At 50.1% G+C, this 249,201-nt stretch overlaps 4 protein-coding genes and 1 long non-coding RNA gene across 13 annotated transcripts; 3 read left to right on the forward strand and 2 right to left on the reverse strand.

Annotated features, from left to right (window-relative positions):
- Positions 1 to 210: 210 nt before the first annotated feature.
- On the reverse strand, positions 211 to 139,100 carry AK8 (adenylate kinase 8). The gene is made up of 13 exons (XM_022578334.2): positions 138,425 to 139,100; positions 135,686 to 135,770; positions 129,070 to 129,119; positions 126,738 to 126,851; positions 117,064 to 117,132; positions 97,062 to 97,143; positions 96,481 to 96,552; positions 95,782 to 95,982; positions 92,215 to 92,346; positions 85,042 to 85,131; positions 63,946 to 64,087; positions 12,896 to 12,976; positions 211 to 11,753 (listed from the first exon to the last, which is right to left on the reverse strand). Exons 1-13 carry the CDS (start codon positions 138,563 to 138,565, stop codon positions 11,516 to 11,518), a joined length of 1,497 nt encoding a protein of 498 aa, XP_022434042.1. The 5' UTR covers positions 138,566 to 139,100; the 3' UTR covers positions 211 to 11,515.
- A 3,967-nt stretch (positions 139,101 to 143,067) lies between these two features.
- Positions 143,068 to 145,435, forward strand: SPACA9 (sperm acrosome associated 9). The gene is given in 3 exon segments (XM_089912658.1): positions 143,068 to 143,997; positions 144,474 to 144,555; positions 144,665 to 145,435. Coding segments are annotated over 3 exon segments (831 nt in total). The 5' UTR covers positions 143,068 to 143,823; the 3' UTR covers positions 145,240 to 145,435.
- A 1,560-nt stretch (positions 145,436 to 146,995) lies between these two features.
- On the reverse strand, positions 146,996 to 195,538 carry TSC1 (TSC complex subunit 1). 7 transcript variants are annotated; one of them, XM_022578330.2, is made up of 23 exons: positions 195,436 to 195,475; positions 186,211 to 186,273; positions 179,106 to 179,291; positions 177,551 to 177,654; positions 176,296 to 176,448; positions 174,214 to 174,358; positions 172,527 to 172,681; positions 172,065 to 172,138; positions 166,178 to 166,353; positions 165,408 to 165,523; positions 164,961 to 165,072; positions 164,528 to 164,646; positions 162,679 to 162,748; positions 162,163 to 162,267; positions 161,317 to 161,875; positions 160,198 to 160,241; positions 159,403 to 159,569; positions 158,422 to 158,604; positions 157,420 to 157,530; positions 156,180 to 156,302; positions 153,104 to 153,291; positions 152,861 to 153,022; positions 146,996 to 152,452 (listed from the first exon to the last, which is right to left on the reverse strand). In XM_022578330.2, exons 3-23 carry the CDS (start codon positions 179,209 to 179,211, stop codon positions 151,915 to 151,917), a joined length of 3,510 nt encoding a protein of 1,169 aa, XP_022434038.1. In that variant the 5' UTR covers positions 179,212 to 179,291; positions 186,211 to 186,273; positions 195,436 to 195,475; the 3' UTR covers positions 146,996 to 151,914. The 7 variants fall into 7 exon arrangements, with proteins under 7 accessions (XP_022434038.1, XP_022434039.1, XP_022434037.1 ...); XM_022578331.2 differs by lacking the exon at positions 195,436 to 195,475 and adding an exon at positions 195,411 to 195,429; XM_022578329.3 differs by lacking the exon at positions 195,436 to 195,475 and adding an exon at positions 195,407 to 195,425.
- An 85-nt stretch (positions 195,539 to 195,623) lies between these two features.
- LOC111177089 (uncharacterized) lies at positions 195,624 to 202,015 on the forward strand. The gene is made up of 2 exons (XR_016393675.1): positions 195,624 to 198,655; positions 199,650 to 202,015. It is a non-coding gene; the product is annotated as an uncharacterized LOC111177089 (long non-coding RNA).
- Positions 202,016 to 210,955: 8,940 nt separating this feature from the next.
- On the forward strand, positions 210,956 to 223,125 carry GFI1B (growth factor independent 1B transcriptional repressor). 3 transcript variants are annotated; one of them, XM_022578326.3, is made up of 7 exons: positions 210,956 to 211,073; positions 217,784 to 217,903; positions 218,590 to 218,730; positions 219,154 to 219,425; positions 220,015 to 220,152; positions 220,996 to 221,260; positions 222,296 to 223,125. In XM_022578326.3, the coding sequence occupies exons 2-7, from the start codon at positions 217,804 to 217,806 to the stop codon at positions 222,472 to 222,474; spliced, it is 1,095 nt and encodes a 364-aa protein (XP_022434034.1). In that variant the 5' UTR covers positions 210,956 to 211,073; positions 217,784 to 217,803; the 3' UTR covers positions 222,475 to 223,125. The 3 variants fall into 3 exon arrangements, with proteins under 3 accessions (XP_022434034.1, XP_022434036.1, XP_022434033.1); XM_022578328.3 differs by having other exon boundaries at positions 210,957 to 211,073; positions 221,095 to 221,260; positions 222,296 to 223,124; XM_022578325.3 differs by lacking the exon at positions 210,956 to 211,073 and adding an exon at positions 216,393 to 217,126.
- Positions 223,126 to 249,201: the final 26,076 nt, after the last annotated feature.

Below are 249,201 nucleotides of genomic sequence, written 5' to 3' on the forward strand. Positions count from 1 at the left end.
ATGGCAGCATCCTAACGACTTGGTAAACAAGAAGTGGCAGCTCTTGGTATGTGGGCATCTCTGTGCCTAGAGGGAGTTGAGCATCCTGCCTGCGGGTCCTGCCACATGAGGGAAGTTGTGCGCGTCCAGTGGGCTGGGGCGTGACGTTCCCTTCGAGGTAAAGAGGAAGTCGCTGCGCCTTCACCTCCTCCCACCGAGAGACAAAGGTGCCTGCTGGGCCTCCTAGGACTGGCAGACGGCTCTGGCTCATTTACTGAGAAATTCAGGAGGCTGCGGAGCGGGGTCCACGGCAGGTCCAGCCTGCGGTGCAAGCTGCCCTGTCACTTGGCCAGGTGACCTGGAAGAGCCAGTCAAACTAGACACACCTGTGTAGATTATGGAGCCACGTGGAGTTTCCAAAAAGCCCTGACGAGCTGCAGCACAGACGCCAGGGTCCTAGGCAGGGCCGTACCTCCACCACAGTCTGCGGGGCTCTGGGGAAGACTGAGTGCCTGACCTGTGGGACATCCAGTGACCACGTGACCAGAGCCATGCATCACACGTGGGGTACCATCAGATCCAGGATGAGACAGCCATTATCAACAACAGCCATCCTATGATACCATGTGCCCAAGAGCTAGAATTGATGAGTTGGGACCCCAAGCAGTGGCTGGATTTGTCCCCCCACCATCATTCCCTGTGATCCATTTGAAGAATTTCTGCTTCCCATCACCACAAGGTCAGGCTTGGTGGAATTAGAGGCTCTGCATCCCGAGGATGTGGAATGCTTCCACCAAGGGACACAGTAAGTGTCCCACTGAACTGAGACTGTAATCGCTGCCTGGTAATTTGGGGCCCCTCACACTGGTGGACCAGCAGGCAAAGGAGTAAATTATTATGCTAGTGGGGCTAAGTGACCCTGATCTCACAGGAAGCTGGGGTTTCTGACATAATGCATAGTACAAGTGGGCAATAATACATACCAGTTTTGGCCTTGTGGAAAGAACAGATACATATATATGTATAACTAAATCATTGTGCTGCACACCCGAAACTATCACAGTATCGTTAATCAGCTCTACTCCGATATAAAATAAGAAGTTTTTAAAAATTCAACAATAATGATTTTTTAAGATGACCGACTTTTAGCAATCTTGGAATAGGAGCAATTAACTTCCTAATTTTATAAAGTATATCTTAAAAAACCCTGATAACAAATCTTATACTTAATGGTAAAATATTGAAAACTTCTCTACTGAGATCAGGAATGATAAAAAGGCGACCTGCTATTAGCACTCTATTCAACATTGTGCTAAAGGTCTCAGACCCCTGCAACAGGGCAAGAGAGAGAAGGGTATAAAGACTGGAAAAAATAGAAATCATATTCTCAATCGACATGATTAGGTATGAAAAAAGTATAAAAGAATCCATTGATAACTTATCAGAGTTAAGTGAGATCAGCAAGGTTTCTGGAGTCAGAGTGAATCCTCAAAAAGAAACTATAGAAATATGTATGGCAGTTTTGTTGCCAGGAAACAACTCAAATGCCCATCAATAGGTAAATATATAAGCAAAATTTAGACCATCCACACAAAGGGATATTACTCAGCAATAAAAAGGAACAAATCAGTGGTACACATGTGCCACTTACTGAATTTTTAATGCTCAGCTCCAGACTCACCCTTTAGCGCCTGCTCTGCTATAATGGGCAGGACTCCTTCAGCACTTCTCCTTTGCACGGTGCTAAGCTTTGTCAATAGAGGGCACTGGAGGGACTCTGCAGAAGGAAAGGGCTTCCCGGACCTGGTGGCCTTCGTCCCTCCTTCCCTCCTTTCTTGCCCTACTTCTCCTCTTACTCTGCAGCTATGATCACAGCTGTAGAGGATGGGCCATTGGTGTTCTGCCCCAGGCTTTGCTAAGTGTCTCCAACCCTGAGGGCAGCTGGCCTGTGGGTCCCAGCTTTGATCAGCCTGATCGGGCAACCAACTCGTCCCAGTTTGCCCAAGACTGGCCTGGTTTTAAAACTGAAAGCCCCGCAGTTCCTTCAGTCCCATGGAAACTGGGACAGTGATTCACCCTATAAACCATGCTCCCCAGACATGATTAAATAGCTTTTGAAAGGAAGGGAGAAGCACAGAAGTCCTAGGTCCTCTCTCTGCAGTTAATGGGAAGGAGCCTGTCCTTGCCAGGACACCACCATGGCTAATGCCATACTTGGCTGTACTTCCATTTTCAGGTTCTTTCTCTCCCTTTCCCTACTTTCTCCTTAAAACAAGCAAAGGAAGATCACAGAAGCTTTGACAATGTCACGGGAACTGTCCTCCAGCTGACTGTTTGACAAGAGACCATACCATCTGCCACCCGGGGCCCCTGCTCAGGATTCTCACGGGGGACACGTACCAGTGTTGGAAGAGTGGGGTGATCTGTCAAGACAGGTGCCCCCAAGAGTCTCCCGGGACACCCAGGGGAGGCCAGGTGTCAGGGGTGACTCCATCCAGCCCCAGGTCTGAGTCCCCAATTCCCTGATTCTCTCAGCTCTGCCCTTCTTTGCATTTCAGCTTCATACTCAGGCTGGTAGCAGGATATGTGTGCCTGATGATGCGAAACTGTTCTCAGAGCGTGCCCACGCCTGGCCGCACCCAAGAAGGCAAGCATCTGTCGGGCAGCAGGAGGGAGGCTCTTAGAACCTCCAGGCTGCACGAGCTCCTCAGGTGATGCTAACGCACTTGTTAACTCACCTGCAGCCTCTCATTGCTGCCGGTCCACACGCACCACAGCTTTGCTCTACCAGGTGACCCTGATCTTTCCAAAGCCGGTAACCTGCCCACCCCCGCCGGCAGTCTGTATGAGCTTCCACTGCTTCACATTCTTTCAACATTAGGAGCTGCCAGTTAAATTACTGCCAGTCTGGGGGCATGTGGCACTATCCCAGTACGGTATGCATATCCCTGGTTACTAAAAAGTTCGGGCTTTTTTCATGTATGTAGTTGGCTATTCATGTTTCCTTCTGTAAAATGCCTGCTTCATAGTTTTCTCTTCAGTCACGTGTGTGTGCTACTTAAGCCTCTCTCAAATGCATTCAGCTTTTAAATGAACATATAACATACCCGATTAAGTGTATGGCTTAAGATTTGAGCGTAACTACTACCCAGACTGATAGAGAACGTTTACAGCCCCCCAAAGGTTCCTTGTGCCCCTCCTATGCAATGGTCTGCTCAGAGGTGACAATTATTTCTGATTTCTATTAACAGTGATTCGTTTCATCTGTTCTTGTACTTCATCTAAATCGAATCATACATAGAGTCTTCTGGGTCTGGCTGTGAGACTCACCCATATTGGGGTATTTGTCAGGAGTTTGTTTCATTGTCATGGAACATTTAATTATATGAATGTGCCACGATTGATGAACACGTTGTTTCCAGTTCAGGGCTAATACAAACACAACTGCTATTAACACGTTTGTCTACATATGCACGCATTTCTCTTGGCAATACTAGGAGAGGAATTGCCAGGTCGAGGGGCAGACACGTGTAGCATTAGTAGATGATTGCTTCACGGTTTTCCAAATGGTTAAAACCCAATGCTCCCTCCCACCAGCACTGCAGGAGAATTCCAGTTTCTCCAACTTCTCTCCAACACTTGGTGATGCCTTTGTCAAACGCTGGTGGTGGGTGTAGCAGGCAGCTATCGCCGTGACCCTAATCTTCATTTCTCTGATTACTAACGAGGTTAAGCATTTTCCATCTACTGTAGTTAACTGATAATTCATGTTTCCTTCTGTGAAATATCTGGTCATGTCTGTTTTCACTTTTCTAGTTGGTTGCTTGTATTTTGGTAATATTGAGGTGTTCTTTGCATATTCTGGACAGCAACCCTGTTTAATTAAACGTATTTCTTCCGCCGCTCTATTTCTACCTGTAGGGACTGCGTTTTTCCTCCAGTCTCCATGCAGAGACCATTTCAGCTGAAGCCCTGGGCCACTAGGGGTCAGCAGATACTTCCCGGGCTCCTCTGTTGGTCAGCTCTCCCCTGTCTATCTGGATTTGTACGTTCTTATCATTTTTGGTCTCTGTATATTTTTTATTTTTTCTTGCCAGCCCAGTTATAATTTTAGAGGTTTTTTTCATACTTCATTCAGAATCTGTAGGGGTTTGTTTTAAGAAGGGTCACCAGGATATCTAATCTGCCACGTTGCCAGGGATGGATGTCTCCAGTTACTTTTGAATTTCCATGTTCTGACCACAAGGATCCTCCACAAAAACCATGCAGTGATCCCCAGAGTTCAGGTCCACAGACACAGGTCAATAATAGGATGTTTGCTAGAAAAACAGCCCCCCAGGGCCCACCCTGAACTTGCTGAATCAGAATCTCCAGGGATGGAGCCCAGGATTTTCATTTTAGCAAGTGTTCCAGATGCTTTTCACATACTGAGAGAGTGCCTCTCCCAGAAGGCTGCTTGGATACAAAATTACATTCTTCAAAGTGGCTAAAATATCTACATGTAGAAGAATGAAGTTGGACCCCATCCTCACACCATACAGAAAAATGAACTCACAATGGACTATATACACTTAAATGTAAGAGCTAAAACTAAGAAACTCTTAGAGAAAATATAGGAGTAAATGTATGTACTTTGGATTAGGCAAAGTCTTCTTAGGTGTGACACCAAAACCACAAGTGACAAAAGAAAAAATAGATAAATTGGACTCCGTCAAAATTTAAAACTTTTGCACTACAAACAATACCATCAAGAGAGTGAAAAGACAACCCACAGAACGGGAGACAATATTTGCAAATCATATGCCTGATAAGGGACTTGCATCTAGGCTATATAAGAACTCATAGCTCAATAATAAAAAGATGAAAAACTCAATTTTCAAATGGGCAGAAGGCCTGAATAGACACTTCTCAAATGAAGACATACAAATGGCCAACAAGCTCATGAAAAGATGCTCAACTTCATCAGCAATCAGGGAAATGCAAATTAAAACCACCATGAGATACCACTTCACACACACCGGGATGGCTATAAAGACAGATAATAACAAGTGTTGGCAAGAACAGAGAGAAATTGGAGCCTTCAGACACTGCCGATGGAGATGTAAAAAGGTAAATCCAGAAAACAATCCAGCAGTTCTTCAAAAGGTTAAACACAGAGTTACCATAGGACCCAGCAATTCCACTCCTGGATATCCACCTAAAGAAATTAAAACATGTGTCCACACAAAAACTTGTTCACAGATGTTCATAGCCGTGTTTTCCATAACAGCTGAAGAGTGAAAACAGCTCACAAATGCCCGTCAGCTGATGAATGGATAAATAAAACATGGGACATCCCTACAATGGAATATTATATTCCTCGTTAAAAAGGAAAGAAGTACTGATATCCTACAACATGGATGGACCTGAAAATCTTATGCTAAGTGCAAGAAGACAGTCACAGAAGGCCACACATCGTAAGATTCCAATTATACGCAATGACCAGAGTAAGCAAACCCAGAGAGACAGACAGTAGATTACTGGTTGCTAACAGCTAGACGTCGGGGGGATGGGGAGTGATGGCTAATGGGTACGGGGGTTCTTTAGCGGGTAACAAAATGTTCTAAAATTAGTAAGAATGGTTGCACGACTGTGTGAATACACTAAAAACCAGTTAAGTTACATACTTTAAATGGATGAATTCTACAACATGGGAATTATATCTCAGTAAAGTTGATGTGGCTAGAAAGTTTATATTCATGCAGCTTCCTCCATCACACACGATGATCTCCAAGCTCTCGTGGTTTTGTAAAGAGCACAGAAAGTTATCATTGTGAATGACACCCTAATGCTGGCACATATGCATTTCAACCTCCCCATAAATCCCAGGCAGCAGGTTCGACGCACAGCACCTCATACCTGGGCCTGTGAGCAGGTCCCTGTTTGTCCTTCCTCTCCGCCTGGAGATCAGTGGAGGGCCGGCTGTTTCTGAGAGTAGCTCAGTTACATGTAAATTACATGCCAGTATTGTCATTCCAACCTCCACCAGGGATCAGGTGGAAAAGATTTGCAAAGGCAACAAGAGCTTAACAGGAAAAACTGGACTTCACCACATGGGTATCACTAAAAACCAGCCTACAGTTGACCAGAAGTGACGGCTGTGAGCAGAGCTCAGCCCTCTTGCCTTGGGGAAGGAATGACCAGATTGGTAGGTCAGTAGCTTATTTGATGGCCCTGGATTGCTGGTGAACAAAAAAAAATCAGGAAACTGTTTTGCTAAGGAAAGGTGCCTTATGTGACAACATGGATGTACTTCGAGGACATTATGCTCAGTGACATCAACCAGTTACAGAGGACAAATACTGCATGATCTCACTTATATGCAGGGTCTGAAATAGTCCAACTCGGGTGTTCCATGGTGGTCTGGTGGTTAGGATTCTGGGCCTTCATTGCCGTGGCCTGGGTTCAGTCCCTGGTCGGGGAACTGAGATCCTGCAAGATGCTCAGCGTGGCCAAAAAAAAAAAAAAAAAAAAAAGTGAGATAGTCAAAACTCATAGAAGCAGAGAGAAGCCTGGTGGTTGCCAGGGGCTGGTGGAGGTGGGGTGACTGCAGGGCTGCTCTTCCCTAGGTATAGAGCTTTAGTTATGTGACATGAATAAATCCCGGAGAGCTGCTTACAGCAATGAGCCTGCAGTTAACACTATACGGTCCACTGAAAAATGTAAGAGGGTAGACCTCGTGTTAGGTGTTCTTACCACAGTTCTTTACGAAAGTAGGTAACAGGGTAGTATATACAATACAGTCCCATTGCTGTGCTCACACCCACCTATCTATCCACCCGTCCGTTCATCCGTCTGTCCATGCATCCATCCATGCCTCCCTTCAAACTTTTAAATTTGGTCATCTCTAGTGAATGGCAAATAAGGGAGGGTTTTATCGTGGCGAGGATGGGAGTTTCACTTCCTAAGCGATGGGCTTCAGAGGTATTGAGTTTTTTATAAGTAACATTTTAATAATAAAAAATATTTATAGGGCTTCCCCGGTGGCGCAGCGGTTGAGAGTCCGCCTGCCGATGCAGGGGACAAGGGTTCGTGCCCCGGTCCGGGAGGATCCCACATGCCGCGGAGCGGCTGGGCCCGTGAGCCATGGCCGCTGAGCCTGCGCGTCCGGAGCCTGTGCTCCGCAACGGGAGAGGCCACAACAGTGAGAGGCCCGCGTACAGCAAAAAACTAAAAATAAAAAAATTATATTTCAATCTTTTAATGGAAGCATATTCCGTGATCAACTAATAGGTCACTTTTTCTCATGCCTCTGAACTCTCCTGTAGCTCAGAAGTCAGCCCCCAGGCCACCTTCACCTGCCCTAGGGGGTCTCCTGTGAGTCCTGGCCACATTTAAGTTCCCTGTCACCTGCTCCCCTGGCCCTGGGCACACCTCCAGATGAGTCCTAACCATGCCCCCGTGCCCAGGAACCTTGTCTGACCCTCTAGACAAAAAAGCGGAGCTGGCTGGGAGGGTGCAGGGCTGTTTCATGGGACCCAGGGTCAGAGATGGGTCTCAGGAACCATCAGAAATTAGGTGGCCTCTTTTTCTCTCTCGTTTCTGTCATCTTCTTTGTAAAATGTAAGCCTCGTAAGGGCAGAGATTTTGTCCTTTTTTCCTCTGTTACATCCCCAGTGCCCGGCACGGTAGACAGTCAGTAAATACCTGTTGGGTGAATGGGGCGGACACGTGTCTGCTTCTCTCTCGGTTCCTCCACGCAGACTTGCACTGCTCTGCTACGTACAGGCCAGACAGACCCCGACACCCGCTCCTTCCTCCAAGCCGCAAGAAGAGAGTGACCAGCTGCCCTCAGTCCTTTCCAAGTTCCTGGGAGAGAGGAGCTGATTGGCCAGCTCAGAGTACAGGTGTAACCCTCGTCTCAGCAGCAGCAGTCAGGTGCAGGTCCCACGGGAGAAACCCCTGTGGAGGCCGCAGGGTGGGGACAGGCAGACACCCCAAAGGAGCCTCTGTACCATCGGGATTTCCCACTGGTGGGGAGTAGGGAAGGGACGGGGCCGAACACACACAGACGTGAGCCAGGGTGTCGGGTGGGAAAAGAGTTTGTGGTGACAACATGATGAAAGAGGCTGGAAATGAACGAGGGAGCTGCTTTAATGATGACAGCATCAGCGATTGTTCTGCAAGTTACCTTAATCAGACCTCAGTGGTTAACTTCAAGCACAGCGGCTGATCTGGAAATTAACACATTTGCCCTCCAGCCACGGACTCCGCCTCTCCTGGGCCAGGAAGCCCCCAGCCAGTATCACTGCGGCTGGAACCGGATGCTAATACACTCCAGCCAGGCCTCCCAATTAGGCCGCGACCTGGAGCTGAGGGCTCTAATTAGAAGAGCCTAATTTGTCCCGGCAGCCTGCGACCCTGGAGCGGGGAAGCTTTGCTATGCAAAGCAGCGGGAGGGACTGTGCGTCGCGGGGGTGAGATGAATACTATTTGCTCGTCGTTTCCGGGGGAGCTATCTACACGAGCGGGAGCGTGTTGGGCCAACCCGGCGGCGCGGCAGGGCCACCGCACTCCCGGAGGGCGCGCCCGGAAACCGCGCGCCGGAGCACATCTCAATGAAGCCCCGTCCCCGCGTCCAGGGTGGCGCGGAGCCCAACCAAGGCCCCGCCGCGGGGCACCCAGGATGCCAGGGGCTTCGGGACGCCGGGACGCGGCGGGGACGAGCTCCCCCGGGGTAAAGGCAGGGCCCTTGGCAACCTCGACGGCGACGGAGGGAGAAGCAGGTGCCGCGCCGGTCATCACGTGGAGTTCTGGGACCAGCGAGTGACTCAGGTCCCGACCCCTGTTGCCACTTACCACGCACAGCCTTTCACAAGTTATTTGACTCCTCTGAGCCCCAGTTTCCTCATCTAGGGATTAAAGACAGCACTGACCTCAAGGGGAGCTGTGAGAATGTAATTGAGAAGGGCTGCATTTATTGAGCATGTACTACGTGCCCTATTTTCAGCCTTGGTGTATGTATTCATCACTTCATCCCACCATATAAGCTTAGTATTGCCTAGGAGGCAGTGACTACTTGTTCTCATTTTACAAGGATCCAGAGGGGTGAAGCAACTTGCCCAAGGTCACACAGCAGCATGGGGACCTACACTCTTGGCGGGGACATCACCTGCCTCACAGAGGGGGCGCAGAGCTGGCACAGCTGCTCTAACGGGGTGGGGCAGGTGGAGGGAGAGGCGGGGTAAGGGTGTGGGCAGTCCAGAGAGGAGGTCGTCCACAAAGTAAGCCTTGCTATGTGAACTAGTACATGAGCATTTGATGACGTCCTTGGCTAAAGATCTACATCCAAATGGCATTTCACTGAGTAAAGCGAGACCACATTCTCTGGTACCCGGAGTGACACGCAGAGGGGTAGGCAGGCCTGTGTTGGCCACCTCCCTGCTTTTGTCTCCTGCAGTCAGGGGGTGCCGGATACAAGTGGGCAGAGTTTCATCACAGCAACCTGGCCCTGTGGTCTGTACCCGGGACTTCTCCCGGGGCCTCCCAGGGCCTGAGGAGGCCTAATACGCAGGAGCCCGCTGTCAGGGGACTTTCAGGGTAGCTGCTGTTTTCCCTGTAGGGGTTGGGGGGAAGTGGGGCCTGGGCAGGGGAGGCCCTGATGGAGTTTCAGGCGGTGGCACCCGGTGCCCGCGCAGTGTGAGGGGAGAGAGAGTCGGGAGGCTGAGCCACGAGGCAGGGGGAGGTGCAGAGGCCAGGATGCTGCCTCTGGAGAGAGGGCCCAGCCCCGGGAGGTGCTAGGGCAGGCCCAGGGCTCAGTCTGAGGTGACGGGGCAGAGGCAGGAGGGCAGGCCCGGAGGCCTGGCTCCAAGGACCCCAGCTGCTGGCTGGCACGTCACTGGCTACTGTGGCCAGCGCCAGGGTCAGATCTTTGCTGGAGGGACTCTGGGCTGCTCCAGGCTGGAAGGGGCTTTAGCCATTAGGCGTAGAGTCCCCGAGCTGCCCAGAGCCCGGAGGCTGGAGTCCTGGGCCCCGGCTGGCCTGGCCTGCTGAGGCCCGCAGGCAGAGAGCACCAGAACACTGGGTTCAGGTGTGCCATGGATCCGGGTGACCTCGGGCAAGTCACTTACCCTCTGCGGCTTTAGTGTCCTCTGCTGTCGATGGAGGGAATCACCCAAGTATCTTTCTAATGAGGGAAAAAAAAAATAACTGGGTGGGGGGAGGGGGCTCATGAAAGAGGATCAAGAGCTCTGTCAGCCTAAGATGTCACTGTCCTGTCCCTCCAGGGGCTCCTCCTGGTCCTGTGGGCTCTGGGGGACCCAGAGGGGCTATTTTGGTGGGAGGTGAAGGCAGGCCTTCTGAGGGGCTCCAGCAGGTCTCAGGAAACAGCTAAGTGTGTCTAGAGCTGCCCTGACATGGCAACCACTCACCACATGTGGACATTTACATTTTTTTCTTTTATATAAACTTATTTATTTATTTATTTTTGGCTGTGTTGGGTCTTCGTTGCAGTGAGCGGGCTTCTCATTGCAGTGGCTTCTCTTGTTGCGGAGCACGGGCTCTAGGCGTGCGGGCTCAGTAGTTGTGGCTCGTGGGCTCTAGAGCACAGGCTCAGTAGTTGTGGCGCACGGGCTTAGTTGCTCCGCGGCATGTGGGATCTTCCCAGACAGGGTTCGAACCTGTGTCCCCTGCATTGGCAGGCGGATTCTTAACCACTGCGCCACCAGGGAAGTCCCTACATTTTTTTTTTTTAAGCAAATTTACTTTTCCCACAGATCAATTTCAATTACCAAGGAAATATTTAATTTAATTTTTTTTTTTTTTTTTGGCCGCACTGCTTGGCATGTGGAAACTTAGTTCCCCAGGTACGGCTCGAACCCAGGCCCCCTGCATCGGAAGCGCGGAGTCTTAACCACTGGACCACCAGGGAAGTCCCCATTTACATTTAAATTAGCGAACGTCAAGGACAATTTTTCTTTTTGGCAATTTTAAAAACATCTTCTCAGTTGCAGTGGCCATGTTCCCCGTGCTCAGCAGTCACCTGCAGCTCGTGCCGTGTTGGACGGTCAGAGAGCATGCCCCTCATTCCAGAGAGCTCTACTGGACAGGCTGCTCTAGAGACAGCGGCTTCGGTAAAACTGCATTTCCTGAGAGCACAGCCTGTGCCAGGCTCTGTGCTGAGCGCTTCACCAGCCTCATCCCGTTTAGTCCCAAAGCAACCCCGTGAGGCAGGGACTGTTATTACCCCGTCTTAGTTGTGAGAAACGAGGGGCTCCGAGGATCGGGTGACAATCCCAGGGTGCACAGCACATTGGTGCTGGAGCCACAGCGCATCCCAGGTCTGACCTGGTCCGCAGCGCTCTGCTTGACTGGTCTCCGGGACTTTGCCTGTCCTGTGCTCCCAGACCCCCAAACGAGGCAACCTTCTGGCCGCCTCACCTTCAGGACACACGAGACTGCACTCCGCACTCTTTATTGGCTTGGCTGAGTTTCCAGAAGGTCGGGGGAGAAGGATTAACTTTGTTCCCCTGGGGGATGCTCCTTTGCTCTTAAGCCATCAGGGAACTTTCTTGGGCAGGGGATTAATGATCCCACTCTCTATGTATTCAAAGACCGTGTACGGGTCCTGGTCCCCGTTGAGGGTGATGGCCTGCCCGTAGAACTCCTGCAGCTCAGCGGAATTCCTGTAGAACAGCTCCGTTCTGAGCCTGATCTGCTCTTCAGAATCCTTTGGGCTCTGCAGGAGACGGGCCTGGATTTCCATGGTCGGAGGTGGCTTGTACATGAGGTGGGACCTGCGAGAGGAGGGGAAGCAGGTGACCCCTGGTCCAGCTCAGAGGACAGGGCAGAAAGGGGCCCTCTGTCCTACTGCCGAGCAAGCTGGTCACCATCACCACCACCACCAAACATTTACTCTGCACCAGCTGTGTGCACACCCTCAGCTGGGTCCGGGAGCCGCAGAGAGACCCAAAGCCTAGGCCCTGCCCAGGAGGGAAACATGCAGGTCAGTAATAGGACAGAATATAGTAATATACCGAGGGCCGGATGCCTTTCTTCCTTTCATTCCCTTCCTTTCTCCTTTCTTCTCTTCCTCATTCCAAACGGTATTTATCAGCTACCATGGACGCCTGGTACACACTTGCTATTGACGACGCAGCGGCAGGCAAGGCAGTTGCCTCTGGCTTTATGGAGTTCACAGTCCAACGGGGGATGGGACATTATAACACCAAGTGTGAGCAGAGATGACGGGAAGTGCCACCGTCACTGCTGGAGAGACCCCAGGGGCATGGCAGCGTGAAGGTCATGGTACTTGACACAGGTCAGTGAAAAGATGTCCCCCGGCAGCAAGGCGACAGATCAGACCTATAGTTCAGGAAAATCCTGGTATTTCCTTCGAGCCCCTCCTCACTCCCTACTGAGAAACGTGGTCTGGTGACCAAGAAACAGGGCCTTGATTACTGGGAAGATGGAAGCTTCTACCTCTTTGCAATCGCAGAGACTATAAATTGGATTTCAACACCAACACAGTGATTGTACTCGGTCAGATGCAGAATAAAACTCAGGATTTACCCCCGTAGCTGTGGGAGGGCTCGAAGGTGAACTGGTTCCCGAGGGGACGCGTCTGAACAGCAACCACATCTGGGATGTACTGTGGTCACAGCAGAGGCCTGGAGCGCCATTTCACCCGCTGAGCCCAGGACAGAGCCGGCGAACATTTCAACAACTGCTGTAGAGCCCCGGACATTAATTTTCTTGCTGCTCTTCCAGGAATAGAGGGGCCGACAGGAAGCGCAGAGGAGCAATAGCTGGGGGAACCCCCTTTCTAGAGTCTTCTGTCAGTCGTCACTGGCGTCATCCCTGGAGCAGCCCCGCCCTGGCATCGGTCAGCTACATAGGGAGAGTGGGTCCCTGGTGGGGCGTGGAGCCTGGCACAAACCTTTCTCCTGTGACAGGGTCGGTTCTTCTCAGGGTCAGCCGCTCAATGATGGAATCGAATGGCACATTCAGGAAAAACACCCTACGAGGAAGAACAAGCACCATGGTCAGCTGGAGGGAACCGCAGGCTGGACGCGTCCGAGACCAGGGTGGGCATCAGCCCCCGAGAGTGGGTGGAGCCTCGGTGGCCATCACTCAGGGCTCGGAGTATCAGACTCTGGACGGTCACCTGGGAAAGATGCAGGCGCGGCCGCCCTGCCGTTGGAAGCTCTCCGCACCCTGATTCAGGGATGGTGCCCAGCGCCCATCTCTCCCGGGGGTAGGGGGGACTCTGTGGGGGGGGGGGCATCACTCAGGTGAGCTTTGGGGAGCAGATGCCCCATCCTTGTGGCAGGACAGCGTGTTCTCTGGAGTCACACAGACTTGGGTTAGAATCTCACCTCCACTGTGGACCTGCTGGGCGACCTTGGGCCACTAACACAACCTCTGTCAGACTCAGTTTCCTCACCAGCAAAATGGGTGCAGTGATAGTTGCTGGTGTTGAAGATGTAAGGAAAAGAAGCATGTGACAAGTTTAGTGCAGGGCTTCCTCACTTTGTCTTTCACAGAGGAGTCCTGGACCCAAGGAAGCAGGACCCTCAAAATCAATAGTCCCAGCAGAAAAGACACAGCTCTCACTTCTGATAACTCAGGACTCCGACTGGGCCTGCCTGAGAATCCATCTCCTGAACCCCTAGTTCAAATGGTTTAATTCCCTTCCTCTTTGGCGGTGGAAGTCTTTCTTTTACCTTTTCTAATTTTTTTTTTTTTTTTTTTTTTTTTTTTGCGGTACGCGGGCCTCTCACTGCTGTGGCCTCTCCCGTTGCGGAGCACAGGCTCCGGACGCGCAGGCTCAGCGGCCATGGCTCACGGGCCCAGCCGCTCCGCGGCATGTGGGATCCTCCCGGACTGGCGGACTCTCAACCACTGCGCCGCCAGGGAAGCCCTCCTTTTAAAATTTTTATTGGAGTATAGTTGATTTACAGTGTTGTGTTACTTTCTGCTGTGCAGCAAAGTCAATCAGTTATACATATATCAATTCTTTTTTAGATTCTTTTCCCATAGGTCATTACAGAGTATTGAGAAGAGTGCCCTGTGCTATGCAGTAGGTCCTTATTAATTATTTATTTTATATAGAGTAGCGTGTACATGTCAATCCCAATCTCCCAATTCATCCCACCTCTCCTTCCCCCCTTGGTAACAATAAGTTTGTTTCCTACATCTGTGACTCTATTTCTGTTTTGTAAATAAGTTCATTTGTACCATTTTTTTTAGATTCCACATACAAGAGATACAATACGATATCTGTCCTTGGGAAGCCTTTCTTTATATAAAACCTGAGGAGAGAGTTTCTCAATCAGGGCTGATTTTGCCCTGAGAAGCTATTTGGCAACATGTTTGTGGCTGTCACAACAGGGGGCGGGGGGAGTGCTACTGGCATCTAGTGGGTGGAGGCCAGGGGTACTGCTCAGCCTCTCACTCTGTGTAGGACAGGCCCTACCGCAAAGCATTACCGCCCCGTGTCAGTCGGGAGGCAAATGGAACTGGTGGGAGGTGCCACCGCTCTGACTGGGGTCCGGCTGGGGGGAGCGGGTCGGGGTGAAGGACCAAGTGTTCTAGCTCTTCCCCACAGATCTAATCCAGGGCCTGTCTTCTGGTATCAAACCATCTCCGTTTGTTTTTAAAAAAATAAGTTCTAGAATATTCTATGGCTCACTTACTGTTTATTCATTACTCTAATTAATTCATGCCTATGTTTATTGAGTGCCTGTTGTGTACCAGGCTCTGCAGTGAGGCCCTGTGTTCACCAGCCCATCGTATAGGGCTGAGACAGGACATTTAACAGAGTCGTCATCTCGGACATCAGCATCCCATGGCTGATGCAACTTCCACTGGGGACGACATCCGTGACAGCGGTAGCGGGGACAGCCTCACTGTGCACCCAACACCTTGTTCATGTCACTTCCGAGTAAGTAAATTCAGGCGAAAAGCACCTCTAAGTGTAAGAAAAACGTACTCAGCGATTTCCCCCCTTCACAGTTGGGTGGGGAGTATTTTTAGGGTGGATCCTCTGTCTCCTCCTAAGTTAGTGAACAAGAAGCCTTCACCGGCATCCCAGGAATTCACCAGATGTGTTGATCAGGCTGCCAAGAGGCCAAGCTTTAGTGGGTCCAGTGGCACATTGGTCCCCATGGGCCCTGGACCAGCCTCTTGGGCCCAGGTGCCACCCCTAGGGCCAGAGCAATGACCAGCCCCCAGCCAGTGTCCTGACACCCGGGAAGCACTCAGGAAAGGAAGGAATAAGTGAACAGGTGGTACCCCATTCTAGTGCTCTATTTATATACTCTCTCTGCCTCCTGACTGACTTTCCTCCATCCCAGCCAAAAAACTCAACCAACTGGTAGAGTTGAGAATGATGCTAAATTCCGGGGTTGGAAGGGATCGGCGTTTCCCTGATTCCCAGGGACCAGGTGCATCAGAATCCCCTTGGGAGACTGTGACTCTGCTGCATGCCAACACCCTGGCCCAGAAATGCTGATTCAGCAGACAATGGAGGGCGCCCAGTATTCCCCCCTCCCCACACCCGGTGCCTGGAATCCGCTGCCTTGGAGAACACCTGGGCCAGGCACTCTTGAAGGTCCTGTGACCCCTGGAAATTACACACAAACTATGGAGTACGTGTGATTTTTGGGAAGGGATAGATCCATGTTTCACAACAGATTCTCAAAAGGGTCCTGGTTCTTAAAAAGGGTTAGGAGTCACCGGTCTGAATTTCACAGGGCAATGAAGGATGTGGCCACAGCTGACGTGAGGAGGTGGCAGAGCTGGGCCGCCCCAGATGCCGCACTCTGTCTTCACACTGCTTCCTGGCGATTTTCCTGAGCCCCTCTGGGGAGCCACCCCGATGCCCACTTATCCCTATGACTTGTTTGGAGTTATCTCATCCCCGGGCTGTGGGGCTGGGCATGAGGGAGGCCCAGGTGTGGCCAATTTGAGTGCCAGCTCCTCCTGGCCACAGAAGTTGGGTCAGGGTGCAGCCTGATCGAAGCCAGGCCAATGAGAGGCTGCCCCAAGGCTTGCCAGAGAGAAAGGAGCTTCACTTTTTCTGGGGCTGCTAAACTGTTGGCACGGGAGCCTGGGGTTGCCTGGGGCCTGCACCCAGAGACAGCCTACCCGAGAATAAAGCCCACCCCGAGAGAGCAGAGAGATGGTGAGAGACACTGTTTGGTGCCCTGGATCAAGCTGTACCTGAAGCCAAACGCCCCTCAATGTTTCCCCGACATGAATACATAAATCTCTTTTGCATAAACCAGTTTGAGCTGGGCTTCCTGCAATTGTTATTCAAAGGCCATCTACTACATCTAGTCTCTCCACACCTGCTTCTGGAAAATGTGTAAATTAAAAAAAAAAAAAGAGTCAAACGTGAGCCAAATGCTCTCCTTCAAGACCAGCATCTCCCGGGCTCCCCTGGTGGCGCAGTGGTTAAGAATCCGCCTGCCAATGCAGGGGACATGGGTTCAAGCCCTGGGCCGGGAAGATCCCACATGCCGTGGAGCAACTAAGCCTGCGAGCCACAACTACTGAAGCCCGCGCGCCTACAGCCCGTGCTCCGCAACAAGAGAGGCCACTGCAATGAGAAGCCCCTGCTGGCCGCAACTAGAGAAAGCCGTTGCGCAGCAACGAAGACCCAACGCAGCCAAAAATTTTTAAAAAGACTAGCGTCTCCCACTGACTTTCTTCTCTTTTTGCCCACACCGTTTGCTGAGGTTCACTTCTGCCCAGTTGCCAAGAAGCCCCTCGCTGGTAGCTGATGAAAGCTGCAGCCTCCCCTCCACGAAGTGAGCACAGCCTGGGGTGTGGGCGGGAGCCATGAAAACCCACCTCTTCCCCCCGCACGCATTCTCGACAATGATCTCCATTCCCCACGTGCCTCAAAATAACAGCCTCCAAATAAAACATGCGAGATCAGGAGCGTCTGAACACGGGAGCACAGATGTTTCAATGTGCTTTCATCTCTTACACTCCAAACATGCCTGCCCCCCCCCGCACCCCCAGAACTTGAGAGGCCCACCAGCAACACCAAAACGTGGCTGTCACCGCAGCTGGCGGCTGACGGTGCCGCTCCGGATGCCGACGCCAGTAGAAAGGGAGCCAGTTTGGAAATCCGTGATAATGGATGCTGCTTCGTAAACAAAGGAGCCCCCATTGAAAGATTTTTAACCCAGCATATCAAGATCGCTTGTCGTCATTCAAGGGAATGGCTTGTGAAAGGCTGGCGAGATCAGAAGCGCAAAGGACACCAAATTGGTACTTGAAACACGTCGCTGGGAAAAGCCTCGCTGGGGAGGAGCTGCGCTTCCACGCTGGAAGCTGATTAGCCAGGCTCACGGCGACCTGGTGGCCACAGCCAGGTGGCGGGGAGAGCGGGGAGCCCACTCAGCTCTGCTGCCCTGTGCGTGCCCCACCTGCCGGTTTTGGGTATCATTTACAGTAACAGCTAGGAAAGACAGAATGTGAAAGCAAAGAATATTCAAAGCAGGGCGCACCGGGCAGAGACACCCCTGGCATATGTGCTTGGGTTCACCAGGGCAGGGAGCTACGCCTGCCTTGGGGTTTGCAGAATTTCAGGCTGGTGGCTGCCTCAGGAGGGAGGTGGAAGGTACCTCTAATCCCTCGCCCCTCAAAGTGGGGTCCCTGGACCAGCAGCAAAAGTACCAGCCCCACCACCCACCCACTGAATCAGAGTCTGCATTTTCACAAGACCTAGAGGGATGTGTGTGCACATCGAGGCTGGAGAAGTGCCGCTCTGATCCCGTGTCTCCCAGATCTGCCTGATGTCGGGGATCATCTGGAGGGCTTGTCTAAAACACAGATTCCGACCTGAAACTAACACAGTATTGTAAATCATCTATTCTTCAAAAAATAATTATTAAAAAACAAAACAAAACATTCCAGGCAGCCCTCCCAGGAGGAGTCCTCCACAGGAGGAGCTGTGAGACCTGTATTTGTAAGTCAGCAGCTCAGGTGATCCTCATACTCAGGCAGGTATGGGAAGCATGGCTGTTATCTCAGGTCTCACCTTGGCCAAACCTTGGAACTGGAAGGGGAGCTTTGAGAATACTGAGGCCTGGGCCCCACACCTAGGGATTCTGCTATAATTGGCCCAAGGGGAGGCCTGGGAGTGGAGATTTTTAAAAGCTCCCCAAGTGATTGTTGTATGCAGCCAACTTTGAGAACCACTGCTCTGATTCAATCGCTCAGTGTACAAGATGGGGAAACTGAGTCCCAGAGAGGCGAGGGCTCACACTCTGTCACCCAGGGCACTGATGACAGACAGTGAATGACAGTGGGGATCTCCTGACCCACCCCCATTATGACCCCTCTGATCATACTGCCTGGGGCTCTGTCTGGGGAGCAAAGGAAGCCTCTTCCTCAAAGGCCTTGAAGCTTACCCCCTGCTCCAGAGCTAAACTCACTGGGGACAGAGGGCTAGAATTTTCTCTGGACCCATGGATAGATTTGATAAATTGAGAGATATGACATATAATAACTGGCTTTAAATAAATATGATGTCCAGTTCTGTCCAGAGGCAGGGGTCTGCCCTTATTAGCCTCTTGATCTCAACCAGTAAGTCTCTACTCTGTGCAAAACTCCATACAAAGCACCATGATGTAACTACAATGAGATACCACTTCACACACATCAGGATGGTTATTATCAAAAAAACAGCAAAGGGACTTCCCCGGGTGGTCCAGTGGTTAAGATACCGTGCTCCCGAGGCAGGGGGCCTGGGTTCAATCCCTGGTCAGGGAACTAGATCCCGCACGCGCCAACGAAGTTCCCGCGTGCCGCAAACTAAGACCCGGCGCAGCCAAATAAATAAATATTTTAAAAAAACAGCAAATGACAAGTGTTGGCTGGTGAGATTGTGGAGAAAGTGGAACACTTGTGCATTGCTAGTGGGAATGTAAAATGGTGCAACAAGTGATCCAGCTATTCCACCTCTGATATATACCCAAAATAAGGGAAAGCAGAAATTGGAATAGATATTTGCACACCCAAGTTCACGGCAGCATTATTCACAACAGCCAAAAGGCAGAAATAACCCAAACGTCCATCAATGGACGACTGGATAAACAAAACGTGACATACACTCACAATGGAATATCATTCAGCCTTAGAAAGGAATGAAATCCTGACACCTGCTACAACATGGATGAACCTTGAAGACATTACACTAAGTGAAATAATCAGACACAAAAGGGTAAGTATTATATGATGGCACTTACATGAGGTATCTAGATTAGTCAAATTCATAAAGACAGAAAGCAGAATGGTGGGGGAATTTCCTGATGGTCCAGTGGTTAGGACTCAGCGCTTTCACTGCAGGGGACCCGGGTACGATTCCTGGTGAGGAAACTAAGATCCCTCAAAGCCAAGCAGCTCGGCCAAAAAAAAAAAAAAAGAATGGTGGGAGCCAGGGGCTGGGGGGAAGGGGAAATTTGGAGTTGTTGTTTAGTGGAGATGGAGTTTCAGTTTGGGAAGATGGAAAAGTGCTGGAGATGGATGGAGGTGATGGTTGCACAAGGAGAATGTACTTAGTACCACTGAACTGTACACTTAAAGATAGTTAAAATAGGGGACTCCCCTGATGGTTCAGTGGTTAAGACTCCAGGCTTCCACTGCAGGGGTGCATGGGTTCGATCCCTGGTCGGGGAACTAAGAGTTCACATGCTGTATGCATGGCCAAAAACAAAAGGTTAAAATATTAAATTTTATGTTATGCATATTTTACCACAAAAAAAAATGAGCACAACGGTGTGGTTAATAGACATTATGATGAAGGTAGGAGGAGGGGTGGATTTCTAGCCTTGAATAAGTTTACAATTTAATGAGGTTCTTAATATACATATGTATACAAATAAATGGATGGCCCAAAAAATATGAACCTATAATAGTACTAATTCTATACTAATTATAAGGCCAGTGCTATACATACTCAGAAAATAGAAAAGGAAAGAATAGAACTTAATTAATTAGGCTGCCTTCCCCTGATACCAAAAACCAGACAAAGACACTACAGGAAAACTATAGACCAATATCCCTCATGAATACAGATGCAAAAATACTCAATAACATATTAGCAAATTGAGCCCAGCAATACATAAAAAGAATAATACATTACAATAAATGAGGTTTAGCCTAGTAATGAAATCTGGTTCGATATTTGAAAATCAATCAATATAACCATATTATTAGACTAAAGAAGAAAACTATATAATCATCTCAATAGATGTAGGAAAGCATTTAACACAATTTATATCAATTCCTGATAAATATTATAAGCAAACTAGAAATAGAAGGTAACTTCCTCCTCAGTCTAATAAAAGGTATTTACCAAAACACTACAGCTAACATCAAGACTGAATGCTGGGCTTCCCTGGTGGCGCAGTGGTTGAGAATCCGCGGGTTCGACAGGGGCTCGAGCCCTGGTCTGGAAAGATCCCACATGCTGCGGAGCAACTAGGCCCATGAGCCACAACTACTGAGCCTGCGCGTCTGGAGCTCGTGCTCCGCAACAAGAGAGGCCGTGACAGCAAGAGGCCCGCGCACCACGATGAAGAGTGGCCCCCACTTGCTGCAACTAGAGAAAACCCACGCACAGAAACGAAGACCCAACACAGCCAAAATAAATAAATAAATAGAAAAATAATAAATAAATAAATAATTAAAAAAGAAAAAAGACTGAATGCTTCCCCCTTGAGATTGGGAACACAGCAAGGACGTCCATTTTCACAACTCCTATTCAACATCTTACTGGAAGTCCTGGATAGTGCAATATATCAAGAAAAGGAAATAGCAAGCATACAAATGGAAAGGGAAGAAATAAAATTGTGTTATTTGCAGATGACACGATCATCTAATTCAAAGCCCCAAAGAATCATCAAAAAGGTCACTATAGCTAATAAGTAGGTTTAGTGAATTCACAGACTACAAAATCAATAAACAAAATATAAACCAACTTTTCAAGACACTAGCAATAAACAACTGGAAACGGAAATTTTAAAGTACCATTTACTATAATATAAAAATGAAATACTTAGGTATAAAGCTAACAAAATATGTATAAGATCTGTCTGATGAAAATTACAAAACACTGGTGAAAGAAACCAAAGACTTAAATACATATGGGGAGCTATACCATGTTCATGGACTCAGAGACTCAATAGTGTTAAAATGTCAATCCTACTAGATCTGCAGATTCAATGCAATTCTAATCTAAATTACAAGAAGGTGTTCTGAAGATTCCACACAAGTTAATTCTCAAATTTACATGGAGCGTTTTCCTGGAAAAGAATTAGAATCACTAAAACACGTTGAAAAAGCAGAACAAATTGATTTTGAGGTTTACTACAAAGCCACAGCAGTCAAGACAGTATGAGTGTTAGTGAAAGGCTAGACACAATGGATTAAAGAGTCTGGAAGTTGACTCACACAAATATGACCAATCGCTTTTCAACAAAGGTACCAACACAATTCAATGGAGAAAGATGGTTTTTTCACCCAGTGTTGCTGGAATAATTAGATGTCCATATGCAAATAATGATAATAATAATAATAATCTTGACCCATACCTCACACCATACACAAAATTTAAATCAAACTGGATCACGAACCTAAATATAAACCTGAAACAATTAAACTTCTGGAAGAAAATCTCTGTGACTTTGGGTTAAAGAGTTCCTACATATGACACCAAAATCATGACACATAGATTTTTAAATTGATAAATTAGATTTCATTAGAAATCTAAAAATTGAAGACTTCTGCTCTTCAGAAGACCTTAAGAAAATGAAAGAGATGCCATAGACTGGGAGAAAATAACTATGAAATCTATGTCTGATAAAGGATTTGCAACCAGACTACGTACAAATGTGAATTACACGCACAATGACATAAAGGAGGACGCACAAATAGATCCCTTAGTACCTTGTGTTTCCAAATTTGATATTCAAATTGGGAAAGTCTGGTCCAGGAAAACAGTTTCCTGAAAAAGGCTCAAACGACTCCTCCTTCCCCAGTTCCTTCAAAGCCCGGAAGGAAGGCAGCGACATTATCCACGCTTTAAACCAAGACTCAGCCTCTGCCACGCGGAGCCCTTTTTCGGGGCTGGAGCGTAGGCAGCAGTGGCTCTCAAGCTTTGATATAATCAAGGGGTCGTCTCTCAAAGGGGAACTTTCAATGACTGCCACTGAAGCAAGGAAACGGAGAGAAAGGAGAGCCACCAAGAAAGAAGGCAAGGTGACACTGTACAGTGGAATGGTCTGCTCACCTTTAAAACGTGTGCCCCTGACACATCAGAGAGGTGAGGCAACATCAAAGCTATTGCAAAATAGTCCTCATATGACTGCAACAAGTGGGGCCATTGGATAGCACAAAGCAGGAGTAACCATTGTTATGGACGCGTCAGGACAAGGCCTCCGCCTAGTCCAAGGGCAGGGAGAGGCCGCATCGTGTCTAGAGGTGGCTGCATGTGGGGACGGCAGTGAGGGATGGGCAAGCTGTTAGAGGACTCTAATGGGAATGAAAGATGAATGGAGCTGAGGATGGTAGGACTTGGGAGAGAGTGGTTAGAGGAAACAAGTGAATTATGCACAGACCATCCAAAAAACAAAAAATAAGAACTGGGTCAGCTGCAGAAGGATCCACACCTCTGAGTACCCTGTGGGAGGAGCTGTCTGAGGACAGGGGCTGGGCTGCCTTGTCTGTGCTGCAACCTTCGTGCGGGGACGTGGGGAGGGCTGAATAAACGTGCAGCGAAGGAGTGGATTAGCACGTGAGGGAACCAGCTGTGATGCCGTGCAAGGCCCTACTCCATCTCACAGGGACGGCCCCGTCAGCTCTCTGGGATCGGCCCCCGGGTCCACTCAGCCACAGGTGCAGCCTGATTCCCGTCACAGAATGCGATGCTGGACAGGGTTTGGATGCAAGGCTTCCCTGGAGACCGGAAAAGTCCCCGGCCACAGTTTTAAATTTTTTACTATGTATCTTTTCTACTCTGACAAGAGTACAATTTGAAAACAAAAGGCCAAACGTCTCAACCTCATTTTAAACCCCTGCGCAGCATGCCTCCTGCCCTCAGGTAGCCGCTGCGGGGTCCCCTCCCCGCCGGTTCCCCACTCCTTCAGAAAACAAGGTTCCCACTGGCCATTTCTTGTTTAAAACTGTGCATAATTGATAGTGGCAAATCTACACGGCCCACCTCTAAAATCTCTCCAGGGGGCAGGAAGAACAGTCTCCACGACTGTCATTAACTGGGAAATTAACGAGCACGCCTGGCGGTTCAGCACGCGCTGTGCAAAGTGCCCCAGTCCGGTGTAAGGAGAGTGACCCCAGGTTCAAATTCCTGCATAATCCGTCTCCATCTGAGAGTCCTTGAAACATTTCTGCCTCCATCACCACTGGGAAGAAAGAGAATAATTCCTCTGCACACGGCCACCCAGACACTTCCTAGATGATCATGAAATGCACATCACTGGAAGTCAGAAAGTTCTGCAAACTTTTCCCAAAGAGAAAGGCAGATGAGCTTAAGGCAAAAAAAATGACAGTGGACAAGTGGAAAGCAAGCTAGAGCTACACTCCAGGACTAGCCGGTCTCTGCCAACTCGGGGCGCCAGCTATACCAGTGGCTCTCAGACTGGACACAGGAAGACTCTAAAAATTCTGGCTTTCCCCGGGTCCAGGCAGGCCCGGTGTCCAAACTCTGGCAACACTGCCCTCTCCCCGCATCTCTCGTGCCCACACAAGGTCAGCAAGTCAGCCACCACACCAGCACCTGGCTGCCTTGGGGTCCCTCCTGACAGCGGGAACACAGATCAACGCTGGTCAACCGTGAAGCATGCCGGTGTGGACACCAGTTCAGTCCCGAAAGGACGACTGGGCTGGTGAACATTCTGTCAGTGCCCCGTGGTCTGGCCGACACGTGGATGCTCTGTCGGATTCGCCGCTTCAAGAAAGAATTTGTGTCTCAGCTGTAAGGGGCAGGGTCAGCTGACAGCCTCTAGCTGTAAATATCCTCCAGGGACTTGAACCCTATGTTCTTTTTTTTTTGTTTTTTTAAACATAGCTACTGAGATATAATTCTCCCCCCTAAAAGTATACAATGCGGTTCTTTTTAGCGTATTTACAGCGTGTGCAACCGTCAACGCGATATAAGTTTGGGAGATTCTCATCACCCCCAAAGGAAACCCTGTACCCGTGAGAAGGCTGTCCCCACCCCCCAGCTCCCAGCCCCTGGCAACTGCTAGTCTGCTTTCTGTCTCTGTGGATTTGCCTCATCTGGACACTTCATACAAATGGAATCATACAATGCATGGCCCTTCAAGTATCCGCTTAGGAAAATTAAGGAAAAAAAAAAAAAAAAAGAGGACCTCACAAGGTCATTTTAAAAGTTAAACATAATAATGCATATAAAGTGCTTAATGCATAATAACAACATAGAATATCCATGTGGCCCTACGTGCCGGGCATCCTTCATTTAGCCTAATGTTTTGAAGGTTCATCCCCATTGTAGCATGTATCAGAACTTCATTCCCTTTTATGGCCAAATGGTGTCCCAGGGTATGGACAGACCAGATTTTGTTTATTCATGCACCGACTGATAGACCTTTTAACCCAAGCTTTTGAGCAAGGTCACATTCCTCTGGGGTGGCCCTTGGCCAGTGAATGAGCACGGATGGGTACCAGGGCCTGGCCACTTCTGCCCCACACAGCCCTCCCTCAGGAGGTCCCTGCTGGGCTGGTAGAGTCTGGGTCAGCCTGCCTCCTGATCCCATGGCTCCCCCTGCCCCATCCTGCTTCATCCCTTTTCCTGGCTCAGCTCTTACCTGCTCACAAAGCCTTTTCCACCCCATGACTGTCTCAGCCTCTGCTTCCAGGAGAACCCAACCTGTGACATGTGCCCTGAAAGGCACCAGGAGCCTTAAAGTATTCGGTCCCATTTATGTGAACACAACTTCCTGTTTGCATGCCCATCCTCCACCAGGCTATCAGCTGTGAGGCAGGGACCAGTGCATTCGTGTGGCAGTGGAGAAGAGGGGACTGGCTTGGACATGGGTTCTGAGGTCGGAAAGACCTGGGTTCAAATTCCAGCGCCACCTTCTGGCCCTCTGTGGGACCAGCCATTTTTACCCTCCAAGTCTCCATATGTGAGGATTAAAAAAAAAAAAAAGTACCTTTTGCAAAGTTATTTTAAGGATTAAATATGAAAATCCATACAAATTGCTTAGTGTGCGATGATAGGACAGAATATCTATGGGGCCTACATGGCAGGCAGTCTTCTAAGACTTGACCTACCTTAGGTCATAACTCCTCATTGTGACCTTACAAGGGGATTATTATTATGTCCATTATAGCATGTGAGAAAACTGAGGGACAGAGAGATTCAACCTGCCATAGTGCCCCGGCTAGAAAGTGGCCATGATGGTTAATTTTGTATGTCAACTTGAATAGGCCATAGGGTACCCAGATATTTGGACAAATATTATTCTGGGTGTATCTGTGAGAGTATTTTTGGATGAGATTAACATTTAAATTAGTGGAATGCAGAAGAAATTAATACAATATTTTAAATCAACTATACTTCAATAAAATAAATTAACAAAATTAATCAGTGGAATGAATGAAGCAGATTGCCCTCCCTAATGTGGGTGGGCCTCATCCAATCAGTTGAAGGTCTAAATAGAACAAAAAGGCTGACCCTCTCCCGAGTAAGAGAGAATTCCTCCTGTCTGCTTGCTTTTGAATTGGGACATTGGCTTTCTCCTACCTTCAGATCTAGTGGGGTGGAGGTGGGATCGACAAGCTCATGTACCCCATCCTCAAGGCTCACTGGACCCCACTTCAGCCTTCCTGCCTTTTGGCCCTTCCTGGGCCAAAGGGCCCTTCCTGGCCCTTCCTGCTTTCGGACCCACCCCACAGATCTTGCAGCTTGTCAGTCTCCATAACCACACGAGCCAATTCCTTACGATGAATCTTTCTCTCTATATAATACACATCCACTGGTTCTATTTCTCTGGAGAACTTTGCCTAACACAGTGGTGGAGCCAGGATGCAAACGCAGGCAGCCGGCTCCGGTGTCCGTGCAGCTGAGCACAGCACACCATCATGAATCTGCTGAAAGATGGAGGAAGGAAAGAGGGCGGGAGGGAAGCGGGGAGGGAAGAAGGAAGGGGAGAGGGAGGGAGGAAGGGGAGAGGGAGGGAGGAAGGGGAGAGGGAGGGAGGAAGGGGAGAGGGAGGGAGGTCTTGGCGTCCACTGCTCAGCGCAAACCCCAAACCTCAAATCCCAAATGTGTGGCTCAGCTTTAGCTCTCTGGGCTGAGCTGCAGAGTCAGCTGGAGTCAGAGCCACCTTCCTCTACTTTAAGCAGATCAGCTGGAAGGGCTGGGGGCAGGAGATGGGCAGATGCTCTGCCAAGGGGGCCTCGACCACGTGCTTTCCTCTCAGCCGCCCTGCTACCGGGCGCACATCCCAGGCACTGCTCCAGGAGCAGGAATTCGCTTCAGGGACCAGAGAGTAGGGTGAGCAAAACCTGGACCCTTGGACCGCCTGGGAAACAAGTGCACTCACCTCGTTGCCGTTCCCCGGAAAAGGGAAGCCAGGGAGGGGGAGGGGAATTAATTTCGAGGTTTCCTTTCCCAGAGCCAGTCTCCCTCAGTGACAAATGGCACATGAAGACCTGTCCTGGTGAAGAGTTACATAAGCATGTCCCGGCCACCATCTGAATCTCCACTCTTGACTTTTCCACTCTCTATTTTTTTTAATAAGGGGCTGCAGAGAAGCTTTTGCTTTAACCCTTTCCACAGCTGGAGATTTCCTCCATGAACCTCTCTAGCGAAAAGCATTTTACTTCTTGGCTTCAATTTTTAACCCTTTGCCGCTCATTAATCTCCTCCATCACCATCATCACCGTCATTGCAAACCTTTCTATACTTACTACGTGCCAGGCACCTGCACTAATAAGCATATTACACATGTCTGTTGTGCCATTTAATCCAAGTAAGGTCCTGTGATCCTGCCCATCTCAAGGGTGAAAAAACTCAGGCTCCCAAGAGGTTAAGTGGTGCCTCCAGGCTGGGCTCCAGGTCCAGCTGCCTTTAGGTCGCTCTTTCACTACCTTCCTACGTGTAAAATAACATCACTTGTTCCCTGCAGCTGTTGGAACATCCCTGAAGTCTCTGGTGAGAATCAGAAAGTGGGAAAGGGACCGACCCTGAAGCAATTTAGGAGGGGAGCAAGTGGGGTGAGGTCCACACTGTCCATGCACCCCAACCTCAAGGGTCACTGAACCCCACCTCAGACTCCTTCGGGCCAAAGTCACCACCTCATCTGTGTCCTCCATCACCTGACCAACGGCTCCCTAGCCGCTGGGACGCCGTGCACAGCTGCCTCTCAGGGTTAAAGATAAATAATGTGGATTCCAAAAGATCCTTCATCCCCAGTCGCAGCTGTCTTGCCTAAGGATTCCACCACTGTGTTTGTTAAACCCACACTTTAATTACTCCAAAATTATGTTAAAACCTTGCATAAATATTGCAGTGACATCTTCCAAAGAATTTCATTACAGCAAGTTGGGCTGCTGCCAGAGCTTCGGTTAAAAAGTAAGAGAAGAACAGACACATGCAGAAAAGATACTGTTTTCAAGATAAAAAGGCAGGGAGGTCATCCTTTGTCAGATCACCCAGGTGTCAAAGAGAAAAACAGACTCTCCCATTTCACAGACTGAAGGGGGAAAACGCCCTTCGGCCCTCCCACCTAATAGGTTTTACTTCTCGAAAAACCTAAATCTGATTAAATATTAGTAACCAGTGGTATTAATTAAGGGGGAAAAGTCCATCAAGAGAACCCCAATATGTTTACAGTGTCCCCAGGAAACTGGGGAAATTCACAATCAAGTGTGTAAATGTTCTAAAAAAGGGTCCTGAATATTTTATGAATATTTGTCATAAAACAGAAATAATAACCACTGTGCAGAGCTATTAGAATTAATATTTATGCTGCCCGCCATGAAATATTCATGGGGACAGAGAAAGGGGGGGGGCCGTAAGACAAGAATTAATTTACATTGGGCTCGGTTTACCCGCTGGCTTGATGTTTAAAGACGGTTGACAAGCCTCCGGATGAATCCGCCAGTCACTTCCCGAAGCAGCCAGTGGAGTGGAGGGGGTGGGGACGGGTCCGGGCTGCTGACAGCTCACAGATTGAGTTTCTGACAGCCCTTAAAAAACCTAAACGGCCCCCCACCTTTTTTTCCTTCTTCCATTGCCCAAGGCGCTCTGTTCTGCCACCGCGCATCCGAGCTCCCCTTCCATCTGCTGAAATTAACGAATTAATGAGCGCGACCCGCTTTACAGCGGGGCCCTATGAATGTTTACAGGCGATTAAATTATAATGCGGGGCGGCTGTATAATTCATGAACCAATTAAAGGAAGTGTTAGTTGATTTGATGGGATGAGGACGTACAAAATGCATTTAACTAATGGGGAGCCACGGGCTGCGAGGGCCGGCTCCCTCTCTCTCGGATTACGCGGCTAATTGCCGCGCTTTATGGGGCTGTCACTGATAGCCATGCATATTTCATCGTTCTCAAATACTTCAATTGTGTGCGTCCGTGTCGCGGCTGTAATATGGAGAAGCCCGGCCAAACTTGGCTGTAGTTACAGCGGCCGGGCTGCGGCCGAGGCTGGAAACCCGAGCTGGGGCATCGGGTGTCTCCTGCCATTAGGTGATTAAAAGGGCTCAGCGTAGGATCGCCTTTGGTTTTACTGACAATTCCGATGCTGGCTTCAGGACAGTGGCCACACCAGGGCCCTGACCCCCTTTTCTGTGGGGGAGGGGGGAGGGGAAGTCCACAGCCGCTGTATTGTTCCCAGCACGCCCACGTTTAGAGTTCAGGGGTCCCTTGGGTCACCCAGAGGGCCCAGTGTCCCCCAGGGCAGTTCACCAGGGACGCATCCTGAGCTAAGGGTTTCCTCCAGGCCCGACTTTGTCCGTCGGCACAAGGTAGCTGCTCAGGGTTTCATTATTCGCAGTTAGGGGCAAACTTGGACCCATCGAGAAGCTGTGCCATCAGCACACTGCCGTGTGCTTGGAAGGAAATCGCAGAGAAGAGGAAGCCTATTCTGATGCTCCGGAAGAGAGAACTCGAGTCCACGGTTCTGGGCCTGAAGGGCAGGGAGAACGCGGCCCAGCGGGTGCCTGGTCCTGAGAGACGCCACCTTCATGCCCACCATCCTGGTTCACTCTTCGAGGCCTGGGCGAGCGCCCCCCAATGCACCCCAGACCATCAGAGCTCTGCCTCAAGGGTCTGCTGCTCTCAGTAGCCTGGCCAACTGGCCGGCCTCTGAAATGGCTCCGCTCTCTCCCCTGGCTTCTAAGTCTGGATTTCACGGGCGCTAAACACACGTGCGCACATGACACACACACCCCTAAAATAAATGATTTAAAAACCCTGGGGTTCATATCTTCAATCCCCCGGTGGATGTCTGAGAAAGAATTTCTTTTGCTTCCACTTTTGGCACCCAGAGCTGGGAGGAGAGGCTGGCCAGCGGCCAGAGCTGCACTCTCAGATCAATGCTCACATGCTTTCTCCACATCCGCACTCGAGACCTTTGTGACCCTGGGCAAGCCTCAGGCTCTCTGGCTCCATGATGGGGATGGGGTTGAAGAGACTCGGCCACACGCTTAGGGTTGGGTCCGGCAAGTAATAACAGCCCACGTTATTTCAGCCAGTATTATTATCGTGTGAGATTAGAGATTCTAACTTGTGCAAGTAGGGAGGCCAATCTCACCACTTTTCTCCTCCGCAATGCACATCGTGGTCAGGGTCGGCCTCCACCCCCCAGTTGCTCATGAATGCTCTGCTGTCCAGTGAAGTGACTGCTGGTCTATCAGAAGGCCCAAGGAGTCAGCAGACCCTCCTCTTACAAGCACGGGGTGTCTCTTTGACTAGATCCAGGTGGAAAGGCTGCAGGAAGCGAGGGACCACAGGTAAGAAGAGCACCCAAACGGTTGCCACTTCAAGGATGGAGGAAGGGCCAATGGCAAGCTAACGGAAAGTAAGTTAACTCGGCCTAAATTATCTCCTTGCAACCTACACTTAAAGAGCAATGGGTAGTCCAGGTGGATTTAATGCATTCTGGTTTAAAAGAAAACCAAAGTATCATTCATCAAATGCTCACCATGGGCAACCAACTGCCCCACATATTTTACAAACATGACCTTATATCATCTTGCGAGGTAAACAGTAGTATTCTCAGTGCACAAACAGGGAAGCTGAGGCACAGGGCAACCGACCATCTTGGTTCAGGAATTTCTTCCAAGCAAATACTTGTGTTGACGTTGGTGAAGAGGCCAAGACACACTCTTAAATTTAAAACAAAAAGTTATATAATAACATATATTATATGAGCCTGTTTAACAAGAGAAGTAAATCTGGAAGGATGTACACCAAGCTAGCCATAATGTTTATTTTGGGGGGAGGGAGTGGGGCAAAAGGGGAATTTTTGCTTTATATATATCTGCTTTTTTTTTTTACAATGAGAATGTATTATTTCTACAATTAGGAAAAACGCTAATTATACAATAACAAAAAAAAGCTAATTTTTAAAAAGGGAAATTATCGATTTTAAGCTAAGGACCAGCATGATGGTGCGAACGCATATGAGTGGACCAGGTTTTCTTGTGTACACAATGTACAGAGTTATAGTTTAATGGGTCCAGGCACCAGCCTGACACCCCGACATCATCATGGAGTCAGCACTTCATTTCACAAGAGCGGGCAGACCGGAGACAGGACACCACAGATGGTGGTCACCGAGAGCCACAGTGAGATGAATCTGCATGTAGACCACACTGCTCACCTAATCTCCCACGTGCCCAGGTGTAAGAGGGGCCAGGTGAGAAAATAGCTCAGTGCAAACCAATGCCTCTGCTTTAGGAGAATCAACTTATGTTCATTCATTAAACAAATATTGACCCAGTCCCTCCTGTGTGCTAGTCACGCACTGTCCCAGGTACCACGGACCTAGCGGTGAACGAGCCAGACACGGTCCCGTCCTCACAGAGCTTCCAAGGTGTTCTCGTATACATACGAACAAAGATTTCCTGCTCTTGGCACTTGGGTTTGGTCCTGCTGTTAAAAGGCTAAAATACGTAGTATGAAAAGACAAGTTGGCAACCAACACAGAGATGAGATGCACAAGGTATTTGGCAAATATGGTTCAGGCAAGGTGGGCGAAGCACACCCTAATGTCTTAAGTGAATAATTTTCCAATGAAATGGCTGTTGTTAATCACCTAATATTGACAGTGTTTGTTACGGGCTAAGCATGCTACAGATCCAGCAAGTCCCCTACACATGAACGAGTTCCGTTCCGAGAGCGGGTTCGTTATGTCCAATTTGTTTGTAAGTCCAACAAAGTTAGCCTAGGCACCCAACTAACACAATCGGCTAGATAGTACTGTACTGTAATAGGTTTATAATACTGGTCACACAAATAATACATAAAAGGGAAACACAAAAAATAAAGACATTTTTAATCTTACAGTACGGTACCTTGAAAAGTACAGTACTACAGTACAACAGCTGGGATACAGGAGTGGCACCGAGTGAACGGGCAAAGAGGAGGGGGTCCCTACTGACCAGAGGGGGGAGAAGAGGTGGGAGATGGTAGAGCTGAAGGATCGTCAGCAAAAGGAGACGAAGGGCAAGCTGCACGCCTGACGTTTGCATCTTGGAAAGTTCGCAACTTGAAGGTTCATATGTAGGGGACTTACTGTATAATGTTATGTCATGGAATCTCTCCCTGTACCAGGGAGGTACAACTATTATGCCCCATTTGATGGGTGTGGGAACTGCGGCTCCAAGCAGTGAGTGAAACTCCCAAGGTCACATCCTCATTAACAGCAGGCTTTTCTTTTTAAATAAATTTATTTATTTTATTTATTTATATTTGGCTGTGTTGGGTCTTTGCTGCCACACGTGGGCTTTCTCTAGTTGCAGCGAGCAGGGGCTACTCTTCGTTGTCATGTGTGGGCTTCTCACTGCAGTGGCTTCTCTTGCTGCAGAGCACGGGCTCTAGGTGCACGGGCTCAGTAGTTGTGGCACGCGGGCTCAGTAGTTGTGGCTCACGGGCTCTAGAGCGCAGGCTCAGTAGTTGTGGCGCACGGGCCTAGTTGCTCCGCGGCATGTGGGATCTTCCTGGACCAGGGCTTGAACCCACATCCCCTGCGTTGGCAGGCAGATTCTTAACCACTGCGCCACCAGGGAAGTCCCAACAGCAGACTTTTTGAGTTCAGGTTAGTCGGACACCCCAGGCTGAGCTGTAACCATTGGGCCACAGTGCCCCTCCGGATGCTCTTGCGCAGAGCACCTCGTAAACAGCTCTGGCTCCTCAGATGTCCCGTGCCTGGCATCACGCTGAGGATGTGCGGACACCACCTCCCCATTTCACAGATGAGGCAACACACTCCATCACCCTCCAGAGCATTTTCACTACCTGTATTCAAAGGAGACCTGTATTCTGCTTTCTGTCTCTGTGGGTTTACCTGTTCTGGACATTTGGTATAAGTGATCTCACATAGGACGTGACCTTCTGTGACTGGCTCCTGTCACTCAGCATCGTGCTTTTGAGGTCGAAGTCGCTCTGAAACCAGCCCCATTTTACAGATGAGAAAATGGAGGCTCCACAGAAGGGAACTTGCCAAGGCCATGAAGCCAGTCAAGGGCAGAGCCAGGCTCTGACCAGGTCCATCTGATTCAAGAGCCCATAGCTGTACCAGCTCCGCGTCTAGGCTCTCAGTTTCCTTTAGATGATTTGTTTCAGGAGGAACCAACTGAATGTGTGCACGTGCTCAGCTCATCTCCTGGGTGTTGGCTGCTCACAGACCCCCAGCCCCTCCACTGCCCCGGCTCCTGACTCCCCGGCCAGACGGCCTCCTTGTTGCCAGGAGCACACCCTCCGCACAGGTGGCCCCTGGCCCTCGGACTCCCAGTGACCACGGGGCCACCCCTTTCATTGATCCAGAGCTCTGCTGAGACGTCTCCCCCCGGGCCCCAGTGGTGAGCAGGGTCCCGACCTCTCACGCCTCCTGCTTTGTTCCCCTTAAAGCCCCCCCTCCCTGGGAGACATCACAGATGCATCTGTTTGTGTTTACTCTCTGTAGACACAGATGTGTCTGGGTTGTTCTCTGCCCTACTGTCAGCTCCTAGAACTGTGCGCAGCACACAGTAGGTGCTCAATAAACGTTTGTTGACTCAACTATGTTGTCCTCAAGAATCTCGCCCTGGGACTTCCCTGGTGGCGCAGTGGTTAAGAATCCGCCTGCCAATGCAGGGGACACGGGTTCGAGCCCTGGTCCGGGAAGATCCCACATGCCGCTGAGCAACTAAGCCCGTGCGCCAAAACTACTGAGACTGCGAGCCACAACTACTGAAGCCCGTGAGCCTAGAGCCTGTGCTCTGCAATAAGAGAAGCCACCGTGATGAGAAGCCTTTGCACCGCAACGAAGAGTAGCCCCCGCTCGCCGCAACTAGAGAAAGTCCGTGCACAGCAACGAAGACCCAAGGCAGCCAAAAATAAATAAATAAATAAATAGATTAAAAAACAAAAATAGAATCTCGTCCTTTGAAGGGTGTTCAAAGGACTTCCCAGAATGTTCCAACTCTAGGAGATCCCCTCTGAGCTTCCATTCCAGGAAAGGTACTTTCTCTTTCTTCTCAAATGTCTAAAATATGATAGGAAGCTCATACTTGTGGGCTAGAAAGACATAGGCTCAGATTCTACAAAGCCAAATAGACTCCACCTGGAGAATGCCAGCACAACTCAGACCTTCCCCCGTGGGCAGCCTCCGAGAGGGGCTCCCTTGGGCCCCGCCCCCTCCTGAATCTGCACCCAACTTCAGGGTGCATCCAGAGACAGTGACTAATGGAAGTTGGGTAGAAGCTGAACCCTGAACTTCATTGATCAAAACCGGAGGAAACTTCGATTTGGGGGATGAAGGACGCCTGCCCTGGGAGGCCTCGCTCAAAGCACAGCCCCGAGGTTTGGCAGTGGCAGTGCCAGGAGAAGACGCCCCTGATCGCCTACTGAGGAGAAACCCAGGGTTAAACTGTTTATCTGGTTACACTCCTGGGTTAAACTTCTTAAGTGAACCTACCTATGAGGTGAAACCTGAGTCTCCAGTTAAAGCTTTTCCACATCCTTGGCTGCGGACACAGGTCTGCAACTTAAAACTTCTGGGTTTCGATAGCTGCCTAGGAATTATATCTATTATTCGAGCCCAGAAGCCTACGGGCTCTGGAGTAATCTACCCCAAGGGCATCTCCCTGCAATAATCCGGTGTCTGTGTTGGGGCACAGCCGCTCTCAAAGGAGAGCTGTGCGGCCACTAACACAGGGGCCGGGAGAGTGTTTGTGAACAGGGATTCACCACACATTAAGTGCAAGAAAAGGATGAGATACAATGTATGTAGTTAAAACCCTGTTTTTGTAGCATATCCCTGAAAATATCAGAATATGCATACTATATCAAAATGGTAACAATGATTGTCTCTGGGTATTGGAAATATTCTTACTTAGCTACATTTTCTAGCTGTTCTACAAACAAATGGATTCCCTGTGTAATAAAATGTTTGAAATATACAGACAATACCCCCAGGCGACCCATAGCTCCCAGGGGCCTCCCCTGGCCTTGCCCTGGCTTATGAAGGGCTGGGTCTCAGGCTCATCCTTAGGTTTTACAGCCTCCCCGCAACCCCCTATCCCCGCCCCGAGATGAGCTGCCCCGGAACCTGCCTGCATGGCTCTTCCTTCCCTCTCCCCACCGCTGGCTCCTTTTCATTCAAGTCTTGGCTTAAACAACCCCTTCTCAGAGGCGCCTTCCCCTTAGAACCTGCCACTTCGCCCTTCTCCGCCACACTCGGCAGTTCACCTCCCCCCGGGGCACTCTGTCCTGGCGCACACTTCCCCTTTGCTTGTTTGTGTGGTGTGTGTCTCTGCCCGTGGGAATGTTTTGTTCACTGCTGTAGCCCCAGGGTCTGGGACAGGGCCTGGCAAAGATCAGCCCATAATAAACACACATGGAGCGGACAGATGGACGCGTGAGTGCTTTCCTTATTAGTAGGAATGGCTGCTGCCCAACCGGGCTCTGAGTCGAGCGCTCTGCCCGGGGGATCACACGGCATTCCCGCGAGAGGGGAGCCAGTCTTACTCTTTGCCTCTTTCCGTGACGACGAGTCAAACGTTCAGAGAGGCAAGGTCACCACCAAAGTCACCCTTCAACGAGCGTTCACGTCCTGGGCCTCTTCATCTTGCCCCTCCATTGCCAAGACGCCCACGGGAGGGGGTAGGCCTGGCCCCAAGGGCGGGGCCCTGGAATATCTATCGGGGAAGGGCTTGGGGCAGTGGCCTGGTTAGAAGTGATGCATGGGACGCGTCTGCAGAGTCTCATGCTGCTTTGACGATGGGTGGGAGCTCATGGGGGGAGGGGGCTGAAGCCGTCCTGGACTCTCCCCCAGGTGAGAGTCCTTCCCTATCCTTGGTAGGGAAGGGCCCGCTGTAGCTCCAGGACATACTAGTTTGCTTGCGGAGGACTGGAGGTCATCCCCCTGAGGTGGCCCCCCCTCCCCCCGCCTGCGGGGATGGAACAGGCACCTTCACGTGGCGGGGCCCTGGCGACCACAGGAGATAAATGCTCTCACGGCCCATCCCTGCAGCCTCCTGGGGTGGCACTACGGTGACAGTGGGTCGGCAGGTGGCAAGCACAGAGATGTCCTGCCAGCTCTGAATTAAGAGCTACTATCACCTCCATTCTTCGATGCAGAAAAGGGGCCTGGAGGAGCAGTAACTGGCCTCAGTGCAGCTCAGAAGGGGCCGGCCCTTCGCTGTCACTCCACGGGGCCTCTCCCTCAAGGACCAGCTGCAGGCCAACCTTGAGAATCCACTCAGCGCAGCACAAACTCCGGGGAAGGAAGAGACGAGGATGCCGATGCCCAGAATCTCTGCGCAACGGCTCCCAGAAGACGGGGACGTGGGAGGTCAGGGGAGGGGAGACGCCGAGCAGATTGCTCTCTGATGTTTCTGAAGTGCCTCGGCCACAGGTACGCACACAGGTGCATCCTGGTTCAGGACAGAAATGGCTATTTGCGTTGCATTATCTTTGAGCAGGAGACAAACGGGGTGATGATGGAGCAAAGCAGCTTACTGTTGGGCGGGGGGAGCCCAAGGTGACCCCAGCCTGTAACACTGTCGCTGCGTCACCGATCACTCCGATAATTACGTTTTCCTAGAAGGTGGCTAAGCACGCAAGTGAGGCAACAGCCCCAAGCTCCCGGGCCTACCTGAGTGGACGTGGGGGGTGTCAGGAGCCCCTCCGCCTTTTAACAGCACGTCTCCATCCGGCCAGGTGGTGTTTGGGGCTCCCATCACTCCCGCCACCGCACTCTCTGTGGCTGCTGGCTCGTCCTGCGGCCGGCCGTTCCACGAAGGGACGCCTCAGCCAAAGGCAGCTGCCCTGACTCTTCCTGCCCAGCCGTGCCTGCCTCGCAAAGCCAGCTGACTTCTTCCCTTCTGATTCCACTTTTCCCCAACCACTTACAGAAGAAGGCCTTGCGGCCCAAACATGACCGCTGACCCGATTAGCCGTGCTTTGCTGATATCTTCATCAGCATCTCCCCTTCTTCCAGCTGACAGCAGGGAGCGCTCACTGTCGGGCTGGGATATTTGGATAACTTGCTCGTCTGAAATACTTAACAGGGTTTCGTATTTTCCGTGTGTCGGAGACCTGGAAGGTCACGCGTCCTTGGCACCGCCTCAATTGTTTTCCTGTTGAGGGCTGTCTTCCCAGGGTCGAGTGCCCTACCCTACACCCCAGGAAACAGCCCCGGGAGAGACTGCTATGGGTTGAGCACCCTCGAATCCCCTTCTGAAAGGCAGACTTCTGGGGGGAGGAGACCGCGTCTCACCCGTTTTGCATCCCCAGGGCCTGCACTGTGTGCACGCAACACTCACCATAGGGCTAATCCTAAGTTTGCAGAACGAATAAATGACCTTCCTACTCGCTGAGATCCATGCCCAGGAGCTCCAGAAGCGCAGCCCCAGTAGCGGTACAGTATAGCACCCCAGAATCAAAGAGAACCCCAGAAGCCCTCCAGTTCTGCAGGCAGAATTGCCTCGGACCAGTGACCATCGCTAATTCTCAAAGATTTCCAAGGGAAGAGATTTATCCCTCAGCCTGCTTTGCTTTTTTTCTCTTATCATCACCTTTACGGACACAACAGGAGTTCTTTTTGTCCAGACTCTTGTCCATTTCAATTCTGTTTCCCTTTGTTTTCCTCTCATAGGAAATCCCAAAGCAGCAGCTCACTCTTTATAGGTAGAGAGAATTACCCTCCCAAAAGGAGCCCCAGGTTCTACAGAGAAAAAGCTTCAGTTCAAACCCTCTTGCCTTCTGCAGCGTCCAGAGGAAGGACGACGCTCGCTCGGGCACAGGGATGCTGGGCGCGGAGGGGAAGCAGGGCGGGGCGTGGGGGGCGGGGCCTGAAACCTGTAAGAACATTAAGTAAATCATTGGCGTATTTTTATTATTATTATTATTTTTTTTTTTTTTTTGCGGTACGCGGGCCTCTCACTGTTGTGGCCTCTCCCGTTGCGGAGCACAGGCTCCGGACGCACAGGCTCAGCGGCCATGGCTCACGGGCCCAGCCGCTCCCCGGCATGTGGGATCTTCCCGGACCGGGGCACGAACCCGTGTCCTCTGCATCGGCAGGCGGACTCTCAACCACTGCGCCACCAGGGAAGCCCCATTCGCGTATTTTTAAACTTTCACTGTTCTTGGTAACAAATTCCTTCTGACCCACCTGCACACCAACCACAGACCCACGTCTCACCCCACAGGGCAAGGGTGCACTGGCAAGGGGAGGGCACCCCGGGGGCCACGCTCCAAAACACAAATCAAACTTGAACCACCCTCCCGCCAGAATCGCTGGCACCCCTGCTGGCATCTTTCCAGCCAAGTCCGAGTTCACTGTATTATCTCACTCTTTTTTTTCTGCCGCGCCTCACGGCTTGTGGGATCTTAGTTCCCCGACCAGGAATCAATCCATCCTGGGCCCTTGGCAGCGAGAGCTTGGAGCCCTAACCACTGGACCGCCAGGGAATTCCCAATTATCTCACTCTTTGGAGCTGAAAATGTGCTTTCCTATGCGATGGACATGCATCACCTAATTGATTTCTCACCAGCCCGGGGGGCAGGTGCCATTATATCACGCCCACTTTATAAAGGAGCGGAGTGACCTGCCAGAGGTCCATGGCCAGTAAATGGCAAAGCAGGATTTGAACCTGGGCAGTGAGGACGTGACTGCCACACGGCTGCTCTACCCAGCCTCAGGGACCACAGCAGGTCAGGGCTTCAAGGCAGGTCTTGCCCTGCACAGGTGCACACCTGGCTGACCTTCTGGCTAACGCAGCGCTGTGTACCGGCTGGTACCCCCAGCCAGCTGTACCTCTGCCCCTCGATTCAGGTAGCTGAAGGGCATACAGCTCGAGGCTTGGTGTGAGGCAGTGCCGCCCTCGAGGCTGTGCTCGTCAAATTAATGTCTGCACACCCATAAAACGGCGCACTCACGATCGTTACCAACCCTACGTATACAGCTCACCGGATTGGTATCTAGAGAGTTCTGCCGGCTGATTTTCTCTGTTCTTCTAAGTACTCCACAACTAAATGTTTCACAAAGCCATTTCCTCCCCAAATATTTATGTTCTCAAATGTTTATTAGCTTCTCTATCATGATAAAGATTTCATGAGCACTCTATACCGACTGTGAATTAAAGACATAATTTCGGATCCATCAAATTCCAGTTTGGCGCTACAGTTGTCTCTATTACGCTGCAGCGGTCGTCATGGGCACGCCCGGCAGATGACAGCTGAAGGCATCTGTCCAGGGGCAGCCAAAGTGACTGATGTTTCAATCCGGAAGCAGCTGGGGGACTTGGTGCCTACCATCAGCAGCGGCAGAGAAGCTTCCACGGCTCACTGACACGTGGAGGATTTGAGGGCAAAAGGCAAATCTCCGGAGGACACTCTCCCACCCTCGTTCCACCAACCAGGCCGCCCCCAACCCACTCATCTCTGGGACAGGAGGGCTGGCGTCTCACAGCAAATGAAAAAGACAGATGAGACAGAAAAAAAGGCTGTACCTTCCTCTGAAGAGCAGCACCCACCTGCCTGGGGGCCTGTTGGTTAATCCAATCCTCTTTTTTTTTTTTTTTTTGCGATACGAGGGCCTCTCACTGTTGTGGCCTCTCCCGTTGCGGAGCACAGGCTCCGGACGCGGAGGCTCAGCGGCCATGGCTCACGGGCCCAGCCGCTCCGCAGCATGTGGGATCTTCCCGGACCGGGGCACGAACCCGTGTCCCCTGCATCGGCAGGCGGACTCTCAACCACTGCGCCACCAGGGAAGCCCCCAATCCTCTTTCTGAAACATGGAAGGAACAACAGTTCACCAAGCTGGCACAGAAGTGCTAACCGCTACAGTTTATTATTCACATTTAGTAGAAGCCACCTCGTTGAACCTAACAGCGCCTTTACACCATACAGGCGATTAATTCCACTTTGAAAATTCCACTCCCACCTAGAGGGTAAGCTGGTCCGTCTGATCTGTTCACTGTCCCAGCACACAGCACGTGCTCACTACTTGTTTGTCCACTAACACCAATTCAAGCTCAAGTCTTTCAGCCTACGGAATGGGAGAAAATATTTGCAAACGATGAGACCAACAAGGGCTTAATTTCCAAAATGTACAAACAGCTCGTACAACTCAATGACAAGAAAACAAACAACCCAACTGAAAAATGGTCAGAGGACCTAAATACACATTTCTCCAAAGAAGACATACAGATTGCCAAGAGGCACATGAAAAGATGCTAAGCGTCACTAATCATTACACCGGTCAGAACGGCCATCATTAAAAAGTCTACAAATAAGAAATGCTGGAGAGGGTGTGGAGAAAAGGGAACCCGCCTACACTGTTGGTGGGAATGTAAATTGGTGCAGCCACTATGGGAAACAGTACGGAGGTTCCTCAGAAAACTAAAAATAGAATTACCATATGATCCAGCAATCCCACTCCTGGGCATATATCCGGACAAAACTCTAATTTGAAAAGATACCTGCAACCCAATGTTTATAGCAGCACTATTCACAATAGCCAAGACATGAAAATAGTCTAAATGTCCATCAACAGATGAATGGATAAAGAAGATGTGGTACGTATATACAATGGAATACTACTCAGCCATAAAAAGAATGAAATCGTGCCATTTGCAGCAACATGGACGGACCTAGAGATTATCATACTGAGTGAAGTAAGTCATAAAGAGAAAGACAAATGCCATATGATATAACATACGTGGAATCTAAAATATGGCCCAAATGAACCTATTTACGAAACAGACTCACAGACATAGAGAACAGACTTGTGGCTGCCAAGGACGGGGGCACAGGGGAGGGATGGACTGAGAGTTTGGGGTTAATAGATGCAAACTAGTACATGTAGAATGGATAAACAACAAGGTCGTACTGTATAACACAGGGAACTATATTCAATATCCTGGGATAAACCATAATGGAAAGGAATATGAAAAAGAATATATACATGTATATGTATAACTGAGTCACTGTGCTGTACAGAAGAAATTAACACAACTTTGTAAATCAACTACACTTCAACTAAAAAAAAAACAGGGCTTCCCTGGTGGCGCAGTGGTTGAGAATCTGCCTGCCAATGCAGGGGACACGGGTTCGAGCCCTGGTCCGGGAAGATCCCACATGCCGCGGAGCAACTAGGCCCGTGAGCCACAACTACTGAGCCTGCGCGTCTGGAGCTTGTGCTCCACAACAAGAGAGGCCGTGACAGTGAGAGGCCCGCGCACCGCGATGAAGAGTGGCCCCCGCTCGCCACAACTAGAGAAAGCCCTCGCACAGAAACGAAGACCCAACACAGCCATAAGTAAATAAATAAATAAATAAAATTAAAAAACCAAAAACAAGCAAAAAAAACCCTCGGGTCTTTGAGTCCAAAGCTCATGTCTTTAACACTAAACCTACGGCTTCTAGAAGATGTCATGGCAACGCCAGCCAGAGGTCCGCCCCCAGGGGAGCTGAGCGCGCCTGCTTCCAGGTGGAGCTCTACATCCACGCTCTTCCGAGGTGCACAGCTGTTCTCACAAAGGACGGACGAGCCTGGTGGCATGTTTCTGCCACCGGCACCAAGACAGGCAGCCTGAACGAAGAGCAGAGTTTCCAGGGCCTTGTCTTCCTGAAGGCTGGATGCCTGGGTCCCACGCCAATGGCGAGTCGGCACCCACGCTCTGCATCTGGCAGAGGCACTGAGGTTTCTTGGAGAGGCAGCACGGCTCTCACGAGAACCGCTTTCTTTCACGATTGGCCTTTACGTTCATAAGCCTGTCATGTTTTAGCTGTGGCTAGAGGCTCAAAGCATTAAAAATTGGAATAATTGTCATTACTTAAATACTCTAAGTAAATCAAAGAGGAACTGCCGTGGGCAATACAACCATTCTTGAAAGAAAACATTCAGGCATCTTTAAAATCCATCGTCGAGCCTAAGAAAAAAATATTCTCCCTAAAACTTAAGTTTCCTGCGGTCAAACATTTCCATGGCTTGAGCATTTGCGTGGTGATTCAGCCGAACTATGTCACAAACCTGGGTGGTTCCAGGGACCCACTTTGCTGCCTAGATGTCCTCTGGAGTCCTGCAGCGTGGTATCCCCAAACCTACATGAAGCCTTTGTTCCTTGGATGGTCTAGCGGTTTCCACACACACACACCTCCTTTGGTCACACAGTGCTTTATCTCCACCAGTAGAGTCAGGAGCTCTCGGGCACTTCGGTAGCACCCACTGAAAATAAAAATTACAATCCAGCAACTCCACTTCTTAGGATTTTAATCTGTAGAGATAGCCCCATGAATATGCAGAACCATACTACAGGACATCAACTGTAGCAGTGTTTGCAAAATGAAAGAAGGAACACAGTCTAAATGCTCTTCAGTAGGGACGTGGTCAAATTGCTTACTGCCTAGTCTAAGGCTGGAACACTATGTGGCTATTAGAAAGGATGAGGCAGAGCTAATGTGCTACATGGAAATATGTCCAGATATGCTGCCAAGAGAAAAGAGAAAGTAAGCAGTGTGTGCAGTATGTCTCCATCTATATAAAATAAATGCATATATTTATAATCTCCTTATTGATGCAGAGAAATTTTCTGGAAGAATACCCTAGAAACTACGAAGAGTTGTTGCTTATGGGGAAGGATGAGAAGAAAATATTTTCCCCATTTCTTATTATGACATATTTTGATACATAAAAATAAGTTATGTAGCATATAATCATTCAGGCCACAGCTCTACTTTTTTTTTTTTTTTTGAGGTACGCGGGCCTCTCACTGCTGTGGCCTCTCCCATTGCGGAGCACAGGCTCCGGACGTGCAGGCTCAGCGGCCATGGCTCACGGGCCCAGCCGGTCCGCGGCACGTGGGATCTTCCCGGACCGGGGCACGAACCCGTGTCCCCTGCATCGGCAGGCGGACTCTCAACCACTGCGCCACCAGGGAAGCCCCAGGCCACAACTCTTTATGGAGCACCTACTATGTGCCAGGTATCATTATTTTAGGAGCTTGAGATAAATTGGTGAATAAGACAAAGAATCCTTTACTAGAATAATTTCTATTCTGCTGGATACGGTCACTTAAGAAATGCATCCCTCCAATATTGACACACTCTGGATGCTCCTAACCAATCCCATCCCTCTGTCTGCACACACCCCCCAGGAGAACCACCATCATGAATTTTGAAAAATGTGTATGAACACTTAAACAACACATTACTTATATATAGTATCATGTCATTTGCATATAATGACAATTTTATCTCTTTCCTTCCAATTTGGATACGTTTTTATTTCTTTTTCTTGTCAGATTGCTATGGCTAAGACTTCCAATACTCTGTTGAACAGAAGTGGTGAGAGTGGGCATCCTTGTCTTGTTCCAGATTTTAGCAGGAAGGCTTTCATGTTGAGTATTATATTAGTGGCGGGTTTGTCATAAATAGCTTTTACCCACTTTGGTAAGAGTTTTTATCATGATTGAATTTTATCAAATGCTTTTTCTGCATCAGTTGAGATGATCATGCGGTTTTTGTCTTTTCTTTTGTTGAGGTGGCGTATCACGTTGATTGATTTGCGTATGTTGAACCATCCTTGTGACCCCGGGATGAATCCAACTTGCTTGTGGTGTATCCCATTGCTCAGTTTTGCTTGTTTCTGGTCTCATGCTGTATATGCTCTTTTACAACTTGTCTTTCCACTGACCATAACAAATGCATAAATATGTGTGTGCGTATACACCATTGTTGCTGCATTGTTTGTAATAGAAAAAAGAAAACAACTGTAAATAACTTAGATGCCTGCCAACAGAGGGCATTTAAAGACATTATAATACATCTGGACCATGTAATTCTGTTCATAAACTGTTACTATGTCATAGTTTGCAGTGTAGTACTATGCGAGCAGTTACTGAGTTATAACTTTATGGAAGGATAGAGAAAGATGTCCAAAGTATTTTATTAAGTACAAAAGCAAGTTACAAAAGGACATACACATGATTTGATTTGATTTGATTTTTAAACAAATTCATTGGAAAGCAATTTGGGTTTTAGTCCCAGCCACGCCACTTGAACAGTTCCCTACTTGGTTCAATCATCTATTTATCAAAGGTGAGCATGATACAGTCTCTGCCCTCATCGAGGAAAAGCAGACAAGGCTGTGAGTGGAGAGGGAGGGGCTTCAGCAAGTTTCCCAGGAGACAACACTAGATACTCAAAACACAGTGCAGAGGGGTTGACGGAGGTGCTGAAAAGGCAGGACAGTCCTGTGGGCAGGGGGTGCAGGGCAGAGCCAGGAGCACCAGACCCCATCCCACTGCCACCACTCCCTGACAAGTGACCTTGAGCTCCAGCCTCCCTGAGCCCCCAGTTTTAGGGGGTAAGAGATTTGAACTGACGACCCCTAAGGATTCTTCAAAGTCTGAAATTCTCTGCTGACATTCGTCAAATGCAAGGTTGACTCAGGGCGGAATCCCAAACCTCTGGGGGAAGCTGCGGGTCTTTAGCCCAAGGGAACCCTCTACGGGGACACTCCCAAGGGCAGGGACTCCAGCCTCGCAGGCCAGAGGCACTCAGTAAATGTGAGTGGAATGAACGAATGACGGAATGAGTGAAGTCAGCGTGCAAGGAAGTGCATAACAGAAGGGTTCGAGCACGATTTTAAAGGGAAAATTTTCTAAAATGGTTCTTCAAGGTGATGGTGAGCTCGTCCCTAACACAGCCAAGTGCTGGGAAGAAAAATCAGCAGACAGGGCTCCCATCTCTCATTTCTCACAAAGCCGAGGCCTTCTGCCCACTGCCACTTGCCACTCCTGCTAGGTAATCAGACCGTCGTTAATTAATAAAGCTGTCAGGTGAATCACCCTCTCTGGTCATTAGTGTCCTTCCAGAAAGAGGATCCTGCTATCGCTACCCCATCCACCCCTCGGCTTGCAGCTCAATTAACTTAATGCTATGCAAATGAGAGGCTCTTCTCATCATTAGCTTATAGCCCTCGAATGTTAATCGCGTAATTGGGCCTTCAACAGGGTAATTAGACACGATTTCGTCCATTAGTCTTACAAGGCTAATTATTGTTGAGAGGAGAACGGGGGATGCTCCCAGAGCTCCACACGAAGAGGGGCCTCTGGTTAAAGCAAACACAAGGTGGAAGCTCTTGCGGAACCTCCACCAGGTACAAGAGCGGCCACATTCTAGGCCGTCCCAACCCCGCATCCTAATCCACCAGGGGTCAGGCGAGGGAAGGGGGACACGGGGAAGGACAGCAGGTGTGCGGGTGGAGAAGAAGAATACGCACGGCACTTAAAAGCAAAACAAGAGAGCGCGGGCTTCCCTGGTGGCGCAGTGGTTAAGAATCCGCCTGCCAATGCAGGGGACATGGGTTCCAGCCCTGGTCCGGGAAGATGCCACATGCCGCGGAGCAACTAAGCCCGTGCGCCACAACTACTGAGCCTGCGCTCTAGAGCCCGCGAGCCACAACTACTGAAGCCCACGTGCCACAACTACTGAAGCCCGCGTGCCTAGAGCCCGTGCTCCGCAACTAGAGAAGACACCGCAGCGAGAAGCCCGCGCGCCGCAACGAAGAGTAGCCCCCGCTCGCCGCAACTAGAGAAAGCCCGCACGCAGCAGCGAAGACCCAAGGCAGCCAAAAATAAATATAAATAAATAAATAAAAATAAAGAGGTGATTAAGTTAAATGAAGTTGTCAGGGTGGGCCCTAACCCAATCTGAATGGTGTCCTGGAAGAGGGGGAAATCTGGACACACAAAGAGACACTTGTACACAGAGAAGAGAACACATGAAGAGGCAGGAAGAGGGTGGCTGTCTGAAAGCCAGGGAGAGACGCCTCAGAAGAAACCAGTCTTGCCAGCATCTTGATCTTGGACTTCCAGCCTCCAGAACTGGGAGGAAATGAATTTCCATGTTTTAAGCCACAAAGTCTGCAGTATAGCAGCCCTGGGAAACCTGTTCAGACTTCCTAATAGGTATCTCACTCTTCCCATGTCCAAAATGGAACTGGTGGTCCCTTCCTCCAAACCTGCTCCTTCCACATCCCTGGTCAGTAGATGGCCAGCCCATTCTTCCCGTTTGCTCCAGCAAAAACTGGAGTTGTCCATATCGACCGTGTCTGTTCTGCCTTCAAAATGTAGTCAGAGCCCAAGTACATCTTGCCACTTGCATGGCTACTACCCTGGGCCAGGCCACCAGGATCTCTCACCTGGGTGATGCCAACTGCCCCCTTCCTGGCCTCCTTGCTTCTGCCCTTGTCCTCATGCCTACAGTCCATTCTCCACCCAGGGCTCCGAGTAATCCTTTTAAAACGTAAGTATCACCACTCAACTGCTCATCACTCCCTACCCCCAGTGGCTCCCACCGGACTCAGAGGAAAAGCCCAAGTCCTCCAGGAGGCCTGTCTACCTGTGACTCACCACCTCCCCCCGCCCCCCGTCGCCGCTCCATTGACAACAGCCTCCATGATGCCCCGTGAACTTGCCAAGCACATTCTCACCCCAGGGCCTTTGCACTTGCTGTTCCCCTGGCCCGAACTGCTCTACCACAGATCATCCCAGGATTTGTTTAAACCTCTGCTCAAATGTGCTCTTAACAGAAAGGCCATCCCTGACCACCTTCCAAGAAATGTGCTACCCCACCCATCCCTCTCCACCTTCCTGCCCACCTTCCCTTCTCCCCTTTACTCTGTTTTACTGCTCTCCATGGGACCCAACATAGTATGCATCTGTTGGTTGTATATAGCCTTTCTCACGCCAGAAGGAGCGTAAGCCATGTGACAGCAAGTATTTTCGGTTTTGTTTCCTTTTGTTTTCCCAGAAGTCGAGCAGTACCTGCATGTAACAGATGCTCTGTAAATATTTGGTGCTTATCTGAACAAAATCATCCCTGTCTTGCACAGGAGGAGACTGAAGTTCAGAGATGATAAAAAGAAAACCCTGCCCAGCCTCACACAGCCTATATGAGGCAAAGCCACGTTTCTGGGGCCTCTTGCTTAACCATTGTCCTGTTAAGCTGCTTCCCATCCGCAGGACAACGTGTAAAGTGCCGTGAAGGTGCAGAGCAAGGAGAAGCATCAGGGAAGGCTTCCTGGAGGTGGTGGAGTTTGAGCTAAGCCTTGTAGGAAAGATAAGATTTGGACAAAAACCCAAGGTGCTCTGAAGGAAGACACATTAGGAGCAAACACTCGGTGTTTAGCAAGCAGGAAGTAGGCAGGTGTGCTCAGGTGCGGGGGCAGGAAGGGGAGGGATGGGTGGGAAAGAGGGAAGCCCTCCTCTCCTGATGCCCACCCCACTTCCTACTCTGAGAGTGGGAGTTCCAGGCCGGGTGGGTTTCTTCCCAATGCATGGAGTCCTTTCCTAGGATCTAGAACCTACGCTTCATGAGACAGAGGCCCAGAGAGAAAGGAAGGGCCCCAAGAACCACATGGGAGTTCCGACCCACTTGCCCCTGGGGGTGGGGGCGGGTGTTGGGTGGGGCCTGGAATCTGCAGATACCTCAAAGCCAACAAGGAGGCAAGGCCCAGGGTTCTATAGTCTCAGAAGAAGTAAGGCTGAACTTCAATTTGTGGGAGACCTTCTTAAAAGTTTTTTTTTATTATTATTAAATAATTTCTGTGATATTTAGGGAGGAGAGCTTCAAGCTTTTAGACATCTGCCACATGAATCTGGCAGAGGCCCAAGCTTTTAAAGCATGAGCGGGGTTCAACAGTTCAGCACTTTATTTATGCCTCCAAGGAAGATGGAAAATTGAAGTACACTCTGATACCTCCCAAAGTCTCCTATGGGTAAAGGAAACAAATATGATTCCTCCAGGTCATCTCGGCCTCCGTCCTCTTGTCTTTCTCTGGGAAATGAATTTAAGTCAACGGTCTAGAGTTGCGCCTGCCAAAAATGGGGGCATCTTCATCAGAGCTGGACTCAAATGCCAACTACCCGGGGTTCCATTCTGCGAAAGGTCACCTGTCACTCTCCACCGAGGCCTGGAGATTGCTTTAGATGTCTGATAGCAGGGAAGGTGTGTTTATCTCCCCTGATGTCTCAGTCACCACCGACTTAGGCCCAACTGTTACTGGTTGGATAAAACCCGTTGCACCCCTAATAAGAGCTTAGAATCCACAGGGGGAACAGAAATTGAGATGTGCTTTGTCAATGAAGAGTAGTCAACCTTGATGGGGGGAAAAGGGAGAGCTGGGCAGGAGAGAAATTTTCTGACTGTGAAGGTAATCAGACACTAAACTAGGAAACTGAGAAAAGTTGTCACTTCCTCCCCAAATGACACATTTACACGGTGTCATTTGGGGAGAAAGTGTGCTCAAGTAGAGTGTGGCAAACTCACTCTGGACCCCTTCCTAGACCTCTTAGAGACAGCAGGAGAGCCGGCCAGGCAGAACTGGGCTCTCAGAAAGTTCTTAGGAAAAAAAAAAAATTTAATGGTTAATAAATACACTGAGTTAGGGGCTCCCTTGGTGGCGCAGTGGTTAAGAATCCGCCTGCCAATGCAGGGGACACGGGTTCGAGCCCTGGTCCGGGAAGATCCCACATGCCGCAAAGCAACTAAGCCCGTGCGCCGCAACTACTGAAGCTCACACACCTAGAGCCTGTGCTCCGCAGCAGGAGAGGCCACTGCAGAGGCCTGTGCACCACAGCGAGGGGCGGCCCCTGCGCACAGCAACGAAGACCCAACACAACCAAAATAAATAAATAAACAAATACACTGAGTTTCAATATACTACAGCAAGACGGTTAGTGTCAGTCTTTAACTAACAAAGTTACTAACCAAGAAAATACCACGCAAATCCCTTGTTACACGTGTGCCCTGTTTCTTCCTAAAGACTAAACTCCCAGGCCCTCCATCACCCAGCACAGGCTGCCTCTTACGCCCCCGGACTGCCAGCTGCCCTGAAGTTTCCTGCCACCAGCACACCACGCACACTGCCTGCTGGGGACGGCAGAGCTAAGCCTGTGGGCGTCTGCGCTCGCTCTCTTTCTGAGAATTCACTGTACTTTTATATTTTATACTCTGCAAGATCCTGGAGGCTGCAGGCAAAGAGTTCAAAGGTAATGTACATTTTTGATGTCCCTGCTTCAAAAGTAATTGCTCTTATGCTCTTCCAGACAGACGACAAACCTTAGTAACAGACTGTCATAAACTAAGTTTTAACCCTCGAAAAAAAGCGGTGCCGACCTTCCACATTTGCTCAGAATCATCCTCACCAGACTTTTTCTTACACAAACATTGGAAATAAAGTGGTAAAATGTCAACAGTCCCTAGGCGGGAAAACTTCCCATTTTCTACTTCAGTCCTTATTTACCGAAGGATTAAAATGCTCCAGCCCCAGGGGCCCCGACTCCACCACTGGCCACAGTCTTGAGCTGGAGGCCCAGGGTGCACCTCCTTTCCTAACTCCAGGCCCGGTGACCCAGCAACCAGCTCTGAGAACCACCGCCTGCATCCCCTCCGACCTCCCGGCTGGCTGCCAAATTCCCATCACCAGCTAGTATTTATTTTTGCTACAAGGAAGCGCAACACGCACCCTCAGAGCCGGGACAGCTGCTGCGCGCTGTCGCAATGTGCTAAGTGGCTGTGTAACGAGTGTAGTGGAAACTGAGCTGGTGGCCTGGGAAGATGGCCTACGTCTTGGGGGGAGTGGAGATGCGAAAGCGAGGCCAAGGCAGTTTACCCGAACGGGACGCCGGAGCAGGTGATGGCAGAGATTTCAGAGACGCTGGAGAGATGCAAGTGTTGCCGGGATGGAAGACCCTTGGGCTGAGTTTTAATCTCTTCAAGGCTGTCTCCGAAAGTATGTCTCGACCGTGGAAAGGTGAAGCATACAGAATGAGGACAGGTGGGCAAAGTCCATCCCAAGAAGGACAGGTGTGATACGGCATTTCACAAGTGCTGTATCGACCCAGTTTTCAAGTCACGGCTCGCAACCCTCAAGTTCCCTTCTTGGGCAGTTTGCCAAGCCCCACTCCAAGCACTCCCCTTCCGGGACTCCTACACTCCAGCCGGGAACAACCCCCAGGCCCCGGAGCCCCTGAAATTATTTAAATTAGCCAATCCAGCAAAAGCCTGCAAAACCTAGCTAACTGCCCTCCTGCCGGACAGAAGATGCCTTCCACGGCTCAGCTGCAGTCACCCTGTCCCCAGGGTGAAGCCCCCTCACGGCCGCCACACGATCTGCGAGACTGTTCTGGCATTCAGATTTCCCTGTTTGTCTGGCCCCTTGGCTTCTGTGACAAAAGTTCAGTTTTGTCTTCGTGTATCTGCAGGATCATCTTCTGCCCCACCAGTCGCAGGTGAACAAGGAAGTACCTTCCTCCACCCAGAGGGGAGCAGCGTGCTCCCAGCAGCCGAGAGGCCAGCCCGGGCCACAGTTCCTTGGTGAGGAACTGATCTGACCTTGCTTTGCAGAAGCTCTGGTCTCCACGCACAGGCCCAGAGCTCCCAATGTTTTAGGAATAAATGCGGCTCCCACACCCGGAGGCCCTCGTCCATACGCCAGGCTCTGTGCAGAGTGCTTCCGCATCACCGCCTCCTACCCCCGACCTGACGTCCCCAGTGCCACGGTCCCTGGTCCTCAGTTGAGGAAACTGGAGCACAGAGAGGATAATAACTGGCTGCAGGAAATGCAGGTTTCGATATTTATCTGTTGACATCATCATCTTGGCTGTACGGAGCATTTTTTAATTCCTAGTCCCACCCATATGCATTTTCCCAGCAAATACGTACATGAATCCAGCAAAGGTGAGGTAGGAAGGGCTGAGTTATCACCCCATTTGACGGATAAGGAAACCGAGGCTTAGAAAGGTTACGCAGAGCCCCCGGACCGCTTACCAGCGAGCCGCAAAGCAAGATTGTCAGAAACGCGTGTCTAACTATCAAGAAGGGGAAAGACGGATGAAAAAGAGATAGCTGCTGAATGATGAAAGAAAGAAAGAACCAGAAGAGACAAGGCCTGGAGCTGCCCCCACTCCCACCTCCATCACATGCACACTTTCTTTTTTACCCTTGACCCCATTTTGTTGAGACAATGGCTACTTCCTCCAAAGCCCTCGAACCCAAGTGGACATCTGCCTAGAGGGGCCAATGGACACCATCGCTTGTGTGACAGAATCCGAGTGGTTGGGGACCCTGCTGTGGATAGGTGCACAGCGACTCTGCCGTTAGGAGGGGCCTTCCGGCTCACCGATGTTTAGGAAAGATCTTTCTTCCAAAAACAAAAGGCGCCGTGGAGCACACAGTCCATGATATGTATTCCAGCCCATGTCTGGTAAACTCTCGGATGGTGGCAGCAAGGCAGGGTCAGCCGGGTTCTATTAGCTCAATTAATGAGGAGTAAGATGAGGCTAACATCCCACTCGTTGGGCGGCTCGGCACAGGGCTGGAGTAATGGAGTTATTAACCTCAGGCAGCCACTGAATTTTGCTGCTGATTCCGGCTCCATTTCCTAGTTCAGGCCTCCATTAATGGGCTGTTTATTATCCCTAATCCACATAAGGATCAGCTGCAGAAATATGAGAGCTTCCTGGAAGGACCAAGTGATAATAAAAAAGAGAGAGCGAGAAAGAGAGAGAGGAGAGGCGAGAAACCCTCTCGTTGCGCATTTTAATTTTTCTTTGGTCCAACTGCTGCTCTCTTAAGAGATTATAACATCCTTTTCACTTTGGCACACATCAGAAATGGTGAAGCCATTCTCTGAGGGTTTCGCTGTGTTGTCCTCCAGAACACAGTGTCATGTGCAACTAAAAAATAATAAGCTTTTAAATTAAATTAGAGAGCTCTGGCATATTAACTATATACCAGTTCAGTTTTTACTTTCATAACATACCATGATTCTCCATTGTTTACATTCAACATAGCTGAACCCAAGAAATCAAACCAGCATTCAGCAGAATAATTTATCAACAATGTGAAACGCTCTGATCACAATTTTCCAGTTTGCCTGGAACCACGGGGCCCTTCCAGACAAAAGGGTGATTTTTGTCTTTGTCTATTTCAGGGCCACCCTCTCATCCCACATGCCGCCTGGTGAATGAGGAGCTACCTTCCCCAATTCCAACCAACGGGAGTCTTTAAAATGTCTTCTGTAGGTAAGAAAAGCAAGCCGATTGTGACTAGAGGGAAAATATTTTGAGTAGAAATGAGTTATTTGTACCAGCCCACAGTGAGTAGATATAGCAATCACTCTCTCATGGTCGTCCTTCAGAGTGTAACAGTATTTGCCATTTTAGCCTCTTTTTTTTTTTTTTTGCGATACGTGGGCCTCTCACTGCTGTGGCCCCTCCCGCTGCGGAGCACAGGCTCCAGACGCACAGGCTCAGCGGCCATGGCTCACGGGCCCAGCCGCTCCGCGGCACGTGGGATCTTCCCGGACCGCGGCACGAACCCGCGTCCCCTGCATCGGCAGGCGGACTCTCAACCACTGTGCCACCAGGGAAGCCCCATTTTAGCCCCTTTTTGTGTAATAGGAATTGAAAAGCACATGGGTGACGATCATAATAAATGTTTCCATGCCTCTTAAAGTGTAGGCAAATCAGTAGCTCACCTATTTAGGGCATGGAGTGTGTAATTTATTTTGTGAGAACAGGAGAGAAAACTATATCCTACACTTTGAATGAGAGTCTGTCCTCCCAGAAAGAGCTGTGGGAGGGATACTCGGAGCCAGCTCATAGAGCCCCCTGCATCCACGGCACTTGCCAATTATAAATCACACGCACACATATTCCACTCACTCTCCAGAGCACTGGTGCTGTCAGGTTAAAAGGGTAGAGGTTATTGCTCCATTTGACAGACAGGAAAACTGAGGCCAACTGTAGTTTTTTTCAAGCCAGCAAGCCAGGGGGCAGGGATAGACGCTCATCGCATTGCAGAAAGGGCACGATGGAGCCGTTCAGAGCAAAGAGCTGGGGTCCCGGTTGGTCTCCTCCACGTGGCCTGGGGCAAGGGACACGGCTCCTCTGAGCCCACATGCCTTTTACCGAACCAACCTACTTTATGGGGCTACTGAATGGATTAAAGGAGATGCACAGCAGGCACACAATTGGCACTCAGTAGACACCAGATATCACTGTCACCATTCTGGTTGTCAGGGTGATGATGAGGGTCCGAGATGAGGGGGCAGGACCGGGAAGGGGAGAAGTGTCCTCAGGGATGAACAAGGCAGGACCCCTGCAGAGCAGAGTCAGAAACTGGATGCGAAGATGCGGAGGGGAGAGGAGGAGAGCAAGGGACCCAGCAGCAGCCGCCTGGTCTGAACATTCTGGGCCACCTCCGACCACTAAGCGGAGGCTTGTTTCGAGGGTCTGGCCCAGGAGATATGAAAGCTTTCGGACCCACGTGTCTGAGGGGCCAGGCTTGCACCGGGCAGGCTCCGCTTGGGTGTGGGAGTCCCAGCTCCTCCAGGCTGGAAGTTCACATCAGCCAGCCTGGGTCCCTTCGGCAGCTCTGCTCTCCGGTTCCCTGGGGGAAAGGGCTATGCTTTTAGCAAGAGCCAACAAGACACCCAGCACCAACTGGGATCCTAGTGCAATGAGAGGAGACCTGTCACTGCTTTCCCAGGGACAACCGAACCCCTCTGGGCTCCCACAGTTATGTGGGACACACAACTGTCTAGTTTAAGAAATAACAATAAACAGGGGCTTCCCTGGTGGCGCAGTGGTTGAGAGTCCGCCTGCCGATGCAGGGGACACGGGTTCGTGCCCCGGTCCAGGAAGATCCCACATGCCGCGGAGCGGCTGGGCCCGTGAGCCATGGCCGCCGAGCCTGCGCGTCCGGAGCCTGTGCTCCGCAACGGGAGAGGCCACAACAGTGACAGGCCCACGTACCGCAAAAAAAAAAAAAAAAAAAAAGGAATAATAAAAAATTAAAACCCACCACACTCGAAAAGGAACCTATACAGCAGTTGCCAGTTTGCACAAAACAACCTGGGACACAACAAGCTAATCGAAAATACCTTCCTTGGGCGATTTCTTCATAGCCCCAAATTTAGTCCAATGGAGAAGAGAAAGAGAGAAATACTAAAGAAAACAGCAATAATAAAATCTCTGCTACCATTCTGCTGAATTCTATTGCCACTGACTCAGCGAGGGTCCCCTCTTTTACCCTCTTTCCAGGGATTTCTGAGAGACGCAGCAGCAGCTCTGACCTGGGACCTTGCAGTTGGACGTGACCCGGACCTTGCCCGCTGGGCCTGCAGCGGTACAGCCCGGGGGCCGGGGGAAGAGGTTCAAGGCATGGCCCGCCCCGCCCCCTCCTCACAGCATCAAGGTGAGGCAGGATGCAAAGGAAAAAAAAAAAACAAACAGAAAACCACCAGTCTGTCTGATACACTGCAAACTTCCCGACATCAATCAGAATCCTATACTCCCTCTCCATAGTAAACATTAATTTTAAAAGGAAATACCGTGCTACAAACTTGCAGCATGAAATGAATTATTTTATAGCCAGGCAGAGGGCAGGTTTCTGGATGGAGCCTTGGACACTTCTTTCTTTGTTTCTTTCTTCTTCTTCTTCTATTTTTTTTTTTTACTATTATTATTACATTTTAACAAACTTTATAGCCCATTTTATTTGTTCTCAAATAACTTTTTCTCCTTCTTTGTGACACATCAATTACTTGGTTTGTTTCCCTCACTGTGGGATGTTGGAACCAGGAGTTGGATACTGCTCAGCGGAACATAATTTAGTATTATGTGCCATGGGTTTATGAGGCAGAAGTGAAACAAAACGTGGCATTTGAACACTATCCATTTATTAGCTCTAAGAAGAGACTCGTATTTGACAAGGAGACAAAAACTTTGTTCCCTGATAAGCCAGAGGGGTCTCTTTCTGTGTCCAATACAGAGTAGCTTACCCTTCCCCAATAACTCTATTTACTAGTATGAATATATTTTAATAGTAAAATTGATAGATATGTAAATTTATTTTAATCTAATTTCATTGAATCCTCCTAAAAACAAAAAGAGCCTTTGTAGACTGTTTTCATATCTGAATTATAGATTTCTGTATCGTATTCCCAGATTGATTTCTAGGCTATAATTCTGTCAAGATTTCCTCCTGGTGTCAAAAACTGCAGCACCGCAGCTAGAGTGCTTTATAATTGGCATCACAACCGAACCAGAATTACAGCCCTGATACTCATCCCAGTGCTAGGTGGGTTCATTTTAGAATGTTTCTCTCTTCCTTAGCCTATATCTGGACTTGAAGGTTCATGGCTAAAATTACTTTCTGAATTAACCATAAAAAAATGCTTAATGGCAAGCTAAGGTGGAGGAAATGGATTGGTCAGAGATGACAAAGAGGAGGAGAAAATACACCCTCAGTGACGGGAGAGAGATACAGAAGGATGACTGAACAGTTTACGTTGTAAACAAATATCTTTTTTATTTCTCTGCTTGTCCTCTGCCTTAGGGTCAAATAAATTAAATTGGCATTATTTACTAAGTCTTTAGAAACTGCTTTTTACTTCGTGGTGAACGGGGAAGTATTTCCTTGCAAGCCTGCCCTAAATCAAAGAGGTTCTTGAATAATCTTCCCTGCGATGCTTTTAATAAACACCGTGTCCTCCCCTTGTTGGTCGTGCAGTCCTGGCATGGTGCACAGGGTTGGTAAATAAAACGGGCGTTCTTCCCCTCGGGGTTCAGAAAAATGAGCACTAGGTTCCCTCCCTATGTCTTGCCAATGACCCGCCCCCAGTCTTCTTTTAAGTGACTGTTTTTGCATTTTCCCTGATGCCTTTCATCTTCAGGTAGATGAGTTTACTCAGAAGCTAATTATTGACACCAAAGTCTGTTCCATCCCCAGCAAACGGAGGGTGGAAACTTCGCCTCATAGCACTGTGGTCCCCTGGAAATTCCCGGTCAACACAGATGGAAAGACAGGATGCTCAGGCTGCCTGCTGCCCTAGAACTAAACAGACCTTTCAGTCTTCTAGGAGGAAGCTCTCCAGACCCAACTCCAAGGATATAATTAAGACAGAATTGAGGAGAATCCAACCGTGAGGGACAGAATAATGCCCCCCACCAAGAGGTCCACCTCCTAACCCCCAGAATCTGTGAATATGTTACTTCACATGGAAAAGGGGATCTGCACATGAGATTACATTAAGGACGTTGATAGGTAAGATTATCTGGGTGGACCCAATCCAATCACACGAGTCCTTAAGACCTGAGAACTGTTCCCAGCTCTGGTCAGAGGGAGATGTGGCCACAGAAGAAGACCAAGTGTTGCAACACTGCTGTCTTTGAACACAGAGGAAGGGGGCAGTGATCCAAGGACTGGGGGCAATCTCTAGAAGCTGAAAAGGTGAGGAAATGTACTCTTCCTAGAGCCTCCAGAAAGGAACGCAGCCTGTCTGACGTATTGATGTTAGCCTTACAGAATTGTAAGACAATAAATGTGTACTGTTTAAGCCACTGAGTTTGTGGTAATTTGTTACAACAGTCAGAGGAAACGAATTTTCTGTCTATTTTCTAAAACCAACTCATGCTATTCTTAGACAAACCACAGAGCTATTCAAAGACACGTGATTTGCAAAATATACCCACCTTGGGACTCAGGTATAGACATTGCTAAATAAGGGTCCTAAAAGTTAAAAGAGAGAGAGAGAGAGAGGGAGAGAGAGAGACATAGACAATGAATACCCTTTGGAAGAAGAAGTACTCTAGGAAACAGCAGAACATTTTAGATAAAACCTTATCAATGTGCTCAAAATAATTTAGAGAGAACAGACTCTGTAATACAAGAAATCAAAGAAAAGAGGATGAGATAAAATTTAAAAGGAGATGAAAGAAAACTGACAACGTTAAGGGAAAAAACTAAGGGAAACGTAAAAGCATTATAGAAATGAAAAATAAATTAGAAGCAACAAGAAATAAATATGATAAAAAATAAAGTTATCATGAAGGACAGATGTGAAAAATAATACAGAAGAGGGCTTCCCTGGTGGCGCAGTGGTTGAGAGTCCGCCTGCTGATGCAGGGGACACGGGTTCGTGCCCCAGCCCGGGAAGATCCCACATGCCGCGGAGCGGCTGGGCCCGTGAGCCATGTCCGCTGAGCCTGTGCTCCGCAACGGGAGAGGCCACAACAGTGAGAGGCCCGTGTAGTGCAAAAAAAAAAAAAAAAAAACAGAAAAGAAAAGGAAAAGATAAAAGCTGCTAGAAAGAAATTGTAATTATGGAAACAGATAATAAATATGCAGCATGGACGTAATTGGTCTTCCTGAATAAGAACAAGTGAACGAACCAGAAAAATATTAATATATGTACTGGAAGAAAATTCTCCTGAAATAATGGAAATGGAAAGGATTCATAATATTCCAGAGAAAAGTAATAAAGAGAACCAAGACTGAGGCATGGCCTAGTGAATGTAAATGAACTGAGAGACAGAGCATCCAGACATAAGAAGTACATTACCTATAATGGAAAAAAATCTCACTGGCCTCAGACATTACTGCAAGCCCACAGGTGTCAGAGCACAGTATAGAAACGGTACAGGATGCTCAGGGGTAAGAAATGTGATGGGAGAATTTTTTACCTTGCTAGATGCTGTTTACAGATGAAGCTAACAGAAGGACATTCTCACATGTGCAAGAATTTAGGAAGTTTAGCATGTCTGTACCCTTGCTGAAAATGACTCAAAGACATAATCCATTCAAATGAACAATGAGTCAAAACTGATAAGTGGAGAGGTTGAATCATGTAAACAGCTGGCGTTGAAATCTGAATCCAGTTGAAGAGAGAATGAAAACTTCACAAGTACAGTAATACAGCTAAAAACAGAATGTAATTGTTATATTTCTAGAAAGAAAAGCTTAGCTATCTTAAAAATAATAATCTGTGTATAACAGACTGAGGCCAAAAAATTTCAGAATGTGTCTGTCCCTCCCCACCCCCAGCCCCAGCCTGCCAGAAATGGAGAGTTGATGGGGGAGGGGAATGAGGAGGTGGTACATATGGGAGCATTTTTTCTTTCATCTTTCACTGACAGAGTCAAAATATTCTGTTTCATTTCAGAACTGACAAATTGAGAAATACAAGTTTAATCAAACCATCTTGACAAGAGTAGTAGAACTAGAAACAGCTTATCTTCGAAACCAACTTGGGGGGAGAGGAGAGAAGCCAACAATAGCAATAATAAAACAAAAAGAAAGGGCTTCCCTGGTGGCGCAGTGGTTAAGAATCCACCTGCCAACGCAGGGGACATGGGTTCGAGCCCTGGTCCGGGAAGATCCCACATGCCGCGGAGTGACTAAGCCCATGCGCCACAACTACTGAGCCCACGAGCCACAACTACTGAAGCCCGCGCGCCTGGAGCCCGTGCTCTGCAGCAAGAGAAGCCACCACAATGAGAAATGCACGCACCACAATGAAGAGTAGCCCCCGCTTGCCACAACTAGAGAAAGCCTGCGCTCAGCAACGAAGACCCAACGCAGCCAAAAACAAAAATAAATAAATAAATTTATAAAATAAAAAGGAAAACACAGACCATTAAAAAAAGATGGGAAACAAAGGAAACCACGATGAAGCATAAAATAAAGTGATGAAAGTAAAAAATAAGTGGGATAAGTTCAACTGTTCAAAGGAAAAGACAAGCAGGTTGAATAAAAAATGTTAAACCCAATTTCATCCTGCCTTACGTGACAACTCAAAATAAAGGAAGCAAAGTAACTGAAGGTAAGAGACACGCAAATGCAACAAAGCAATCAAGGGTTGAGTTCCGGGTAGAAATGGCGCGTTGAAACACGCATCACATTCTGTTTCCTCCCCAAACCCAACAGAAGATTGACGGGAAAGGGATTCTGAAAACCTACAGCAACGACAGGGAGAACAGCGGAAGGGAAGGCAACTAAACAAGCGTTTTTGAGGCTGGAAGGCAGCTGGACCTGTGACAACAAGCAACAGAGACGTCAGCAAGCCAAATCCCGAGTCAGCAGCAGGAAAAGCTGAGAACAAACCCAGAGTCCTCACCGGCAAATCCTCAAAAGACTCAGGCAGAGGTACTGAAACGGAGCAGGGCCCTGTGGTCCTTCCCTCCCATGTCCTCCACCTGCCTTTTGTCTGTGGAAAAACTTTAGCCAACGAGTACGTTTAATCAGAGAAAACGCAGAGGCAAAGAAAACAGTCAAACAAATAATCATAGTTTAGTCATTATGCAGAGTTAAGGACCTTTAGTTCCTCCTCAGGGACTATGGATAATATTCTGAGCCGTATCCTGTGAACTGTCTCCTAGATACTGAAACCCCACCAGGTGGAAGAAGTTACCTACGTGATGACCAGGCTGTAGCCATGACATAAGCTGCCGCAATTCTGAGAACTGGCCTCAAGGAAATGGGAACAAACCGACCCTGGAACTGAAGGCTGACTGTACCTAAAGCAGTCAAGATGACGCTGGTCGGAGCATCGCAGGACCAGTTTCAAGGTGAGTGTCAGAGCTGACTGTGCTGTTGCTGCATGTAGCGCCCTCCCTCCGTCTACAAAAGCTCTTGGCCCCTGACTGTCAGTAGGGGGGAGTCAGCCTTTGGACAGGAGTCCCCCCCCCTCCCCCCTTGGGTTGCCAGCATTGGAAAGAAAGCAAACTTTCCTTTCCACCGAACTTGCCTCTTTATTGGCTTTTGAGCAGCAAGCAGCACCCGTAACAGTCCACTCGGAAACTGGATGGCTAAAATAAGGACGATTGGTTAAACTTGCTTAAGGAGAGACTAAGCCCCAGATGCCCTCCTCACTCCACCCAGCTGGGTGAATCAATCCTCCTCCACTCGGGCAGAAACGGGAGGTTTATCCTCTCGAGAGGATATGATACAGGCTCCTTGGACTTGAAGAATGCTGAGCACAATTCACAGTCCGAGTCTGTACCAGAATTAGGGGGACTGGGTTAAAAAAAAATATAGGCACACGGCGTGCAGCGTGTGAGACCTCTGCCCACCTTCTCCCGGTCTCCACTGTCCCGCTTCTCCCTCGGACCCCAGACCTTTACCCTCCAGCAGGAGATTGGGTGAGTCCTCTCTGAGGAATCTGACATTTCCAGAGGAGAAGACTTAAAGATGTTGAGTTGGTGGGAGGATTCTGCACAAAAGGCCCCAATAGTTCATCTTACACTGAAGTCAAATTCTATGAGCTCCATCTATGCCCTCAGAGCTCCCAAATAGTTTTTTACTTTCCCGTTCTTACATGTGAGCAAACAACCAAGGGTAACGCAACATCTTTCTACTGAGAAACAATGAGACCAAGACAAACAAAAACTCAGTAGGAACAGACTATGCAGGAGGGGAAAAAAACCTCTCCTCATTACCCTCCTGCAAAAACAAGCTTGCCATTAACATCTTCAAGAGATTAAAAAAAAAATCCATGAAATAAGATCAAGAAGCTATAAAAGTAATATTCAGATGACAAAAAAAGACCTCTTGAATGTTATAAAAGTAAAAACTGCAGCAGAAGTTAGAAATTCAGTAAAAGGGTTGAAAGAGAAAGTTGAGGAAACCTCCTAGAAAGTAGAGCAAAACAAAACAAAGGCAAACCACACACATATACAAACACAAAACCAACAAAAGATATAGGATAAAGAGAGAAAAGTGTTTTTTTTTTTTTTAATTTACAAGGCCAGTCCAGGAGATCTAACACCCAAATAGCGGGTTCCAGGGAAAACAGAAAAAAAATAGAGAAAAATCAACAAAATAATTCAAGAGAATTTCCCAGAACTGAAGGACATGGGTTTTCACATTAATTTTTGGCCCGATGGAGTAAATGAGACCCAGACAAAAGAAATAAATGAAATTTCAGTGTGAACTTCTTCAGTCTGGAGCACACGTGATGAGGGTGTAACAGCCTACTGTTGTCAAACCATCTTTTTAACTTGAGAAGCAACTGGAAGGTATGCTACACTAAAACAAGAGAGCATGTGAGAAAGAGGAAGATGTGTGATTCAGGAAACAGGGACTCCAACTCAGAAGACAGGCCAAGGGAAGCCCTCTAATCACAGCGCAGAAAAGTCCTGGAACAGCCCTGCAGTAAGCCTAGAGAAAAAGCAGTCCAAACAAGAAAGGAACGGGAGTAAATAAGAAAAACCTGGAACTCAGAGTTCACGTAATATGATGGACTTTGTGGACTATTGTTCTGAGGGGCTATTATAAGCTGTAGGAATAAGTAGCAAATAGATACAAAGAAAACTAGGCAAGTGAAGAAACAAGGTGATTATTAACATAAGGAAAAACAAAACGAGAAGAGAAAGGCAAAACAGACAAAAAGGACATAAAAGACCTCCTTCCAGCTGAGTCAGCTCTCCGAGAGCAGGTTTTCTGGAAATTACGCTCACAACTTTGTGCTTATATCTGAGTGGCCAGAACTTAGTCCTGTGGTTCTGCAGAGCTGTAAAGGAGGCTGGGAAATGGGGTCTTTCATCTCAGCCGCCAACGCGCTCTACTGAAAACTGATGTTTCGTTACTGAGGAGGAAAGGGAAAATTCATGTTGGAGGAGACAAGTAACGGTCCTGTCACAGACAGTTGCTTTCCTCAAGATGGCACTGCACAATGAACACACAGCTGACAAAAACCTTTATGAACTACATAACATGGCACCGAAACATATAAAGCAAAAACTACAGGAAACACAAAATCAAATCATTAATAAGCTACCTCTCCCCCAAAGGGCCAGCTCCAAGGAACAGTTAGTGTTTTAAAAACTATTCCAGATACGGAGGAAGAATGAAAACCTATGAAATGATCACATCCTTGATACTATAAGCCTGACAAAGGACAAAAAAAAAAAAAAGGAAAAATTCAGACCCATATTATATATGCATATTAATGCAAAAAATCTAAATAAAAATGTAACCAATACCATCCAACGGTATATTAGTTTCCCATTGCTACTATAACAAATTACCACAAATTTAGTTGATTTAAAAAGTTCAAACTTATTATACTACTGTTCTGTAGGTCAGAAGTCTGGTACAGGCCTAACTGCACTAAAGATCCAGGTCACCCAGGATGACCTCCCTACTTTAAAGCCAACTGATCAGTTACCTTAATTACACCTGCAAAGTTCCTTTTGCCATGTAATATAACATTCACTGGCATGACATGGCAGGGAGGGGGACTGCTCAGTTTTGATGGGGAATCAAAACTGTACCTGCCACAAGCAATATATTGAAAGAATAACACACCAAGACCAAGTGACAGTCATTCTAGGAATGAAAGGCTGACTTATTATTAGAAAACCTGCTAACATAATTCATTATATTCATACCTCAAAAAGGGGGGAAAAAAACCACATCTGTCTTAGAAGATGCTAAAAAGGCCTTTGAATAATATTCAGCATCAACTCCAGATATTTTAAATTCTAAGAGCTATACTTCTTTAACTTGATAAAAACTGTATATACCTCAAATGACAGTAGTGCCTTAGTGGTAGAATGCAGGACAGTCCTTCAGGTCAGGGAAAAAAAAAACAACACCTGTCCATCATGCCTCAGTTCCGGAAGTACTGCCCAATGTAATTAGACCAAAGAGTAAAATGATAAACATAAATATTGGAAAGGAAGAGGCAAAAGGATAAATATTTGTAGATGTGACATGATCACCACCCTGAAAAGCCCAAGGGAATCAACTGAAAAACTATCAGAAGCAGTAAGAAAGTTCTAGTAAGGAAGCTGGAGTATAAAGCAAATAAGAAAAATCAATATCTTTCTTCTACTCCTGAGAAATCCAGTTAGAAAATACAATGGGTGAAAATACCCTCTTATCACGACACCACCAAGAAGAACAACAGGTAATATAATACCTAGAAATGCACTTAAGATGAAAAGCATGGGCCCCGTAAAGTGTCGGTCGTTTCACGAAGGGCCAAAGAGAGGACAGGGCCATAGACTGCAACAGACCAGGTGATAAACCTAATGCAATTCTAGTTAAAATGTCAATGGCAGGGACTTCCCTGGTGGTCCAGTGGGTAAGACTTCTCGCTCCCCATGCAGGGGGCCCGGGTTCGATCCCTGCTCGGGGAGCTAGATCCCGCGTGCATGCCGCAACTACGAGTTTACATGCTGAAACGAAGATCCCACGTGCCGCAACTAAGACCCGGCGCAGCTAAAATAAATAAATAAATAAATAAAATATTTTTAAAAAGTCAATGGCGGTTCAGGATCAAATTATCATAGTACTCATTTGGAATAACAAACGGATAAAATAGACAATAAAGAAGAGTAATGAAAGGGCTTTGTCCTGCACTGACTTGAAATACATGATAAAACTAAAGTAGTTAAACAGTGTGGTACGACTGCAGAAATAGACTTGTGGGAAACAAAAGAAAGTTTAGAAGTACAACCGAGCGTACTGAGAGACTGTATTTACGAGCAGACGGTGTTCAGACCATATATAAATACCTATCCCCTGCAGCCACCAGCCCAGGACCCAGTCACCATCTCTGCAGCAATCAGCCCCCAACAGCCAGGACTTGATCAGTAACTAACAGTTTCCCTAATTTTGCCACCATTTCCAATTTAGAACCAAATGAGAGAAAGCTGAATATGTTCCCCTAACCAAGCACATAGGACACCCTGCTTCCAGCTGGCCGCCCCCAGCTTCCCCAGGCCCACAGCCTCGCTCAGGGAAGCCCTGAAGCCTCACCTTTCCCAGTAGAAGGCTCTCCCTCCCCTCTGCCTGCCTTTGAGATCCGGCCAACTCCCTTTGCTATATACAGCAAGCTGTGGCTAAACAGCCTTTGCTTTTTTCATTTAGGAGGTCTTTGTTTATTTCCACAATATCTACTGTGGCCGGGTGCCCTCAAGTTCAAGTGAGTGGGAGAAGGACAGAGTATTCAACAATATTCAACATTTGAGGGGGAAAAAAGAGAGATCTGTACTGCATACCCACATCAAAATAAGTATCAGACACATCAAAGAACCAAATGTAAAAAGGAAGTCGTGAAAACAGTAGAAGGAAACATGGATTGCTCGGCACCACCATCCCATGAGGAAGGCCAGACTGGTTGATGCGTGTTATATCATTCACAGGTGAGACGCTCAGGTCCAGCAAGGCGAGCGGCAGAGCCAGGATCTGAACCCAAGCGTGACTCCCAGCTCCCAGCGTAAAAGGGACGAGTGGGTGGGAATGGGAATGACTAAGAGACACTCCCCTTCCAGGACGTGGTAAGGCTCCGGCAAGCTGCCAGCAGTCAGCCGGATCTGGGCAGACAGTGCCTGGTGGTGGGGACCTTCCTGGGAGGCGGCGTGGCCAGGGCCGAGGCCCCGCCGGAAGCGGACTGCTCACCTGTTGGGCTTGTAGCCCATGCTATCCATCAAGCACGCCTGGTCCCTGTCTCGCGGGAAGCCGTGCAGCACCCACCCTCTCTCAACGCAGTCCTGCTGGTCCAGGCGCTGCCTCAGCACCTTCATGATGATGTAGCTGGGGACTGCAGAGAAAGGAAGACAGCTGGTCACTCTGCCGCCCTGGCCACCTCTCCTGACCCAACAGGAAGGTGAGGGAGCCTCCGCAGCCATGGCCCACGGCCTTCCTAACTTTATTTGACCCTGATTTGAACAGGTGAAGAGGCCGTTTTAGGTGGACAGGGCTGTGGGTGCCCGTTTCCCAGGACCCTCCGAGGTCCTAGCAATGGGAGGAACATGGCCACCCAAGAAGGGAAAAAAGCACTGGGTGACCTTGAGCTTGAGCTTGAGTTTTCCCTGACTTTGACAGGATATATGCCCATCGGCCGCCAGGGTAGCTCCCAGCCCTCCAGTGATATGTGGGCATCCCTCCCCGATCCCCCTGCAACCGCAGGGATCCAGTTTTTGCAGCAAAAAGACTTTTCACAGAAGCATACCAATCCCCAGTGGAAGGTCTGGTTTTCCTCCAGTGGGATGGCAATGGTGCCCCCGAGGCTCTCTGCTAATTCGGGATACACAAGCAACCCCCTTCTTTTCCCCTTGCCCCAGTTCTCACCTCCTTGATGTTCAGAATCAAATCTCTCTCAAGAATCACAGCTTTAGTTATAACCAGAGACTGAAATCAAGTCTCAAGGAGATTTTGAGAAGCCTCTTGTTTACATTACTGCAATTGACATTTTCCTGAAATTTATACCTCTCTTCTCAGATTCATTAAAAGGCCTATGTTGCTAATGTACTGCGTTCTAGCAATTTGCACTGCATTTCCTGCACTTTGCATTCATTTTCCCAGAGATACTTGGTAAATATTACCATTGTTTGCTATGAATGTGGGCCCCCCCCACAACGAGCTGGTTTCCTGGAGCTGCAGTGACAGGGCGGCTCAGCAGCCTTTCTGGAGATACCCCGTTCCCTCCGTGAGTCAGCCAAGTGGCCCTAACGCACATGCCAAAGGCCCCCGGCTGACAGCCAGGTGAACGTGGCGGTGAGAGATTCAGAAAAATTACTGCTTTCCTCCACGGCTGTGACATGCCTGGTTACTGCCCTGCGGCCAAAGAACTATAAACCTCATCTAAGTCATTTGCATTTCCCTGATTTTGTTCTTTCTTACATCTTTCAGCCTTTCTTCCCCAGTCCCTAGGAAAGAGCAGGAAAGGGATTTTGCTCTAATGAGAAGATTTGGCTGAGACAGATCAGTGAGAAGTTGATACAGCTAATCCCATCCCTTCCCTGCTTAAACCTGCCATGGCTCCCCAATGCTCTGGGGATAAGAGCAGTACCCTTCCCCGTGGTCAACAGGACCCTGCAGGACCCAAGTCCTGCCTCCCCTCGCTGTGAACCTCCCCCAGCTCTTCGCCTCCCCTTGAATGTGCCGGTCCCTCCATCCAGAGCATCCTTCCCTCATGCCTTGCCCGGGGCCAGGCCCCAGAGGAAAGTCCGCTCCCTGGACGGCCCGTCGCTGGGTTAGCACCTGTGCTTCTTCACCTTCACTTGCCACCCCTGTTATTAACTCTCTGGCTAATTCTTTGTGTAACGCTGCCTCTCACGAGGACAAAGGACCATGCCCACCTCGCTCTTCCATGATTAACACAGTGCCTGTCAGATAGGAGGCATGGAGTAAATAGACAGGAGCCCTCCCTTTTCAAAGCTGCACTGCAACTAAACAAAGATGTTAAAACCAACTCGACCAGGCTTTGGGGAGCTCAGAAGAAGAGAGGAAGGGAAGGAGCTGGGCTGGAGGCACACACGAATGCGGGGGCTGGTCTCAGCCCTGCCCTTAGGTGCCAACCGACCTCCCCTCGGTCAGGCAGGCTCTCCCAGTCTGTTTCCTCAACCACCAAAGAGGATGCCGGGACCTCTCACCACAGGATCAACACGACGCACAGCTCCAGGCATGTGGGAGATGGCACTCAGAAATGGGGGCTGGTACTTTCCAGTTTGGGAGATGTATGTCAGGAAACAATGTTTCATGAATATGCTCATGTTTTCCCCAAGGTCAAGGTCACGGTGTGCTGAGTTGGCGCCTGGGATAAAGGATGGTTGACTTCAAACAAGCCTGGGCAGTTAAAGATGGAGAGACTTAGGGCTTCCCTGGTGGCGCAGTGGTTGAGAGTCCGCCTGCCGATGCAGGGGACACGGGTTCGTGCCCTGGTCCGGGAAGATCCCACATGCCGCGGAGCGGCTGGGCCCGTTAGCCATGGCTGCTGAGCCTGCGCGTCCGGAGCCTGTGCTCCGCAACGGGAGAGGCCACAACAGTGAGAGCCCTGCGTACCGCAAAAAAAAAAAAAAAAAAAAAAAAGATGGAGAGACTTAGGGACCTCTGTCCTGAATCCTCTGTTCGTATTCCGGGGGTAGTAAACCTACTGATCCCCCTGCCTCCACTCCCCAGGGGCTGTTTACATTCAGGGCAGCGGCGGGGAGGACAGAGGGGCAGCTGTCACAGCTTCGGCTCGTCCACCCTGTGCCCCCCTCCCCGCGCACGCAGGGCCCACCGGCTCCCACCGGCGGCCCCTGTGAGGAGTCAGGGTGCGGGGAGCCAGCACTAAGGCTACTGTGTGAATAAATAATGGGTCTTTTCTCTGATCCAGAAACCTCATGTTTTCTGTCAAGAGAAATACAGATTAAAGACAATGTGTGTTAAGAATCTGCCATAGAGCTCTCCAATCCAGGTCTACCCCTAAATATGTACAGATATTCTCAGTGAAATAGTAACTAACACAAAAGCAAGCCTATCCCAGGGATCCGTCCAATGGAGCGTTATGGAGCATCTGTGCTGTGTCCAGGGACAAGGGCTTGACGCTGCCACACACACAGCAAACAAGAAGCCAAGGGCCCTGCCCTCCTGAGTTTGACGTTCTAGCCAGCGAGACAGACAATACATAGATAAATACCCATTTCAGAGAGTCATAAATACTATGAAGAAAGCAAACCAAATGATGGGATGCTGCTGGTTTGACTGGGTCCAGGATGGTCTCTGAGGTCACAACCGGCCGAGATCTGGACGGTGAGTCCAGCCTCGTGAGATCTGGGGAGGATGTTCGGGGTGGCACTGGCAAAGGCCCTGAGGCTGGAATGACCTCGGCGCGTGGAGGGCATGGAGAAAGGGCCAGTGTGGCTGGAGCAGAGTGATCTCTGGGGAGTGGGGGTGGGGAGGCCCTGCCAGGTCTTCAGGAAGGAAGGGGATCTGGCCACCCCCGGGGCCATCTTGAGAATGACCATGCGCTGGCCCTTGGTGCATATTTATTGAATGAACACATGGGGGTTGATCTCAGGATCCTGAGCCAGTATGTCCTGGAACGTGCGCTTTGCCACGTTTGCACAAGGACTGCTTATTTTGTGGGATCAGCCAGTGGAGTCTCCAGCTGGGGTCCCCAGGTCCCATGGATGTGGCTAGTGAAGAACACTTTACCTCCTATAAAGTCTGCAAAGAGCTTGGGCTGAGGACCCCTGAGAGCAAACCAGCTGTGAACAGCTCCAGCTTTCTAAATTTCTAAAAGGAAACCAAAAAAATATTAAAAAAAAAAGTAATTCCCTGGTGGTCCAGTGGTTAGGACATGGTGCTTTCACTGTGGTGGCCCAGGTTCAATCCCTGGTTGGGGAACTAAGAGCTTGCAACCTGTGTGGCGCAGCCAAAAATAAAAATAATAATAATAAGTAAAAGGAAAGAAACCATCTTTTGCTGACCCCACAAGCACAGTGCCCTCAAGTCCTTGGGCACCCTGAGCAGCTGAGGGGCGCCACAAGCCTCCAGCGACACCCCGTTAGAGAGAGGCCGGCTGTGGCAGAAAGAGCTCTCTGCACCCCTCTCCCAGTCCCAGTCTCTGCGTCAGCAGACGGGGAAGGTGGGTGGCCTGAGCTCTAAGTTGGGGGCTGCAGGAAGATTTGCAAATACTGCTGCTTCTATGGGAGTTCCTTAGAATAAAACCCAGAAAACTGAGCTCTTAGCTCCCCTGGGTTCCCTTCTTCGAGCAAGTGTGAGCGGAGAGCCCAGTGGTCCGGCCGTGGGACCTCCCTGACCCTCAGAGTCCTCCTCTGGGACACCTGCCTCGCTGGCTGTTATGGGGCCTGGAGACAACTTGTGGGAGCTGCCAGATCAGAGCTCTTCTTAAGGGGTGGGTCCTCGCTGCGCGCGGGCTTTCTCTAGTTGCGGCGAGCGGGGGCTACTCTTCGTTGCGGTACGCGGGCTTCTCATTGCGGTGGCGTCTCTTGTTGCCGAGCACGGGCTCTAGGCGCGTGGGCTTCAGTAGTTGTGGCACGCAGGCTCAGTAGCTGTGGTGCACCGGCTTAGGTGCTCTGCAGCACGTGGGATCTTCCCTGACGAGGGCTCGAACCCGTGTCCCCCGCATTAGCAGGCGGATTCTTAACCACTGCACCACCAGGGAAGTCCCTGTGTGCGTATAGTTTTAATTCCTCCTAAAAGTTTACCCAGATTCCCATCAGATGGCTACAATGAAGCCACTGGCAAGAAAATGGGACCTTTAAATTACAAACATGAAGTCCAACATCTGAGCTTGAATCTGGCTTTAGGAGAAACGGGCTTGCCCTTGGGAGAGGAGGTCATTGGGTAATTAGTTTGCTGACAGTGATACCCCAGGCCCATTAAGGCCTCAGTTGTTTGGTGGTGAGAATGGCATTGGGCCAATAATTTGTTTTCTTCAATAGTCAGGGCTTCCCTGGTGGCACAGTGGTTGAGAGTCCGCCTGCCGATGCAGGGGACACGGGTTCGTGCCCCGGTCCGGGAAGATCCCACATGCCGCAGAGCGGCCGGGCCCGTGAGCCATGGCCGCTGAGCCTGCGCGTCCGGAGCCTGTGCTCCGCAACGGGAGAGGCCACAAGAGTGAGAGGCCCGCGTACCGCAAAAAAAAAAAAAAAAAAAAAAGTCAGTGCTGTTTGGAAACCAAGCTGCACTCCAGGAGGGATGTCTGAGCCACTGAGCTTCTAGGGGCAACAGTGGGCTGCTCGTGCAGCTCGGAGCCTTGGCGATTCAGAGGGGGAAAGACCTGATAGTTCATCCCTTTGACCACCCCCCTCATTTCAAAGTTGAGAAACCAAGTCCCAAAAAGATTGTGCCTCAAGTGACCCACCCAAGCCAGTTTCTCAGCCTGGAAGAAATCTGACTTAAGGTCAAGAAATCTGACCAGATAGAAACACAAAGAGACTTTTTGGTTTGGGGTGGTTTTTTTTTTCCCCTATTAAGTTGGCAAAGATTTCTAGAGGGAACGTCCCAACTGGCATCAAAAGTTAAAATATACATGCCTTTTAGCTCAGCAACCACGTTCCTAAGAATTTACACCTAAGATACAACAGCACATGCGACCAAAGATGTGCACATAAAGATGTCCATTTCAGTGCTGTTTATAATAGTGACAATCGGAAACGATTTTAAATGTCCGTCAGTAGAGGACAGCTTAAATAAAGGATGCACATCTATGCAATGTGATATTAGGTAAGCTTTAAAAACTCATTTATATTTATGTTGACTCAGAAAGAGGCCTAGAACAGAATATCAAATGGGAAAAAAGCAAGTAAACGGTTTGTATAATACGGTCTAATTTAAATGTATATTGACATACATATACACACATGCACATATCTACACACGCACGGGGGAGAGAGGAGGGCCCCACTGATGCCCCACGAGTGACAGACGGTCCTTTGGGGGCTCAGGGTCCTGGAGTTGAAAGAGACAATAACACAAGTCAACACATCCTGGCTGGAAAGGCCTAAGGACGTGGGAGGCGTGGCAGTGCTGAGCGCTTTGGAGGAGGGCAAGGTCACATTTCCGGAGGACCGGGGAAGAAGATGGATGCTCACACGGACTCCAGCTTCGAGCCAAAACCAAAACAAGCCCCTCTCTTCAGGCTCTCAAATTAGCCCTTCTCCTCAGAGGGCCGTACCACAATTGTGAATCAATCATTACTGGTGCAGTATTTGTTTAATGCCTACATTCCCACCCTCACCCCCCTCTGGAGAAAGCAGGGACCCCTGTCAAGGTGGCTCGTTGCTACACCCGCGCATTCGGCATTGCGTCCCGCACATGGCGTAATAAACACACTTAGAATGAATGAATGAATGAATGCATAGTACCAATTCCCCCAAACCTGGACAGTTCTCCCGAGCTCTGAGTCAAGTCCTGTGGCAATGGGAAACAGCCCTTCCCCCAGGGTTCCCTTCATCCACGCCACAGCCCACCCATGAATTAAATATGCAGTCAACAGATGACGTGTTGACGTCTGGGATTTGTTTCAAAATACTCCTGATGGAGAGGGGGGATCTTCCTGGCGGATTCCACATGCACCGGGGGTGACCATGAGCTCACATGGGCTCCTCATACTGGTTATGGGTCCCTTCATGTTCCTTATTCTATTCTCTCTGCTTTTTGCATACATTTAAAGGCCTCCATTAACAAAGTGGGTTTTTTGTTTAAAGGAAACAATTGAAAGGCCTAAAGGAGGTTGAAATGACCACTGTGAGAGACCACTGCAAAACGACAAAGGATGAAATCTCCCTGGAGGTCTGTCCTTGCACCCCAGAAGCGGCTCCACTGTGGGGGGACCTGAGGGCTGGACGGAGCCCTAGCCCTTCTGTCACTCCGCTCTGGGCCCTGGAAGCACTGCCCAGGAGCCTGGCATCTGCCTTCCTGGGCAATCCTGGGGAAGCTGCTCAGACCCGCACACCAGGCCGTTACCCTCTCTGTGTCTCAATCAAGGTTGAACGTTGGTAACTGGGGCTCCTGGGGCCTGGGAGACAGAGGCTGCGAGGCCACAGAGGTTCGCTGGTCCCCTCCCCCTCCAGCACGGACAGCTCTGGGCAACACCAGGGGTCCCCTCGCAGGGACGGGCTGTGCTACCCCATTGGAGGCTGGGAGACACTGCTGACGGCGAAAACAAACGACAGACCCCTCTGGATACCGCCTCGGGGGCCCTCCCGGACACAGACATGGCATGCGGGCCCAGGGGTGAAGGGTAAGGCGGGAAGACCCTGCCTTAAGTGCATTTCCCGGCCAAACCCCTGTAACTCCTGTATCAGGTTTTCCACTCTGTGCCTTCATTTGGCTGCCGCCTTTTTTCCCCCTGTAGGCCATCCGCTCACTTTTCCAACCCCACATGGTCTGACCAGCCGGTTCAGCAAAAATGCAGCCTTTTCAGAGCAGATCTCGCCGCCCTGTTCTGCTGGAAGTTGAAAGTCCCCTTGATAACGCTGTCCATCGCCCTTCATCCCCCTCTCGGAGAGAGAGATTTTCAGTGTAGTCTCAAGTCTTTCTCCACTGAGTCAGGTGCCTCAGGCTTGATTTCTGGGCTTGACAGTTAACATCTTACCCTGCGTATAAGCTACTGCCAAGGGCTACCTCTCCGGAATGTCCTGTCAACCCTAAATTTAGCAAAGTGCAAGATATGAATATCCCATTATTTCATAAAGGCCACATCACATGGTTTCGGGTTTTTTTTTTTTTTTTTTTTTTCTGAAAATCTTCCATAAAAGATGGCAGTCCTCACATTGACCTCGAGGTTATTAAAATCTCAATCCACGTATTCCCTGCCGGCCAGCTGTGCTCGAGGGGTGGACGGGGAGCCTCGGTCACAGGCGAGAGGTTCCCAGGTCCCCCACCAACCCCACCCAGGACACCTGGCCCACCCTTGGTCTTGAAGGGGAGGCGTTTCTGTTCAAAGGCCTGGGCCCCAGGTCAAAGCCCCCGCCTGCATATCAATCCTACGGCTCAGACGGAAGAAAGTACTCCCCTGAGTCAGGCTACCATGAGGTGACTGGACAGGACTCTTCTTCCCAGGCTGCAGGCGTAACATCCTCGGTCAAGTCCAGCTCAGAAGGCCAGCGGCACTGGTTAGCGAGGGCCCCGAGAGGACAGCTAAGCCAGCTCATGATCTGTCCAGTGGAAACCAGAGCCGAGGGCAGAAGGGACTCTCTCGGAGCCCTTCCCCCGACCCCTTCCTGCCGCCTGTGGTCCAAGCCTCTGCATCCCTGACCGGGGCTCGGCTGCTGGGGGAGGGGCCCGAGGGGCACCGAGGTTGCTGGCGCTGGCCCTGAACGGCTAGGACGGAAAGTGGAGAAAAGGAAAGAGCGCCCTCAGCCGGTGCTTCAAGGTAAAAAGACCCAAGGTTGACTGACACACCCAGAACAAGCCATTTAACCCTCCCACCACCCCCGGGCAGGTCAGAAAACGCTGAGGACCTCACCACACACCCTACACACTCCCGACACACACACTCAGAAACCCACCGACACACTACACACACCCAGGCACTCACCTATAATACCCCTACACACCCCTACAGGACACGCACGTTACACACCTGCTACACGCGTACCTGCACCCTACACACGCTATCCTCCCTTGCGCAACACACACGCTCCACACCCCACACCCTTCTACACACAATACGCGCTTACCCCCTCCCCTACACACACACACACACACACACATACACACACACACGCAGCCTGTAACTGCCCCTGCAACGTCTTTCCCTCTTCAAGGCCCCATTTGAAACCAAGTAAAGGGGACACTTGGCATCTGTCGGGGGTTGTGGGATACTCAGCATTTTCCCCTCCCCCCCCTTCCCAACATCCCGGCGCAGCCCCGGACCCCGCCCCCTCCTGATCAGGCCCAGTGGGAGAGTCTTGGAAAGGAACCCAGCTGCGGAGGAGAAAGAGGGGTTGCTTTCGTTTCTGTTTTTCATTTCCATCTCATGCATACTGATGCTCCAAAGAAATGGGGCTCCCATTCCCCCCACACATCTGTCTCTTCCCCACATTGCTGGGGGCTTGACCCAGGATCTGGGTTGGGCTCTTCCGGGCCCCGACTTACTATCACTGTAATTCAGTGAAAGCTAAACTCCACCATTTCTGGGAGACCGTTAGCCTTCGGATGACACTGATTCCTGGCAGCTGAGGCCTGCAAGCCCTCCTTTCTGCTGTAACCAGGAATCAGGAGTGTCTTAGAAGGACCTGCAGCGCCACAGTGCCAGGACCTCGGGCCAGGCTTTCCATTAGCGACGCTCTTTGTTTATTATTTACTGCCACCTGCTGGTCAACCATGGATCCTGCGCCCCAAGTGAGCACTTAAAATGATAAGCAGCAACATTTCTAAAACCCGTACAGCAGATGACAAGGAGAAACCAGCTTGTTCGAATTGGTTGTACTCCACAATTCTTTGGGGGGAGCAAGCCCCTGGGAGAGCTTGCCTCCTTCGAAAACTCAAGTCACTTCCCCCGGCCAAGTGCCTGCCTTGACCAGCCAGTGTTTCCCAGGCACAAGATGGAACGGATGTCTTTTAAGACTTCTTTAGGTTCCAAAAGTCTGTATCCTAATATCTCTATTACTTAACAACAACATTTAAATCTGCTTGGCAGACAATGGTGCCAGGAAATAACGATTTTTTAAAAATAATTTAAAAGTTTTTGGGACTTCCCTGGTGGTCCAGTGGTTAAGACTCCACACTCCCAATGCAGGGGGCCTAGGTTTGATCCCTGGTCGGGGAACTAGATCCCAAATGCTGCAACTAAGGCTCGGTGCGGCCAAATAAATAAATAAACAGATTTTTTTTTTTTTTCTTTTGGCGGTACGCGGGCCTCTCACTGTTGTGGCCTCTCCCGTTGTGGAGCACAGGCTCCGGACGCGCAGGCTCAGCGGCCATGGCTCACGGGCCCAGCCGCTCCGTGGCATGTGGGATCTTCCCGGACCGGGGCACAAACCCGTGTCCCCTGCATCGGCAGGTGGACTCCCAACCACTGCGCCACCAGGGAAGCCCAACAGATTTTTTTTAAATAAATAAATAAAATAAAAGTTTTATTTCCCGCCACAATTAGCAAATGGGTTTCAACAGGAAGTTTTCTTCTTAGAGTTGCCGACAATTTTTTAGTATTGGCTTTTTTTCCAAGTCCAGAACAGTACATTAGGCCTGGGACTCTGACCAACCAGGAGGCTGGTCTGTGCTCCTCATCCCTCGGTGAGCGGCTGCCCGCTTTCTATCACTCCCCTCTCTGCCACGTCTACCGGGGCCAAAAGCAAAGTTAAGATTGAGGTGCCAACACTGCTGACCCATTCACAGCTGAGAGGCGGCTCTCCAGCAGTGGGCCCTTGGGCTTCTCTTGCTAATGAGGTTTTAGATGAGAAAAAAAAAGACCATTTAAAAACATTCTTCTGGGGTGGGGTGGCGGTGGTGGGATGAACTGGGAGATTGGAATTGACATATATACACTCATATGTATAAAACAGAGAACTAATAAGAACCTGCCGTATAAAAGATAAAATAAAATTCAAAAACAAAACCATTCTTCTGTAAATAAATGGGCTTCACTTAGCAAATTAATAAGACTTTTAATAAAAATGCTCACTTAGACACACTGTGTATAACGATTTGGTAATTAGTCAATCTTAAAACGCAGCTTTACATCTTTCAGTGGAAAGTGAGAAGAGGCCAGCAGTCCGGATGCGGACCAGACTGCTGTAAAGTGCAGAGCATCAACATTAACGGTACACTGCGGATCAAGGGGTTTAAGGGGCACGGCTTTCCTTCCATTTTAATGAAGTCGGGGCTCAGAACCAGTTACTTCCGCCCACATCTCAAGGGCAGCGAGAATGCCGTTGCCCACATGACTCGTGAGGGGAAAATCAGCGACTACTGGGAAACCAGGAAACAACCATAAGCCCCGTATTCTGGGGTCAAAAAGACGCGATGGCATATTTACTTAACAAGCATGTGTGCCATAGTGCTTACTATTAGCTCAGCTCTGTTCGGAGCATGTATTTTCTCTGATACAAGTATTGATTCATGTAATCTTCATAACAACCCCATTTTACGGATTAGGAAACTGAGGCACAGAGAGAGGAAGTAACTTGCCCAAGGCCACACACTAATAGGTCGTGGAGCCCAGAATTAAACCCAGGCCATCAGGCTCTGAGGCCACCTGCTCCACCTCTGCCCTCTGCCTGCCTTTCAGGGGAAGAAACGGCATGAATTCTGCCCTCCATTCTGCATTTCGTTTGCAGCGTGCCCTTGGGTGAGTGACTTTACCTCCCAGCTGGGGTTTCTTCCTCTTTAAAAGAGAACTGGACTCTCAGTTCTCTGAGCTCCCTGAAAGCCCCTACGTGGCACGTCTGAAGTCAGGCCACCCCCAGCTCTGAGGACCCATGAGGCCATCTGGGTTCAGCCTCACCGAGTCATGGGATGCAGCCAATCCTGAGCCAAACCAGAACGTTCAATGCAAGCTTTCCCTTAGGGTGGCAGATTAGAGGTGGCCACTCCTACTACTGAGAGGGGACTCTAGCCACCCCCACCCCCGCCTTGAATCTGGGCTAGTCTTATTGACTAGCCTGATGGAAGTTCATTCTGGAACTTCTGAGGCTGGCTCAGCAGAAGACATAGCTTACCCCATCCACCACCCCATCCACCACTGCCGCCCTGGGCCTCCTTGGGATGCTTGTTCTGGGGGAAGCTAGGACCACATAAGGGGGGCTGATCAACCCAAGGCTGCCATGCTGGGAGGAAGCCCAAGCTAGCCGTGTGGAGAGGCTGTACAGAGAGAGGTCTGACCAGCGCCATATGGTCCAAGCATCTCACTCCAGGCCCCAGCAGATGCAATAGGGAGATGGGGATGAAGGATCCTGCCCCAGCAGATGCAATAGGGTGAAGAACCAAGGAACCAGGTTGACACCAGAACCGAGAACAACATGTAGGGCCCCAGAGGAGCCAGCCCAGTTGTCTCTAGCTGTTCAAGCCATGCCAAGTAAGGCCCAAGGCAGTGCGGGGTGGAGCCGTCCCTGCCACACCCTGCCTGAAATCCTAGTGCACGAAATGAGGAGCATAATGAAACAGATGTCCTTTTATGCTGTCACATTGCAGGGTGGCTGCAACAGATAACTGAGCCCCAGACGTGGAGCAGACTGGGCTTCTGCCAGTTCCTGGTGACCATATAGGGACCAGGCACCCAGAGCTGACATTAGTCACAGGAAGAGAATACGATACCCAGAAAATCCACATTTGAAACATCCGTCTACCGAACAATCTTGCTGCTACTACCGTGAGTTCTCCTACAATCACGACAATGAAAATACTGTAACTATTAATAAGAATACTAGTAAGTACCCAGTAAGTGGCCTATCGTGTGCCATGCACAGTGCTAAACATTTTACAGACACATTTTCATTTAGATGCCTAACAAGCCTTGACTTTGATACTGTGAAAAGCTCACCCTTGGATGAGGAAACCGTAGTTGTGAGCGGTCGGGTGACTTGCCCAAGGTCACGCAGCTGGGCAGTGGCAGAAACTGGGCTGGAATCAAGTGGTGATTGCACAGCCCAAACCTGCAGCCGCTCCCCTGACTGCCGAGGAGTGAGCGTCGCTGGCCACCTGTCTAGAAACCCGTCAGGCTGCCTGCTGCCTTCTATCGCCTGTTCTCCGTTTGTTCCTTTGAGACAAACGGGGTCTCACCTACACAGAAATGCAGGCAGCAGAGGGGAGCTTCTGGGCCCCCAACGCCACAGGGCGTGCCTGCCTGCTCTTGCCGCCCCACACTGCCCCAGGGCACGTGCTGGGCGCTCAGCTGTGAAATCGTTCGTTCACCCACGAACAGTAGCTGAGCTCCTGGTATGAGCCACGCTGGCCATGGGGACTTGGGGGCAGACAGAGCAGAGCAGAAGCAGAAGCATGCAGTGGGAGGTGCTGGGAGGGGTCCCAGATGAGGTCTTTCTTACCTCCCGGTAACCTAACCGTGACCCAGTGGAGAGAGGGTGGTGAGATCAGAGTTCTAGCAGCCAAGGTCACAGCTCCGGTAAATGGAGGTCTGAGGTGAGAGGTGACCGAAGAGGGGGGTGTCTCTCCCCGCCCCCTCCCCTGGGTCCCAGAGCAGGCCCCAGGGAGGAGGGGTGGGAGGGAAGGGCACAGGCACTTCCCTATACGCTCTGTACTCTCCCTCACCTCTCGCTTCCTGCGTCTCTCTGCCCCAACCCCCCCTCCCTTCGTTCTACCCCGAGCCCACTTCTCGCTCAGGGCAAAGCTGGAGGGCAGGGGCCCCGCACTCCCCTCCCCGGCCGATCACAGCTGTGCCGCGTTCCCCATGGGGAAGCTGCAGCGCTGCCTTCTAGCTGACAAACCCCGGCAGGTCTCCAGGGACGTGGCGACCATCCGACGTGTAGGGGCCGCAGAAGGTCACCGAGGGCAGCCTCCCCTCCACGCCTCAGGCCTCACTCACAGCCCGAGGAGAAAGCCGGTGTCAGCTCCCCCTCCGGGGCATTCTGAGAGGGGAAGGGGCTTCGAGCTGCACCTGCCTGGAGGGGGTCGTGAGGGGCTGGCCAGACGGTTGCGCAGGGAGACCTCCTAGCTGGAGGAGAAGGCTGGGCCTTGGGGCCTGGCCTGTCGAAGACGATTTCACAGCTGAGTGGCTTGGAAACCACCAGGGCTGCCCGTGGAGGGGAAATGCTTCCAGAAGCTTTGGTCGGAGTGAGAAGGACACCCTGCACCTCTGGGCTCCCCTTCTGTCTTGTGATCTGCACGCCTGACACACAGCAAGCCCCCGATGAACATTCAGCCCAACAAAAACAGCTGAGGTGCCCCTCTTTGGTGACACGGCAACAGTAGACAGGCCCCACTCTTGGGGGGAGAGAGACGTTTCATTGACCAGATGCACGAGTGAACCGAGAGCCCCTCGCTGCCTCAGTTTCCCCGCTGCTCTGGCCACTGAACAAACAGCTTTGCAACCTTTTGGCCACAGACTTTGGGCTGATGCCCCAGCAAAGCATCATTTTAATAATGATGCTTTTGCAAATCAAAGTCTAGTTTTTACAGACTAAGAGCTGGTCCCCCTAGGGGCGCAAACCTGTTGATAAAGCTTTCTACGGCTGTCCTCATTACAGGCCTCTGGCCCTCACAACGCACCCCGACTTTGAGACCCACTGCTTCTGCTGGGCCGTCTCAGCAGGAAGACTCCTACCTAGTTTCCAGAAGGAAACCTTTGTAGTAGTCCCAGCGGAAAAGTCAAAAGTTTGACTGGAAAAAAGGAGCTACTTCAAAAGCATTGTCAGACCGCGAGGTGAGGGTGCCTTCAAAATGCATGAATTACAGGGGTGTCCATTCATCAACCGATAGGCAGCCCGACAGTGGGGCTCTGGATGGGGGCACCAAGGGGACGTGTGGGGACACATCCGCAGGAGGTGCAGTGCGTAAAATACACGCTGGATAAAAGAGTAAATTAATGTGTTTATTACTCACTGCTTGGAGTGTGTGCGTGTGCGCGCGCGTGTGTGCGGAAAAATGAAAGAAAAATGTAGAGTTTTTTCAATAATAAAAAGGGAGTTGCACTGCGGGGCCCCTAAAGCTTGTGAAAAATTAAACTCGATGGATTCAAACTGTCCTATTTCCACTTCAAAAGAGAAGAGGCACTGAGCTCTTCCCAAGTTATCTTCAAACGCCCAGCACCCTAGAAAGTTTCTTTAAAAAAATAAAGGCTCCTGTTCCCCCAAGCACTGTACCGGTTACTGTACCCACTGTCTCTCCCTCTTCTAATTATACCCCTGTGAGTCTATTAATCAACTGGTAAATTATTTAGAGAGTCATGCGCTGTCTTCAGCTGGTACAAACACACCACATGCAAAGACTTGCTGGAAACGGGCTGAGGTCCCTCGGGGTCTCCCCTCTGCAGTAAGACAGCTTGCAGCTCACCAAGGCCGCACTGTCAAAAAACAAGAAATAGCGTTCCGCTTACCTCCTCGGATGGGAAGATTTACTTTGTCTTTCAACTCAGCAACTCTTTGCAAGGTTTAAACAAAGGAGAAAAGCTGACGTATTGTCGAATCTTTGGTGTGCATTTAGTGACGAGAATATTAATTCCCCCTAAAAGAAAAAAAAGGCAGCACTTCGGCTGAGCTCTGATCCATGCCTCCTGGGATGTGGACTCGTGGAAGGCTCTCGAAAACGCTCATAATCATGCCAATTTGGGGCTGGTTTGGCTTGTCTGTGCTCCGATGGCTGCGTTGGCTGTGGTGAGGTCTCATTACCAGAAAGGGTGCAAATTAGAGTCTGGAATCTCCCTCAAATCTCCCACCTCTTCTCAGGTTCTATTAGGCCATGAGGGACCTTCTCCAGATAGAAATATTTCAGAGACACGGGGTATACGGGAGGGGGCACAGGTAACACTTGGTAATGATCTGTCTTCCGCGTTACCTTTTCTACACACCAGGACTTGCGCTTTCAGGGGAAAGTTATTACGCCAATTAAATAGCTGTTTTCTCAGCTGAAAGTCAGTATACGTGTGGCATGTGCACCAAGGAGTTTGGGCCTTTTTTAATTGAATCACTCTAGCTGTTGGAGTGCTGGCAGGGGCTGGTTACAGAGATAAAGTGACTTAGGAGCTCCCTGTAACTTGGCCAGTGAGCCTGGTTGGCAGGTGCTGGGGTGCACAGTTCTCCCTTCCGCTCCTGGAGAGACAGGAGATGGGAAAAGCTAGGGTCTAACCTGAAAACCCCACCCCGGGGACACGCCCTCACCGGCGGTCCCCCAACCTGACAATCCCAGCACATTCGGAGCGCAGTGGGGATGGATCTAGACAAGCGTCTCACACACTTAGAGCAAAGACTTAAACCAACGAGGACAAAATATGCCTTTGGCTGTTTTAATATCTCCCCTGGGTCACCGGGCTCCAGAGAAGGCACAAGCAATGATCGAGAATGAAAACAATGCCCAGAGCCCGGGTAGAAGGCAGCCCTGCTGAACCAAAGAGACGGTGGTGCACCACTAATTAGACCCAGCAATCTGGAATGAGGTTACACCTACTGCCAACAGCCACGGGACCGTAAGTTATGGCCGAAATTCCCAGGAGAAGGACTAAAAATAAAGCAACGCAGACTTCTTTCTGATGGGGTGAGTTAAGGCCCATGAGAAGGGTTGGTTTTTGTACTAAGTGAAACTTGGGAAATGAGAAATTCCGATGGGCAGAGACAGGGGGCCGCCTTCCTCGGGAAGCTCCGCATGCTGAGGGTTAAGGAATGTCACCTTCCAGAAGGCCCTTTGGTAGGAATGAAGCCCAGAGAAGGCTCAGGGCACATCATTCGGAGGTGGTGGCCACTGTGACTCACCGGTGATTGAAGCACAGAACTGAGCTCTAGCTGCTCCTTTGCCCGATTTGGGGGAGAAAACAAGAACAACTGCACGCGTGGCCCTAGTGCGCACTGGCCATAGCGCTCACCAGCACCGACCGTGGGACTTTAAATGGCATACAAGCAGCTGAGAAGTTATTTTTCCAAAGGCCCAGAAGAGTTTTTACGTGTTCTGCACCCACATAAAAGCGACAGGAGCTCCCGGGCCGTCAAGCCTGCATGACGTGCGGCCTGGCCCTGCGGGTCGTGGGCGGGCCCCGCTCCGTGGCTGCCGGGGAGGTGGCCACGCTGGGAGCGCCGCACAGAGCGCGGCTCAAGTCGGAACGAGTTTAGGAGGTCAGACCTATGTATCTCAAACTCCGGAGCTCGGAATAAGCATCTCCCCACAGCATCCAAAGAGGCCGCCAAAAGCCCAGGATCAAGAGACTTAGGACGAGCTAAGCCGGGGCCCTGGAGTCCTTTGCCCAGTACATGTGGAAAGATGGGAAAGCAACAGTTATTAATTTTGCTGATTTGAAAGGAGGAGGTGTTGGCAGCACCTGTGAGGACAAAAAAGAACGTAACGGAGCCTGCAGAGGTCACAGCTGGGACATCACATCATGAGGCCCCGCAGGGGGGAAATAAGAGGAAGTGGCTCCCTGGGGGAAAGATGGCATCTGGATCTCTTCTCTGAGCTGCTGGTGGCGGCAGGGACCTTGAGGGTGGCCGGGATGCACTGTGATAACCATGCTGCCCGTCGCTGGGGCTTGCAGCTCCGAGGCACGTGGAGAGAGAGGGCAGGGATCCCGGAGAGAGATGGGCAGCGGGTGAGGCCGAGTCAGCCAGCGGCCAGGAGCTCGGGGCAGAGTCCCCCGTGGAGGAGGTCCAGCCCCTGGAAAGGCACTGCCTGCCTTCAGCCGGGGCGGTGGGGGGGGGGAGGAGGGGGGCGGTTTCTACACTAGGTTGGCTGCAGGGCAGGATGTTCCGGCAGTGACATCCGCCAGCTCCGAGGTGCTGGGGCTCTGCCCACGGGGGATGAGGCCGCTATGTCCTTATAAGAATCTCTGCCCCTTTAGATGAGCTCCCTGAACCTTGTAGGATTTCTGGAAACTTCTGGATTTCACGTGCAAACCACTGGCAGGGGCTTCCCAGGAATGCTGCTGACACCCAGCAGAGATGTCCGACACACGCCCAGGGTTCTGAGAAGGGAAATCTGCGTTGCCTCGATGGTCCCACAAGGCGGAGAGGCAGCCGTGTCTCCTCCTCCCAGAAAATTCTGTCAACGGGCTGAAAGCGTTCGGGGCCATGCCTCGCTGATCATGAGGATTCGGGAGGAACCTTCTGATCCAGGGCAGTGCTGGGAGGATGTGCTGCCTCCACCCCGCCTCACTCTTGCCTGGAAAGGAGAACCACTCATCCGATGGGCCTTGTCCCTCCAGCTGGCGGGCCCTTGCCCCTGGTGTAGAGGGATTCCCTTCCCACTTAAGCCCCTACTTGGGGCTCTTCCTGGGGAGCCTGGGCTGTTCTCCCCATCCTCACTGTCGGGGTGTGGCCGTTTATTGTAAGGTGTCACCCTTGCATCCCAACTGGCTTGTCCCCAGGCCTGGACTTGGGGGGCGGGGGTCATGTTAGGAAGCCCAGCTGTGCCCTCAGATCCCGGCCACGTTCTCCATCCGATGCTCCCAGCAGACCCTGGGTCTGTCTCCTACTGGCCTCAGAACTCAGGTGTGATGTGGTTGATTCCCACCCCCAGATCTGCACCTGCACCTGAGACCCCAATGCCAGATGCCAGCGATGCTGGCTTCCAGAAGCTGTCAGCCGCTGTCATGAGAGGTGGCCACGCAGAGCTTCCGGGTTCAGTCTGACCTCGTTTTCAGACCCGACTTCAGTGGAGAATCATTTAAATTTTGGTCCTGTTTCCGCTGGTGGTGATGCGGGCGGCCAGACCCGGGTGGTTCCCGAGCTCGTCCTACCAGCCGAGCACTTTGGTTCCCCCGGCAGCGTTTCCACAGCCCACTAATGAGCCCCTGTCAGTGGTGATGAATGTAAATGCATTCTTTGTTATCCCTGTGAGATCAGGATTAGTGAAATGACAGAATTTATTGCTTCTGTTAGGAAGATATGATATTGGTGGTTGTTGTGTCTTTCATTCTGTAGGAAGTGCAAAAGTATAGAGCTACATTGTCTAAGTAAAGAGAAGGTCGCAGAGGGAAAAATTTAGCACAAAGCGCTGAAGATCGAAGCTACCAGGGTCTCGCTCACTTTATAGGAAATTGGGAACTTTGCACCGTCTCCTAGGTATACACCAAAAAAAAGAGAAAAAAACAAAACAAGACCCCTAAACAACTGTGCCTCTTGCCCACCAGTGAAAAGGCTCCTTGGGTTTATTTTCAGGGGTCAGAGAGAGAGAGAGATTGGAAGATGCTGTACTACTGACTTTGAAGACGGAGAAAGGGGCCTCTAGATGCTGGAAAAAGCAAAGGAAACAGATTCTCCCCAAGGGATTCCTCAGGAAGGAGTGCAGTCCTGCCAACACGTGATTTTAGGACTCCTGACCTCCAGGACTGTAAGATAATAGATCTGTGTTGTTTTAAACCACTAAGTTTGTTTCAGCCACGACAGAAAACAAATAGCTTGGCAATACCCAGAGATGGCAAAGCCGTGGAGGGCTCGAGCGTTCCGTGCACGGCTGGGAGGGGGATACCTTACTTCAGTGCCACGAGTCACACCCGCTCACGGGTCCCAGGCGTCAACTCATCCTGAGATGATTAGGGGCGTCTGCAAACCTGTGCTGGTACAAGAGGACGCATCATAGCACTGTTGAAGGAGCGCAAATTTGGAAACCACCTGAATATTCACTTTCCGTAACTTTTTATGTTGAAAAAAAATTCAAAAGTACGGGAAAGTTGCAAGAAGAGTCAAGGAATTTCTGCATCCCCTTGTCAGAGATTTACCCACTGTCAACAGTGCCTCATCTGCTTGGTCATCGTCTCTCTCTCTGAACCACAAAATGCTTTCTCGTGGAGAATTAAACAGATTACCCTCCAGTCTGTGCAATGGAATATGACGCATCAACGTTTGCAATGACATAAGTCTATTAACTTGTTATCCTATTCACTCATTTATGCAACAGATGTTCTTTGGGGTGTTCATCACCTCCCCACCCCCCTGCCCCAGTAAAGGGGAAGCTGGCCTCGCTGGAGGGCAAGTGTGCTTGAGGGGGTGCCAGGCCCCCGTCCCTGCTTGCTGCTCCCACCCCTGGGCGCACACACCCCAGCCTGTCCTCACGGCAACCCTGCAACCCGGGGTTTCTGTCTCCATCTCGCCACTGGGAGGCCTGGGCTACGTGGCCGGGGTGGAGGGCAGCGGGGTCTGAAGCGGACAGGGAAGCACCAAAGCTGGCACTGGCTTTCACTGGCGCCCAGGGCTCCTGTTCACACATCATCCTATTCACCACCCCGGTGACTCAGGAATGAGCAGACTCGCCTGCCGAGATCATCGTGTCTCACCACGCAGATCACTGTGCCTGAGGGATCCCATGCTGCCTCGCCTGAACTTCACCCTGGAGACGAGAACGCCTCAAGGAGGGCCTTGGGAGGGCCAGGGCGGGACATCCTTCCTGGGGGGCTCTTTGGGCTGAGGTCAGGAGCAAGCGGCCTGCCCCACGCCTCCTAGTCACAGCTTACTCCATCCGGAAAACGGTAGGAGAAGGGGAGGGCACCCTCACAACCCACGCGCTGCCCATCACAACGGCCCCTCCTCTCCGGGTCGGTTTTCTTCACAGCAAGTACCTGTCCACATCAGACTCGACAACGAGCCTGTACTGATTGCACAGAGGAGCTACAGCCCTTTACATAAGAGTGGAAGAGGTGGGTGTGGGAAACGCACTGCCCGGGGACGAGCCCAGACGTGAACCGGCTCTGAGGTCCTCAGTACCTCGGTCCCTTCTCTGTGGCTCCTTTGTGGACTCAGGAGACTGGAGAGAGTGGTCTCAGTGGTGCCCTTCCTGGGGGTCAGATCTGGGGGATGCTTTCAGAGCATAGGTCACAGAGGGGTCTGGAAAGATGATCTGGTCCAGCCTCCCCTGAGGACCAATGGCTGGTCAGTCCTCCCTATCTGCAAAGCTCTCTGAACCTTCTAGCTTCTGACTACTGATTAAACTGGAATCTTGCCCGATGGTATTTTTCTGTACACCAATTAATGAGGTGGGCGGCACTATGGCCTCTCCCGGCTCCCAGGTTTTTGTTTTGTTTTGTTTTATCAATTTATTTTATTTATTTATTTTTGGCTGCATTAGGTCTTCGTTGCTGCATGCGGACTTTCTCTAGTGGCGGCAGCTGGGGGCTACTCTTCGTTGTGGAGCACGGGCTCTAGGCACGCGGGCTCCGTAGTTGTGGCTCACGGGCTCTAGAGCGCAGGCTCAGTAGTTGTGGCACGCAGGCTCAGTAGTTGTGGCATGCGGGCTCTAGAGCGCAGGCTCAGTAGTTGTGGCACACAGGCTTAGTCGCTCCGTGGTATGTGGGATCTTCCCGGACCAGGGCTCGAACCCGTGTCCCCTTAGTTGGCAGGTGGATTCTTAACCACTGCGCCACCAGGGAAGTCCCCCCTGCTCCCAGTTTTAAGCGTTATCAGTTATGGAAAGCAAGCATTCTTGAGAAACAGGAACATTCCACACCACCAGTGAAATGCATCATGTCCACAGACCCCTCCCCCTCACTTGGAAGCCAAGGGGACCAACCAGGGAACAAAACCAGAGCCTTTGCCTGCCGGAAAGCCCAATTTCCATTCCCCGGTTCTTTTCCCCAGTTTGGGCCCCCGCGTGCCCAGCAAGCCTCACACAGAGGAATCTCTCTTCAGAGCCTAGAAGGTCGTGGCAGTCACGGCAAGTGTGGCCTACCTGCGGTCTCCTTTTCGAAAAAGGGCCGGATCATCTCGCCGTACTTGGACTTGTCTGCCATGGCCTCTTTGAGCAGTTGCCCACAGCAGACTAGAGGAGAGAGGAACAGAAAGACGCCCGTTAAATTTTAAATAGAAGGAAGAATGAGAAAAAAAAGAACCCCCCCCCCAGTGCTGCCTGCTGCGGGGGGAGAAAAAAAGGTCACTGAAAAAAAATATAAAAGGGTTTTTCTGAGTGTGGGTGTGTGTCCAAGTGAAAGTAAGTATCAAAAAGGAATAAAAAAGAAGCCAAGGAGGAAGATGCGGAATGAAAAAGAATGCATTTGGCAAAGAACATATTAAAAATGGACGGTGTGGAGAAGACGTAACAAGGGATGTCACCACCAGAGAAGGCCCCGCAGGGCCTCGGCGACACCCAGGATTGCTGGCCCCAGCCCCGGAGGGCGTTGAGAGCGAACGTTCTGGCGGAGAACCGCGTGGACCTGCGTGACATCCACGTTCACGCTGTTGTCACGCAGGGGAGGGCGGGGACGCGTCGTGTTTCCATAGCCCCCTGGGGTGACGGCTCCACAGACATCAGTTTCTATCACAAAGGGACACACAGGTGCCCTCCTGTCACAGGCGCCACTGTGTCTCTAGACCCCAGCCGGGGCCAACACACAGGGCGTGCCAGTTAACTAGTGTGGAAGGAATTAACACAGCTGCCCTCTCCTTGGCTATGAAAACCGTAACAGCCAAAGCCAGAAGGGTCCGGCCATGTTTTCATGAGTTGGTAATTGCACAGTCTTACTTTTCTTAACTTTAAAGCTAAGGACTTTACTTCCTGCCTTAAAGAAACCAAAACCAATCCTAAAATTAACTGCATAAAGTGAATGTTTAAGACAATGACCACCACCAAAGACGTATTCTTCCGTACTGACATGGTAATTCACTGTGTGATGGCAGTGATCGTATCCAGAGTGGCGGGCAGCTTCGCTCACTAAGGGAAATGTAAGGACTAATACAGGCTGTCAGCTACTGAGACCTCTAGCTACGCCAAGCACTATGCTGGGCTTGCTTTGTATTGTCCAGTCCTCACAACAAACTGTTGCTTTGTAGATAAGGAAACTGAGAACTGAAGACGCTGTACGTACTGTTCTAGGTCACGGAGCCAGTAAGTGGCGGAGCTGGGATTCACACCCAGGTGCGTGTGACATCAAACCTAGGCTTAGCTTCCAGTTCAGGACAGGAGGGATTCACCTTCTGTCATAAAAAGCCATAAAACTTAACAAAATATAAGAGGCAACTCTTTTCAGGCACTGGACAAGACAGGCATGGGCTGTGATCCTTGAGAGACGGGATACACACAAAGTGAGACCCTCACTCGCCCTGGATTTCGACCTATGGGCACTTTCCAAACCATGGCTTGGGAGGAGTGGAACCCAAACACAGCAGCAGGAAACAAGGATTGGAGTTTGGGGCCCTGAGGCAGCTGGACCACGTGGGACAGAATAATGGAGGGGGGAATGGGGCAGGAGGGGTTCCGGAATCTGCATGAGGGTTTACTTGAGTCACTAGTCAATGCAAAACTGCACGTGTGCAGGGGAGACTCCACAGGGCCTGGGAGACAAAAGCTATGGGGAAGCTGGGAACTGAGTGGCATCTGCCAGTCAGAGTGAGAGATCTCGCTCAACACCCCAGACATGCAGCTGAGACTCCAGGAAGGCCACGCTTCAGGTGTAGGGATACACGAGCCCTAGGGGAATCCCACCCTAATCCCATAGTAACAAAGACTAAAAATAAGCCTCAGTGGGGTCAGGTTGGTCCTCCAGTTATTTAACCGCCTGTTAGAACTCAATTCTTTTTCATGCGATATTCTCAAAGCAGGATCACACAATCCAGACTCTCAGGAATGTGAGAACCATAATGTCCAGCTTATAATAAAAAACTACTGGAGAGGCAAACAAACAAAAATACCACCAGGAAAGTGTGACCTCCTACAAGGAGAGAAAACAGCCCATAGAATCAGATCCAGAGATCACACAGATATCAGAATCTGCACATAAGAACTATAAAATGTCTATTATGAAAACGTTTAAACTTTAAAAGATAATTAAAAAGAATGAAAAGATGGAGAATCTCAGCAGAGAAATGGAAACTATAAAAAAGAACCAGATGGAATTTCCAGAACTGGAAAATACAATACCTTAAATGGAAAACATCACTGGATGGGCTGCCATCAGTGAATCTGAAGACATGAAAACAGGCACCAGAAAGCATTCAAACTGAAGCAAAGAGAAGGTGGGGAGGGGACCGGAAATAAAGAAAAGGAATAAAACCTCAGGGAGTTGGAGGATAATAGCAAACAGTTTGACATACATGTACCTGGAGTTCCAGAAAGGGGGTGGGGGAGGGAGGGGGAGAGAGAGAGAGAGAGAGAGAGAATATCTGAGAAAATAATGGGAGGAGAATTTCAAAATTTGATAAAAATATCAACCCACAGATCCAAGATTCTGATGCCCAAGCAAAATAAACACAAAGTAAATCACACTTTGGTACATCATCGTTAAATTTCTGAAAACTAAACAGAAAATATTAGAAGCAGCTATGGGTGGGAGTAAGATGCTTTATATATAGGAGGAAAAAAATAAAAATAATCTCTGAGTTCTCATCAGAAGCCATGCAACGGAATGCATCAATGCAACAACGAAATGACATCTTGAAAGTGTTAAGGTGGGGGGGGACCACCTTAACATAGATTTCTCTAAGCAGCAAAAACATCCTTCAATAATGAAGGTGAAATAAAGACATTTGCAGACAGATGAAAGCTGAATTTCACCAGCAGACTTGCACTACAAGAAATGTTAAAGGAAGTTCTTTAGGTTGAAAGAAAATGATATCAGATGGATCTTAGATCTAAACAAAGGAGTGAAAAGTGTTGATACTGAGTATATATAAAAGCTCTTTCCCCCCATATGTTCACTTAAAAAAATGACTGTTTAAAGCAAAAATAATTACAATGTACTGTAGGGTTCATAACATATGTAGAAGTGAAATGTATCACTACAATTACACAAAGAACTAGAGCAAGGTGAAGGGAAGTACACTGCTGTCAGGTTCTTGTGTTATACATGAAGAGGTATAATATTAATTCAAGATAGACTGTGATAAGTAATGGATAACAGTTAACCCTTAGAGCAACCACAAAGAAAATAAAGCAAAGAGATATAGCCAAAAAAGGCAACAGAGGAAATAAAATGGATTACTGAAAAAATACTTGATCAATCCAAAAGTTGGCAGGAAAGGAGGAACAAAGAACAGATAACACAAGTAGAAGACAAAAAACCCAGAATGGTAGACTTGAAACCAACCATATAAAAAATTACTTTAAATGGAAATGGACTAAACAATTAAAAGGCAGAAAATGTCAGGCTGAATTTTTTTTTAAAGCAATTATATGTTGTATTCAAGACACATATTTAGAATATAAGACACATAGTTAAAAAAAAAAGAATAGAGTATATACTTATCAGACAAAGTAGACTTTGAGAATTTACTGGAGAGGTAGAGGAGCATTTCCTAATGATAAAAGGATGATTTCATCAGGAAGAGATAACGATCCTTAGTGTATACCCACTTAACATAGCTTCAAATTACACGAAGCAAAGACTGGCAGAGAAATAGAGAAATCCACACTTAAAGAGTTGGAGATTTTAACGCACCTCTCAGTTACTGAAATAACAAGTAGAGAGAAATCATTAAGGACGCAGAAGAAGTGAACAACACCATCAAACATCTTATCCTCATTGACATTCTTAGAGCATAATATTCAACAAAAGCAGGATACATATTCTTTTCAAGTGCACATGGAATTCACCAATAGAGAGCATATGCTGGTCCATAAAAAGTATCAATACATTTCAAAGGATTGAAATCATATAGGGTATGTTCTTTGACCAAAATAGAATTAAAGAAACAAAGAAAAAAAAATCTGGAAAATTCCCAAATATTTGGGAAGTAAGCAATACACTTCTAAATAATACATGGGTCAAAAAAGAAACCACAAAGGAGATTAGAAAATATTTTGAACTGAATGATAAAACACAACACATTAAAATTTTGGGAGATGCAGCTAAAGAAGTGTTTGGAGAAAAGTGTGTAACAGTAATGTTTATATTAGGAAAGAATGGTTTAAAACTCCTGTCTATAGCCACCTCATTCTGCAAGATCCTATGAAGACAGTACTGTTAACAGTCTGCTCTTCCTAGAGGTTCCAAGTACTAAGGCTTTAGACACACATGACCTGGGACAGTGTTGGGAGGAGCCCCGCCCCACCTCATTCCTTCCCCCAGCAGGGCCCACCTCCATCCTGAAGGGCCTCTCTTCTTCTTTCTACATGTTCCCTATCTGTGTACCAAATAACATGCACTGCATATAGCAAGCACTCAGTGAGTAAAATTAATAGTATTTTAATAAAATGCTCCATGGTTGTTCCTTGTCAGAAAATTCATGCTCGGTGCAGGGAAAAAAAAAAAGTCAGAACTGTGTAATATGTGATTCTACAGAGATAACCAGTTTGGTCCTTCAGCTGTTTTCTTGAACACGGATTAACACATTTTTTTGAACAAAAATGAGATCATTCGGGCTTCCCTGGTGGCACAGTGGATTAGAATCTGCCTGCCAATGCAGGGGACACGGGTTCGATCCCTGGTCTGGGAAGATCCCACGGGCCGTGCAGCAACTAAACCCGTGCGCCACAACCACTGAGCCTGCGCTCTAGAGCCCGCGAGCCACAGCTTCTGAGCCTGCGAGCCACAACTACTGAAGCCCGCGCACCTAGAGCCCGTGCTCCGCAGCAAGAGAAGCCACCGCAATGAGAAGCCCGCTCACTGCAACAAAGAGCAGCCCCCGCTTGCCGCAACTAGAGAAAGCCCGTGTGCAGCAACGAAGACCCAACACAGCCAAAAATAAATTACAAAAAAAAAAAGAGACCATTCCCTGAACACTGTTGAGTGACTTGCTTTCCACCCCGCCCGGACATAACAATACCTCACGGACATCGAGTCACTTTACAGGTTTCTTTTTAATAGCCGCCCAGAGCTTACTTTAACTAATCCCCTCGCGAACAGAGTTTGGGGTTACCTTTATTTTTCATTATGCATCCTTCACATCTCTTGTTGAATACTGTGGGGAGTGTTTCAGCAGAATAAAGCCCTGGGCGTGAAATCACTGGACCAACGGATTTGCGCAGTTAGCCTGGTAATCAGTAGTGGCCTTTATCTTTCAAAAGGTTGTGCCTGTTTATATACTCTCCAATTATAGATAGGAGCCTTTCAATAAACCTTGTTGGAGTGAATGCTGGTTATTTGTTTGGAGATGTATTCCCACGACCGAGAGGTTCATAAATGTGGAGATAAGACCCAAGGCAGGGGATGGCCAGGGGGGCCGGGCTGTAGGGGGGCTGGGCGGGCAGCTCCTGGAGCTTTGGGTGCAGACAGGCCTCTGCAGAGAGACCCCAAAGGACAGCTCAGTGCTTGCCTCTGCAGACCACAGGTCCCCTAAACAGGTTTACGGAAATCTCATGATGTCTTGTATTTCTCAAGAACACCTTTGAGAAATGTCAACTTTCTGAGCCAGTCTCCAAATGCTCAGTTATTGAAAAGAGGCCCAAAATGGCTCTTCTGCTACAAAAGCAAAAACGATGGTGAGCTTTTTCTATTTTCATTTTTGGAAAAATCTAGGCAGGTAATTTCATTTCTTTATGATCGGTGTGCTGAAAACAATTTAAATTTAAAAATACTTTTCTTGAATGGGAGTGTCTGCATAAACGAACTTCGGCACAGTGACAATTATTTAAATTAAGCTGTGCACTATATTAAGGTATCGCTGTTGTGTTTTTCAGACCCTCCCTCTGCCATTAAGGCTCTTCTCACTGTAACTCTTCATATGTCTTCACATAACAATAAGTGCAGGCACTTAAATAAATGTGGGTGTGGCCACAAGTAGACTGTGGCTCATTCTTTACAAAGTCATCCCTAACCACAGCTGGAATTTTATTCTTATAATACTCCTAAGAGGAAAACTCGGAAGGAGAAGGAATTATTTGAATAAGTCCATTAAAAAAAAAACTGTTGATACAAGCAAAGCATTTTTTATCATAAAGTATCCAGGTGAGTTTTCCATACTAATTAAATCAGAATACTACCATTTAGCATTTTCACTAAAATACTAATACAACTATTAGTGGGTTTTTCCATACTAGTCAGAGTAATTGCTCAGTTCTCCACCTTCAATCTATGGGTATGATATTTGTCATTGATTCCTGGCTGGGAATCTCAGTGGCTTTGGAATTTTAAGCTGGACGAGACCTAATTGAAAAGCACTTTTATTCAAAACTTGATCTTTCTGGGGTGGTATGTATATATTTGTGCATGTCAGTATACATGTATATCTGTATGGTGTATATGTATCATTTGCGGGCATATACATGCATATTTCTATATTTGGGGGTGCAGGTCTCATGTCTCCTGCTTAAATAAAGTAGAGGTTTTTGAGGCTTCTGGAGCACCGAAGTGGGAGGGGGTCAGTGCCTTTAACTCCCTCCAGTGCTGTGTGTCTGCTACAGCCTCCCTTCCAGCCCTTTATCCTCCTGAAACCACGCTGGCATCCAAGACCATCTGGGACCACCCCAGGAAAGACCTGGAGGACTACTTTCAATATTTTCTCTCTTCCTGGTAAAATATTTATTGAAACTGTGCTGAGCTAGAAGTCTTCCTCCGGTTCAGAAACTGTTTGCCTGTAAACACACTGACCTGGGTTTGGGGAACCAAACAAGACCGGAGAAAATAAATAAACAGCAGGTCCACATTATGCAAGAACTCCGGCTTCTGGGGAGACTGCAGGGGCAGAGCACAGAAAAACCACTGCGCCAAAGGACGTAAAAAATGATGACCAGAAAACGTTCCAGCTCTTTGGGCTGCGGGCGTGTTTTTATTGGTTAATGTTTTTATGGCCATATTCTTTGGGAGGCAAAAACCTTATCCCTGCAAAGATGGATTAAATGAAAATTGTTCGCAGCAGAGAGCAAGAAAGAGAAGTGATGCCGATCTCCTCGCTGCTCCCGTAACACGGGGAGGTCTGGGAGGGCAGGAAGCAGGGGAGGCTCTAGAAGCTGGGTGGCCGCCGGGGCACTCACCATTGACGAGGCCGTATTTCTCGGCCAGGAGGGCGGCCTGCAGACTTTTCCCGCTGCCCACGGGCCCGCAAAGCAGCACCCTCGGGGTGAACGGGGCGTTAGATCGATGGATGGTTTGGACATAGGTCAGAGCTGGAACGAGAGGATGTGAGGATAATAAACCAGGGTCCTAAAGAAAGGGAACCAGCTTACGACACCTCTGCCTGGGCTCTTTTAACGGCAGTAATTATTTCTCTCTTTTACAGCTCCGTGGAAACCCTCTGTGAATCTGCCGGGTAACCACAGGGTGAAGCTGCGGGGAAGGAATTACCCTTCAGGCCTGGGCACCGAGGCGGGAGGGGACAAGGAGAGGCACAGAAGCCACCCTCCGAGCAGAGCACTGCCCTGGATCCCTCTGACACAGCACAGGGGCCGTGCTGCCCTCCTGGTCAAAGGACGGCTGGCCGTGTGGTTGGGGGCTGGTCCCAGGACACAGAACACACACTGAATACTGGGTTAGGGTGTTTCCAAATTGAATCCGGGCTGAGCCTCACCCTGAAGCCCCGGGACCAGGCCGACCTCCTAGATTCGGACACGGGCTTTGATAAACACGACAGGCCACGCGGGGGCCTCGTACTCGGGGACTTCTAAAGGCCTTCGGAATTGGTGGAGAATAATTTGCAGCCGCGCTCCAGTGACACCAACTTTATTGCAAGTCTCCAAAGAGGCAGTGATCAAATGGGTCCCGGGAGTGGGCAGATGTAGCCCTGGCCCAGGGTGCCCCTGGCATCTGAGGAACAAAGAAGTAGGGAGACAGGGCTGAGGCGCATGCACCGTGGGGGGCACTGGATGCCCAAAGCTACTGAACATCAAACCAGGTCACCTCCCTTGAGAGTGGAGGGCAGAGGAGGGGGCACGAGTGGGCTGAGGAGGCTGTTTAAGGGCAGCCACTCGGCACCTGGGTGAGGGGAGCGGCCCGCCCGCTGAGGTAGAGGGCGGGGGTACCTCCTCCTCAGTCCCCCTTGCATCCAAAGGGGGTCTCCCTCCCCGGCCCCGCCTCCTGCCCGGGTCCCCGGACCATCCTGCGCAGGTGCCGGGCTGCCTGAAGTCAGCATGTTGGCCCCTTGCCCAGGATGGAATCCATCCGAAGACAGGAAGGTGTCCCCAGGCACCACCTTGAAATCCGTGACAGGTGTACAGGGTCTTCCAACCTTGTGCTTGACGTCGGGGCACCTCCCCGGCCTTTGCCCACCAGCTGCTGTCACACTCCCTAGCTGTGACAGCCACAAATGTCTCCAGACATTGCCACGTGTCCCGCTGTGGCGAGAGGGCAAAATTGAGAACCAATGACATATATTCACTGGGCAAATTTTGAACTCTCAAATCTTTGTAGGATTTTTTGATTGGAAGGGTCATTAGAGATGCTACGATTCCCCTCTGTTTTAGAACTAAAGGTGCAGGTAAGTTACCTGTCTTCAAGGTCAAGATGATAACCAGCATCTTCACGGCAGGGATGCACTTGCTGCTAAGCTAAACTCTACCAGCCTTACCTTATCTGATCCGTGCACGGTCCCACGAGGGATGTGCTTTCCTTGTCCCGATTTTACAGACAGTTGGCAGGGCTGGGGCAACTCTCCCAAGCCCACTGCCACGGGTAACACTTTCCATCAGCGAGACGAACCCGGAGGAAGAGATAAAGATAAAGACAGCGAGGCTGTCTTTATCCTCAGACCTTCCAGGATCCAGCCCGTCTGAAGAGCACAAATACTACAGGCAAAGCAGCCTGCTTACAAATGATGCTTAATTTACAGTAAATAACCAAGTTAATTAGAAGTAATGATCCCCCAGACGGTCTCAACAGCTAATTATTCTTTTTAAAAATATGTGGTTGCTGGATGCACAGCAGAGATATTAAAAAAAAACAACACAGAGAATTTTGCATTCCAATTTTCAATTTCTCTCTCTGCATTATTAATTAATAATAATTAATATTCAGACACTCACATTTTTATTTACCATTTCAGGCATGAATTCTTTATGAACGATCGTATGAACTTTTAAATTTAATTAAGTAGTTTGGAAGTAATTAATGTGTAAATTCAGAATCATGGCATAAGATAAATGTTGTGGTTGTTTATCTTCGGAGCGCAGTGTTTGCTACTAAAGACTCTTCCGAGATGCGAAATCACTGGAAATTTATAAGGCATCCATAAGCCTGGCATCTTTCGAAGTAGCATCACTCTCCAGACATGCCCCCTCGTACACCGACCCCCTTCGGAGAGCGAGGCTGTGCCGGCTCCGGCTCTCGCTCTCGGTAAAGCAAAGCCGCTCAGACAACAAGGCCACCAGCAGGTGGGGGCCGGTGGGAGGGCCGCTCCGGGGAGCTCAGAACAACCTCCCCACCAAAAGTAAACTTCTCTTGAAGAGATTTGAGACAATATACCAAAAAAGGGCATCGTAAACCATCAAGTGTCTTAAAGTCCCTGCGGAGGTATTTTCATTGTGTCAGGCACCAGCATCGCACAGAAGGGGATAACCGCGTGTGGAGACAACTGAAGCTCGGCAAGACTTTTAAAAAATGAGGGAATTCCCTGGCGGTCCAGTGGTTAGGACTCCGCGCTTTCACTGCCAAGGGCCCGGGTTTGATCCCTGGTGGGGGAACTAAGACCCCCAGAAGCCACACAGCGTGGCCAAAAATAAAAATAAAATGAAATAAATAAAAGAATAAATTTTAAAAAAATAAAAATGATAAATGCAGCTGCTTTGGGGGAGAACTCTTCTAACTTTCCTTGTCTTTCGGGACCGGATGTTGAATCCTGATGATAGCAACGTCCGATGTTTACTGAGCCGTTCTCTGCACCAGCTACTGGGCTCAGGGCTGCAGATACCTGCGTTGCAGGATCTCCTGCAGCCCTCACCTAAGTCCGTGAGGAAGGAAGGATTTTTGTTCCCATTTTGGGGATGACGAAACTGAGGCTCAGAGGGGTTAAGAGAGTTGCCGCAGACTGCAGAGCTGACGTGTGGTGGGGCTGAGGTCACCTGGCTCCAAAGTCTCGGGACTCAATGGTCACACCCCTGGCCCCCAAACAGGCCTCTTTCAGCCCATTTCTGAACATCTGTTACTGTTCCCAACGGCAGGGCCGTGCCCGGCATGCAACTGCCTATCCCTGCCCTCAGTGGGCTCAGGACACCTGAGTTGTGTTGTGGTTTTTGGGGGTTTGTGGCGCTGGTGGGTTTGGTTTGTACGTTTGTTTGTTTGAATATTTATAAATTTTCTCTTCCTCTTCCTTCATCCTCAGGGCAAGACTTCTTGCTGCATGTCCCTCCCACCCCGGCCCTCACCTCTCCTCGCCCCCGCCCCCCCCCGTCACTGTCAAGTCCGCTGACCATGCGGGCTATAGAATATTAGCCCAGGGTCTCAGAGGACGACGCTCCCAGGGACCCCAGACTCGTTTCTGGGCAGGGACCTTGGGCCTTCCGTGACTTGACTCCCGGGCGCACAGGCACACCCTGGACACTGGACACTGGCATCACTGCCAGAGGAAGTGACACCAGGATGAGAGGGGCCGAGGGTCCACCTGGATTTACCCTGGTAGAAGACGTCCACGCACGGCTGGTCGGCAGTGATGACTTTCACGATTTTGGGGTACGAGGGGAGGATCCTGACGATGTTCCTGTGATACTCCAGCAGCCTCCGCGCCGTCTCCCCTTCCGAGATGCCTGCTGGCGCTATCAGTCGGTTCTGGATTTCGGACTCGGGGGGCCAGTCGAAGATGGTGTGATAAATCTCTACCGGAGAGAGGGGCACGTTTAGAGTTGCCCGCCCGACCTGGGGGCGGAGCCTGCGGGTCCCAGCGGTGCTCGTCCGCGCACCCCGGCAGCACCGCGCTCGGCTTTGGCTCCGGGCCCGCCCCGCCCCCCGTCGCTATTAACGACAACAAAGTGGCGATGATGTTCAGCGCGAGGGGAAGGGTGGCCGTGACTTTCGGAGCGCTTCTTCTGTGCCAGGCTCCCACCCCCAGGCTCTCATGTCATCCTCACAGTGAGCAGATCACAAGGCAGGGCTCGGCGTTTTCATCCTCAAGTCCAGGTGAGAAAACTGAGCCTCAGAGACACTGGGCGACTTGTCCCATGTCACACAGCTAGAAAGGGGCAGGGACCACAAACCCGGGCCTTTCTGCTGCCCAAGCCTGAGAGTAAGTGCTCAGTGAGGGGTGGGCAGGGCTCTTACTAGGATTCCCTGTGAGACCCCACGGGGTGGTTGTGGGAAGGTGGAGACAGCCGTACCTCCTGTCTGAGGGTCGATTCTCTTCCCCAAATTTCTCTCAATCAGGACCGCGTCTGGAGCGCTCAGCACGACTGGGTAGAGAAGGAAAGAAGCAAAACCAGGCGTGGTGGGCAGCCGACCTGCTGCTGTATAAAGACATTAGAGCAACCACCATCTCCCATCCCCAGCAATGCCTTAAAAGAGAGGTCAGAACACAAACACGCAATCTCAGGACAGAGGAAGCCCACGCCTGAACACTTCGCCCGAGGACAGGCTTCAGTGACATATTTGTGCAGGACGCTTTTGCCACATTTGGGGATTATTTCCTAAAGAGAGTTTCTCAGATGTGAGATTCCTGAAACAAGGAATCACCAGGGTCAGAGCAAAACCTCACGTTTCTCAGAACAAGCCCCGAATGCATTTAGCTCCGTGGAAAATTCGACCGGGCTGTCCTCCTTTTTCCCGTTGGGCCACAGGCCCATCAAACCCCCTTCGTGGATGGTGCCTGGGCACCGGGGAGCCGCTGACAGAGTGGAGCGCTCACTCGCGGGGGCTGCAGGTCTGGGGGGAGGGCTCTCCAGGCGCGGGTGGGGCTACTCACTGACATGTCTGGGGGAGACCCCGAGGGTCTGGATCAACAGGGCCTGCTCCCGAGTTTCAGGGATGCCATCCAGAATCCAGCCCTAGGCAGAGAATGTGAAAAGGTGCTCACCTATGTTTACTTTTCCAGATTTTTTTGGAACTACTATAAAAGGAACATCATACCTTTATAGAAAGACTGGAACTTTTAAGGTCAGAGAAAATAAACGTTCCTGACAGCCGCCTCACCTCACTTAACAACTCCTCTCATAATATCACATCCCCTTCTGAATCTTACGTTTAAAATGATAGTCACACCATACGTATTTTCTGTCCTGACTTTTTCCATCCCGCGTTATAACCACCACCGTATTTTTCCTGTCGGCCCACCTCCTCGCTGGCCATATAACATTCCACCGAGTGAGTTGCCTCACGCGCTGAGCCGCGCCCCACGACCAAACGCCTCACCTGCCGCGCGTTCGCACCGTTACCAATAACACCGTGAGAACATCTCTGTGCTACAGCTCTTTCCACATTTCGGATTATTTCCTAAAGGGAGTTTCTCAGATGTGAGAGAAAAGGAACCACCAAGGGCAAAACAAAAACCCACTTTTCTTAAGAACAAGTCCCGAACAGAGCATTAAGAGGCCCGAGTTCAAGTTTCTGTTCCCAAGTGAACTCGTTATAGGGCTGAAATCCCTCAGGCATCTTCTTGGCTCAGCTGGGGAGCTGGTTTAGAAGATTTATTTTCATTAACCCTTTAAGTCCAATTGTGGGAGTCATATATGATTGTTGTACACTCTGTGGGAACACTAAAGAGCTGAAATAATAATGCTAGTCACTGGTAACACCACCGACCCAAACTAGCCACCGTTAACACTTAGGTGTATCTCCTTCCAGGCTTCACATAGAGATTATCTATTCTCCTGGCTGGCGGGGGGGGGGGGGGCGGGAGAAAAGTCACACTGCACATACTATTTTGCAGTCTGTTCTTTTCACATAGTGAGGACGTTTCATGCATATTTCCCATGTCACAGAATGCTCCTCTCCTGGGAGTTTTCATAGCTGCCAGGCGTTGCATGAATTGACCTGCCAAGTGCTAATGAATCACATACTGCTGCTCATTTAGTTTCATTCCATTATAAAAAAAACACAAAAACTATTATTTAGGGACTTCCCTGGTGGTCCAGGGGTTAAGACTCCGTGCTTCCACTGCAGGGGGTGCGGGATCGATCCCTGGTGGGAGAACTAAGATCCTACATGCTGCGCAGCCTGCGGCCGAAAAACAAACAAACAAAAACTATCGTTTAAGAAGTGCTATATGTACATCTTGAGGTACACAGAATATCCTGATGAAGTTCTAAAAGTTGATACCTTCTTTTATAACTTTCGACACATTTTGCCACATCAGTTTCAAAATTGCCCACCGGTTTCTGAATCCAATGGCAGATCACCTGCTTCCCTGCATCTTTGTCAATGTCAGGCTTTATCCTGGGGGAAAATCTGTCCAGCAAACTAGAGTACACGGTAGCTGCTTTAATTTACATCTCTCTGATCACTAAGGAGGTTCAGTATTTTTTCCATATGTGTATTGGCTATTTGAATTTTTTTCTTTTCCAAAATGTCCATTCATGCCGTCCATTCACTCTGCCCTTGGGGTTTGGTCCTCATTTGTTTACAAGAGCTCTTTACATATTAAGAATCTTAACGCGTTTTGGCAACTGCTACCACAGACTCTGAGAAAAATGATGTTGCCAACATTTTCCACAGTTTGTGTTTTGTGTATGGTGTTGTTTCTGACACACAAGTTTTTGGCCAAATCAATCAGCGCTTTCCTCTTTGGATTCTGGTGTTGTGTGGATGTATAAAAAGGCCCTTGCCACTGCAAAAGCTGATACGTGTTCACTTGCATTTAAGCTGAGTTCTCTTAACGGTTTACTCTTTACACTGAAATATTTAAAAGAGCCACATTTTATTTTGAAAATGATGTGAGCCTTGATCTCATCTGTTTCTTTGTGGATCTCCAACTGTCCCACGGTCATCTATGAAATAGCCTGTCCTCTCCCCTCTGAATGTCACCTTTTTTTTAGTCACAGCTACATGCTGATATGATGTTGGCTCTGACATCTTTCTGCCCGTAGACTCTTGCGCCATCCTCACACCATCTGAATTCTCGCTGTTTTGTAGTTTATTGTTCTGTCTAATAGGAGATGCTCCTCCTTCTTTTTATTTTTTTCAAAACTTTGTTCCTCCAAGTAGGCAGAAAACTATTTTGTCAAGTTCCAAAATATAAATTCTACAAGGTTGGGAATGACATTAAATGTATAGAGTAATTTGCGGAGGATGGACATTTTTACAATATCAAGTCAACATTATTACCTTCCTGGGAATCTCCTGGCTGTCCAGTGGTTAGGACTTGGCGCTCTCCCTGCCGGGGACCCGGGTTTGACCCCTGGTCTCGGAACTAAGATCCCACAAGCTGTGCGGCCAAAGAAGACCACAAAAAAAACCCAAAAACCATGATCTTCCCATTTGCTTACGCTGTTTTCTTTTTAATGTACCTCAGCAATATTCACATTCAACAATTTCTAAAGTCCTTTCAAATCCTATGAGCCTAGAGTTATACACATACACACTAACGCCTTCAACCTGATGGTCAGATAAAGTAGATAAAGTGAGCTTTGGAAGAGTGAAATAAAGCTGCAAATTGTCTCAGGTCTCCATTCTTTTTTTTTTTTTTTTTTGGCTGCAGTAGAAAAGGATAGCTTTATTACTTTGCCAGGCAAAGGGGGACACAGCGGGCTCCTGCCTCGGAAAACTACGTGTCCCCCTCAGGTCTCCATTCTGCGGTGAGGCGGGGTCAGACAGCCCCAAGTAGAAGCCCAGGTTTCTGATGCGGGCTCCCAGAAGGGGCCCCCTGCTCTCAGTCATTGTAAGAACTTGTCTGCCGTAAGGTCAGAGGATGGACTGATAGGGTGAGCTGAGACCCAAGGTCACCCATAACTCCTAATACCTGATGTACAGAACACCGTGTGGTTGAGGGCAAGGAATGTCTTTCTTTTTAAAAAAAAAAAAAACGGGGGGAGCACATTTCTTCAATATTAAAATATTTAGGTTCCAACAGCCTCAACTGACAGTTAAAAAAAAAAAAGCTCAACAAATTTACAGAGTAAAGGGTATTGGAAAAATCAGGCACGCTTTCATTAATTCCTTAAATTATGCAGGAGAACGCGCAGCCACGGAGCCCCTGGATTCTAGAACTAATGAAGCAAAACTGCAAAAAAAATTTTTTAACAGCCTTTTGCTCCCTCAAGTCCTTGTTATAGGCAGCCAAGCGCTGGCTGCAGCTCTTACAAAGAGCAGACACCTACAGATGTGCGCACCCCTCCAGGAATCAGGAAGCACAGGGTCTGAGAGCTCCCCCACTTACAGTTCTGGAAGCCGAACCCAAATGTTCTGAACTTTGGCTACATTCAGACCCCTTTATTTTTTCCTTATTTGGAGGGGAGGGAGTCGGAGCCCCCTGACTGCTTCTTCTAGGACAAGGGCTGGTAATTCTGTTTCGAATCCCTTTTTGAAGCTGAAAGAAGGTTGGAACCCCGCCTTCACTCAGCACTGAGAAAGGCCTCCGCTTTTAATATTGCATTACTGAGCAATCATTATAATCTTGCCCATAAATTTGCAGCTGGTATCAGTATGTGGTCCAAAGCTTTTAGAAGTATTCAGGGGAACAGCTCTCACCGACTGGAGAAAGCGGGCCTTCCAATTACACAGGAAAAGTGCAGCAAAATGAGGAACATCTCCCTAATTAACTGGCCTCATTGGTGCATCATTCTGGTTTGGATGTGAAATTTAAGGAAAGAGAAGAGAAGGTGCGTGGGGGGCGCTCGAAGCGAATCCCAGGCCACCTGCTCTCTGGGTTACTCTTTCAGACTCAGGGAGACGGTGCCATCACCCAGGTGCAAAGAAACGAGGGCCCTGGAGGACCTCTTAGGGCAGCAACCCCACCCCACTGGTGCAGCTGTGGAGACCCTTCATCCCCACATCAGTCCGCTTGGGAAGGAAGGGCACAGTGACCACGGCCTCTGCGTCACGGAGTGTGGGTCCTGGAGCATCCTCAAGATGGGAGCCCCAGGCTTAGCGCCTGCCAAAGATCTTCCTTCCCAGAGCTCTTGACTTTATATAGAGGTTATACGCAACTGCCCAGTGGCAAAATGGACCACACTTTCAAGGGGAAACAGCACTTCTGGTTGAGAGCAAGCTAATGGCTGCAAATTCTGGCAAAGCAAGGAGTCACCGATCAGTCAGTAGCGTCCCATGCCGGGATGGGACGCTGGTGAGGTGCATCGCGAGGGTCGCGGTTCTGACTTCCAGGAACGGCTGGATGCGGAGAGAGCAGTCAGTCCCTAATTAGAATACATCATCCATCTTCCTGACACTTCAGTGAAATGTCTGTTCCACTCTGGAGCTGCAGCTTTGTTCAGAGCAGGTTAATTGATATTCTGATGCCTTCGCTCGCCGTACCCCTGTGGCTCGGTTCTGTTTTATCACACATCAAAAAGGCCGTATGCTCAGGGCACTCCCTGCACCGGCACAGAGCTGGAGGTCTGCACAGCTGCGAGGGGTACGGTATCACAGGAGGGACAAGCACCGAGCAGATGTCACAGATGAAAAAACGGGGAAGAAAAGCAGCCAGCGAGCCTAGGGAACGTGGCGAGGCCCGGCAGAGCGCTGCCGGATGCCGAGTGGGCGGCCCGCTCTGTGTGAACACTGGCCTCTTCTGCCCTTCTGACTGTTATTAAAGCGCAGTTAGCAACTTCACGCTGCAGGACTCTTGCCGTCTGGGCCCCCTGCCTGTTTGATGCGGTGCCCCTTGTCTCCTCCCCTCTCCTCAAAGACCAGAGCGGGGTGCTCCCCTGGGTTCTTCCTAGGACGCCCTGATCCAGCTCCCGGCTCCAACCGCAGCCTCTGGAGCCTCCATCCCAGGCGCTCCCCGGAGCCGAATGCTGATTCCTCACCGTCCCAAGGAGGTAGACTGAGGCTGAAGGTTTGGATTCGATCAGACCCACTCAGCTCAGAGCGTGAACCAGGAGACACATCGCAAGATGCATCATGGGCCGCCACCTCCCTCGCTTTTCTCTGATGAAACGTTATACGGTTTCCCAACATATAAAAGAGGAAAAACCGGGAGATTTTTATCAGCCAGAAAAGAAATGCATATTAAAAGATCAAGTTTGGGAAACTGATGTGTTTCAGGACAATCGGTGAGAACAATTTTGATGAATACAAAAAAATGTTGACATCAAATTGCCCCAGTACTGGTTCCTTTGGTTTATACAGAAACATGACAGTCTTAGCCTGCCATGGCATCTTCGAGCGCCTTCCACATGCAACTCATCTGAAAGGTGACTAGCGGGAAGTTTTACTTTGAAGTTTCATCTCAAACAATAGGCAACAGCTGCTGGCATTCCTGACCTCGTTCAAGCCCGCGCTGCAGCAGGACGAGATTCTCCTGTAACTCGTCAGCACACTGGCTCTGCCGCCCCACCGAGGCTTGGCCTGGCCGTTTCCTGTGCGCAGCCCCAAGACGCACGTGCCCAGACAGGCTGAGACGGGCAGGAGAGATGTTTCTGAACAACCGACAGTGCCAAGTTCCACCCTTGCTAGCAAATCGGTGGACACAGGCCCGACGTTTTTCTATCCAAAGTGAATGTGGGAAAATCCGTACTCCTAGGTCTGCAGGTTAGAAGCCACTGATCTCCAGGGTGTTAAAATTTGGTAAAGCACGAATGTGAATGTCTAAGAGGCTTTTTATTCGTTCCAAATAGCTAAGAAAGTGTTTTAAAGTCAAATTCCTATAAAATGTCTGTGGGGCCACTCTGCAAAGGAAGATACAGTCAGAAAAACATACTGTTCCGTGCCCAGCAGACCAGTCCCACCCCAGCTCCGAGGCTGGGCGATGCCGAGATGACCCACCGCAGAGATAACGCGCTTCACGGCATCACGTCTAGTTCCCAGGTTCAGACACAGTGGCCTCTGGCTGAAAGCACAAGAAGTGGATAATCCAACAACGTCCAGTTAATGGGTCCATTCCTTTCAAACACTTTAGAGCATGTCTGTGGTGTGGACCCATCTCTTCAGAAAGACGATTAGTCTGTTAAGGTGTCAGTTTATCATATGCTGGTGAAGAGCAGGGGCTTGGGAACCAGCCTGTGCCACTGCCAGCCGTGGGACTTTCAACCAGGGACTCAGTCCCTTGGGGCCTCGTTCTCCTTCTCTGCAAAACGGGGACACTAACAGCAATCTACCCCGCAGCTGCTGGGACGATTAAATGAGGACCGTAAACAAACAAACACATAAACAACAACAAAACAAGCACAGTGCCTGGCGATGGGGAAATGGCCCAGTCCATGTTAACTGGTTTTATCATTATTATACTTTTGAGCAAGGTGAACTCTGTCCTTTTCCTCTACCTCCTGTCAGGAAGGAACCCCACTTAAGACTGTAGAACTTAAGGGACTTCCCTGGCGGTCCAGTGGTTAAGACTTCACCTTCCAATGCAGGGGGTGCAGGTTCAGTCCCTGGTCAGGGAGCTAAGATCCCACACGCCTCAGGGCCAGAAAACCAAAACATAAAGCAGAAGCAATATTGCAACAAATTCAATAAAGACTTTAAAAATGGTCCACATCCAAAAAATCTTTAAAAAAAAAAGACTGTAGAATTTAATATAAAGAATTCATTTCAAAAGGCAATCTCAGGACTTCCCTGGTGGTCCAGTGGTTAAGACTCTGCACTGCCGACGCGGGGGGCACGGGTTCGATCCCTGGACGGGGAACTAAGATCCAACATGCTGCGCGGTACGGCCAAAAGATTAAAAAAAAAAAAAAAAAAAGGCAATCTCTTGGAAAGAGCAGTAACTGGCATCCCAGATATGAACTGAAGAAACCTTTCTAATCAACGAGGACTTGGGAAAAACACATTTCGGTAAAAGTGAGGGAGTCTAGCGAGTCGTGGGCTAGCGCACACCCACTCCAGCGTGCTCATCCGTTTTCCAGTGCCTGCCCAGGAGCCACCTGGGACGCCAGCCTGGGTCCAGCAGATGGGAAACAACAACCATGCTTTTACAGTGGGGTGGGCATTTCCACAGGAAGACCTGGGGTGCATTCATTCATTCATTCACCCATCCATTCATCAACTCATTGCCATATTTATCCACCACTGTGTGTGGTACACTGTTCTTTCATATTGAAAAGTTCAGAAGCCCTGGGTCTGGGGGCTTGTCCAATAGATAGCACCTGGGGGTGATCAGTCACTGGTTCATGTAACTAACTACCCCCTCCCCAAGCCTGGCTGACCCGACTCTGTTACTTAGGACTCTTTCCTAGTTGGCCATTTGATTTGTGCAAGGCACTGAACTTCATCTGTAAAACGAGAGGATTGGACCAGGCAACCTCTAGCAAAGACGTTTATGGTCTAACAAAGACATTTTAAGAGTGAACAGCTACTCATAATTATGCAGGGAAAATAGGCATCAACCAGGACGAGGGACTGCCCTGCCTCTAAGGGTCTTTGCACATTAAAACATGATAATTTACTTGCAATCATGCAGCCTGATTCTCCTGTGAAATTCTGCCAGCTCTCGAAATCATGAAAAGAAGGGGGAAAACCCCGTAGGCAGTGGGGGCAGACCTTGGGGGCCGCTGACAAGTTACCTGGGTCTGATCAACACCTGTAATGACTCTTCTCCCAGGGAATTCTGAAGTACACACTGAAGGTCAAGTGCTGGGTCTGAGCTGGGTGCACACGTCAGCCCAGAGCTCCTGGCCTCATTCTCAGAGGTTGCAGTGGCCCGAGTTCACTGACCCGATGGTTTCTCAGGCCTCGTTCCTCTCTCTCCATTCCAAATCCACTGATCCCGGCAGGGCTCGCAGCCAAGCAGCCAGCCTGTAGATTCACGCCTCCTCCTCAAGCTGGTGCCCTCTCCCCCTTTATCCTGGGACCGCCACACCTGTCCATCCGGGCCCTGGTGCAGGGAAAGCACTGGCCATGGGCAGAGTTGTGGCTGGGTCCACAACTGGGCTCCAACCCTGGAGCCTTGTGACCATCAATTACCTAAGCCTTGAGTCTTAGCCTGTAAGATGGGGGCAGTCAGACCCACCTAAGGGAAAATCCCTGCAATGATTGCACAAGATTATTGATGACACGTGTGATGACAAAGCTCCTGACGCAAAGCAGGCGCCTCACAGACACGGGTGCCTTTCTCCCTCCTAAGAACCGTCTGCGGTGCAAGGGCATTTGCATTTCCGCAGGACTGAAAGAGGCTGAATCTCCAAGTGGCTGACTTTACAAGGCTGCCGTTTCAGGCCCCAAAAGGTGGGCAGTAGTCTGGGGGACGCTCTGGGCCTCACCTTCACCAGGAACAGCTGTCCCTCCATCCCCTCCGTCGGTGGGTGCTGGTCACCACTGGTCACTTTCCCTCTGTCCGGCTGCCCCTGGCGTGTCTGGGTCATTTCCTTCAGAAACACATCCCATTTTCATTCCCTCTCTCCCAGTCAAAACAGCCTTCCCCTGCGGGCTCAGTTCCTTGGGGACATTCACTCTCAACCCACCCGGAGGCCTGGACCACTTTCCACATCTTCCTGAGCTCATCTCAGCTCAGGCCTGTGTTCTCCTGCTGCCAGAGACCAGACACCACAGTGCTGCTCCAGGAAAACCCGACATGACCAGCTGTGGAAAGCGCAACGTGAGAGGATCGATGACGTGTTCAGAGAATGAGAACTCATCAGTCTAAAGACTAGTGAATTCCACACAGTCTCAACAAATAAAAGGTACGCCAAAATATACATATATGCGTGCTCTGGTATTCTAACCAATACTCTCGTTTATAATTGATATTATAGGTAGTACGTTTATAATTAAAATTGGGGGTACTTAATATGTTACAGATTATAGCTAAAAATCATCCACTTTAGTTTCCACAGTTCTTCCAAATCCCACTGACTGACGGTATTAAGCTACAAGCGGATCCCCAGACCCCCACATACCAACTGTTTAACAATCTCCTTATCTGCAAAGTAGGGATAATGCTGACGGGCCCACACTTCCTGGTGGTCAAGGTTAGGTGCAGTAATGAGCGTACAGGGCCAGCTCAAGGTCTGGCCAATTGCAGGTGCTGGAGAACGGCAGCTGCAACCGTCTCCGGTCTCTGGCACACGCCATGTTTTCACAGTTGACAGCTAGCTGCAAAACTAAGCCACACCAAGAGCCTGGGAATGGGCGATTGAGGGTGCCCCTCTGTTCCGTCCTCCTGGTGGGCGTTTCCAGCTCTCGGGAGGCAGGTCTCTGATCCGGCCCCTGGATCCGACCTCAACCTGCCAAGGGTGACGTGGTCGGTGGTTCTGAGTCCAATGCGGTCTCCAACATCACCGGGCCTCTCCAACGCTCTCTGCTGCTCCGAAGCCCACTTACAGTGGCTCGAACATCGGGCTCTGTCCTGCATTCCAGCCGTCTCTTTTCCCTCCCCGACGGCAGTTAGAAGGATCCTAAGGGCATCCCAGGCATCAGCTGCCCGCAGAGCACCCGGGGTGCCTGCTGCTTAGCCAGCAGATAGGTGGGCCACACACGCCATGAACAAGCCCAAGACCACACCGCAGGGTCCAGAAACACCCACAAATGAGGGACCCACAAGGGGGTACTCACGGCGTCCAGCCCGGCCCGCAGAGCCCTGCCTCGCTGTGACGCATGCCGTTCAGTTTTCCGAGTGGAGTTCAGACCTCCCCTCCAGATGCCCAGCCATCCTGACTGCATTTGTGTTAGAGGAACACACAGCCCCGGGCCTCAGCAGAGCTGTTGATCAATAAACCCGCACTCCTCAGAGGACGCGAGTGACATCTACAAACCCGCGAGTGTCAGAACAACGGCAAGAAAATCCCGCGTTCCCACCGTCAGAGGATGAGAGCTGGGTAATTCAGTGACGCCGCCAGGAGAAGTAAAACAAACAGCGGGGGGTTCTGTAGACCAGAATCGGGCTTCTGCGTTCCGTTAGCGTTTCCACTATAAAACACTCACTCCCGTTACGGGCAGGGACGCGTCAATCTGTGACCAGACAGGAAAAAGTAAACAAGAGTCTAGAAATCTGCCAAGTAAATGTTAGACTCTCGGTTTTACAGTCGAAGTGTGCTCCAGCAACATCTCCTTTATCATAAAGTAACGGAGCATCTCCACGATATGAAATGAGATCAAAAAGAAGTTAACCTGTGAATGCAAAGTCTCACTTTGCATTTTCTGTAAAGGAAACACATGCACTGATCACGGGGGGGGGGGGGAAGCGACCCCCTTCCAGGGTGCCTCGGAGACCTTCTTCTCCCTGACTTAGCAAGCTGGGGGTGTGGTCAAAGTTTTGCCTTTGGCGATGTCCTTCTGCAGCTCAAGGAGGGAGATGACGTGGTGCCAGACACCGGAACTTGCTGGATTTCTGGAAGAGCAGTTCTTTTTTCAGGCAACACATGTATCCTTCCTTTGGGTCAGCAGCGGGGATCCGGCACTGCAGCCTCCTTTTCTGTAAAGTGGGAGAATCACAGTGCTAAACGCCTACCTGCACCACTAGCCACGGGCCCGTGAAAGCGGGCACTCTGTTTCCTTTGTTCTGTTTTGTCCCTCACACAACCTAGAATGGTCCCTGTCACACAGTAGGTGCCTGTAAGTCTTGGTTGTTGAAAACCTCACAGGACAGCTGTGCGGATCTCACCAGAAAGTGCCTCCGAGCGTGGCAGTCACTTGCACCACGTGCTAGTCAAGGCTGGTTAACGACTATTGGTACCTTTACCTCAATGGACCTGCATTGCTGCCTAGCACCTGTGCTGGGCTTAGTGTTGGCCTCTTCGGTGTTTTGTTTTTTAAATTTTTATTGGAGTAGAGTTGACTTACAATGTTGTGTTAGTTTCAGGTGTAAGCAAGGTGAATCAGTTATACATATACATATACCCATTCTTCTTCCGATTCTTTTCCCATATAGGTTATTACAGAACACTGAGTGGAGTTCCCTGTGCTGTACACTAGATCCTTATTAGTTATGTATTTTATATATAGTAGTGTGTATATGTTAATCCCAATCTCCTAACTTATCTCTCCCCCACCCCACGTTTCCCCTGCGGTAGCCATAAGTTTGATTTCAAAGTCTGTGAGTCGGGTTCTGTTTTGTAAATAAGTTCCTCTGTATCACTTTTTATTAGATTCCACATGTAAACGATATCATACGATTTTTATTCTTCTGATCTTCACCACAGTCTCAGGCCTGACGAGTCATGGGGTGGGTTGATATTTTCTGAGCTCGCTGAAGGAGGGGCCTGCTTGCATCCCATTTAAGTAACCACAGGTCCCCGGGGAAATGTTCCGTTGTTCACGCCTCTGCTTTTTGTGGAGGCGTTGGGAAGACTTCCTGACCAGCGGCTGGGGATGAGGGGGTGGTTAGAGCTCAGCACCCTGAGCGCCCGCGGGGCAGCGTCCCTCCGCAGGCCTCTGCCGGGCCGCCCCCAGGGGACACGGACGCAGCAGGTGAACCTGTGTTATCAGGGTGTGTTATCCGCTCGGGTGGGTGGGACTCCAAGCACCCTGGTTTGGGAAACAGAAAGGAGAGGTGCTGCAACACAGAGCGCGACCGAGGGGGGTGCCGACTACCACGTGAGCGCCGAGCATGCCGATCCCTGCCCAGGTCACACTAAAGGTCGCTGCCGACGGCCCCGCTCAGCCTGCAGGGGCTTCTTGCCTTACACCTGGCGAGAACCAGCCCTAACCTCTGGAGGAGTGAACTCCAGCCCAAGTGGACGCTCACAGAAGGAAAGAAAAGCCAAGGCCAATGGACAGAAGCCAGGGCCGGGGAGGCTCCAGGTAGTTTTGAAATTTCATTGTTTTTCCCTCCAGGCGCTACAATTAAAAGACTGCTGGGACTTCCCTGGTGGCGCAGTGGTTAAGACTCCACGCTCCCAATGCAGAGGGCCTGGGTGCGATCCCTGATCAGTGAACTAAGATCCCACATGCCGCAACTAAGAGCCCACATGCTTCAACTAAAGATCCCACACGCTGCAACTAAGACCGGCACAGCCAAACAGATAAATTAAAAAAAAAAAAAAAAAAAAAAGACTGCCAACTCTCATGCATGCAGGTACGGGATGTTCCAGAGCTCACTGGAGCAATGATTCCAGAAGCATGTTGTGGGCTCGCTGGCGGGTCAGGAGCCAACCCCGGAGGGTGACCCCTGCCTAACACACAGGGAGGCCCATGGGGGCAGCAGGCTTCCCCCACCCGTTAGTGATCTTGGTTTGCTCTCACTCGGCTCACTTCGCATGGGAAAGCGGGGTAACCCTGCCCAGTGGGCCTCAGGGCCAGGCACGGTGCTTGTATGACGCGCTGCGCACCCCAGAGCCCTCGAGGCCTGCCTGCAATCCCTGGGCGCCCACACGGAGCCGCACCGAGGCCCGCCCAGCTCCCCCACCAGGTCCTGCTGCCGCCCACCAGCCCAGATGTGCGAGAGATGGCACAGGCCAGCAGAGGCAGACATGAGCCATCTGTGGAGGCCTCTGACTTTTCACGGGTGATGAAACTCCCAGCGCCTGACAAGCCATCATCGTTGGGCACAGCTGCTTCCTCCCCACAGCTGGGCGAGGTGGCTGGCCATACACGGAAACATCTCTTCTGTCTCTCTTAGCCTGATGGTCCCTGCCTGTGATGGTCCCATTCCAATCGGCCTGGTCCTGGTGATGCAGAAATGCCTTTGTCAAAGGGATGGCACAGGGTCCCGGGGTCCCAGGCTGAAGCCGGGCCTGGCAGCCAGGTGTGGTGGCAGGTCCACACCTGTCCTGGCCCGCTGGTCCCCTGACCTAGGCTAAGTCCCTTCCTCCATTCGGACCTCAGTTTCCCCTTTCATAAAAGGTTTCAGGTAGGAATAGTTCTCAAGACAATGTTTTAAAAAAAAGTTGATGAGGGCTTCCCTGGTGGCGCAGTGGTTGAGAGTCCGCCTGCCGATGCAGGGGACACGGGTTCGTGCCCCGGTCCGGGAAGATCCCACATGCCGCGGAGCGGCTGGGCCCGTGAGCCATGGCCGCCGAGCCTGCGCGTCCGGAGCCTGTGCTCCGCAATGGGAGGGGCCACAACAGTGAGAGGCCCACGTACCGCAAAAAAAAAAAAAAGACAGATGCTTCTCTGTGTAACAAATGCTCTTCAGAAGGATGTTCTTTCAAGGGAGTGTTAACAGCAGCTGACTCCAGGTCAGCTTGGTTCCGGGGAAGGGAACCAAGTGGCTGGGGGACAAGAGTTTGAGGGGGACCTGCGTACCTTTTGAATTTTGAACCATATGAATGTTCTGCAGTCAAGAAATAAATTTGTTCATTTTTTAAAGCAATCTCTCTGGCAGCGATATGAAGGCAGGATTAGGAAGAAAGAGGCCACGGTAGCTGCAGGGGGATGGATTAGGTGTCAAAGAAGGGAAAGGGATTCTTGGTAATCCAAAAAAAACGGAGAGCAAACGGTGACTATGGTGAAGGTGAGATTTAGATTCTCTTTGGTACTGAGCCTTTCCCCTCACATTTCCTGAACTCCCTGCCTTACTTCTTAGCTTCCCTTTGCCCTACAGATGTGGTCTCAAGAACTGGGCACTCCCAGACTCCAAGAACTCGGCTGCCCCTAAAGAAAAGCCAATTGGTCCCTGAACGTAGTGCCCACCTGCTTTCGATAATTCCAATACAAAGTGCTAATTTCTCTTTCTCTAATGTATTTGATGGTCACTTCAAAGACATTCTTCAAAGAGATTGCATGAGACCAAAAAAAAAAAAAAAGAAAGGAAAAAAGGCAACATTAACTACAGAATCCTGATGGGTTATGATTGCATTCTTTTTCCCTGAACACTATTCCCTGCCTCCTTTTTGTGCTCTAAATTACCAATTCTAGTCCCTGCGAAGTTAAATAATAATTATTACCATATAAATGAATATGCATATGTGTCATTTTTCTCCCTAAAAGCAAGAAAGCCTGTTTATTTTGGATGAGGGTTTGTTTTGTTTCTGAACAACCAGAGCACATAATTAGGAGCCTCATCTCTTACTCTTGAAATCCTGTCTCCACCGGGAAGAGATGAAAAAGGTACTGGATGTCCCTGGAAGCTCAGAGAAATTTTAAAACAAATGAAAGAAGGTATTTCTTTACTCTGCAGGTAACAATGGCTTGGACACGATCAGAATCAGAATGTCAGGCCAGAAGGAGCTCCAGTGCTCGAGCCCGAGTCCAGTGTTTTACAGATAGAGAAACAGAGGCCCCGGGGAGTGAAGTACTCGCTGTAGACACACAGCGTGTGATGGTCAGACAAGTACAGAGTGGCCCAAAGCATGACTCCACGTTTGTATCCTGCTTCTGGGACTGACTGTGGGGCTTTGTGCAAGACTCTGCGAGTCTTAAGATGCTACATCCCTAAAACAGGGGTGATGGCAGCCGCGAGGCTCCACTGCGCTGTCGTACAAATGAAGTGAGATCACTGATGCGGCACTCAGCCCGAAACCGCCCATCAGTGGTCACCATCAACAGTATAATAATTACGGCCTCTCGGCGTGGTGTACTCTCAGTGTGGTGTAGGGGACGAAGCGCCAGACCGGGGCTCCCAAGCCTCTGTTTGGAGTCCAGACAACATCTACCACCATCGTCAGAAGAGGAATGACAATGACAATGAATATGACAAATATTAATACAAAGCGTATTGATTCCACCAACAGCGTTAAGTGCAATGCACAGTACAGCATAGAGTACGATATAACTAACCGTAATATCACTTATAATTAATGAATAATGCTCATAAACGTTATGACCATTTTGAGGATGGCGGTAGCTGTCGGCAAGGACTTGGGATGCCTGGGCTCACGCTGTGTCCGTGCTGCAGGTGAGCTGTGCAGCCTGGGCTTTCAGAGAAGCTCAAGAAAGCCTTGTGGAAGTTAAATGTGTGTTTGAGAGACTATTCTAGATTACTGAGGGCAAATCTGGGATGTCCAGTTGAAATCACAGAGAAAGTCATCCTATTTTCCCCAGAAACCACGACTCAGTGACTTACAGAGGTTAAAAAAAATTTTAAATAATCAGGGCTTCCCTGGTGGCGCAGTGGTTGAGAGTCCGCCTGCCAATGCAGGGGACGCGGGTTCGTGTCCCAGTCCGGGAAGATCCCACATGCCACGGAGCAACTAAGCCTGTGCGCCACAACGACTGAGCCCGTGCTCTAGAGCCCGCAAGCCACAACTACTGAGCCCGCATGCCACAACTACTGAAACCCACACGCCTAGAGCCCGTGCTCCACACAAGAGAAGCCACCGCAATGAGAAGCCCGCGCACCGCAACAAAGAGTAGCCCCCGCTCAACCCAACTAAAGAAGGCCTGAGTGCAGCAACGAAGACCCAGTGCAGCCAAAAATTAATTAATTAATTAATTAAAAAAAAATACAGCCCCCATCCCGCTGAGGGGTTCCGGTCTGGGTGACTTGGGTGCACTCATACCAAAGGAGTGACACCCACCATGTGACAAGCAGTGCTGGTGAAGAGGAGAAACAGCTCAGCTCTGAAGAGCAAAGAGACGAAAGGCAGACCCAAACGCTTCCTGCCTGGGGATCCGCAAGGCCAGAGTTGAATTAGACTCGGCAAGTCATAACCAATTACGGATTAAGGCAAAGAGTGTTTTGTACGAGAAAGTCCCGTCCCGTTTCCAGTCACTTAGGGTGCTCTGCCCTCCCCTTCACTCCTGACAAACGATTCTTTCACCATTTCCCAGATAAGAGGGTGACCGATGGGTGGGTCAGTTTTAGGAAGAGTTGGTCTGAGGTTGGTTGAACTAAGGCAGCGGTAGGGGTCGGGGGAGCTATATTCCCAGTCCTGCCTTGTCTGCCTGCCGGCCCCTCTGCCCGAGACAGCCTCTCCGCAGACTGCCCCGCCCCCATCTCGAGAGGCTTCGGTGACAACTCGACTCCCCTGGGCCTGGTTTCCCTTCACACTGTGTTTGTGGCCCCATCACAAGCCTTCCCAGTCGGCTTTGTTTTGGGCACGTGAGGCTCTGTCTCCAACTGCATGTGGTGAGCCTGGGGCCCAGGGTACCACCCTGCTCATGGGGAATTGAGAAGGGTGAGTGGGGGCAGGGGGCAGGGTCCCAGCAGGATGGACAATGCCGTGCCTACAGAGGGCACTTGACTGGAGTAGGTGGAATCGAGCCGGGGGGCTTGGGAGCCGGGTCACTAGGAGGGAACTTGGTTACAACCAAAGTCTGTGGTTAAGTGGCCTTTCTCCTAACATTGCTGGAAGGTGGAGGTCTGTTTTTTATTTAGAACTGAAGAGAAAGGGTAGAATTGTTTTTATCATCGTGTGAAAGTATCATTTAGGACAAGGGTTAGCAAACTACAGCCTGCTGCCAGTTTTTATAAATAAAGTTTTACTGGAACAAACCATGCCCTTTCATTTATCTATCATGTATGGCTGCTTTCACATTACATCAGAATCGAGAAATTGCAACAAAGACTGTACGGTCTGCAAAGCCTAAAATATTTACTATCTAGCCTGGACAGAAAAGAATGTGTCTACCCCCGATGTAGACTGGCCTCTGAGCTCTGGGCGCTTGCCTAGGCCTGGGCAGTAAGAGACAATCAGCTCGCTGGGAACAATTTGAAGTCAGAGGAAAACAGGCTGTTCAGACCAGGCTTTGAAACTCAGACTGCAGCTTACTTGAGGCTCTCTCGTGATTTAGACCCACGCGGCTGAGGACCATGCAGAGCAAGCCTGTGAGAACTGCTCCTCCTTCACCAGTGCCCTGGGAAGGTGCCCAGGCATCTTTCCAGATGTGGGCCTCTCAATCAATTTTTGAGCAAGAGAGTGTATGTATGTGTCTGTGTGTGTGCGCCCACGAGTTCCGGTTCTGGGCAAGACAGAGTACGCCCGCTGTAACCTGTCAGCCCCACTGAAAGCAGCTACGATGCACGGACAGAACGCAAAGGGCGGGCATCTGAGGACTCAGGGAGTATCAATACAGTAGTAGGTGAACTGGGGAAGAAGATCAAAGTTCAAGATCCCTGCAAGCCGGCGTCCCCGAGCTGGTCTCTCCAGGCAGCCTGAGACCTGAGATGGGCAATAGGGAGGGACAGAGACGGGGCCAGGAGCCCCTATTTCTGGCTCTAGAAGTAAGAAAGGGGACTCCCGGGCTTCCCTGGTGGCGCAGTGGTTGAGAATCCGCCTGCCGATGCAGGGGACACGGGTTCGAGCCCTGGTCTGGGAGGATCCCACATGCCGTGGAGCAACTGGGCCCGTGAGCCACAACTACTGAGCCCGCACGTCTGGAGCCTGTGCTCCCAACAAGAGAGGCCGCAACAGCGAGAGGCCCGCGCACTGCGATGAAGAGTGGCCCCCACTCGCCACAACTAGAGAAAGCCCTCGCACAGAAACGAAGACCCAACACAGCCAAAAATAAATAAATAAATAAAATTTAAAAAGAAATGGAACTCCCAACACAGAGAGAGCAGGGGAAATCTCCCTGTGTTTTCTTTTCTTTTCTGTTTTTCTGCACTCCCGCCTTGAGGCCATCCTGCCTGACAAAGGGGGCCTGCGGGGGCCTGAAACTCTTACAGCGCAGGGGACCCTTCCTCCCCAGTCCCTAGAAAATGCAGCAAAGTCCCGTGAATTTTTCCTCTCACTGTCCTCCCGCCACTTGGCCCTGGTCACAAGCATTGTCACAGGAAGCCTGTGACAGAGCCAGGTAGATAAAGGCCCAGCTTTCTGGCCAAAAGATCAAATAGGGGGACACCAGGAAACTGGAGGTCACCAAGAAGACAGCAAAGAGGGGAGCGCAGGAAAGCAACCAAATGACATCGTTTATGGACTCCCGCCTCACCCCCGAGGTGTGCACGCATGGGGCTGACCCCGAACAGCCTTCCAGCCTTCCTGAGAAATGACCTACAGCACAACCACTGCCCAGGCCCCCCTGAGTGGCACCCACACAGCACAGAGCTGTAGAGAACCACACAGCACTGCAAGGGCTTGCGAACAGAACTGAGGTGGAAACCACAGCCCAGAGAAGGCGGTTAGAACTTGCGACCCGAGCCCAACTGAATCAATTGTCTGCTAAGACGAAAATATCAACATTCGTCATAGGATTCAAGCAAGACCCAGAGTCTCAGGGCAACATTTTGCATGTTCAGGGTACAAAATTACTTAGCACAGGGAGAACCAGGAAACTTCAGCTCACATGGGATGGGACATTAGACACCACTACCAACGTGACTCAAGGGCTGGAATTGTCAGACAAGACAGTGAAGCAGCTATTACTGAAACAACGACAACGACAAAGCTCCCTGTGAACAAAGGCACACATAGAAATCCTCGGCAAAGAAACAGAAGACAGAAAGAAGAACCAAATGGAATGTGTAGAACTGAAAAATACAATAATCAAAATTAAAAGCTCACTGGGCGGGCTCAAGAGTAGCCTGGAGATGAGAGAGAAAAGATTTAATGAGCCTGAAGCTAGTTCAATACAAATTATCAATCTTATCAACAGAGAGAAAAAAAGATAGAACAAAACAAAACAGAACAAAACAATAGAGCTTCAGCGACCCATGAGAGAACACCGAATGGCCTGACCTTCATGCCAGTGGAGCCTCGGAGGGGAGAAGAAAGAGAATGGTGTGGGAATTTAGTTGAAGAAACAACGGCTGAAAGCTTCCCAAGTTTGGAGAAAAACATAAACGTTTAAATTCAAGGAGCCCCACAAAGAATAAATCCCAAAAAATTCATGCCCAGACATATCATAAACTTCTGAAAATTACAAACAAAGAAAACAATCTTGAAAGGGGCAAGAAAGAAAGGACACATTATTTATGAGTTTGAATGACTATGGATTTTCACCAGAAACCACAGTGTTAAAAGTGAAACATTTTGCAAAGTGCTGAAAGAAAAAACTGTCGGTCTAGAATTCTGAATCCCGAAGAAACTATCCTTCAGGAATGAAGGCAAAATAAAGACATTCTCAGAGGAAGGAAAAGCAAGAGAATTAATTGCCGGCATACCTACCCTAGAAGAATTGCTAAAAAGTTTTTCAGACGAAAGGGGACACTTGGAACATCGGGAATGAAGGGGGAACAAGAGCAATAGTAAATACCTGAATAAATATAACAAACTATTCTCCTCTCGAGTTTTTAAAATACGTTTGATGATTGAGACCGAAAATTATAACTTTTGCCCGATGAGATTTTTGATGCATATAGATGAAAACATAAGACAACTACAACATAAAGAGAAGACAGGAAAGAGACCAATATTGCCCATTCTGCCGGAAATGGTAAAATATCAACTCTAAGTAGACTGTGGAAATCTAAGTTTTTATATTGTAATTGTTAGGTCATCCACTAAAAAACAGAAAAACAAAAACACCTACAAAGAGATAACAGTAAAACACACAAGCGAAAAATTAACATGGAATACTAAAAAATTCCCAAACAACTGATAAATTGGACGAAGACCAAATACACATTTCTTCTTATAAATCACAATATCACAACCCCCGTCCACGCCCCAGGAGGCTGACCTCCACGGACGGCCTCACCTGGACCCCTGCCCTCTGGCTTCACGGGGTCTGGCGGAAGAGAGCGCTGGCGAGAGGTCCGAGGATGGAAGGAGAGTTCGGGGGCCCCCCAATCCTCCCTCTGCCCCTCCAGGTCCGGGGCGCCTCCCTCCCCACTTCTGCAGCTGTCCTTCCATTAAAGCCTCTCCTGTGACCCCGTGGGGTGGGCCAGCTCTTTCCTACAGTAACCCCGATGGGCTCCCCAGATGCCACCTTGTTATTTTTCCTCCATCCAAGGTGAAATCCACGTGTACAGCCTGACCTTCACCGAGTTTAGGTTCTTACCCTTTGCTGCAGGTCATCTCTGCTCTGGGACATAAACACACGGCCCTCAGTCTCCTTCATCTGGTAAAGGAGGCCCCCTCTCCCCGGAGCCCCCGCTGGCTCCACGCAGGGCTTCTCACCCGCCTGACGCAGTCCTCTTCCCTCAGGCGTTCCTGAACCAGTCTGACGAGCAGCATGTCGGGCAACGTCTACAGGAAAGATGACACAGGATGAGACTCTGACCTTCCGTGTGGGGCTCAAAGGGACACAAACTGGCAGGCCAGCGGGCTCGCTAAGAACCAAGGACCCGGCCCTGTGGACGCGAAGCTTCTCCAGGTCCCGGACCGGGGCCCTGGGGCCTCTATGAAGCCCAGGCCCAGCCTGCGGCCCTGCCCTCGTCCAGCCTGGGCTCCTCTTTGATGACCCCCAACATGCATGCGCGCCCACCTCCATGCTCTGGCTTCTCCTGAGCCCCCGCCCCAATGCTCTGCCCCACCGCCACCTGGGTGACTCCAGGTTCCCGCTGAGCCTCAGCCCCAAGTGCCACTGCCTCCAGGCAGCCCTCCCTGACCCTTCCCGGGCTGGGTTGGCGGCTGCCATAATCCTCGATGGCAAACTCTGTTACTGCACTAACCAGACACCCTTCCAGGGGCCTGCTCACATGTCTGTCTCCCCCAAAAGTTTCACAGTTCCTGGAGGAAAAGGACTGAGTCTTACTTGCTTTGTCCCCCAGACAACGGTGTACGAGAGGGAGCCGGTGGTGCACATCTCTTCCCAAACCCACGTTCCGTGACCTCACGGTGGTAGCCTGAAGCAGGCCCCGGTATTCTGTGGCATTTGTACCACGGAAATGGGCAAATGCTACAAAGGAGGGCTTTTTCCCTCAGAGAGCTGGTTGTGAAACATTGACCAGCACACCTCTGCCCCTGTACCAAAACAGCGTCGGGGATGGAGGAAGCCCCTGCTGACTGATGACTTAACGCAATTTCATGTTCCCTAATTCGCTCAGTAAGTACTGAAAACGCTGGTGGTTTCTGCTGGGCGTGCGCTGGGCGCCAGGCTACAGCAGTCAATGTTTACAGCTCTGTGCAGTCTGTACTATTTTCATCCCCTTTATACGGATGGGGAAGCTGGGCGCCAGAGAGGTTAGGTCACCTCCCTGGGCTACACAGCCAGGGAGGAGCAGAGGCAGGACCTGAACCCGGGCAGGCCAGGCTTGGGAAGGACAAACAAGCAGCGGTCGCGGGGGACGCGGAGTGGCACCTAGAGTGGCCTTCCTTCTGCTTCCTCTCTTCTCAGCTGTCTCTCTCGGACCAGAAGTGACATCCCATTTTTCACAACCAGGTCTGCTCTTTCTAACAAAACCTCAAACGCCCCAGAGCCCATGCCCCTGGAAAACCCGCTCCCAGGTGTCCCCTTGACCTCTGGTCACTAAAAGCAGGTGCTTCTCCCCAAACCCCCCAACACTCGGCCAAGGGAGACTCCTGGGCCAGCCCCGGGCCACACATCCCAAGCTATGTCCGGGCTGAGCAGCCTCCAGGAGGGGGCAGGGCCTCTGCCACGTGCGGGTGAGGGCCCTCAGGGCCACGGCCCAGCAGGGGAGCCCAGAGGCACCCAGCTGTGCAGTGAGGGGCAGGGGAAATCTACCTTACACTCCTTTTGCCAAGCTGGGGACCCTGAAGGGGGAACACGTAGGCCCGGGGGAACGAGCACTTTCCCCTAATTTCCCGAAGTATCCTTAGGGCAAGCGGTGGGCCTGGCAACATGTCAGTGATGCTGGAGAAAAGTCTGGACCTCTCATTTTAGAGCCAGCGTCCAGAGTGACCAGATCCTGCCTCGGGAATGCCGCCGTGTCTGCCTGGAGTGATGAAGGAGCACCTAAAGGGACAGAGAGCTGGGACATCATGGAGCCTCTGGGACAGGCTGTGGGAACGCTCGGGGCTGCTGACTTAGAAATGGCGTTTTAATAAGCGTCCATGCACGTGGCAGAACCCGTCCCCACCTCACTCTCGTTACGTCCTGGGAGAGAGTCAGGGGAATAGACAGCACTCGGCCCCCTCCGTGTTTACCTGCGCGCAGTGAAGCGGCTTCGGTCAGTTCGCACACAGAGCAATTCCGAGAGAGGGAGTGGGGAACCAGATGTGCAGAGAAGGGCTGGGAGGTAGGGGCCAGTCCCCACGGGGGCTCGAGTTCTCCTTGATTATACAGGCAGCACCCTGACCTGTCTTCTCTTTGAGTCGTTTGAATGGGTTCCCCAACAAAAGCACGCTGGGCCTGGGCATGTGGGGGTGGCAGTGAAGGGTGTCCCGGGAACCGGCTCACAGGGGAGGGCCAGGGGCTAGAGGGGGAGGAGGTGGAAGGCCTGTGAGCTGTGATCCAGAAGGTTCTCTCCGGCTTCAGGAGAAGGATGGCCCGAGTGGGGAAAGAATGTTCCCAGGGAGCACCTTGGGGGACCACTGGATTGGCCGGGGACTCAGACACTCATGATTTGGACCTTGGTCACCTGCTGAGTGACCCTGGACAGTGCCTTCGGTGCTCTGAGCCTCACTTTCCGCGTCTGTAAATGAGACGAGGACCAAGCGCTTCAAAGAGTTGCCACGAGGATTAAATGAGGTAATACACGTGACGCCTGGGACGTGCGTGGCCCCCAGCAAGGGCTTGGTGCTATGGCAGTTGTTACCCTCAGGCCCCCTTAATAAGCCCTGCACCTCCTTCCTCAGCAAGGATCTGGATGAGGAAGCAGCTCTGCCCAGCGGGCCACTGATGCCTGGGCCCACGCCTCTCCCAACTCCCATTCACACCTCTGATAAAAGATGTGGGAAAAGTCAACACAGATTCCAAATGCCAAGGCCCGTTGCTGGGGGGGGATTCCTGGAACAGACGTTTGTATGTAGAGCAGAGACTCACCCTCAGCATTAGGGCTCATCCCCCCAACCCCTGCCCAAGGCTGCCTCCATTCATGGTTCAAACTCCCACCTCTTGCCTACATAATGGCTGCTGCAGCTCCAGCCAGCTGGGTGACCTTGGGACTTGCCCTCTTCAGGCCTCACACACTACACCAGTAGAAATGAGTAACAATACTTCAGTGTTTGCTTTTATTTTCTGCCCAGCATCCATACACTCCACCTCCAGTAATATACAGTCCCCCAAAGTTCCTTTGAGGCCACACTGTCTTGTCCTTCAGCCTTTACAGTTTCTGTGGGGTCAAGCCCACCATCGGATCCAGAGGAGGGCCCTGATGGGTCCAAGCTGATCAGCATATCCCACTCCTGGCCACTGTGATTGTTTCAGAGGCTGCCCAAGGCCCAGTCCCAGCACGTGAGAGTCAGGCCCAGGACATGAGTGCAATCATCAGGGGCAGGAACCTTGCTTTCCACTGGATCTGGAGCTGAGAGGATGTAACAGCTGGAGCTGCAGCAGCCACTTTGCAGGCACAGGGGGGAGTATAAGGGAATAAAACCAGTACAAAAGGAGAGAGAGAAACCAGGTCTCTCAGCCCCAGAATGGCTTTTCCAGGATGTGGAATTGGCAGAGGAAGAGCAGACAGCAAGAGGATAAGGGAGGGGGCGCCTCTGATGGGAACTTGTAATGTCTCCCCTTGAAAGTTATGGGGCCACTATGGCTTCTAGAAGTGGACAGCAAAAGTCAAGAACAAGAGTGAGCGGGGGAGAGAGGATGAATGAATGAGTAGGCCAGAGACAAGAGGGAGGCTAGCCGGCATCTGGTCCCTGGTTTCAGTATCTCCTAAGACGCCTCTGTGTCCTTACATCTGCCCTCTGCCAATTTCCTGCTTAAGCCAGTAGTTCTCAACTTGAGCGTGCATCCCGGAAGAGCTTTTGACTCCAGGGTGTCTGACTCGGCAGGTCCGGGTTAGGCTGGGAATCTGCATTTCGAATAGGTTTTCGGGTGATGCCGAGGATGCTGGTCGGGGGACCACACCTGGAGCATCACCGACTTAAGCAAATTCCAGCACCCAAGACCCTACCCCACGTGGAAGAAGTTGCCGGAGAGGGAGAGTGTCCTGCTGGTGCCCATATGCCCCAACGATCCCAGGAACCGCCCCACCCCCGCGGCTGCCGAGGGGAACAGGGAGCAGCCCTGCCCCTCCCCTCCACATGTGTTCTATCCTTTCCTGTCCCCTGGTGTCCCCCGCCGACCCCAGGCGCAGCTGGTTTCCATCCTGAGATTCCTCTCCCTTCCCTGCCATCACCCATTCGGGAAGCAGCATTCAAACAGGTTCTGGGACGCGGGAGACGAAGGGGGTGCAAGCTAATCAAAGAACACGGGTTGAGGGCTTCCCTGGTGGCGCAGTGGTTGAGAGTCCGCCTGCCGATGCAGGGGACACGGGTTCGTGCCCCGGTCCGGGAAGATCCCACATGCCGCGGAGCGGCTGGGCCCGTGAGCCACGGCCACTGAGCCTGCGCGTCCGGAGCCTGTGCTCCGCAACGGGAGGGGCCCCAGCAGTGAGAGGCCCACGTACCGCAAAAAAAAAAAAAAAAAAAAAAAAGAACACGGGTTGAAAGCGACGGGTCCGGGTGGAGCGCGGCGCCCCCCACGGCGGGGGACAGGCCGGCGACTTTGAGCTCGGCCCCTCGCGAGTGCTCTCCCCGCCACTCACTGCCTCTGTGCTGTCTAGGTGCCAGCTTTGATGTGTCACGTCAGCAGCGGGGGCTTCCCAGGGTCCGCTGCTCGGAGTCCTGCCAAACTGTCTTTGCAAGAATCAGGCTCCCTTCCTTCCCGAGCTCTGCTGTGCTCTCCCACCCCAGCCCCCAGAGCCTGGCTTTTGGGGGAGAATCAGGGACAAACGGATGGAGCCCAGTGCAGCCCCTGCTGGTCACATAGAAGGCCCAGTCCAGGTGCAGGCCCCTGCCCCCCCGGCATCCCACTCGGTGGCAACGCGACCGCCAGCCTGCCTCCTTGCCGTAAAGGGCAGAATCAGCTGCGTTGGCCCCGGTTTGGACCTTTCTTCTCCTCCCAGCTCCCAGTGCCCAAGCCCGGGGCAGAACTGCTGGCCTGCGAACCTCGGAGGTGCCGCCCCTGCCCCGAAGACGCAGCCCCTGGAGGCTCAAGCCCTGGCTCTGGCCCCTGGGGCACCTCACTGAGCTTCTCCAGCCTGGGCTTCCTCCACAGGATGGCAGCAGCCCACAGGGTCCCATCACCAGGCCCCAGCCTCAGGGCCCCTGACGTCACTGTGTCACCTTCGGGTAACACTTGCTCAGGAGTTGTGGGCATGCTGTTGATCAACCGTTATGAACTTCCATCTGGAGCAAAGCAGAAAGGGGAGGAGTTGAGACTCCTGGTCTGCCAGGAGGGGAGAGGCCTCCCTAGAGGGGCTGCTGGTGGGGGAGGGAAGGCCCGTACTTGGACTTGCGCTCACTTAAGAACTGATCCGAGAATCCTTTAAAGACAACTCTCCTTTCAAAGTTTCTGCTGCTACTCGGGGCTGTCAGAGCAGGCTTACATGGCACGGACTCTCCTGGTTCTGAGAGGCAGGGCCCAGGCAGAGTCTGGAACGGGGACAGGAGGTGAGAGGAGGGAGAGGACAGGAGATGAGGCTTTGAAGGGAGAGCAGAGACCCCCACCACGGGGCACCGACAGGCCCGCAGAGGGAGGTGGCCGGGGAGGGAAACCCGGTAGTGGGAAAGGCCAGTGAACTTTAAAGGAGCTACAGAGACTGGTCTTTGGGTTTCTCTGTCTCCATCCTGGGCTGTCCCCATCCTCCCCCCGCCCCAAACCTTCCAAAAAGGACCATTCCGCACCACTGGAAGGACAGAGTGTGCGGGCTCCTGCTGGCTCTGTCTGAACACAGCCTCCAAGACAGAGAGCAGCCAGGTGGGAGATGGAATGGCCGGAAGGGAAGGAGACAACCCAGAGGACTTGGAAGCCAGGACTGCGGGGCAATCCCGGAAATCCTCAGAAATACTTGCAGGGGGCTACACCTCTCTGTGTAGACAGGGGCAGGATAAGGGCACAAGCGCTATTATTTGGACGTTAAAGAATGGTGACTGACAACTGGGCGCTTGGGTACATCATGTTACACCAGGTTCTTAATTTTTAAATGGGACTGAAGTTGGGAATTAAACGGGACTGAAGTTGGGAAGAACCCAGCTTTGGCTCCTTCTGGTCTGAGCAGCCTTTAGAGTGTGGCTCATTTATTCACTCAACAAACACAGGCAGTTCTGCTCTAACGCCAACAAAGAAACCTTGATTTAGCAATAACTGTGCTGTAAAAGTAAAAACTGCCATGAGAAAAGGGGAATGGTGTCTGGGCTGGGCTCCCAGATGACCAGACGAGAACTCCCTAGGGAGCGTGTTTAAATCCAGATGCCTGGTCCCCCACTTCCAGGGATTCAGACTAAAAGAGTCTGGTGGGGCCCAGGTGAGTCTAATGTGCTGCTCAGGTTGAGCACCTCTGGACTATGCAGTTTTAAATTTGCAAATACATATGCTTCCTGCAGGGATTTCAATAATAAAGCTTTCCTTTTCTTTCTTTTTCTTTTTTTCAGTAAAAATCTAATACACTCTAGAGCAATCAGCTCCATCCAACTCCTGCTGCAAAGAAATGTCCTTTCCCCATGGAACCTGTACGCTCTTCCCCGCCCAGAGCCACGTCTAGGGCTTAGCAGGTGCTCAGAGGACACTCAGTAAATGAATTAGTCAAGCGAGCCACCGACTGACTGCATGAGGGCTTTCTGGCCCTGCATCCTCGGTTGGGGACCCTCGGTCTCCCCCACTGGCTAGAAGTTCCCAGGGGCGAGGAGAAGGAACTCATCTCTGGGTTTCCCACGGCACGGCACGCAGGACGGTGCTTGGCATACAGGAGGTGACGAGGAAGTGTTTCAGAAACCATTTGGAAATTCCGAAGATGGAAGCGTCTTGGTTAACACCCGCTACATAAGAGAATTCTGTATGGGAGGGCAGAGCCAAGATTAGCAGGAGAAAATTATGTATTTGAAGGTATTATTGCTGCTTGCAGAAAGAGCTATGAAGGCTCCAGATCAGCACATGCTTTAAAGACAACACTTAATGAGTGGCCTCGCTGGGCGGGCTGCGTCTGCGGCAAGGCCACGCACCCGCCCCCACTCCTCAGAGCACTTCCCTCCTTGATCAGTCCTGACGCCTCGGCCTTTCATCTTCCCTCCACCCGGCTTCCGAACCAAAGAGCCCCAACAAGACACCCTTGAAAGCACTTCGATGTGGTCTGAAATATGCTGATAATCAGAGTAATGAAACCCAGGAGGAATTTCCTTAAACGCCCTACTCGCCGTTGAATTTTCTAACCCTAATAAAAGCATCTTTATCCTAGAAATGAGCCTGCCTCTCCCACCCTGAAAAGCTTATCTTCGGCAGGAAATGAGAGACCCACTTTCTTTCTAAAACTGTATTTACCCCAAAAGCTGGTATCCCCCAAACTCTGACCACACACTCTGACTCCTGCAAGACGGCAGGGCAGTGCAGGGGCGTCACTTGCTTGCCCTCAGAGTCCCGGCCAGGCGATGTGGGTCCGGAAGTGCTCTGGGTCAAGCGGTGTTCGAACCGGTTCACCATTTGGGTAGCGGGGCGGGGGGTGGGCGCTGACCTTGCTGAAGGAGGTTCTCCTTCACTTCCCTCAAACTGTTACTATAGGCAAACTTGAGGTTGGGAGTTTGCCTAAGTGACACCCTCGTCTCCAGGAGCTGCCCGCACCCTGCCGGGCCCTCCTGGCCGTGGCCGTGCTCCATGGCCTTGATGCACCTGCTGTGCACACCCCTCACCAGAGCTGGCCCGGCCCTGGGGCCACCTGACCAGCTAGCCCACACAAATCCCTTTTCTGGAAATTTGGCCTTGGAGCTGCCTCTGTGGGTGGTGTGAACCGAAGACACGGGAACCTCGACGAGGGTGGTGGTCATGAGTGGCCGTGGAAGGCAGAAGACGAAAGGAAAGGAGAACCACAGGGAGAATGGAGACAGAGACAAGCAGCTGCACGGGGCAGAGGAGGCCAGGGTGCTGCCCAGTTCCCGGCCACAGAGCCAGGGAGGTGGGTGCTTCCTCCACCCGGGGCCCAGGAGTCACTGCATCCCCCTTCCGATCCCCTTTTCTGCCCTGGGCAGCCCGGGCGATCTCTGCTACTTGTCCCACCAGCCATCATTCATGCGCAGCCCACGAGGTCAGGAAGCTTCCTTCCGAGTTCTTGGAGGAACTGAGCACACGGCCACATGGTCAAGACCCGGCCTGATGAATGAAGATGAACACAAGAGGGGCGGCGACCAGCTCTCGGCTGCGGCCTCTGCAGAGACGGGCAGGAGAGCCAGGGTTCTCACCCCGACTGGCAGCCCGAGCCCTGGGCAGCCCCGGGTGGGGCCTGAATCCTGCCCTGGCCCTGGGCACTTACTCAACCTCACCAGGTACCAGCACACCTTGCAGGAAAATCGTGAGGCGAGGAGGGGAGGCCTGCGCATGCTTAGCGCTCAGCAGACACCAGGATCCCTACTCTTCTCAGCCGTCTCCCCCCACAAACAAGAGAAAGCCTGCGCGTCAGCAAAGGACACCCGAAGCAGCAGCCCCGCTGCTCTGGGCTGAACGCCTGTGCCCCCGCCAGTTCATGTGCTGAAATCCTCAAGGTGACGGTATTGGGAGGTGGGGCCTTTGGGTGCCCGAAAGAAGAGGCTCCAGAGAGCTCCGTGCCCTCTTGCCACGTGAGGCTACCGTGAGAAGACGGCTGTCAGCCAACGCTGAGTCTGTGGGCGCCATGACCTTGGACTTCCCAGCCTCTAGAATTGTGAGTTACATTCTGTTTCCAAGCCACCCAGTCTCTGTGACAGCAGCCTGAACGGACTGGAGCATCTGCTTATGCTCCAAAGGGGACTTTGAAAAGATACTTGGAAATTTCTATTTGCATTTAAGAGAACCAACATGATCGAGCCCTATATTTCCCTTTTAAAAATGTCTTTCGGGCTTCCCTGGTGGCGCAGTGGTTAAGAATCCGCCTGCCAATGCAGGGGACACGGGTTCGAGCCCTGGTCTGGGAAGATCCCACATGCTGCAGAGCAACTAAGCCTGTGAGCCACAACTACTGAGCCTGCACTCTTGAGCCCACGAGCCACAACTACTGAGCCCGCATGCTGCGACTACTGAAGCCCGCGCACGTAGAGCCCGTGCTCCGCAACAAGAGAAGCCACCGCAATGAGAAGCCCACGCACCACAACAAAGAGTAGCCCCTCCCTGCTTGCCGCAACTAGAGAAAGCCCGCGTGCAGCAACAAAGACCCAACGCGGCCAAAAATAAATTTAAAAAAAAAGTCTTTCAAATATAGTGTTGGTGGGATTTTAGAAACAGACCCCTGATCCTCCTGGGATGCCACAGGGTGCCCACCCTGAGGGGCGGAAAGAAGTGCCCCTGAGCTGCAGCACTCAGCATCTTTCCCCTCTGGGGAGAGCTGGACCACTGCCCTTTAAACTCCCCGCCAGCTCAGGCCTGCAGGTCCTGGTGCAGGCCAGCAGGCGCATCACCTGTGGAATGGAGACCCCTGCCCTGCCCCCACCCACTTGATCGGGCTGACCCTAAGAAGAGCAGGGCTGGGCCACTCCATCGGTACACAACAGCATCCTCACGGCTACTGATCCTTTCCCACCACAAACCCCTCACCTCCGTGCCCACCGGGACCTGTGTGCCCTACTGAAGAATTCTCTCCTTCCTGCTGTCACATCCTGCCTATATTTCATTTTACCCCAGTATTTTCTCTCACTTAATCCACCAGGGAATGGAAAGGGTGGGGTAGGTGATGGGGGAGCCTTGGCAGCTCTCACCCCGTCCTGTTCCCCAGGACCCATCCTACCTGGAACTTCTGATAATGTGTCCTGGCATCTGCTGCCAGAGAGGAATATTCTTTTGCCATCAAGCTCTCCACGCTGAGGAGATTGCTATTCAGATGTTTGCGGAGCCACATTGCCTGAAGAAAGGAAAGAGGAAAAGAAAATTTTTGTGAAAGGAATAAATAAGAGGACACCATTACAATGCCTGGGTCCTTCCATATGCTACTAGAAAAGTCTGTCACAGGGAAGCATAATTATTTCTGGCTGGAAGGAGGCCACCAAGGGAGACAAACCCATAAAATCCCTCCCAGCTGTGGAATTCTGCTTGCCTGCCATTTCTTCTTCAACCAGCCATTGACTCTAAATGGACCTGGGAAACCTATGCTTTACTGCCCTGGGCCTGCCTCTTCAAGATCTGTGGACCATGAGTTCTTAACTCAAGAAAGGTTTGGAACAGGAAACACAGGGACAGGCCCTAATAGGGGTCACGACCCATACTCAATGTTCATTTTTTCTTAAAGAATGGGGAATGGCATATTCTCGCCAAGTGAATGTTTAGTTCATCAATGGCCACTATATATACTCTACCAGGGGAGAACACATTTGAAGGTATAATCGTGCAACAAAATGTTCTTAACACCAAGATTATACTGATGACCATTTCAGCAGCGGGATGATTCAAAAGGCCCCGGAGGGGGAATTCCCTGGTGGTCCAGTGGTTACGACTCGGCGCTTTCACTGCCGGGGCCGGGGTTCAATCCCTTGTCGGGGGACTAAGCTCCCGCAAGCCACACGGCATGGCCAAAAAGAAAAAGAAGGCCCTAGAGGTCCCCCAGGGCAGGTATGAACCCTCATCTTTCTGTTCCTCGTGCTGGGAAATGTCAGCGACAAGATCAGGAAAGAGCCCGTTAGGCTTTGACTATGTATCATCTTATTGTAAAATGAGATTTGTGTGTCCCTACACAGCAGACAGGGGTGGGAACAGTGAATTTGCCCAAAGGCTTGTAGCTGAAACACCAGTTAGCGCCAGTGACTGCCAGGTCCCCACGTCCAGGAGCCCCTGGTTTCTAACAGTGAAATGGTGATCGGGAGGGTGGACTGTGGACAGGAGTGAAAGCTGACAGCCTGACCCTGAGGAACGAGGCAGAAAAACTACAGAGAGATAGACGGATGGATGGATGAACGGATGGACAGACAGATAGGTGACAGACAAACAGAAGAGCTGGCTATCCTAACTCCAAAAGCAGGGCAGATGCACGTGGTTTTATGTAAGGACCAGACATCTTAATTCCTTTTCAGAATAAAGCCAGGCGCCAGCTAGTTGGGGGAAACCACCTGCCGCATCTCCTGGGCCCAGGAGGAGAGCTGACAGCGATGATACAGTGATCAAGGAAGAGTTCGCTAATGTTTATTTTTTTAAGTACGGTATATAGTTGATTTACAATGTTGTGTTAGGTTCTGGTGTATAGCAGAGTGACTCAGGTATATATATATATACTTTTTCAGATTCTTTTCCATTATAGGTTGTTACAGGATATCGAATATAGTTCCCTGTGCTCTACAGTAGGACCTTCTTGTTTATCATTAACTTATGTTACCTGATGCTCACTAACCAGGCTTTTGCAAACACAGAGTTCCATCTCGGATGATTATAACTGAAGACGCTTTGGTACTTAAAAAAGGAGCCGAAAGATTAAAACCATACATGGAATGAAGCTTCAGCTTCACGACAGGGGTTGCCTCTAAGGAGGGAGAGACAAAACGGAGTGAGGGAAGTGGGGTGAGGTATTTGCCGTATCTTTAAAGTTCTACTATCTTTGAAATGGAGAGAAAGTCGTCAAAGCAAATATGACAAAATGATAAGTACCTGTAAAATCCAGGAGTGGGACACATGAGTATCTCTGGTGTAGTTTCTCTGCTTTTCTGACTGGTTAAAACATTTCATAATTAAAATTTTACGAGTGAATCTGAAGATTCCACACCAAAAGTCTTTGCAATGTGTGTGCCATTTGACCCAGCGCTTCCCCTTCTAGAAATGTATCCTAAGGATGGAACCAAGGGTTTGCCAGGATGGTGGCCATGTAGCCATGAGAAAACCCTGGAAGGAATATCCCACACATTCAAAGAATGCTTATCTCTGGATGGTTGGGGAACTCTACGTTTGTTTTCTGTATTTTCTAGGTTTTCTACTACAAACACATACTGCCTCTTGTCATGAGAAGATAAGAGGTAGGAGAGAGAAAAGATGAAGAAAAGCTCAGTTATGTTGAAAATTTGCAGAGGTGGAGTCTCATTCCGTCTCTGCAGGACAAATGAGATACTCCCGTATTACCACACTTAATATGATACACTTACTATAGTTGTTTTCCCCGAGGCGGGTGGACCTAGTATTACAATCTTCGGCACTGTGGAATAAAGAGATTTGAGTGTCACCATTCAATATGACAAAGCAACCTCCCACGTCTGCAGAGCTCTGGGTGTATGTATTTCTTTCTTCCCCAGATTTCATTTTCTGGGAGTGACGCGGTCATTTGTAACCCAGTGGCTCCGAGATGCTCCCACCACAGAACATACTCTCTGTGTTTAGAGAGGTAAGTGATCACTGAGATGGTTTATTTTTCTGTCTCCAAGGGGATGTGGACAGGGTAACTTGTTTGCCAAACTAATAAATATCAAGAACAATTGGGATTTCAAACACCATAAAGCATTTTAAACAGGGACTTTGTCTCAGGGACATGCTCTCAAATAAAGCTGTATTTTATGTAAATCGACCTTCAAAGGCGGGTTTGGTTTTTTTTTTTTAATATCTATGCCTTTTTATTTAGCAAATTGTATTCCCCATCATTTTACAGAGGGAAATAATGGGGAAAAGCCTGGAGTGTATGGGCCAGATTTATAAAAACCCCAGATAGAAAAGGCTTTGTTTTCAAATACGGGCATTTCTATGAGGATGGAAACCACTGGCTTCGGTGTGATACTCCTGGGTCTGGAAGGCTCCCGACCCTGCAGAATTCCCGAAGACACTACCAGACTAGCGAGTAGGTACTGGCCGTTGGAAAAGAAAAAAACAAAAAAACCAGCATCTTAAGAAAAGTGCTGGAAGGCGTGTGCTTGGGTCAAAACAAAGGAAGCGTAATGTGGTGTCTGGACAGGTGAACCCACGCTGGTTCCTCCCTGAGTGCCACCTTGATGATGTCATCCCTCCCCCAGCTGTGGGAAGCGAGGGGTGCAGCACCCAGGTTGGGGAACCAGGCCTCTGCCTCTGCCTGTCAGCCTGGCCCCAGCCCACGGAGAAGGATGAACAGGTGTGCACAGCAACTCACGGGGCCCGTTCCTATCAGGCCTCCGAGAGGGAGCCTCATCCAGGTGGGGGACCTCCTAGTTTGGGAGTGGACACAGAGAAGGAACTAGCGGGTCTGGCCCCCGAGTTGATGATCACCAGCAGACCCACACCTGGCCAGGCTGCTTGGGTTTAAACAGACTTGTGCCCCAATTCACAGCACCTTCTCATTTTCAGGGGAAACGCAGAGGGCAAGTCCAGGATAATTCACTGATTCACTCCACAAATACTCATCGAGAGCCTCATCCAAGCTCGCGCTGGGCTGAATGCTGCCGAGAAAAGCAAGGTGGCCTGAGGCCCGCACCGGGTCCGCGAGGTGATCGCGTTAGACCAGACCTGAGAGGGAGGGCCGGCCTCTGCCCCGTCTCCGCGAGGGAACTGCCTCTCCTCAAGCCCACGGAGAATGTCAGACACACGTCACAGCTTCCTGCTGCTGCCTGATGTCTGTGTGCCTCCAGCTGGCGGCCTCAGAGCAAACACTGTCGCTGGCCGTGTTTCTAAATCTGGTCCACTGGCCCCACTGTTGTGAAATGTAAGCAACTTGCTTCTCGGAAGCCCAAAGCCTTTCCTGGGGCTGGTGATGTGAATCAGGGATGTGGGACAGGAAGGCCCTGGTCGGGGCAGCACCTGGCCTGCTGCCAGGAGGCGTGGCCAGGCTCCAGCTCAGCAAACCCCTGCACATACCCTTTCTCTCCGGGTCACGCTTGGCAAGGGAGCCTCCGGGCCTCCTCAGCAGGGCGGACTCAGCGGCCAGTGTCCTTCTGGCCAAGGGGCTCTGTGTCCCTTTAAGTCCCCTTGGACCCTTGTTGAGGGGCCTGACCCTCACCAGGAGGCTGGGATGTGTCCTGGCATCCTAACAGCCTCGCCTAGCTGGGGACCCTGAAGGTCGCCCAGGAGCCCCGAGCAATCCTCTCCCTTGACCTTGGACTTCCTCCCTCTTCTGATGATGTTCTTCCCATGTCCCTACCTTGTCACCCGTCACCTCCCCATCAGGAATGTCCTCCTCACCCTAACCCCCCCAGCCCCACTGGCTTCCTCTTCTGAGATTCTCACCCCACTCCTGATTAAGGGGCTGCTGCAGCCTTGGTGAGTTCTGTCGCCCTGCTGAGCAGCTGAGCGGGTCCCCAGGGGGCAGCAACCAAGTCTCATCCTCCTTTCCTGCAGCCGGCATTGCGAGGAGCCACACACGCAGCAGGACCTTTGGTGGCCTCCTCCTCGGCTGCCGCCCTCTCTGTGGCCACTGAGTGTTTGGTTACCTTTGTCTCCACCATCACTACCTCCTCACAAAGGCATCTTCTGCCAACTGGCATTCTTGGTTGCAAGCTGCAGGAACCAGATGAGGCTGAGTCGGGTAGAGAGGGGTTTATTCAAAGGCCAGCATGGCTCAGAGAATCCTGCCCAGGCGGGAGGCAGGCCCGGGGCCGCCCACCAGGAACAATGCCCCACGTGAGGCCACCAAGGGGTGTGGGCGGGGCAGCGCACACCGCTGCACACACTGGGCCCCTGACACTGCAGCCTGCGTCCAGAACGCTGCTCACGCACGGCCACCGGGAGCCGGGCTCTGCAGGGCCGCCAGGGACAGCACCTCCCAGACCGTGTCCACAGTCGGGGCTCCACTGAGTGGAGCAGCTCAGGGCACAGGCCCAGGGCAGGCAAGGCACTTTCGGCTGTGGGGGTGGGAACCAGGGCGGGGCTTCACAGCCCATTCTCTGCTCTGGCCTTGTAACCTGGGGCAAGGCCTGCCGGGGCCCTGCAACCTGAGGGGAGAAGCCACAGCAAGTGGAAAACACTGCTTATGGGATGAGCCTGGAAACCAGGTGGCTTGGGGAACACTTGGTCAGGGGAGATCGGAGCTGGGATGCCACGGAAGGCTGGCGGGGAGGGGCAGGATCAGGGCAGCAGGGAGGGAGGTCGAGGGCGGGGGGGACTGGTGCGCTGACGCAAAGAGCTCACTCGGACCGCGGGGAGAACGCCTGCTTGCTGAAGCCAGAAGAAGACAGGGTGGTGGGGCGGCGGGGGGAGGATGGGGGTCTGGCTCAGGTGCCCGACGCCCTGCTGCCTCTGCAGGGCTCTAACCCCAGGCCTCCGCTGAAGCTCCCTAGAACTTGGGCCAGACTCAACAAGGCCCAGGGCCTGAGGGACCGGGCAGAAGGGGCTGGCTGCACCTTGACAAGAGCATTTTGGGAACGAGCTGACTCCCAGGTTGCACGTTCATTTTGACAAAAGTTATGAGGCTCCATGGCTGCTGGGGAAGCCCTCCCCTTCCTCGCTCCGTAAGTGGCACCCAAATTGTACACATCTATGAAAATACTTTAAAAGGGGAACATCCACGGCCTTTCTCCGCACCTAATTTCTTGCACACATTTATGTGATTAATTTCAGTTTCTTAAAATCTAACACCTTGAAACTCCAGGCCTGCTCATGAGTAATTATTTATAAACAGTGTCATAAAAGGCTGCTTGACTGCCAAGAGTAATCAACTTCTTCAACCCACTTCAAAGGAAATCAAAAACCCTTTCCATCCACAGAGCCTTTTGAGGTTTAACTAGGAGCATGATTTAAAATTCACAAGAAAACCCTTAGGTATTGGAGCTCTAATACACAGCTTTCTTGGACAAACGTTTGATAAAAAACGAAACATACCATTATACACACCATCGCCTTCTTTCATATTGCCCAGGGCTACTGTAAATGCTCACTTTGTACTAAATCTGGTTTTCTTGCAGCGAAGGGGCTGCCAGCCCCTGTGCCGGCGGCTCCCCTCATTCCCTCACATGCACGCTAACCGCCAAGAGTCCAGAGTCTTCTGTCCCTCTACACTAGCCATTGACCATGCCACCGTGCGTGGCCATCCAGGAGGCAGAGGGTTGAGTGCCCGGTTGCAGTTAACACGGGCCACTGCATGGTCGGGAGAAGGCAGGACCGACCGACCCACTAGCCCGGGGCTGCAGAAGTGCTCACTGGACATCAGGGGACCTCTCCAGGCCTCCTGTGGTCTTCTAGAACCACAAGGGTTGGGTGAAACTCTTTTCACCTTCGCCCTCTCATAGAGAAATTCCAGAAGCATGGTCTTCTCCCCTCCTCCTCCAGCCCCCCTCTTTCTCCCACATTTTTCTTCACTTGCAGGTGGAGGCCTGGGCACGGGAGGGGAACTCAGAGATGCCCCTCTCTTCATTTAAGTGGTTGAGCCAAGAGGCAAAGATGTGCCAGCGACCCTCAGAGCTGCCAGCCCAAGGCCTGGGAGTGGGGATGGAGGGCTCTGGGAACAAATCAACCCCTCAAAACAGTGGTTACTGGGATCCAGTGACTCGACTCCCTGAGAGAGCACCTGGACCAAAAGCCTGGACTCCAGCCATGGGGGAGGACAGCCAGGAGGCCGGCCCCTAGCTCCAGCTGAACGGGGAGGGTCTGAACTCTCCACCCCTACTGGAGAGCAACAGAGCAGGTGTGACGTGGAGAAAGGAGGCAGGGCTCCGTGGAGGGCAGCCTTGGAAAGGAGGCCCCAGCACGAATGGAAAGGGGTGCTGAGGAGGGTGGAGGGAGGTGGGAAAGGGCAGAGGAGCAGGTTCTTACAGGTGGCTGTAAGGCCAGCGCCCGAGAGGACGGTCCCGCCGATGCCGACTGCACTGCATTAGATGACATTTGAACTTAAAAATTCTGGTCAAGTGGATAGTTTGACACTGAAAATCATTTCTGCATACAGAGGAGCAAGATTAAAGCATAAAGATGGACTGTGCCTCAAATTTCAGGCTCTTGAATTTCTAGCAGGGAGACTAACGAAGACTTCAGGTCTGTGGTAGAACACACAGCGTGGCACACACACCCCTAAACAGAATTTTTCAAACCATAAGTAGCAAGGGCCACCACAACCCAACTTAGGGTTCAAATGGTTGTATTATTATCAAGTATGGTTTTCATTTAGAAAATCCTCATTAAGCTTTTCACAAGTGGACACTTGCATGGCACCACCTGAAGCCCGGCGGGAGCATCAGGGCCTTGTCATCCCTTCCCACGGTGTCACTGACCAGTCGCCATGGATGAGGCCGGAGCTTTGCCGCCTCCATCTCTGTTACCAGACGTGCCCATTTTACAGAGGAGGAAACTGAGGCCGAGAGAGAGCAATGATCTCTCGCCATTTCGTCGCACTTAACTAGAAGATGTGAGCACAGATGTGCTGGAGGCTCCCTGGTGGGGGGGATGGCGGGAAGGGACACCTCCCTGAACTGCGCTTCCCTGCACTTCCCTGCTTTTGCTTCGCTCTTCACTTTGAGTTTACTTCACTGTTACTTTACCTTTATCTGGCCTTCAACTTTTACTTCTTTTGACTTTGCTTTGCTGTATTGATTGGGCGGGGGCAGTACAAGAGGGGAACACAGGCAGAAGTGCTCCCAGCAGCCCTCAAGTAACAGAACTTAGCAACACCGGGCCCCGCGAACAGCCGGGGGGCAGGGGGCTGCAGAAACGTCTTCCTCTGGCCAACGAAGGCCACTTGGTGAGGCCAGGGCAGCAAGCTGGGGTCCAGAGCAGGGACCACCAGGAAGCAAGGGGGCTTCTCACCCCACAGAGCAGGTGAGCCTCCCTCCCGCCCCGACCAGAGCACCAGGGAACGGAGGCCCCTTAGAAGACTCTCCGCGGGGCAGACTGCATCCCCCACCTCCGTCACATCCCCCCCCCCCCCCGGCTCGGTCTCCGCCTGGGGCACACGCGCTCACACTCAGAGTCCGTTCTCGAATATGCCTCCCTGGAGGCTCAGAAAATGGCACTCCTGGGGCTCTCTGCACCACACTGAACCACGCTGCTTAGGCCTCTGAAACGGCCCCTCACTCCGATGCCCTGACCCTGCCCAGGCCACGCGGAAGAGGCCAGGTGTCCCTGGCAACCTGCAGGCTTGGAGTCTCCTCTCTCCCCATTTCTTTTTTAAACTACTTAGCATCCCCTCTCATCTTAGGCCTCTGAACCCCACCACGGGGCACCTCAGGCCTCCATCCCTCTCGACTGCACCAAGCCCTCACTTCACTGGTGCGCTGGTAGCTCCTTCAAAGCGGCTAATGCTCCAGTGAAAGAAACATCACAGCTCCGAGACACTGGCCTCCCTGACAGCTCACACAGGACGGCAACAAGCCTCCACGTGGGCCGAAGCGCCTCCTCTCCCACCTCCCTGTCAGGGGCTCCGGCCTTGGGTCTGGTCGGCCTGCGCTCGCTTGGGCCAGGTTTAGGGAGCTCTGGAACTCATTAACGGGCGCCGACAACAAGACCATCAGGAAAACCCGAGTGTTGCCTGTCTGGGTAGACCAGAAACCACATTTACACCTGACAAGTGGAGTGATCACAGAGCTTAAACCCAACAGGCGACATCAGCTGGGGCGTGCCAAGGCATTAATAATTAATTCCGCGGGCCATTCTGAGGTTTTCATTTTAATCACTTGGCAGGAGAATTTGTATGAGTTGTGCTCCAAAAGAAATTAAGGCATTTTTCAATTAACCACCTCCCCAAGTTGGCAAAACCTTTCCCCACCCTGTTCTGACCTCCCTTTAGACACGGGGAGGACAGAGTGGTTCCCAGAGGTTCCCAGGAGGGGGAGGGGAGGGAGACAGCGGGGGAGGGGGGAGGAGGCCCACTCCAGTGCTCACCGTAATCATTGTCTCGTTGCAAATGCTCAATCATGAATGGGATGGGGTCCTCGGGCTGCTGGATCAGGAGCTGCTCCAGCATGTTCTGTGGGCACAGGGCAGACACCCAGGTGGTTAGCACCTGCATGAGCACCCAAGGCCCCAGGCTCAGGTGGCCCAGCACCCTGGTATCGCAGTGGATACCAGTTACGGGGCCTGATCTCCCCCCTGCCCCCCACCCTAGCTGGCATCTGTTTGGGTCCCTGTGAGCAGAGGCGTGAGGGAGGGGCCGCGTGGGCTTTGCTGGGGAGGCACCCTGACGGAGGCGGAGCTGGAGGGATGGAGCCCCTGACTCAGAGCAGGCAGTCTCGGGGCCCTCGCCCCTCACTTCCTTGGTGACTCCCAGACCAGCCTTCTCTCGGTTTCTCTCCCGCGCTGCACCCGTTCACCCCTCAGAGCCCTAGCAAATGCTGTTCCTTCAGCTTGGAACACTTTTCCTCAGGCCTCAATGGAAACATACCTTCCCGATGATACTCACTAGGTCAATCCTGTCATATGTTTCTGCAGCCCCCGTGCATCCCCTTTATCGCCTCCCCCTTGTCCCAGTGCCCGGCACAATCCCAGTAGGTGCCCCACGCGGACGTCTGCTGGGGGACGTGGCCATCGCTGCTACCTGTGTCCCTCCAGAGTGGAACAGATATCTAAAAGAGTCCTGGGATTGTCTGGTTATTTAACTCTAAGGGAAAGCAGCTTGCACGGTTCCAGAACAAAAGGCTCAGAAATTAACCAGGTGGCTGACAGCAGCCGGGCTGGTGCACTAGGGAGCAGCCTTATGCCCTAGGGACAAGCAGGGAGGGGCTGTAGCCCTTTGGGGGCAGAGGGAGAGCAGGGCAGTAAAAAACAGCATGAACCATGAGAAGTCCTAGCCCCACTCCGCTTCTCACCATCAACACCCTTCCCTTCTCTGGGCCTCAGGTTCCCTGCCCATTAAAAGGCACAGTTGGACGAGATCCCTAGTCCTGTATCACTGGTGAGATGGTGTGAGATGATTTTAGGTGGTTCTCAGATGAATATTTTAAATTTCACTCGTACACAGCTGCACATCTAACGTGTATTAGAAAAATCAGTATGTGAAACCTATGATTTCAAGGATATTGCTTAGGATGAGGTGAAATAAGTTAATAGTTTTAAAGTGGGTTGATTTAAAGAAATGATTAAGTTAAAATGGAAATCTGGTTTTGGTTATATGAATCTATACCTGTGATAATATTTCATAGACTCATACCCTTAAATGAGTGCTGGTAAAAATGGATGAAATCCAAATAAGGTCTGTAGTCTAGTTAATAGTATTGTACAAATGTCAATTTCCTGATTTTGACAATGTAGGACAGCTACCTCAGATGTTACTACTAGGGGAAGCTGGATCAAGGGTACACCAGAACTCTGTACTATTTTTGTAACTTCCTGTGGGTCTAAAATTATTTTAAAATAAAAACATTGGGAATTCCCTGGCAGTCCGGTGGTTAGGACTCAGTGCTTTCACTGCTGTTGCCCAGGTTCAATCCCTGGTGAGGGAACTAAGATCCCACAGCGTCGCTGCACAGCAAAAAAAAAAAAAAAAAAGCCAGAAAATGGAAATGGTAAAAACCATGGAGGGAGCACACAAATGACTAAGGACTGGAACTACTGGACCAAAAGCTTCCTCAGGCTGCTCCTTCCAACAACTGCTATGAGATACACCAGATTCTCTAGAGCGCAGCACAGTGCTCCCAGGAGTTGCCCCATCCTGCCCACCACCCGGTGACTTAGGACCCAGCTAGCCATCTTCTTTACTTAGGTTGGCCACTCAGTTTTAGAAATCTCTCGTGTGCCCTCTATCAGTTAACACTTTCCCAAGGAAGCCTGTGTTTGCTGGAGAGATGGAGACTCAGGTTTCTTAGTCTGAGTTCTCTCAGAGCTGTCAGAGGTTCAAATGGCCACTGGCATCGCTAAGGAGGTGCCTCCGGGGATGGGGTATACCCGGAGGAGCAGACAAATGCTCCAGCTTCCCTTTGGCCCTCAGAACCTCGGAGTGGCTGACAGTTCCTCCAGTCCGGCTCCTGAAAGCCTTTACTTCCACAAGACGCAGAAGGGAAACCTGGAGCACATGCAGGGGCACGGCTTTGCCTAAGGTCACACAGGGAGTAGGTAGGTCAGGTCAGGAACTCAGGATGAGGGCTTGGGAGGTGCCCTGAACTCTTGGCCCTGAGGAGGAAGGGCCAGGTAGGAAATGCTGCTGTCCAAACCACAGGGCTGCTGTCCCAGGAGGTGGCCCTCTCAGAGGACGGAGAGGGCCACCTTCAACGCAGACACTCCTCAGCTCAGAAACCAACAACTGCAGACGGCCTGGGAATTGTCAGCACCAGATGAGCCCCTTGGAAACCACCTCTTGCAACCTGGCGTCTCACAGATGGGGGAACTGAGAAAAGGAAGGGACCTCTTCCAGATCATGGACTTGACTGGGGCGGGGCCAGGACCAAATCATGGCCAGCATGGCCTGCCCCCTTTCCTCCCTCCAGGGAGGGTCAGGGAGCATCTTTTGGTCGAGCGGTCCCTTGGGATACGATGGCACAGGAGTCGAACAACCCAATTTGGGCGTCCTCTTGGGTAACAAACGTGACCCCCTCCCTGATGCGCTGTCGCCGGCGCGCAGCCGGACCGCAGCAAGAGGTTCCCCGGCCACCGCCTGGTGTCGCGACAGGGCAGGGCTGCCCGGGTCACCTGCATCAACTCGAAGACGTGGTTCGCCTCCCCATACTGGGGCATTTCCGGGGGTATGCGGTGCGGGGCGGTGGTCGCGTCCATATCGCCGTACAACGCGTCCGCTCCCTGGTGACCGCTGTCGCTAGGGCCTCGCGTCATCAGCGCGCGCCGCTCCCTGGTGACCGCCGTCGCCAGGGGTGCCGCGCCGTTGCGTCATCAGCACGCGTCGCGCCCGCCCACCGGCGAGGCTGGAGCCTGGCCCGGGCACCCGCTCCCCCTCCGGCGCGCTCAGCCGCCTGGGGCAAGGGCTTCCCTGCCCTGGCCTCGTCCGCGCCCCTCTGCGCGCCCCCAGCGGGGCACCTCAAGTCTCCTCCAGCTGTGGCTTTCTGGGGTCAGAGGTGTCCCCTGATAGGGCCCCCCTGTGCTGAGAGACCCCAGTTAGGAGCTCCTTGAGCCACCCCGGCTCTGCTCTCAGGGCCTCAGTTTCCCCATCTTTAAAATGAAGAAGCTGAGTAGATGTGGGGCAGGGTGCTTGAAAAAGGAGGGGCGGGAGGGTCGAGGGTCCCGTCGGAAACCCTCAGACCAGCTTGCACCTTCTGAGCCCCCGAGACCCCGCCACTTGCTCCCGGGGAGGGGCGGGGCTGCCCCGTGACGATTGCTATGGCACCGGCGGTAACAATCTGGCCCACGGCCCCGCCCCTTCTCACCTCAGATCTCCCCACCCCACCCACCCCTTCTCCCAAGCCCTGGGAAGGGCCTCCCCGCCCCTCCGGGGCCCCAGACAGACACGGAGACACTCCAGCTTCAGGGCGCTCTGTGAGTGAAGGCCGCTCTAGGACAAGCAAGGTTAAAGCAGGCCCGGGGAGGGCCCATCCAAGCCCTGGATTTGGAAACTGGAGGGTGAGGGGGGTGGAGAATGGAGGGGGCCGCCGCTGCTGCCGCTGCCCTGAGAGAGAGAGTTGGGGTGGGACGCGGAGGGGGGAAGGAGGTCTGCAAATCGTGTTAATCCCCGGTGGGCAGCCTGGTATCTGACGCGGCACTGAATTGGGAGCTCTAGCTCTTGTCCGTTGCTATTCTTAGGAGGAGCTACCGTGATGTGAGCATTATGGAGCGGGAGTATGGCATAGTCAATACAGATTGCCCCGGAGTTCAAATCCTGGCTCCGCCCTTACTAGCTGTGCCAGCCTGCTCTGTGCCTCACTTTCCTCCCCTATTAAGTGGGGATTATGGAAGGTTTCCATGAACTAATATGTCAGAATTATTAGACGGTAACTGGTGTGTAGTAAGTGCACAATGCATAGGGGCTACTATTAGTAATATGTCTCATTTAATCTTTGCGCCAACCCTGAGAAATAGGTACCTTCATTCCCATTTTACGGGTGAGAAATTGGAGGCTCAGAACGGTAAAAATTTGTTAGCTGAGCCATTTCCTTTTTCTGGACCTCTTTCCTCATCAGCTGTTGATTATGGAGCGTTAGAATCAGAAGAGCCCTTGAAAAGCCTCTAATCCAAACTCCCTCATTTTACAGATGGATAAACTGAGGCCTGGAAAGGGGGAAATTCTAGGCCAAGGTCACTTGTTAAAGGTAGAGCCAGGCTGGAACTACGCGTCCTGACTCCTAGCCAAAGCCTTTTCCAGCAGCTACCAGCCTGGAGACATGCCCTCCAAGGGGAAGAGGCTCGCTCCCCCTCAGAACTGCCTTCTCAGAACACATACACACTTTGGTAGGCTTGTCAAATTCAACTGCAAAGACAGCTGGGGAAGAAAAGGAAGCTGCCTCACCCTGAACAAAGAACACAACCACCAAGCCTGCCATTTGCACTGGAGAGGTTCAGTTTGCTTCCTGGACATTTCTGAAATGACTTGCCTTCCTCCTCATTTATTTTAAGCCCTAGGCGCTTTTCATACCACGATTTAATCGTCTTTAGCAGCCTGAAAAAATACAAATCTATTAAAGCCTAAAACCTATCGGATAATCAGTTTTTTTCCTTCCTCCTCCCCCAGATCAAGAAGTGCCTGCACCCTGCGCCTTTCATCCAGACTAATCTGGCTGCAGTGACGCTTGTTCAAGGGGCGATCACTTTGGATAGCTTATTACATACAGCTCCTCTCACAATACTCCTGGTGCGCATGTCACAAGTCGATAGGATCAAGAACCAAGTCGGTTTTGCTCTCAGGGGCTCTTGGGGCCACCAGTCAAGGTAGGGCTGCTGTATCCCTAGAGAACTTGGCAGTTCCAGGAGGGTGGCAGGGAGCTGGGCACACAGGGCAGCCCCCTGAACGCTAGTCCTCGTTGCCCTGCGACGGGGAACAGGGAACAGTCTCACTTGAGCGGAAGCGAGGCCCAAGGGTCCAGGTAGTGCAGGCCCTTGGTATCCACTCCCCACCCCCAGCCACAGTCAATCTGGTATCTGGCGTGTTTCTCTCAATGGGCCATCACTGGGGGCTGGGGGGCGGAGGAAGGAAGGGAGGTATCCAAGATCCCAGGCTAAATAAAGTCGGGCAGAGCTGAGTGGGGAAGCTGGTTTGCTCCCGTCCTAGCTGCCTGACCTCGGCTCTGTCATCCGTCGTCTGTCATGTGGGGGTGATCATGGTACCCCGCTGAAAGGGCTGTAGCAAGGATCTGAGGTGATGCCTGTCCAGGGTTTACCTAGAGCCTCATCGAACCAGCTGTTATTAGGAGGATTGCGCCGAGCCATCTGGGATCTCAGCTCCAGTTCACCCTGCCCTGCACCCACCCACCTCCTGCAAATGCCCCTCTTGCAGACTGTGTAGCCCTTCTGGCCATTCCCATCTGGCTTCCCTGCTTGCTTTTCTCCTTCTCTAAACTACCGTTCACTTCACTTATCCTCATTGTCTGCCTCCCGTTCTTAAAGTCCCTCCAGGGTAGGGAGTCTTGTCTATTTTGTTCAATGCTGTGTATCCAGCCCAGCACCCTGCAGGTGTCTGGCACCTGGTAGGCACTGCGGCATAAATGAATGAACGAATGAATGAACGCCTGGAGTGCTCTGCACTTCCTTGGCTAGAAGCTTCTGTGTTCACTCTCACAGCTCTGCCCGTCAGTGGGCCCTCAGCCTCGCCCTGCCCACCGCCCCCGCACCCGCTCACGACATTCCCTCTTCCCACCCTCTGCCCAGGGTCCCACCCCTCCGTCCACCTGCCCTCGTCCTCTCCAAAGCCGGCCTTCTTTTCTTTTCTATAAATTTATGTATTTATTTATTTTTGGCTGCGTTGGGTCTTCGTTGCTGCACATGGGCTTTCTCTAGTTGCGGCGAGCGGGGGCTACTGTTCGTTGGGGTGCGTGGACTTCTCATCGCAGTGGCTTCTCTTGTTGCAGAGCACGGGCTCTAGGCACGCAGGCTCAGTAGTCGTGGCGCGTGGGCTCAGTCGTTGTGGTTCGCGGGCTCTAGAGCGTAGGCTCAGTAGTCGTGGCGCACTGGCTCAGTCGTTGTGGCTCGCGGGCTCTAGAGCGTAGGCTCAGTAGTTGTGGCGCACGGGCTCAGTTGCTCCGCAGCATATGGGATCTTCTGGGACCAGGGCTCGAACCCGCGTCCCCTGCGTTCTTAACCACTGCGCCACCAGGGAAGCCCCCGGCCTTCTTTTCAAACCTCCCCTCCCCCAGGAGGTCGAGCCCTCAGCAGCCTTGGCTTCTTTCAGGGTGCACATCACGCCTGCTTTTACCTGTCTTGATTGCTGTGTTTCTGGCACCCGCTTACCTTTTGCAGCAAGGTGTGGGCCTCGCTCTCCTTGCCCTAGGCCAGGTCCTGGTAAGCCTGCCTCCATGCGAGGTAACAGAAAACCGCTGCACCCCAGGTCGACTCATTTCTGCCTCCAGGATGGGGTTGGGGGGCCTTGGCTGGCTGTGGCACGTGTTCAACAAACAGCGGGTCCCACAGTGTCCCCACCGCCCGGCTCCCCTGTCAGCTTGTGCTGAATGGGGCGGAGGTTGAGTAGAAGTAGGCCACTGCCCTGCGTGGCCCTGGACCAGGCCTGTCCCCAGTGGAGCTGCGCTGCTCTGTTGGCAAACACAGGCTACGGCTCCCAGGGGTGGCCTCAGGACGCTGCCGCTAAAGCTGCTCCATTCAGTTTGCAGTAGACCCACCTGGGCTGGTGGGGCACGATTGTCAGGCCCCCTCCTGGCATGGTTCCTTTATTTTTTTTCGGCCGTGCCTCACAGCTTGCGGGACCTTAGCTCCCCGACCAGGGATTGAACCCGCGCCCTCAGTGGTGAAAGCTCAGACCGCCAGGGAATTCCCTGGCGCAGCTCCTTTATGGCAGCGGGGCTGCGTTTAGCTCCCAGCCCAGGACTGCGGCTCCCAGCTCCAGCTCCCCAGCCCTCCCTCCTGTCTTGTCGTGGAGGCCACCTGGTGGTCTGTTTGCCTTTCATCTCCCTGATGCCGTCTCCTCTTGCCACAGAGACTCCCTCATTCCGGTCCTGCTGTGTGAGGACGCTGAGGGAGACCCATTAGAAACAAGCCTCCTCTCCAGCTGGGAGCTGGCAGGAAGCCTGGCTGTGTTCTCCGCACCCCCCACCCCAGTGTTCCGGCCCCTTCCACTTGCAGCATCCCACTGGGGCCCCACCTCAGCGCAGCCTCCTCTGACTGACGCGAGGCACGTCCAAGCCTGGGCTCCATGTGTGCCAGGGCCTCGTGGTGCAGGGACAGCCGGCTGTGGCACCTTCAAGGATGCTGGTTAGACATCAGGAAACCCAGGACCTAGTGCGTCTCTGGCACAAGCTTGCTGTGACCCCCTGGGCCTCAGTTTCCCCCGGAAGTTAAGGGGAGTTGATCTACTGAGCTTCCTTCCAGCCTAAACATTCCATAAATCCGTGACCTGGAGCATTTTGCACGTGCTCAGCAAAACTGTGATGTCATGGAGGGCAGAACCCACTGCCTTTCTCTGCTCAGAGGAGATTCTGGACACGTCGTGGACCCCCTGGATGACACTGGGACAGTTTGTGAGGCACCAAAAGACAGTACTCCCCGCAGCGTCAATGTTTCCAACCAGGGTTATCCCTGCAAACTCCACAGGAGGCAGGGAGGGGGCACCAGAGGCCAGCTGAGGCCCGGAGAAACTCACGTCTACAGCTGAGGGAAGGAAGTCTTGTTTCACGGCAAAGAATGTGGCCCTGGAGGGTAAAAGGGCTTTGGGTTGGGCTTGGCTCCGTCGCGGACAGCCTGCCGGGTTCTTGAGCAAGTGCACAGCCTCCTAGGGCCTTGTTTCCTTCTCTGCAAAATGGGGATGAAAACAGTCCCTGCTCCCCAGCGTTGTGGGGACCTGCTGAGCCCTGTGCGCCGCTGAGAGGGGCCGTGGGCATCTCACACCCCCCCGAGCTGGATCCGCGGGTCTGGCCCTGGGAGCTCGACTCTCCTCTTCCTTACACAGACTCCTCCTCGCCTATGAATGAGCAGACAGGATGATGAATGAGGTGAAGGAATCCCTTCGAAGTGTGGAGCAGAAGTACCAGCTCTTCCAGCAGCAGCAGTTCACCTTCATTGCTGCCCTGGAGCACTGCAGGGAGAATGCCAGCGACAAGATCCGGCCCATCTCCAGCATCGGGCAGGTGGAGGCTCGCGGGCTCACGGGCGGGGCCGGGCCTCATCCCCTCACTTGAACGCTGAAAAAAAACCCAAGGCCCAGAGAGGGCCAGTGCATGTGTGCCAGAATCGGGCTCAGATCCTAACTGGTGGAATGAGCCGTTCACTCATTCCCTCACCAAATATGTGAGTGAATGGCAGAGCGGTTGAAAAGTGTGGGCTCAAGACTCAGCCGGCCAGGGTTTAGGTCCCGGCTCTACCACACGCCACCTCTGTGACTTCGGGCCAGTGACTCATCTCTCTATACATTTCGTCTGGGAAACGTATAAAGAGCAGCACACACCTCCTGGGGCTCTTATGCAGATTTAATGAGATCGTCAGCAGAGCCCACTCTGTCGGCACCTGGTGCTGTCGGCCTGGGCTCAGGACAGGGATGTGTGGGGAACAGATGCACACGGTCCCAGCCACTGGGTTCCACTGCGGTTTAGAAACTGTGACCTGCCACGCACATTGCTAGTCACATTTGCAGACGTTGCAGACAGGCCAGGAGAAGGGGATCACAGACCAGTTGTTCCCAGAAGCCCAGGAAGAAGTGGGATGTCTGGAACCCGGTGCCATGGGCGTCAGCACCACCAGCGTGGCTCCCTAATTCTGAGCCCCGGGGAATCCGCAGCGCAGAGTGCCAAATTCTGGAGGAAGCTGTTTAGATACTAGGGTAAGAAGAGTCAGAGGGGCTAAACGGTGTACTTGGGAGTGATCAGAGCAGGCTTCCACAGCTCGTGACCCACGCCTTTCACATCAGGATCTCCTGGGGGCTCCTGGGCCCTAAACCCGCTCAACCACCATGTCTGGCACCGAGAGCCTGGCCTGGTGGGCGCACAGCTCTAAAACCTCCCAGGGGGGTTCTGCAGCGGGGGGCAGCTTTAGAAACCCCTGCCCGAGGTCTGGGCCGCGGCACGGGAGTCCCTGGGGCAGGGCTCAGCCGGCCCCTCTTGCCGCCCTGCAGGTGCCCTCCCGACATGGCGAACTACCTCAGCTGCCACGAGGCCAGGAACCACTGTGGAGGCGTGGTCAGCCTCATCCCCATCGTCCTAGACATGATGAAAGAATGGGTCGCCCACTCGGAGAAGCTGCCCCGCAAAGCGCTGCAGCACGTGAGTGAGCCCCAGGCCACAGGCACCCAGCCTCGGCTAAGAAAAGACAAGTGTGGGTAACCGACACAAGACAGACTCAAACCTATAGGGGCAAAACAGTGTTCAAAACCGCCCTGGAGACCAGCTGGTGGGAAACTGTAACTCAGCTGGTGACCTGCTTGATCCCAATCCCATCCTGTCCCATCCCGTCCCGTGGGGTACTTTGCTACTAAGCTTGGTTTCCACTAGTTGATCCATTTTCACTGGTGCCCACAGTCTTTGCCACTTATTAACCCCCAAGGGGACCGCCCCACGTATGACTGAGAACCTCTTTTCCTCTCGTGCTGTAACTTCTAACTTTTCCTCGCCTCTGAGCGTCAGGCTCCGTACTGATGAAGAGGACCCTCACTTAGTGTTGCCTGTAGAGGGTGTCCCGGGGAGGCCGGGAAAGGGCTAGGGCACTGACTGTCCCTCCCAGGCCCAGCTTTCCCAGCTGAGCCGTGCAGCTGGAGGAGGCCACTCAGCTCCCTTCCCGCCGCAGCGGCAGCCATAGGCGAGACGCCACTCTCTGCAAGACAGGGCTGCTCCCGCCTCCCGGGATGCTGAGGGCAGCATGTTGAACTGCTCAGTGTGATCAGGTCTCTGGACCAAAGCCCAAAGGGGAACGAACCCACCTTGCCTCTCCTTTACTTGGGAGAGACTGAGAGAAGCCGGAAGAATTGATTTTGTGGTTCCCGTCCGAGGACAGTTACCTGGTTTTCACAACATAATTGAGGCCCAGACATTGTAAAATGCGTCACTGGCTTCCGAGCTTGCCAGAAGTACTGTCTGACTGTTGGTTTTTGCCTCTTCACAGGGGGCGACTTAGCTTCTGTATTCTTGCTTCCTAGGGGGCGACAGTCAAGAATAAAAAGCGTTCTGCCACCTCTTTGCCTGGCCTGGTTTCCTGGGACTTATCCCTTAAAGAAAACGACATTCACCCTAAGACCCCAGAAGATGCTGGGCAGTAGCCTCACAAGCAAAACCACTAGCAAAGCGCTACCACTGTGGAGGGGAACACACCCCGCTCCAAACAGGGTCTGCTGTGAAGAGGTTTCTGCCAAAGGCCCACAGAAGGCCAGCCCAGTAACTCCTTGTATAGTTAGAGACCTACTCAGACAAGAACATCTGAATTTTCCAGACAAAACTTACAACTGCCACCTCGATGTCCTGTCCCGAAGGAGCTGATCCCGCTGTTAAATGGGCAGAGCTGACCAATTTCCAGGGCAGCTGGGCAGAAGCGAGCAGTGGAAAACCACACTGCAGACGTAGCTCCTCACTACTGGTCCTTTCCCAGTAAGGCCAGGGTGGGTCTTGCAGTCGTTTAAAGGTAGTTTCCCTCCTTCCTCCAAACACCTGATGGCGTAGGGAAGGTGGTGGATGCGAGCTGCACTCCCTCCTCAGCACACTCGTAAGACACAATCGGCAAGGCTCAGGGTCTGTAAGCGTTTGACAACGTTTGGAGGTGCCACCTGCGCTCCTCCAAAAGGGCTGTATTAAACCCAATGTGCCGGCCAACCCCTAGGAAGGCAAGCACACACCAAAAGCAAGGCTGGATGGCTGTGCAGACCCGGCCCGCCACCTGGTTTTGAGAGCTTTCTGGTGGAGACGGCTCCAGTCACCTCCCCCCACACCACCATGACACTTTGTGGGAAGAGCGTGAATTTGAGGCAGATACAGGTAGGATTTGTGGCTCTTTGCCCGAACAAAAGGATCTTACAGGGACCAAAGCCAGATTCCACTTGTCAGCACCCCCTCCAGCCACCCAAGGTCACCAACCAATCCAGACCCTGAGGCTTTCCATCTTTGGACAAGTTCCTACTTTGCCTATAAGCCCCTCAGAGGCCAACATGAGTCACTTCATGTCAATACAGCAAAGTAGTGCAAAACAATAATTTTTTATTTGTTCACAGTTAAACACAAGCAACTGCCTTGACATTTTAGAACATTCTAAGAAGGACAGCAAACCCTTTTGATTCCAGCTCCCATTCACTAAGGTTGTACCATTTCCTCTTGCAGTTCGCATTTATGGCATCTGATGTGGATTGTCTGACATGCTTTTAAGATCAAGACGGGAAGGTGTAAACCTTTTGACAAGAGATGACTTCCTTAAATTTAGCTAAAAGCAGTCAGCCAAAAAAAAATCTGTTTTTCAGTGATGGGACCCCTTTAAACTGCAAGTCAGCCACATATGGTTGATCCATGATTGAGTTACAAAACTAGATTATGTCTTAGCAAAATCTGTTCCTCCATAATATATTTATGGTCCATAGGCGTCCTCTGAAAAGTGATCACTGATTCTTCCTAGTGCAAAATGCCTGGCTGCCTCTTCAATAAGCCAAAGTGTCTGCTGCCAAGGGCAGCGCCGTACCCTCCTGTCCAAACACTGTATCAAGGTGGGGAAAGGGAGGAGGGGTTGGCCTGGGGGGGAAGGGTCTCCTCTAAAAGGTCTACTCCAACGGTTCAACTAGTCTACTTATCCCCGAGGATGGACAATTTTGTGGCACCGGGACGGGAAGGGGGAGAGAAAGCTCCTCTGCCTTCGTTAACTCGTTTCAAGGCCAGAAGCCGTCGTGGGCCCAGGTGCTCGACTATCGCAGGCAGGTTCCCCTTGTAGCTACAGCCATCCTCTCTCAGGGCGGCACATACAGACTGCAGGACGGAGTGGAGAAGACAGAAACACCGCTCCCCCGGGCACATCAGAGTCACGGACGGGGAAATGAGCCACGTGGGGACAAGGGTCACAGCAGCAGCCCGGGGGCCAGGCCCCAACCTCCATGTGTTCTTTCATCTATAAAGAAAAGCTTAATCAAGTGCAATCAATTCCTCTGTTGTGGTCTGGGGGAGGGCAAGGGCACATGTCAGAGAACTCTGGATGTAAACAGATACGCAATCATCTTCGCGTACTCGTGGCTGGTCAATTTTAACGCACGTACCTCGAACAGTGAAAATGCCTAGAGTGAGACGTGCCGATTTGGGTCATTCCACGAAAGACAGCTTTCTTCCCCACGCGAGACACACACTTCTGGGTGGGCTCGGGCTGCTCCCGGAGCCACTCTGAGGAGACGGCGGCCTCTCAGAGCATCCGCACAAGGTGGGTGGCACTCCACCTCGAAAGCAGCTCTGGACTGAGTCTTCACTCTGCCCAAACCCTCCTTAGACCTGTCCACACTTTCTAACACCTCTTACTGCTTTTGGTTAGAAAAACCGCATCTCCACATAGTACTGTCTTTCACTTGTTCTTCAGTTATTTCTTTCTGGCTTCAAGTGGTATGTTCTAGTATTTGGTGAAAATTCACATTGACTGGTCATAGCACTTTTGTTATATTCTCTACACAGAAACACCCAATTTTTTACTCTTAACCGTGAGTCTGAACATCCGTGGTCTCCACGGACCCTCTCTCATCATCATGATCATCTTATTTATCCTCTTTACAAAACTACTAGAGTTTTATCTTTCTCAACAGAAACACTGGAAACTACATGTGCTGTTGCAAATGGGGACGGCCCAGGTCTGGAGTTTTGTTTCCCACTGTCCTGGTTTTGCCCAGTGGGAAGCCGGCCTCTGTGGCCATGGTGGTACGGTGGGCTAATCTTTCCAACTGTCAGTGGCTTCCAGGACACTTCCCTGGATTGTAACAGTTTACCTTTTAAGAAGAGTTTGGACTATTTCCACCTAAACACATTACATATATTCTGGCTCACAAAGCAGCTTATCTATCACTTCTCTCTCCACTCACAGAGCCTAATAGGAACCTTCAGCAGCTTATTCCCAAAGGTTGGGCAGTTTTCCCTCCTGAAAAACCCTGCTGACAAACCTAGGGAGGTCACATCTACCCATCCACCTTATATGGTTGGTCCCAGCACTCATCTCCAAGGAAACCTCTGACCCAAGAAATGGTCTTCATCCCCTACCTTTGGATTTCAGTTAGTTTTCTTATTCATGACCAGGTATTTCTTCCAATTCCACAGTGACAAATTTCATAGACTTGTGACAGAACCTTGTCAAAAGCTTTTAAAATCCGTGAAAGCTCTGTCTGATAGAGATTCATGTACTTACCTACCTGTAGTAGACTCAGGAGCCCATTCTCTCTATGGAGACCATGCTATCATCTCCCCTCCCGCCCTCCGCAACGATGCTGCAGTGCTCCCTTTTAAAACAAGGGTTCACGCTCCCAAGACTCCCAAGAAGCAGACTCCAATCTTCTCTCAGGGTCTACGCTGACCCTGGCTAGTGTCAGGTGCTGAGCGGAACAGGTTGTGGACACTTTTGGCCAAACAGCTCTGAAGCAGAGAGGCAAGCCTGCTCCAAGCGACTCCAGTGGAGGTTAACCCTAACGTCTGTGAATACAGGCTCTGCCTTGAATGTGACGGTTCTACTGCCTTTGCCCTGCCTGTTCCCAGGCCTGAATTCTCTCTCGGGAGTTCCTCTACCACTATCACCTTCCCATCCTTAAAAATACTCACTGCAGCATAATCGAGTGACCCGCTGACTCTTGGCAAGTCTACCATTTTCAAAACCAAACCAAACTTTACTATCGACTCAAGTCCTCTGCAATATAAAAGCCTAAATTTTCAGGCTGGGTAACTTCAGCATGACTCCAGGCCTCCATCCCCCAGCCTTGGCTGAATAAAATCCATGGCCTCCTAGAGCCCAAAGGAAGCTGAGTGCAGCTGCTGGGGTCAGCCATGGTTATAAAGCTGAGCAAACGGATGCCCCGGCTGGAGGAGTATGCCAAGGGCCTCTAGCCCGGGGCCCCAGTCCACTTTACCACGCTGCCTCCTTCTTCCCTGTATTTTTACAACCTGTCCATTAAAAAATATTTTTCCTTTCTTTACATTGGCCTCCTTGCTTTTGCAGTTAGGGTAAAGGCTTTGATTTAAGTGCCTGGTATCTTTGTTCTGTGGCACAGATCTCCTGGGCTTGGGGAGGGGATAAGCGTTTAGAAACAGTTTTAATAGTTACCTTGTAACTTTTCTTTTCCTGGATTTGTTCACGTTTTCCTTTTCTAAATAAAACTTAATAGGAAACCAGAACGTACTGGATTTTAAGCTTTCCTTTGGAAAAAGCTGAATTAAACATCCATGGTGTCATTAATACTCCACATCAGGCGTCCAGGGGCAATTGCTGGCCCCGTGCTGGGCTGGAGCAGTCGGGCACACACCCTTCCTCAAGCTGGGATCCATCAGTCACACCCAGAAATCCTGTCCCAAGGAGGTGGTCTGCCAGTACAGCCATGGTGACATGGAGTCTCATTCTCTAGCTCCCTTTGGTTATTTAGGAGGCTAGAATATTTATTGCCACACTTTGAAAAACAGACTTTAACCCTCATGTGCTGGAAGCTTCCATACGCACTAAAGTTTCGTACCATTTCAGTTTGCCGTTTCCCTCTTCATGGATGAACCCTTCTACACTTTTAACTGAAAGATGAGAAAGAAAAAAGCCAAGTTCACTGGCTCTTTCCTACCAGTCTCCCCCTGCCTCAGCCTCGGCTGGATCACCAGGCAACAATTCTTAGGCTTCTAGCATTCATTTCAGGAGCACCTGCTGAGTTCAGATTCTCTGCCACGACCCATGTTCTGACTTGCGTCACCTCTCCCGAGCATGTGCAGGCAGCCCACTGGGTCCAGGCAGTCAGCTCTGTCAACCCTCTCCAGGACTCTGCTTTAATGCTCTGCCATGACCAACATGTGCAAGGGGAGCAGCATCAAGCCCCCTGCAGGGTCGGCCCCTGAAGGTCAGCATTGGGGTGAAAAAGCTGTTACCTTTTTGGTGGCCTAGAATCTACTATAGCGAGGCAACTCTCACAGCCTGAGACACGATGGTCGTAAAACTTTGAAGAAACTCTTTGGACCTTCAGAGCCTTTCTGCTGCAGCATCCCAGGGAAGCTGACGTAAACAGGAGGCACACGGGACAGGGAAGAGAGGCAAACAGCTAGCACCGCCCCGCCTGCAGGGGCAGGTCCTCATCCCCAGCACTTTCCTTTTCAGGGAGCTGCTCCAGCCACCATCCTCCCTCCTGCAGAGAGCACGCCTGACCACCCACACCCCAGCCTGTAATCAGAGCAGTACCAGCTTTCAAGCAAACGCCACACAGGCAAGAGGTAGTGGGGCAGGGGGACAGAGCGTTCCCGAAGGGGAGCATGGTCTCCACAGTGCCAGCTCCAGACTTTTCCAACAACAGACCCTTGTTCACATGGAACTTTCTAGGAACCGAGGAAATAAACCATCGTTCTTCTGGATCTGTGGCTTTAGATGATGGATGCTAGAACCAAAAGCAGTGACAACACCTCACGTAAGAGCTCTCACGGGAAGATGATCAACTTTGCATGTCACATCCTCCTGGAAAGGGACAAAACCAGACTTACCTGTGATGCCAACAATGACCTGGGCTCACGGAGAGCCTGCCCAGCTAACTGAGCTTCAGGAAAGGAGCGGGTGGTGTGTTAGACTCCAGGATTAAATTTGGCCTCATATTGCACAGGTTCAAAGGACACAACGATTTGGGGGGAAAAGGAAGAAAATAAAGCTAGTGAGGAACGCACCCTGGCCCTCGGGTTAGTACACGCTGCCAGGTAAATGAAAGAGAGGGTGGCCGAAGGGAAACCGAAGAGGCATTTCAATGCCAGATGCAAAAACCGTTCTGCATTCAGTCAACCGTCAAAGGACCCCCATCCCATTTCCTCTGCGGGAGCTATAGCCCCTCAACGCCTGGAAACAGGAAAGCTCTGAAACGGGCACTCGCGCCTCCCGTTCCAGGCCGGCGACACACAAGTTAACACTGATTGACACCGTCCCTAGCTGTGCTCGCGCTGTGCTTCATTGTAGTCCATGATACGCAGCTGTCCCACGCTGTCTGGCTTTGGGGGAGGTGGCTGCGGGCCGTCTAGGTTCAGGGGTGGCTTGGCTTCCACACCCGAGTCTTTGCCCAGCTCTGTCTTTAGGGTCTCAGAAAGGCTACTGCTGGTCAGGCTGTCCTCATCGCACTGGCTCTCACTCTTATTACGAAATAGCTCTCGAGCCTTCATGCCCAGGAAGCTTTTTGAACTAGGAAGTGAGCCGACAGTCATAGGGATGCCCGTAGTGGGCTCTCCCACGGCAGTCTCCCACCGACTGCTGCATGGGCCCACCCTCGGGTTTGGGGGTTTCTCTGGGGTAGAAAGCTCACTGCCGCCACTGCTGCTGCTGCTGCTGCCGCCTCCGCCTCCTCTACTTCCGCTACCGCCCCGGGCGCCGCCGGGCCTGGGGGGCTTGGTCTCCCCGTTAGGGCCAGATGCCTCTTCATTGTTGTGCCCTGTCACAGAATCCGAGCAGCCGTCACGACAACAGTCGAGCCTGTAAGAAATCCGAGGACGAGAAAGGGAGCCGGTGGTTGCAGTGCCCGTGTTTGGGAAGCATGGAATTACCCGGACGCGCACTCGCACCGACACTGAACTCTGCCGGCCCGCTCTATGTTCTAGAAGAGAGGACTCCCGTGTTGAGAGCTCATGAAGAGAAACCTAAGCCACAACCAGGGATATCAGATGGCGATCTTAAATAGGAACGCTTCCCAGGACCATTATCAAGTGCCTCGGGCCCCAGGACAAGGAACTCAGAAGGATGGCTGGGTGCTCTGAGGGATGCAGCTGAGAGCTGCAGGCTCGCCTGTCAGGCTGGGACCGCTGCTAACACCACGCGATGCCTCCCTGCTCTGTCAGCGGCAGCCTCACGATGAGGCCATGGCTGCCGACTCTTTGCTCCTACCTTTCTTCCGCTGCTTCGGCTGCTTCTGTTTTTTCTTCTTCAAGTTTTTTCAGGAGGCCATCCTTCTCCAACCTGCCGTATAAATCTAAGATCTCCAATTCAAACACTTGGGTGATCCTCTTCTGAGCTTCATACCTGCTCTCTGCGGCCTGCAGCTGTCCTCTGAAAGATACAGACCACCCCAGAATGTGGGAAGTTCTACTTAAATACATCACAGCAAAAACCTTTCCCCCTGAAAGTTACCTTGCCTGGAGTTTGACATCCTCTAAATATTTTTTCTGTTCCAAAAGAAGGTGGTCTTTCTTGGCTAGATGAGATTCCAGTTCCAAAATCCGTTTTTGAGCAGTATCCAGCCTCTGATTCTGCTGGAGAACATGGCTTCTGTTTTTTTCTAGTTCTTTCCGATATGCAGTTTTCATCATTTCTACTTCCTGAAAACAAAACAAAACAAACAAAAAAGGAATTGGAGTTAGTACTTTTAAAAAATGAACATGCCATATCCACTTTGAAAAATCAATGTAACAAACACTGAGAAGGTACTTTATTAGTATATTGCTAGTGGAAATAGAAACTAGTACAACTTTCTGGAAAGTAGGCTGGCAGTAAGTACCTACTAATCCTTCCCTGAAATCTATCCCTTAGGAAATCATTTGAAACATGAATAGACATTTGGGCACAAAAATAATCAGCACAGCATATTCAGAAGAGCAAAAAAACTAGAAACTATGAAGTCTAGCGTCAAGAAAGTAAGTAAATTAAAGTACATCTTCTATTTAATAAGATTTTAAAAATTATGTGTATCAGTAAAAGATAAAAAATCAGATTATAAAGCCACGTGAATAGTGTGATCAACTATGTTAACACACACATTCTGAAAACACGCCAATATTCAGTTATGATTTCAACACGGTGGAGGCGTGGGCCGGCACAGTGGAGGTGCAGTTCAGAGTGGTGGCGGTGTAGGCCGGCGCAGTGGCAGTATGGGTCGTTTGTTTTCTTTTCTACTCTTCTCCCTCCCCTAATACCAACTAAGAAAAAGCTAGAGACGCAACAGGAATGAACATCTGCAGACCAGGTACCCTGACAAGGTTTGTCAATCACGCCAGGAAGACAACCTGCCTGCTGACCGATGGAAACAGCAAGTGTGCGCTATGCTCAGAAGAGAGGTGGAAAGGATGCTTTTCTAACAAGTATATGCTACGTTTGTGTTGTGTGGCTTTTTTATTGTGGTAAAATATGCATAAACTTAAAATTACCATACATTTGTCTTTTTAAAAAAGATAATAAACCATACGGAGCAAGGAGATGAGCTTCCCTGAAGGCACCCCACCTCGAAGATGACCAGCAAGCCCAACGCTTCCTCGGTCAGAACGGGATCGAGTTAAGCTCAGGACTGGGACCAGATAATGCGGCCGCTCCAGCTATGCCTGAGGGCTCCAGGCTTCGGCATAGGTTAGGTAAACAAACTGAACTCTTGTCGGAAACAACAGTAAGTACTTATGGAGAATCAAACAAAGCACTGAACTAGGAACATCTATGCACTATCACTAACTCTCACAGCCATGTAAGAGGGGCTACACCCAGTACCTACCAGCCATTCCCCACCTGACGCTCAGATACCCATTTCTCGTCCCCTACTTGACTGAACAAGAGGAAGCCCAGCTCCAGGTCCAAACACAGGTTCAAAGCCATGGCTAGCTAGGGATGGACACATGACATGATCGTGGCCAATAACAAGGGTGGGAGGTCTGGTGGAGAGTTCCTGGGAAAGGTTTCCTTAATGAGAGAGACCTGCAGGAGGCGATGCTCTCCTCCTCCAGGGGACATCATGACATCTACCTGTGACAGTGTTAACTGTGGCACACATTTTGCAACCAGGAGCACAGACTGCCCAAAGACAAGGTTGAGAGGATAGGTCGAGTGGTGCAGAAGAGGGGAAAGAACGAGGCTCCTTGCTGCTGGTCCCTCAGCTGCTGACTTGACCAACCTGGAACTCACCTGCCTCAGGACTTCTTGTCAAGGGATATAATGAAACTCTTTATGGCTAAGCCGGTGAAGTCTTTTTCTGTTGCTGCTTACAGCTGAAGGTTGCAAGTCAGTATCACCATGCTCATTTTATGAACTGTGAAGCCAGGCCCAAAGAGGTCAGGTGGCTTGCTTGAGGTCCCAAGGGGGTAAGTGTTCTCACCAAAAGACAGCACCGTGGCACCCATCCACATTTCTCTCGGGAGAGTTAGGAGTGTGTTTAAGTAAGCTTTTTCAGAGGTTCTCTAGTCCCTCAGGTCTCTTTTCCCTTCTTTCTTTTTCTGAGGCCATTATACTTCCAAAATTAATGAGAGCTGGTTTCTAGAGAAAGTTCCACATTTAACATCCTTCTAAAGGGAGTCTGAATCTGAGAGTTGAGAGAAGCTGAGAAATAAGAATAACTATTATGAAAATTCCATCTCTCTGATTCTAAGACTACTCCCTACATTTGGCCAAGAGAAAAGAAAACAAAGCTTTACAAAGCAAAAGCCCAAGAAATCCTAAAAAGAAAGCCTGTGTTTGATGAAGAAGTTAGTGACAGGAAGCATCTAAGCATTTATTCTTAAAATTCCATTCCCAACTCATTCACCAACATTATCCGAGGCTATTTATAAAGTGACATAAAACTTCTGCCTCGACACCACTGGTAAGGCACTAATTAATGTAAGATCATCCCGACACTGGCCTTGTTGCCAGGACTGAACCACCATCTGCTGAAATCAAATTCAACATTACGAAGAAAAAAAAAGTTTCTAGCAATATAAACCCACAGCCCAGAGAGTTATATGCTGAACAGAATTGGCTCCCCATCCTTTTTCTTTATCTGTTAGCCTGTCTCTGTCTCTTTAAAGACGGGGGCATGGGTAAGAGAAGGAAAACACTTTTGGGACTTCCCTGGTGGTCCAGTGGTTAAGACTCCACGCTTCCACTGCAGGGGGCACAGGTCTGATTCCTGGACAGGGAACTAAGATCCCGCATGGCACACAGTGTGGACAAAAAAAAAAAAAAAAAAAGAAGAAAAATACTTTTATCACCTAGTCTGTACCAATTATCATTATGTGCTTTCACATATAACTGATTTAGTTTCAAAGCAACCCAACTAAGGGAAACAAGTTTGTGTGACAGCTGAAAAGTGCCTGTGTTGCCAGACCAGGGAGAAGTGGAAATGACACTAGGTCTGCCACGCCATCTTTCGGGAAACAATTCATAAGCCATTCTCTGTGCTGTGCCATAGACATATTTCCTGGGTCCTAACAGCGTCCCAGGTAGGGTCTGGCTCCTCAAGCCCACATACCTTTGTGGTGTCTGAATGCTTGTTCTGCAGTTGTTCCAAATACAGCTCGTTGACTTCCCCGAGAACCAACAGCTGCCTGTTCAAGAACTCCATCTGCTGTTGGACCGACTCACTATTTGAGAGCTAACAAAAACACAGAAACAAGCAAAGTGAAAGATCTGACGACACAAAGCTAGCAAATGGACATTAAACAGGGAACCAGCTAGGAGCACACTATTTCAGGGCTGAGTCAGTGTAAACAACCCCCATGGTTTCAAAGGCCACACCAAAACGGCTGGTGGGGAGGAAGGGATACAAGGGCAACAAAAATGGACAGAAACGTACTTCAAAATTGTCCCTATGCAAAGGGGAAGAGGCGCAAATGCTCCACATCAAAACTGGCCACCCACAGGGCACCTCGAGGAGATGGGTATGTACACAACCACCACAGCAGGGACGTTAGGTCCAGTGGGGTAAAGCCCTGGGGTAAACCCACAGGTTCTTGAGTAAGTGATTTACATATGAGTGCAATGACTTCCAAAGAGGGAAAGATCATAGCTCAAAAGCCTGAACGAACTCTTCACATTTATGTAAATGAAGTGTTAAGAACAAGTTCCCAGGATACACATAGACCAGGGCTCAGGCTAGGTAGTTCCCTGCTGCAGGGCCGTCCATGCACTGTCTGATGTTTAGGAGTACCTCAGCCCCTCCCACTCAATGTCAGTAGCATCAAAAACGTCAACCAGTGGTGGTGCAGTGGTTAAGAATCCGCTGGCCAATGAAGGGGACATGGGTTTGAGCCCTGGTCCAGGAAGATCCCACATGCCGCAGAGCAACTAAGCCCATGCGCCACAACTACTGAGCCTGCGCTCTAGGGCCTGTGAGCCACAACTACTGAGTCCGCGTGCCACAACTACTGAAGCCCGCATGCCTAGAGCCCATGCTCTGCCACAAGAGAAGCCACCGCAATGAGAAGCCCGCGCACCACAGTGAAGAGTAGCCCCAGCTCACTGCAGCTAAAGGGGGCCCACGCACAGCAATGAAGACCTAATGCAGCCAAAAATAAATTAAAAACAAAACAAAACAAAAAACGTCAGCCAAAAATGTCTCCAGATATTGCCCAATGTCCCCTGGGGGGAAGGGAGCAGAATCACTCCCTGTTGGGAAGCCCTGACACAGACACACGAGTAATACACGTGTCCTGTCTGGAGGAAGGACATCAGCAGTGGTGTGAGCATGGCCCAGCTTGCCCGCCTCTTACCTTCTGAGACACCTGGCTGAGCAGCAGCTCGGTGTGGCACACCTTGCTGTTGGCCTTCTTCAGTTCTATGCGCAGCTCCGCGATCATGTTCCTGCAGTCCTCCAGCTTCGTCTGCCCAAGGAGACGTGCCAGGAAGTTACAGGGTGCCAGCAGGCCAGGCCACGGGTGCACCTGGCCATCGGCCCACAGAGAACCGGGAAAGCCTCGTGCCTCTGTTGCTCTACTATTCTTGGGCCATCAGGCTTAAAACTAACTTCTTAGCTTTAAAAAGTAAGTTATAGTTAATTTCTGAGTTTCTGACTGATTATCAAAAGGGAAAACAAAAAAGCGCTTAAATCTGCAGTTCCCAAACTGTGCACCAAAGAGCCCTAGGGCTACACAGCAGGCTCACAGAGGCGCTGTGGGGCTAGTTTTAAATTTCGAGGGAAACACAGCGACATCTACTGGTCATGATGTGAACTACTAGCTAGAGGGAGCTCAGCGTTTCAGTTATCAGGTGCTCTACGTGCCTGTGGAACACGTATTATCTTTGCAAAGCTGGGCTTGTAGGTGGTTGCTGTGATAAACATCACCATGAGAAAACCAATGTGAAACAGGAATTGAGGGCGTCAGTGTCTCATCTGATTCCAAGGTCTGAGACTCAGCACTGCCCAACAGGTACACGTACCCATTTGTAAGTGACCATGGTCACTCAAAAATGAGATTGAAAATTGAAAAAAAAGTATGTGTATTATTTTCTAACAGCTACTAAGTCGTTAGGACCTAAATCCTAAGTTGTCTGGATCTACTTACTAGGCAGAACTGTTAGATGTTTCTTTTGGCTGTGGAGTACCAGGAAAAAATTAATGAAATGCCGACAGAACCGTGAACCCAGAAAGCTGGGGACCCTCTGCCCTAAATAAAATGTACCTGACGTGAAATCTACGTGCCACGATTTCAGAGATGAATCAGGTGCCTTCCCGCCCTTTCCTGGCGGCCTCTGCCGGGCGCCGCAGCGCGTACCTGTAACTCCTGGCTCTGGTTGTAGAACTCCTCCCGGTCATGCTGAAGCTGTCTGATCTGGCTGTGGAGCTGGGTGACCACCGTGTCTCGCTGCTCCTGAAGCTGACTGTATCTGGCTTGTTCTTTCTGCAGACTAACCTTCCATATCTGGATGTCTTTCTCTTGTAACTTCAACTGGTCTTTCTAGCAGAGACCAAAGAGGCCATCATTTTAGCTGCCTTCCAGCATGGGCAGTGACCCTCAAGTTCAATGCATGCTGCAGACACTTCATCTGAACAGGCACGAGCTAACCACAGGCCCAGAATCTGACACCCCACTGCTGTCTAACTTGGCTTTTGGGCAAGGGTTTCCAAATTCCACGTTAGCAAATGGATCAAAAGTTGCTTAAAGGACTTTTCTCAGCGATCAACTTGCTCCTGATACTTTCAAAAGTCCTAAGCACCAGCAATGAAGTAAGTGCTGGTACTGGCCAAGGTCGCTAAAGTGAGGAACACTGACTGAAAGCTTACCTTGCACCAGCAATGCGCAAATGCTTACTGACACGGTTTTTTTAACCACCACAGTTAGAAAGTAGATGCTGCTATTATTATTCTCATTTTACAGAATGGGTAACAGAGGCCTCCAGAGGCTAAATGACTTTCCTAAGGTAATGAGTGTTAGAGCCAAGGTCACTCTCCAGGTCTGACTGGCTTAACTGCCCTCCAAGTTTCTGCCATAAAACTGCTTCACGAGAGCTGGTTTTACATTTGGAGAAACAAAATCACCTTTTGCCTCTGTTATCATCATAGCCAATTACAGACCAACAGACACAAAAAAAATCACTTGTCCCCATGGGTTAGAAGAGCTGCAAGGGAATTCAGGGATGTGGCCGTTCACGTATTAACCTCAGAGACGAAGTGACCTGCCCCAAGCCGCACCAGCGGGCAGAGCCAGGATGGAGAGCTCTGGCCTCGACCCCCGCCCGGGCCCCGAGGTGCTCACCATGGCAGCGTTGTGCTCCTCCAGAGCGGCTGCCCTGGTCACCTTGCGCAGGAGCCGCCTGTTCCGAAGCGCGTGCTGCTGCCTCTTAAAACGCTCATAGAGTAACTGGTTGTGCAGTAAAAGCAACTGGTTACGGAGGGAGCGGGTCTCATCTGAGGGAGCGGAGCCTGATTGTAAAGCAGAGGGAGGGTGGCAGAGATGCCTTTTACATAGCGTTCAGTCAAGCCCCAGCCAGTGGTTTGTTAGCTTAAGAAACACGATTCTTGAAGGAACAAAGTCACTCACTTTGCAAATGACCACCTGGTTTCCAGCCACAGTCACTCAATGGGGGGGGAGGGGCAGTACCTACTACCCATCTTCCTTTTAAAGGAACGCACAGGGGTACAATGTAGGATGGCTCTTTGAGAGCTCCAAGTGTTTTCCCCCACAAATCTGCTATCTATATATCTATCTATCTATATCTATCTATCTATGACTCCATTTCTTGCTTCTTGGTAGGTTATCGCTCAAGAACTGTCCCAGCACCACTCACTTCACTTGGATCTTTTCTAGGGAAGGCTGGCATGAGGCCTGCCTCTTTGCACTTCTGTTCTCAAGCACGTGGTACTTGCCACTTTTCAAAAATAGGAAATGCTGACTTTGCAACACGTGAGAGACTCTGTACCCAAGCAGATAACCCAGCTGGAGCAGTAGAGAGGGGGAGATGTTTCCTATAGGGCACCTCCTTCAAGGACAGAAAAGGCAACAAAGCAGGATCTCTATGGGCTGGATTTGGAGCTAAAGTAACGACTTTACCTCCGAAGTGGGTCCAGTCGACAGACTTGCTGGGTAAAGACAACCTAGGAAAAACAAGTTTTTGAGTGACAAAGTTACAGATCTTACCTAGAAAAATTTAACTGGACTTTTAATTGCAGCAACATTAAGTCACTTCGTTGTGGTCACAAGTGCACAGGCATGAGAAAGTTTCAAACACAAAGCCCACCTGGGGTAAGAGGAGGGGCCTTATAGCTGATGGAAGGGGCCCCCATTAAGCACCACCAAGTTTCCAGAGTGGAAAGGCCCTAACTCAGAGCTCATACTGTAGCCTCTGAATTTTGGTCAGCTCTCCAAGGCAACTGAGTGATCAAACACACTGAGAGCTGTTTTCAACCCTCTCTGTTGAGAAGCTACTGTCACCCAAGGTTAAGAAAAAAGCAGGTAATTTACCTGAGTCTATTACACTAAACTTCATTCAAAAAGGGATCATAAACATTACAGTTATCTGTCAAATTCCACCTTAGGTTATTCTACAGAAGAAAAATTAAAACTAGCATTCCCTAAGAGCCTGTTTAGAAATGGCATCACTGTGGACTAGTGATTCCCTTATTCTTTCTCTAGATCACCTTTAAAAGTGTAATAAAGAAGGGATGAAAACAGTGCTCCCTGGCAGGTTCTTAACCCATGTGAGCAGGGGCAGGCCGCCATGAACTTGCATTGAAATGCTGACGGTTTTTATCTTCCAATGGACTATGTTACCAAAACAAAACAACAAATCTGCAGCTGGAGAAGGAGACTTGGTGACCACTATTTCTATATTATTTGAACATCATAACCTCATCCTCAAATTTTCAGAGAGCAAAGATGAAAGCGTTGAGCTTCTTCACAGCACAGTGGCACAGAACAGCCCAAATATAAAAGACTCACTTTTAAATGGCCTGTAACCTAAGGAATTGCCTGAGTTTAACGCGCCTGTGTGGAGGATACACACATTCATGTACATCAAAGGCAACAGGCTAGAAGGACGCCTGACAAAACAGCGAACCAACTGCCTCTGGTGAGCACAAGAATAATTCCTGTTTCCAACCACCAGCTTCTTGTAGTTTATAATCAAACGGAACGTTTAAAGGAAAAGAGAACAGCGCTGCCGCGCCTCACCTGTTGAGCTCCTTGCTGTGCGCTTCTGCCCCTTGCTGTATCAGTCTGTCCAGCACTTCCATGGGGGAGGCAGAGGGCATGAAGTCCTCCTCCGTGTTCCCTTTTGCTTTCTTTAGCAGTCCCTCCGTCTTCTTGCTGACAAAATGACGGGCAGCCTTTGGCAGTGCCACCTCAAAAAGGTGATCGTATGGGGGAGGCTGCCCACCACCAGACCCCACTCCCCTCTGAGGTGGGATTTTAAAAGGCCTGGGAGTGAGGGTGCTGCTCTCCAGAGAGGCCTGGCGCTCTCTGCCCCCGGCAGGGCTCTCCTCGGCGCCTCCGCAGGGCAGGTCTATGGGGGTAAAGGCTTGCTTTGGGGTGTCAGGCCCCAGCCTGTCCAGGGCAGAGTTCAGAGGCTCAGGGTTCGCACCGGTGCCCTGGGCACTGGAGACGGCTGAGTGGGTCTTCCGCGGGCAGCCCGGGAGACTGTCCCGGTAGAAGGGAGAGTCAAAGCCTCCGCGAGGAGCTAGGGGCTCGGCGTCGGCTGTTGTGATCTCGGAGAGTTCTTTAGATATTGCCGCTGCGAGCAGGGAGGGAGAGAAGAGACAGCACAGTCAACAGGCCAACCTGGGTAAGGTCAGGCAGTGTGGGGTTGCACGCTGCCCTGGGCCCCCCAGAGGGACAGATAAACAGTGGCCTCCCTTCACTGGGCACAGGACTCAGAATACAACTCCCATCTCCTCCCCCAAGAGAAGAAAAACCAAGCAAGCCTGTGTGTGTTGACGCTAAATCCTGGTACTAGGGCAGAACGAGGGCTTCACCAACTCGCAGCAATCCCACACGAGCCCAGAATCCCGCAGGTGTTACCTTCTTCTTTATCCTTTTCAATGCTATCTTCTTCAGAAGCCAGGCCACCTAGAAACCCTGGCAGGTCACTGAGAGCGACAGACCCTTTGCTCCCAGGCAGCTCTTCTGAAGAGAAACAAAGACAACGAAACACACTGGCCACCCCCGTCACTGTGAAAACTGCTTCCACTGTAACAGAATAGGCCTACTATGGTTCCTTCTGCTGAAGACAGAAAGCTACCACAGAAAGCCAAAATATTACAATAATCTAACTAAAGGTACCAAAAAATAATCCCACAGAAAATATAACTCTCCGTTCTTAACATCTCAGAGAACAGATAAAGCCACAGTTCGACCAGCTCAAAACACAGGTACTTAAAAGCTTTGGGGGCTGTTGTTATGAGGCTGGCTTTTCGAATTAATTATATGTTTCATTATCTCTGGGCTTCAGTGATTTGTGGTGTTCCAGAATTTCCCTGTTTCCACATATAACCCATCAAGAATCAAGCAAGGTCTACTGTTACCCAGAGATTTTACCTAATCCTCTGTCATTCGGAAGATGGTGTTGTCTATGTAGACAGGGCCTTGCAGAATCTGTTCTCTCTTCCTGAAAAGACAGGTACCATTTATATCACAAGGCAGAAAATTGTGTACATGTTCTCTAATATTAGAGAAATATCCTAAACACCTACAATTTTAGCATATTGTAGAGGAGTTTAAAGTTTAGCCCCATGGTTCTCAAACTGTTTGGTCTCAGGATGCCTTCCTATTCTTAATAATTATTGAGAATCTCAAGGACTTTGTTTATGTGGTTATACCTATTGATAGTTATCATGTTACAAACTAAAACAGAATTTTAAAATTATTAATTCACTTAAAAATAACAAACCCAGGAATTCCCTGGAGGTCCAGTGGTTAGGACTCTGGCTTTCACTGCTGAGGGCGCGGGTTCAATCCCTGGTCAGGGAACTAAGATCCCGCAAGATGTGCGGCGCGGCCGAAAAAAAAACGACCCAATACATGTAAACATAAATAACATTTTTATGATAAATAAAAATAAGTTTAGTGAGAAGCGTCAAGCTGTTTCACATTTTTGCAATCCCTTTCATATCTGGCTTAGGGGAAGAAAGCTGGGTTCTTATGTCTGCCTCTGCTCTGCTGCTAGGCTATTCTGGCTCAAGTGTATGAAGAAAACTCTAGGGCCCACAGATAAGTAGTTATAAAAAGTAAACAGACTGTTTAGATAACTGTGGATAGCCATCTTTGATACTACACTAAAACTTGACAAGGGGTGTTTCTTCAAGGTTACAGTGCAGAATCTGAAACCATGGCAATTCACTCTTCACACTGTGTCAAGATCCACTGGTCTGCCTTGTCCCCCAAATGCGTCTTTTACCTACGTGTGATTCTATAACATATACACTGGGCATGTAGAATACTGGGTCACCAAGTTATGCAGATCTTCTAAGCGTGGCAACATTTCATTATACAATATCAAAAACTCAAATTATTAACCAAGCTTCCCAAGACTTTTCAATCTCATCATAAAAGACTTGGGGAAACTATTAAGCTCTTGGTGCCAGATATCAGTTTTTTAATATTCTAGTTTCACCTTTTTATCACTGGCAACAAATACCATCAGTTGTTTATCTTGAAGTGACAGACCCAGTTTGTCATCTAAGAAGCTAACTGCCTGCCAGACACTCAGGTATGAGTAACCATAGTTTGTCACCAGTTGTTCTTTCAAACAAAACTGCTGCTCCATGAAAAAAAAGCAACTAGTTCAGCTCTTAACTCAAATAACGGCACAAGTGCTTGTGGTGGCCACCACACACCGGTACGCACTCAGGTGCTTGATGTCCATTTCCTACTTCATCACAAACAATATTAAACATAGGCGTTCTTTCTATGGAATACTCAAGGTTTGTTTTGTTGTTGTTTCTTTTCTTCTGTTAAACTGAAAGAACACATCGAGGAAGAAGAATGCAATGCTTACCAGGAGAGTATGATTTATACTAAGGGGCCAGCCCTTTTACCCACCATTGTTTCTGTGCCATGAGTATAAGTGCCAATGTGGTAAAAAGGGCGAATAACCACTTAGTATTACTAAGAAAGTAGTTCTGACCTGGCAGATGCCCTTAAAGCGTTTTGAGACCCCTGCAGTGAGCAGATCACACTCTGAGAGCTGCTGGTTAGTCTATTTTTTCTACCTCAACATAATAAAGGCCATATAGGGTTAGTCTATTCTGAACTGATCTGATTCAAACCCATTACATTTTAGGTCAAACTTCTATCTGGCATAACAGGCTTCACAAAGTGAGGCTGGAAGCACGTCACCGTGCTTGGGTGGGGGGGTGGGGAGGGCAGCAGAGGAGCCCAGGCAAACCTTCTTGGGGGCTGTGGCCATGGCCTGCGGGAGTGAAATGTGCACGTAGTCGTCCGAATGGCAGGGTGGGGCTGGAGGAGGAGAGGTTGCAGGGGTTCCCAGAGGAGTTCCTTTTCTACCTGCTCAGAGACAAGAGCAGAATATACACACTTTGAGGAAGTAAAACAATTAGGAAAACTGCCAAATTTTTTTCCCCATAACTATTACTGCAAAGAAAGCTGCTAGAGTTAACTTTCTGGGGATCTAGATCAGTCTTTTTTTTTTTTTTTAGGTTCACTTTATGTGTTCTGAAAGCTCCAGGGGTTTGTATTGTCAAAAATAGGTTTACTATTACAAATGGCTCTCAAACTCACTATTAGATCTAAGAGATAGTTCCTTATCATAAAAGGCCGGCCCCAACCAACCAGTCAAATCTAACCTAAGACATACATACCCGCTGTACCAAAGACTTTACTGTAAGGGTGTGACAAATCAGGTGGGACATTTCCAGGAGAAGTTGGAGGAGTGGTCATCCCACAAACCACAGATGGGCTCCAAAGAGTAGCCTAGAAGTTAATAAGGCAGGTCAGCGATGAGGAACGAATAGCTATGCCTCCCGAGGTTTAAGTCCATGATCAATGATCTTAAACTTAGCCTTTCAACTGGAAAAAGGCATCTTATTAAAGCCTTATCAAGAGACACATTGCATTTTGTAAGTCTAGACTCCAAGAGAAACCCGAGTGGCAACAGTAACTTTTCTTGCAAATGTCATGCATCCTTAAAAACTAACTCCAGAAATGAGCAGTGAGAGATTTTCCCAACCATAGGCTAAATCCTGACCCAAATGGTCAGCTTCGCCAGCAAGCAGAGAAGAAAGCAGGCACACTATTTGACACCATACTTGTGGCGGCTCAGTTAACAGCCGTGTCGACAGGGAACTCAGAGTCTGAGGTAGCTGCCCTGGCGTGTTTAACAACATCAGCCGAGAAGTGGAGTGAGGGGTAGAAGTAGCACTGCCTACAATGGAAGGGAAAGAACACAGGGGGTCAGTGTGTGGCTTCAGATTATTCTGATAAAGAATTACAGTCCTCGAGACCATTTGATCATTTAAAAGCCTCTTTAAATACCCTTTGGAAATAAAGTTTAGTAAGGTTTGATGTCTAGTTAAGCTTTAGGATAACTTGAAAAAGCACAACCCGTATGACAACTCCGCTGGGTGCTACCTATAGATAAGCCTAGACTTTTACATGAATCCAGTTCTGAATTGTCCAGGTTCATTCAAAACTGTGTCAATGTGACAGCCCAGAGGGCCTCACTCAAAGTGTCTGAAAAAATCTAGCCCAGAGGGCCTCACTAAAAGTGTCTGAAAAAATCTAAGATTCCTTTATGAGCTGGAGCCTAGAAGCCAAATCCTTTAATCCATTTTCTTTGTTAAGTGTTGACACATCCCAAGTCTGTTGACATACTATCAAGAAGGAGATCAAGGACATGGGACTGTAAATTAAACTTAGGGGAAAATGGAGGCAAATTCAAATTTTAAATATTTGGGAAACAGTTCCTAGGAGCTGACCTAAGTCTTATTCTAGGAAAGGGAAAAAAGCTCAACAAAAATAAACAATGCTTTCTAGAGACAGAGCTGTAAAGCAGATAAGTAGCAAAGTCACTTTTTACCATAGCTATTCTGTGTGTCAACATAAGAGCTGGCGGTGACATCGGCTGAACGATGAGGAAAACGGGCTGAGATTTGGTGAGACACAGAATAGCCATCTTCATATGAGGCTTCTGTAGGGTCCAGAGAGATTTTGGCACATTCTATGACAACATCATGTGTTTCTAGTCTCTTCCACCTGTGAAAGGCAACGAAAGTCAAGAAGTGCATGTTATAATCCATTTATTCAAACCATCAAACACTGAAGGGTGCTAACTCAGTGCCAGCCACTGAACTATGGCTAGCAAAGAACAGGCAGAACCGCGCCAGCCCAAGTAGTAATCAGCACTATGATATACAGAACTCGCCATTCATTTTACAAACCTATACCCTCCCTATTTAAAATGGTTATATCAAGTTATCAGAAACTAGTCCGAAACAAAAATTCCATCAACAAAAGACCAGGCACAGCCTCAGAAGAGAATACAAACTATGCAGAGCAGCCACCAGGGGAAACTCCTTTGGCACAAAGGTAATCAAACAAGAGGGAGACCTGGAAACTGCCAGGTAGCTGAGGCTGACTTAAGGTCTCCTATCAAAGCCTCAGGATTCTAATCCATCCCTAGACCAGAAATACAATGCAGCAAATCTCAAACTGAGAGAAAGCCCACGAGGATATCTGAAGAATTGTCTGAAGAGTCCTGTTATGTGATCCAGAGTTCCACTTCTAAGAATTTAGCCTATGGAAATAGACACACATCAAGATGGACAACACTCAGCGTAGCTTGTAATAGAAAGAAGAAAGGTCCAGCCAAAGAGGAAGATTCTACAGAAGAAAAATTATTACACCACCGTGAAAAAGCATGCTTTCAGCAGATCAATGGTTGCCAGGAGTGAGAGAGGAGACTGAACACCTCTCAAAGGGCATGAAGGAACTTTCTGGGCAGCTTCCAATTTTAGCTGCTTCCAGCTGAATTGTTACCCTGCCTCCATATTTCTATGCTTCAAATTTCCTGATGTCTGAATTTTTAGACATCAACTATTTTTTAAAATTAATTAATTAATTAATTTTTTTGGCTGTGTTGGGTCTTCCTTGCTGCACGCAGGCTTTCTCTAGTTGCGGCGAGCTGGGGTTACTCTTCGTTGCGGTGCAAGGGCTGCTCGTTGCGGTGGCTTCTCGTTGCGGAGTACGGGCTCTAGGCGTGCAGGCTTCAGTAGTTGTGGCACGCGGGCTCAGCAGCTGTGGCTCACGGGCTCTAGAGCGCAGGCTCAGTAGTTGTGGCACACGGGCTTAGCTGCTCCGCAGCATGTGGGATCTTTCCGGACCAGGGCTCGAACCCGTGTCCCCTGTGTTGGGAGGTGGATTCTTAACCACTGCACCATTAGGGATGTCCCAAGACATCAACTATTAAGGGTCCTTATGGTAGGAGAGGATTTAGGTCACTTCCGTATATCCTTTTCCCTTCTCCCCAGTGCTCTCAAAACAGTGTATCATTGTTTTGTTGTTTCAAAATTGATTTTGAACAATTCATTTTAATGACTAGATAAGCACCACTCATGGCTGAGCCAAAGAATATACTACAGTATTTCCTTTGCTGCTCAATCTAGTTTCTCCTGGAGTTTGAATGTTGTTGCTCCTTTTCCTCAGTCTTCTAATGTGTCTATTACTAATCCTTCCTAATGTGGCTCTAGCAGTTCTGAAATAATGCCTAATATAATTTGTTCATAATGAAATGCAAATAGTCTACCAGGATTATTCACCCTCTCCTAAAGAGCTCCCTGCTGGAGCCCTCCCTCTCCCACTGGTTGTTCTCAGCATTGCTGTGTTATACCAAGACTTCCCTTGACCAAGACCCTAAGTCAGGTCCCCCATTTCATGAACTCTGTGTCTTCCTCGATTTTACTCTCGTTTTGGTGGAAGACATGCTCCAGTGGTTCACTGAGGAAGGGTACATGTGAGGTAAATTTGAGTCCTTGCATGTCTAAAAATGTCTCATACTTGATAGGCAGTTTGGTTGGGTATAGAATTCTAAGCTGATAACCTTTTTTCTCTCAATTTTGAAGGTGTTTCAGAAGCTAACCTCATTCTGATTTTCTGATCTTTATAGTTTTGGTTTTTTCTCTCTGAAAGATTTATCCCTGGTGTACTGAAATTTCACAATATTGAGGCTTAGTAGCATTCTTTTTCATTGACTGTGCTGGAAACTAGATACGCACCTTCAATCTGGAAACTCACGTCCTTCAATTCTTGTATTTTCTTGTATCATCTGTACTTGTATTGGAAATTTTCTTCTGTTATTTCTTTCACAATTTCTTCCCCCACCAAAGTTTTCTCCTTCTCTTTAAAGACTTCTTTACTAGACTTCCTGGACTGATTATTTTAAATTCCTTCTTTCATTTTACTCATCTCTAGCCTTTGATTCTGCTTTCTAAGATATTCTCAACTGTACCTTTCAATTCTTTTACTGCAATGTTTATTTTGGCTATCATTTTTCATTTTCAACAGTGCTTTCTTTAGTCTCTGACTGTGCCCTTCTGTGGCATCCTGACCTTTATCTATGCACAAATGCTTCCTCTCTGTAGCTACTGTAGATGTTTTCTTCTGCTCTCTGTATTATCATTGTTTCTAGCTCCTTTTTCTTCTCTTTACATTGGTCTCTTATTTTTGGTGTTAGAACTTCCTTCAAAGGCCAGACGACCCATCTATCCAAGGTGAAGGAGGCTCTGTAGGTTGATCCAGGAGGCTTCCGAGTTAACACAGATTGGACATACACATCCAATTGTAGACTCTCCCCAAACCCCACCAAGCCTAGAGTAAAGATTCCTTTATTTGTTTCCTTTTAAATATAAACCCACAAGAAAGAGAAGAATGAGAAAACAGAGAACAGCACCACATGTTTTTGAAACTAGAAAGCACATAGGCAAGTGGTGACTGACTCAGTGAATCCAGGAAAGCAGAATCCTGAGCTGCCAATGTTTCAAAGCTAAAAGTCAACCTGATTCATACTGAGGAACCCTTAAAAAGCTAAAGAATTTGTATACGGCGAGTACTTCTGTATACCTGTACTTCTGGAGATGAGTGACAGGTAGGTGAGGGCAGCTAAAATCAGTAAGACAGGGTAAAATCTACCGAGGAGCAGTTAGAGCCCTGACACTCTGACTCTACACTCCCACTTTTCTCACCAGAAATCCAGATTATTCTCTGAGGAGGTTAAACAGAGAGTATCGGGACTGAGGTACTCCAGAAATGGTTGAGGGCACGAGTACTATTCAAACAAGAGGATTAAGTGAGCATGTACATTCTGAATGCCAAGACCACTAACCTCTCCCCACCAAGCAGCCTCTTCCCTCTAGGAGTAGCCAAATCCTGGCCAGATTAGACATCAGAAGACCCTTTCCTGAAAAAGTCCGACCAGCTCAAATGGAAACCAATACTGACATCAGCATCTCCAACAGATGCTCAGATCGACCTACAAGTGAACAAGCCCCATCCCTGTGAGCAAAGCTTTTTAGTCTCCTCACCCAGATATAAACCAATCTCTGCAGAAAGCCTCAAATTTTTAAAAAGAATAACAAAAGAGCAGTTTAAAGGAAACAGATTATGTAGGGAAAAGAAAACCTTAAAAAAACACCTATCAATCTTATCAAAGACATGAGAGACTGCGTCCATGAAATAAAAACAGGCTACTATAAAAAAGGAGCATTCAGAGAACTAAAAAGAGCTCTTAGGTACTGAAAACGTGGCAGAAATGGAACTATAATAGAAAGATTAAGAGCTAAAGACAAGGAAATCTTTAGGAATATTTCCTAAAGAGAAGAGGAGAGCAAAGAAAAGCAGAGAACTGCTCCAGGAAGTCCCAAGCAGAATACTAAGAGTTCCAGAAAGAAAGACAGAGACAGTCAAGGAAAAGAAATCAGGCACAAATAATTAAAGAAAATTTCCTAGAATTTAAAGATAGGAGCTTCCAGATTGGACAACGAGAACACATTCATATCAAGGGACATCACTAGGAAATTTCAGAATATTACAAGAACAACCAGAAGACAGTAAACACAGATGATCAGAAATCAAAATGTCTTTTGATTTCAATAGCAGCATTGGAGGCAAGGCAGCAATGGAATAATGCCTTCAAATTGCTAAATGAGAATGACTCCCAATCTAGAAATCTATACCCACATAGAAAATGACATCCTTTCTCTAAAAGCTACTAGAAGATATATTCCATGAATGTAAGAGTGACCCAGAAAAGAAGGCATGAGATACAGGAAATGGGAGAACCTGCACAGGAGAGAGGCACAGAGAAGCCCCAGGAGAACAAGATGATAGCTGTGTACGAGGCACAGAAGACAACCTGGTCAGATCAGAACAGACATGCCAAGAGACAAGCGTGTTGCAGGCCATCTCTAAGGTTTCTGCTGCCACCATACCCTCTTTGTAACTGAGGGACAGAGTGTCTAGGTGACAATAACTTGTTGGTACTGAGCTTGTCTTGTTATGCACTAATGAAGTTCCTACTCTCCCTTCTCTGCCAGGATCAGCTGAGGACATTCATTTCATCCCACAGAATGATTCTGCTCTGACCTATTCCTGGAAGCAGCCACAGTGAGTTCAGGAGCACAAACAGAGCAGTCCCCTCCCTCTGCCATATTTCGGCAGCACATCCAGCCCCTGGCCCTCACTATCTGGCCTCGCCAGATGCCCTGACTAGGGGAAGCCTTATGTTTCCCAGGACTTGTTCATGACTTTGCCCACCGACTTCCCTGGAAGGGACTCCTGTAAACTCTCAAGGAAGGGGACACCCAACCAAGACTCAGACACTCAGTTCCTCCTCTCGCCTCCTGGGAACCTTCACCTCATGATGACAAGACGGCCTTTTCCAAGGCCAGACTTTGCTTCCTAATTAGCTTTTCAAAATGAAACAATACATGTGGTCAAACTATAAAGAAAAGAAAGAGAATGATTAAAATAAAAGCAAGAATAGTAGGTGCCTCTGAGGTGAGACATGGAACAGGGAGAAAGATGGCTGCAATTGCGGAGGTTAATGTCCCATTTTTTTCAGCCAAGTGGTAGCTACACAAGTATCCATGTGTTATTACTAAACTTTTCTTACACATTTGCTATGTTTCTCTACATATATCTCACAGCAAGTTGCTTTAACCTGAGGTTCGTGTGGCAGAAGGAGGGCTCGTAGAGAAGTGAAATTTGCTGAAGGGGGATCATGCAGTCAGCCACCTTTCCCAGTGGGAGATCCTCCAATGTCAATACCCGTGGACCCCTTGTACCCCAGAAGGCTTCAATCCCCAGCCTGGGGAGCATGAGGCTGGCAGCCAGCCAGAGAGAAGCGGCGGGCAGGGGCTGAGCCTCTCACAGCTCAGTGTGTAGGATTTCACCCTGGTCCCCCCTTTCCAGTCATGACTCAGCTCCACCCTCCATCATGCTTGGCGTCCTCAAATCAGGAGCCTTGCAGGCTCCACTTCCCCAGAGAAGGAACCTGGGCACTTCTGCCAAGCCCCGTGGAGGATGGCAGTCGCTTGGCTAAGCAGGACAGAGAAAGGGACCCGGGGAGCCCGGCCACTCGACGTCCAGACTCTCCACAGTGCACTTGGTTCCAACCACACACCTCAGCGCCCGCCTTGCACAATCACACTGGGCTGCGAGCCTTTCTGGGCTTCTGCGGCGTGGGTACCTGCACTGCAACCTCCTCCATCCTGTCTGTGGGGAATACGCTTTAGACTCACGCATACAAAGTTATTTTACTGTAAAAGTCCATATGGACTTTTATGGAATGATTCCATAAACAGAAGAACATGCTTCCCCAACAACACCTCAGAAGGGACATCTCCAGGGTCACATTTTCAATTTCTTAAGTGAGCCTATAAAATTCTGTGTCACTAGTTCAGTTTCTATACCTTCGAGGGTCCAGTTCATGGTCCTTGGATCCAGTCACTAATTCTGGGTGAATTCGCACATGCTCCATCATTGGCTAGAAGAGTTTGGGTTGACAAGTTATAAAAGGCTTAACTTTCTATGGTATTTCTACACAATGAAATATTATTTGACAATAAAAAGGAATGAAGTACTGATACATGCCACAACATGGATGAATCCCGAAACATTATGTTAAGTGAAAGAAGCCATTAACAAAAGACCACATATTATATCATTCCATATAAATGAAATGTTCAGGACAGGCAAGTCCTATAAAGGCAAAAAACAGATCAGTGGTTACCAGGGCTGGGGGCAGTGGGCAGCACAGGGAGAAGGCTGAATTTCTTTTCAAATTTCCCTGTCTATCATTTAATACAAAAGTTATAAATGCAGCCTACCTACACAGTTGCTATGTAGCAAATAAATGAGTTTTTGCTACTTACCTTGACCACCTCCTCAAAAGTCTCCAGGTTCTCCTTCATACTGTAGTGAGAACGTAGGAAGGAGACAAAGTTGCAAGGGTACATCCCATACAGGCGATGGAAGAGAGCGTAAACACTGGCGTGGAGGTGGACGAGATAGATTTCCGTTACGTGGCCTGAAAAAGAAAACATTGAAAGGAGTCACCGAGCTGAACACAAGACTGATGTGTGTGAAACAGACACGAGCACAGGGCTGCCAGCGTGACTCTGCGTACGTGTGTTCCTACCCTGCTCCAAAGACAGTTAAGTAAGTAAGAGCGGTTTTCTAAAATCCAAATCTGAACACACCGGACACCCCTGTTTGAAACCCATCAGTGGCTCCCCATGGCCTCTGGATAAACTCCCATCTACTTAGAGTGACCCATAAAGGCTCACACTGATCTAATCTCTGCGCTCCTCTCCAGTCACCCCTAAAATAGGACCCCAGACATTCTCATAATACTGAACTGCCTTTACAACGGTACTCCCTGAAATCTGTAATCATACTTCTCCACGGCCCTACTCAGTACACGTCTCTTGAGAACAGCACTGACTCACTCACCTCTGTACCCTTAGTGCCTCGCACTGGGCTTGATGCGTGAGAGGCGTTCGTATATTTGTGGAACGAATGTGTGAGAATGTTCTAAAATCAGTTTGTAGTCTTAGCTACGCAGATTTGTAACTATAGAGTGAAAAACTACCACCCAGAAATTAGCTTAAAGAGCTAAGAGTGGGAGAATTAGAAAATTTAATTCATCTAGCGTTACCTAGACCCTATGGAAAACCCCAAGTCCACAGTATACATAAAGCTCCTCTAAATTAATGGACATCCCCAGGAAAAGCCTATGAGACAAGCCGGCATCATATGCGCCTCAGGCTTGTCACTTAATCCTGCACAGGAAGCCAGAGTATTCCATTTCCCAGGGCTGACACATTTCATTCTTTCAACACGAATACCTCATGCTGGGATGACCAAAGGATTCCAAATTTTGCGTGTTTATATAGCTTCTGAATCATTTTGATAGAGCTGTACTACCTGTCGATATGGAAACAAAACCCCACCGTATTGGAAACTAGAACACTAATTAGGACGTGCTGCATTCTCTCTGCTCCTTCCACATTTACGATGGACAAGTTCTCTGAACCTGAAGCTTGTGTTCTGTCACTATAGACCAGCAGAGGAAGACAAAGATGTACCACAAGCTTAGTCCTATACTGCTATGACACAGATTGAAGTTATTTTTCAGTTTACTGAAAATCAGGAAGTTGTACCTACCACTCAGTTTCTCTGACAACTAATCCTTCTAAGCCAACAATATAAGGAAGGTATCTCAACAGTCGTGCTGCTTCTTTTTTTTTTTTTTTTAATTTGTTGGCTGTGCCACACGGCATGTGGGATCTTTGTTCCCTGACCAGGGATCGCACCTGCACCCCTTGCACTGGAAGCATGGAGTCTTAACCACTGGACCACCAGTGAAGTCCCAACAGTCATGCTTCTTATTTGTGCCTCTGGTGGACGTACCTGAGGTATTTCCTCATCTGGCTGGTGACAACCAGCCATTTCAGCTTTAGAATGCTACAAGTCCTTCCCTTCCAGCACATGACCTGTTAATCAATCATGAAAGCACTCACTTGGTGGGGCATGACAGGTATAGAAAGAGATCTTTACCTGGTTTCTTCAGGCACCATGACGAAAGACGGCCAAAAATATCAAAGAAATCACGAAGGTGCTGCTTCCCCGACTGTGGAATCATCGGTAGCACGGTTACCAACACTAAGGCCCCTGTTGTGAGGACAATGGCGTCGGTGTCCACCTGCAGGAGGGACGGTCAAGAAAGAGGAAACACCTGTCAGGTGCAGCATTAGAATCCGCACGCTTGGAGGTTCTAACACCAAGGGGTCACAGGTTAGACGCCCAGCACAGACTCATCCTCCTACCCCTAAGGGTGGGGGCACAACACTGAAACAGACGCCACCAAAAGCCACTGGGGACCAGCCCGGCCATGCTAAGTCTGCAGGGACCACGCTGACGCACCAAACTCATCTGGGGTAGGGGCCTGAGCGGGGCGTGGGGACACCCAAACCCAGAGACTTAGGATGTGCTATTTATAGCCCTTGGAGGGAAGCACAAGAAGCTGCTTTTTAACAGAACAAAAGAACGCTGCTATTCTTGTTCATTCAACCAAATCATAAAATACTTACTTTTTAAAGTCAATTAAAAAGAACCTTATACATTGACAAGTCATTCACTATTTTCAAAGGATTACAACAGAAGTATAATTTAATAAGAAATTAGTATAGCACTAACAAGTCTACTTAATGGCTCACCTTCACAGCAATATTTAGAGACCAGCAAATAAAAGAAGATATGGTGACCTCTGACCATGTCTACAGTTTAAATATCAAGTCATATAAATTTAGACTAATTGAAGACACTTAATAACCAATGAATAATGAATCAACTCAGACTAGCTACAGCAGCTCACATGATCCATAATTAAATTATGAATGTTTGCCAAGTAGCTGGAATTCAGATTGAAGAAACAAGATATTAATCAAAAGGCTGCCATGCAGGCTAAGACATTCATTATTCCTACTAAAAAAGGAATCTATGAGTCTGGAAATAAAGTTTTAAATATATTTAGCTTTTACAGCAAGCACCAAGCCATTTGTTGTGGCGGATATCTAGTAGGAAGAACATACAATACTGGTAGGAGAATCAAGAATCTATAATGAGTTTGGGTAAAAAGGACTAGCCCTAATTTTGGTTAACAAAACATTCTTACTGAAGGTTTGAATAACAGTCCGTAAGTAATTTTCAAGGCCTATCTTTTTGGAAAAGATAAGTATTTTGCAATCTGAACTAAACAGTGTGCCTCAAAATAGGATTATATTCTCGTCGATCCATTCACTTAAAAAAATTGTTAAAATTGTTCCTGCTTTTCCTTAACATTAAATGCACATTTTTATGATACCCTACCAATATGACTCCTTGAGATCCACCTCTAGGGAGATTAAAACAGTTACCCTTGTTGGCAGAGACAAAAATCAATTTGCATGGTGCTGTGTCAGATGACTCCAAAGGCACTGCCATTCTGGCACAAACACTACTGGATATTTTCATGTCATATCTCTGTGAGGTACAGGTAGTTCATATTAACCACATTTCCTTATTTTATAGATAGGAAACAAGTCCAGGAACTAAAACAGACTAAGCAAATAACGCTGAGTATTTCAGCAAACCACGGTCAAAACTAAAAGCACAAAGTTCTACTTAGGTTTTGACTCCCTCTGTAGAAAAACACACTACGGTTAGTGCAAAAACGTAGAATGCAACTCAGCTGCAACCAGAACATGCTCCTAAATAGCTGAAAGAGCCTTTCAGTCATTTTTCTATTAGCCAAAAGAGAACTTAGAAATGGGGGTTCCCCCAAGACAAACCAGTATGTTTTCAACGGAGGAAAGGCTAGACAACGATGAAATCAAAAAGGGCTGGAACAGCATAATGTCAACCAGTCTGACCGAAATGTTACCACATTTGCTTGGACCAAACATATTGCAATAGTCACAGTGATGCACTGAGAGCTTACTAAGTACCAATTTTGGACTACGTTACATTCGAGAAAAACCAAATGTCCAGAAGTTTTCAAACTCTCAAAGTTAAAATCTAGCTTGCTTGCTTTAAGGTACTCAGAATTTCAGAAATTATATTCACAAAGCTATTTCATTCAAATCCTTACAAACACTGTACCTTGAGACATTTTAGTAAAGAAGGCAAAAGAGGTGCTTGAGAGAGCTTATGCTTCCAAGATGGCTGCAGCCTCACAACGTGGCCCAGTAACGAGAGGGTGGATAACCGAGAGGCGGCTTTGCCCACGTATTCATTCATTTTGTCCAAGAGGTGCTGAAAATGCACAAGAACAAGAGAAATATATCTCAATAAAGCTGGGAAAAATCAAGGGAACCAAGGGAAACGCACATATGAATGTATGAAGTTCACACAAGGAGAGGCAGCAGTGATACAGCCCAGTCTCTCAAGTCTTCCCTTTGATGTAAAGAAAGGCTCATGCAGGCAGAGATCAAATTCAAGATTTTTTAAAACCATGCTAGCAAACAACACACTGTTGCATTTGGCCTGAGAGAGGGAAGCCAGTTTGCAACTTCTGAAAGAGGATCCCACAATACAGGTCTATAAGCCGGGGGGAGACTCCTTCATAGGCCCTCTTTCTGTAATACATATAGGCCACTTCTTATAATAACCAATGTTATAATAAGCCTGTGGTAGGTTGTTGAAGCTTCACGGAATCCTGCTGGAAGCAGTTACTTATTGCTCCCATAGCCCAGCCTACATGGATTTGGCCCCAGATATAAATCAGGTAGTAGTAGAAGTTAAAATTCAGCCCAGAGTTAAAAAAAAAAAAACAAAACCCAAGATGTACTGTAAAAGGCAGACAATGGCAAGGCCTTCAAATCCCAGCAAAGTAAATCACTAACACATACAAACTCAAGACGTACCAAAATCTGTAATTGCAATGCTTTGTTAGCTATTTACCATCAACAAAAATAAAAACAAAACATGAAGGAGTCTTCCAAGTGCCTGGTGCTGTGAAACAGCACTAGTCAATTAGCCCCATTAGTTGCCCACACTTACAGATTCTGCCATATTGATTAAAAGTCTGAAAATCCTACTCAGAGCATGGGTTTAAAGATGGGTACCTTATGGATCAAACTGTCACTATACAATTATAGTTTAGGATTACAGGATTTCTTTAAGCAGAAAGAGCCTTAAAAGCCTCCTGAATATGTTGTATTTTGAAAACTTTTCAGGAAACATAGGTCCTGACAATTGTTTTTATATGTAGTTATAATCTGGGAGCAGTATCATCAATGGTACGCATAAGTTGAAGAAGTGAGCTCTGGACAGACTGTGCACTGGGGCCGCACAGACACTGTCACACCACTCATAGAAAATGTATCAAATCTCTACCATTAGTTCCAGCAGTTACCTTATCATGTGGCTCTTGCAAGGTAGTCAGGATGTGCAATACAGGCTGAGAATTGGTTTCCAGGTAATAATCCACCAAGGTGTTCACAAGCATCGGACCACGGTCTAAAGAAAGAAAAGGGCAGTTTATAATAATTTCCTTTAACATTCTAGACTTACCTCAAATAGTTGCCTGTCACAAAATCCAGAAAACGTTTCTTTGTATGCTACCCAAAGTTATATGAAGTGTTGTATTTCTGCTTCCTTAAATGAATTTAGGTTTAACAATAGGATAATACCAAGTTTATTTGCCTAAATAGCCGTAAGAGCACATGAAATACTATCTTCTTTTTTTTTTATATTAATTTATTTATGTATTTGTCTGCATCGGGTCTTAGTTGAGGCATGTGGGACCTTTCACTGTGGCGCACGGGCTCTCTAGTTGTGGCGCGCAGGGTCAGTAGTTGCGGAGCACAGGCTTAGTTGCCCCGAGGCATGTGGGATCTTAGTTCCCCAACCAGGGATCGAACCCGCGTCCCCTGCACTGGAAGGTGGATCCTTAACCACTGGACCACCAGGGAAGTCCCCTATCTTCTTTTTTTCTTGCTTTTTTAATTACGAAAATAATTCATGTCTATTGTTAACAATTCAAGTTATAAGAAAGTACATAACATGCAAGTGAACATCTTCCTCACCACCTGCCTCCCAACCCACTCTCCAGAGACAAACACCCTTGGGTTTGGTTCATGTCCTTTCAAAACTTTTCACACTTGTACAATCACACACACCTAGGCCCCATGTCCATATACCCATGGTCTGTGTATGTGTGTTTTTTCCACTCAGCAAGGTGTTGTAGACACCTTTCCATGACAGCATCTATGACCTACTTCATTCTCTTTACTGAGCTCCTTGTTCTCCACTGCATGGCTCTACGTAATTAATTTAACCATTCACCTGCTGAAGGATACTTAGGTTTTCCCAAGTTTCCACTACATTTCATTCAAGGCTATAATGAAATACAGATTCTTGTAAGTCTGTAAGCCAAATGGCACGTGCTTTTAAGTTGATGACAGATACTCCAAAAGGGCAGAGCACCCATGTATTCGCCTGCTAACAGTGCCCATTTCTATGACCAATATTTGATTCCTGCCAACCCGGTAAGGAGGAAAGGGTACTGTTTAAATTTATATTTCTCTGATAAAAAGAGAGGTTAAGCATGTTTCATATTAAAAATTACATGTGATTTACAGATGAAATGATATACCTGGGATTTGCTTTAAAATACCTGGGTGGGGGGAAGTCAGGGAGGTAAGATGAAACAGGAAAGGCTGGGTATATGGAGTTCATTATGTGACTCTTACTTCTAAGTTTGTGTGTATATTTGAGTATTTCCATAACTAAAAGCTTGAAACACATGTAGAATGTAGAATGAATCCACCGATGTATGCTTTTCCTTGGTGGTTTTAAAGACTCTCTTTAGAAGATGAAAACCAAAATTTATCAGTAGGATTCTAGTCACCTCTAGGTCAATCTCGTCTGATTAGCAGATGAGCTAACCAGGGTACGATTCTGCTTACCAGAATTGAGGTTCTCTTTAAAGACAGCTGTTACATCATCACGCACACTCAGCATGGGGGAATCCAACATGGAGAGGAGCTCCCCAATATTTGCTTGTTGGGCCATTATCTTACACGAATGCGCTGTGCTGGGTCCAGGATGTGTGTTAAAGACTTTGAAGGCTCTTCATTGGTGCCACTACCAGACTGAAAAGAAGAAGAGGAATGGTGTAACAAAATGGCCCCATTTTTCCCCACAAAAAACTACCTGCCAGACAAACTGAGCATATATTCGAAGCAGTGAAAAGTTTGTCCAGAACTTTGCTGATAAAAGAAGCTAGGGCGTGTAAATAATTCTGTCCTTGACAAATTTATGAAGAGGAGTTCTAGGGAATGCAACAGAGAGAAACCTAAAAAAAAAACCAATACCAGTTGGAATCATCACAGCAACTTAATAATGGGACTAAATCTAAGTTTTATTCCTACTCTAAGTCTACCTTGGGTTTTGGCTAAGACTATGTTTATGTTTCAAATCAGTGATCTAAAGAGTAGATGAACTATTTTCAGAAAAAGAACTGAAAGCATGCTATCTTCTTCTTGACAACCCCATCAGAGTCTAGAAGTTAGTATGGCCAGTTAGGTCACCAGTGCATAAATCTCATTTGAACCGGGGATGGTTCCTCTATTTTTAGTGTACGCGCCTCACCCCAGACATCTACCACACACTCGAATGCTGCTAGTTACAGGGAAGTAGGCATGAACGGGGGAAGCCTGCACCTTCAAAAACTCAGTCCTTTATGGCAGTGGAGCAGTCACCTTATCTTTATAGAGAAAAAGCAGCTCATTCTCCAGTGTCACTATACACATTTACAATTATTCATTTCTCCCCACTATGGTCCCTAAAGCTATATTTTCAAAACCAAGTAAAGACAGCTACCATTTATTAGACAGGCACTGCACACCTTTCACAAACATCATCAAATACACTCCCTAGGTAACTACAGTATGACTGGCTCTTTTGTCCCCATTTTACAGGGAGAGGAACAAAGATCAACCCCATTTGCTTACGGTCAAAAAGCTAGCAGGAGGCAAAGCCAGGGAGAACTGAAATTTGAGCCGAAATCTGCTTCACTCTAAGCACGGAGCCCATAAATGTGACATTAAAGTAACTTGTGATTTTGATCCTCACAGCAACTGTGAGGTAAGCAGATATCATCCTTATTTTACAAAGGAGAATACGGATACTCAAAAAGGATAAATAATTTTGCCAAGGTCACATAGTAAAGCAGAACTTAGATGCCTCAGCTCCCAGGCCAACAATTGTATACATCACTTGCAGTCACATCAAAATATATTCTTATTTTCTATTTGCTTGTCTTTGGGTAAGCTAAAGTAGCAGTTCTCAGGCTTCAGTGTGTATCAAAACCACCTCGGATCTAACTTCCTGGGCCCATTCCAGAACCGAATTGTGGGCTTAGGAATATGCATTTTAATAAGCACCCCAGAATAATTCTTATATGGGTGATAAATCAGCCGGATTTGAGAAACACCACGCTAAGGAAAAACTCCGCTAAAGAGTTAAGCTCCTACAAGGATGCCAAATTTAAAGGAGCAATGACCCCTGAAACTGGTGAGTATTAACTTACTATCATCTATGCTCTGGTTTAATTACAACCTGGTGATAGTCACTGATTTGGCTCTTGGTGAATCAGAAATTCATTAGCCAGAAAAATCAATTAAAATGTATAAATGTATTTTTGATAGAAAATCCTGATGTAGAAAGCATGATGTAGGAATATAATACAAATTTATATTTACATAAATATAAATCTTACAGGTAAATCATAAAGGAAGTCAATTTCAAAGGACTCAGAAATGTGAGACCATAACTGGTAAGATTTTATTGTAAAAGTTCAAAGCTGAAAACAATAAAACTTCACCTTATTGTGAGATGGATTAAATTAAATTTACAAGTGAAGATAATACCAACCTGTCAGGGTTTATTGTTCACCAAGAGGATTAAATGACATAACGTGTATCACACAGTTAGCACAGCACCCGACACAGACAGACACTCACTGAGCAGTACTCACATATTATCAGAAAGAATACTGGTAAAAATCTTTGGGCCACCACTTTCAAGATGACTGGAATAGCACATTTATCTAGCTAGCCTCCACATTCATTTTTACTTCAGGTAAATCACAAATGATTCTCAGGCTTACAAGTAATTTGTCCCTAAGTTTCGTTTTGTTCCAATAAAACTGCTACTTACCCAGCCTCAGGCTAGTGAGACTCCGCGTTTGTCTTTTGTATATTCAGAAGACAGTAATGTCAGAGCTGTTCCTCCAAATGCAGGCAGCCCAGAGCAGAGTGCCATGAGCTCAAATCTAAACAAAGATGGCGCCCATCCAGTCACCTTGGCGATACTCAGGGCTGACCGTCATGGGTCACCTAGCTTGTTTTTCAGATTGTAAATGTAATTTAGGTATAAAAGTCTGATTTATGGAGCCTACTCTTTCCAAATGCTTTATAGAAAGCAAAAATAAGGTTTTATTCTAACATACATTAGTATCTATTTTTGGCAACAAGCTTTTATTGCTCTTCTCTCCAGTTCTAAAATTCTACCTTTTAACCGTATTTTTTAAACCTCAGAAAAAATATAAATCATGGGCTTTGTGTGGGATTCTTCACTTAAGTGCCTCAAGTTCAAGGATTTTTGACATTCTAAAAAGCCCTCACGGGAGTTCAATCATAAGCTTTTGGAATTAGCTCCATGACTGGAACATCTCCCCTTTTAAACTTATTCAAATATTTCTTGAGGGACTGAGTGCAGGATGCTAAGTAGGGAAGACAGACTTAGCAAGTGCAGTGAAGAGCTATATGTACACGAGCAGGAAATGGACATGATTTAGTGAGTACACAAAGGAGGGGAGGGACCAGCCTCACCTGGATGGGGTGGGAATGGGTGAGTTGCACACATGTTAAACACACTTTACAGCCTAGAGAAGATAAGGGGAAGGTCCCTGAGAGGGTAGCACTACAGGCACATGAAGCATCCACTTCAGCCATGAAAGTCTCTCTTCCATCTTGGAGGTAACCAAGTATAGAAAATAGACAGGAGAAGCCAAAAGTCAATATTTAGTTAATACATTTCTGTACCCTACATGCCAAAGCAACATTCCATTTAGTTTAATATTATCTTTGGGGCTTCCCTGGTGGCGCAGTGGTTGGGAGTCCGCCTGCCGATGCAGGGGACACGGGTTCGTGCCCCGGTCCGGGAAGATCCCACGTGCCGCGGAGCGGCTGGGCCCGTGAGCCATGGTCGCTGAGCCCGTGCGTCTGGAGCCTGTGCTCCGCAACGGGAGAGGCCACAACAGTGAGAGGCCCGCGTACCGCAAAAAAAAAAAAAAAAAAAAAATTATCTTTGGCGCCCACAAGCCACAGTACCGCGCTATCGATGATGCTATTTACATTAGGGAGCCATGACTTCCAACGCCCGCCCCGCCCCCACCCCAAGACCTGTCACTCTGATAGTCTCCTGGACCTCAGTAAAAGGCATGGTCGTCAGTCTCTAGCAAATGTCTAGGTGACATCCGTGCTCTTCCACCACTCGTACCCTCACATCTAATCCGCTGGCAAACCCACTGACTTATCCCTTTTGTTGTCACCCCAGCCCAAGCCCCCATCATCCCCTCTTGGAGACAAGGGAGCAGCAGGCTCCCTCACTACCCTCGCCCTACAACTTATCTGCCACCAAACAACCACAAAAGACTCTGAAATAGGGAAATCAGAATCTTTCACTCCCCTGTTTAAAATCATCCAGTGGCTTCCCACGGAGCTAATAAGCGCCAGCTCCCAAGGGGCCTGCAAGGCTCCACCAGACTGGGCCAGTTGTGAAGTCCCCACTCCCTCTGCCTCCGTTTCACAGCTCTCCACCCCCTCGTCTCTCTGCTCTAGTCTCAGGCTCCTGAAACTCAGGAAAACAGCTTCTTGCTCAGGCCTCTGCACTTGCTGTTGCTCTTCTCCCAGATCCTTGTGTGGCTGTTTCAAGTCTCTGCTCAAAATGTCACACCATCTCTGAGAGGCCTCCCCGACCAGCCAATCTAAAGCAACAGTGGGGTTCTTAGTCACCACCTTTGAATAAACCAAACTGAAACTCTACACTGGTAACCAGATTTGAGATTTATGGTTGGAAAATAGAGATTTACCAAAGTTCGATTTTAGTCTCTATACTTGGCCAAAATCTGGCTGTGGCCTTGGTCTTTAGGACTGAAAGCTGAACAATCGCCCACTTCTGCAGCATTTCTGGCATCTCTGACTGTGTATGTGTGACCAACAACTATATGTTAATGTTACCATCATACCTAATCCACATGATGTCAGTAATGCGGACAAGGCATGCGTACAGAAGTACTATTAATATCTGAATAAAGGTAAAAACATTCTAGATGTAACATCTAAGTTTTGTGTTTTATTAAGTTGAAATTCTGTCAATACAATACTTATTTATACATTTATTATTACAAAAATAAAAGCTTCAGTTAACGATGTGATTTTTATGTTCAAAAACAATTAAGAACTTTCAAACAGTTAAATACATTAACTAATATTATGAGTATTAAGAAGGTAGATTCGCTAGATAGCTTTACAAATAACAGTAATTATTCTTTGAGCCAAATGTTTATAAAAATTTTAGTAACACATGGCTAAATAACAGAAATTAAACTATATTTTAATTCTAACTTTTATAGAATTGTTTTATAACATTTATTACAAACAGAATAATCTTTAAGAACTTCACCTAATTTGTAGTCCTGATTTGTAGTCTTTCAAGAAAAAGTCATATTTGGGAATACCTCACATCTTGTGAGGGGGAATTAAAAATAAAATGCCAACCTGTCACCTCAATTTTATGACATGAAAAAAACCCAAAATCACAGTCAACAATATCCATGATAAATCACCTTCAAGCCAAACATAAAGAATATATAGAGGGGCTTCCCAGGTGGCGCAGTGGTTGAGAGTCTGCCTGCCGATGCAGGGGACACAGGTTCGTGCCCCGGTCCGGAAAGATCCCACATGCCGCGGAGCGGCTGGGCCCGTGAGCCATGGCCGCTGAGCCTGCGCGTCCGGAGCCTGTGCTCCGCAACAGGAGAGGCCACAACAGTGAGAGGCCCGCGCACCGCAAAAAAAAAAAAAAAAAAAAAGATTGGTATAGATTGTCAACAATTTTTAGTAGCTGAAGATGAAGGATCCTTGAGGCTTGCCCAAGCTATGAATCCCAGGTACAGGTTTCTTCCAGAAAACAATTTACCAGAAACTCTCCCCAATTACATTCTGCTTTGTCTAAAAAGGTTAGTGATGGGACTAAACATGGCAGCTGAAGACAAATGTCCTTCCGGTATCAAACACGTGTTAACCCAGGAGCAATCTAGCGGCTGACACAGCTGACCAATTTGCTAAAATTTCAAATTTTAACAATCTGACTACTAAAACGGAATACAAATGCAATACTGAAAAATGTTTAATAAAATCTGAGATTTGTGGGACTTCCCTGGTGGTGCAGTGGTTAAGAATCCGCCTGCCAATGCAGGGGACACGGGTTCAATCCCTGGTCCAGGACGATACCACATGCCGTGGAGCAACTAAGCCCGTGCGCCACAACTACTGAAGCCCGTGCGCCTAGAGCCCATGCTCCGCAACAAGAGAGGCCACCGCAGTGAGAAGCCTGCACGCCGCAATGAAGAAGCCTCCGCTTGCTGCAACTAGAGAGAGCCTGTGCGCAGCAACGAAGACCTAATGCAGCCAAAAAATAAATAAATGAATGAATAAAAATTAAAAAAAAAAATCTGAGATTTGTGCTGTGTGATGTTCAGCTTGGGTCTCAATGATTTGATCATGACCATCTGACATTGGGTTCAAATTCATATGCAGTGGATTTCCGACAAAGGACAGGGTGAATGAAGTACACATAAAATATTTTAAAGTAAAAAGTTAAACTTAGAAAGCTTCCCCTACTCGTGAGGGAACAATACTTCCACCTTCTTGTTAGACAGTCTACAACCTGTATTAAGTCCCTGTTTGTGAACAGACACCAATCTTTAAGGCAAAAATCTCCACCTTATTTCACAATTCCTAGGAGGTAAGGTGAGGAAGACAGTGACAGAACACAGCAAATAGCAACCAGTGAGGCATTAAATGAATCCCATTAGCCATCTGTGTATAAAGACAGCAGACCAAACACTTCCCTATCTCCCCTACACCCTTCCTGCAGACACGGAAAGCTGTTGCACTGCACACTCCTGCCAGTAAACTCAAAATTAGAGCTCAGGGATCAGTCAGGTCACTCAGACTACACTAGCATCCACAGAAATGCCAAAGCCTCAATATTTAGGAAGGATATATTCCAGGGCTCTGAGAATCCTCCAATTCCCAGAAACCACGATAGCATGCAACTCATCCCCCAAAAACTAATTAAGACAATTAATAAATAAAGCCACGTTACAATGTAAATGCTAATTCCTTAGCTCAGGGGTCCTCAGCCCAGGACGTACATTAGAATCACCTGGAGAGTCCACACGATCCTGAGCAGGTTAAGGGGTGGGGTCCAGACAGGACGTCTGGCTTGTTTTATAGGCCTGTGTGGATTGCTAAGGCACAGCCAGGGTTGAGAACCTCTGTGCTAGTTAAATGACTTGCTCAGACACACAGGCTTCAATTTTATCTAGGCGTTAGAACCAAATTCTGCTGCTAGATTGAACTGATTTGAGTCGCAGGTACACCAGGTACTAACTATACAACCTTAGGAAAATTACGTAACATTTCAGAGCCCAACTCCTCATCTGTAAAACGGAGATACACCAAAAGTGTGGCTGTGAAGAACAAAATAAATAACCAAAGAATGCACTTAACACCATGCCTGGCACTGAATAAGCAGTTAAAAAATTACCGGTAATCTGACTAATTACTTCACGACACAGAAGGTCTAGTTCCTGGCAAGTAGCTAAAACCATCAAAGTTAATCCTGAATGCAAAGAAATATCTTTGCCCCAGTACAACCACAGACAGGATAAATGATTCTCTTCCACCTTCCCCCAACCACTGGATTGAGTTTGCCCCTTACCTGCTCTGGGGACAATTGGTACTTCAGTTTCCAGTGCTGTCAACCTGGTGTCTTTCATGGTCACTGAAGAGAAGAAACACGCATCTGTCAATATCAATCTCACAATGAAGTGAGATCTCAGAAGCAATCAGAGGCAAGTTCAGGATTCACTGGCTTCCCCCTCTTTCCTACTGCACATCCCTGACAGGTGGCCATCTGGTTTCCGCTGGAATGAACACTTATAATCACTGGGTGCACATGCCTCTCCCCGTCTACATTTCTGAACAGTTGGTTGCTGGAAAATTCTTTATATTGTGCTGAACTTGTAAACTCTGCCTTTTGTTAACTGTCTTTATTAGAGCTATAAACGAATGGGCAGGAAATGCATGGGCAGGATGGGCTCCAGAATTAGAGCTCCGAGTTGAAATCCAAGCTCTGCCACTGAGTAGCTGTGTAACTTTGGGTGATTTATCTTATGTCTCTAATGTCCAACCTTAAATTACGTCACTGTACAGTGAGAAGAACGGTGGCGTCTACCTCCTAAGGCTGCCTCACTAATCCAGGAGAGGAACACCCATAGCCCTCGGCACAGTACGTGGCACAGAGAAACCACCCGGGGAGCCCGAGAGGAAGAGCAGCGCCAGGCATGAAGCGCTTGGTGGGTCCGCATCACTTCAAACCCACCACGCCCCCTCCCTCCCCACGGCCCTGCCCCACTAGCCGCACAGTCTCTCAGCCAAGCCACACATGTCCCCACTTCAGGACCAGGTACATGTTGTCCCTGTGCCCGAGAGACTCTACCTCTGCCCCCTCCCAAGCTCAGTTTTCACCCTGAAAAACCTCAGCTTAAACATGCGCTTCATCAGAGAAGCTTTCACTTCCCTCCACTCAGGACCAGACCAGGTCAGGCCCCATCACATACTCTCAGCAGCCTGTATTTCTTGGGGTCACGGACCACAACCGACTAAGCAAGTGTAATTAGTCACTGAATATGTCCCCCTCACCAGAACAGCAGTTCCAGCCAGGGAGAGACAGGGGCCTCTCCAGTACTGTGCCCCTTGCAGCTGCCACAGTGCCTGGGACTTGTTCACTGAATGATTAGGAGTTAAAATATTTCTTAAATAAATGTACAAAGTTGAATTCTGCCTTTGAAACCACACAACCTTAATCTAATCCTTCTACATGACAAGCATAAAACATTTGAGAACAGCTATCATTTCTCCCTATTTTCTTTCCCTTTTTGCCCTGCTTTCTACCTAAATTACCTCATATTAAATATCCTTGTTAAATGTGAGTATATGTAAATACATTCCAGTTTGCTTTTAAAATGTGGGCCCTTCAAACTACGTTTAGGTACAGCCTGATCACTAGATTGTGAGCTCCATGGGGACAGGGACCCAGGGCCTATTGCAGCATCTGGCACACAAGGGGCAAATATACCCTGTTCAAGTCAACAAAGATTTCATCAGCTTCTTTGGTAGCCATTCCAGGGTTGAGTACAGATATGAAAAGCTGAACCTCATACACTATATATGCCTAATTACACTGAACACGGAAGAGCTGGGAAACGAGATGTTCCACACACAGTCCTGGTCAAAGTTGAACTAGTGTGTTGAGCAGCTCTCTAACAATTAAAATCTCTTGCTCCAGATGACACGGTAATTATACTTCCCTGTAGAACACATTCTAGGCACTAACGCCGTTAACTGCGGTCCTCAGTGGCATACTGCAAGTGTGTGTGCAGAGCTGGAAGGCGGGCTGGCTTTCCAAAAAGGCCAACGAAACCATTCACACAGCGGGTGCTTGCCCAGCCACAGTCACTCAACCAAAAGAGCTAGAATTAAAACACTGGAGCCTCTAGTCTTTAGAATCTTAACTTCAGCTGTTACTCCACTGAGTCATGTAGACTTCCTCTTGCAATTAATCCCAGTTGGATCTTTTACCTGAAAAGGAATATCTAAGGCAAGGGTAAAATTAGGATGTATACAAGATGAGATCTTATAGCCTGCCTAGCCAGGATCACTGTCCTATATAAAGGAACTGGCATAGGAAATCAGAATGTTTTTTGTCCAATGCTCGACATTAAGACTTCTTACCTTCTTTATTGCTATGCTAAAAAATGGTTATGGTGACAAATGTTGGCCAGTCAGGGCTACCTGGCATTATTTATATTTTTAAGTGTTTACTTATTCATTTATATTTAAATCCTGCCCTATGGAGGTACTACTAGGTAAAATCATGCGACCTGTGAACTTCCTGATCAGAAGTGAGGAGCGGAGAAGACCCTCTTCAAAAATGTGTACCCTTGAGGGGTATGGATGGAAACACCTGTCAGAGCATAACAGGGCCAATCCATGCTATCTTCGAAAGCCAAATTAAAAAAGAAACATGCCCTCAGATCTAGACTCTTCCTCTTGGACCCAAAAGTTGTATTCTCATCAGAAAGCAACACTGTAATTGCACTTCTACAAGTCTTTTTGAATAGAAATAAAGGGTAGGTTTGGGGAAGATGACAGCTCTGTGCTTTAGTGTTTTGAGATTAAGCAGAAGGAATATAGGTCAACTTGTTTTCACATTTCACCTTCATTTCATTCTGTAGGTGTTTACAGAGCGATGGTGTGTATATGTGGGGTACACACGAACTCCAGCTCAACAGCCATGTAGAGATGTCATTAGCAGGACTTGTACACATTTTTTCACACATCTCTGCCCTAGGCAAGATGCATTACGAGGCATGAGAGACCTGAGAGCTGTAATATACCTTTATGAAATACTATTGGCAGGTACCTAAATGCCTTCACGAAGTATTTTATCTGAAAATATCAGCTGAATATTCAGACTTTTGGAAAATCAGTGTTGTGTGTGGCCTTCTATCCCCTAGGACTCCTCAGAACCCCAAATCACATAAAATATGTAACTGCATATCACATCGCCTAGATAATTTTGTGCAACTTTTCTATGATGTAAAAACACAACTACAGGTATAAACGAAAGCAGATGTCTCTTCACTGTAACTTGTTTTCTGTACTGAGGTTTTTATCTAAAAAAGTTCAAAGACAATTCAGATACAGGTTCAGGCATAGATAGACTATTTCATTATCAAGTACAGTATAAGTAGAACAGAAACATTACACAGATAATACAGATAATAATAATATGTCAATAACACACTACTGGGCTTCCCAGGTGGCACAGTGGTTAAGAATCCGCCTTCCAACGCAGGGGACATGGGTCCGAGTCCTGGTCTGGGAAGATCCCACATGCCGTGGAGCAACTAAGCCCGTGTGCCACAACTGCTGAGCCGACGTGCCACAACTACTGAAGCCTACACGCCTAGAGCCCGTGCTCTGCAACAAGAGAAGCCACCACAATGAGAAGCCCATGCACCACAACGAAGAGTAGCCCCCGCTCACAGCAACTAGAGAAAGCCCACGCACAGCAACGAAGACCCAACACAGCCAAAAATAAATAAATAAATAAATTTATTAAAATTAATAATACACTACTACACAATTATGTTTGGCTCAGCAACGCTCAGGTGATTTCTTAGAGTAATATTCTATCAAGTGAATAAAGTTGCCTTCAGCACAAATGCATCCAAAAAAGGTAAGATACAAGCTCCAATTCACTCTTCCTACCAATGCACAGAAGGAAAGGAAGGGGTAGGAAATACCACTCAGTGTGTGAAAGTAAAACAGCTGGTAGCAAAACCTGCCAAAATGTGTAGTCACGTGTGATTTACATGGTCTCAGCAGTTGTGGTCTCTCCCAAGGTTGTATAAACAGGGGCAGGGGAGCTCCAGATTCTCCACTCAGAACTTTTGCCATGAGGGACCTGGAAGGACAATTCGCTGAAGCGTATACCTACCCTATTTCAGAGGTAAATCCTCTAGTAACTTGCCTGCAGGGACAGAGCTTGATTTTGGTAAGGTGTAGCTCTTCTATAAATAATGTTTCTTATGTTTTAACTTTCTATTAGCATGAACAAAATTACTTACCAAGAAAATAAACCAAATATCATGTATGTTTCAAAAACAGAGCTTCCCTTAAAAGAAATCTGAGAGGGGCTTCCCTGGTGGCGCAGTGGTTGAGAGTCCGCCTGCCGATGCAGGGGGCGCGGGTTTGTGCCCCGGTCTGGGAAGATCCCACGTGCTGCGGAGCGGCTGGGCCCGTGAGCCATGGCCGCTGAGCCTGCACGTCCAGAGCCTGTGCTCCGCAATGGGAGAGGCCACAACAGTGAGAGGCCCACGTACCGAAAAAAACAAAAAAAACAAAAAAAAGAAATCTGAGGAAAACTGTTAAGATTTCTTTAGGTTTCAAGTTCACAAGACTAAAACAGAAATATCCTAGGGAATAAAGGCACAGGGTTTGATAGTCTAGGACTAACACATGTGGTTCTCAAATGTGGTCCTCACACCAGCAACATCAGCATCACCTGGGGATTTGCTAGAAATGCAAATTCTTGGGCCTTGAGCCTTGGTGGTCAGACACCTCTGAATCTGGGAGTGGGGTCTTCCTGGCGATTCTGATGCCCACAAGAGGTTGAGAACCACTAGTCTAGGAAGAAGGATGAAGGCAAGAAATATTAAAAATATATATTTTATATACACTTTTGAGGTTCTAAAGGAAAAAAACAGTGCATAAACCCTGGGGAAAAAAGCCCAATGGAATTCTGCCAGGTGCTAAAGGTACACACAGACCAAATGCCAAGCTTGACAAGCATTTAGCAAGTTACACACCTGAGTTCTCCACTTAGAATTTTTTTTTTTAATGTGGCACCTAAGGTTGATCTCCCAGTGAAGTGTAAAGAACCTTTCAATATAAACGTTTAAGAAAATGATTTATAATACAAACAGTACATAGTCCATCTTTAAAAGACGTAGGCCTTTCCTATCTACTGTTTTGTTTGTTGTTTGTTTCTTTTTTAAAGCCCAAGTCCATTTTTAAGAGCAGTAGTCTATCTAGAATGATCAGCTGGGCTTCAGGCTGGGTCTGTAAAGTTCCTGAAGCCATATCCAGAATTTCATATCTGTATGAATTTTGTTCTTGGTGCTGATGGGACAGAAAACGATATTTGGTCCACAGCTTCCCACAAATCCTCAGAGGGTAACGGAGGCCCCCTCAAAACTTAAGAACCATTGACCTTTGAGTTAGTTTATGAGATCAGCAGTTCAGACAATTTATCACAGTGCAAGATTAAATGTGTGTGTTCTGGAGTCAACCAACAGGGCTCAAATCCCAGCTCAGCCACCGAATAAGTGACCTTAAGCCTCAGCATGCTCATCTCTCTCTCCCGCCCCTTAAGGCTGTGGGAAGAGCTAACAGGATCACGCGTGTAAAAAACATAGCACATTGTTTGGCACTGTGCCAATAAATATAAACTTTATTATAACAATATTACTACTAAACAAAATGGGTACATAAGCCTTAGAAGTCTACATTTAATAACTTATACTTGAAACATTGATACAGTCATTCTGGAGCTTAAAATGGATACACTTCATGTTTGTTGCTGTACTCGTGTGCTCTGTGGAACTACTCAGAGCAGCACAGGTCTTAACAACTGCAGACATTACGGTCACCACATCTGTTTTTTCTTACCACGGCCCATTGTGTCCTCTATCACCGACCAAAGGGTAAAGTTGTCCCTTGTTACTCAAACACTTCTTGGCTTCTATTGCCATTATCTTTACTTTAGAAAGTGACCTGTGAATTCTAGGCCAGTAACTACCATGTCTTGCTCTGTATCAAAGCTAGGTTTTTAGGGCACTTTACTCATTAGATGACAATCTGAATCCATTCAACCTTAAAACGTGTTCTATAACCTTTTGCTACTTCCCTGTATAGAACAAAAGTTAGTACTGCACAAGAGAATGGACAAGAAGAAATTAGCAAGGTCCTGGGATTACATATGTTTTATATACACATATTTTTTAAAATTCTCCCCCTCCCAAAAATAGACACTAGACATTAAATTACTAATGTCTAGGAACCACACGCTTAAAAAGTAAATCAGAAAAAGAATAATCTAAAATTGCTGATGGTAATTTTAAACCAATTTAATTGGTCTAAAACCCTTTTCAGACCAATAGAAAAAAATCAGTATTTCATGCAAACTAAACACTGAGGGGGGAAAATTCAGTTTTTGAGTATATGCTAATTATAAATATATATGTATTTTTAAAGCAAAAAGCTCGAGATTTAAATGCTATCGAGTATACTTTTCTTTCATGCTTGCAGCTACTTAAATGACAAACAAAACTAATACAAATAAAACTAATCTCTCGAAGAGAGATTTATAATATGAGGAACTTTTAAGGAATACCTTCTTAAAAATGTGATATAAAGGAAAGGATAAAAACAGGTTGCGCTAAAGGTCATCCATTTGCTCAGTTATTATAAAGCCATTAACACTGATTCAATCAATGTAGCCCCAGAAGGACTTGAAATCTCAGAAATTTAGACTTTGAAATACTCATTTACGATCCAACTCTCTTATTTCACAAATGAATAAACTGAAGCTCAGAGAACTTAGTGGCTTGTTAGAAGTCGAAAGCTATCTGACTTTTAGAAAAGATTGAAATGGTTGATGTATTGCTGTATTTGGCTCATCTGCAGCCAAGAATATCCAGTTAATTCCAGAAAAAGTTAACTTTAGTCTACCATGGCCCTAGAACCCAGAAAAGAACCATACCTGTACCTTAACAAACTCTGAAAGAAGACAGATCTGTAAGATCAAGTCAGCTGTAATTCAGCGCCCCAAACTTACCCACCACTATATACACCAGAGGTTAGAAGCTATTTTAAGAAATGCCTCTGCAATAAATTATAAATTAAAAGAAAAATAGCCAAAGTGGCTACTTTAGCCACTGGTCCGCAACCCCTGGTGCACATCAGAATCACCTATGACTTCTTCCAAAATACACTTAAAGACCAAATATGCAAATCTACCTACTATGGGGCCAGATACCTGTGCATGAAGGTTCTGATGGACGCTACTGTTAGAGGTCTCTCGTTTCCGGTGATTTCATTACTCTATAAACATCCCACAAACAGGCATGTATTTGATTTGTCCTAGTAAGACTGTTCAGTTTCACCTCACAAATGAAAACAGGTATGCACAGAAGGCATCTTATTACACCCGGACAGCAGCAGCCTGGGACATCTTTGCTCTCAAGAAACCAGTGAGGAAGAGTACAACTGAGTCACAGGATTTGAGACACTCCAATTTCATGAAAACAAGTAAGAATGCGTGTAGCTGCCTAGGAATCTGTCTAGCTAGGCAATTAGGAACATCCCAAAGTCTTTATGACACCAGGAAATGCGTGAAGCAAAGAAAGCTTACATCGTTCGCCCTTCCGTGCACGTGGCGTAAGAGCGTCTGGGTAAGATATGTAGTTTGGTAAGAGGATAGTTTCCATTGCCACCCTCTATAAATACCCCTTAAGTTTACACCAGGTGGTTAGAGGGAGAACCTGTGGCTCCCCAGAGAAATAGCAAAGAATCTGTCAGTGTTTCGGAGGCACCTCATTGGCCTGATGCGTGACTGTTAAAGGTGCATTTCCCCACTCGACCCTACATCAGTTTTCACACGTGCATGTTCCAGGTTTACTCAGGAATGGGCAACTTAAGAATCACAGGTGGTTGCTCTGTAAATCAAGGGCTCCCACAAGGGTTGGTTTTATGACGCTTCTCGAAATTTACAGCTCCACTTTGCCGGCACGTGTGAATTCAGACGACTCCAAGTTGATCCCCAAATTATAAACCGATGAATCTCAGAAGAGTATTATTCTATTTAAGTACTTTTACAGCTTACGCTATGTAAAATGAAGGGCTATTTCCATGCTTTCTATAAAAAAACCCAGCAAGGATTTTAGCACGACTTCTTTCTGCAGTAAACGCATGAGTTTTATGAAAACATCAAATACTTTCCGGCGTGATTTAGACTAACATGTTTACAGGCACAACCCTGCCACCCCCAACAAAAGCTAAGGTATATAAGCAAGGGTGTCCCTCCTCAAAATTAAAGACACACACACACACACACACACACACACACACACACAGGCACTTATGCACAGACCTCGGCCAAGTGATTAATTCTAATCACCTACTTAGAATGACGGGCCAGCTTTGATCAAATAAGAGATAAATGAGAGAGTCATGGGTGTACAAATAGAGACAGGAGCACAGTCTGGGAGGCAGTCAGACCCCAGTTCCAGTCTTGGCTCGCATAATCCTAGAGGGATGACCTTGGGCAACGGACCCTCATCTCTCGGGGCCTCAGTTTCTTCATCTGAGAAATGGAGGCGTTAAGAGTGGCTGCCTTTCCCCTTTGTCTCGAGGGCTACAGGAGAGGATGAGTGCAAAGCACTTGCACAGCGAGTGCCCCATAAACAAGCTGCTGTTGTCGAGAGGACCGCGCCCCCTCCAAAGCCTCCCCCCACACCCCCAAATCCAAAGCACACGAAGCAAAACTCTTGAAAAGGAAACACAAAGAAACAGCATTCATTCTCAAAGGGCTCTCTGACTGCGGGCTCTTCACCCTCCAGTTCCTCAAATTAATGAATGAGCGTCTAGGAGTGGCTCTGCAAATAGCTGTCTCTTAAGAATCATCTCTGCTGACTCGAAAGCAACTGTCTTTCACCGTCGATTAAATACCCACGAGCACACCCGGAGCGACGCGCTCGGTCATGCAAATTTCAGCGGAGACACCGAGTCCAGGCGGGTCCTTGATGCCCACAGGCAGCCTCCATTCATCCCCCCCCCCCCCAACCCCTGACCCCTCTCAACAAGCCCGGGGACCAACCCCACCGCCCGGCCCCGCCCTCCAGCCGAGGGTCTCTCCCCCGCTCTCCGCACCCCGCGGGAACCTGTCACCCCACCCAGCGAGGGGCTGGCGACCAGGCCCACCTCACCCCTGCCCTCGGCTCCGCGGTGCGGGGGTGCAGCCGTCCCCTCCGTCGCCGAAGAGGGGCGACGTGCCGGCCGGGGCCGCCTCTCCTCCCCAGAGACCCGCCAGCCTGGCCGGGCCCCGCCGGAGATAGAGCGTAATAAGAGGGAGGGGAAAGCTCTCCGAACCCCCCTTCCCGGAGTCCCTTCTCCGGCAAGAGAGCCCCTTGGCCCAGCCCCACAGGGCCCCCCAGACTGAGGCCATGGTGCCAGGACTGCCCTGAGAAGCCCCCATGAAAGGGAGGGGGCGACACCCTCATACTCACACACCGTCTCCTCCCCCTCAGCTGTTTACCTCACAGCTCCTCCAGCCTACAGGGCGCCGCCATCTTGGACGTACAGCACCTCCCCCCCGTCGTGAAATGTCCGCGGCCGGTGCAGCCTCCGCCACGAAAAAGAGTCCCAGCGGGGTCTCACCCCCCACCCCGTCGAACCCGACGACAGATGACCGCGGTCGGCAGCACCTTTGGAAGGAAGGGGAAGTTCTGCTCATTACTGATGATGCTAACCAGTCGAGAAAGAAACAAGGAGAGTTTGTAAGGTAGGGGGGCGGGGACGGGCGGAAGGATTCCGAAAGGGAGCCGCTGAGAGGTCTTGTGACTGCGAAGGAGGCAAAAAGAAGGGCCGGCGCGGCGGGAGGAGCTACGCGAGAGAGCGAGGGGCGGGGCGGCGGGCCGGGCCGGCCCGGGCAAGAGGCGTAAACAAGTTGGCCCGGCTGGGTGTGGTTGGAGTGCACACCTCACGCCTTCGGAGGTTCCTTCTCCGCTCGCAGACCCGGGTGCCCCTTCCAGGGGTCTCCGTGTGCCCGGCCGCAGAGCTGCGTTCATGTTTCCCGAAGAGCCCGTAGGGCCCCTGTGGGCGAAGGGTCTGCTGTGGAGCCTTGGAGGAGTGGCAGCTCATCTGCGGAAAGAGAAAAGCTGCACCAGGGCAGCCTTCTTTCCTTCGCGGAGTATTTACAGAAGCCCACCTCTGGGCCTACGGAGACCCACAGTGGCTTCTACCCTCAGATTGCTGGCGTTTCAGACGTGGTCGCGACGTCTATGGAAAACCACCCTGATCAGAGCAGGCAGCTTTAAAAGCAGAACCCCTCAGTTCAGTTCCTGCTCCGCTGCTTCCCAGCAGTGTAAACCTGGGCAAGTCTTGAAGTCCCTTGAGCCTCAGTTTCTTCCTCTGTGAAATGGGCATAATAACAGGAGTGAAGTGAGGATTCAGGGAGAAAAAGTATGGAGAGTGTTCAGCACAGCGACCCGCGCCGAGTGAATGCTTGAAGGATGATGGCCCTTATCAGAGGCAGGGTATAGTAGACGCTGTGACTGATACAAAGCAGCCTGAGAGAGGCCGCAGTTCAGCTGTGGTGTCTGAAAGGCTTTCTGAAAGAGTGAGCATCCCGCCGGGTTTTAAAAGAAAGGTAGGTTTCATGAAATAGGAATGGGAGAGGCGTTTGGGAAGAAAAGGACTAAAGAAGAAGCAAGCGCCTACCGGGCTGGGGGAGTTATGGAAATAACAACTTTGGTCGTGGGAACTAGTTGGGTCAGGAGGCAAGGCGGCATATGGCTTAAGGGGCCTGCTGTGTGAGTGGCTAGCACGGTGGGTGCTGTCAGAATTCCAGGAGGCCCGGGGGGTCGGCTACTGTTAGCCCGTGGGTTGCCTTTGTGAGAATTAAAAAAAAAAGGCACTCCTTCTGGGCCCATAGCCCACGTGAGCAGAGCCCGGGCTGTATTTTGGCCTCTACCCACCTACCCGCACCCACACTCCTCCTGGGGACCCTTGAGCCGTGCGCATCCTTTATAATCATACTGGCTTCTGGGGGAGGTGAGCGTTGACCTGGAAATTCCACCAGCCTAACACACCATGGAGGCAGCTGGGGGAAGCCAAGAGCTCGTGATTCAAACAGACGAGAGCGTGAAGGCAGGTTTCTGCCATCGTGCTGACTGGGTGAGCCTTAGTTTCCTCATCTAGAGCATAGGGGTAATAATAACGCCCACCTAATGGGGATTTGGGGTGGATTCAACGAGACGTTAAGATGTAACCAGCACAGAGCCTATGTCAATAAATGTGAGTTTTGTTAATTTGTTAGCTGCGCTCACAGTCAGCATCCAGTCGCTGCCTGGAGTCAGGCCACCCGGTGCTGACTTCCGTGTAAGTTACCCAGCATAGTCGGCCGGGGGCCCAGAGATGGAAAGCTTGGGGGAGAAGGGGCGGGGCGGTGACTTCCGTGTAAGTTACCCAGCATAGTCGGCCGGGGGCCCAGAGATGGAAAGCTTGGGGGAGAAGGGGCGGGGCGGTGACTTCCGTGTAAGTTACCCAGCATAGTCGGCCGGGGGCCCAGAGATGGAAAGCTTGGGGGAGAAGGGGCGGGGCGGTCTGGGTTCAGGAACAGATTCCTGCCTTTGCGTTAGCACCATGGCAGGAACTCGGGCACTCTGAGACCACCAATGATTGGGAGAGTTAGGTTAAGGGATGGAGTCGGGGGATGGGCACTGCTCCAGAGCTCCAGCCCAGGAACCCCCCTTCCCTACCCGCAATCTTCCTGGGCTCCGTGATCTCATCCTGCTGGAATGCTCTCCTCCATGGAAGGACCTCAAGGGGGCCATAACCACGCTGTTCCTGTTTATACAGTGTCTGGAAGAAGAATGGTAATTGTTCTCTCAATATGGACCACCAGGGGCTGTGAGAAGAAGCTGGGAAGAAAGGCAGAGGCAGCCCTGCCGCTGTCTCCGTCCACTCCCCAGGGGCTGCCTTGCTATTTTCTGCTTTCCTGGGGTTGATTTTTGTCATTGGCTAAATAGACGTTGATCAGACCACTACCTTCCACGTACCACCCTGGAGCCTCCCCGTGGCAGGGGCTTCCTGACCGGGCTTTCTCCAACCGTCATGTCCAGCCTGTCTGAGTGTGACAGAAAACAGAAGGGGTGAGCCCTTGGAGGCAGGTGGCACCCACTTGATGTGTGTGAGGCATTCATCTGTGCAGCATCTCCCCCTCCCCTTCCTGGGGACAACCACAGCATCACCCTCAGGCCACAGGCACCTGGACCAGGTCTAGCCAATCCAAGATCCTGGGCATCCAGCCAAAGGGGTTGGTACAGTTGGACATGTGACCCAAGTTGGGCCAATCAGGGTGCTTCCCTGAGTCGTTATACGTGGATGCTGAAAGGGATGTTGTCTTTCCTCTGGGGTCACTAAACTGGGATGAGAAAGCTGTGACCCTCCCCCTCTCCCTCACCTATACCAGACGCTGTGAGGAGTCCAGCCAAAAGATGGAAAAGACACAGAGAGACAGAGACAAAGAGAGACAGAGATGGAAAGAGAAACGTAGGTTGCTACCCCCTCAAACTCCGGAGTCCCTGATGCCAGCTTCACCCTGCCTCCGAGTTCCATGAGGCAAAAACTATTTCCACTGATGTTGGCTTCAGTTGGGTTTCTGTCCCTCACAAACAAAAGACCTTCCAGATGCAATGAGATTTGAAGGCCTTTGGAAGGACACCACTAGTCAAAAATATGTCCTTTTCAGTGTCGTAAGTTCATCCATTTGAGTGGTTCTCTTGCTTCAGCTTTCTGTGTGGCAGCCCCCTGCTTTCAGGGGTCACACATTTACTGGAGGGTGGACTCCAAGCTCCTGGCAGTAGCCCCTGAGACTCTCAGCAGCCCTGGCCTCTCCAGTCCTGTCATTGTCCCCTTGCTGTCTAGCACTGTGTCCGAATGGACACATATGTATATAAATATATGCATATATTTTTAACTTAGTTGAATGGATTATGTCATAAATGGCGATCTGCTTCTTACTTTTTTCCCCACTCAACTTTATGTCTTGAAGCTTCATGTACCTTGCCCTGTATACGTGCAGCCAGTAGCTTCTAACTGCTGACGATTATTCAATGATGTGGATCTACCCTGATCTACTCTCCACTCTCCCAGGGAACGACACCCATAGTGCCACCAGAAACAACACTGTGATAAACTTCACTACTTGTTCCCGTATGCGTCCAGCTGAGAATTTCTTTGGGATACGTAACTAGGACTAAAACTGGTGGATCATAGAGTATGCATGGACTTGCTCTGTTGTTTTTAGAGAAAAAAAATTAGCTTTACAGGGGTATAATTGATACACAAAAGATTAATGTTATATCTTGATGACTTTGGACATGGCATGCACCTGTGGTACCATCACCACAGCCAAGGGACTAAACATAACCGTCACCTCCAAAATTTTTACACAGACTTACTTTTAAGAAACACCACCCAACTGTTCTCCAGGACAGCTGCCCCAGGCTACAGTCTCACTAGAAGTCTACAAAAATGCCCACATCCCTGCCAACACTCTTAATTGTAAAGTATAATAGGGCTATAGTGACCCATTCTTGTTTTAACTTACCTCTCTCTTAATGAGATGGAGCATTTTTTAATATTCTTGTCAGTCTTGTGGGTTTCATCCTCCATAAATGGTCAGTTCTTATCTTTTGACCATTTTTCTCTCAGGAGAGTTACTATCTTTTCCTTGTTGCTTTGCAGGATCGCAACACACGGAAACGTGTCCTTCGCTGACTGTAGATATTTCAAGTGTCTTCCCCCACCTGTTATCTTCCTATTAACTATATTGTACTTTGCTGGAAAAGAGACATTAATTTTGAAGTAATCAACTCCTTCTCCTTTTTTGACTTATAATTTGGGTTTCTGTGGTTTTGTTCAAGAATGCCTTTTCCAGCCCTTACTCATAAAGGACAGTTGGCATGGCGGCCACAGGTGTGCAGTGCGCGAACCAGGCCATCTGGGGAGGACAGAGGGAGTAAGGCTGAGTTGGGATCCTGGCTCTACAACTTGGCAGTGTGCCCTGGGTGAGTAACCAAACTTCAGTTTCTATACCTGGACGTGGGGATGCCACCAATACCTTAAATACCCAACTCAGAGGGTCACTAGGACAGTCCAGTGAGAGACTCATGTAAATGCCTATCAGAGCGCATGCCAAAGTGTGGGCACCTATGAATATCGTCATTACTGCTCCCTGATGCATGAGTGTCCTCAGGCTGCTGTGACAAAGTACACAAACCGCGTGGCTTTAAACCACAGAAGTGTGTTCTCTCTAAGTTCTGGACGCCAAAAATCTGCAATCAAAGGGTCAGCCGGGCTGGTCCCTTCTGGAGTCTGTGATGGGGAATGTCCCATGCCCTCTCCTACCTTCTGGGGGTTGCCAGCCATCTTTGATGTTCTTGGCTTGCAACTGCGTCCTTGGCTTACACGGACCATAATAAGGAATCTTTGGAATGTAATGTAAATCATTGAAAAAATACAAATCCATGAGTTCATAGTGATACTCAGAATTAAGGGGGGAAAAGGAGAGAGAAAATTTTAAAAATCCAATTATGCCAACACCTTATTATGGAAATCAGCAATTAAAAAGAAAAGATGAATCATTTACACCCTGATATTTGGAAGAACTCTGGCTCATCCACGGTTAATGAGGGAAAGCTCATCTTTACAGAAAAAAAAAACAAAACAGTTAATAAATGTGGAAGGAGTGAAAGAATTAGAAGGATCACCATTTTGCAACCATCAATGAAACAGTTGATTCAGCGGTGGAAGCTGAGCCCATTAGGAGAAGCTGTGGGGAACAGGATGCTTGCATGACGACAAAGTCCTACTCTACAGACTGCTTCTCACCTCACCTTTATGATGGAGAGAGCTGGCTGTCACCTCTTTAACCCAGTGACCAAACTTAGCATCACTAAGGTGGGACAACCTGACATTAGGTACCGCCAATGCTGTGGCGCACACAGCATCACCTGAGAAATATCCTTGCCTAAGACATCTCAGCTGAACTGCATCAAGCCTTGGCCCTAACGTCCAGTATACATGGGATGGAGGAACAGGTTAGACGGCACCTCAAGGAAACAATCAGACAAATCCGGAAAGCAGACCCTTCTACCAGGCTGGCCTGAGCTCTTTTGAGGGGGTGGGGGTTGGGGGGGGAGGGATCAATGTCAAAAGAAAGGGGTAGGGGGCGCTGTTCTATCATAAAGGAGGCTAAAGAAACAGGCAAACGCAATGCTTGAAAGTTGGCATGATCCTGATTCTAAAAGAGCCACTCTACGAGAAAATGGGGGGAGATTGCAAAAAAAAAAAAAAATGTGAGTCTGAAATGAATATGCAATGATACTAGGAAATTATTGACAGTTTTCTTAGGTGTGATAATGACAGTTACATGATGATATAAGAATATCTGTTTTTAGGAGATACATGCTCAAGTATTTATGGGTGAAGTGTCATGATGTCTGCAATACATCTTCAAAATGTTTTATCAAAACGAAACACATTTATATGTACATATATATGCATATAGAGACATAAAGCACAGTTGGCAAATGATAACTTGTTGAATAACAGTGAGGGATATATAGGTGTTCATTAGACATGTTTCACTTGCTTTCTTTTTGGAAATTTTTCATAATAAAAACTTGCAAAAATACGTGAAGATCAGAAAATAATAATTGGACTGCACAGCGAAGGGAAATCTGAGATCCTCACCACGAGATGGTGAGATACTCCGGGCTTCACTCTCACCCCCTGTGTCTGTGAAAATGAAGGATTGGGCAGACGTTTGTTTTTAACTTTGGTGAACTACGCATCACATAAAATTTGCCATCTTAACCATGTTTAAGTGCACAGTTCAGGGGCATTGAGCACGTTCACATCGCCGTGCGGCCATCACCCCCATCCATCTCCAGGACGTTTTCATCTTGCAAAACAGAAACGCCGTACCTATTAAATAACTCATCCCTCACCCACAGCTTCTAGCAACCACTGTTCTACTTTCTGTCTCTGTGATGTTGACTTCTCCAGATACCCCGCGTAAGTGGAATAAAGTATTTATCTTTCTGTGATTGGCTTATTGGACTTAACAGAATGTCTTCAAGGTTCATCTGTGTTGTAGCCCGTGTCAGAATTCGCTTCCTTTTTAAGGCTGACTATTCCATTGCACAGATATACTCTATTTTGTTTACTTATTCATTTGTCGATAGACACTGGGCAGCCTCCCCCGCTTGGCTGTTGTGAATACCGCTGCTGGGAAGACGGGCATACGGGTATCGCTTTGAGTCCCCACTTTGATGCTTCAGGTGCATACCCAGGAGAGGAATGGCTGGATCTGGGTGGGGTGATTTGTAAAGGATCCTTTCCTGCTTTCCAAATGAGCTTATTACACGTGTCCTTTTAAACTGCAAACCACTCATCTTGCAGAAATGCGTGGCCAGACCACCTTTCAAGGACTACCAACTGTAGTCCCAAGACTGCTATGGCCTCACCCTCTCCCCAGCTTCTACATTCTTTTCCTCAGAGAAGGAGACCTCCCTACATGCTCTTGGGTAGATAAGAAACAACCGGAAGAGAAAAATGCTCACCCTTCAGGGGACAATGATAAAATGGTAATTTGAAAACCTCTGAAGGTACAGGCAAAATGAATGTAAATTGAGTGCAAATCCTAGAAGCTGGAAGGCAGCGCCCCCTGCAGGTCACTTCTAATGCTGATCAGCCCTGAGATAGACTGCTCTTTCCCCGATGGGTTTGTATTTCGAGTTCTCTGCAGAGAGGTGTATGTCGTCCTGAATGTCTTTCCTCGGCTCTCACTTCTTTATGGGTTCCTTTGAGGCTTTGCTTCCTCGGTCTGGAGACTGAAGCCATGCCCAAGGCCCAAAGCCCCCTGACCCACTTAGGATGTCGGGGGAGAGAGGGCCTCTCCCCGCTCAACAGCCACAGAAAACTCCTCTGATGGCTGAAACTACGCAGGCACCAAGGCCACCACTCCCTGGGGCTACTTGATGGGGCTTGACCGAGGAGGTGAGGACCCACTGGGGGATTTTCACCCTCCTCAGGCTGGCTAATGAACCGCCCCCCGCCCCCCACACACACGCACAGTGCTTGTTGGGAAGAATACAAACTAGCATCCATGCATCACAAGCTTACTGATCCTGGGATGTGCCAGGCATGGTGCTGGAGAAACCCTGGGGATAGGAGGTGGGGTCCTTGCCCTGGTTGGTCAGGCAGATGCCCCCACTTATCACTGTGTGGACTTGGCTGTGGTGCCAGCTGCACCTGGGGGTTGGTGCTTGGTTTCCCGTCATTTGGTCAATACTTCCAAGTGACAAAATGCTACCTGGGACTAAAAGAGGCGAGGCTTGTGAAGGCCCTGCACCCTCTCTGGCATGGGTGAATGTTCACGAGACTCCCATTCCTTCCTCTGTGCCTGCAGCCTCGCGAGGGCTTCCTGGGAGTATCCAGAGAACACAAGCGCGGAAGTCACCGGGAGTTTATGGCGCAGTAACCAGATGCCGTGTGTTTCATTAATAACCAGCCTGCCATGTAAATTAGCACAACCCACCTGGTAGGAATCAGGCTGACATGCCCTGTTTGCTTGTTTGCCCTCAGCAGCTAAGGCTTCTGGACTAGCCCATGAAAGAGAGGGCAGAGTTCCACAGCTGAATATTTCTGATGAGATGTGATAACTTACACATTTAAAGCATTTTAGCATTTATAAAATGTTTTGCATGTATTATCTCATTTGCTACCTACAGCTCCAAGGGAAGCTTTATCTTAGCCCTGTTTTAGAGACGGCAAGTCTGAGGCTCGGGGAGGCTAATGTCTGCCTGTGGTCTGCAGCGGGTGTGTGTCAAGGCCAGGAGCAAGCCCAGGTCTGAGTACAGGCACGATGCACCCATTGGCCCCAAGTGACTCTGGAGAATCCGACGTTATCCGCTCTGTTAATTGCCACCGGGGATTTATGTTTTATAAAACATATATGAGGGATTCCCTGGTGGCGCAGTGGTTGAGAGTCCGCCTGCCGATGCAGGGGACACGGGTTCGTGGCCTGGTCCGGGAAGATCCCACATGCCGCGGAGCGGCTGGGCCTGTGAGCCATGGCCTCTGAGCCTGCGCGTCCGGAGCCTGTGCTCCGCAACCGGAGAGGCCACAACAGTGAGAGGCCACAACAGTGAGAGGCCCACGTACCGCAAAAACAGCAGCAACAACAAAAAAACAAAACATATATGAATCACCTAGATGGGAGGCGATAGATCACCAGTCTCCATTATGAAGGGCTGTCAAGAAGAGTTAGCCTCTCCAGTCCTCACGAGCCTCCTGCCAGAGGGTTTCATGAAGTCGCTGTGGGGTAGAAGGAGCAGATGAGCTACTTGACAGGATCCCAGCGCTCTGTCTGATGCCCCTCCCGGGGATGCTGGGAGGCATCAAGCAGGAACGCTGGCCCTTGAAGGGTCCTCTCTTGTACCCCCTGCTTCCCTGCCTGATTTCTCGAAGCCCCTCTTTCCTGTCTTGCTCCTCTAGGCGAACCAACCATCTTGTGAAGTGAAGGCACCCCAGAACCTCACGCTGTGGTCTTCCACCAGGAAGCTGCCCGTCCCCATCTCGAGATTCCTGGAGGCAAGAGGATGGGAGGGTTGAGCTTACAGACCGAGGGACATAATGCCTGTGTGGTACCCAAGAGCAAAGGGCCAATAAAGATTTGTTTGAATCGAAAACATTATACACACATATGTATGTGTGGGGAGAGGGAGACTGGAGAGAGGCGGAGAGGAAGGAGAGGGAGAGAAAGGGAGGGGGGAAGAGGCAGGGAGAGAGGGAGGGAAATTAAAAGGATACACGTCAGGATGGAGGTGCATATTTTATTTTCTTCTTTCTACTCTGATCATATTTCATTCTTGTAATTTAAGCAGTAATTAGATAGATGGATGATGGATGGATGGATGGATAGATAGATAGATAGAGGGATAGAGTTTTCGGGCTGGTTTTTGCTAAAGGAAAAGTAGGCAGGAGCGCCACCGTGTGGCGAATTGCTGCCTTCCGTGGAGCCCGGGCGCCTGGGAGGTGGGGTCGGCCAGCACGGAGTGCCGTCCGCGAGGCGCAGGCAGGGCGGGGCTCCCTCCACCTCAGCTGCCTGCAGCTCCTGGGCTTGGACAGAGCTCCCCAGTCTCCCTGAATGACTGAGTCGCAGCAGGACCGCGATGGGTGCCTTTCCGGCGCCAGGAGACAGAGGAGGATTGGTGGTGGTGGTAGGAGGGTCACCGTTGGGCAGCATCTGGGAGCCCTCGCCCCCAGGGCAAAGACCACCTGGTCCGTCCTCTCGTCCCCAGGACGGGTGGGCTCAGCTCAGCTCCCGCTTGCTGCATTCTGTGGCCATTCTAAGCCAAGGCCATAAATGTACCCAAGGTCACAGAGCTGATGCCAGCTGATGCTGGGACCAGAGGCTGAACCCTGCAGCACACCCAGCACAGCACAGGTCAGCCTTACTGGGGTCAGTCTGTGCCTGTCGTCTGCTGAGACAGGATTCCACAGGATCCTTCCCTCAGATAGCTGCTGGTCTTATTAAGAAGCAGCTGAGTGCCCATGACAATGGACAGAGACAAGAATCGAAGGGTTGTCGTGGTGGGCCAAATCCTTTATACTACAGGTGACCCAGAGATTGTGGGAAGTCTGGAAGGCTTCCTGGAGGAGTAGACTGAAGAAAAAGGACATTCCAGGCAGGGGGAACAGGAAGGGCAAAGGCAGGAGTTGGAATTTGGTCTGGTGGATGAAGAACTCACCTGCCATATCAGTAAACAAAGGATGTTGTGGCCACCAAGCCCTCAGCCACTGCAACCACACACAGGGGTGCACCCCAGGGGATTCAGGATGGAGAAAAACAGGATACTGACCCTAGATAGCTAAGATGCATATCAAAGGAATAATTTCATTAAGCCCAGACTCTTGCACTTTCCCATTCATAGAAAAGCCCTAAATTCATTAACTTGAGGTGCTGGGTTTTATGGCTGTGCTGTGCGGCATGTGGAATCTTATTTCCCCGACCAGGGGTCAAACCCATGTCCTCTGCCGTGGAAGCGCGGAGTCTTAACCACTGGATCGCCAGGGAAGTTCCCCGGTTTTTCTTTAATTAGCAATAATCTTTTGATGTTCGACTACCTGCTTTTTTGTTTTGTTTTGTTTTGTTTTTTGTTTTTGCAAAAACATATATCCTGGTATATCCTGGCTCCTCCCTTACCTCTTTAGAACAGTCCCTCAGAGCTACCTGCGAGGCTGTCTCCTGGGCTTAAGTCCTCAGTAATGCCTCAAATAAAATATAATTCTCAGCTTTCACGTTGTGCTTTTTTTTTTAATCGACAGTCTCCAGCAGGAAGGACACAGCATATTCAGGTGACAATGAGAAGATGGTTAGAAGGTGGCAGCTACAACCCTAAACACTTTTCTGGCTTTATTCTGTGTCCTTGCCCAAACCCTTTTTCCACTCTCCTGTGGTTTTAGCAGGTCGGCCAACCCCGGGCCAATGAGAGGCCCATATCCCTCTCCCCGCTACAGTGAATGGTGCAGAGATGAGCCAATCAGAGTCACTCCCTGGCCTCTAACTGAAACTATTGAGAGAGCAGCTTTCTTTCCACTGGAGTTTCTAAGCTTATGGACTCAAACTGGTAATGCTGAGGATCTCAGCCGCAGGATAAAGCAAAGCTGAGAGATGGAAAGTGAGATATTCATGCATTGATTGATTGAAACATTCATTCTGTAACTACATCATCAGTATCTACCATACACTGAGATTCAGCTGTGAGCCAGGGAAATGAGACCCCTGCTCTTGTAGTGCCCACATTCCTTGTGGGCAGTGAGGCCCCAAAAATAAATAAATAAAGAGGAAATAAATCCACAAGATATTTTCAGTTAATTATGAATGCTAAGAAGAGTAAGGCTGATGAAACAGAAAGCGTCTGGGGTGGGAAAGTCAGGCTTTAGTTGATGGCAAAGGAGGTCTCGCTACAGCGGTGACATTTCAGCTGAGACCTGGATGACAAGGGGTCAGCCATGGAAAGATCTGGGGTTGGGCCGTCCAGCAGAGGGGACAATGAATGCAAATGTCCTGAGGCTGGAATGAATGAGATCCAGGCAATATCATGTGAGCATCTGGATCCAGCCATACCTGAAGTAGACTCTTTTCAGTGACATGAAGTAATTGTTTTGTTGTTGTTCTTTTTTTTTTTTTTTGACAACTGACCACAGGGAACCATTTTCTTTTTAAATATTTATTTATTATTTATTTTTTGGCTGCATTGGGTCTTAGTTGTGGCATGCGGGATCTTTCATCGAGGTGCACAGGCTCTTCATTGCGGCACACGGGCTTCTCTCTAGTTGTGGCCCACAGGCTCCAGAGCACGCAGGCTCAGTAGTTGCGGCATGTGGGCTTAATTGCCCCGTGGCATGTGGGATCTTAATTCCCTGACCAGGGATCGTCCCCTGCACTGGAAGGCGGATTCTTAACCACTGGACCACCAGGGAAGTCCCTTGTTGTTCTTAAACAAGTTTAAATCGGGTTTCTGCAACTTGCATCTGAAAAAGTTCCATCATTTGAAAGAATTCTGACACCATGAAAACACTGAGTGCTATTCTCTGAAGCTGAGATTTCTGTCCTGTGGGCAAAGGGAACTCCTTAAAGGTTTTCTTTTTTTTTTTTTGCGGTGCACGGGCCTCTCACTGCTGTGGCCTCTCCCGTTGTGGAGCACAGGCTCCGGACGTGCAGGCTCAGCGGCCATGGCTCACGGGCCCAGCCGCTCCGCGGCATGTGGGATCTTCCCGGACCGGGGCACGAACCCGTGTCCCCTGCATCGGCAGGCGGACTCCCAACCACTGCGCCACCAGGGAAGCCCCTCATTAAAGGTTCTAAGCCAGGGAGGAATCTTCCTGATTGTGCTCCTTCTTTCCTCTCTAGGCTCATCTCTCGAGTGTCCTCTCCTTCCCTCCCCTTCCTTCAGTTGCCACCCTCCACTCAGACTGAACTTGGCTGCTGTCACTTCCCTGAAGGTCCTGGCCTCCAGTCCTTTGCACATCCTTCCCTACTTTCCTTCTCCCAACCAACTCAGCCTGGCATCAACTTAGATGCCACTTCCTTCACTAACTCTCCTGGGTCCATTTCCCGATGCCCCAAGCTCCTTGTTTACATGCAAACCACATTCCCATCACAGCACTTATTAGCCCAAATTGTAAATGTCTGGGTATTCTGTCCCACCTGCTAGACAAAGAAGAAGCTCACTAGGGCTCCTGTCTGGTTCTTGTTTGAAACCCTAGCATCTGGTACCTAGTAGGTACTCAGTAAACATGTATTAGCTAAGGGAATGTAATGGACCAAATGTCTGTGTCTCCCCAAAATTCATATGTTGATGAATGAATGTGATGGTATTTGGAGGTGGGGCCTTTGGATGGGAGATAGGTTTAGATGAGTCATGAGGTTGGGACCCCCATGATGGGATTAGTGTCCTCTTAAGAGGGGGAAGAGAGACCAGAGCTTGTCCTCTCTCTGCCATGTGAGGCCTCAGCAAGATGGCGGCTGTCTACAAGCCTGGAAGCTTGTCCTCACCAGAGACTCAATCTACTGGCAACTTGACCTTGGACTTCCCAGCCTCTGTGAGAAATAAATGCTGTTTAAGTCACCCAGTATGTGGTGTCTTGTTCTGGCAGCCCGAGCTGGGAGGAGGGAAGGGGGAAGAAGGAGAGACCTGGCACATGAAAGGTACCAACAGAACTCGAATGAATGAATGAATGGGCACAAGGATGCTGATGTGACCTAGCCCTTGGAAGAGTCTAAATGAAGGCATTTCATCTCCAGGGCTGCCTACCAAGAGGAGTGGTGTTGGCTCTGCAGGCAGCCCTGGAAGGGATCCAGAGGCTGGGAGGTCTCAGTCTGCAAGAGCGTATGAGAGGCTGCCTGGGGCCTCCTGGCTTCAACTGATGTGCTCATGGGGCCTGGCCAGTGCTCTCCCATAGAGGGGCTCCCAGGTGGCTCCAGGGAAGGCCTGTCTTTACTTGCAGGCTGGGATCCTGGTCTAGGAAAGGAGTCCCTGAGTTGGTTACTCAAGGGGGCAGAGAAGGACCCTAAGTGGGACTACATCTTAGAACAACAGCTGAACTGTACGTGCCTGATACAGCAGCTTTACACTAGAAAGCACCCCACAAACTAAATGCCCTGAATGGAGAAGGTGATTAGTAAGGTAAGCCATGAAAAACCGTGAAATCATTAAACATGTTAATGAAAGCCACAAGAGAATTTAGGAGGTCCTGAAACAAAATAACATTCAGTGAAAAGAGAAAAAGACCTGCTGGTTGACAATAGCAAACTGTGGACATGTGTGTATACCAAAGTGAATTAAGGGGCAAGTCCTTGAATTAATTTTTCTTTTTCTTTCTACTGTAATCATTTTTCTAATTATTTTTTATTTTTCTGAACATCCTTGAATTCTTTGCATAATGACAAAGAGTTCCAGTTGACTATGGGCAAACTGCAGCATCCAAAGAATATTCCAGGAGTTTCCACTAATCTCTCTGTCCACCAAGAAGAGAGACCAGTCGTCTCCTGTGTTTGGCCTGTGGTCCAGAGAGTACCAGCACCGCACAGACCAGGGTGACCCCCAGGCTGGAGCTCCCTCGATGGCCTGGCCCAGCAGCAGTGAGACCCTGCCCGAAACCCCGCCTTTCTCTCCATGTCGGACCTTGGACTTCAGTTATGTCGGGGCTTCCTGTCGCCAAACTTGTTTTCTTTAGGAGGGAAACATAATCTCTCCAGCTCTGGGCTTGCAGTGCATATGCAAATCAGCCTAACACTGCTCTATTTTGTGAGTTCTCATATGCAAAACCTCCTGAAATAAATCAGCCATCCCGTAAGCTGGGGGAGGCTTGAGGGGCAGAGGAGGAAGAAGGAGGTGGCTTCTGTGCCCAGTGGGCTGAAATGTCCGAGACTGGCCATCCCAGCCTTCCCGCTGGTGACGGACACCTGGAGGCAGCCCCCATCGCCCGGCCCTCCCAGTACTCCACAGCGGCCACCAGATGGCAGCACACGCGGGCCTTGGGACCCGAGAGCAGCCTGCCCGTGGGCCTGAGCGGCTGAGGGTCCCGCACATGCGGGAATCACCCACGTTCAATATCACACCTGCTGCTCCCCGCTCGCTCTAGGGTCAAGTCTGGGAAAGCGTGGATTTGACTTTTTTCTCAACGGCGACCTCTGCAAGGACAAGAGGGGCCCCTCTAAAAGCAGTTTGCAGCAGCGCAAGCCAAGGGCTTTGTAGGGGAATGCTCCAGGCTGGGGTTGCTGAGTGCTGAGCTCGTGGAGTGAGGGAGGGAAGGAAGGAGAAGAAGGAAAGGGAGAAAGGAAGGAGGGAAGGAGAGAGGAAAGAGGGAAAGAAAGAAAGAAAGAAAGAAAGAAAGAAAGAAAGAAAGAAAGAAAGAAAGAAGGAAGGAAGGAAGAAAGAAGGAAGAAAGAAAGAAAGAAAGAAAGAAAGGAAGAAGGAAGAAAGAAAGAAGAAAGAAAGAAAGAAAGAAGGAAGAAAGAAAGAAGAAAGAAAGAAAGGAAGAAGGAAGAAAGAAAGAAGAAAGAAAGAAAGAAAGAAAGAAAGAAAGAAAGAAAGAAAGAAAAAGAAGGAAGGGAGGAAGGAAGAAAGAGACTAACTTATGAGTTCTCTACACAAAATCAGGTTTATAAGTAAATGTTTTATTTTAACTTCAATTTTTAAAATTTAATAATTTAGCCATTACTTTTTAAACCCACATGTTATTAAAAATTTCCGGAGAGTGCGTGCTGCTCCAGGAGTGGCGGGTTAGAGAAGAGAATGGAGAGTCTTGGCTCCTGGAAAGCTTTGATAAGCAAATACAGCCCAGAGCTCTGGCGCGCTCTCTATTGGCTGTTCCTTCACCGCCAGATTTTGACACAAGTAATCAGATTGAAAATCAGGTAGGGAAACAGAAGAGGAAACACACGCACACACACACACACACACACACACACACGGAGAGAAGGGGGGGGAAAGGAGAAGTATCTACTTGAGCAGAGAGTCACAAATTGACCGGGTGGCACCATCCCCAGAGGGAGCAGCGAGCTTCCCACCGTGGACGAGGAGCTCCGGACAGGTGAGTGAGCAGAATGCCCCTGCCTCTTCTTTTGAAATTTGCATATCCGACTTAGATCGTTTCCAAGCAGTTTACCTAGTCCCTTTGGCAGTCCTAGGAAGACTAAGGTGGGCTGGAAAATCTCTTTTATGAGAGGTGGCTTTTAGTCCTTGAACCCAGAGAAGAGGTGGCAAGGAGACAGTCTCCTCTGAGATGCTGCGAGCCCCCCGTGTACCTTTGGAGGAATTACCTTCCGCCAATTGTGCATGTATACTCGTTGTTGTTGTTATTTTTGCTTTTGTTTTTTGGCCGTATGGCATGCGGGATCTTAGTTTCCTGACCAGGGATGGAACCCGTGCCCCCTGCAGTGGAAGTGCGGAGTCTTAACCACTGGACCGCCAGGGAGGTCCCATGAACGCCCCTTGAAGATTTGATTTTAGTCTGACGGAGATCACCTACCTGCATGATGTCATACCCACACCCCAGCTCTCCCAGGGACCTGGGCAGGCGAGGCAGGACACAGGTGGAAGTGCCTGAGTTGGTGTCCGTCTTCGGGGACAGACTGGCCCTGTCCCCAGGGCACTCTGAGCCTTTCTTTGGCTGTGAAATAAGAGAGTGGGATTGAGGACTCTGAAGGAAGTCTTAGCTTCAGCACCCACAGTCCCAGGCGACCTTCCCCAAAGTTCCTGGGACACTTTGAGAGGGAGGCACTTCACATTCAGAGCCTCCTAAGGGGAGCAGGGGACTGACATCTCCACAGCACCCTCCCACCCAGCCTCCAGGAACAAGAGATGGGGAGGTGGTGCCTCAGCCTCTTCTACCTAATTTTGAAGAAAAAGCCAAGTTAGAGTCTGGGCGTCTGGGGAGAGGTGCTTGCTCTAACGTAGGGCTTGTTAAGGGGGGCAGTCCACTGAATCACCGTGGGTATGTGCCTGTGTACGTTTTGCTGGGAAGAAAGTCCGCAGCTTTCATGAGATACTATGGTGGGAGGTGCAAAGTAATTTTTGGTCTCTGGACGTGGATCTGGTGGGAGCCAGCTGAGCTGCACCTGCCCACACGGGCTCACTCCTCTGCACATTTCTTAGTGGGCAACGGGTAGAAGACTTCAGTCTTAGAGAAGGGGCAAGTTTCTTGTCCTCAGAGGTGGTGCAGAAGGGATTTTTTGGATAAGAAGATGTGTGAGGTTTCTTCCAACTCAGATTTGGGGATCGGAGGGAATTCCCTGGTGATCCAGTGGTTAGGGCTATGTGCTTCCATTGCAGGGGGCACGGGTTCGATCCCTGGTCGGGGAGCTAACATCCTGCAAGCCACTCGGCCAAAAAAAAAAAAAAAAAAAGATTTGTGGGTTGGTATGTCAGTTTCCCAGCAGAAAGTTCTTGGGGACCACCAGGGAGTTATACTTGGGTTAGGTTTGATTGATGGAGTCACTCAAAACCAGTGCAGAGCATTTTCTCAAGGCTTTCAGGAGACTGGGTGGTGGTGTCCTCCTGGAGAGTACAAGGGATCCCGAAGCCTTTGGGGCCAATCTGCCCCCCCCCAGGAAAACTAACCTGATCACATGTGATGCTTCACTGTGACACAACCTCTCAACCCTTTTCAGAAACAACAGAAAACTTTACCCTTCCTCAGTCTAGAGGGTGGTTTTTGTTCCTTTGTTTCCAGGAATTCAAACCGATGGGAACTGCTTTGACCTCTAATTCAGAGATGCTCAGGAAATGTTTTGTTCACTCCTTTTTGTTTTGTTTTTGTTTTTTCAATTAATTTTTATTGGAGTATAGTTGCTCTACACTCCTTTTTGTTTTTATTGAGGTAAAATACACATAACATGAAATGGACCATTTTAATCATTTTTTAAGTGGCCAGTTCAGTGGCATTAAGCACATCCACATTGCTCTGCTACCGTCACCACCGTCCATTTATAGAACTTCTTTCATCTTGCAAAAAACTGAAACTCTGTCCCCCGTAAACAAGAACTCCCCAGTCCTCCCATCCCCCCAGCCCCTGGCCCCCACCATCCTACTTTCTGTCTCTGAATTGGACTACTCTAGGTAACTCACATAGGTAGACTCCTACAGTATTCATCCTTTGGTGTCTGGCTTAATTTCAAGTGGCATAATGACCTCATTGTTCATCCACGTTGTAGCGTGTGTCAGGATCACTTTCCTTTTGAAGAGTGAATAATATTCCATTGTTATGTCTATACTATATTTTGTTTATGCACTCATCCATTAATGGACATATCGGTTGTTTCCACCTTTTGGCTATTGTGAATAACACTGCTATGAACCTGGGTGTACAAATATCTGTTCAAGTCCCTGCTTTCGATACTTTTATATACCCAGAGGTGGATTCACCTCTTTTTGACATTGCATCCTCTGAACTTAGGAAGAGACATTTGAGAACTCCTTCCAAATGTTGAATAAAAGTAATGACTGCCCTCTGCTGGGGCCCCAAAAAGGACCTGGGCTCACGTCCCCTGACTCCTACATGGAAAGGGTGATTTTTTGTTTGTTTGTTTGTGTTTCCCCTTGAGTCGCGTCTTTAAGCATAAAGGAAGTCCAAAGGGTCCTCTGTAGCAGACTCTGAGAAACAACGGAGTGTCTTACTCAATCCTCCCAAAAAGGGAACCCGAGTGATGAGTTTCTTAGTCAAGGTAGGTCGGTCCTGTGCTAAAAGTCAACGAACCCCAGCATGGGATTTTAGAGCAAAAGGGAAGTTTAGAAATCTCTTAGTCCAACCGTCCCTTCTGAGAGATAGGAAAACCAAGCCCCAGGTTGGCGGCTGACGTGGTTAGGCTCAAGGTCACAGAATCCGATTCAGCCCCACGGGAGGCGCCTCGTTGCACGGAAATCACAGGCCTGCTGCTCTGGCTCCGTCTGGGAGTCAGGGTGCGGGGCTGCCTGCCCCTCTTCAGAAGTACTGGCCGAGATTCTGACTCAGGGTCGGGGAACCCTCTATGGGGATTGGGGGTTTTTGAAGAGATATTAACAGCGAGGCTCTTTCCGGAGGCCCGATACCATCAAGGCCTCTGTTATGAAGAAATCTTGGGCTTCTTACACAATCTCTGCTCGTAGCTCTTTCTCAGGACAGGTTAGTGTGAATCAAACCGTGTGGTTGTTAATTAACTACGGTATAGGTGATTGGTTCCTTTTTTTTTTTTTTTTTTAAACTCAGCTTACAGGGGTCAAAAGGAAGTTCTCTGGGTGCATTTGGCCTCCACGGTGAGCTTGATGGCTTCGCCACTGTCACTTTGCCAGGCTTAGCGGAGAGAATGTTCTAGGGAGGGAAGGGGAAGAGATTGGGGGCCCCGGGGGGATCACTAGAGTGGGCCCTGAGAATCACCTTCCTGGGACCCCCTTGCTCCCCTGTGTACCTGCTTCTGAACCCCAGAGAGCCATTGTGTTGTCATGCCAGGTTCCAATGAGCTGACCTCTAGGGTCTCCTTGGGTTCTGAGCCCAAGGGATCACTGAAGCTTCCTAAAAGAAGCCTGTTCTCTCGCCTGCCTCTCCACCCCAAACTCCTCACGAGCCTAGATGGGGCCTGCTGGATCCTGGAAGAGTCCAAAGATCAGGGGAATTTGATTTGTCCCCCATCTCGCCCCACCAATGAGACTTCTCCTCCCTGCTCCAGGCAGGCTGTCTTCATCCGGTGTTGAAAGAACCACAGGTGCAGATGGGCAGAGCTTGGGGCCAGGAGTCAAGTCCTAGCAAGCAGGGGCTCTGGGTCTGGCTCTGCTGTGAGGCCCTGGACAAGCCACTTGCCTCTCTCAGCCTCAGGTTCCCCCCGTGACCCGGGAAGACAATCACTGTTTCCCTTGCCCCAGTGGGTGTCAGATTCAGTGACGCAGTGCACGCTGGGGAGCTTCATGCGCTGTCCTGGTTTCCTCCTTAGCTTGTCAGCTCAGTTGCCACCGCCCTGAACAAGAGCCCACCCCATGGTCTGACAGCCAAGAGCACGGAGGCCTGGGAGGCAGATGACCAAGTCCAGCTCCGCCTCACTCTGCCCTGGGATTGTGAGCCAGTCTCTAAGCCTCAGTTCCTCCTCTGTAAAGTGGAGTAATAGCCACTCAGCTCACAAGCCAGGATTATCAGAGCTGAGGCTCTGCAGATCCAGGCTGCAAGAAGTATTTCCTGGTGTTCTAGCTCAGCCGCTTTAATACCTACTTTTGGTTCTAGTTGATTGACTAATAAAATACTATGTTTTTAAAAAATCATGGCTACGGAGGTCCCCCCAGAATAAAAGGCGAGGGGAACCCAGCCACCCGGCCCTCCCCCAGAACGTGAGGGTCTCCTCTCGCTCTGCCCAGGCTCTGGCCTCTTCAGGGGGCTCCTGAAGCCAAGAGTTAGAAGGGGGCAGGAAGGGGCAGTGTGTGGAGCCCTGGGCGGGGGGAGAGGGGGAGGCATGAGGAAGAACACTGTCCCTGGGAGATAAGAGCTGCCCCACAAGCCTGCGGAGGACAGCAGGCTGGCTAAGCCTCGTGTGGTCAAAATCTGACAGCTGGACCGGACCCCAGAGGCCATCAGGTCCCACGCCCTCATTTCAGGGCCCGGGGGAGGGGCCTGGAGCGTGTCTCGGCTCCTGGTCAGGGCTTGACCCCATCCATAGAGCGTGCCGGCTTTGGGTCAGGCACTGGGGATGCCACCAGACCAGACAGGACCCAAGCAGTGCCTGCCCTCCCAAAGCCTCTCCTCTGTGGGCTGAGTACCTCCATCCCCCCAGCAGCCCAGGCACCACACTGGGCCCTTTACACAATTGTTTGTAATAAATAAAGTTCCTTTCTCTCCCCAGCAGTCCCAGGAAGTTGGTTTGAGATCGCCATTTAGCAGATCCGGACACTGAGGCCTCCATTCAGGAAGGCTGGGCCTGGAATGGCCCCTGGCAGAGCGGCATGGCCCAAACTCCTGCTGCCCCCAGAGGGGCGGGCAGGTCTGGGCACAGGTGTGGGTACCTCTTCTGCCTGCTCTGGGTCATCCCCTTGGGGAAGGGGTGGCTCCCAGGGCCGCTCCCAAGGCAGAGCTCCAAGCTCCCTCTCTAATCTGCCTGCTCCCAGCCGGCTCCTTGGCCACGGCCTTATCAACCAGGCCCTCGCTGTTGTTCAGAGCTTTTTCCCGCGATCTGTTTCCCCGCGCTTGGCCCTATCACGCCTGCAGCCTTGCCTGGTGCCTGGGCTGGCCCAGGAGTGGGGGGCTCCTCCTCTGAGGCCTGGGGAATGGGCCCAGCTGAGCTGCCATCAGCACCGGCATCGGCTGAATATTTCCTCTGAGCTTCTGCCTGGGGGTGGCGGGGACAGAGGACCACCAGGAGATGCTCTGTCTCCTGGGAGCCCTCAGGAGAGCCTCATGGCTGGGCGCAGGGATGTGAAACATTTTGGGGGGTTGGGGCGGCGGGCAGGAGATACTCTCTGCCCCAGAGGGCTCTGCACCAGAAGCCAAGAGTACCGGGTAGTCAGGCTGGTCCAGCTCCGCACTCCCCAACCCGCTGACCTGTGGGTTCAGTGATGGGCCTGGGCTGGGCTGCCCCGTGCTCAGTCCCTAGAGTTGGTGGACATTGGCCTCTTCCTGCCTGTGCACAAAATGACCTCAGGCCTCCAGTGGGGTCCTCTCAGGCCTCGAGCTCCACATAGAACCTCATCCATCCCCTCCACCCACGAGGAGAGAGGAAAAGCCCCTCCGTCTCTGTGGGCCAGATTCTGGGCTGGAGCTGTGGACAAGGTGCAGCCCCGCTCTGGCTACGTCAGCACCCAACTTGCACAATAACGTGGATTTGCGATTGAGGTGGGCCCCCTCGTTGCAGCCCACCTGCCAGGTTCCTCTCTGATAGGCGCTGAGCACGTACTATGCACTCACCAGCACCATCAGCCTGGATTACCATCTTACAGAAAAGGTAATAGGCCCAGAGAGGTTAAGCGTCTACCCCAAATTGCACAGCGGGTGAGCTGGGATTCTAACCCATGAGCATCTGACTCCAAAACCTGTGCTCAGACCACAACTTTCCACAGCCTCTGAATGCAGACCCCAGCAGGATGCAGATGCAGTTTTCTGGGTGCAGGGTGCAGAGTGTTTCACAAATGGAGGTACCCCTGCCCTTCCTTCTCTGCTCCCAGTGTAACTCAGGGCATGCAGCAGGGGCAGGCTGACCTGGGGTTTTCTAGAAGTGGGTGTGTTGGTTTTCCAGCAAGAGAGGAGTGAGGGACACTAGGCTTTGTAGCCGCTGTAACAAAATACCATAAACTGGGTGGCTTAACACAACAGGGATGTATTCATTCAGGGTTCTGGAGTCTAGAAATCCAAAATCAAGGTGTCAGCAAAGTCAGCTCCTCTGGAGTTTCTGAGGGAGCATCTGTTTCAGGCTTGTCTCCTAGCTTCTGGTTTGCCAGCAATCCTTGTCTTGAAGCCGCATCCCTCCAAATCTCTGCCCCCATCTCCACGTGGCCCTTCATCCTGCACGTGTCTGTGTCTGTGTGTCCAAGTTTCCTTCTTCTTATAAATACACTTGTCACATTGGATTTAGGGTTTCTCTGCACCTAGTGTGACATCACCTTAACTTGATTACATCTACAAAGACCCTATTTTCAAATAAGGTCACATTCACAGATTCTGGGTGGACGTGAACTTTGGGGGACAGTATTCAAACCAGGACAGTGGATTTTGATTTTAGGAGGAGGTCCTAAAATATAGAGGAGTATCGTCCTCTCGTCCTTCCTAAACTTTCTCGTCTTCTCCCCCTATAGGTGTGGGGCACCCGGTGACGATGCCACGCTCCTTCCTGGTGAAGAGTAAGAAGGCTCACACCTACCACCAGCCTCGTGCCCAGGAGGATGGACTCCTCTGGCCTCCTGCCCTTGGTCCTGGTGAGTCACAGCCCGGGCTGGCCTTCTGCTGTACCCGCCAGGACTCCCTGCCCATGTGATGGGGGTGCAGCAGCATCCCACCGGAAATAGCCGCTCTTCCAAGTCTGGAAGCAGGAGGAGTTCAGTAAATGTGGGTTGAATGAATGAATAAATGCACCTATCTCTTCTCACCCCATGGGGGTGATGAGAGCATCCTGACTGGCGCTGCCCTCAGCAGCTGACGTGTGACTCGTAATCAGATCGAGGGCTGATCGAGGGCTGAGGGCGGGAGCTCAGAACGGAGACTGGTCCGAGAGCTCTCCTCGGTGGGGGGGAGGGGGAGGGGAGGGGAGGGGGGAGGGGAGGGGAGGGGAGGGGAGGGGAGGGGAGGGGGAGTGGAGGGGAGGGGAGGGGGAGGGGAGGGGAGGGGAGGGGAGGGGAGGGGAGGGGAGGGGAGGGGAGGGGGAGGGGACGGGAGGGGAGGGGAGGGGAGGGGAGGGGAGGGGAGGGGAGGGGGAGGGGAGGGGGGGAGGGGAGGGGAGGGGAGGGGAAGAGGAGGGCGGGTGTCTCCTCCTGGCCTCCACGCTGCTCCCACCATCCTGGGAAGAACCAGGGGCGGCAGCAGTGGTCTCTCTCTAGTGCCCCTCCTTCCCCCAGTCCCTCCGGACTTCCCAGAGCTGAAGTCTGACGGTCTTGTCTCCCCACAGTGGCCAGGGACCAGGTCCTGAGCACCAACCCTGTCCTCAGCACCCTGTTCCCAAACCAGTGCCTGGACTGGACTGACCTCAAACGGGAGCCGGAGCTGGAGCTGGACCAGAGCTTGATGACCAGGATGGCCTCCGCCCCAGGTACCCAGCAGGGGACCCCCGCCACTCCCCAGCGGGTGCAAGGGGAATGGAGGATGGATGGGCCTGTGGAAGTGGGGCCTCTCGGAGTTGTGGAGTCAGGGAGGATCGACAGTCCGGGCTCTCAGGCTTCTGCTTGAATCCCTCCAGGACGGGGAGTTCATTCCCACATGAGAGCTTCTGTGTGGTGGGGCAGAGGAAGCAGCTGGACAGGCCCACGTAGTGGGTGAGGTGGGCACTCTGCAGGGTTTGGGGCACATTTCTGGACTGAAAAGCCAAGGAGCCACAGTGAGGACCCAGACCACCCCCCAGTAAATAATTGGGGCTACACACCAAAGCCTCATCATGAGGTCACAGTGGAGGGTGGCGGGGAGTGGGTGCCCTGCTTTTAATGTCACCACTAGGTATATGTCCCACTCTCCACAGAGGGGCCTGCTGTGACGTCCCGACCCCAGGATGAGGGCTCGCCATCCTCCGACTCACCCCCGTTCTACAAGCCCAGATTCTCCTGGGATGCCCTGGCTTCATCCTATGGGCACAGCTACCAGCAGGCCCCCTCCACCATGCAGTCTGCCTTCCTGGAGCGCTCCGTCAGCCTGTATGGCAGCCCTCTGGTGCCCAGCACTGAGCCGCCCTTGGACTTTAGCCTCCACTACTCCCCGGGCTTGGACGCATACCACTGCATCAAGTGCAGCAAGGTGGGTGGCCGGGATGCGGGTGGGCTCTCGGGTCCTGCTTGCATCGCCTCTCCAGCACCCTGGCAGCTGCAAGTGTTCAGAGCTGGGTGCCCCCTGTGATGTGACTCTTGGGTCCTCTGGTGGGATCAAGGACTCACAGCATTCACCCTCATAACCATTCATTGAGCCCTGACCATGTGCTCATCCCTGTGCTAAGCACTTGACATGCATGAGCCCCGGGAGGTGGACGAAGGGCTAAGGTTCAGAGACGTTGAGTCACTTACCCAATAGCACGCAGCAAGTAGATATCACAACCAGCATTCAAACCTGGCTCTGCCCAACTCCCACTTTTTAACCGCCATTCAGCCTTCAGATAGGGCCAGGAGGGGCCTTCCAGATCCCCACTCCCAGACTCCATTCTGTAGACAGGAAAGCCAGCTGCAGAGAGGGAAAGGGACCTTCCCAGGACACACAGCACATGGCAGCAGAATCGGCAATACAGTGTTCCTTTTCCTGTACACCCACCTGTGGCTTAGCTGGGTGCAGAGGTGGGACCCCGGCCCTCTCCCTCTCTGCACCCCCGGGGCCTCATGCTCTGCCCCTCCTGCAGGTGTTCTCCACCCCACATGGGCTCGAGGTGCACGTCCGCCGCTCCCACAGTGGGACCCGGCCCTTCGCCTGCAACGTCTGCGGCAAAACCTTCGGCCATGCAGTGAGCCTGGAGCAGCACACGCACGTCCACTCCCAGGTGGGCAGCCGGCTGAGCACAGCACCCTCACTTCCCACTCCTGCTCTGTGCTCCCCCCAGGAAGCCTAGGGGGCTTCGGCGGGTCTCTCTCTGTGCCCCTGAAGGTGACAGATCGGGGGGCCCTCATTATCTGCCGCCCTGCTCTGGGTCTCCATCACCCGCCCTTAACATATTTGAGTCCCTGATGGACCAAGCTGGCTTCATGTACAGTTGGAAGAGGCTAAGAGCTCAGGTGGGATTTCGGGGGCAGCGAGATGTCTGTGATGCTGAGGAATGACCCCACCTCCTGGGTGGTCAGGACAGGTTTCTCACCTCTGAGACCCTTGACTCTTAGAATCTTGAAATCAGGCTTAAATGTTCATCTCATCCCACTTAGCCCTACCTGATGCCGAAATCCCTTCCTCAGAATCCCATTCCAGGGAAAGCACCTGACACTGACCTGAGTTGCTAACACCTGGGTAGATATAAAAGCTCAGGTGGGAAACGCAGGAAAAGATGGTTAGAATGTGCCACGTGCCAGTTGCCAGCTCAGTTCCCGACCTCCAGTCCTCCCAACGATCCTTTGAGGTCACTACCCATGATGACCCAATGTACAGATGGGGAAACTGAGTCCCAGGGAGGTTAAATGACTTGCCAAAGGTCACGTGGCGAGTAAGAGGCAGAAGCCAGAATTGGGCCCCAATTCAGCCGCTTAAACAAACCACAAGGGAAAAATCCCCTAATAGGAGGCCACTCAGGGGCCAGGCCTCGGCCCCTCCTAGGAGGCAGGAATGGGGGTCCCTGGTTCCTGCTCCTCCAGGCCCCATCCTCGAGGCCACCCCAATGGAGTGTCCTGTTCCTCAGGGGATCCCAGCCGGGTCCAGTCCCGCGACCAGCCTGGCAGTCCCGGGTTGCGAGGCCCCACCTGTGCCTGACCCCCCGGGGCCTCGTTTCCTCCGGCAGGGGCGCAGCTTCGAGTGCCGGATGTGTGGCAAGGCCTTCAAGCGCTCGTCCACCCTGTCCACCCACCTGCTCATCCACTCGGACACGCGGCCCTACCCCTGCCAGTTCTGCGGCAAACGCTTCCACCAGAAGTCGGACATGAAGAAACACACCTACATCCACACCGGTGAGGCCGCGGCCCGCGCTCTGCCCCAGCAGAGCTCCTCCCCGGCCTGGGTCCGCCGACCCTCCCCCCACCCCGCCCCCACCAAGCCCCCTACCCCAGGGCCCAGACAGAGCCTGCGGGCACCCAACCTTTCACTGTTGAAAGGTGCGGGCTTTAGGCCCCGGGTGGGGAGGGATGGGGGTGTCAGGTTACACAGGGGAGGACACCCCGCTCCAACAGGAGGGCGGGGTACGCTGCGTTACTTACTGCGTAGAAAAAGTACTGGAAGGAAATAGCAGAATGTGGACACTGATAATCTGTGTGTAGAAGTGAGACCAGCAGGTGAATTTCTCCTTCGTTCATCATTCCTTCATTCACTCATTCCTCCAGCCATTCATTCCTTCATTCCCACATTCATTCATTTCCCATTTGGTCATTCATTCATTCATGCTGCTACTCACCCTTTTGGTCCCCCACTCATTCACCCATTCCCCGTTTGGTCACTCATTCATCATCCCTCCAGCCATTCATTCATGCTCATTCAGTCATCCATTCCTTCATTCCTCCATTCCTTCATTCCCCACTCTGTCATTCAGTCATTCATTCCTCCATCCATTCATTTGTTCCCCCATTTGGTCACTTTTTCATTCATCCTTCCAGCCATTCATTTATCCATTTCCCCATTCATTCTTTCCCCATTCGGTCATCCATTCGCTCATTCTTCCAACCATTCATTCATCCCTCCATTCATTCATTCATTCATTCCCCATTCATTCATTCCTCAGCTGTTAGCCAGTGCCTCTTTTGTGCAGGGTCCTGTACCAGGTGCTGGGCTTCATTGATAAACAAGGTGGACCCAGTCCCTGCCTTAAAACCGGGGTACAATTGGCCGAGGGGTTGGGTGGTCAGAGTTGTATTTTTCCTGTCTCCCTTTTCTAATTATTTTCTAAAGTGAACGTGCGATAAAACATAATAAAGTTCCAGAGAACAACTGCAGGGCATTGGGGCAGCAGGTCTGGTCCAAACGGCCCTGACCCTGTCCTTGCCGCCCCGCAGGTGAGAAGCCACACAAGTGCCAGGTGTGTGGGAAGGCTTTCAGCCAGAGCTCCAACCTCATCACCCACAGCCGGAAGCACACGGGCTTCAAGCCCTTCAGCTGTGAGCTGTGCACCAAAGGCTTCCAGCGTAAAGTGGACCTGCGGCGGCACCGCGAGAGCCAGCACAACCTCAAGTGAGGCTGTCCCCGCTCCCAGCTCCTGACCGGCCTGCCCCAAGATCGTGTCACCTGGAGGGAGGCCAGCCTCGCACACCCAGATCCCCAGTCTCCTGGAGGCAGCACTGGACGGGACTCGTCAAGCTTGTTTTGAGACTCACGAAATTGCTGTGTGACCTCGGGCAAGTCACTTTCCCTCTCTGGACCAACAATTCTCCTGCTGCAAAGTGTGGCAGCTGGATCTTTTCTGAGTTGATGTTGTCTACAGGTCTAAGGGCTCGGTGCCTTGCCCCCGGGGCAGAGCCCAGGAGGCCAGAGTAGCCCCAGGTGCACTGCGATGCCAAGAACAGACCAGAGCTGGGACCCACAGAGAAATCCTCCCCCTGCCTGCTGCTCACGGGGATCTGGTCAGCTCGGTTTTCAGCAGGCCCCTTTCTGGCTGTCATGGGTGGTCAGAGCTGTCTCCTGCCCCAGTGGGAGACCTAGAACCCCTCTGCTTCAGCCAACGTGCTGGCTGTTCCCCACTCCTGACGGCACTCAGGCCACGGGGGTTCTAGTTCTGCGGTCAGACCACGGGGAAACCAGCAGTTACTGCTGTCAAAAGCCTGTTCCTCTCAACAGCTGTAAATAAAAGACACAGATTTACTTACATATCGCCACCATTTTTTAAACACATACTGGGTGCAAGCTAGTGCCTAAGGCTCTGGGGAGGGATGCTGGGGAGGCTTGAAAAGCATAGAAATCTCCATAGTCGCTCACAGACACATTGGGGGACCAAACTGATAAAGTGCTGAAACAGAGGCATGAGAGACCCGTGTGACAAGACCCCAGGCGAGGGCAAGGTGGATGCAGCTGGGGCTGTATCAGTTTCCTGTGGCTGCTCTAACAGATCACCGCAAACTTGGTGGCTTCAAACAACACAAAGGGGGACTTCCCTGTGGTCCACTTATTAAGACTCCGTGCTTCCAACGCAAGGGGCGTGGGTTTGATCCCTGGTCGGGGCACTAGGATCCCACATGCCAAGGAGCACAGCCAGAACATTAAACACACACACACACACACACACACACACACGTATTCTCTTACAGTTGTGGAGGTCAGAAATCCAAAATGAGTCTCACGGGGCTAAAAGTCAAGGTATCGGCAGGGCTGATTCCCTCTGGAGGCCCCAGGGGAGGTTCTGTTTCCTCATCTTCCCCAGCTTTTAGAGGCCACCTGCATCCCTCAGCTTGTGGCCCCTTCCTCCATCTTCAAAGTGCGTCACCTGGACCTCCCATCAGCCCACCTCCTTCCTCTGCTTTTGACCTTCCTGCCCCCCTCTTGCAAGGACCCTGGTGATCACATCAGGCCCATCTGGGTCATCCAGGGTAACCTTCCCATCTCAAGGTCCTTAATGGAATCACCATGGTAGGCAGAATAATGGCCCCCAAAGATGATATCCATGTCCTAACCCCTGGAACCTGTGAATGTTATAAGGCAGAAGGGACTTTGCAGGTGTGATTAAGTTAAGCCTGGTGCTGTCCCTCACTAGCTGGCTGACTCCAGGCTGAGGCCCCTCCCCTATAAAATGGTAAACGTAGCAATCCTTTCCTGTGGGTTGCTGGGAGGATCCCCTGAGGCCACGAGTATACGGCAGTGAGGAGGGCCTAACACAGGATTAGTGTTGGTAGGCCATGAATGTGCCCTCTTGAAATCCTGCCCATCCTACAGGCCTGCTCAAATGCCGCCTCCTCCAGGAAGCCTCCCTTGGTCATTCCAGCCAGAGGTCTTCTCTTGCTTCTAAACTGAGCTCTTCGGGCTCTCTGCTTACAGCTCAGGACCCACTGAACCTGGACTGGCTGTTATCTGTGGGTAAGTTTCCGCTCTGCTAGAAGGAATTCCCTCTGGGCTCTAGCTTTCAGCACTAAGCCCGTCCCTGGCCCACCACAATGAACACTTCTGAATGAGTCCCTTCCGGGTAACAAGCTGGGCTCAGGGTTTCCATACATCGTCTCTAACCCACCTAGCCCTCTGCAAAGGAGCTGTCATTACCCCATTTTACAGAGCAGGCAACTGAGGCTCAGGGAGGTTGGCCATCTTGCCCAAGGTCACCCAGCAAGCAAGTGCAGAGCTGGGATCAGGATACCTGATCCAAGTCTTCTTCTTTGAGTCTCTGTCTACCCTTCCTCCCAATGACACCTGCAGATGTTTCCTCTCTTCCGCTGTGAATCTAGAGGACTCTGAGGCTCCTTAAGGAATGGTAAATCCCTTGACTCCCAGGCTCTGGGTATTGCTGGGCAGGACCCCATGGTGTAGTTCATTGCAAAGGCTCTTCCTGTTTACTTTAGCAAGAATTCCCCTACACAGACCTGTCAGGTGTGCAGAGGGTGGGGTAGAGGTTCGGGATTTGCATACGAGGGTGGTCTGGTCCCCTCAGCAGGCTTTCAGATCCTGTCCTGCAAGCCTCACTCTTGAGGTCAAAGGAAGACAGCCTCTGGCAGCCAACCCACCAGAGCCACCAGAGCCTTGGAGAACACCTGCTCCCCGCTCCTCCTCTTGCCCATGAGGACCGTGTAGCCCAGAGAGGGGAAGGGACTTGCCCAAAGCCACACAGCAGGGCCAGGCTCACCTGGGCTTCTGAACCCGGAGTGAGCCTGAACTTCCCAGAGGACGGACACACACACACACACACACACACACACACACACACACGCACGCACGCACGGAGGAGCTACTTTGCATGTTCCTTGTTTGCTAACTTCTGCAGCAGGGCGGGTCAAGGAAGAGCAGGCGGACAGTGTGTCTTTCTTCACCTGCTGAGGTCGGGAGCTGGGGATTTAGTGTATCGACCCCTCCACTGAGTGCCCACAACGGTGGGAGGGCCCTGCAGCCTCAGAGCAGGGGGTCTGGACCCCCATTTGTACACACATTGCAGAGAAAGGGGGCCAATGGGTGGGCAGATATGTGGGGGGGGGGCGGCAAAACCTGCTTCCCCGGGGAGAGTCAGCACCGCGTGGAGGGGGAGAGCCAGGCTGCTGTCTCTTCCCCACGCCCACCCCTCAGCCAGCTGCAGGAACCGCAGGGCGGTCACAGGAAGGATGGGCTGCCCTGCACACGCAGAGCTGTGGCCCTGGAGAAGGCCTGCAGGTTAGCGCCAGCCACAAGCCACCGGCAACGTTCCCGCCAGTGGAAGCAGAGGTCCCGTCAAAGTCCCGTCTCCTGAGGGATGCGAGGGCTGCGCTCATCATGCTGGGGTTGGGGGCCCAACTCAGTGGGTGCGGCAGGGCCCCCAGCTGCCGTCTGTGAGTGGAGGGAGTGCCGCCAGCCGTCCTCAGCCTTCGCTCCGCTTCCACTCCCCACCCCCCGTCTGAGATTCCCAGCATCAGGGTCACAGCGTGTGAACCGGGAGGCCCCGTCCAGCCCCGTGAAGACTGCCCGTGGCTTCCCTTTGCTGCATGAGGGCACGGGCCCAGGGAGGGGGCAGCGGTGGCCCCAGTCACACGGGCGGTCGGCAGCGACGTCACACAGAATCCAGGTTTCCTGACCGCCCAGCCTAGGGACCTCTCCACCAGAACTGTGGGGTTGACTGCACAACTCCAAGGGGCTCTGCTTACACAGAATGCGGATCCAGTGGCGGCCTCTGAGGCTGCACGGGGAGATGAGGGGCTGCCGCTGCTGAGGGCTGGGAGGGCGTGGGTGGAGCAAGTGAGGCTTCAGGATGGCGCCAGAAACTCAACCCGTAGGATCGATATTCTCCACGGTAAGTAACAAAACCAGAATTTTAATATTAAAACAAAGCAGTCACCTTAAGGCGCAGAAACCAGCACCGGAATTCATTTTCCGATGAAATGTCCCACCAGGGGCGTCAGCTTCAGGCAACATCTCTGGGCCCCTGCCAGCCCCTGAGGGACATTCTGGGAGGTGCCCGGCGGCCCTCCAAGGAAATCACTGGTAAGGATGGAAATGCACCTCCCAGGGTCAGCCCAGGCATTCACACGGGTGGCTGAGCTGACCCCAGCCTGTCCCCAAGCGTGACCGCCCAGAGCTGACTGCACTGGCCCGGAAGGCGTGGATGGATGCGGGAATGGAGGTGGCAGAGCCTGGGCGCTGGGGCAGTGGGGGAAGTGGAAGGATGTAGGGTTCTGGATCATCTAGAAGAATAGGACCTGTTCTGAAAGTTCACCAAGTGTGCCTCCGTCCATCACCTGCAGAATCAAGTCCAGCCCCTGGCCATGACCTAACCTTCCCAGCCCTGGATGGGCTCCCCCTGAGGCTGGCACAGGCTACTCCAGAGGGAAGGAGCAGGACGAATAAAAGGGTGAGGGTGGAGGACAGGGGATAGAAGAGACACGACCAGAGAATGATGAAGAAGCTGGGCTGGCCAGAAGCGTCCAAAGCTGGGAGGGCCACACACCTTGGGGCAGAGCCTGGCACAGGCCAGGGGCAGCAGGAGAGACCCAAGACCCAGAAGAATCTTCCCAGGACCCAGAAGAATCTTCCCAAGGCACCCGAGCCGTTGATTGTTTTGGACCAAGGGAGGAGCCCAGGAGACAAGGGAGCTGAACTTCAGAAAGACAATCCATGGTGGACACATGGTGTGGTCTGGGGAGCCCAGCGGGAACACTGGGGACTGGAAGGGTTCCAAGTCAGGTTCTGAGTCAGTATATTGGGGATGATAGCAGCACCAGCTGCCCTGAGCTCCTCCTGGCTCCCTGCTGAGGCTGGTCAGAGAGGGGAGCCCCCAGGGATGGAGGGAGGACGCACAGGAGACCGTCGCGGCCGCACCATCCCACTTCCCTGGGATTCTGGACAGGAAGCCAAGTCTTTCCTGTTATTCCCCTAAAGGCCTTTAGGGAATTCCCGATGCCATTTCCCACCCTTTGCCCACGGTATTCCCTCCTCTAAAATCCCCTCTCCCCTCCCCTGAACCCTTGAAACGCAGCTCAACTGCATAGATTTTTCTTTTCTTTTTTCTTGGCCGCGAAGCATGCGCGATCTTAGTTCCCCAACCAGGGATTAAACCCGCGCCCCCTGCATTGGAAGCAAGGAGTCTTAACCCCTGGACCACCAGGGAAGTCCCACAAGTGCATAGATTTTCCAACACTTGCTCACCCCCGACCCTCCATTCCACTCCTAGGAATTTGTGTGAAAGAAAAGTAGTCATGAATGGGCCACAGATTAGCTACAAGATCATCTTCTGAAGCCTGTTGCAAATGGAAAAAACAAATTGCAACCGTCCTAACCTCCCAGGAGAGGAGACTGGCTAAGTGACTGATGGTGCACCCAGACAATGGTCATCCAAGCAGCCATTGAAAGGAGCTGGTGTGCTTTATTTTTTTATTTATTTATTTATTTTGCCTGCATTGGGTCTTCGTTGCTGTGCTCAGGCTTTCTCTAGTTGCAGCGAGCAGGGGCTACTCTTTGTTGAGGTGCGTGGGCTTCTCACTGCGGTGGCTTCTCTTGTTGCAGAACACGGGCTCTGGGCGCGTGGGCTTCAGTAGCTGCAGCACGCGGGCTCAGTAGTTGTGGCGCACGGGCTTAGTTGCTCCGTGGCATGTGGGATCTTCCCAGACCGGGGCTCGAACCCGTGTCCCCTACATTGGCAGGCGGATTCTTAACCACTGTGCATCTATGCGGCTTCCCTGTGCCACCAGGGAAGTCCCTGGATCCAGTGTGCTTTATAAGGACTGACCCAGAAGGAGCCTGGGTGCTGGTGTGGAGTGAGAAACGTTTGCTTCACAATTGCGTGCTGGTTCTGTAAAAACAGCACAACGTACATTTGTAGACGCTTAGAGAAACAACTCCGAAGAAGGTCCATCAAACCATTGATAGCCGTTGCTTCTGGGGGCTGGGAAAGAGGGTTGATTTCACCCTCAATGCTATCTATAAAAGAGACTTGGATTTGTGTGTGTGTACTTTTACTAAAAAAAAAATTGAACAGAAAATAGATTTTCCAGAATAAATGCATCAACATAGGAAGCTGTTCATGATATCTTAAGTGAAAAAGTGGTTTAAAATCAGTATACACCATATGATTCCATTTTGTTAATTACACACACAGAAGGAAGGTTGCAAGGATAAAGAGAAGCATATCAACAAGGGCTGCACAAAGGGGGCTGTGTATTTTCTTCTTCCTTCTCAGCGTGTATGCTGTATTTTTCTGTCATGGGCACGCATGATAACATTATCACTGGCGTTACAAAAAGACTCCTTCGGCTCAAATATTATTTCCCTGCTTTGAGGTTTGCCTCCCCAATCCTCCCTCCAAGCTGCTGGCCCTCCACAGCTCCTTGGGTCGGTGTCCTTTCTCCTTCATCAGTGCTGGCTCTCTTGAACCCAACCCCCAAACCCGAAAGCCATCTCCCGGCAGACACTGCGTCCAGTCCTAGCACTCAGCTTAGGACCCAGCACCTAGGAGGTCCCCAGTAATTCTGAGAAGGATGTGTAAGCCCATCAGGGCCCCTGGCTCCTTCGTGGCAGGTGGGGTGGGACCCCTAAGGTGGAGCCCCTGGCTTGGGAGCAGCGGGCCAGACACTGGACCCCCAGCTCCTCCTCCTGGTCTCGGTGGAGGGCTGTCCCCTCCCACCTCCCTGGGGTCCGGCTGGGATTGGGCAGGGCCTGGGGTTCCAATGACGGGGGCCGGGGGGCTGCAGGAAGGCAGGAGGAGAGAAATCTGAGACAGAGGCTTGTGCTGAGCGGCCCGTGCCCAGGTTTGGCCTGATAAGTTTATCAGACGGTACCGCCTGCCAACCGTCAGCACGGAGCAGGCCAGCGGGCTTCGGCGGGAGGGTGCTCCCGGGCCGATAGTACTTTCCAAGTGTTATCAGGGGCCTGGTGGCCCAGAGAGCGGGAGAAAGGGAGAAGCACAGAGAGAGAATGAGAGAGAGAGGGAGGGAGGGAGCCTTCCAACCACTTCACCCAAATGACAAGAGCCGGGGAAACGAGGCCTCTGAGGTTCCTGGCGGGGCCGTGGCATCCCAGCCTCACAGGCAGATGCAGCTGGGAATCAGTACCACGGAGGCGCGGGTGGGACCCTCCATTTCTCCCTGGGCACAGCCTTCCAGGCCACAGAACGGGCCTGATGCGGCCCTGCTCTTCAGTAAGACTTAAAGAAAAAGTCCCCTTTTCTGGAAAGTTCCATGCCCCGAAAGGCACAAGGGAACAGGAGGGTACCTCTCCACCATTCTTTCCCACTCCAGCCTTTCCTCTCGCAGCCCCTGTGGTCTCGGGGTGAAAGTCAGTCTCCGTTCACAGTAGGGACCAGCCCCTCAGGGAGTCGGGTCGTGGTCATCCCTGCCTTACGAGTGAGGAAACTGAGTCTCAGCGTGAGTGTAGACGAGGGCCCAGGAGGCCAGGAGCGGGAAGACAGAAGGAGGAGGGGTGAGAGGCTGAGGCCTGGGACCCTGCCCCCGCCCCCCGGGGCTGGAGCTCCCGCACAGAGAGCCTGTGCTCTGCAGGGGCAGCCGCTGCAGACGTGGCGCTGGCCCCATGCCCCCAGGCCCCCGCCCTCGGCGATGGCCATCCGAGGGAGGGGCAGATCCCCAGGTCTGCAGGGCTATCTTGGGGGGCAGCATCACGGTGGATTTTTACAATTCCCTTTTCTAGACTCTTCCTGACTTTTCCATGATTTCTATGATAAGAATGTGGGAGTGTTGGGGGCCTGGGGGAAGAAAGGTGATTTGTTTACTTTAAGAGGGAGAGAAGGAGAGAGGGCAAGGGTCCCTGGTGGGCCAGGAATGCTGGGCCTTCCAGCCCAGGAGCACCACGCCTCTGCCCATCCTGGGGCACAGGCATAGGGCCAGGCCTGCCACTGTCTGCAGAGCCGACAGCCGAGTCCCCCAGAGTCCCATATGACAGCCCGGGTCCAGGACCTTCCAGAGGTGCAAAGGCTGCCCTAATGGGTCGGAAAGCGTTCATTCATCAGCTCCTATTTACTGAGCACCTGCCGTGAGCGAGGCTCCTTTCTAAGTGGCCGAGGAGAGGGCAGTGGGAGAAGCTCACAGTGCCCGTGCTCATGGCACCGAGCGGGGACACAGAGGAAAAACAGACGAAGCCAGGAGGAACGGGCGCAGGGTGTCGGCGTGGGGATCGCAGCGCATGGTACTGGGGCGGCCTCACCCTGGAGCCGGCCTTGTGGGAGGTGGGGAAGAAGAGATCCCAGACGGGGTGTTGGGAGGCTGGGATGTCGCTGTGGTCCCTGCCTGGCCGGGAGTCTTTCAGGCACTTCCTCCTAGTCTTCGGTTTCTCTCATCTGTACGATGAAACCCATGGTCTTCAGAAATCTCAAGATTTGGCCCTCACCCTCCAGGTCTCAAGATTTCCTTTCGTCGACTTTTCTTTTTTTTTTTTTTCTGCAGTCTTTTGCATTTTAATTAATGGATTAATTAATATTGAGATCGAGTTGACATATAACATCCTGTAAGTTGTACGTGTAGCCCATAATGATTCGATGTTTGTATATATGGTGAAATGGTCGACCCAATAAGTCAAATTAACATCCATCACCACACAGAGTAAAAAATTTTTTTTCTTGTGATGAGAACTTTTAAGATCTCCTCTCTCTTTCTCTCTCTCTCTTTCATTGAAGCATAGTTGATTTACAATATTGTGTTAGTTTCAGGTATACACAATTTTTTTTTTTTTAGGAAAACAAAGTATTTTATGAAAGAAAAGTAAGTTAAAACCCAGTCTCCACATCTACGAGCCGCAAAGATGTACAGCAAAGTGATTCGGCTGTATATACACAGGATTTTTCAGATTCTTTTCCTTTATAGGTTATTAGAAGATATTGAACCTAGTTCCCTGGGCGATGCGGTAAGTCTGTGTGGTTTATCTATTTTATACATAGTAATGTGTATCTGTTAATCCCATACTCCTAATTTATCCCTTCCCCCCTTCCCGTCGTGGACTCTTGAACAAGGGAATGGAGGGCGCAGGTGACAACGGTCGGAGACAGACGCTGGAGCTTGCACATTCATGGGCCGGCAGTACATGTGGCTTCAGGCCAGCGTCCAGACATGGAGCACGGTTTGAAATTCGGGAAGATAGAAAAGGGGTGACTGACACCCCTTTCTGCAGCTTAGACCTCTGCTGCTCGCGCCTGGTAACACCTTGACTCTGAGCCTCTGCCCTTTGTCCACATTACGCACAAATAAACGTGGCTGTTGTTATCATCTTAGCCGGTGGCTCTGACCTTGGAGCACAGGCCCCGGGCTGGATCCCCGGGTCCAGCACCCTCCCGGCCACCGTGTGATGAACTGACCCAGGCCACACTCGTGGGCTGTCCCTGCTGACAGCTGGGGCCAGGCTGAAGTTCAGAGCTATTTCTGCAAAGGGTGACTTGGGACTTCCTCTCGGATCTCTTAAAAATAAAGGGGTTATCGTGGTCCTCAGGCTCTTTCCTCCACGTGAGGAACCCTGACATGATTTCTGGGGAAGAACTGCACCCCCCGAGCCTCCCTCAGCCCAGCGAGGACTTATCTCTGGGCTCAGTCGGGCAGCAGGAAGGGAGAGAAGCGACAACCGCGGCCAGCTCTTCCTGCCCCAGAAGCCCCTTTTGGGAGCAGCAGGGGATGTGGCCACTGACTCAGGGGCGTCAATCACCCCTCTTCCCCGGGGCTGCGGTTGCCCACCGGACTCCGGGGGGAATCAGAAATCAGGGGGGCAGAGAGCGTTCTGGGGAAGCCTTCAGCTCATCCAGCCCAGCCTCTGCCCTGGGCCTCCCACTGCACCCAGCACGACCCTGTCTCTGTATGTGGCCCACGCCCTGCCCTGCAAAGCTGATGGGACGTCAGTCTCCACTAGATCACCAACTCTAGCAGAGGCTGGGAGACCCGCTCCTAGAGGTCAGGCCAGCCTGCAGGGAGAGTGAGGGCCGAGGAGGCAGAGGCTGTGGCATCCAGGGCCCAGGTGGGGCCCACCTCCCCCTGCCAGGGGGGTCCACTCTGCAGCAGAGGGCGGCCCAGGGGCCAGCCCACCCTCTCTGGTGATTCCTTCCCACCTTGCAGGCCCCAGGATTTTAGTCCCAAGAGAAGGCAACTCCTCTCAGTGTTTCCAAGGAGATAACCTCAAGGTTCTGTACAACAACCTGGGCATCCACTCAGGGCTGGGCCCTGATGAAGCAAGACCCAAAAAGGGGACATCTAGGGGACTCTAGGAGGCTGAGAGGTCACCAAGCCCAACTCTGGGTCAGGGAAGTCTTCCTGGAGGAAGCAGACATCTGAAAGATGAAAAGAATTTTTTTTTTTTTTTTTTAGGCCACAAGGCATGTGGGATCTTAGTTTCCCAGCCAGAGGTCGAACCCCTGCCCCCTGCACTGGGAGCAAGGAATCTTAACCACTGGACTGCCAGGGAAGTCCCATGATGAAAAGAATTTGATCTGTCAAAAGTGGAGAGGGTTGCCCCAAGCCAAGGAATGGCAGGTGCAAAGGCCCTGGGGAAACATAAGGCCTCCATCTGCTCCCAGCTCCATTCCCAACCTGCTGGGGGCTTTGGTGCCAGCCAGTGCCCTGTTGGAGCCACAGAGGCCAAAGTGTAGAGCGAGGGTGACCTAGAGGGGTCACAGGAGCCATCCTGGGACTCTCGGTGCCCAGTCACATTCACCACAGCTTGCTGTCGGCTCTCACGGTCCCAGCCAGCCAGTCCCTGCTGGCTCAAGGATGCCCACCTGTGGCCGGCCCTCCTCTGGGAGGAAGGTTCAGGCCCCTGAGCTGAGCGAGCGCCCCCAGGGCAGCTCTGCAGAAGCTAACAATCTTAGCTGGAAACCGTCGCAGCTCAGCTCGGGGTTTCCTCCCTGCCCGGCTCCCCACCCCTCAGCCCAGCCTCAGACTTATCACTGCCCTCCAGCTGCCTCACCCCATGGCCCCCTCCAACCACCTCCCCTGGATGATTCAGCAAATCTTCCCTCCCTGGGGGGAAAAACAAGGGTAAAAAAAAAATCACAATGTCAGATTACAAAGCCCCAACTGTAGGACAGGCCCCTGGTGGGGAGATAAGGGTCCCACTTGCCCTCAAAGCCCCCTCTGGCAGATAAAGCTTCTAAAGCAGCAAAGGCTGCCGCAGGTGTGGGATGTGGAGGCCTGGTCTCCAGGAAGTCGCGGAGGCATGCCATCGGGTGGCCAGAGGGCCCAGGGCCACCGCAGAGCGAGCCAGGCAAAGAGGAAGCACCCCGCCACAGCAGCAGCTGGACTTGGTGCTGCCGTCCCACCACACCGGGGAGGGAGAAAGAGAAGGGTGGGGGCCTTCACAGAAAGTTCAGTTGGAGGATACCCACGGACGCCCTCCACCCCGGCTGGCCCTCTGCAGCTCGGCCTGCAGACCCTGCTCCGTGCACCCCCAGCCACGTGAGGAGGTGAGGGTGCCCGTCTTCTGCAGGCCCGGTGGAGGGAGCGGCGGGCCACTGCAGGGCTGGGAGCATCCTCCGAGGAGGGCGGGGGGAGGCCGAGGTCACCTCAGCCACGTCAGCCCTGGAGACCTCTCCAGCGGGAGTCCAGGCTTCCAGGCCAAAGTCGGGCCAGACCTGGAGCCCCACCCTGGGTCTCTGACTCCCTCTCAGGAGGCCTCTGGACATGGGAGGGGCGGGGGACTGAGGCCACTGGCCTCCTCTGCCGGTGGGGTCGGACAGATGGACCGATGACGGGTTTGAAGTTAGGGCTTGTGTGGGGCTCTGCCATCCTAGGCAAGTCATTTCTCTACTTCGGGCCCAACTGCCCGTCTGTAAAAGCGATCACAAAACCCGTGGCAGGGCTGTCCTGGGGAGTGAAGGTGTACATGCCAGACAGGAGCAACCCCCAGCTCTGACCTCCACCTCCGAGGCTGGGGGTAGAGGTCAGCATCTGGCTTGGGGACAAATGCCCACACCGTGCTCGGCAGCCACACAGGGCCAAGGGTCCGACTACCTGGCAGCTTTCTGAGGTCATTTCTCGGGAAAGGGTGAGATGGCTGGAGTGAAACAGGTACTGGAGGGGACCTCCAGGCACAGGCTTGGGTCCAAAGGTCCCTTTAAGTCCTCCGAGCTGACTTGGAGCCCCTCAAGCCTTCGCTGTGCCTTTGAGGGAGTCCTCTTCTTCCTCTGGGCCTCAGTTTCCCAAGATGCAAAAGGGAGAGAGCTGTTCACGAGGGGTCTACCATCCCTACATGCCACAAGTTTGCAAAGTATCAATTGCTCACGGGGTGTGTGCTTGGCCCAAGGTGCTGAACAAGAAGCGAGGAAAGCCAGCGGGGTCACAGCAGCCAAAACGCAAGCAGCCCGTGTCCATCGAGAGACGGTGGATAAACAAAGTGTGATCTGTCCATACAATGGAGTATCTTTCAGCCTTAAAAAGGAAGGAAGTTCTGGCACATGCTGCAGCATGGAGGAACTGTGCGGACCTTATGCTACGTGAAACGAGACAGACACAAAGGGACAAATCTCATTTCTATGAGGGACCTAGAATGGTCAAATTCATAGAAATGGAAGTAGAATCGTGGGTGCCAGGGGCTGGGGGCGAGGCGGAATGGGAGTTAGGGTTTAATGAGGACAGAGTTGCAGTTTTACAAGATGAAAAGAGCTGTGGGGATCGATGGTGGTGATGGTTGCACAACAATGCAAATGGAATTAATACACTGAACTGTGCACCTAAAAATGGTGAAAATGGTATGTCATGTATATTTTAGCACCATAAAAAAAAATTTTTTTAAAAGCCGGTGGGTAGAGTGTAGCCCTAGTGTTTGTTGAACAAAGGCTTTGGAACCAGAGCCCAGCAGCAAACAGCTCGTGGTGCAGGTGAAGAGACGGGCAGCAACGTCCTCCACCACCGAGGCCAGCCAGGCCAGGCACGCTCTGAATGGAGCAGGAAGGGACCTGGGGGCTGCGGGAGAGCTCAGGGAGAGGCCGCTTCCCTCCAGGACCAAGCAAGTGAGCACCCATGATGCAGCTGCGCCAGAATCCCAGTGTCCTCCTCTTCCTCCCAGAGGGGATTTGCTGGCCTCAGGGTCTCCCAGAAAGCTGTTCCCTCTGCCTGAAAGGTGGTTCCCTCAATTCTTCACCAGGTTCGTTCCTTCTTCATTCTAGTTTCAACCCACATGCACCTTCCAAGGAGGCCTGGCTTCGTGCGGGACAGACTCTCACAGCCCTCAGTGATTCTCCTCTCTGACATTAATCATAATTGTCATCAAATAACCATTTGTGCCATTGTCTGAACACAACCCGTGAAGGTCTCCCCTGCTTCCCCTGCATCTAGCAAGTAAATATTTTTCAATGGATGGATGGGTGGATGGATGGGCAAACAAAATAATGGGCCTGTCCCCCCCCCACACCCCAAGGGGCTGGTGCATGGTGAGGTCCCAGGACTGGGGTGGGGGGCTGTGACTTGGGGTCCGGAAGCCCCGGTCAGTCCTACCTGAGCTGCATGGACTTCCCGGCCATTAGCGAACAGATGTGAGACCCTGCCGCAGGGAGAGAGCCCCACTACCCATTGGGAGGACCAGCCCTCAATGTGATCTGATCGTCTTAGAAGACCCATCCCAAAGGGGACCCTGCATGCACAGGATGTAAAAAATCCCTGTTTTACAGCCGTGGAAACCGAGGCGTAGGCTTGTCCATAGCTTGGCTGAATTTTAAGGGACCTCTGCCCAAAGGCTTTTAATCCGAAGGTAAGCCCTGCCCCAAGGATCGGGGATTCAGTCCCGGCTCCGTGGCCCGCTCTCCTCCCGACACCCACACCCCCAGTCCTGGGTACCGAGGTGGCATCCCTGCGCTGGGCAGACCGCGAGGGGTCGAGCCCGGAACGCTGGCGGTAGCATCCAGGACCGCAGCGCCCCTTCCCTCCCTCTTCCCCTCCCTCTTCTCCCCCTCCTCCTCCCCACTCTCCCCTTCCCCCCTTTCTCGCCCACCTCTTCTCCCTCCCCATCTCCCTCCCCCTCTTCCAAGCGTCAGGTGGGGCCGTAGCCCTGGCTAGTCCTGAGGCCGGAAATGCTGAATTATTAGGGTCGTTCATCCCTTTCCCGCGGGGACCCGGGCGGGGTCCTTGCGGAGTCGGGAGGGCACGGCGCCCCCTGGTGGCCGCGCCCGCAGGGGGCGGCGCAGGGCGGGAGCGCGCGGGACTCCCGGCGTGGTTCCGCTTTCGCTCCCTGACGATCTCGTTCATTAGTCGCCCTCTGCCTGTCTGTGAAAGGCGCCGGGAAACGGGCCAAAGGGACCCCACCAACCACAAGCAATCGGGCGGGGGTGGGGGGTTCGGGGTAGTGGGCACCACGTGTGCCGTGTACACGGGCCTCTCCAAAGTGGGAGGCGGACACCTGTTCTCAGAGGTCGCCCTGAGAAGAAGGGGAGGGCGGGGGCAAAAGCACGGAGGCTCTGGGGGGGCCCCTGGAGCCGCAGGGTTAGGAATTGAGGGCGGGGGGGGTAGGGGGCAAAATGGATGTGGTTTGGAGAGTCTGGGGGAGCAGGACCCCAAGAATCTCTGTTAAAGGTTTTGGGGTCCCCGCCTCCCTCAACCCCAGCAATGAGCACCAAGGCTCATTGAGCGAGAAGCGCCCCCTGGCTTCTGCGGTGCGGCAAGGCAGGCACCAAGCCCTGCAAAGGCGGTGAAGCCGGGGAAACGGGGAGGTGGAGGTGCCCAAGGCGGTCAGGGCTGGAGGATGGCCTGAGGCCCCACAGGTCCCTGTGACCCTCACACAGCCTGGCCTCGTGGGGGGTGGGGAAGGAGAGATCATATAGGGTTGTGGCCCCAATGGGAGGACCTTTGGTGCCTTCTGACAAAATCACAGATGTACATGCCCTTTGAGCCAACAGTATCTTACAGATATCTGCCCATGTGTTAAGTGACACACAACAGTGATTCATTGCTACCTTGTATTTGCAAAAGGTTGGAAACAACCTAAGTATCCCTCAAAGAGGGCTGGTTAAATAAATCATGGTCCAACCATATAGTGGAACACAGTGCATCTGTTCAAAGAAATGAGGAAGTGCCATGTGAATTGATACGGACTAATTTCCATGATGTATCGTCACGTGAAAAAGGCGGGTATGGAAGGGAGTGTATAGTAAGCTATCATTTGTCGTCAATTCATCTAGAGTTGACTTTTTTTTTTCTTGGCCGCACTGTATGGCTTGCGGGATCTTAGTTTCCCGACCAGGGATCGAACCCGTGCCCCCTGTAGTGGAAGCGCAGAATCCTAACATAAAGCAAGTTCCCCAAAATTTCAAAAGGGTTGAAATCATACAAAATATGTTCTCTGACTATGGTGGAATTAAGCTAGAAGTCAATAACAGAAAAGACAATTTTTTAATTCCCCGGTTTGGGGATATCAAGCAATACACTTCTAAATAACCCTTGGGGGCTTCCCTGGTGATGCAGTGGTTAAGAATCTGCCTGTCAACGCAGGGGACATGGGTTCGATCCCTGGTCCGGGAAGATCCCACATGCCACGGAGCAACTAAGCCCGTGCGCCACAACTACTGAGCCTGCGCTCTAGAGCCCACGAGCCACAGCTACCGAGATCACACGCCACAACTACTGAAGCCAGCACGCCTAGAGTCTGTGCTCCACAACAAGAGAAGGCACCTCAATGAGAAGCCTGTGCACCGCAACGAAGAGTAGCGCGCGCTCGCCACAACTAGAGAAAGCCTGCGTGCAGCAACGAGGACCCAACACAGCCAAAAATAACAAATAAATAAATAAATAAATAAATAACCCTTGGTATAGGTGCTACAGACATTTAAAAGACCCTAAGAGAAGTTTCAATTTCAGTTAGGATGTAGAAAGTTGTGAAGGACAATTGCCTCCACCATAACAATGAAAAAATTGCAGACAGTTCCAAGATTTGGGGGACTTGATGCTTACACAAGTTTAGGGTCGTTCTTTAGGCCAAAGAAAACAAAATTAAGAATAAAAAATAGGTATCCAAGCAAATAGCTATGTGGGACGAGAGAAGAAATCCTAACAAATGATAAATATTTAAAAAAATAAAAAAGAACCCAAAACAAACAAACCGAAAAAAAGTAAAAAAGAAATTTAAAAGGAAGATAAAAAGAAAGAAAAAATTTAAAATCCAGAAAACTATGTATGTGAATTAACTGTTGGACCTCTCTTTACGTACCTTTTCCCTACATTTTTCTGGGTCCACACTCTTTGCTTGCCTCCTCTTACAACAATGACGTTGTAATATTTTCTACAGAGAGAATGGAAATTCTTTAGCATGGTTGATCAAAATGTATGTAGCTTTTGGGGGCTTCCCTGGTGGCACAGTGGTTAAGAATCCGCCTGCCAATGCAGGGGACACGAGTTCGAGCCCTGGTCCGGGAAGATCCCACGTGCTGTAGAGTAACAAAGTCCGTTCACCGCAACTACTGAGTCTGTGCTCTAGAGCCCGCGAGCCACAACTACTGAGCCTGTGTGCCACAACTACTGAAGCCCGCGTGCCTAGAGCCCGTGCTCTGCAAAAAGACAAGCCACCGCGATGAGAAGCCCGCGCACCGCAACGAAGAGTAGCCCCCATTCACTGCACCTAGAGAAAGCCGGCGCGCAGCAACGAAGACCCAATGCAGCCAAAAAATAGATAAATAAAATAAATAATTTTTTTTAAGTGGCTTTTGTTACCGCTACTTAAGAACTGTTTTTTCAGCTTCATAACCTATGATTGAGGATCCTGAGGTAAGATTTGGTCAAATACATTTAGGGAGCATGAAATATGCCACTTTGCCCCCAGATGTGCGGCTATCTGAGGTGCTGCTACATAGCTGGGCCCTGCACAGAACTCTGATAAATCCTACTTTGTGTGAACTTCATCAAAAACAAAAATGTATGCTGCATTTATACCTTTATACTTTGCATTATCACACCTATTCCTGATGGGAGAGAACTTCCATTTTCACTGTTGATGAGAACCAAATCTTCTGCTTACAATTTTTTAAAAAAATTGTGGTGAAAAACACATAAAACTTACCATCTTCACCAATTTTTAGCACATAGTTTGATAGTCTTAAGTACATTCACGTTCCCGTGCAACCATCACCACCATCCATCTCCGGAACTTTTCCATCTTGCAAACTGAAACTCTACATCCGTTAAACACTAACTCCCTATTCCCCCTTCTCCAGCCCCTGACAACCAACCTTCTACTTTCTGTCTCTATGGATTTGATTTCTCTAGGTCCCTCATATAAGTGGGATTATACAGTATTTGTCTTTTTGTGACTGGTTTATTTCACTTAGCAGCATATCCTCAAGGTTCATCCATGTTGTAGCATACGTCAGAATTTTCTTCTTCTTTTTTAAAAATTAATTAATTAATTAATTTTTGGCTACATTGGGTCTTTGTTGCTGCGCGCGGGCTTTCTCTAGTTGCAGCGAGCGGGGGCTACTCTTCGCCGCAGTGCACGGGCTTATTGCAGTGGCTTCTCTTGTTGCAGAGCATGGGCTGTAGGCACACGGGCTTCAGTAGTTGTGGCACGCAGGCTCAGAACGCAGGCTTCAGTAGCTGTGGCGCACGGGCTCAGCTGCTCCACGGCATGTGGGATCTTCCTGGACCAGGGCTTGAAGCCGTGTCCCCTGCATTGGCAGGCGGATTCTTAACCACTGCACCACCAGGGAAGTCCCATAATTTTCTTCTTTTTTAAGGCTGAATCATATTCCATTGTATGAACGGACTGTATTTGTTTATCCATTCATCTGCTGAAGGACACTTGGGTTGCTTCTGCCATTTGGCTATTGTGAGTAATGCTGCTATGAACATGGGTGTACAAATGTGTCTTTGAGACCCTGCTTTTAATTATGTTGGATGTGTACCCAGCAGTGGAATTGCTGGACCATATGGCCATCCTATTTTTAATTTTTGAGGAACTGCCATACTGTCTTCCACAGTGGCTGCACCATTTTACATTCCTCTGCTTACAGCTTTAGACGTCTGCGGGATGGAGGGATTTTCCATAGACAGGCCTCTGGCTCTGGCTGCTGTACTGTCTTTGGCCGTGGACCTTCACATCACACTACCAGCAAACCGTCACAGAAGGCGGTAAGAGGGTATTTCTGGAAGCCATTCTTACGTGGGTTGGCCACCAATAACTTACCTATCACAGAAGTGACTACATTCTCAAACTAAAAACAGAACTATGACCCAAAAATTCCACTCCTGGGTATATATCTGAAAAAAACAAGAACACTAATTCAAAGAGATACATACACCCCAATGTATATAGAATCATTATTTACAATTGCCAAGATATGGAAGTAAACTAAGTGTCCATCAACAAACAAATATATATATATATATATATATACACACACACACACACAATGGAATACTATTCAGCCATAAAAAAGAATGAAATTTTGCCATTTGCAACAACATGGATGGATTTGGAGGGCATTATGCTAAGTGAAATAAGTCAGACAGAGAAAGACAAATACTGTATGATATCACTTATATGTGGAACCAAAAAGCCCCATCAGACTAAAGAATATAACAAAAAAGAAGCAGACTCACAGATGTAGAGAACAAACTAGTGGTTACCAGTGGGGAGAGGGAAAGAGGGAGGGGCAACGTAGAGGTACGGGATTAGGAAGTACAAACTACTCTATATAAAATAAATAAGGTTGAGAGTCCGCCTGCCGATGCAGGGGACATGGGTTCGTGCCCCGGTCCGGGAGGATCCCACATGCCACGGAGTGGCTGGGCCCGTGAGCCATGGCCGCTGAGCCTGTGCTCCGCGACGGCAGAGGCCGCAACAGTGAGAGGCTCGCGTACCGCAAAAAAAAAAAAAAAAAAAAAGCCACAAGGATATATTGTATGACATGGGGACTATAGCCAATATTTTATAATAACTATAAATGAAGTATAACCTTTAAAAATTGTGAATCACTATATTGTACACCTGTAACTTACATAAGATTTTATATCAACTATATTTCAAAAAAATAATATATATAATAAAAAAACAGAAGACGAGAGAGACACAGACACAGAGGGGAGAATCCTTTGAAGATACAGATACACAGAGGGAAGATAGCCCCGGGCCCATGCAGGCAGAGACTGGAGTGATGTATCTACATACAACCAAGCAATGCCAAAGACTGCTGGCCGCTCCAGAAGCCGAAAGAAAGGCATGGAACAGGTTCTCCCCCAGAGGCTTCTGAGAAAGCCCGGCCCTGCCAATAGCTTGATCTCGGACTTCTAGCCCCCAAACCGTAGGAGAATAAATTTCTTTTGTTCTAAGACCCCACCCTCAAAAGTGACTACAGATCAGGCACATATATTCCACTCAGTCGAAACGGAATGTACTCCCAATGTGACTTCCCCTGAATCAAGCCTCCCAGAAATGCCAGTGACCACTTCAATGCCTCCCAACACAAGGGGAAGTGTGACAGAAGGGCAGGTTAGATGGAAAGAGACAGCAGTCTTAACCAACGGCAGTTAAAATATCTTACCTTTTCCCTTTTTATAAAGACATCTGCCCGTGTGAACACAACGCCAAGGGGCCTTGAAGGAAGGTACCTGCAACTGAGGAAGCCTGATGCTTAAATTTTATTAGCTGCGTTGAAATTTGCCTCTGCCTCTCACATTTTTGAAAATATTTAGGCCACAAAAACTCTACTTACGAACAGTCTTTGACGTTCAGCCTTGTAGATATTTAGTTTAATTTTGCTTTGGAGCCAGTTGACTAGGAAGACGAATGTCCTCTGGAACAGTGTGTCCCACTTGGAAGTAAAAAGCAAACGGAAACCTCTCTGTAAACCCCATCCTCCACGTTCCCATCATTTGCATCGCAGCGGCGGGGCTGTGTGAGAGGATGACTGGGCCTGAGCGGGCTGGTACCTGTGCAGCCGGGGAGAGGGGTGGCCACGCTCCCCCGCGGTCGGACTTGAGAGGGAGCTGGCTGCTGACCCCAGCACAGGCTTCTTAGGAGGCCCCTGGTCCGTTTCCCTTCCTCTGCGGCCACTTTGCCCTTTCTTCCAGGGTGTCATAGGCGTAGCGTGACCACCAGGTGGCGGTGTTTGCCTACGTGGACGCTCTGTTGCCACCTCGTGGCCGAAAGTGAACACTACGCCTTCTGTCCCGTTCTAAGGGCGCAGTGAGAATCCAGTTCCTGCTGGGGAGTGTTAAACCCTCACTGTGTGCTCCATGGACTAACCCAGCGGCCCAGGAAGAAATATTCAGATTCTGGGGCCCAAAGGAAACATTTTCCAAAACACTCCTTGCCTCGGTTAATAGAGGATCAATAACCCCCCCATCCCAGGTACCATTCCCCCCCCCCCCACACACACACACAAAGAATGGGCTCGCCGGCCAGGATTCAGTATTCAGACCCTGGACCGGAGTCAGATGCGGGAGTTGTGGGTTAGAGGGCTGTCAGGCTGCTTCCCCACCCCGCTCCATGGGATTCGGCCTTACCAATCAGCCAGCAGCCCCTTTCCAACGCCCTGGGGTACCTCTGCAGATAGGACAGCTATGTGTCCTCAGTCAGGGAGCGGGGACTGGGACGCTGGGACAGTCCAGGGGCGGGAACAGAGGACAGGAAGGTGTCGAGGGTGCCGGCTACTGCACCTACCACTCCCAAACCGGGGTCCCCAGATACCCAGGGAGGATCTGAGCCTGTGCAGACTTGGTGGAGAGCTCACCTTGTGACCCCCTGGGGTCTGGTGGAGTGGGGTGAGGTGTGCTGGGGAAACACGCTGCAGGACCCATTGCAGGAAAAGACAACATAAACTGGACTTTGTTTCTCCCCTGCAGTCTCATTGCCTGGTATTGTATTACGTATTGATTTGCTTCCTTTCTTGCTGTCTGTCTCAGCTGATCAGACGTGGTCTCTGCCCATCTCACGGTCTCCCCTGCTGGTCATCGGTGCCTGGCACAGGGTCCCGCACACGGAGGTTGCCCAGCGAGCCTTTGTGAAACACCTCTTGCTGCCATTCAACCACCTAGGTCGTGCATGGGGCATTCAACACTCAGAGAGAGCCTCCAGCCTGGGAATGGGGGTCTCTTTCTCTCTCTCTCTCTCTCTCTCTTTTCTTTTAAAAATTAATTTTTATTGGAGTATAGTTGATTTACAGTGTTGTGTTCGTTTCTGCTGTACAGCAAAACAAATCAGTTATACATACACATATATCCACTCTTTTTTAGATTCTTTTCCCATACAGGTCATTACAGAGCACTAAGTAGAGTTCAGAATGCTATACAGTAGGTTCTTATTAGTTATCTATTTCATATATAGTAGTGTGCATATGTCAATCCCAATCTCCCAGTTTATCTCTCCACCACGTTCCCCCCTGGTAGCCGTAAGTTTGTTTTCTGCATCTGTGACTCTAATTTCTGTTTTGTAAATAAGTTCATTTGTGCCATTTTTTTAGATTCTGCATATAAGTGATATCCTGTGATATTTGTCCTTCTCTGTCCGACTTACTTCACTTAGTAGGATCATCTCTAGGTCCATCCATGTCACTGCAAATGGCGTTATTTCATTCTTTTTTATGGCTGAGTAGTATTCCATTGTATATTTGTACCACATCTTTATCCATTCATCCGTCAATGGACATTGAGGTTGCATCCATGTCCTGGCTATTTTAAATAGTGCTGCAGTGAACAGGGGGGTCTCTGATTTCATGAAAGGGGTGAGGGATGACGGCGAGGCCTGCCATGCAGTGAATGACTTCCAGTAACTCCAGAGAGCAGTGATAAATGGAATATTTATAAATGGAATATTTCCTGCCATATCAATAAACAAAGGATGTCACAGTCACCAATGATTGCAGCCCTCCAACGTGAGCTGGTGAGCCCTGAGGAAACGCAGGGCTGAAAAGAATACCTGCCATCTAGCAGCCGTCAGACTGCAGCCACTCCCTGCGGTGAGCGCTGAGGAAACTCAGGATGTGAAAATACAGGCTCCAGATAGCTAAGGTTCACGTCAATCAAGGAATGATTTCAGTGAGCCCAGACTCTTGCATCTTCCCATATATAGAAAAGCGCTAACTTCCTTAACTTGAGATATCTGGTTTTCTTTAACTAACAATAATCCTTTGACAGTTCCCCACTACCTGCCCTTTGTTGCAAAACTCCAGTATATCCCGGCCCCTCCCCTGGCCTCCTCGGAGCAGTTTCTCAGAGCCATCTGAAACGCTGTCTCCCGGGCTGCAGTCCTCATTTTGCCCCCAATAAAACTTAACTCGCAACTCTCACGTTGTGCATTCTTTAAAGTCAACAGCAGAAGAACTGCCCCACTCGTGACAGAAAGTGTCACGACTCAAAAATGAATCTTGAAAATGCTTTAAAACCCAATGACTCTGCCCTCCTGTACGAGTTTCCTGTGGCTGCCGTAATAAATGACCACAAACTAGGTGGCTTAAAACCCAAGAGAAATGTATTCTCACAGCTCTGGAGGGCAGAAGTCCGAAATCCAGGTGTCAGCAGGGCCGGGCTCCCTCTGAAGGCTGGAGGGGAGGGTCCGTCCTGCCTTGTCCAGTGCACCTGGTGGCTGCCAGCAACCCTTGACTAGTGACCACATGACTTCAATCTCTGCCTCTGTGATCACAAGGCCTCCTCTTCTCTGTGTGTCCAATCTCCTTTGCCTTTCTCTCCTAAGGACGTTTGTCACTGGGTTTAGGGCCCAGCTGGGTAATCCAGGAAGATCCCATTATCTCAAAATCCTTATAGCTTAATCACTCTGCAAAGCCCCTTCTTCCAAATAAGGTCACATTCGCAGATCTCAGGGATTAAGATGAGGGCGTGTCCTAGGGACCCCCATTCAGCACACGACACCCCCTTAGGCTGCCTTTTTTCTTAGCACATATAATACACAGCATGCCAGGTGTGAGAACTATGTACGTGTTTGTTACCTGTCTCCCTTCTTGCGGAGGGACCTACTGCCTGGTGCATGGTGGAGACTCAGAAGGTTTTTGTTGAACGATTGATGAATGGAACTAACGTTTGGCTTCGTATTTGACCACACTGGGTCCTCTCTTACAATCCCAAGATAGAAATAACCTGTTTCGCCTTGATGATGAGAGCTTTATATATCTAATACCTCCTACCCCCGCATTCCTCCCCAGCACTCACGCGTGCCATGTGAAAGAAAACATTGAAGCAGGCATAACCTTTCAAACCGTGTGGGCCAGTCTCCAGACACCCCAGTGAGGACCAGTGGGTGAAGCAGGCCGTCCCCGCCGAGGGCAAGGCAGAAACTCCACTTGGGGTGGCCAGACTCAAAGCTTCGAGATGGCAAAGCTCTCGCAAGGCTTAGACGGATGCCAAGATTCAGCCTGAGACCCAAGAGGAGAGAGCCGGCTCCTCTGCCTGTCGCGGCGGAGGGTCTCTGAGCCGGGGAAGGGCAGCTCAGCCACCACAGTGGACAGTGGAAGGCGCACCCTTCGGTGTCTCGTGCCGGGGTCCCCACCTTCTCCTGAGCAGCAAACACTGGTCACCAACACCCAGGTCTCTTTTGGCGGTTGCATCTCTCCTGGGTGGGAGTGGTATGCACCAGCCGCCCCTGGCCCCCACCCCAATCCAGACCACAGGAGGTGGCGAGAGCTGCAGAGACCCCAAGCCCTTCTGTCCAAAGGGATGAACACTCCCACTGCAGGAGGACGAGGGTGGGGAAGGATGCCCGGAAACCGGGCAGGGAAAGACCCCCTCACTGTGCAAATATTAAGTGTCATTGTTACCTGCTCCCAATGCTGTGATGTTTGGGGAAAGTCCCAGCTGCTTCTTTAACTGGGTTCCTGAACCTTCCTGGCCTCCCTTTCCTCCCAGCCCGGCCTCACCGCCCTACTCCTGTCTCTGACCTCACCACCTTGGATCCCAGGTAGGACAAAGTCTTTGCCCTCAGGAAACTGCAGCTCTGGTGGAAGAGAAATAACAAAGAAATAAAACAGCGCTGCAGGGCTTCCCTGGTGGCGCAGTGGTTGGGAGTCCGCCTGTCGATGCAGGGGACGCGGGTTCGTGCCCCGGTCCGGGAGGATCCCGCGTGCCGCGGAGCGGCTGGGCCCGTGAGCCATGGCCGCTGAGCCTGCGCGTCCGGAGCCTGTGCTCCGCAGCGGGAGAGGCCGCAGCGGTGAGAGGCCCGCGTACCGCAAAAAAAAAAAAAATTAAAAAAAAAAAACACAGCACTACAGATTGTGTGGCAGGATGAGTTTGGATGTCAGGGGCGCAGAGGGTGACACCAAACTCTCCACGCAAGGTGACCTCTACATGGAACCCTGAAGGATGCTGAGGGGTCAGCCAAGTGGTGGGATGGGAATTGGTGGGGGAGTCACTGGAGACAAAGCCAGAGTGAGATTTCATCCTAGAGAGATCACTTTTGCTTCCATAAGGAGAACAGATGAGAGCAGACAAAACTAAAAAGGATCATTGGATTGGGGGCTAGAGGTTGGTCAGGACCTCAGTGGACACCCTAAGGCTGTGGGTAGTTTAGAATCAGCTTTGCAGGTTCAGAAACTCAATTCCTTTCATACCCAGAGGTAAGAGTGTCATATTTAGCAAATAAAAATATACCTAGCTAAGTTGGAATTTCAGATAAATAACGAACAAATAATTATTATACGTATGTCCCCAACATTATGTATGTATCCAGTCTAATTTAACTGTGTATCCAATATTTCATCAGTCACTCTACCAACGGTGACAGCCCTCAGGACTGACTCATGTGTACCAAACTCACAGGGGGATGATATAAACACACCAATTTATTAATTTACAATTGTGGGCAGGGGTAAAAATATACTTCTGTTATTCAGATTCTCCTTTCTGGAAAATTAAACCAACCCAGAATACTGTTTGGTGAGCATGGAATGACAGCAAAGGACATGAGAAGTTTAAAAGGACATTTCATCTCAAGGCATGGAAAACCCTGGAGAATTATCCTGGCCTCACAGCATAGAATCTTCTTTGATGGTAGAATATGCAAGTTCCCACAGGAGAAGGCCGGTCAGGGACTGCTAAGCCTTCATGTCCAGCCTCCTCTGGCCCGTCCTCCACGTGCTCTCAGAGGGGCCTTCTTTTCAAAGTCTCGGGGCTCCCAGCCAATGACATATATCTCATACTCAGATTACACACTTTTCTTTTAAAAATGTATTTCGCGGTCTTTGCATCCATTTATTTGGCCTTCTTAAATCCATCTAGAATAATGAGGTAATCTCGATTCAGAAATCACTTCGGAAACTTGGGGTACCCATATCCAAGGGGGTCCCTTGCTCTTACTGATTTTTATCCCATGACATCCTCAAATCCGATCCCTTCTTTCTTTTTTTTTTTTAGTTGTGGCATGCATGCAGGATCTAGTTCCCCAACCAGGGCTTGAACCCAGGCCCCCTGCATTGGGAGTGCGGAGTCTTAACCACTGGACCACCAGGGAAGTCCCCAGTCCCTTCTTTCCATCCTCACTGCCACTTCCCTGACCCCAGGCAGCATCTTTTACGTGGATTATGCAGCCTCTCTGTTGGTTTATCTGAATCCACTTTTGCCTTTTCTGGTCTATTCTCTACACAACAGCCACATAGAGTCTTTTAAATGCATAAATCAGATTCTGGCACTCCCTGCATAAAACCCTTCAAAGGCTCTCCATTGCACTCAGAAAAAGCCCATCCGTTAGGTACATCCTTTTTAGGTCTGGCCTACGTCGACCTCTGACCCTTCATCTCCCCCTACTTCACTCCCTATAGTTTTGTTCCTGGTGAACTTAAGGTTCTTTTTTCATCACGAAAGAATTCAGAGACGAAGCAGGGAGGTTAAGAAAGTAAAGTGAGAATTTATTTAAGCAAGAATACCGTCTCAGAGGGAAAGCGAGCAGACAGGTGAAGAGCTGCTGCCCGGGGTTTCTTTGGCAAGCCAGTTATGAAGGGCATACAAAGGAAGGGGCGGAATATTCACTGGGGAAGGAGGAGTTCGGGGTTCGTATTCCCTGATTTTCATCCCAGCTCCACCTTCCCGAGGGTAGGAGGGATTTTTGTCCTTATTTAGCTTAGATGAGAATTGTCATGGCGTCGGTGCATGATGGGTACTTCTGTGAGGCTAATTTTATTGTAATGAGGGCATAATGAGCAACAGGTTACATTTGGACGCAAGAGATTCCCGCCTTTCCTCATCTTTCTTTGTATGCTTCCAGGACACTTATCACTCAGAAGGTGTGGTTTCCTGTCAGTCTGGAGGTTCCTGTTTTCCTTTGTCTGCCCATGGACCCCCTGCCACCTGGCCCCTGCCCTTCTTTCTCTTCTCATACCTAGCTACCTGCCTGCTGTTAACAGTTTTGCCTTCCGTCATTTCCTAGAATGGCCCCGGTCCCTCCTTTTAGGGTCTTCCACAGCCGCTCACTTAATGCTTCTCTCCTGTTAGGTTCTGAGTAGTGCCCAGCACACAGCAGGCGCTAAATAACTGTCTAAGAAACGAAGGACAACACCCGCATTCTGCCCCGAGCTCTCACCGGGGGAGGGGGGCGCTCCCGGTTTTCCGTGTGTGGAGGTGGGCGAGCATTCAAAGCACAACTCCCAGGAGTTCCCTGATCGTCTAGTGGTTAGGATTCCGGGCTTTCGCTGCCCAGCTGCGGGGGGTTCAATCTCAGGTCGGGGAACTGAGATCCCGCATAGCCCGCGGCGTGGCCAAAAAAAAAAAAAAAAAAAAAAAAGATTCAAAGTGAAATTCCCTTGCGCTCCCCATTTCCAGATTAAACTCCTCCTGGCCTCCGTGCTGGGGCGGCCAGCAGGAGTGGGGGGGAGGGGCGAGCCCCCAAGAAACCGCTCCGGCTGACCCAGCGTCAGGAAACCATTTCTGGGACCTCAGCACGCAAAAAGACAGGCCGGAAGTCTACC

The sequence above is a fragment of the Delphinapterus leucas genome, chromosome 6 (genome assembly GCF_059928025.1).
Source record: "Delphinapterus leucas isolate spDelLeu-1000000601 "Yukka" chromosome 6, BTC_Dleu_Yukka2, whole genome shotgun sequence".
NCBI lineage: Eukaryota > Metazoa > Chordata > Mammalia > Artiodactyla > Monodontidae > Delphinapterus > Delphinapterus leucas.

Coding starts and splice junctions, on each gene's coding strand:
- AK8 (XM_022578334.2), bottom strand. CDS start 138,565: ATGACGCGAGGCCCTAGCGACAGCGGTCACCAGGGAGCGGACGCGTTG. Junction 135,771..138,424: donor ACGTCTTCGAGTTGATGCAG/GTGACCCGGGCA, acceptor CTGTGCCCACAG/AACATGCTGGAGCAGCTCCT. Junction 85,132..92,214: donor GAAATACGGCCTCGTCAATG/GTGAGTGCCCCG, acceptor TCTCTCCTCTAG/TCTGCTGTGGGCAACTGCTC.
- TSC1 (XM_022578330.2), bottom strand. CDS start 179,211: ATGGCCCAACAAGCAAATATTGGGGAGCTCCTCTCCATGTTGGATTCC. Junction 177,655..179,105: donor TAAAGAGAACCTCAATTCTG/GTAAGCAGAATC, acceptor TTCTTTCTTTAG/ACCGTGGTCCGATGCTTGTG. Junction 153,292..156,179: donor AGCATTCAGACACCACAAAG/GTATGTGGGCTT, acceptor TTTTGTTTTCAG/GAAGTAGAAATGATGAAAAC.
- GFI1B (XM_022578326.3), top strand. CDS start 217,804: ATGCCACGCTCCTTCCTGGTGAAGAGTAAGAAGGCTCACACCTACCAC. Junction 220,153..220,995: donor ACACGCACGTCCACTCCCAG/GTGGGCAGCCGG, acceptor CCTGTTCCTCAG/GGGATCCCAGCCGGGTCCAG. Junction 221,261..222,295: donor ACACACCTACATCCACACCG/GTGAGGCCGCGG, acceptor GCCGCCCCGCAG/GTGAGAAGCCACACAAGTGC.